At 44.2% G+C, this 273,643-nt stretch overlaps 4 protein-coding genes across 7 annotated transcripts in view; 2 read left to right on the top strand and 2 right to left on the bottom strand.

The window, feature by feature from the left end:
* Positions 1-4,130, top strand: part of LOC141107726 (cytochrome P450 2G1-like) — a gene marked incomplete in the record, with an annotated part of 99,317 nt that extends 95,187 nt beyond the window's left edge. Inside the window, 1 exon segment of the mRNA XM_073598651.1 lies at positions 3,591-4,130. Coding sequence (XP_073454752.1) covers positions 3,591-3,772 — 182 coding nt within the window.
* A 36,462-nt stretch (positions 4,131-40,592) lies between these two features.
* LOC141107725 (cytochrome P450 2A5-like) lies at positions 40,593-161,868 on the bottom strand. Its single transcript, XM_073598650.1, has 9 exons — positions 161,625-161,868; positions 103,869-104,031; positions 97,974-98,126; positions 90,602-90,762; positions 87,686-87,862; positions 67,517-67,658; positions 50,775-50,962; positions 45,643-45,784; positions 40,593-41,685 (listed from the first exon to the last, which is right to left on the bottom strand). The coding sequence occupies exons 1-9, from the start codon at positions 161,802-161,804 to the stop codon at positions 41,504-41,506; spliced, it is 1,488 nt and encodes a 495-aa protein (XP_073454751.1). The 5' UTR covers positions 161,805-161,868; the 3' UTR covers positions 40,593-41,503.
* An 18,992-nt stretch (positions 161,869-180,860) lies between these two features.
* On the bottom strand, positions 180,861-239,168 carry LOC141107724 (cytochrome P450 2G1-like). Of its 4 annotated transcripts, none has more exons than XM_073598646.1 (9): positions 238,968-239,168; positions 225,051-225,213; positions 215,740-215,892; positions 211,801-211,961; positions 202,482-202,658; positions 194,976-195,117; positions 194,532-194,719; positions 193,428-193,569; positions 180,861-185,500 (listed from the first exon to the last, which is right to left on the bottom strand). In XM_073598646.1, exons 1-9 carry the CDS (start codon positions 239,148-239,150, stop codon positions 185,319-185,321), a joined length of 1,491 nt encoding a protein of 496 aa, XP_073454747.1. In that variant the 5' UTR covers positions 239,151-239,168; the 3' UTR covers positions 180,861-185,318. The 4 variants fall into 4 exon arrangements, with proteins under 4 accessions (XP_073454747.1, XP_073454746.1, XP_073454748.1 ...); XM_073598645.1 differs by having other exon boundaries at positions 238,804-239,164; XM_073598647.1 differs by lacking the exon at positions 215,740-215,892 and having other exon boundaries at positions 238,804-239,168.
* Positions 239,169-261,307: 22,139 nt separating this feature from the next.
* LOC141107723 (cytochrome P450 2C8-like) overlaps positions 261,308-273,643 on the top strand; it is a 61,542-nt gene continuing 49,206 nt past the window's right edge. The window contains exons 1-2 of the mRNA XM_073598644.1: positions 261,308-261,583; positions 261,855-262,017. Coding sequence (XP_073454745.1) covers positions 261,404-261,583; positions 261,855-262,017 — 343 coding nt within the window. The 5' untranslated portion in view covers positions 261,308-261,403. The remainder of the gene's footprint in view (positions 261,584-261,854; positions 262,018-273,643) is intronic.

Genomic DNA, 273,643 nt, shown 5'->3' with positions numbered 1-273,643 from the left:
TTCAAATGCTACCAAAAAAACTGTTAGCGTTTGCAGGGATCAGGCCTGACTCTGTGTGTGAATGTTGAAGTTATGTGTTTAGTGTTTTGTAAGTGAGGGTGATTGATTGATACTGCACTTGGGTGGGCTGGGCTAAACTCAGGTGAAAGCAGGTATCTGGGCTGATCCCGCTAACGCTGCGTTTTTGGGAACCCTAAACTACTGGGGACGCTAGTATAGATCTGATCAGATCAGATATTGATCTGTTCAGACACTATACTACTAAGGGAGGTGTATGGTGCGTGCATGGGTGTTAGTGCTACTGGCACTAATCTGACGCTGTCTGGGGCGACGCAGACCCTGACTGACGCTAAAACCTGGTGATCAGGGGGTTAAACATTTATTTAGGTAATATACGGCGGGTGCCCTGACACTATAAAAAAATAACTAGCTAACCAGTGTCACCCGTGACACTAATACGTTTCTCACTGGTGACAGGAGGTGATCAAGGGGTTAAACCTTTATTAGTGGGGTTTAGGGTGGTCCCTAGACCTATCTGGGCCTACCACTAAGTACCCCAACACTGATTATTGTCACAAATGACACCAGTACAGTGATCAAATAAAATATATGAACACTGCACTGGGTGACACAGTGACAGGGAGTGAAGGGGTTAACTTGGGGGGGGGGGGGGGCGATCGGAGGATGATCGGTATGTGACAAGTGTGCATATGTGTACTGTGTCAGTGTAGTGTTGGTGCAACATACTGAGATGTCTTCTCTCTTCTCTCTGGAAAGGAAAAGAGTTCCACGAGGGGAGATGACATCACTTCCCCTGCCTGTGTTTACACTTACACAGGCAGAGGAAGATTTCATTCAGCAGAATTGATCACCATTTCCAGGCCAGAAATCATTGGCCTGGGTACTGATCGGTTCTGAAGCTAATCCAATCGCCACGCCGGCGTACAGCTACGATGCTTAGCCAAGCCAACCTGCTGCAGTATAACTGGTTAAAGCTTTACTCTAGGCAGATATAAACAAATCAATTAATGCATTCATATATCTATTTAAAAATAATTACATTTATATTTAAATATGGTGTAGGAATTTTGTCTTTATCAGTCTGCATGTGATTGGCTGTGTGTTGGTGCCAAAGAGTACAACAGGCATGTAGCCCTTAACCTCCGCCATATTGTGCCCAACTCCTTCCCATGACATGAATCCAGAGGCCTTCCCATGACAACCCTGGCCATTAGCCTTTATATTCAAAAGAAAAGAATGTCCAAATAAACAGTACAGTTTCCAAACTTTACTGATGTTGCTTTAGAAGATGAAAGAGAAAAGTCATATCACATAGACATACTATCTGGGGGTCACTTGACATTATTTTGTCAATCACATATGAAAGCAGCACAGCACATCACCCTTAAAGGGGTTGTAAACCTTCGTGCTTTTTCACCTTAATGCATCCTATGCATTAGGGTGAAAAAACACCTGGCAGTGACCGGCCCCACAGCCCCCCCGTTTTACTTACCTGAGCCCTGGAACTTGACCCACGGGGACGCGCTGTCTTTCTTCGGGTTCTCGGCTCTTGATTGGATAGATTGATAGCAGCGCAGGCATTGGCTCCCGCTGCTGTCAATCAAATCCAATGACGCGGGGGGCGGAGCCGAGTCCTGCATTTGGCCTTTATGGAAGCCGAATGCTGGACTCGGGAGCGTGCTAGGAAGGTAATCCCCCGGGAGAGCGCTTCTCCCATGGGGTTATCTGATGTGGGGAGGAGCTGGGAAAGCCACCGGGGGACCCCAGAAGAGCAGGTTCGGGGCCACACTGTGCAAAACGAGCTGCACAGTGAAGGTAAGTATGATATGTTTGTTATTAAAAAAAAAAACCCTTACAATCACTTTAAGCTATCTTCCCCTTTTTGGCACAATCTTTATCCTTCCCAGTGTCATTAGTACTCACTTAGGTCCTATGGCAAGTCAGAGCCCTCTATGTATCCTGGTAATGACTCCTTGCTTGTCGTTCCAGAGACAGGATTGCTACAGCTGTCCTCCTAGCTTCAGTACACTTCTCCCATATGCGCCACTTTATAGGCACACTAAGGGGACCCCCAAGGCACGATATATAACTGCTTGCCGACCAGCCACCGTCATTATACTGTAGCAGGTTAGCACTGCTGCGCAAACTGTCGTAGGTGTACGTTGGCCACTTTAAGAGCTATAGGGGGCCCCGCGTGCTGGTGGCGCTACACCAGAGCCAATGTGCGTGGCTGGTGGCCATGATGTCCGCCGGCAACTCGAGATCGCTCCTCAGAGAGCCAGAATGGGGATCTGTCAATGTAAACAGACAGATTCCCGTTCTGTCAGGAAGTAGAGAGAGATCAGCTGTTCTTAGTGATCAGGAACAGCGATCTTTCTCTACTCCCAGTCAGTCCACTCCCCCCACAGTTAGAAACGCCTCAGTAGGGAACACTTAACCCTTTGATCGCCCCCTAGTGTTAACCCCTTCCCTGCCAGTGACATTTATACAGTAATCGGTGGCTATTTTTAGCTCTGATCGCTGTATAAATGTCAATGGTCCCAAAAAAGTGTCAAGTGTCCGATCTGTCCGCCACAATGTCATAGTCCTGCTAAAACTCGCTGATCCTCGCCATTACTAGTAAAAAAAATTTAAAAAAAATTAATAATAAAAATGCCATAAACATGATTATTGTGTAAATGTAACTGGAAGGGAAGGGGTTAACACTAGAGGGCGTTCAAGGGGTTAAATGTGTTCCCTCATGAGTGTTTCTAACTGGGGGGGATGTGACTGACTGACTGGAGGAGGGGACATCGCTGTTCGTAATTACTACGAACAGCAAATCTGTCTCTTCTCTCCTGTCAGAAGGTGGATTTGTGTGTTTTTACATATACAAATCCCCGTTCTGGCTCTCGTGCCCGCCGGCCATGCAAATCGGGTCCCCCCCCGCCGTGGCTCTTAAAGGAGCCAACATACAGGCACAGCATTTCACGGGAACAAACAACTTTGCCAACATATATGTGCGTGAGTCAGTCGGCAAGTGGTTAAGCTCATTAAAATCACTGCTCCTGAAAAAATTATTATTTTTAAAATATGTTTTTGCATTGATACATGTCCCCCAATTACTTGCATAAAAGCCTTCAAAATGGGTAATTTTGATTTCTCATGCTCGACTCCCATTGACTTCAATGGAGTTTGCAGTTCGGGGCAGAACTTTCCCCTTTTCGGTAGTTTTGCTGTGAACCAAAAACGGGGGTGTTCCGCCCATCTCTATTACCATACACTATTCTGGGACAGAGCCACCTAGGGGCAGACTAGCTAACTGCACATGCTCACAAGCCTCCTGTAACTCCCCACACAGCAACACTGAAACAGGGAGAGAGTGTCAGCACTAGAACTCAATCGGGCTCTCCTCTTTGGTCAGCAAGGCTACCCAGCACATTTTATATAATGAATGTATTCTAGAACTATACTATAAGTAAAAAAAAACCTTGCGCAGACTGACCGATTTTTATTATATGCATTTCAAGCTTTCATTTTGCCTTTGACTCGGGTATCATCTAATATAAACTGCCTTTATTCCCTCATAGGGAAGAGGAACTGTATGGGAGAAGCTCTGGTCCGAATGGAGATTTTCCTTCTGATTGTTACGATCGTGCAGAACTTTGTATTAAAGCCTGAACTTTCTATGGAGGATCTGGATCTCAGTCCAGATGTATCTGGATTTGGGAATCTACCAAAGTCGTATACGTTGGCTTTCATTACTCGCTAGCAATTAACTTTCTCTATCAAGTGCTAAACATGAAGAAGTCTATCCTTTCTGAGGCATAAACATCCAAAGAAGATGGAATACAATAAATGTACTTTTTTCCTCAGTGCTCTAACTGTGCTTCTAAAAATGAACTTTTTATTATTCTGTATATGTAACAGTGGAGTTGTATATTGGGAGACAAGTGGTGGGGAAACACATGCACTCTTTAACCCATTCCTGCCCAAACACAGGATGGTCCCCTACCAGAGCATTTTTTCAATTAAAAAAAAAAAAAAAAAAAAAGCCAACTTTATTCGGATAAGATTCATTTTACAAAGTAATTACCTGGATAGAATAATAAACAATACATTGCATCAAACATTTTGTGTGAGTTTCATTGTACATACATTTTAAGGCACAAGTTTGTGAAAGTATATACATCAAATGCATAACAGACTTCCAGTCGTTCTACTACCAATATATTCCCGATTTTAAGATTTTCATGATTTACACCTACATAAGACAGCTGCTTTCTATTTTTTCTTTATTTTTTCTTAGGCAGGCCTGTCTGGGGGATTTGGGAGATTTTCAGGAACAAGTTTCCCTATCCTCTAGCCATCGATCCCACACTTTTGAGTACTTATGAGCACATCCTCTATGTGCATAGACTAGTTTTTTAAATGGCAGTGCATCATTAACGTCCTTAAGGGGGTGGAGCTTGCATTCATACCTTGGCTATTACCTTACGTACCATAAACAGTTTCATTTAAAAATGTAGTTTGGTATTTGTCAATTTCTACGTCTGGCAGAAGTCCCAGGAGGCATAGTTTGGGGTCTAATACTACTAAGGATCCCATATTGTCATGTAAGAACTGGACAATCTGCGTCCAATATGTCTGAATAATTGGGCGACTCCATATGGGATGGAAGAACGTGTGGCACAAATGGCAAGTTGGGTCATATGTATGAAGGAATTTTGCCTTTTTCAAAGGTGTCAAGTAAGCTTTGTGTAGAATGTATAGCTGTGTCAGTCTGTCAGCTAACTTGGGGGACGTCAGTTTGGTTCCTCCCATTATTTCTTCCCAGTCTTCCTCCTCTATGGGGCCTGTGTTCTGCTCCCATTCCACTTTAGCCTTTTGTGCAATGGCTATTGACCTACGATTTCTAATCGTTAGATACAGGCTCGAGATGAGCCTGTTTATTATATTTAGAGCTGAAGGAGAATCTGACACTACCTCTATACTTAGTATTTGTGTTTTCATAGCATGGTGGAGTTGTAGATACTTAAAAGCCAACTGTTCAGGGAGTGTATATTCTTCCTTAAGTATTTGAAACTGCTTGAGTCTAGAATTAGATAACACCTGATGGAGGTATATTATACATGTGTAGCCCATACTACCAGGGCAGTTTAGACACAGGATTTTCCTCATCTTAAATTATTACAAGTTTTCTCAGCTGAAGACAAACAAATCCTGGAACACAATTCAAGTAACACTGTGCTTCTTACTGCCATTGTCAAACAAGAGAAATATGCATTTCTGCCACTAGGGGCATTGCAAGAGAAAGGCTCCAGTTTAGTTTGCTTGTGGGCTCCATCTTGTACCTCCTACATTTGGGTGGTTGTTGGAATACAGTAGATGATAGTTTCTGTCCTCTTAGGCCTTAACTGACAGGTAAGAAAGTACATTTTGTCTGACAAAATAAATTTGTCTTTAACTTTTAAATGATTCCTATTAATGTTCACCACCATAACAACATAATGTTCACCTATAGTCTGTTCAGTAAATCATTTTTTTCCTCCTCTCAGTAAGATGGTGAGACCAACATCTAGAGTTTGGAAACATTTCCACAGTGCAATTTCTGCTGAGAGCAAAGCTGCAATTTGCAAATATTGTGAGAAGAAATATTTCAACTAACAAATACCATACTGGTGACCCCACAAAAGGGATAAATCTTTTTTGCTTTATTATGCTTTTGCATTATTATGAGGGAAAGGGGTGGTCACCTGTTTTTATGTATAGGTGAAATGTTCTTAACATATACAATCCGTGTTTTTCCAATAAGCTGTTCTTTTATTTCAGGTATAATACTTTTATATACACTGCCTTTCACCTTCCCATGACTTTCAATTTGTACAACTACTCCACACTGATTTTTAATTTTTCCATTTTTCCCAAAAAAATCTTTTTCCAGAAAAAAACAGGGGGGAAAAGCTTTTTTTCTTTTTTTTAACATGGCTTAAAAATCTCCAGAATCTCTTTGCTGGACAATAACACAAGTTACCAGAATGAAACCTTTAGATTTTCCCAGAAGTATTTTTACTTTTAAACCCTTTTTGTTTTTCTGTGGCTTTATTGTCCATTTTTTTTTCTTTGTAATTCCCTTTTTATGTAAATATTTTATTTTCAATGGTTTACCTTTTCCATTCTTAAACAATATTTTGAAAAGTTTCAATATTGTCTCTAATGCACTATAGCAGAACTCAAACGCTTCCCACATGGCCACTGTACATAAAGGGCCGGGTGGGAGCTTCGCTGTTTGGACTGGACGTACCCAAGCGTCCTATCAGATCCTGAGCTGCGCAGAAGCATGATTCTGTAACGGTGGACACAGCACATAACAGATCGGGACATGCACCATCTGTCCCTGTCCAAGTGTCCCATCAACATCTGTACTAGTGCACTAGTGTCCCATTAACAACAGCTTTTAGGGCAGAGGAGACATCTGGGGTCAATGTAAATAAACAGTGTAAAGTGAATAAAATACATTTTTAAAAAAATGAAAGCGTCCCTACCCCCACCCCCGTGTTTGTGTGCATGTTTGACATCTATTTACTTAGCCCAACACAGCATTTTATATTTTACCAAAACATTGGGTATTATATTGTGTTTATGTGCATTCAAATTCATTAAAGTATATTGTTGTGCTAATGTGTAAAACTGCGTTCGAAAAACTGCTGCGCAAATGCTGTGGGACATAAAAAATGGCAAAACCCACCATTTTATTTTCTAAGGCCTCTGATAAAAAAATATATTCATAATGTTTGGGGGTTCTAACTAATGTTCTAGCAAAAATATAGACTTTTACTTGTAAACAAAAAGTGTCCATAAGAAGGCCTGGTCTTAATGTGGATAATGCCTGAAGGTGCTCCTTGATTGTTGGGCTTCTTTATGTGGCTAGGCAGTGAAAAAGTCTCACACGTGTGGTATTGCCATATTTAGGAGGTGTAGCAAAATATGTTTTGGGGTGTAGTTGCAAGAATGTCTATGCCATGTGTAAGAAATAACTTGCTAATATGAAATTTTAGTGAAAAAAAAAAAAAAAAACATTTTATTTAATTTATTCATGTTCCAAAAAATTGTGGGGAAAAATAACAGCTTAAAAAAAACTCACGATGCCGCTTACTAAATACCTTGGACTGTCTACTTTCCAAAAAGGGTAATTATGGAGGTATTTGTACTGTCCTGGCATGTTAGGGCATCATGAAATGAGATAAGCAGTGAGTACATCAGGTGTGATCAATTTGCAATGATTGGTACCATAAATTGTAGACTCCATAACTTTCACACAGACCAAATAATATACACTGATTTTGGTATTTTTTACCAAAGAAATGTAGCAGTATAAATTTTGGTCAAAATTACTTAAAGAGGAGGTCCACCGTAAAAAAAAAAAATATTAAAAGCCAGCAGCTACAAATACTGCAGCTGCTGACTTTTAATTAAAGTGGATGTAAACCCGATTTTTTTTTTAATATATATATCATACTGTAGAGTATAAGATTTCCTATCATTTGAGCCCAGTCTTGCCACAAAGAGTTAATCCATCTCTGAGCAATCCTCTTTTATTGTTCAGTGAGATAAAACTTGACAGAGAAAAACTTTGTCAGATCCTCCCCCTTACTGTGAGTGACAGCCTAAGAGACATGCATTATTTTTTAATTCCCTCCCCCACTCCTTTCTTCAGCAGCTCTGCAAGGATTGGCTGTTCCACACCTCAGCATGATTTGGCATGCTGAAGTCATGTGGTTACTTTCCTGTCTTTTCACTGGATGTTAGAGATCATAGCAGAAGTTCAGTGTAAGAAATACACAGGAGAAAATGCATATTGACAAGGGGAGTGTAGAGGTGGGCGGGGAGTCTACTGACATCACGACTCCACCCACCGAGTTCCAGACAACAGACCCACCCACAGAATATGCAATTTTTCGGGTCTAATAACAGACAGAGGGGAGACATTTGACATTTAAAGATACATGCAGGAGGCTTGTATATCCTTATAGATAACCCCTATGGTAGTAGTTTAGAAAGGATGACATTGGGGATACATCCACTTTAATGGGCACTTACCTGTCCAGGGTGCCCGCAATGTCGGCAGCAGATGACGAGTAATCGCTCGGTTCTCGGCTGCCCCCGCTGCCATCCTTGGTCAGGGAATCAGAAAGTGAAGCGTTGCAGCTTCACTGCCCGGTTCCCTACTGCACATACGCGAGTCGCGCTGCGCGTCTTCACTGGTCCCTGTTGTGTTGTGGGAACTGCACTGTCATTATACTGCGGCAGGTCGGCACGATCCTGCGAACCATCATAGCTATACGCCGGCTCGTGGGATCGATATAGCAGGCGCGCGTCTGCTGCACAGCGGGGCTGCCGATGGTCGCGATGACGGCCGGCCGGCCACGAGCGATCGCAAGCACGAGGGACAAAACACGGAAGTGTGTGTGTAAACACACAAATCCGTGTTTTGTTTTGAGAGGAATGACAGATCGTGTGTTCCTTTTAGCTAGGAACCACGATCTGTCACTTCCTCTAGTTAGTCCACTCCCTCTTCAGTTAGAATCCCCTCCCAGGGAACACATTTAACCCCTCGATCGCCCCCTAGTGTTAACCCCTTCACTGCCAGTGACATTTTTACAGTTATCAATGCATTTTTATAGCACTGATCACTGTATAAATGCCAATGGTCCCAAAAATGTGTCAAAATTGTCCGATGTGCCTTCCATAATGTCAGTCATGATAAAAATCGCAGATCACCGCCATTACTAGTAAAAAAAAAAAAAAAAATAATAATAAAAATGCTCTAAATCTATCCCCTATTTTGTAGATACTATAATTTTTGCCCAAAACAATCAATATACGCTTATTGTGGGTTTTTTTTTTTTTTTTTTTTACCAAAAATATGTAGAAGAATACATATTGGCCTAAACTGAGAAAAAAATTAGCTTTTTTTTTTAAAAAAAATGGGGATATTTATTATAGCAAAAAGTACAAAATTGTCGCTTTTTTTTTTGTTTATAGTGCAAAAAAAAAAAAAAAACGCAGAGGCGATCAAATACCACCAAAAGAAAACTCTATTTGTGGGAAAAAAAGGACGTCAATTTTGTTTGGTTGCAGCATCGCACGACTGCGCAGTTGTCAGTTAAAACGACGCAGTGCCGAATCGCAAAAAGTGCTCTGGTCAGGAAGGGGCTAAATTCTTCCGGGGCTGAAGTGGTTAAGGCAGCCCATTGATTATGAATGGACTGCCAAAGCACAACAGAAACACACATGACCCTTTTTTTTTTTTTTTTTTTTTTTTTTTTTTTAAAGCAGTGCACCATGTGTGTTGTGCTGTGTACACTCTGGACACTCTACTATACACTTTACTGTACACTCTACTGTACAGTACACTCTACTGTACACTCTATACAATCTGTATACTCTACTGTACATGTTACTGTACACTCTGTACACTCTGCACTTTGTACACTCTGTACACGCTATACACTCTACACACGCTACTGTACTCTCTGTACACTCTACTGTACTCTGTACACTCTGTATACTTTACTGTATACTCTACTGTACACTCTGTGCATGTGATGTAGGACATAACTGTACACTCTACTGTACACTATGTACATGTGATGTAGGACATAACTGTACACTCTACTGTACACTATGTACATGTGATGTAGGACATAACTGTACACTCTGTACACTACATGTGATGTAGGACATAACTGTATACTCTACTGTACATGACTATACACTCTGTACACTCTACTGTACACTCTGTGCACGCTACACACTGTACACTCTACTGTACACTGTACATGTGATGTAGGACATAACTGTACACTCTTCTGTACACTCTGTACATGTGATGTAGGACATAACTGTACTCTCTTCTGTACACTCTACTGTACATGACTCTACACTCTGTACACTCTACCGTACACGCTACACTCTGTACACTCTACCGTACACTCTGTACACTCGAGTGCAAAGCACAGCACACATGGTGCACTGAACTGCTAAAAAAGTTGGGTGCCACTCCATTTAATGGAACCGCAGTGCATCGCACATAGAGCAGTTGTGTTGCTGCAATGCACAAGTGTGGAATGGCCCTAAAACTGTGAACAAATGCTTAAAATACCTTACGAATCACTTTATTTCATTGGCCATGTGACCTCAGAACTTGCTTCCATTAATAACTGGAGATGAGAAACACGGCTCTATACCCCAACAGGTCATGTTTTCAGGATTTCCTTGAGATGAAACGGCAGTTTAACTGATTAAATCAGCTGTGCAAAATAATGGAAATCCTGAAATCACAGAATATATATATATATATATATATATATATATATATATATATATACACACACACAGATATTTATATATATATATATAGAAAAAACACATGGAACGATACTTGATGCCAAAAAAGTGTCCTTTTACTGAAAAATTAATCCATTAATTGTTTCAAAATACAAGCAAGCCACTGTACAGTTCCGAGCACAACTCGCTCTTCGTCAGGCTTTTCAGGCTGTGTGTGAAAGGCTAAACCACACTGTGTTCCCTTATCCACACCCAGTCTGATACACACCTGTGTCACATAATTAATTATCCTATACAAAACACCTAAAACCTTTCCAAATTTAACCCTATTAAATAAACCTACTACCCTAAAACCATCCTAAATTCCCCAATAGGGGACAATCTACAAAACAGGTTCATCATATTACATCTCAAATATCCTCATCATATCACTTATGAACCAATAATATTATCTCATTTAATTAACTCGGTGTTTTGTAAATATTTCTCATGAATATACATATGTTGCTATTTCTATACATGTCTCAAGTTTCTTCATGGATTCCAGTTGATATTCTGCTATCTAGTATTTCCAACGGGAGCCTTTTGTGATCAATCTAGAGAAAATATAACATATTCAAAAATAGTCATACCTCTAATCAATCTTGTACTATAAATTTTTAAACAAACAGAAACAAATCATAGTCCCTGTTCATACCATCAGGGTACAGGGACTGTAATTTGTTGATCCACCAAACTTCACGTCTTTTTAGTTTCAAAATCCTATCACCCCCTCTTTTGTCATGGGGAATCTCTTCTAAAACCATAAAGCGTAGATCTGTGTCTTTGTGGCCCATTTCTGAGAAGTGACGCGATACAGGTAAACTTGATTGAGGATGTCTAATTGTACTACGGTGTTGTGCGATACGGTCTTTAATTTTTTGGGTGGTTTCCCCCACGTAAAGGAGATTACAGGGGCATGTGAGAATGTAAATTACATATGATGACTGACAGGTGTAAAAACCGTTAATGATTATTTTCTTATTAGTCCTAGGATGAGAAAAATGATTCCCTTTAATAACTAAATTGCATTGAATGCAATTGAGACAGGGGTAACAGCCTTTTCTTTTACTGCCAAGAAAGGTCATCTTTTTCTCATCCTGCCTCTCTGGTTTAAATTCGGATCGCACTAAGAGGTCGCGCAAGGTTTTATTGCGCCGGTATGCCTTCATCGGAGTTAGCTGAAACTCCTCTATATGAGGATAGGATCGTTTCAATATCGTCCAATGTTTTCTTAATACATTAAAGATCCTCTCGCTATAACTGTTAAACTGGAAGACAAATGGAATTCGAGGTTTGTCAACTGAGTATCTTTTCCTATTGGGAATCTCAATAGGATTCAAAATCTTATTTAATTCGTGTCGGATTATGTTTTCTGGGTAGCCCCGCTCCTTAAATTTGCAGCACATTTCATCTAATCTTTCATTTTTAACTGTAGTATCACTCACTATTCGCGTCACTCTGAGAAGCTGGCTTCTGATAATAGAACTAAAGACATGAGGGGGATGATAGCTGTCATATCTCAATAGCTGATTCCTATCTGTAGGTTTCGTGTATATGTCAGTTTCAATCCGTCCCTGTTTTATATATGCCCGTATATCTAGAAAGGGGACCGAGTCTCCACCAATATGAATCTTGAACTGGATCTCTGGTGAAATACTATTAATCATCTCATCAAACATTTTGAGTGATTCAATGTTGCCCCGCCATATGACAAAAATGTCATCTATATAACGCCACCAGGTGGCGCAATGTTCCCGAAACAGATCATTCACAAAAATATGTTTTTGCTCAAAATCATGCATAAATGAACAGGCATATGGCGGGGCAACATTAGAACCCATGGCTACCCCCGTCAGTTGCACATAGTACCGGTCCTTAAAGAGAAAATAGTTATTATACAAAATCAATCTAAACAATTTCTCAAAAAAAAATGATCTGAGCTTCTGAGTACTCCTGACATTTCCTAATTAGGCTTAGCGCTGCCTCAATGCCAGCCACATGAGGAATCGATGTATATAGACTTGTTACATCCCAAGTGACAAGGATATATTCATTCTGGATTTGTGGTAAGTCCCTGATTTTGGTCAGAAAGTCACCAGAGTCCTTGATGTAAGATGGGGTGGCCTTAACCAAGGGTGATAGTACTTTATCCAGTAACTTGGCCGTGGGTACAAAAATTGAATCCCTCCCCGATACAATCGGGCGTCCCGGTGGGGAATGTTTGTCCTTATGGATCTTGGGGAGTATATACAAGACCGGAATGCGGGTATGTGTTGGTAACAAAAATTCGCATAAATCATGTGAAATTAATCCTTCTTTAAATGCCGGTTTCACAATACTCTCCAAGATCTTTCTAATACTCCATGTGGGATCTGATTGTAGAGGTTTATATACTGTGTCGTCATCCAATTGTCGCCTGATCTCATTCTCATAAGCCTGGGGGTCCATAATGACTACCGAACCCCCTTTATCAGCAGGTTTGCAAATAATGTCATTCCGTTTGGTTAATTCCCGTAATGTCACTCTTTCCTGAGGGGACAGATTGTTAGGTACATGGTCTTTAAAGTCCACTTGCTTCAACAAACGTTTCACATCTCGGGTAACCTCCTGTACAAACATCTCAACAGGGACATAAGTGGTAGGGGGGACGGATTTAGATTTCATTACCAGTCCTAGACTTTTACTGCTTAGTCTCCCTTCAGGTATGTCATTATGAACAAATGGTTTGTGAAGAAAATGGACCTTCCATCTAATATTGCGAAATAGGCGATACAGATCTTGATCTAACTGAAATGGATCTAGGTGACTTTTAGGACAGTAAGATAAACCACGGTTAAAAAGTCCTACCTCATCTGGCGAAAGGACCCGCCTGGAGATATTATGAACTAGGTCTCCCTAGTTCATAATATCTCCAGGCGGGTCCTTTCACCGGATGAGGTAGGACTTTTTAACCGTGGTTTATCTTACTGTCCTAAAAGTCACCTAGATCCATTTCAGTTAGATCAAGATCTGTATCGCCTATTTCGCAATATTAGATGGAAGGTCCATTTTCTTCACAAACCATTTGTTCATAATGACATACCTGAAGGGAGACTAAGCAGTAAAAGTCTAGGACTGGTAATGAAATCTAAATCCGTCCCCCCTACCACTTATGTCCCTGTTGAGATGTTTGTACAGGAGGTTACCCGAGATGTGAAACGTTTGTTGAAGCAAGTGGACTTTAAAGACCATGTACCTAACAATCTGTCCCCTCAGGAAAGAGTGACATTACGGGAATTAACCAAACGGAATGACATTATTTGCAAACCTGCTGATAAAGGGGGTTCGGTAGTCAATATGGACCCCCAGGCTTATGAGAATGAGATCAGGCGACAATTGGATGACGACACAGTATATAAACCTCTACAATCAGATCCCACATGGAGTATTAGAAAGATCTTGGAGAGTATTGTGAAACCGGCATTTAAAGAAGGATTAATTTCACATGATTTATGCGAATTTTTGTTACCAACACATACCCGCATTCCGGTCTTGTATATACTCCCCAAGATCCATAAGGACAAACATTCCCCACCGGGACGCCCGATTGTATCGGGGAGGGATTCAATTTTTGTACCCACGGCCAAGTTACTGGATAAAGTACTATCACCCTTGGTTAAGGCCACCCCATCTTACATCAAGGACTCTGGTGACTTTCTGACCAAAATCAGGGACTTACCACAAATCCAGAATGAATATATCCTTGTCACTTGGGATGTAACAAGTCTATATACATCGATTCCTCATGTGGCTGGCATTGAGGCAGCGCTAAGCCTAATTAGGAAATGTCAGGAGTACTCAGAAGCTCAGATCATTTTTTTTGAGAAATTGTTTAGATTGATTTTGTATAATAACTATTTTCTCTTTAAGGACCGGTACTATGTGCAACTGACGGGGGTAGCCATGGGTTCTAATGTTGCCCCGCCATATGCCTGTTCATTTATGCATGATTTTGAGCAAAAACATATTTTTGTGAATGATCTGTTTCGGGAACATTGCGCCACCTGGTGGCGTTATATAGATGACATTTTTGTCATATGGCGGGGCAACATTGAATCACTCAAAATGTTTGATGAGATGATTAATAGTATTTCACCAGAGATCCAGTTCAAGATTCATATTGGTGGAGACTCGGTCCCCTTTCTAGATATACGGGCATATATAAAACAGGGACGGATTGAAACTGACATATACACGAAACCTACAGATAGGAATCAGCTATTGAGATATGACAGCTATCATCCCCCTCATGTCTTTAGTTCTATTATCAGAAGCCAGCTTCTCAGAGTGACGCGAATAGTGAGTGATACTACAGTTAAAAATGAAAGATTAGATGAAATGTGCTGCAAATTTAAGGAGCGGGGCTACCCAGAAAACATAATCCGACACGAATTAAATAAGATTTTGAATCCTATTGAGATTCCCAATAGGAAAAGATACTCAGTTGACAAACCTCGAATTCCATTTGTCTTCCAGTTTAACAGTTATAGCGAGAGGATCTTTAATGTATTAAGAAAACATTGGACGATATTGAAACGATCCTATCCTCATATAGAGGAGTTTCAGCTAACTCCGATGAAGGCATACCGGCGCAATAAAACCTTGCGCGACCTCTTAGTGCGATCCGAATTTAAACCAGAGAGGCAGGATGAGAAAAAGATGACCTTTCTTGGCAGTAAAAGAAAAGGCTGTTACCCCTGTCTCAATTGCATTCAATGCAATTTAGTTATTAAAGGGAATAATTTTTCTCATCCTAGGACTAATAAGAAAATAATCATTAACGGTTTTTACACCTGTCAGTCATCATATGTAATTTACATTCTCACATGCCCCTGTAATCTCCTTTACGTGGGGGAAACCACCCAAAAAATTAAAGACCGTATCGCACAACACCGTAGTACAATTAGACATCCTCAATCAAGTTTACCTGTATCGCGTCACTTCTCAGAAATGGGCCACAAAGACACAGATCTACGCTTTATGGTTTTAGAAGAGATTCCCCATGACAAAAGAGGGGGTGATAGGATTTTGAAACTAAAAAGACGTGAAGTTTGGTGGATCAACAAATTACAGTCCCTGTACCCTGATGGTATGAACAGGGACTATGATTTGTTTCTGTTTGTTTAAAAATTTATAGTACAAGATTGATTAGAGGTATGACTATTTTTGAATATGTTATATTTTCTCTAGATTGATCACAAAAGGCTCCCGTTGGAAATACTAGATAGCAGAATATCAACTGGAATCCATGAAGAAACTTGAGACATGTATAGAAATAGCAACATATGTATATTCATGAGAAATATTTACAAAACACCGAGTTAATTAAATGAGATAATATTATTGGTTCATAAGTGATATGATGAGGATATTTGAGATGTAATATGATGAACCTGTTTTGTAGATTGTCCCCTATTGGGGAATTTAGGATGGTTTTAGGGTAGTAGGTTTATTTAATAGGGTTAAATTTGGAAAGGTTTTAGGTGTTTTGTATAGGATAATTAATTATGTGACACAGGTGTGTATCAGACTGGGTGTGGATAAGGGAACACAGTGTGGTTTAGCCTTTCACACACAGCCTGAAAAGCCTGACGAAGAGCGAGTTGTGCTCGGAACTGTACAGTGGCTTGCTTGTATTTTGAAACAATTAATGGATTAATTTTTCAGTAAAAGGACACTTTTTTGGCATCAAGTATCGTTCCATGTGTTTTTTCTATTATTTATGGTGGAGTTTTGGGAGTCCACCCTGACGGTGCTTTGATTGAACAAGGACTTCAAGATAAGAGGGTAACCCACCTGATGTTCATTTATATATATATATATATATATATATATATATATATATAATCTGCACAGAAACAAGGGATATCATTTCTTGATATCTAATCCTTGTAAATGATGACAAATTTCCCGGTTCCTGGAGGGGGAGGAAAGGTTTCCATTGCTAAGGGGCGGCAACTTCCTCCGACGCAGCCGTTGCTATGGAAACCCACCCTACAAGCTATTGCACCACTCGCGCTGCACTGAGCATGTGCGAGATCTGTGGGTGCATGCTGGGTAATCATGTATTTTTCATGTGTTTCGAGAAAGCACGTGGAAACACACATTTCCACAGATGTGAATGGGGCCTTAATGTAAAAGGGGGTGCAGCAGATTACACATCGGGCTCCTCGGGGGAGGGGTGATGTCCGCAGACGTGAGGAGGGACAGAGAGGTGGAGGCGTGAGCGTCAGGACAGTATTATTCCTTTTTATGGAATTTTAACACTTTCACTCTCAAACCATTTTTTCCTTTTTTTGCACACGTTAATCTATAAAGGCAAATCTTTTCTTTTGTTTTTTTTTTTGTTTTGGATGGAGTGGAGAAGGATTAGAATACTTGTCAGGTTTTTATTGCTGTCTGTGCCCCCATTAAGGAGATTCACCCTCTCTATTTTTCATGTTTACCTTTACCACCAAAAGCGGAAAAAAAAAATCCCAAATTTTGTGTTGTCACCAGAACAAAAACAGAGAGCAAATCTTCCAATGGGGACACTAGTTCTGGTGACAGCCAGGGATTCTGCCATTTTGTGGGATTTCTCTCACTTCCTGTTTTGACTATGAGGCAGGAAGTGAAGGGAAATCTCCCCAATGGGGGCACAGATGGAAAAAACTGACACGGGTTATAACCCTCCCTTACTCTATACAAAAAACAAAATTCTGGTGACAGCTGCTGTCTCTCTCTCCTAGCACCTCCCCCAGAACACTACAGTAGAGAGATTACATCATACTCCCTCCACCCCGCCCCTAACTATTCTGCTCCGCCCACTCTTCAATATGAATCCTCTGTTATCTTCCTTCATACACCAAGAGATTAGGGGAGTCTCCTCCCACAAATTGTCCCTGGCTCCACCCTCCATACAGGCTCCATGGTTCATAGAGCTTTCACTAAAATGACACCCACAAGTCCAGGTCCATGTGGACAGCAGTCATTGGTTGCTAGGGAAGCCAGAGTCCCTAGCAACCAATGAGCTCACATGTATCCTACATCCCCTGGAGCAGGTTTATCCTCCTGGCTCCTGCCTGCCAGGCTACAGAGACATCTGGGAGAAGGGCACTCTGATGGGGCAACTTATTTATGGGGTCACTGTGATAGGGCAGTTTCTCTATGGGGGCACTGTGATGGGGGCAACTAATCCTAAGGGGACAATCTGATAGGGCAACTAATCTATGGGTGTACTGTAATGTAACCCTTTGATCGCTATATTAGTGCAACACAATCGCTTGCAGATTGACCTCATTCACCTGTGGGTTGCAATCACAGGTGGCAGTGCCCGCTGAAAGTGACAGGGCATATCATTCCTGCCACGGACGCAGCATGTGTGCACCCCTGGCCGCTGCCTCTGAAGATAAAGAGGGAAGCAGTTGAGGGGGAGGGCAGTAATAGTGGCTTGACCACAAGGTTTTGACCCCCCTAAACTCATGTTTGAACAAGCCTTTATGCTGTAAGCTTGTAAACTTTTGTGATATACTTTTAGACTTCTTTCACACAAAGCCTAAAGCCAGGGGGGAAGTAAAACCAGATGGTTGACCCGCAGTTTTACCGCTCCCTGACCTCCCATCTGAACACTAACATACAGCGGCTCACATTTGCACACATGGCTCAGCTGCGATGTCGTGCTTTACAGTCGTGGAAAAACTTAAACAGCTTATCACTTATGGTGGGCTGTGCCACCACCCGAATGTTCTATGGAGAGGCACCGCAAGCAATACATGTGATTGAAACCCGTACTTGCTTTACTACCACGCTGCAATCAGGTGCTGAGAAGGCAACATATCGCCTGTCAAACTCCTCTGAAAAGTGAACTCACGTGTTTGTGAACGATCCCTTACAGGCCTACAACACAAATACATTCTATTAGCCGCCAGTGTCCTAGCAGTAAAAGGACTCTAGGCAGCAGTGGCTGCATGTGTTGTGAATACAACCTTAGGATCACCATACACAATACAATATGACCGTACAATCTCTGTATAACCAACATCTGCTTTAGGACCTGTAGGTCGGCTCCTCTTTCTGGGTTCAGGGCATGCACAATGATTACCCTGAGATGGTAACCCCTTCCCCACCAGTGTGACAGTATTTAGTATTATCACTGATCACTGTATTAGTGTTGCTGGTGATGGCAGTGTCAGTTAATCAGTTCCCACCCAGTGTCAGTTAGTGTCAGATTGTCTGCCACACTATCACAGTCCCAGTATAGTTACATAGTTAGTAAGGTTGAATAAAGACACCAGTCCATCCAGTTCAACTTGAGTGAGTGTGGGTTCGTGTCTACAATTATCCCTATTTATTTAACCACTTACCAACCGGCCCATAGCCGAATGACGGCTGCAGGGCGGTTGGATAACTCTGGGAGGGCGTACTATGACGTCCTCCCAGAATTCCCCTCTCGTGCGCCCCCTGGGGCGCGCACCCGAACACATCCGTGACCGCCGGGTCCAGAGGACCCGGCGCATCACGGATCCCGGTAAATGGCCGCTGATCGCGGCCGTTTACCATGTGATCGCGCCGTCAAATGACGGCGCGATCACATGTAAACAGACCGGCGTCATCTGATGACGCCGGTTCCTCTCCTCCCCTCCTGTGTACCGATCGGTACACAGTGAGCAGGGAGGGAGATGGATGGATGTCTGCAGCACTGTGGGCTGTATGTGTAGTGCCCACAGCACTGCACAGAGACATCCAGGCATCCATCCATCCATGCTCAGCCATCCCCACTACACTGCAATGCTGTGCAATACTCTGCAATACCCCCACAATACTCTGCAATGCTGTGCAATACTCTGCAACACCCCCACAATACTCTGCAATGCTGTGCAATACTCTGCAACACCCCCACAATACTCTGCAATGCTGTGCAATACTCTGCAACACCCCCACAATACTCTGCAATGCTGTGCAATACTCTGCAACACCCCCACAATACTCTGCAATGCTGTGCAATACTCTGCAATACCCCCACAATACTCTGCAATGCTGTGCAATACTCTGCAATGCTGTGCAGTACTCTGCAATGCCCCCACAATACTTTGCAATGCTGTGCAATACTCTGCAATGCCCCCACAATACTCTGCAATGCCCCCACAATACTCTGCAATGCTGTGCAATACTCTGCAATGCTGTGCAATACTCTGCAATTCCCCCGCAATACTCTGCAATGCCCCCGCCATACTCTGCAATGCCCCCGCCATACTCTACAATGCCCCCGCCATACTCTGCCATGCCCCGCAATACCCCGCCATACTCCGCAATACCCCGCCATACTCCGCAATACCCCGCCATACTCCGCAATACCCCGCCATACTCTGCCATACTCTGCCATACTCCGCAATACCCTGCCATACTCCGCAATACCCCGCCATACCCCGCCATACCCCGCCATACTCCGCCATACAGCGCCATACTCCGCCATACCCCGCCATACTCCGCCATACAGCGCCATACTCCGCCATACCCCGCCATACTCCGCCATACTCCGCCATACTCTGCAATACCCCGCCATACTCTGCAATACCCCGCCATACTCCGCAATACCCCGCCATACCCTGCCATGCTGAGCCATGCTCGGCTGTACTCGGCCTCTGTATGTGGCCAGGCTGTGGAAGTCTCACACATGTGGTATCGCCGTACTCAGGAGGAGCAGGGGAATCTATTTTGGGGTGTCATTTTTGGTATGTACATGTTATGTGGTAGAAATATTGTATAAATGGACAACTTTGTGTTAAAAAAAAATGCGTTTTAACCACTTCCCGCCCACCGGCCGTCATACAACGTCCTTGACTTTGTGCGGAGATATCTGAATGATGCCTGCAGCTACAGACATCATTCAGATATCAGCTTTTTCAGCCGGCGATTCCCTACACCATGAGAATGATCATAGCAGCTGTTCCACTGCTTGATCATTCTTACGGGAGGCGAGAGGGGATGTCCCCCCCTCCCGCGCTTCTACCGACTCACCGCTACGATCGAAGCCAGGATCGTTTTTTTTTTTTTTTTTTGTTTCAGGCTTTCCAGCCTAGAGGTGAGATGTGGGGTCTTATTGACCCCATATCTCACTGTAAAGAGGACCTGTCATGCCATATTCCTATTACAAGGATGTTTATATTCCTTGTAATAGGAATAAAAGTGGTCAAAATTTTTTTTTTTTGGAAAAAAGCATCAAACTAAAATAAATAAAGTAAAATGAACAATAAAAAAAAAAAAAAAAAATTTTAAAGCGCCCCTGTCCCTGCGTGCTCGCATGCAGAAGCGAACGCATACTTAAGTCCCGCCCACATATGAAAACCTTGTTCAAACCACACATGTGAGGTATCGCTGCGATCGATAGAGCGAGAGTAATAATTTTGCCCCTAGACCTCCTCTGTAACTCAAAACATGTAACCAGTAAAAAATTTTAAAGCGTCGCCTATGGGGATTTTTGAGTAGCAAAGTTTGGCGCCATTCCACAAGCGCGTGCAATTTTGAAAGGTGACATGCTGGGTATCTATTTACTCTGCGTAACTTCATCTTTCACATTATGCAAAAACATTAGGCTAACTTTACTGTTTTGGTTTTTGTAAAGCACAAAACAGTTTTTTTCCCCAAAAAAACGTGTTAAAAAAATTGCTGCGCAAATACCGTGCGAGATAAAAAGTTGCAACGACCGCCATTGTATTCTCTAGGGTCTTTGCTAAAAAAACCTATATAATGTTTTGGGGTTCTATGTAATTTTCTAGCAAATAAATGATGATTTTTACATGTAGGAGAGAAATGTCAGAATTGGCCTGGGCACTCCAGAACACCTGAAGGTGCTCCCCTGCATGTTGGGCCTCCGTATGTGGCCAGGCTGTGTAAAAGTCTCACACATGTGGTATCGCCGTACTCGGGAGTAATAGTAGAATGTGTTTTGGGGTGTAATTTGTGGTATGCATATGTGGTGTGTGAGAAATAACCTGCTAATATGACAATTTTGTGGGAAAAAAAAAAGTAAAAAAAAAACCTTGATTTTGCAAAGAATTGTGGGAAAAAATGACAACTTCAAAAAACTCACCATGCATCTTTCTAAATACCTTGGAATGTCTTCTTTCCAAACAGGGGTCATTTGGGGGGTATTTGTACTTTTCTGGAATGTTAGGGTCTCAAGAAATTAGATAGGCCGTCAGTACTTCAGGTGTGATCAATTTTCAAATATTCGCACCATAACTTTTGGACTCTATAACTTTCACAAAGACCAAATAATATCCACCGATTTGGGTTAATTTTACCAAAGATATGTAACGGTATAAATTTTGGCCAAAATATATGAAGAAAAATTACTAATTTGCAAAATATTATAACAGAAATGAAGAAAAATGCATTTTTTTTACAGATTTTTCGGTCTTTTTTCTTTTACGGCGCAAAAAATAAAGAACCCAGCGGTGATTAAATACCACCAAAAGAAAGCTCCATTTGTGTGAAAAAAAGGACAAAAATTTCATATAGATACAGTGTTGCATGGCTGAGTAATTGTCATTCAAAATGTGAGAGCACCAAAAGCTGAAAATTGGTCTGGTTAGGAAGGGGGTTTAAGTGCCCAGTTGTCAAGTGGTTAAGGTACCCATATACCGACGTCAATTTACACAGCGCTCCACACATACATTCAGGGCCGGACTGGGAATAAAAACCAGCCCTGGAAATAATTTCATACCAGACCCATAGCATTTTTATACCAGCCCAACTGCACAACGTCGTTATTTTTTTGTTCACAAAAGGGAAAACCATGCATTTTAAAGCACATTTGAAGAGTGTATTATATATAGATGAGAGACATGGAATTTACAAACAGCAGCAATTTTTTATTTTTTTACTGGCAAAAATCATGGCATTTACTGGCACATTTTTTACTGATACTGCAAAAAAAAGGTGCCGTAAATGGCAGGTTTCAGTGCAAATATCAATATTTAAGCTATAAACTGCTATTAGCAATGTGTTAAGTTAAACAAAACACCATATTTCTCCTCTTACATGAAGGTCAGATTAATATAACCCAGCCCAGAGTTCCCCCCATACATCAGGAGGATTCCCCTTTACAGTGCAAGGGAACTCTGACATAAAGGGGAACATTGCAGATCATGATCTAAGCAGGAACTCTGATATAAAAAGGGGGCACTGGTGACCAGAGACCCCACTTATATCAGAGTCCATTGCTTTCCCCTTTACATCAGAGTTCTCACTTACATCAGGGTCTGCAGAATTGCCCTTTACATCAGAGTCCCCCCTTGCACTGTAAGGTGGAATCCTGCAGACTATGATGTAAAGGGGAACTCTGGGAATGTGGGGAGGACTCTGGTGACCAGAGACCACCTTCTGCAGAAAGAAAACACTAAGGTACGGGGGTTTACTGATATAAGGGGGAAACCTATATATCAGTGCCCCCTTACAATATTGTATTGACCCCCCCCTCAGGTAGGCCTAGCGGCGCTGTCACTGACCTCCTCTCGGGTGCACCGTACAGGGCTCAGTCAGTCGGCTCCAGCTCGTGGCTCTGGTTTTATCCCATAGTTTCCTCTTCATAGTCTATACATGTCTGACTTCTCCCATGACCCCCATCCCTGAGGCACTCCCACTGTTGACTCCGCTCCAGACTGCAGACGTGATATAAGACAGGAGATGGTCAGAGGCTGTGGATGGTACAGGAGATGCCAGAGGCTGCGGATGGTACAGGAGAGGCCAGAGGCTGCGGATGGTACAGGAGAGGCCAGAGGCTGCGGATGGTACAGGAGAGGCCAGAGGCTGCGGATGGTGCAGGAGAGGTCAGAGGCTGCGGATGGTGCAGGAGAGGTCAGAGGCTGCGGATGGTGCAGGAGAGGTCAGAGGCTGCGGATGGTGCAGGAGAGGTCAGAGGCTGCGGATGGTGCAGGAGAGGTCAGAGGCTGCGGATGGTGCAGGAGAGGCCAGAGGCTGCGGATGGTGCAGGAGAGGTCAGAGGCTGCGGATGGTGCAGGAGAGGCCAGAGGCTGCGGATGGTGCAGGAGAGGCCAGAGGCTGCGGATGGTGCAGGAGAGGTCAGAGGCTGCGGATGGTGCAGGAGAGGTCAGAGGCTGCGGATGGTGCAGGAGAGGTCTGAGGCTGTGGATGGTGAAGGGGAGGTCAGAGGCTGCGGATGGTGCAGGGGAGGTCAGAGGCTGCGGATGGTGCAGGGGAGGTCAGAGGCTGCGGATGGTGCAGGGGAGGTCAGAGGCTGCGGATGGTGCAGGGGAGGTCAGAGGCTGCGGATGGTGCAGAGGAGGTCAGAGGCTGCGGAGGGGACGACAGGAGGTCGGAGGCTGAGGAGGGGACGACAGGAGGTCGGAGGCTGAGGAGGGGACGACAGGAGGTCGGAGGCTGAGGAGGGGACAACAGGAGGTCGGAGGCTGAGGAGGGGACGACAGGAGGTCGGAGGCTGAGGAGGAGACGACAGGAGGTCGGAGGCTGAGGAGGGGACGACAGGAGGTCGGAGGCTGAGGAGGGGACCACAGGAGAGGTCAGAGGCTGAGGAGGGGACCACAGGAGAGGTCAGAGGCTGAGGAGGGGACCACAGGAGAGGTCAGAGGCTGAGGAGGGGACCACAGGAGAGGTCAGAGGCTGAGGAGGGGACGAGAAGAGGTCAGAGGCTGAGGAGGGGACGAGAAGAGGTCAGAGGCTGAGGAGGGGACGAGAAGAGGTCAGAGGCTGAGGAGGGGACGAGAAGAGGTCAGAGGCTGCAGGGGGGGGGCAGGAGGTCAGAGGCTGCAGGGGGGGGACAGGTGGTCAGAGGCTGCAGGGGTGGGCAGGAGGTCAGAGGCTGCAGGAGGTCAGAGGCTGCAGGGGGGGTAGGAGGTCAGAGGCTGCGGGGGGGGACAAGAGGTCAGAGGCTGCGGGGGGGTTGACAGGAGGTCAGAGGCTGCGGGGGGGGGACAGGAGGTCAGAGGCTGCGGGGGGGGAGACAGGAAGTCAGAGGCTGCAGGGGGGGACAGGTGGTCAGAGGCTGCAGGGGGGGGGGGGCAGGAGGTCAGAGGCTTGCGGGGAGGGGGGGGACAGGAGGTCAGAGGCTGCAGGGGGGGGACAGGTGGTCAGAGGCTGCAGAGGGGGGACAGGTGGTCAGAGGCTGCAGGGGGGGGGGCAGGTGGTCAGAGGCTGCAGGGGGGGGACAGGTGGTCAGAGGCTGCAGGGGGGGACAGGTGGTCAGAGGCTGCAGGGGGGGACAGGTGGTCAGAGGCTGCAGGGGGGGGGACAGGTGATCAGAGGCTGCAGGGGGGGGACAGGTGATCAGAGGCTGCAGGGGGGGCAGGAGGTCAGAGGCTGTGGAGGGACGCAGGAAGAGGCACAGGACACCAGACGCCAGACACTGAGCGCTGCAACCGCTTTACCTTTAAAAATGGCGCCGCTCGGCGCCATCGTGTCATTGCGCATGCGCCCGCATTTCCGAAAATTGCCGAGCGTGTACGGGTTTTCCCGAGCACGGCTAACCTCGGAACAGCGCTGGCGCCTGCGCAGTTGCACGTCGGCCCGGCCCCCGCAGCCATTTTTCTTTCAGGCGCCGCTGCCCTCATAGCGGCCGCAGGGGTAGCCAGACCACCGGCCCACCGGGGGATTTCCCAGTATCCCGGTTGGCCAGTCCGGCCCTGCATACATTGTACACTCACATTGGTCCCTTCCCTCAAGGATCCCACAATCCAAGGTCCCCAACTCACATTCATATACTAGGGCCAATTTTGGACAGAAGCCAATTAACCTGCCAGCATGTCTTTGGAGTATAAGTCGCTGATCACCGCCATTACTAGTATAAAAAGATAAAAATTCCAGTATATATACCACAGATTGTTGTTGACGCTTTACCATTCACACAAACCATTCAATGTACACTTATTTTTACTTATATTTTACATGTAGCGGAATTCATTTTGCCCTGAATTGATGAAGTAACTGTATTTGTTTTTTTTATGTTTTGGATATTTTTTAGACCCTCTTCTCTCTCGCTAACTGTAATCAGCCTACATTTCCCATGAATCCTTGGGATGGGAGTGAATGTGGGAGGTACACGAGGCTTGTACATGTAAATGTGAACTCGCCCACTTCAACATAAGTCACACCCCTCAATGAATCTGCAGCCAGCAAGCCATACATAACACACGATATGATAGGTTACAGCCTCATAAATGCAAACCAGTGCAATGTGTCAGTGTCCACCAGAGCCAAGTGCCAGGGACCACCAGAGCCAAGTGCCAGGGACCACCAGAGCCAAATGTCAGGGACCACCAGAACCAAGTGCCAGGGACCACCAGAACCAAATATCAGGGACCACCAAAGCCAAATATCAGGGACCACCAGAGCCAAATATCAGTGACCACCAGAGCCGAATACTAGGGACCAACAGAGCCGAATGTCAGGGACCACCAGAGCCGAATGTCAGGGACCACCAGAGCCAAATGTCAGGGACCACCAAAGTCGAATGTCAGGGACCACCACAAGAGCCAAATGTCAGGGACCACCAGAGCCGAATGTCAGAGACCACCACCAGAGCTGAATGTCAAGGACCACTAGAGCCGAATGTCAGGGACCACCAGAGCCGAATGTCAGGGACCACCACCAGAGCCGAAGGTCAGGGACCACCAGAGCCGAATGTCAGGGATCACCATAGCCAAATGTTAGGGACCACCAGAGCTGAATGTCAGGGACCACCAGAGCCAATTGCCAGGGACCACCAGAGCCAGATGTCAGGGACCACCAGAGCCAAATGCCAGGGACCACCAGAGCCAAATGCCAGGGACCACCAGAGCTGAATGACAGGGACCACCAGAGCCAAATTTCAGGGACCACCACCAGAGCCAAATGTCAGGGACCACCAGAGCTGAATGTCAGGGACCACCAGAGCCAAATGCCAGGGACCACCAGAGCTGAATGACAGGGACCACCAGAGCCAAATGTCAGGGACCACCACCAGAGCCAAATGTCAGGGACCACCAGAGCTGAATGTCAGGGACCACCAGAGCCAAAAGCCAGGGACCACCAGAGCTGAATGTCAGGGATCACCAGAGCCAAATGTCAGGGACCACCATAGCCAAATGTCAGGGACCACCAGAGCCGAATGTCAGGGACCACCACCAGAACCAAATGTCAGGGACCGCCAGTGCAGAGTGGGGATTATTATCAGAAATCAGTTGTATGACACAGTGGGGATGTCGCACTGTGTCAGGTATATCAGAACAACGATCACTGATGTCCCGCCTCCCGCCATTATTATGACTGACAGCGCACTGTTCCTATAACAGCGGGAGGCGGGACATCAGTGATCTGTGTTCTGATATACAATACCTGACACAGTGGAAGATCCCTGCTGTGTTATACAACTGATTTCTAATAATCCCCGCTCTGCACGGAGATAGCAGGTGGGGCCGACGGTGCGGGGGGGCGGTGCGCGGGGGGGGTGGGTAGTACGGGAGGGAGTGGTGCGGTGGGGACAGAGGAGGGCGGATTGCTGGCCCTCCACAGGCGGCACAGACTGGGGGCTATGAGGCCCCTTCCCCCCACAACATCTCTGCTTCCTAGGATTTTAGGATTTTATACAAGATCTGGGGGCTTTAGATTTGTAACTTTCTTTGTTGTATATGTGTGAGCACAGACCTTTAAGTGCAGTATTGTACAAAGCTTAGGCCTCATGCACACGGACATATTCAAATACTCCTATATACCCCAAATCTTCTGCCAGGAGCTGACAGAAAAATCCAGCTTTAGGAAATGCTCATTTTGGTGCATAATTCTGCTGGTTTATGCTCGTACAGGAGTATGGCATTTTTAAAGCATATATGTGTAACCTCATTTCATTGGTTACAATATTCATTTATTCTTGCCACCAGAATGAATTTACACACCTGTATGCACACATGTGCGTAAATGATAACAGTAAACGCCTTTCTAGACACAGGTTTGGGGCATTTTTTTTGCCCCTAAATGCCACTCTAAATTACGAATCTCACACTGTGCGTTCATACAATGGCTAAAATAATGCTGCTTTTAGAGGCATTAACCTCTTCACACCGGCGCCTCTCGGCCCTTTAACAGGTTTATGAGGCCGAGAGACAGGGCGGGACTTAAGATCATGTGACCGCCGTGATTGGATATAAGCCCCCTGCGCGCAGACCCCCACAACCACCGGGCAAGGGTTGTGGGGATGAGGCCCTTGTCCCCATCAACATGGGGACAAGGTGTTTTGGGGGGTACCCCAAAGCACCCTCCCCATGTTGAGGGCATGTGGCCTTGTACGTTTCAGGATGGGGGGGCGCTCTCTCTTGTTCCCCCCTCTTTTCCTGTGGCCTTCCAGGTTGCGTGCTCGGATAAGGGTCTGGTATGGATTTTTGGGGGGACCCCCACCCCATTTTTTTTTAAATTTTGGCACGGGGTTCCCCTTAAAATCCATACCAGACCTGAAGGGGGACCCCCACGCCATTTTTTTTTAAATTTTGGTTTGGGGTTCCCCTTAATATTCATACCAGACCTGAAGGGCCTGGTATGGAATTTGGGGGGACCCCCACGCAATTTTTTGGTTCGGGGTTCCCCTTAATATTCATACCAGACCCGAAGGGTGGGGGAATCCCATGCCGTTTTTTTCAATGCCGGGAATGACAATTCATTATAGCAGCGAGTACTTTTAAATTACTTTTTTTCCTTTAGAAATGTAATTTTGCTCTCGGACTGTTCTAAACACGGGAAACATGCGCCACTTTAGAGGTATACTATAGACACCCCCAAGTATGAAATTTAAAGGAATATTTCACTTTTATTGTTTCACTTTAAGCATTATTAAAATCACTGCTCCCAAAAAAACGGCCGTTTTTAAAACTTTTTTTTGCATTGATACATGTCCCCTGGGGCAGGACCCAGGTCCCTACTTTTTATAACAATAACTTGCACATAACTTGCACATTTTTCATGTTCGTGTCCCATAGACTTTAATGGTGTTCACGTGTTCGAACAAAATTTTTTCCTGTTCGCATGTTCTGCTGCAAATCGAACCGGGGGGTGTTCGGCTCATCCCTAAAGGGGTTGTAAAGGTAAAATTTTTTTTTGTTAAAAATAACAAACATGTTATACTTACCTTCACTGTGCAGCTCGTTCTGCACAGAGTGGCCCCGAACCTGGTCTTCTGGGGTCCCTCGGCGGCTGTTTCAGCTCCTCCCCGCACGCATTAACCACCTTAATGCGAGCTCCCTCGCATGGTGGTTAGTGCTTGCGGGCGCGCTCCCGTGATACAGCCGGCGGCTATAGCCGCTCACTGTATCACTCGGCCCCACCCCCCAGCGCGCCGTGTCATTGGATGTGATTGACAGCAGCGCGAGCCAATGGCTGCGCTGCTTCCAATCCATCCACTGTAGCCAATCAGCGGCCAGGGTGAGCGGAGGAATAGATGTCGGGAACGAGAAGCTGACTTTTGAGGCATCAGGTAAGTAAAACGGGGGGGCTGGGGGCGGCGGTATTGTCAGAAGTTTTTTCACCTTAATGCATAGAATGCATTAAGGTGAAAAAATGTTTACCTTTACAACCCCTTAATCTCAATGCACATTCTTTATTTGTCTGTTTGATATATTGTTTTATTTACCCACTGGGGACACCTAGTGGTTGCGTATGTTTTTGCACTGTGCACGTTAACGTCCCTGGCGGTATGATTATGTCAGATTTTTGATGCTGAAAGCGGTACATTGTTTCACATGGAAATTTGCTGTTTTATATTGTAGGCCTGTAATTCTTAGGAATAACTCACTTAAATCCGTCCTAACAAGAGTCTAGTAGACATCCTGGGTATGATAAAGTTTGAAACACACAATCATAAATTATAATATAATAAATAACTATAAATAATTATCAAAAATAATAATAATAAAATGTATTCAATAATGTAATCAACTCAAAAACACTGAAATTTGCTCAGTTGCAGAATTGTCACTGTTGTCACTTTCAGTGTTTGATGCCGGATTTCCCCACAAATCACTATCTCTCAATTCTACAAGTCTTTTAATTTACTATCCCTGTTTTCTAGCTGGTCTAAAACTGATTTTGACGTAAAGGGACACTTTTTGGTTGCTATGGACATTCTCCAGTTTCCAGGCAGAAGGAACAGTATATATAATATAAAACTGTATGCAGGGCACTGGACAAACCACTAGGGACAAAAGGGATGTGAAATGATTTGATACAGTAATGTAATCTGTAAGATTACAGTTTACTGTATGTGTTCTGTTTTTTGCACTGTTTGAATTTTCCACCAGGCTCTGTCCCCCTACATCACGCCGCTCACAGGGAACGGAGCCTTTTATACAGAGCATCGGGCGGAAGACACAGCCGCCGCACACAGCGGGGGGACATTGCAGGATCCTGGGGACAAGGTAAGTAACTTTCCCTGGATACTGCAATGCAGCCCAGAGTGTGGCTCGGGGGTTACCGCCCTTGGTATGGAAAATTCACCCCAAGCCACACTCGGGATTACCGCTAAGAAGGTTCATTTAATTTAATGCAAATAGGGAGCGTGGTTCATCACAAAATCTTCACTCATAGGTTTCAATCTCACAACGAGCAGATCCTAAAATAAATTAATTTGTTTACCATTTGCTCAGGTAGGGAATAACACCTAGATATTCCCCTGTTCATACAAATGACAACAATGAGTTATTACTGTCAGGGGCGTAATTAGAAATCACAGGGCCCCATAGCAAAATGTTGTATGCCCCCCCCCCCCAAAAAAAAATGTCGGGACTTAAATTAAATAGTGGGCGGGGCTCAAGTCTGAGATGAATGAGGAGAAAGAAAGAAAGACAGGCTATACAGTATGTGTTCCAGAAAGTTTAACAATCAACAGATAAAGATACTCCAAACACCTAGTGTTGTCGCTTCAATCACCCTCACCTGTGCCCAATGCGGCCTGTGTGTTCTCAATGCAGCGTGGCCTGCCTGTGCCCAATGCAGCCTCACCCGTGCCCAATGCAGCCTCACCCGTGCCCAATGCAGCCTCACCCGTGCCCAATGTGGCCTGCCTGTTTCCAATGCAGCGTGGCCTGCCCCTGCCCAATACAGCCTCACCTGTGCCCAATGCTGCCTCACCTGTGCCCAATGCAGCGTGACCCGTGCCCAATGCAGCCTCACCTGTGCCCAAAGTGGTTTGCCTGTTCCCAATGCAGCGTGGCCTGCCCATGCCCAATACAGCCTCACCTGTGCCCAATGCAGCCTCACCTGTGCCTAATGCAGCCTCACCTGTGCCCAATGCTGCCTCACCTGTGCCCAATGCAGCCTCACCTGAGCCCAATGCAGCCTCACCCGTGCCCAATGCAGCCTCACCCGTGCCCAATGCAGCCTCACCCATGCCCAATGCAGCCTCACCCATGCCCAATACTGCCTCACCCGTGCCCAATGCAGCCTCACTTGTGCCCAGTGTAGCATGACCTGTGCACAATGCAACCTCACCTGTGCAGAGAAAGAGGCGAGCCAGTGGCGGAACTACCGGGGAGGATGAGGAATGCATACTGAAGCCCTCAAATGGCTGTTGGTGAGCGTGGGGCTGCCTCAGAGTGGGGGGCGATCACCACCCGCACGGTCCCCCAGCCAGGGGAAGTGAGGAGAGGAAGAGGCACTTTGTTGCTCGTCGACTGAAGGAGAACTACTGCGTAGTTTTTAATTTTTTTTTCTTACCCCCCCTTGCGTTTACTTGGAACTTCCCTTAGACCTCCCTCCCCTGGCACCAAACCTCACATCCCCTCCCACTCCCTGGACTTTCAGTACTGTGCCTTCAGGGTCTGCGACAAAGGGGGGGGCAACTCTGATTTTAGCAAGAAATGCTCGGAAGCCCCCTTGGAGCTCGGACAGTTTGCATTGCGGCAATAAGGCACAGCGACCTGCTTTCTGCCTGACCTGGAAAAACCATCAACTTTTACTTAAGTGCCTTACTGCTTCTGTATCCCAGGGGAGTGGGGTAGGGGAAGCCGGACATTTTCTGCACCTTGAGGTCAACAGGTGGTACCGTGGTCCAAAAACTGCCTTTTACACTGTAACTCTGGACTTTCTCCCATTCCCCCCCCCCCCCACACCTTAACCCTTTTTTTCTTTTGCAGGAGATGATCCGCAGCACCCCCCCCTCAGCCAGCACTAACCTCTGGCCGCTGCACATTCCTAAGCGGCAAACGGTGGACGATCTGAGCGCTATTCACTCCTCAGGGGAAGGGAAGGGGGTGGAGACTGCTGTCCTGCGATGCCTTCTATAGTTCAGCTTTGACCCCCACCCCCCTTTTTTTGTTGTTCAGGATGTCACCAGTTTTAACGTCTGCCTTCCTGACCCCTCCCCCATATAAACTGAGAGCAGTATTTATGGGCGATAAGAGGCGCAGATTTCAAAGCTGGAACTCCAGCAGCAGCAAAGTTGTCCAGCTTGGAGAACGCCACAGCCAGGAACCTACTGGGCAAAGGCCCATCAACACCCATTGCCGTGGTCCTAGTCTTTTTTTGTCTCCATTGTGGCCCCACTGCATCATTGCGCTACTAAAAGCCCCGCGGCTGCCTCAGAGTGGAGGGGTGAGCACCGCCCGCATGGTCCCCCAGCCAGGGGAAGTGAGGAGAGGAAGAGGCAAGCTGTCCGTATAAGCAGAGAGCTGTAAGATCTTTTATTTGAATTTCCTGTGTTCCCGGGGCTTCCCGTCACATAGCCCTACCTCTTGGCCCGGCGCCTTCGATGACGTCACATGTCCCGCATTGGATCGGCATTCTGTCTATCAAAGGCGCCGGGCCAAGAGTTGGGGCATTATGACGGGGAGCCCCGGGAACACAGGAAATTCAAATAAAAGCTCTTACAGCTCTCTGCTCGTATGGACAGCTTGCCTCTTCCTCTCCTCACTTCCCCTGGCTGGGGGACCGTGCGGGCGGTGCTCGCCCCCCGCAGTATGCATTCCTCATCCTCCCCAGGACCCCTCTCGGCTGCGGGCCCCATAGCGACCACGTGGCTTGCTATGGCGGTAGTTCTGCCACTGATTACTGTCCACTGACACCAATGTTAGGGGTTAATATTGCATCCACTAACACTAACATTGGGGGTTAATATTGTGCCCACTGACACCAATGTTGGGGATTAATATTATGTCAACTGGCACCAATGCTGAGAATATTGACTGTCGGTTGGTGCTGATTTCCTGGACAAGACTGGAGCAGAGGCAGTGTTATGGTTATATAGGAAGATGGTATGTATGGTCATCTTTGGAGGGTCACTCCACCCAAAACATTCAGTAATAGATGGAGGAGCCTCAATTCCCCATGATTAAGTTCCGGGGGCAGAGTGAAACGCATTGGAGGGGCATGGCTTGGTTGGAGCCCGGGCTGAGGCTGGCATATGCGTCCTCACGGGTTTTGCTGTGATGTGCGACTTTTTAGGACTTTCTTTCCCTCCTGGATGTTTTGAGACAAGCTCTGTCCTTGTCAGCACTCTTAGTGGTTTGTCATGCAAGAGGACCTGGTGGAGCCTTGAGCGGCGCCTGTTATTTCTGTTGTGGGTCACATAGATGGAGGAGCGTTATACTACCTATCTGTATCTCATATGTTGTGATGAGATGTCTGGAACTGAAATCCCAGATCTTCACATTTACTCCAACCATTACATGGAGGGATGACTCTCCCAGATGAGCGATTCATCGGATGGTGCATGCAACAGGAGAAATGGGAGCACCTCATTGTGGGCAGGAATAGACCGAGAAACTATTGTAAGGTGATAATACTACAGGAGACATAGGAAGCCATGGGCGACAGCCCAGCAGACTCCACTATTAACTAAAATATCACTTTTGGATGGACTGGCCCTTTAATTGTACAGTTGATACAAAGGACATGACGGAGGGAGTGTTTGTAAAACCCCCCAGTGCTGCCGACGTATGGAATACATTAATGGGTTAAAGGATATGCAAACCCTAACAATGAACTTCTCCTATTTTGTCCAATTTAAAAAAAATACCTGCCAGAAATCCATTAAGCCTGTGTGTTCCCGTGCTCTGTGCCTTTGCTGCACTGAAACCTCAAGCAGGTCAACCCTGCTGAGTTTTCCTCCATAGACTACAGAACACCTCCCCCTTATGTTATGAAGACCAGGAGGGGGTGTCCTATAGTCCTAACACACTTTTTAGTCAAGGATGCCTATGATGCTTTTTCATCCATACAGTACGGCGAATGAACTTTGTCACCCTAGGACAGGAAGTATGTTACTGGCAGGATCATCAGATAAAAACTAATGTGGCCACCACATCTTAGGACTGGTAAACTGTAATATATTACATTTTTACTGCCGCCTACTTCCGGTGCACATACTCTCCTTCCTTTCACTCTCTTGACACTCCATTAAAACCCAAATGAACATTTCGTTTAAATCAGCTAAATCCTGTATGTTCCAGGTGCATCATGACAAAAAGGCGTTCAGTGTATTGCAGTTGGGAAAACAGCCACAGCCTTCCAGCAGCTGCAAAGTGGGTCCCTTGCTTTCCATGTGGAAGCAATTATCTCTCTGTAGAGGTCCAACATGCTCCCTGCTGAGTCTGAGATATAGCCCTGCAATCAATACAGCTCAAGCTCCCTGCTATTGGAGAGCTCTAGCTCTAAACCCTTCAGGGAGCAAGATGGACCTCTGCAGAGAGACTGCTGCTTCCCCATGTAGAGCAAGGGGCCTTTCTTTCCTGCATCATGCTGTCAGGGCACAGGCTTTTCTAGACAGGCTGTTGTTTAACCACTTCAATACCGGGGACACTTTCACCCCCTTCCTGCCCAGGCCATTTTTCAGCTGTCAGCGCTGTCGCACTTTGAATGACAATTGCGCAAAAATGCTGTGATCCAACATTGTACATTATGTTTGGTGGTTTACGTCATTTTAACCACTTCCGATCCAAATCTGAAAAAAATATACTTTTAGTGAATTTTAATGCACAAACACAATATAATACTCAATTGTTTACTAAAATATAAAAGATGTTAAATAGATGAGTAAATAGATGCCAAACATGTCATACTTCAAAATTGCATCTTCCCGTGGAACGGCGCTAAATGACAGTACCTAAAAATCCCCATAGGCAATGCTTTACAAGCCTTTACAGGTTACCAGTTTAGAGTTGCACAGGTCTGGCACTAAAATAATTGCTCGGTTTGACGTTTGTGGTAATAGCTCACGTCACGTGTGGAGCAATCGCCGTTTACATCTACGTGCTGGACGTGTGCATGCTCGCATTTGTGCGTGAGCACAGGTGAACAGGGGCTCTTTTTAAAGAAAAAGCACTGTGTGTGTGTGTGTTTGTGTGTGTGTTTGATCGACTTCATTGCTTTTACAAGACATGAACAACATCCTTTGTAATGGCATGGGCTGTAGTAGGTCCTCTTTATGGAGAGATCTGGGGTGCATTATATTCCAGATTTTGCCTGGCCTCCCATGCAGCCAATCAGACACAGATTGGTCTGATTGGTTGCTTTACTGGCTGTTAATGGCCATGTAAACAAAGAACAGGAACCGGAAGTGAGGAAATACTCGTTGTTTTCCGCTTCTGAAATCACACAGTGGGAGGAATCAACGTCTGTTCATCTCACTGTGTCCCAGATGCTGCCGGTTGCATCCTCACCACCTCCCTGACCGCCCGGGAGCAGCAAGGGGGTGGGATCCCCTTCCGTGGCCTGTAAAAGTAATCCAAGGACTCGTCTATTCGACCCCAGATCCTTCCTCTGCCCTTTAAAAGCATTTGATCACAACAAGATCGATGTGATCAAATGGTTTTAATTTCTAAAAAAGTTTTCATTTACATTCATGGAAACCGAAAGTGATGTTTGCCCCTATGATTAGCCTGCAGAAACACCAGCTGGTCAATCGAGTTTCCCGGTGGGGTAGGACAGCCCAAAAAAGGTGTGGGAGGAGAAGGGACGTCCCCTCCCGCTGCTTGTGAAAATAATCCAGCAGCTGGTTAGCCGCTAGGATTGCTTTTTTTAGAGAGTATTTGATCACCACTGGGGTTTTTATTTTTTGCTCTCCAAATAAAAAAAGCCGAAAATTTTGAAAAAAAGTTTTTCTTCGTTTCTGTTACAAAACTTTGTAAATAAGTAAGTTTTCCTTTTCACTGATGAGCACAGATGGACGGCACTGAATGGGAACTTATAGGTGGCACTCATGGACACAAAGTGCCATCTTAATGAGCACTGATTGGCATCTCTGGTGGTCTCCAGTGGGCATCCTCGATGGGTCTGCACTAATAATCAATGACTAATTATCAGCGCAGACCCCCCCTGTCAGGAGAGCAGTCGATCGGCTCTCCTCTTCTCGCACCTGTTAGTGCGAGTAGAGCAAAAGCTGATAAACGGCTCTTCCTGTTTACAATGTAATCAGCTGTGATTGGACACAGCTGATCACATGGTAAAGAGCCTATGTCAGAGGCTCTTTACCAGGATCAGAGATGCGGTGTGTCAGACTGACGCACCACACCATCCATCGCCGCCATGCGTGCCCCCCACGGCTTATCCTGCTGGACATCATATGACATTCAGTCAGGATAACTTGACCACTTTGTGGCCGTCATTTTGTTATATGGCGGGCGGTAAGTGGTTAATATACAGGCTAAGAAGTACTTGCAGGCAACAATGACAATGATTTGAAATGGAGAAAAAGAAGGATGCTTCCATTATTTTTCTGTAGATCTGCCTTTCGCAACCTGGAACCCTAGGGATTTATCCAGAGATTGCTAGGGGTTCCTTGAGCAGTTAGAAACTTCCGCCACCTAGATGAGTAAGCCTCGGTTCACACCAGAGGCGGCACGACTTGCAGGTCGCCTCACCGAGGCGATCTGCACACGACTGCCGGGGCGACTTGCAAGACGACTTCTGTATAGAAGTCTATGCAAGTCGCCCCCAAAGTAGTACAGGAACCTTTCTTCTAAGTCGGAGCGACTTGCGTCGCTCCGATTAGAACGGTTCCATTGTACAGAACGGGAGGCGACTTGTCAGGCGGCTAGGTCGCCTGACAAGTCGCCCCCGTGTGAACCGGCTCTAAGCACTGATGCTTTTAAGCTATCTATAATAGAGGGATTCTTCCTACTGATCCCAAACATAAGGAGCATTCTTCCCACCCACCATCACACTAATATACCATCATGCCGCGTACACACAATCGGAATTCTTGTCTGAAAAAGATATGATGGCTTTTCCGACGGGATTCAGCTCAAGCTTGCCTTGCATACACACGGTCACACAAAAGTTCGCTGAACTTTCGACCGTCAAGAATGCGGCGACGAGCCGAGAAAATGAAGTTCAATGCTTCCCAGCATGCGCCGAATTGCTTCCAAGCATGCGTAGGAATTTTGCGCGTCACAATTGCTACAGACGATCGCATTTTCGGATAGGAACTTTTTCTGACTGAAAAATTGAGAACATGCTCTCAGTCTTTTGCTGGCTGGAATTCGGCCAGCAAAAGTCCGATGGAGCATACACACGGTCGCATTTTCTGACTCTCATTGGTCTTTTGCTTGTCGAATTTCCGATCGTGTGTACACGGCATTAGATGTAAATATAGTAATTCCTGACGCTGGTTCTCTGAGACTAGAATGGCTGCTCCCTATAGACTGTGCTGACAATCACCATGAACAGAAATTGGGTTCCGCAGAGATTACAAAGATTTATTCAGGATGGTAGGATATTGGACAGCATATTAGCTTCTCTCCTATTGCAAATCAATGTGTTATTGGTTGTATTTACACCCTGCTAGAATAACAGTTTTTGCCTAAAATTGACTAAAATAGAGCTTCTCATTATACAGGATTTATATAGTGCCAATAGTTTGCACATCGCTTTACGATATAAAGGGAGACAATGCAGCAACAATACAAGGGTTAAGAGGGCCCTGCTCCTGGGAGCTTCCAGTCTTAAGGGAGGGGCTGGTGGAACAAAAGGTAACAACTGATGGGAGAAATAGAAGATTTGGTTATTAGCTGGAGGCAGGATAGGCTTCTCTGAAGAGATGAGTTTTCATGGATCGCCTAAAATTGGACAGAGTAGGAGATAGTCGGACAGATTGGGGTAGAGAGTGCCAGAGGATGGAAGATGTTCTGGAGAACAGTGGTTGAGATTGTCCTTTTGGTAAAATCAGCAGCTTGTCATTTTAAAGCAATATTCTGCTTCAAATATTCTGCTTTTTAAGGACCAGCCGCCGCAGTTGTACTGCGGTACGTTGGCTCCCCTGTGCAAATCGCCATACCTGTATGGCAGCTCGCGCAGGCGCGGTTGCCACGCGCCGCCAGTGGTCCGCCCTCACGCGGGAGCGTGCCCACGGGTCGACGTCCGCTGGCGACCCGCGATCGCCTAGTACAGAGGCAGAATGGCGATCTGCCTTTGTAAACATGAGAGATCTACTGTTCCCAGTCATCGGGAACAGTGATCTCTGCCATGTCCAGGCAGCCGATCCCCCCTACAGTTAGAACACACCTAGGGAACACAGTTAACCCCTTGATCGCCCTTAGTGTTAACCCCTTCCCTGCCAGTGTCATTTTTACATTGATCAATGCATTTTTATAGCACTGATCAATGTAATAATGTCACTGGTCCCCAAAAAGTGTCATTTGGGGTCAGATTTGTCCGCTGCAATGTCGCAGTCCCACTAAAAACTTTAAAAAAAAATCCCTAAATCTATCCCATAGTTTGTAGATGCGATAACTTTTGCACAAACCCATCAATATACGCCTATTGCAATTTTTTTTTACCAAAAATATGTAGAAGAACATATATATCGGTCTAAACTGATGAATACATTTATTTATTTTTTTGGATATGTATTATAGCAAAAAGTAAAGACAATAGTTTTTTTTTTTCAAAATTGTTGCTCTTTGTTTATAGGGCAAAAAATAAAAACCGCAGGTGATCAAATACCACCAAAAGAAAGCTCTACTAAAAACATTTTGTTTGGGTACAGCGTTGCACGACCGCCCAATTGTCAGTTAAAGCAACGCAGTGCCATATTGCAAAAAATGGCCTGGTCATTAAAGTGTAAGTAAACCCCCCTATCGTTTTCAGCCAAGGAAGCTGCCAACTTTGCCTCTGTTTAATCTACAACTGCCATGAAGCTGCACATGTGATCAGTTATGACACCAGCCATTGGATGGTTTGACAGTTTGGTTGAATACAATGCACTACACGCACTACTTTACAATGTAGTTATTAGCATATTAGCATATTTTTTCTCCCCAATGTCATGTGACTCATTGGTGTTACAAGGTGTCAAGTGTGAATGGGAAGCAGGTGTGTTACATTTGGTGTTATCGCTCTTATTCTCTCATACTGGTCACTGGAAGTTCAACATGGCACCTCATGGCAAAAAACTCTCTGAGGATCTAAAAAAAAGGGAATTGTTGCTCTACATAAAGAAGGCTATAAGAAGATTAGCAAGACCCTGAAAATGAGCTGCAGCACGGTGGCCAAGATTATACAGTGGTTTAACAGGGCAGGTTCTACTCAGAACAGGCCTCGCCATGGTCAACCAAAGAAGTTAAGTGCACGTGCTCAGCGTCATATACAAAGGTTGTCTTGAGGAAATAGACTTATGAGTGCTCCTAGCATTGCTGCAGAGGTTGAAGGGGTGGGGGGTCAGCCTGTCAGTGCTCAGACCATACGCCACACACTGCATCAAATTAGTCTGCATGGCTGTCATCCCAGAAGTAAGCCTCTTCTAAAGATCATACACAAGAAAGGCCGCAAACAATTTGCTGAAGACAAGCAGACTAAGGACGTGGAGTACTGGAACCATGTCCTGTGGTCGGATGAGAACAGGATAAACTTTTTGGTTCAGATGGTGTCAAGCGTATGTGGCGGCAACCAGGTGAGGAGTACAAAGACAATATACTCAACTGCATGGTCAACTGCAATGTCAAAGTGGTCAACTCCAGAATTTAAAAATACTATGTTACAGCACCAACGTCCCCATAAAAGGTATAGAGAGTACAAAGACAAGTTTGTCTTGCCTACAGTCAAGCATGGTAGTGGGAGTGTCATGGTCTGGGGCTGCTTGAGTGCTGCCGGCACATGCCAACATGTACTGTGACATACTGAAGCAGAGCATGATCCCCTCCCTTTGGAGACTGGGCCGCAGGACAGTATTCCAACATAATGATGACCCCAAAAACACCTCCAAGACGACCACTGCCTTGCTATAGAAGCTGAGGGTAAAAGTGACCTAAACCCTATTGAGCATCTGTGGAGAATCCTTAAACGGAAGGTGTAGGAGCGCAAGGTCTCGAACATCCACCAGCTCTGTGATGTCGTCATGGAGGAGTGGAAGAGGACTCCAGAGGCAACCTGTGAAGCTCTGGTAAACTCCATGCCCAAGAGGGTTAAGGCAGTGCTGGAAAATAATGGTGGCCACACAAAATATTGACACTTTGGGTCCAATTTCGACATTTTCACTTAGGGGTGTACTCACTTTTGTTGCCAGCGGTTTAGACATTAATAGCTGTGTGTTGAGTTATTTTGAGGGGGCAGCAAATTGACACTGTTAAACAAGCTGTACACTCACTACTTTACATTGTAGCAAAGTGTCATTTCTTCAGTGTTGTCACATGAAAAGATATAATAAAATATTTACAAAAATGTGAGGGGTGTATTCACTTTTGTGAGATACTGTATATACAGTATCTCACAAAAGTGAGTACACCCCTCACATTCTTGTAAATATTTTATTATATCTTTTCATGTGACAACACCTGCTTGCTGCCACACACGCTTGACACCATCTGAACCAAATATGTTTATCTTGGTCTCATCAGACCACAGGACATGGTTCCAGTAATCCATGACCTTAGTCTGCTTGTCTTCAGCAAACTGTTTGTGGGCTTTCTTGTGCGTCACCTTTAGAAGAAGCTTCCCTTTGGGACGACAGCCATGCAGACCAATTTGATGCAGTGTGCGGCGTATGGTCTGAGTACTGACAGGCTGACCACCCACTCCTTCAACCTCTGCAGCAATGCTGGCAGCACTCATACATCTATTTCCTGAAAACAACCTCTGGGAATGACGCTGAGTACGTGCACTCAATTTCTTTGGTCGACAATGGCGAGGCCTGTTCTGAGTGGAGTGGAAAAAATGATCCGCACTCCGGTTGTTGCTCTTAAAATATCTTCATTTTATTGAACAGTCACAGTGAACAAATGCAGATTAAGTCAGATGACACGTTTCAGCCTATAAGGCCTTAGTCATAACCACATTACAGACATAAAACTTTGAAATAAATAGTAGCTCTAAAGATCACAGTCTCCACCCATTAATTGTCTTAATTGACCGCAGACAACTATCCAAAAAAAGAGAATCAGCTGCAATACATATAGGGTGATCCATGTGTATGCCACTAATTTTCACACACCTCGTGGTGATAAAATGCACATGTATGTACACACGTGCATGTACACACACGTGCATACATTCATACACATATGCATAAGAAATCAAACCATAAAATTCAAAAAACATTAAATAAAAAAGATGAAAATAATAATCCAGGTATGTAAAAAAGACCCCAGAAGAGAGAAAGGAAAAAAGAGAGGCGGCTCTGGGGAGAGGCATTCTTAATGTAAGTGCAAGTCCAGAACCCAACTCAGGTTTAACCCCTGAGGCGATCTAGTTTTTAATCTAAAAATCCACCATGCCTCTCTCCCAAGTAGCCTTCTTTCCTTATCACCTCCTCTGGAGGAGTGAGACAACCATTCTATTCCTCTGAAGCAAAATGAGGAAAGATCGCCCTGATGACAGTACAGTATGCCTTACTGGCAACTTGATAAAAGAATTCAGTTTTTCAGACAATTCTGTACTTTGTAGCAGTTACCAGGATGAAGCTCATTATAATCCCACGCTCAAACATTACATGTACAATATAAAAAAATAAAAAAAAACAAGTTCATTTTCAGGAGCCAGCTTTATTTGTCCAAATACAATTAGAGTACTAAAAAAAAACACATTTTGTCATTTCATCTGCCTTAGATGTTTAGCAGCAGATGGAAGGACTTCTTCATGCTCAGGACATGGTAGAGAAAGTTAATCACTAGCGAGGAATGAAGGCCATCTTGTATGGCTTTGGTAGATTCCCAATTCCAGATACATCAGGACGGAGATCCAGATCCTCTCTGGGAAGTTCAGGCTCCAATGCAAAATTCTGTAAGATTGTAACTACTAGAAGGAAAATCTCCATTCGGGCCAGAGCTTCTCCCATACAGTTCCTCTTTCCTGTGGCAGAGTAAAGATGGTTGATATTATTTACTTGATAACCAGTCAAAAGTGAAAATTAAAGCTTTAAATGAATATATACAAAACAGTCTGTTTACTGAGGGAATCTATTTTTCCAAGTTACATTGCAACAGCCCTAAAAGCATTTTTAATGTTTAAATCTGCAGTATTCTTTAAAGTGAAATGAAAAACGAACAAAGCATATCCCTCCAAAGTATGTACTTGCCTCAACCTTTAACCCTTAATGTTGATTCTGTTTGCTCTTTCCTTCCTCTGTTATCTGCATGAGTCACTTCACTCAACAGTCCCAACACCAGGCAATCCTCAGAGAGAGGGCATTCAGCACACAGAAGGTGATTGGCATCTTCAGCTGTGCATGTTTCCCTATTAGACTGCATAGAGGGGGTGTGTCCATTCCCTCCAGCATAGCTCCCAACTGTAACTGATTTCAAGGGACTGTCCCCGATTTGGAACAAAGTCCCTCTGTCCCTTTTTCCTCCTCATTTGTCGCTCATTTTGTTCTGATCTATAGAGCCTAATAGAAAATTCACTTTTTATCTTTCAAAAAGTGTTTCTCGGTGCTAAACCTTTCATCCAGTTTCTAAATTGCTGCATTTGTAAATGTCAAAAGCCAGTATAAAGGAATAGTAGTGGTAAAAATAGCACTTGTGGGTTTAACAAATCTTTTTTTTTTTTGTATAATTCTACTTTAAGGGGGCATGGAAAGGGGTGTCTTCTATGGCTACATACTTTTGCTAATAGGTGTCCCTCGTTCCCATCTCAAAAAGTTGGGAGGTATGCCTCCAGGTATTGGATTACACTCAGTTGCTGTGCAGTGTGACATCATATCCCCACCCCCTGCTTTCTGGAAGCTGAGAAATACCCTTTGATCTGTGTACTTTGAACAGCTCTGGAGAAGAGAGTGCAGCAGATAAGCAAGTACAACTTATATAGGAGGAAATAGGTGCAATTTATGTAGGAGGATTTGCTTCATCACTGTGTATCAACTGAAGTTAGTCATCTCAATGTGCATATGACTTTATTAAGCCTACACTTAGTGATCCTGCCATGGAGGTCCTTGTTGAGGCTCAAATCAAGGTCCTTGTTGAGGCTTAAGCTATCGCCCCTTCAATCCATCATGAATCATGCCAGACTCATCCACCTTACCAACAATTCAGTGTCTGGACCCCTTTTTGCCAATCCCTCTATAGGTTTCTGCTCAACCAACTAATAAAATTAAAAAAACTAACAACTTACAACACCATCTGCAGCTCTTCCCCCAGGTATATCACTAACCTTGTCTCAAAATACCAACCAAACCTTTCTCCTTGGTCCTCGCAAGGCTTCCTGCTCTCTAGCTTCCTCGTCACCTCCTCCCATGCTCGCCTTCAGGACTTCTTCAGAGCCTCTCCCATCTTCTGGAACTCCCTATCTCCTACTCTATCCACCTTTTGTCAATCCCTGAAAACTCACCTGTTTCAAGAAACCTATCCTGCTTCTAACTAATAAACTTTCTTTTTACTTTGTCCATCAGCTCATCCACCACAGTTATTAACTTTTGTATCACTTGACCCTCCCTCTTAGATTGTAAGCTTTAACGAGCAGGGCCCTCTGATTCCTCTTGTATTGAATTGTATTATAACCGTACTATCTGCCCTAATTTTTGCACAAACTGTTGGCGCTATATAATATCTGAATAATAATAACTTAATATAATTTATTCCAGTGCTTATTTTTCCATTTTTTAACATTGAATTATTTGTACAAAATATGCATATGTTAAACAAAAGCAGAAAAATCATATAGTGTATATATACAGTATCTCACAAAAGTGAGTATACCCCTCACATTTTTGTAAATATTTTATTATATCTTTTCATGTGACAACACGTAAGAAATGACACTTTGCTACAATGTAAAGTAGTGAGTGTACAGCGTGTATAACAGTGTAAATGTTCTGTCCCCTCAAAATAACTCAACACATAGCCATTAATGTTTAAACCGCTGGCAACAAAAGTGAGTACACCCCTAAGTGAAAATGTCGAAATTGGGCCCATAGTGTCAATATTTTGTGTGGCCACCATTATTTTCCAGCACTGCCTTTACCATCTTGGGCATGGAGTTCACCAGAGCTTCACAGGTTGCCACTGGAGTCCTCTTCCACTCCTCCATGATGACATCATGGAGCTGAATGATGTTAGAGACCTTGCGCTCCTCCACCTTCCATTCGAGGCTGCCCCACAGATGCTCAATAGGGTTTAGGTCTGGAGACATGTTTGGCCAGTCCATCACCTTTACCCTCAGCTTCTTTAGCAAAGCAGTGGTCATGTTGGAGGTGTATTTGGGGTTGTTATCATGTTTGAATACTGCCCTGCGGCCCAGTCTTCAAAGGGAAGGGATCATGCTCTGCTTCAGTATGTCATGGTAAATGTTGGCATTCATGGTTCCCTCAATGAACTGTAGCTCCCCAGTGCCAGCAGCACTCATGCAGCCCAGACCATGACACTCCCGCCACCATGCTTGACTATAGGCAAGACACACTTGTCTTTGTACTCCTCACCTGATTGCCGCCACACACGCTTGACACCATCTAAACCAAATACGTTTATCTGGGTCTCATCAGACCACAGGACATGGTTCCAGTAATCCATGTCCTTAGTCTGCTTGTCTTCAGCAAACTGTTTGCAGGCTTTCTTGTGCATTATTTTTAGAAGAGGATTCCTTCTGGGGTGACAGCCATGCAGACCAATTTGATGCAGTGTGCGGCATATGGTCTGAGCACTGACAGGCTGACCCCCCACTCCTTGAACCTCTGCAGCAATGCCGGCAGCACTCATACATCTATTTCCCAAAGACAACCTCTGGATATGACGCTGAGCACGTGCACTTTGGTCGACCATGGCGAGGCCTGTTCTGAGTGGAACCTGTCCTGTTAAACCACTGTATGGTCTTGGCCACCGTGTTTCAGCTCAGTTTCAAGGTCTTGGCAATTTTCTTATAGCCTAGGCCATCTTTATATAGAGCAAAAATTCTTTTTTTCAGATCCTTAGAGAGTTCTTAGCCATGAGGTGCCATGTTGAACTTCCAGTGACCAGTATGAGAGAGGGAGAGCGATAACACTAAATTTACCACACCTGCTTCCCATTCACACCTCAGACCTTGTAACACTAAAGAGTCACATAACACCAGGGAGGGAAAATAGCTAATTGGGCCCAATTTGGACATTTTCACTTAGGGGTGTACTCACTTTGGTTGCCAGCGGTTTAGACATTAAAGGGGTTGTAAACCTTCCAGTTTTTTCACCTTCATGCATCCTATGCATGAAGGTGAAAAAACATCTGATAGTTACAGGCCCCTCAGACTACCCGGTTTACTTACCTAAGCCCTCAAAAGTCCAGCGTCGAGAACTCGCTGGCTTCTCGGCTCTTCTCGGCCCGGTCTTCTCTTGGATAGATTGATAGCAGCGCAGCCATTGGCTCGCGCTGCTGTCAATCAAATCCAAATGACGCGGGCGCCGGGGGCGGGACCGAGACATACACTTTGTGTCTATGGATGCTGAGTGTATGAGACCGGACCGTACCCGCAAGGTAACCCCCTCGGGAGAGAGCTTCCCAAGGGGGTTATCTTTTGTAGGGAGGAGCTGAGAGAGCCGCCGTGGGACCCCAGAACAGGAGGATCGGCCACTCTGTGCAAAACGAGCTGCACAGTGGAGGTAAGTATGACAAGTTTGTTATTTTTAAAAAATAAAAAATGAACCTTTACAACCCCTTTAATGACTGTGTGTTCAGTTATTTTAAGGGGACCGCAAATTTACACTGTTACACAAGCTGTACACTCACTACTTTACATTGTAGCAAAGTGTAATTTCTTCAGTGTTGTCACATGGGAAGATATAATAAAATATTTACAAAAATGTTAGGGATGTACTCACTTTTGTGAGATACTGTACTTTCTTACCTGCAGCAAGAGGCATGAAGCCATCGTTATTTTTAAAGTTCCCATTGTCATCAAGAAAATTCTTGGGGTTGAATTCATTAGGGTATGGAAAACAGGCGGGGTCTTTTAACACCGTGGTAATCATTGGAGAAATGTTAGTGTGCTGTAAAAGCAAAGAGAAAAAGCTGAGAAAAATACCCAGTGTAGATTATAATTTTTAACCTGGTTCAATTTAAGAGGAACTACACTGCATCTGAGCCCCACAAACTTAAAACACCATTTAATTCATTTTTAATAATCAAATCAACCCCCCCCCCCCCCCAAATCCATCCATGTCTCCATGCTTATTTTGTTGATAAATCAAATAACTTTGTTGATAAATAATAATAATAATAATAATAATAATTTAAAAAAAAGCATTTCTAGCTGCAGCCATCTTGAGTAAGGGCAGATGATTTATGAAGCATTTACTTCCTGGAATTCATATGCCCTTAGCAGGATAACCAAATTTAGGATCTGTAAAAATGCCACAAAGCATTGATACTAAAACATATAAAGAACCTTATATTCAAATCACAAATTAAGGCTATGTCTAATCAGTAAACATGAACATTTGCTAAAAAGATTGAAACGCGCCTTTTCACCTAATTTAGACAAGTTAACTCCAAAACTTTTACACCTAAGCTAACAAGGTAAGGGCATTTTTAGAAAAACTATTTAAACAAATTCAATCCAAAATTTCCTTTTTATTCGATCCTATAAGAGGTACAGTAATCTAGTGAAAACCTAACTCGTGAAAACCCTAGACGTAGCTAATTTATTTAGCAAATTGTATGCATCTCTTTATAACCTCACAGGGTCTATCCCCAGAGAATCATGACTGCTATTCCCAAACAAGTGAAACCATCTACTGGCCCGGGTAATTTCCACTCAAGCTCTCTGTTAAATACAGATATAAAAATATGCACTAAACGCCTGGCCAACTGCCTGCAACCCCTTATATCCCAACGAATATGTCCAAATCAGGTCAGATTTATCAATGGTCGTCAGGCACCTGATTGCACTAGGAGATGTACCGATCTAATACAGTGGGGTTGACCATCACCGAATGCCTTCTTATCTAATGCTTCTCCCTATCTTTAGATGCAGAGAAGGCATTTGACAGAGTACTGTACACTGGGGGTACCTTAAAAAAAACTCCCTCTTTACACAAACTTTACAAGCTGGCCCAAATGACCTATTTCCCTCACTAACTTGTGAGGCCACTGGATGTGTGGTATAAACTGTATGTAGCTGCTGCTACATAAAGGATACCACACTGTGTTCCAGGTGAGACTTCCTGTCTCATAACTGGAACACAGAAGAGTCTACTGCAGCGGTGTTCAGCCGCTCAGAGCAAGCAATGTATTTTAGAGTCACAGAGGGGGGTTGATGATGTCACAACTTCTGACTCAGCCAATTAGAGGAGGCTTTGTATTCATTGCTAGAATATTTTGATTGGCTGAGTGCCACTGTGATAGACTCTTCTGTGTTCCGGGTATGAGACAGGAAGTTTTGACCCGCACCTGGAACACAGTGCAGTATGATGTAGGTAGCCCCAGCTACATACAGTTTACACTGCGCATCTAGCGGCCTCACAGGTTAGTGAGGGACATAGGCCTAGCTGGCCCAAACAAACTATGTAAAGTGTGTGGAAAGATGGAGTTTTTCTTTAACCACTTGCCGACCAGCCGGCGCAGTTGTACTGCGGCAACATGGCTCGGCTGCGCGAATCGATGTCATGTTACTTCGCTTCCAGATTCGGCCACTAGGGGCACGCGCCCCCTGCTCGCCCACGGAACCAATGCGAGTGCCAGGTGGTCGCAATCACCGCCGGGCTCCCGCAATCGCTCGGGACACACCGAGAACCAGGATCTGTGTGTGTAAACACACAGTTTCCGGTTCTCTGAGGGGAGAACAGATTGTCTGTTCATACTGTCATCTCCCCTACACAGTCCCCTCCCCCTTCAGTTAGAACACACACTAGGGAACACAACTAACCCCTTGATTGCCCCCTAGTGTTAACCCCTTCCCTGCCAGTGACATTTTTACAGTAATCGATGCATTTTTAATCTCACCGATCGCTGTATAAATGCCAATGGTCCTAAAAATGTGTCAAAATTATCCAACGTGTCCGCCATAATGTCGCAGTCCCAATAAAAATCGTAGATCGCGGCCATTACTATTAAAAAAAAACTTAATAATAAAAATGCCATAAAACTATCCCCTATTTTGTAGACACTATAACTTTTGCACAAACCAATAATATACGCTTATTGTGATTTTTTTTACCAAAAATATGTAAAAGAATACATTTCAGCCTAAACTGAGGAAAAAAATATTTTTTTAATATAGTTTTCGGGGATATTTATTATAGCAAAAAGTAAAAAATATTTAGTTTTTTTTTTAAATTGACGCTTTTTTTTTGTTTATAGCGCAAAAAATAAAAACGCAGAGGTGATCAAATACCACCAAAAGAAAGCTCTATTTGTGGGAAAAAAAGGACGTCAATTTTGTTTGGGTGCAACGTCACACGTCCGCGCAATTGTCAGTTAAAGCGACGCAGTGCCGAATCACAAAAAGTTCTCTGGTCAGGAAGGGGGTAAAATCTTCCGGGGCTGAAGCAGTTAAATTAATACTGAACAAATTTGGTTTTGCAGGGTCTTTTGGAGCTGTTCTCTTAGCACTATTGTCCTAGTGCTAAATTTGGATATCGGGTATGCCATCGGACCCATTTTTAATAACCAGTGGCAAAAGACAAGGGTGTACCTTTTGCCCCTTGTCTTTGTCTTGGTTATCGACCGGGCAGCCATGAGAAATTTTTGGGCCCCTTACACAGCTTTAGGCCTGGGCCCCACGCCCCCCGAGTCTGACTACCAACATTCCCCAGGGCCTGCCCACGGGCCATCCCACCGAATACGCACTCCGGCCACCCCGTCTGTACGCACTCAGCCACCCTCCTCACACCTGTACGCACTCAGCCCCCCTCCTCACACCTGTATATGTCAGCCCCCCACCACAAACCTGTATGCACTCAGCCCTCCTCCTCACACCTGTACTCACTCAGCCCCACCCCCCCAATCCTGTATATATGTCAGCCCCCTCACATCTGTATATATGTCAGTCCCCCTCCTCACACCTGTACGCACTCAGCCCCCCTCACACCTGTATACATGTCAGGCCCTCCCATCACACCTGTATATATGTCAGCCCCCTCACACCTGTATATATGTCAGTCCCCCTCCTCACACCTGTACGCACTCAGCCCCCCTCACAGCTGTACGCAATCAGCCTCCTGTCACACCTATATACATATCAGGCTCCCCGTCACACCTGTATACATGTCAGGCCCCCTCCTCGTACCTGTATAAATATCAGGCCCCCCTCATACCTGTATACATTTCAGCCCCCCTCACACCTGTATACATGTCAGGCCCCCCGTCACACCTGTATACATGTCAGCCCCCCTCACACCTGTATACATGTCAGCCCCCCTCACACCTGTATACATGTCAGGCCCCCTCCTCATACCTGTTTATATGTCAGGCCCCCTTACACCTGTACACATGTCAGGCCCCTCCTCACACCTGTACACATGTCAGGCCCCCCCCTTCACACCTGTATACATGTCAGGCCCCCTCCTCATACCTGTTTATATGTCAGGCCTCTCCTCACAACTGTATACATGTCAGCCCCCCTCACACCTGTACACATGTCAGGCCCCTCATCACACCTGTGTACATGTCAGGCCCCCCCTCACACCTGTATACATGTCAGGCCCCCCCTCACACCTGTATACATGTCAGGCCCCTCCTCACACCTGTATACATGTCAGGCCCCTCCTCACACCTGTATACATGTCAGGCCCCTCCTCACACCTGTATACATGTCAGGCCCCTCCTCACACCTGTATACATGTCAGGCCCCCTTCTCACACCTGTATACATGTCAGGCCCCCCCTCACACCTGTATACATGTCAGGCCCCTCCTCACACCTGTATACATGTCAGGCCCCCTTCTCACACCTGTATACATGTCAGGCCTCTCCTCACACCTGTATACATGTCAGGCCCCTCCTCACACCTGTATACATGTCAGGCCCCTCCTCACACCTGTATACATGTCAGGCCCCTCCTCACACCTGTATACATGTCAGGCCCCTCCTCACACCTGTATACATGTCAGGCCTCTCCTCACACCTGTATATATGTCAGGCCCCTCCTCAAACCTGTATATATGTCAGCCCCCTCCTGTATATATGTCAGCTCCCCACATATACACATCTGTAAACACACAAAGCTCCAGCCCCCCGTACACAAACAGTCCCCCTCCCTTTCCTTCACAGCCCCTACTTGTAAAGAAGATCTTCCTACCTGGTCCCAGCTCCTGTGTTCACAAAGCTGACACAGAGGGGCTGCAGCCGATCATACTATATAACACAGCACACATGAGGGGTGCACATGCGCATAGTAGCCAGAGGTGGCAGTAAAGAGCTTGATGTCTGAGCTCAATGCCACAGAGAGCACAGGTTGTGAGATCGTTTCTGTAATGCACAACACGGCTCCCATTCACCCGCTCCAAGTTCTCCTAGCCTGGTCGGGCCTCTCCAGACGCTCAGGCCCCTTACAGTTGTATCGGCTGTACCCCGCTGATGGCAGCCCTGGTTATCGAACTAATAGAAAAAGCTATTCACTCTCATCCTAATCTCAAAGGTCTCATGGTAGGCAATTTGGAGCACAATATAGAACTCTTAAATTCATTACCCATCTTGCATACAATCCTCACAAACTTTGGCTCTCTTTCCTTATAAAAATAAACAAATCTAAATAATTTATGCTACCTATGCACTGTTTGTCATCATCAAAAGTCTCTTGGATCTCCTCTTTTTCCTGGGCATACACCTCTCAAATAAAATATCTTGGCATAAAATTGACTTCAATCACTGACATTTTCAAGACTAACTACCCTGCCTTACTTACTGAAATTTCAGAACTATGTAAAGACTACTTATCAAAATCTACAATTTCTTGGGTGGGAAGAATAGCTCTTACCAAAATGTAAGTCAATGCTTGACTGATAAACTAAACTTGCCCATTTTATTATCAGACATTTACCTTGGGTATATAGTATCCTCTAAACTCAACATCCCTTGTAGTTTTCCGAGCCACACCCATTGGAATTAGGTCAATGAATCGTTGCATTTCATGGATCACAGCATCTGTAAATGGCATTCGATTTCTGTCTTGCATTTTGGGGCTTCGATTTCGACCAATGATGCAATCAATCTCCTCACAGACCTTGCCTAATGAAGATAGTTGATAATGACAATTGTGCTACATTTTAAAGGAGAAGTATGGGTTTGGGTTTTTTCCCTCATTATACTTACCTAGGTGGATGCAGCATTGGTCCGATGCTGCATCTGTCCCCCAGTGTCCCTGCACTAAGAACCGAGCCATCGAACACTGCCAATGGCTTGGTTCTCTCGGCTCCCCGAGACGAGAGCTGCTGCCTGTCAATCAGAAGCTCTCCTGCTCTGCTCCTTCACACTCACTGGAGCGCTGAGCTGTGGAGGGGCGGGGACCTGGCGGATCCAGACTTCCAGAGTCGGGATGACGAGGTGCCTGGACTGATATTGGAGATGTCAGCAGAGAGCGGACTTCAGACCACTCTCTGCTGAAAACGGGTCATGGGAGTGCAAAACGCGTTGCACTCCTGTGACCCATAGGAGAAGCACAGCCTAATAAACCTAGGCTGGACTTCTCCTTTAAGGATCCTCATTATTCTGCACAAAAAGGTCAGAAAGGCTGGCCATTACAACCCCCAAATCTTTAACACATGAGTCACAAGATGTTCCTTGACAAATTCATTAAAGTTGAGGACAGTAAATGATTTCTCTACTTGTCACTTTAGGAAGCTGAAGATCACCAATGCAATGTATGGAATATGCAACAGGAGCTCCTTGGCTGTCTGAAATTAACCAAAAAAAAACTTAATATTTTCAATATTTTCACGGCAGTACCTGTATTTGTGAGCAACTATTTTCAAGCATAAAGCACATGAAGGGCAAAATTAGAACCAAAATATCTGATGAGCGCCTTGAGAATTTCTTGAAAATTGGTACTACATCCTTTAAACCAGAAATTGATGTGTTAGGTTATCAGAAAAAGTGTCATATATCACACTAGTTTTATGTTGACCTCTTTTACTTTAATAATAAAAAATATTACAAAAAAATGTAGTTTTATTACTCAGATAGGTACATCTTCCAATGTGGCCCGAAAGGTCAAGGTTAACCACTTCAGCCCCGGACCATTATGCTGCCTAAGGACCAGAGGACTTTTTCCAATGTGGCACTGCGTCGCTTTAACTGCTAATTGCGCGGTCATGCAATGCTGTACCCAAACGAAATTTGCGTCCTTTTCTTCCCACAAATAGAGCTTTCTTTTGATGATATTTGATCACCTCTGCCATTTTTATTTTTTGTGCTATAAACAGAAAAAGACCGAAAATTTTGAAAAAAAAATGATATTTTCTACTGTTTGTTATAAAAAAAAAATCCAATAAACTCAATTTTAGTCATACATTTAGGCCAAAATGTATTCGGCTACATGTCTTTGGTAAAAAAAAGTCAATAAGCGTATATTTATTGGTTTGCGCAAAAGTTATAGCGTCTACAAACTAGGGTACATTTTCTGGAATTTACACAGCTTTTAGTTTATGACTGCCTATGTCATTTCTTGAAGTGCTAAAATGGCAGGGCAGTACAAACCCCTCCAAATGACCCCATTTTGGAAAGTAGACACCCCAAGGAAATTGCTGAGAGGCATGTTGAACCCATTGAATATTTATTTTTTTTGTCCCAAGTGATTGAATAATGACAAAAAAATATATATTTACAAAAAGTTGTCACTAAATGATATATTGCTCACACAGGCCATGGGCCTATGTGGAATTGCACCCAAAAATACATTCAGCTGCTTCCCCTGAGTACAGGGATACCACATGTGTGGGACTTTTTGGGAGCCTAGCCGCGTACGGGGCCCCGAAAACCAATCACCGCCTTCAGGATTTCTAAGGGCGTAAATTTTTGATTTCACTCCTCACTACCTATCACAGTTTTGAAGGCCATAAAATGCCCAGATGGCACAAAACCCCCCCAAATGACCCCATTTTGGAAAGTAGACACCCCAAGCTATTTGCTGAGAGGCATGTTGAGTCCATGGAATATTTTATATTTTGACACAAGTTGCGGGAAAGTGACAATTTTTTTTTTTTTTTTTGCACAAAGTTGTCACTAAATGATATATTGCTCACACAGGCCATGGGCATATGTGGAATTGCACCCCAAAATACATTTAGCTGCTTCTCCTGAGTATGGGGATACCACATGTGTGGGACTTTTTGGGAGCCTAGCCACGTACGGGGCCCCAAAAACCAATCACTGCCTTCAGGATTTCTAAGGGTGTAAATTTTTGATTTCACTCTTCACTGCCTATCACAGTTTCGGAGGCCATGGAATGCCCAGGTGGCACAAACCCCCCCCCAAATGACCCCATTTTGGAAAGTAGACACCCCAAGCTATTTGCTGAGAGGCATGGTGAGTATTTTGCAGCTCCCATTTGTTTTTGAAAATGAAGAAAGGCAAGAAAAAACATTTTTTTTCTTTTTTCAATTTTCAAAACTTTGTGACAAAAAGTGAGGTCTGCAAAATACTCACTATACCTCTCAGCAAATAGCTTGGGGTGTCTACTTTCCAAAATGGGGTCATTTGGGGGGGGGGTTTGTGCCACCTGGGCATTCCATGGCCTCCGAAACTGTGATAGGCAGTGAAGAGTGAAATCAAAAATTTACGCCCTTAGAAAGCCTGAAGGCGGTGCTTGGTTTTCGGCTCCCGTGCGCGGCTAGGCTCCCAAAAAGTCTCACACAGCAACAGAATGTATTTTGGGGTGTAATTTCACATATTAACAATATAATTCACCCAGGAATATTAGCGCTGTCTCCTGTTTAGCCAGCTCGATCTATGTTTTTATCACCTGGCATTGTTAAACGCCTTTTATCATCAATATTATATACCTCAGCATTGACTTTAATACATTTTGGAAGCACACATTGACGGATCGCTCTTAGATTCTTTTTACTTTAATTTCTCCTCGGGAAACCATCGCTGATCATCTTGCTAATTTACACACGGATCTCCCTGTGTCTGACGGATTTCTCCGCCCTTTGGATGAGTATCCCCAGCAGATGACTACTAGCCCAGCTGTTCTTCCTTTGGTTCACTCATGCTGTCTCTGACCCCATGTAATTAAGGGGTCCACCGAATTTGGTAAGCGCAATCACATACACTGATTTGCTTCTCCTAATGCCGCGTACACACGGTCGGACTTTTCGTCTACAAAAGTCCAACGGACGCCGACGGACTAAAGCTGGCTGGTAATCCGATCGTGTGTGGGCTTCTCCGGACTTTCAGCAGACTTTTTCAGCCTCAAATCCGACGGACTTTAGATTTGAAACATGCTTCAAATCTTTACGTCGTAACTACGACGGACCCCGAAATCCGCTCGTCTGTGTGCTAGTCCGACGGACAAAAACCCATGCTAGGGCAGCTATTGGCTACTGGCTATGAACTTCCTTATTTTAGTCCGGTGTACGTCATCACGTACGAATCCGTCAGACTTTTGTGTGGTCGTGTGTAGGCAAGTCCGTTCGTTAGAAAGTCTGCTGCAAGTCCGCCGAAAGTCCGCCGGAAGTCTGTCGGACAGGCTGTCGGACTTTTGTAGACGAAAAGTCCGACCGTGTGTACGCGGCATTACACATCGGGTGGAAAGAGCTTTATCTGTAGGTTTCCAGAAGGAGTGTGCTTTCAGATTGGATCTTATGGACTCCAGATTATAGTATTGTTCCATAATCATTGGACTCTGCATGTATTTATATTTTGCGCTGCACTTATTTTGTTTTAAGTGTAATTTCAAATATTCCCATGGCATGTTTGAGCAATATATCATTTAGTGACAACTTTGTGCAAAAAAAAAAAAAAAAAAAAAAATTGTCTCTTTCCCGCAACTTGTGTCACAATATAAAATATTCCATGGACTCGACATGACTCTCAGCAAATAGCTTGGGGTGTCTACTTTCCAAAATGGGGTCATTTGGGGGGGGGGTTGAACTGTCCTGGCATTTTATGCACAACATTTAGAAGCTTATGTAACACATTGTGAAGGAATGTGATGTAGATAATAATAATAGTAATCTGAAAATGTCTATTTTCTTATGTGCATACATATTTTTCTCCTTACTCATTATATAAGTATACAGATTTGCTCTGTTCCTATATTTTCTCAAGATAGCGATTACCCCCTACCTCCCACACATCAAAAGAATGCGGAACTGGAGATAAGACCAGAGAGAGCCAAACCTCGTTATGAAAATTATCCATCTTCTTTTCTATCTTAACCAATGAGATGTACCTATTAGACTGACATAGCAATGACGTATTTGTGTGTATAAAACATTAACACCGCCTTGAATAAATTAGAAGTGTAACAGTAACGAAACTGAGCGTGTCTCAGTGTGTTTACTTTTATATGCATGCATATCAACACTTTTCAAATTAGAGACAGCAGCAGATAACCTTGAGCTCGATTGGAGCTCTTAATCATTTCCATAACAGATGGTGCCGAAACCCGGGACCTCAGGCTACGGTCGAAGTTATACCGCGACAAGCATTCGGGCGTTAATTGAAAGATAACAGAGGGGGTCTTGCGCAGCCCTAACAGTACCGGTGAGTTGATTGATATTCTTACCACTGTACGACTCTCTTATCTTTCGGTTGACGGCTGGATTCTGTCGGTATGCTGAGACTGTCTTAGAGGCAGGTATTTCCTCGCCTGAGGTTGTTTAACGAACCTGCTGATGGGTTTCTGCTGACTGTATTTGTTCACTGTCTGCCATTCTTTGGGCTACGAAACTCAGCAGTCTAAAAGTGCTACATGCGTGAATGTATGTTCTCATCTCCAGACGAGCTGTCGGCCTCTGGAGTGAGATGGTTTCCCTTGTGGCAGTCGTTTATAGACGGGTGTACTCTAGGTTCAAGGAACCTTTGAGGGTTATCTCAGCTGCGGGCTTTGCAGTCTGAAAGCGTTACAGAGGACTCACCCCAAGAAGAGTTGTCGGCCTCTTGGTGTAGAGCTGTAGAAAAACGTCTATAAACGGGTTTATTTTTTTTGCAGGGTGGTCTGCCCTTGCGATTATCTTAGCCTGCTGAGGCTTTACGGTTCGAAGAGTGGCAGGTGTAATGTCCTGTCGTGATTGTATTTGTGGTTTATTGTTTGATATACACGAAAGTCGGAGGGGGGCTGCCCGGGAGATCTGTTGGGTCGCGGGCCGTTGCTCCTCACTACCCCTAATGTGTTTGTTCTTGTTCTGAGATTAACCGTACATTAGTCTTATGAGCTCCCACCGAAGGAATTTGCTGATAAGAACGCTGAGAAAAATATTAACCCCTTGGTTGTACGAGAGAAAAAAGAAAGTGATTTTTCTCTTTTAAAAAAGGAAAAGAAAGTGATTTTTCTCTTTTAAAAAAAAAAAAAAGGAAAAGAAAGTGATATTGCAAAGAAGATGTTGAAATAGTTAACAAAGTTGAAAGAAATGGTGAAAGTTATGTTGCTGAAGAGACAGGGAGAAAAATCCTGTGTGATAAAGAAAATTGGATAAAGGAAGTTAAGAAAGATGGCGATTGTATTATGTATGTTTATCACAGAGCTGATGATATGTTGGAACTTTAAACAAAGGAGGGGAGGGACAGCACTGCCCTCCGTCTAACAACCACTCCTTTCTCACCACCCAAGCACAACCCACTGTGACAACTCAGCCCGGCGGCCATCTTAGTGCACCCATGCCTTCACTTTCTACCCAGTCCAGTGCACTTCCTGCCGGCGGCCATCTTGGTACACCCAGTAAGCTTAAACAGCCTGTACCCAGCCCTCGCTGTTTTAAACCAAGATGGTTCATACCACACACCTGTCTTCCCCAATACGGGAGCATCACATTCCCAGGCCGGATATGTTAAATGATGAAGAAGCATCTGAGTGGGAAGCCCGACAGCAGGCAGCAAGGCCACCCACTGATTTAACCCCCAATCCGGCTCCAGACTCTCAGTTCCGAGAGGATCTCAAACACATGCTGGCAACCCTAAAGAACAGTGCCTCTTGTCAGCCCCTGCCCCAACAACAGTCTCGGTTACCAGAAGGGGCACCAGTGATGTATGTCGCTTTTACTCTATCACAAGCAGCGGCCTTAGTGACAAGTCTGCCTGACCCAGAGAAGCAGCCAATTCCCTTCTACCACAGGATAGTGCAAATACAAGAAACTTACTCAGCTGCCTGGAGAGACTTGATCAGCCTATGCCAAATCAAAGCAGGATATGTCTTTTGGCCAGTCATGCAGATGGCCTTCAATGATGCCTGCCTGACAAGTGCCACTTCCTACACCTCAGGCGTGGAGTTCTGTGCACAACTCCACGACTGGGCAAAGGAGAAGTTGACGGATCAGAAGACCACAATCCAAGATATTACCCAAGATAAAGGGGAGTCTGTGAAGAAGTATCATGCTAGACTCATAAAGGCACACACACACATGTTATCAACTGCTTTTGTTTCAGGGCTCAGAGAGGATATCAGAAAAGGCCTGATGGTGGCCCGCCCTGAATACTATTCAATGAAAATGTCTGATTTATTGTTGGTGGCCAGAGGTATAGAAAATCAAAAAGGTAAAAAACCAACGCCCCTCATGGTAACCCATGATGAAGATCCCGCCTACACTCGTCCACCACCACTGCCCAATACCAGGGTAAGGATCACCTGTTACAACTGTGGGAAACGGGGTCACATAAGGAAAGAATGCAGAGCCCCAAGATGTCCCAGACGAAAAACCTACCACTTTCCTCATTGACAGGGGTGCAGCCAAAAGTGTGTTGAGAGCGGTGAACCTGCCTAATAATTCTTTCCTTTCCACTTCCTGATTTGCTTGCCAGATTTGTGGTGTCCTCTACATGTCCCTTGAATCTACTAGGAGCTGATGTGTTGTCCAGACTACAGGCCTCAATCAGGACACGCCTGAAGGGGGGTGAAGTTACATACTCCCCTATCTTTAGAAGACTCATCTGCTTTGTGTTCTCTGCCTCTCCTGATGACACTTAATGAAGAAAAAAACTTCAAGTTCAATACTGCAGGAAGTACTTGACAGAATCCCTGCGTGCCTATGGTCCACAGGACCGGGAGACAACGGTAACTTAAAGGTGCCACCAGTTTCAGTCAAGCTAAAAGAGGGCGCTTCATTGCCCCGGAAACCACAATAACCCCAAGAAGAGAATCCTAAAAAGAGAACCAGGTACCTACTGTGGATGCCTTTGACTGCAAAATACCTCACAGAGGTGGACCTTACAAACGTTTTCTTCAGTGTCCACCCTCACCCCTTCTGCTGGTACCTTTTCGCATTCATCCACGGAAAGAAACGGCAACATACCTAAACAGTTGTGCCACAAGGGGCACAGAACTTTCCAAGCCAGTTTGCAAAAGCTATGGCTATCATCCTTGACACATGACAAAAGGAACACCCGGAAGTGATTCTCTTCCAACATGTTGATGACCTTCTCTTTTGTGCAGCTGACTTACCCCCTCTTGAAGTCACCTCAGAAAGCCTGTTGTGCTATCTTGCCAACCAGGGCTGCAGAGCCTCAAAGCCCAAATTGCAGTGGTGCTCAACACCTGTCATTTTCCTTGGACTAATTTCCTAGTGCAGAGCATGGATTCCAGAAGCCTTCCTACTGATGCTCTGCAATCAGACCCTTCCAGATGTCTCCTGAAGAAATATCTAAAGTTTGAAACCCTTGAGTGCGCCACCCCCGGCGCTAGGGCTCCCAGCCTACGACAAAACGCTCAAGCTCTTTGTATCCGAACGTCTGGGACATGCTGCAGGTGTACTCACCCAATCACACGGCATCAGCCTACGCCCCATAGGATATTATTCCTGTCGGCTGGATGCGGTAGCAAGAGGAGGCCTATTGTGTCTGCGAGCTGGATTTGCTACACAAGACTTGCTTGACAAAACTTTGAACTTGGTCCTCGGACACTGCCTCGTTCTGCTTGTTCCCCATGACGTTGTTGCCATATTCAACCAAGATCCAGCCGAAACACTTGTCCACTACCAGACACTTGAGACTCCTGTGTTCCCTCCTACTGGACAGCATTACTCTATTAAGTTGTCAAACACTGAACCCTACCACCCTTCTTCCACTTCTCGAGGGGGGAAAGGAGGAGGAGGAGTAGAGTCTTGACTTGTTACCCCCGTGACCGCACAGGACACGCGGTCACCACTGAAAACACTGTTCTACAAGCTGAAGCCTTAACACCGGTGATGTCTACACAGGAGGCAGAGCTATAAGCACTTACTACAGCACGTAAATGGGCAGAGGGAAAAAGAGCCAACATTCATGGACTCAAGATATGCTTTCAGCATTGCCCATGATTATGGTGTTATCTAGGACAGAGGATTCCTGATGGCTGCAGGAACACCTGTGAAAAATTGATTGATGCCTTGCTTCTCCCAACCCAAGTGACTATTCTGAGTAAAAGCACACGACAAAATGAACTCAAAAGAAGCTTAAGGCAATCATCGAGCCAATACAGCTGCCAAACAGACAGCTGGTGGTCCGCGGGAAGTGGACAGCAGGGTGGTAGAAGAAGACCACCCCGTGCTTACCTTACAGACGTTCCCAGTGGACAGAGTTTATCTAAAAGAACTACAGGAAACAGCAAGTCCGGATAAGAAGGAAAGCTGGAAACGGAGAGGAACAACTCTCAGAAATGGACTATTCGAGTGCAACAAGAAGCCTTGTCTACCCAGGAGTATGTACCCAGCCGTGGTGCAATGGGCACATGGAGCTGCCCACTTGACAAAGACTTTTATGAACTCTCTTATCAACAAGTGTTGCACCAAGAGTTACTCCACTGACCGACAGCTTCTGCAGATCATGCATTATCTGCACCAAATGTAACCCAGAATGCACAGAAGAAGCACCTGGCAAAAGCCCTATACCCCATTCCAGAGGATGCAAATTGATCATTCTCAAGTGCCAAGAAGTGGCAGATTCGAATACGCCCTAGTGGAAGTGGTCATGACTGCCAGGACCACAGCTAAGAAATTACTGAGTGAGATAGTATGTAGATTTGGGGTCCCAGAGGTGATATTGAGAGATCAGGGACCAGCCCTAACAACAACCCTTACTAAAGAGATTTGGGCAGCACTGGGGGTTCAGTTGGCACTACACATCCCATACCACCCTCAAAGTAGCGGGAAGGTAGAAAGGATGAATGGGACACTAAAAACAGGATGTTAAAGATGGCCCAAGAGACTAACATGAGTTGGCCAGACAGTTAGCCCATTGCCCTGTTCAGTGTCAGACACACCCCCAGGGGAAACATGCCCTATCCCCTTATGAAATTTTGTTTGGTTCAGCTCCCAGACTTGGTTGTTACTTTCCACAACAGTTACAGTCTGATGTGTTGACTAATTATGTAACCACATTATCACGAGAATTAACCTGAATGCATGTCCAGGTGTTTTCTTCCATTCCAGATCCTGAATTAGATACAGGAACACACCAACTACTGTCTGGAGATCCTTGAGCCAAGTTATGATGGTCCATTCCAAGTTTTGCTGACCACAGCCACCTCAGTCAAGTTGGCCAGGAAGAACACCTGAATGCACGCTTATCACTGCAGGAGAGCGTGTTTTCGGGTGCTGCATATCCTTTTTCTGTTTGATCTAGGGGGGAGGGGCCCAGGAGGTGGCCATCACAAAAATGATAACATAATTACGTTTTGGTGTAACTCTTCAGGTACACATGTGACCACCTTTACCTTAGATTACGGTGACATAGTACCTTGTCCGTTTGACCCTTCATGGTGATGCCATTGGTACAGTGATATCCCTGACGGTAAGGACATATATGTATGCCATACATACAGTTACTGGGGACAGAGTTGTGGTTTCTGTGGGGGCCAGTGGGTTGGAACACAGGGCCAGACTGGGCGACCACAGAGTGCATTAGACAAAAAAGATGAAAATAGAAAGCCCCATATCCTAACCAAAGATACCCCTGATACATACACTGACCCAGCACACAGTCAGAGGAGGAAGCGAGCAGCTCTCTCCGGAAGCTTTGATCCTCATGTATACATACATGTCATAGGGGTTACAAGGGGGGTCCCTGATGAGTTTAAAGGCAGGGATCAGGTAAAAGCTGGTTTTGAGTCTTTGATCCCCATAACAACTGTCAGCAAGAATGTAGATTGAATTAACTACATGTCATGGTTATGCAATAGAGTTTGTCGATCAGCTTACCTGTCTCCATGTGTTCATCTCTAGAGACCAGCTGACCCTCACCTGACTGCTTTTGTAACCTCCCCTCTAAGCATGGCCCCACCCCAGGCCCTATCAGGGAACCCTATATTAACCTGTGCACTGCAAGCCAGCAGTGCTGATCAACCACTGTGTGTTAGCCTATGTGTGTACTTGCTATGTTTCCTACATCTGATTTCTGTTACCGACTTTGGCCTGTTCCCGGCCATCCCTGTCTGCCTGCGACCCTGATGTTCCAGCCAGCTCCCTCCTTCCTCTGCTCCTGTAGTCTACCGTGAGCGTGAGCTGTGAGACCCTGGGGGCCGCGACCTGGAGCCAGACTGCAGCGCAGTCCATCCTCACCACTAGAGGCTCTGGTGAACACCTGCTGGCTCTTAGACTCCGCGCCCTGGGGAATCTATGCTCTAGCTCCCAGTGGGATCTGTGTCAGTGATCCAGTAGACCTGCTTCCTGAACCTCCCAAGGTACAATCCGCAGCAGTCACCCGTAGGGTCCACTACCTTGCAGTGCACTCCTGATCCCAACGGTGTGCATCTGTCACCCAGCCTCTAGGTGACCTGACACTACACATATTATAACCAACAGAGATTTGTAAATTACACTAAAAAATGCCCTCCAGGGAATTGCTGACCAGTTAGCCCCCACTTCCTACATGACATTCCAGGACCGGATGGCCTTAGACATGGTGCTAGCTGGGAAAGGAGGTGTTTTGTAAAATCATAGGAAAAAACAGGAACTTGCTGCACATACATTCCTGATAATACTGGCCCAAATGGTAAGGTTACTTTAGCTATAAAGAAATTAGAAGATCTGTCACTGGAGTTGAAGAAGAACTCAGGTATCACAGACCCATGGGATCAATATTTTAGCTGGATGAGTGGGTGGCAGAAGGTGCTCGCCCAGATACGGGTAACGGTATTAATAATCCTGGTTCTTTTAGCCCTGATTGTATGCTGTATTCTACCTTTTGTAAAAAGTTAATGAGCAAGGCTGTAGACAATAGCACACCTACATTTCTCCACCAAGAAGAAGAGGACCCCCTTATGATGGAAGATGACAAACCCTTCACTCCTCTACAATCACTCCCTGTCCATAATTTCACAATCCTATAGGGTTATAGGGATAGATAGCGCCTGACTGCACCTCTCCAGCTGTATCGAGGAGGGAAGTGAACAGTTGCTGCCCAATTCTATATACAGCCTAAAAGAGTTGCTGAGGAGAAGGGCCAGGCTAAAAAGTAGGACCTTTAGTATTAGGGACAGAAAAGAGAAAATAGTCATTTTAGGGGGGATTGTGAAGGAATGTGATGTAGATAATAATAATAGTAATCTGAAAATGTCTATTTTCTTATGTGCATACATATTTTTCTCCTTACTCATTATATAAGTATACAGATTTGCTCTGTTCCTATATTTTCTCAAGATGGCGATTACCCCCTACCTCCCACACATCAAAAGAATGCGGAACTGGAGATAAGACCAGAGAGAGCCAAACCTCGTTATGAAAATTATCCATCTTCTTTTCTATCTTAACCAATGAGATGTACCTATTAGACTGACATAGCAATGACGTATTTGTGTGTATAAAACATTAACACCGCCTTGAATAAATTAGAAGTGTAACAGTAACGAAACTGAGCGTGTCTCAGTGTGTTTACTTTTATATGCATGCATATCAACACTTTTCAAATTAGAGACAGCAGCAGATAACCTTGAGCTCGATTGGAGCTCTTAATCATTTCCATAACAACATCACCAACTCTTCTAACCACTTGAAGACAAAGCCCTTTCTGACACTTTTTGTTTACATGAAAAAATTATTTTTTTTTTGCAAGAAAATTACTTTGAACCCCCAAACATTATATATTTTTTTAAAGCAAATGCCCTACAGATTAAAATGGTGGGTGTTTCATTTTTTTTTCACACAGTATTTGCGCAGCGATTTTTCAAACGCATTTTTTGGGGAAAAAACACACTTTTTTAAATTTTAATGCACTAAAACACACTATATTGCCCAAATGTTTGATGAATTAAAAAAGATGATCTTAGGCCGAGTACATGGATACCAAACATGACATGCTTTAAAATTGCGCACAAACGTGCAGTGGCGACAAACTAAATACATTTTTAAAAGCCTTTAAAAGCCTTTACAGGTTACCACTTTAGATTTACAGAGGAGGTCTACTGCTAAAATTGTTGCCCTCGATCTGACGTTCGCAGTGACACCTCACATGCATGGTGCAATTGCTGTTTACATTTGACGCCAGACCGACGCTTGCGTTCGCCTTTGCGCGAGAGCAGGGGGGGACAGGGGTGCTTTTTTTTTTTTTTTTTTATTTTTTTGCTTTTTTATCTTATTTTTAAACTGTTCCTTTCATTTTTTTTTTTAATCATTTTTATTGTTATCTCAGGGAAAGTAAATATCCCCTATGATAGCAATAGGTAGTGACAGGTACTCTTTTTTGAAAAAATTGGGGTCTATTAGACCCTAGATCTCTCCTCTGCCCTCAAAGCATCTGACCACACCAAGATCGGTGTGATAAAATTCCCAATGGCGCTGTAACATCCAGCGAAATCTAAGTCATGATATGCTCGTAGCTTCTGGTTTCTTAGGCCATAGAGATGTTTGAAGCCACTCTGGTCTCTGATCAGCTCTATGGTCAGCTGGCTGAATCACCGGCTGCATTCTCAGGTTCCCTGTTGAGACAGGAGAGCCAGAGAAAAACACAGAAGACGGTGGGGGGGGGGCATTCCCTCCCACTGCTTGTAAAAGCAGTCTAGAGGCTAATTAGCCGCTAGGATTGCTTTTACATGAAAGCCGACCGCTGGCTAAAAAGACTGATATCAAGATGATACCTAAACCTGCAGGCATCATTCTGGTATAACCACTCAAAGTCGTGAATGGCGTACCTGAAGACAAAAAAATGGTTAACAATAAAACACAGTAAACGGTAAAGTATAAAAAATTGCATACCTGAAAAGCAAACATGATAAAACATAATAACAATTAAACATTGCAGAATAGAATACAGTAAAATAGAGCAGAACAATAGAGAGAGAATAGAGAGAGAGAGAACAATAAAACGACAACTATTTTATTTTATATATATATATATATATATATATATATATATATATATTTTTTTTTTTTTTACACTTTTTTTTGTAACTAACTTTTATAACTGTAACCGGTTCCAGGTTCGGGTCTCTCAAAATGCGATGGCATCTTGGGAGACCCTGTGAAAGTGTGCCTAGTCTGTGCAATGCTGTACCCTACGCTAATACTCAACTAGTGAATGGTAGTGTTCAAAACATTCACCAATGCAAAGACCAGGATTGTCAGGACAGGAGGGACAATAATAGCGGGTGTCACGCCTATATCCGCGCTTGCTGCAGACACAACATCTTTTTTGGGGGGGTTCGCTGGGTAGGGGTACTCGGGAGGACATAAAGAAAATGCCTCTCATGCAGCCGACTGCATTTAATTGGGGACGTGAATGGGGGAAGTACGGGTGCTGCAGAAGTGGTGGGTTCCCAATTAGGATTGGCGAATGCAGCAGGAAGGGCACTATGGCCACGACGGGCCTGTGTTTGTCTTCTTCTTGGTGGCAGCGGGACACTATTTGTGCTTGCCACCTCACCAGCTTGAACTGCACTTATGGGACTCGCCACGTCACCAAGTGTTACTGCAGTGCTGGTTTGACTACGACCGGGGTGTACTAGGCTGCTGGTGCTTGCCAGTTCACCAAAACGCTACCAAAAAAACTGTTAGCGATCGCAGGGATCAGGCCTGACTCTGCGAACGCTGCAGTTATGCGTTTAGTGTTTTGTAAGTGACAGTGATCGATCGATACTGCACTTGGGTGGGCTGGGCTGGGCCGGGCGGAGGGGCAAAACGCAGGTGCTAGCAGGTATCTGGGCTGATCCCGCTAACACTGCGTTTTTGGGAACCCTAAACTGCTGGGGACGCTAGTATAGATCTGATTGGATCAGATATTGATCCGTACAGATACTATACCACTAAGGGAGGCGTATGCTGCATGCGTGGGTGTTAGCGGTACTGGCGCTAATCTGACGCTGCTTGGGGCGACGCATATCACCGCCGGTCGATCAGGGGGCTAAACCTTCGGTAATAAACGGCGGGTGCCCTAACACTATAAAAAATAAACTAACTAACCAGCGTCACCCGTAACGTTTATACAGTGATCAGCGGTGAAAGGGTTAACTAGGGGGCAATCAAGGGGTTAAAACATTTATTAGGTAGTATATGGGGGTCCCTGTCGCTATAAAACTCTGACGGCGAACCTATATATTTACCTCCCTAACTAGCGTCACCAGTGACACTAATACAGCGATCAGAAAAATGATCGCTTAGCGACACTGGCGACGGGGGGTGATCAAGGGGTTAAAACTTTATTAGGGGGGGTTAGTGGGGTACCCTAGACCTAAAGGGGGCTAACAGTAACTGTCCTACCACACTAACTGTCACAAACTGACACCATGCAGTAATCAGAAAAAAAAAAAAAAAACTGCTTGCTGTCAGTGTGACGGGGGAGGGGTGATTAGGGGGTGATCGGGGGGGTCGGGGGGTAAAGGGGGGTGTTTTGTGTGCCTGGCATGTTCTACTGTGTGTGTAGTGTGTTTTCACTCATATTGCAGTCTTCTCTCCTCGGCGCCGGAACGGAAAATACCGAGCCGATGAGAGATGACATAATTTCCTTTGCTGCTGTTTAGCATACAGCAGCATAGGAATGATCTGATTGGCCGGCGGCGATCGCGAGGGGGGGGGCCACGAACGGATGGTCTCCCCCTCATCTCCGATCACCGCTGGACAAAAGGGGACCGCCTCGGGCACCGGGTGGGAGTCCGATCGGACCCCCCCCCCGCGGGAGGCAGATCACGTACATATACGTGATTCTGCCTACCCGTGCCACCTTGCCGGCGTACATCGGCGAGAGGCGGTCCTTAAGTGGTTAAAGAAGGACACCCTTCTTTAATGGGTACATTTTTTAATAAATTTGCAGATGCCATGAATGATAACCTTATTGTTTGAAATATTGTGTTTGTTTTAAACCACTTCAGCCCCGGAAGGTTTTACCCCTTAAATGACCGGGCCATTTTTTGCGATACGGCACTGCGTTATTTTATCTGACAATTGCGCAGTCGTGCAACGTTTTACCCAAATAAAATTGATGTCCCTTTTTCCCCCCCCAAATAGAGCTTTCTTTTGGTGGTATTTGATCACCTTTGCAGTTTTTATTGTTTGCGCTATAAACAAAAAAAGACTGACAATTTTGAAAAAAAAAAACAATATTTTTTACTTTCTGCTATAAAACATATCCAATAAAAAAAAATGTAAAAAATCGAATTTCTTCATCAATTTAGGCCAATATGTATTCTGCTACATATTTTTGGTAAAAAAAAATCCCAGTAAGAATATATTGATTGGTTTGCGCAAAAGTTATCGCGTCTACAAACTACGGGATATATTTATGGCATTGTTACTTATTTTTTAATTTTTTTACTAATAATGGCAGCGACCGGTGATTTTTAGCAGGACTGCTACATTGCAGCGGACAAATCGGACACCTAACTGACACTTTTGACACTTTTTTTTGGGAACCAGTGACATTATTACAGTGAACACTGCTAAAAATATGCACTGTTACTGTACTAATGACACTGGCAGGGATGGGGTTAAGACCAGGGTTAAGTGTGTCCCTAGGGGGTGCTTGCAAACTGTGTGGGGGGTGGACTCACTGGATGTACACAGAGATCCTTGTCCCTGCTTAGTAGGAGCAGAGGATCTCTGTATCAATCCCTGTCAGAACGGGGATCTGTCTAGTTTACATAGACAGATCTCCATTCTGCCTCTCTGTGGAGCAATCGCTGGGGGCCAGCGGACATCTCTTTTGCCGGACCCGCTGATTGGCTCCCCCTCTGGCCAATCAGCATGCGCACCCCGCTGTATATTGCATGAAATGATGTACAGGTATGTTGTTTTGCGCAATAGAGCCGAGTTGCCACAGTATATGTATCGTGGCCGATCGGCAAGTGGTTAATTGATTATAATATTTTGAATACTCTTCTATGATCTTCAGCTCAGTCTTGTGGCCATAATGCAGCACAATCCTGAAATACCTCAATCAAAAAAACTATTGAATTATGACCATTAGATGGAACTGACGTTTATAGGAGATAATCATATTGCAAACAATACACGGATCATTCAACAGCGGATTTGTTATACATAGACCCCTTAGTGGCGTCTTTACACATTACTGTTCTCTTACCATATGTAACTCTTTTAGTAAATTCATTTTTTTTCTGTATGACTTACTCTGTTCCTCTTTTCATATTCTGCTAAAAATGTAATTCTATACATTACATAAGCTAACATTATGTGAAGAGGAGAATTTATATAATATTACACACACCAAGGACATCTGTGTTTTTCATAAAAATAAGAAGACTGTAGACCAGAGTTGTGCTAGTGGTCTCCACGCCAGCAAAGAAGATCTGCAGAGTGCTGGTCACCAGGTTTTTGAGGTTATATTCAGTGTTGGGGTTTTTCTTCTCCTAGGGGAAGAATCCAAGGAAATTTATCAATTAATACTCAGAGATCCATCTGATCACATTAGGTGAGCTCACTAGCATCTACTATAAACTGAAATATCCAGTATGGTGAACAAAACTTAAAAAGGCACTGTCACCCTGCCCATGCAGAGCAAAGTGTCATTGTCTCTGCAAAGAGTATACCCCCTTATGCACACACCTTTCTAGCACAATCATGCAGCCTCCTGCCATTCAGAAGGTGAATAAAAAAAACTTTATAGCTTTGGCCAGGACAACAGATGAGGGAAAATCTTCCGGGACACCTATATGAGTGAAAACTGTCTAAGACGGGAGTGTGATCTGTGCTCCATTAACTTTCATTAGAGGGAAGGTGAAACCCTAGAGGTCTACTTGCTTGAATTCTGTGACACATATTCACTAAGTCCTATGAAGATGCACTACCTTCCGCAAAAAAGTTTTATCCCTATTGTGGGGTCACCAGTAGGAATGAGCCGAACACCCCCCAGTTCGGTTCGCACCAGAATTTGCGAACGGACCGATAGTTCACACAAACTTTCGAACCCCGTTAAAGGCTATGGGACTCGAACGTGAGAAATCAAAAATGCTAATTTTAAAGGCTAATATGCAAGTTATTGTCCTAAAATAGGTTTGGGGAATCGGGTCCTGCCCCAGGGTACATGTATTAATGCAAAAAAAAAGTTTTAAAAACGTCTGTTTTTTCAGGAGCAGTGATTTTAATGATGCTTAAAGTGAAAAAATAAAATAAATAAATAAAATAAAAAAAATAAAAAATAAAATAAATATTCCATGAAATATCATGCCTGGGGGGTGTCTATAGTATGCCTGTAAAGTGGCGCGTGCTTCCCTTGTTTAGAACTGTCCCTGCACAAAATGACATTTGTAAAGGAATAAAAGTCATTTAAAACTGCTTGCGGCTTTAATGCAATTTCTGGTCCCGGCAATATGGATGAAAATCATTCACAAAAAAGGCACGGGTACCCCCCCAGCCCATTACCAGCCCCTTTAGGTCTTGTATGGATATAAGGGGAACCCCACACCCAAATTAAAAAAAGGAAAGGCGTGGGGCACCCAGGCCCTATATACTAAGACAGGGACTGTAAGTTTGTTCTTAAGTAGAATCTGTTTGTAATTTTGAACTGGTACATTTTTAAAGTGTAGCTCCAGCCAAAAAATCTATTTTTAAGCTTTTTGGAAAACATAGGGAAGGGTTATCACCCCTGTAACCTTTGTTTTGCTGTCTGTGCACCTGTTCAGAAGATTTCACCTTACTTTCTCTCCCAATGACAATTGGATATTGAAAATTTGGGGTTTTTAAGGAAAACAAGGGTTGGTGATAAATCAGTGGAGGAGAAACCTTTCTCCCATATTAACTCTTACAGGAGATAATTTCCCTTCCTAGGGGTAGATTTCCTCTCACTTCCTGTTGTCTCCTTCTGTTTGAAAGTAGGAGTCGTTTGTAAGTTGGATGTTTGAAAGTAGGGGCCTGCCCTATATACTCTGCAGAAATTGGGGCCTTAGGTGTTGGTTTTGGCAGAACACTGCAAGCCCTCACAGTTACTCTTGGTGGGCGCAGGAACGAGCCCTGCTGTGAAATATTAGATCAAGAATTGTAATTACATGACCCTGTTGAACAGGGGCAGAAAAATTGAGCCTTAGGCACAGGTGCTGGTGCCACAACAGTGCAACCCCTCACAGAAACTCTAGTTGGAGCGCATGAATGAGCCCTGCTGCAAATTATTGCAGCAAAAAATGTAATTACACGCCCCTGTTAAACAGGGGCAGAAAAATTGGGCCTTAGCCACTGGTGCCACAACACTGCAACCCCTCACAGATACTCTAGTTGGAGCACAGGAATGAGCCCTGCTGCAAAGTATTGCAGCAAAAATTGTAATTACACGCTTCTGTTAAACAGGGGCAGAAAAATTGGGCCTTAGACACTGGTGGCGGTGCGCAGAACCAAAAATGTTCTTACAAGCTATCAGCATGAAAATTGAGGAGGAAGAGGATAGTCACTCAGCATAACAGGATAGTCACTCATCATCAGCATAGGCAGTCTTGAAGGGATCTCACATTAAAAAAAAAATTATTCGGTTACATCAGCATCAGGTGCTTGGTAGCTGGTGATCCAAGACTGATTCATTTTTATGAAGGTCAGCCGATCGACCGATTTGGTGGACAGGCGCACCCTGTGATCAGTTACAAAGCCTCTAGCAGCACTGAATGTGCGTTCCGGAGGGGAGGAGGGTTGCCAGCCAGTATTGGTCCTTCTCCTTGATACCATGAATACAAGGATCCTTACGCAGGCTTTGCAGGATCAGGGAGGCCATGCAGCGTAGGTTTGCGGAGGCATTCGGTCCGGAGTCCTCTGGGTCACTAAGGACGACATGGTCCGCAGCCACCTCCTCCCAGCCACGTACAAGTCCATGTGTTTCTTGGGACTGATCCCTTAAAGACTGCTACTGATGCTGAGTGCCAGGCTCCACCTCCATACTGACACAATCTTCCTCCTCCTCCTCCTCCTCCTCCTCCTCGTCCTCTTCCTGTGTGATCGGCGGGCACGCAGGAACACTGTCTGGATAAAGGGGGCCTTGAGAGCTAAGGAAGTCCTCCTCTTCCTGCCTCTGTTCTGCCTCAAGTGCCCTGTCCATTATTGCATGCAGCGTGTGCTCCAACAGGGGGACAAGGGGGACAGTGTCACTGATGCATGCACTGTCACTGCTCACCATCCTCGTGGCCTCCTCAAATGGTGACAGGACAGTGCATGCATCCCTGATCATGGCCCACTGGCGTGGGAAAAAAAACAAACTCCCCTGACCCTGTCCTGGTGCCATAGTCGCACAGGTACTCATTGATGGCCCTCTGCTGCGTGTACAGCCGCTGCAGCATGGCCAACGTTGAGTTCCACCTGGTGGGCATGTCACAGATTAGGCAGTTCTTGGGCAGGTTAAACTCCTTTTGGAGGTTCGCCAGCTGAGCACTGGCATTATATGACCGGTGGAAATGCACACAGACTTTCCTGTCCTGCCTCAGGACATCCTGTAAGCCCGGGTACCTGCCCAAGAACTGCTGCACCACCAAGTTAGGGACGTGAGCCAAACAGGGCACATGGGCCATTTGTCCCTGTCGGAGGGCAGAGAGGAGGTTGGTGCCATTGTCGCAAACCACCATTCCTGCCTTAAGTTGGAGTGGCGTCAACCACCTCTGAACTTGCCCCTGCAGAGCTGACAGAACCTCTGCCCCAGTGTGGCTCCTGTCCCCCAAGCACACCAGCTCAAGCACCGCATGGCATCTTTTGGCCTGCGTACTTGCGTAGCCCCTTGAACGGCTACAGAGCACCGCTGGTTCCGAGGAAAAAGCACAGGAAGAGACCATGGAGGAAGAAAAAGAGGAGGGGGTGGAGGAGAGAGGTGTGTCACAATCATTAGTAGTGGCATTTTGGAGGCGTGGTGGCGGAACAACCTCCAACACTACTGCACCTTGTCCTGCATCCTTCCCAGCTGCCAGCAGAGTCACCCAATGCACCGTGAAACTTAGGTAATGTCCCTGTCCATGCCTGCTGGACCATGAGTCAGCGGTAATATGCACCTTACCGCTGACCGCCCTGTCCAGCGAGGCATGGACATTGCCTTCCACATGCCGGTAGAGAGCCGGAATCGCCTTCCGTGAGAAAAAGTGGCATTTGGGTACCTGCCACTGAGGAACCGCACATTCCACAAACTCACGGAAGGGGGCAGAGTCTACCAACTGAAAAGGCAGCAGTTGAAGTGCTAGCAATTTTGCCAAGCTAGCATTCAACCGCTGGGCATGTGGATGGCTGGGAGCAAACTTCTTTTGGCGGTGCAGCAGCTGGGGCAGGGAAATTTGCCTGGTACAATCTGACGTCGGTGTACCAAAAGCAGATTGCCCACAAGTACTTGGCTGTGACACACGTAATGATACACCTTCATTCCTCTCAGTGCAGGTCTCAGAGAGGACTGAAGGTATAGTGGGGTTGGAGATCCCAGCTGATGAGGAGCAAGGAGAGGTCCTCTTTGTTCTTTGGTGTGGGTCTTTTAGATACGCTTGCCAACGAACTGCATGGCAGGTCAACATATGTCTGGTCAAGCATGTGGTACCCAAGCGGGAGTTTTGGCCACGCGAGATACGCTTGAGACATATGTTGCAAATAGCAGCGGTGCGATCTGATGCTCTCGTCTCAGAAAAGGCCCAGACCAAAGAACTTTTTGAATAACGCGCAGAGACTGCAGCGCCCTGCACATGTGGAGCTTTGGGGTGTGATGCAGTCAATGTGCTGCCCTTAGGCTGGCCCCTGGAGGGCATCCTGCCTCGTTGGTGATGTGCCGCCTCCTCCTCCTCCTCCTCCTCCTCCTCTCTCCTATCAGGCACCCATGTTGAGTCAGTGACCTAATCATCCCCTCCCTCCTCATTACTGGAGCAAACCTGGCAGTATGCTGCAGCAGGGGGAGCATGACTGCCAGATTGCTGTCCTTCTTGGGCACCCCCTCTGTCCGTGCTCATGTTACTGCCTTCATCGAGCTCAGTATCATCATCAGAGCCTTCCAAATGCTGGGCATCCTCCTGGAGCATGTACCCAACACTGTGGTCAAACAGTTCGAGGGACTCCTCAGGAGGACATGGTGGGGCTAGGGAAGGAGTCACTGATGACATTGAGCCGAGGGAAGAGGCCGCTGCTTTGCCAGACAAAGTACCCTGGGCATGGGTGAGAGAGAATGAGGAGGATGAGGACGGCTTGGTCATCCACTCGACCAAGTCTTCCGCATGTTGTGGCTCAACACGGCCAGCTGCCGAAAAAAAGGCCAAGCGTGTCCCACGGCCACGTACTGATGGGGATGCACCATCTCCACGACCAGCACTAGACACAGAGCCTGCTTGCCCTCTCTTATTGGCTTGTGACTGTCTGCCTCTCCTTCTTGGCCTTCCAGACATACTAATGGCCTGTAGCTGCACTAAGCTGGGATATATATATATATATATATATATATATATATATATATATATATATATATATATATACTGATACTGCAGCTAGCAAAATCAGCTGCCTGCCTGTAGTATGAGAACACCACCAACCTTCTACAGGTAGCTTTAGCTGAACACTGTGCAGAGCTCGCAAAAAAATAACTTGTAGGTTTAGCTGAACACTGTGAGGAGGACGCACCACACTAACTTGTAGTTTTAGCTGAACACTGTGAGCAGGACGCACTACACTGATTTGTAGCTTTAGATGAACACTGTGCAGAGCTCGCAAAAAAATAACTTGTAGGTTTAGCTGAACACTGTGAGGAGGACGCACCACACTAACTTTTAGTTTTAGCTGAACACTGTGAGCAGGACGCACTGCACTAACTTGTAGCTTTAGATGAACACTGTGCAGAGGTCTCACTACACTAACTTGTAGTTTTAGCTGAACACTGTGAGCAGGACGCACTGCACTAACTTGTAGCTTTAGAGGAACACTGTGCAGAGGTCTCACTACACTAACTTGTAGTTTTAGCTGAACACTGTGAGCAGGACGCACTGCACTAACTTGTAGCTTTAGAGGAACACTGTGCAGAGGTCTCACTACACTAACTTGTAGTTTTAGCTGAACACTGTGAGGAGGACGTACTGCACTAACTTGTAGCTTTAGATGAACCCTGTGCAGAGGTCTCACTACACTAACTTGTAGTTTTAGCTGAACACTGTGAGCAGGACGCACTGCACTAACTTGTAGCTTTAGATGAACACTGTGCAGAGGTCTCACTACACTAACTGGTAGTTTTAGCTGAACACTGTGAGGAGGACGCACCACACTAACTTGTAGTTTTAGCTGAACACTGTGAGCAGGACGCACCACACTAACTTGTAGTTTTAGCTGAACACTGTGAGCAGGACACACTGCACTAACTTATAGCTTTAGATGAACACTGTGCAGAGGTCTCACTACACTAACTTGTAGTTTTAGCTGAACACTGTGAGGAGGACGCACCACACTAACTTGTAGTTTTAGCTGAACACTGTGAGCAGTACGCACTGCACTAACTTGTAGCTTTAGATGAACACTGTGCAGAGGTCTCACTACACTAACTTGTAGGTTTAGCTGAACACTGTGAGGAGGACGCACCACACTAACTTTTAGTTTTAGCTGAACACTGTGAGCAGGACGCACTGCACTAACTTGTAGCTTTAGATGAACACTGTGCAGAGGTCTCACTACACTAACTTGTAGTTTTAGCTGAACACTGTGAGCAGGACGCACTGCACTAACTTGTAGCTTTAGATGAACACTGTGCAGAGGTCTCACTACACTAACTTGTAGTTTTAGCTGAACACTGTAAGCAGGACGCACTGCACTAACTTGTAGCTTTAGATGAACACTGTGCAGAGGTCTCACTACACTAACTTGTAGTTTTAGCTGAACACTGTGAGGAGGACGCACTGCACTAACTTGTAGCTTTAGATGAACACTGTGCAGAGGTCTCACTACACTAACTTGTAGTTTTAGCTGAACACTGTGAGCAGGACGCACTGCACTAACTTGTAGCTTTAGATGAACACTGTGCAGAGGTCTCACTACACTAACTTGTAGGTTTAGCTGAACACTGTGAGGAGGACGCACCACACTAACTTTTAGTTTTAGCTGAACACTGTGGGCAGGACGCACTGCACTAACTTGTAGCTTTAGATGAACCCTGTGCAGAGGTCTCACTACACTAACTTGTAGTTTTAGCTGAACACTGTGAGCAGGACGCACTGCACTAACTTGTAGCTTTAGATGAACACTGTGCAGAGGTCTCACTACACTAACTTGTAGTTTTAGCTGAACACTGTGAGGAGGACGCACCACACTAACTTGTAGTTTTAGCTGAACACTGTGAGCAGGACGCACTGCACTAACTTATAGCTAGGGATGAGCCGAACACCCCCCTGTTTGGTTCGCACCAGAACATGCGAACAGGAAAAAAGTTTGTTCGAACACACGAACACCGTTAAAGTCTATGGGACACGAACATAAATAATCAAAAGTGCCAATTTTAAAGGCTTATGTGCAAGTTATTGTCATAAAAAGTGTTTGGGGACCTGGGTCCTGCCCCAGGGGATATGGATCAATGCAAAAAAAAGTTTTAAAAATGGACGTTTTTTCAGGAGCAGTGATTTTAATAATGCTTAACCACTTGACAACTGGGCACTTAAACCCCCTTCCTAACCAGACCAATTTTCAGCTTTTGGTGCTCTCACATTTTGAATGACAATTACTCAGTCATGCAACACTGTATCTATATGAAATTTTTGTCCTTTTTTTCACACAAATGGAGCTTTCTTTTGGTGGTATTTAATCACCGCTGGGTTCTTTATTTTTTGCGCCGTAAAAGAAAAAAGACCGAAAAATCTGTAAAAAACATACATTTTTCTTCATTTCTGTTATATGATTTTGCAAATTAGTAATTTTTCTTCATATATTTTGGCCAAAATTTATACCGCTACATATCTTTGGTAAAATTAACCCAAATCAGTGGATATTATTTGGTCTTTGTGAAAGTTATAGAGTCCAAAAGCTATGGTGCGAATATCTGAAAATTGATCACACCTGAAGTACTGACGGCCTATCTAATTTCTTGAGACCCTAACATTCCAGAAAAGTACAAATACCCCCCAAATGACCCCTGTTTGGAAAGAAGACATTCCAAGGTATTTAGAAAGATGCATGGTGAGTTTTTTGAAGTTGTCATTTTTTCCCACAATTCTTTGCAAAATCAAGGTTTTTTTTTTACTTTTTTATTTTCCCACAAAATTGTCATATTAGCAGGTTATTTCTCACACACCGCATATGCATACCACAAATTACACCCCAAAACACATTCTGCTATTACTCCCGAGTACGGCGATACCACATGTGTGAGACTTTTACACAGCGTGGCCACATACAGAGGCCCAACATGCAGGGGAGCACCTTCAGGCGTTCTGGAGCACCCAGGCCAATTCTGACATTTCTCTCCTACATGTAAAAATCATCATTTATTAGCTACAAAATTACATAGAACCCCAAAACATTATATATGTTTTTTTAGCAAAGACCCTAGAGAATACAATGGCGGTTGTTGCAACTTTTTATCTCGCACGGTATTTGCGCAGCAATTTTTTAACGCGTTTTTTTTGGAAAAAAAAACTGTTTTGTGCTTTACAAAAACCAAAACAGTAAAGTTAGCCTAATGTTTTTGCATAATGTGAAAGATGAAGTTACACCGCGTAAATAGATACCCAACATGTCACCTTTCAAAATTGCACGCGCTTGTGGAATGGCGCCAAACTTTGCTACTCAAAAATCCCCATAGGCGACGCTTTAAAATTTTTTACTGGTTACATGTTTTGAGTTACAGAGAAGGTCTACGGGCAAAAATATTACTCTCACTCTACCGATCGCAGCGATACCTCACATGTGTGGTTTGAACACCGTTTTCATATGTGGGCGGGACTTACGTATGCGTTCGCTTCTGCATGCGAGCACACAGGGACAGGGGCGCTTTAAAAAATTTTTTTTTTTTTTTATTGTTCATTTTACTTTATTTATTTTAGTTTGATGCTTTTTTCCAAAAAAAAAAAATTTTGACCACTTTTATTCCTATTACAAGGAATATAATCATCCTTGTAATAGGAATATGGCATGACAGGTCCTCTTTACAGTGAGATATGGGGTCAATAAGACCCCACATCTCACCTCTAGGCTGGGAAGCCTGAAATTTAAAAAAAAAAAAACGATCCTGGCTTCGATCGTAGCGGTGAGTCGGTAGAAGCGCGGGAGGGGGGGACATCCCCTCTCGCCTCCCGTAAGAACGATCAAGCAGTGGAACAGCTGCTATGATCATTCTCATGGTGTAGGGAATCGCCGGTTGAAAAAGTTGATATCTGAATGATGCCTGTAGCTGCAACCATCATTCAGATATCTCCGCACAAAGTCAAGGACGTTGTATGACGGCCGGCGGGCGGGAAGTGGTTAAAACGCTTTTTTTTTTTTTAACACAAAATTGTCCATTTATACAATATTTCTACCACATAACATGTACATACCAAAAATGACACCCCAAAATAGATTCTCCTGCTCCTCCTGAGTACGGCGATACCACATGTGTGAGACTTCCACAGCCTGGCCACATACAGAGGGCGAGTACAGCTGAGCATGGCTCAGCATGGCAGGGTATGGCGGGGTATTGCGGAGTATGGCGGGGTATGGCGGGGTATTGCGGAGTATGGCGGGGTATTGCGGGGTATGGCGGAGTATGGCGGGGTATGGTGGAGTATGGCGGGGTATGGCGGAGTATGGTGGGGTATTGCGGAGTATGGCGGGGTATGGCGGGGTATGGCGGAGTATGGCGGGGTATGGCGGGGTATGGTAGAGTATGGCGGGGGCATGGCAGAGTATGGCGGGGGCATGGCAGAGTATGGCGGGGGCATGGCAGAGTATGGCGGGGGCATTGCAGAGTATGGCGGGGGCATTGCAGAGTATGGCGGGGGCATTGCAGAGTATGGCGGGGGCATTGCAGAGTATGGCGGGGGCATTGCAGAGTATTGTGGTGTAGGGAATCGCCGGCTGAAAAAGCTGATATCTGAATGATGCCTGTAGCTGCAACCATCATTCAGATATCTCCGCACAAAGTCAAGGACGTTGTATGATGGCCGGCGGGCGGGAAGTGGTTAAAACGCTTTTTTTTTTTTTTAACACAAAGTTGTCCATTTATACAATATTTCTACCACATAACATGTACATACCAAAAATGACACCCCAAAATAGATTCTCCTGCTCCTCCTGAGTACGGCGATACCACATGTGTGAGACTTCCACAGCCTGGCCACATACAGAGGGCGAGTACAGCTGAGCATGGCTCAGCATGGCAGGGTATGGCGGGGTATTGCGGAGTATGGCGGGGTATGGCGGGGTATGGCGGAGTATGGCGGGGTATTGCGGGGTATGGCGGAGTATGGCGGGGTATCGCGGAGTATGGCGGGGTATGGCGGGGTATTGCGGAGTATGGCGGGGTATGGCAGGGTATGGCGGAGTATGGCGGGGTATTGCGGAGTATGGCGGGGTATGGCAGAGTATGGCGGGGGCATGGCAGAGTATGGCGGGGGCATTGCAGAGTATTGCACAGCATTGCAGAGTATTGTGGGGGCATTGCAGAGTATTGCACAGCATTGCAGAGTATTGTGGGGGCATTGCAGAGTATTGCACAGCATTGCAGAGTAATGTGGGGGCATTGCAGAGTATTGCACAGCATTGCAGAGTATTGTGGGGGCATTGCAGAGTATTGCACAGCATTGCAGAGTATTGCACAGCATTGCAGAGTATTGTGGGGGTATTGTAGAGTATTGCACAGCATTGCATAGTAGTGAGGGATGGCTGAGCATGGATGGATGGATGGCTGGATGTCTCTGTGCAGTGCTGTGGGCACTACACATACAGCCCACAGCGCTGCAGACATCCATCCATCCCCCTCCCCGCTCACTGTGTACCGATCGGTACACAGGAGGGGAGGAGAGGAACCGGCGTCATCAGATGACGCCGGTCTGTTTACATGTGATCGCGCCGTCATTTGACGGCGCGATCACATGGTAAACGGCCGCGATTAGCGGCCATTTACCGGGATCCGTGATGCGCCGGGTCCTCAGGACCCGGCGGTCACGGATGTGTTCGGGTGCGCGCCCCAGGGGGCGCGCGAGAGGGGAATTCTGGGAGGACGTAATAGTATGCCCTCCCAGAGTTATCCAACCGCCCTGCAGCCGTCATTCGGCTATGGGCCGGTTGGTAAGTGGTTAAAGTCAAACAATAAAAGTGTAATATCCCTTTAAATTTCGTAGCTGGGGGGTGTCTATAGTATGCCTGTAAAGGGGCGCATGTTTCCCGTGTTTAGAACAGTCTGACAGCAAAATGACATTAAACCCCGCGCCAAAGAAAAAAAAAAATGGCGTGGGGTCCCCCCAAAAATCCATACCAGACCCTTATCCGAGCACGCAACCTGGCAGGCCGCAGGAAAAGAGGGGGGGACGAGAGTGCGTCCCCCCTCCTGAACTGTACCAGGCCACATGCCCTCAACATTGGAAGGGTGCTTTGGGGTAGCCCCCCAAAACACCTTGTCCCCATGTTGATGAGGACAAGGGCCTCATCCCCACAACCCTGGCCGGTGGTTTTGGGGGTCTGCGGGCGGGGGGCTTATCGGAATCTGGAAGCCCCCTTTAACAAGGGGACCCCGAGATCCCGCCCCCCCCGTGTGAAATGGTAAGGGGGTTCTTACCCCTACCATTTCACTAAAAAACTGTCAAAAATGTTAAAAATGACAAGAGACAGTTTTTGACAATTCCTTTATTTAAATGCTTCTTCTTTCTTCTATCTTCCTTCATCTTCTTCTTCTGGTTCTTCCTCCGGCGTTCTCGTCCAGCATCTCCTCCGCGGCGTCTTCTATCTTCTTCTCTTCGGCCTGCTCCGCACCCATGGCATGGGGGGAGGCTCCCGCTCTTCTCTTCTTCATCTTCTTCTCTTCTTCTTTTCTTCTCTTCTTCTCTTCTTCATTTTCTTCTCCGGGCCGCTCCGCACCCATGCTGGCATGGAGGGAGGCTCCCGCTGTGTGACGGCGTCTCCTCGTCTGACGGTTCTTAAATAACGGGGGGGCGGGGCCACCCGGTGACCCCGCGCCCCTCTGACGCACAGTGACTTGACGGGACTTCCCTGTGACGTCATGGGGAATGCCACAGGGAAGTCCCATCATGTCCCGTGCGTCAGAGGGGGGCGGGGTCACCCGTTATTTAAGAACCGTCAGACGAGGAGATGCCGTCACACAGCGGGAGCCTCCCTCCATGCTAGCATGGATGCGGAGCGGCCCGGAGAAGAAAATGAAGAAGGGAAGAAGGAAGAAGAGAAGAAGATGAAGAAGAAGATGAAGAGAAGAGCGAGAGGCTCCCCCCATGCCATGGGTGCGGAGTGGCCCGAGGAGAAGAAGATAGAAGACGCCGCAGAGGAGATGCTGGACGAGAACGCCGGATTAAGAACCAGAAGAACCAGAAGAAGAAGAAGATGAAGGAAGATAGAAGAAAGAAGAAGCATTTAAATAAAGGAATTGTCAAAAACTGTCTCTTGTCATTTTTAACATTTTTGACAGTTTTTTAGTGAAATGGTAGGTACCATTTCACACAGGGGGGGGCGGGATCTGGGGGTCCCCCTTGTTAAAGGGGGCTTCCAGATTCCGATAAGCCCCCCGGCCGCAGACCCCCACAACCACCAGCCAGGGTTGTGGGGATGAGGCCCTTGTCCTCATCAACATGGGGACAAGGTGTTTTGGGGTGCTACCCCAAAGCACCCTCCCAATGTTGAGGGCATGTGGCCTGGTACGGTTCAGGAGGGGGGGCGCACTCTCGTCCCCCCCTCTTTTCCTGCGGTCTGCCAGGTTGCGTGCTCGGATAAGGGTCTGGTATGGATTTTTGGGGGGACCCCACGCCGTTTTTTTTTTTTTTGGCGTGGGGTTCCCCTTAAAATCCATACCAGACCCTTCAGGTCTGGTATGGAATTTAGGGGGAACCCCACGTCATTTTTTTAAAAATTTTGGCCGGGGTTCCCCTAATATCCATACCAGACCTGAAGGGCCTGGTATGAAATTTTGGGGGACTCCCACGTCATTTTTTTTTTAAATTTTGGTTCGGGGTTCCCCTGTGGGGAATTCCCATGCTGTTTTTATTAATGAACTTCTATGTGTATTGTCGGCAATGCAATAGCCGCGAGTAGTTTTAAATGGGTTTTTTCCTTCGAAATGTCATTTTGCTGTCAGACTGTTCTAAACATGGGAAACATGCGCCCCTTTACAGGCATACTATAGACACCCCCCAGCTACGAAATTTAAAGGGATATTACACTTTTATTGTTTGACTTTAAGCATTATTAAAATCACTGCTCCTGAAAAAACGGCCGTTTTTAAAACTTTTTTTTGCATTGATCCATGTCCCCTGGGGCAGGACCCGGGTCCCCAAACACTTTTTATGACAATAACTTGCATATAAGCCTTTAAAATTAGCACTTTTGATTTCTCCTATAGACTTTTAAAGGGTGTTCCGCGGCATTCGAATTTGCCACGAACACCCCAAATTGTTCGCTGTTCGGCGAACTTGCGAACAGCCAATGTTCGAGTCGAACATGAGTTCGACTCGAACTCGAAGCTCATCCCTACTTATAGCTTTAGATGAACACTGTGCAGAGGTCTCACTACACTAACTTGTAGTTTTAGCTGAACACTGTGAGCAGGACGCACTGCACTAACTTGTAGCTTTAGATGAACACTGTGCAGAGGTCTCACTACACTAACTTATAGTTTTAGCTGAACACTGTGAACAGGACGCACTGCACTAACTTGTAGCTTTAGATGAACACTGTGCAGAGGTCTCACTACACTAACTTGTAGTTTTAGCTGAACACTGTGAGCAGGACGCACTGCACTAACTTGTAGCTTTAGATGAACACTGTGCAGAGGTCTCACTACACTAACTTGTAGTTTTAGCTGAACACTGTGAGCAGGACGCACTACACTAACTTGTAGCTTTAGATGAACACTGTGCAGAGCTCGCAAAAAAATAACTTGTAGGTTTAGCTGAACACTGTGAGCAGGACGCACCACACTAACTTGTAGTTTTAGCTGAACACTGTGAGCAGGACGCACTGCACTAACTGTAAATAGTCTAGCTGCCTGACTGTGGTACTAATAGGATCAAAAGAACACCAGCAATTTTCTTCAGGTAGCTGTAAATACTGTAACAAGACAAGCCTGCCTGTCAGTAAGAAGATAACAGGAACGGATCTAGCTAAACTGAATACAGTGTATATATATATATATATATGCAACACCTGGGATGCATATATATACACAATACACTGTAAGTGCAGCTAACTCACTGATTGTCCTGCCTAATCTATCTAACTCAAATGAAATGACACTGTCTCTCTGTCTATCTATCTCTCTTTCAATGCCGGAACACACACTACACAGGGCCGCCGTGCAGGCGGCCTTATATAGTGTGGGGCATGTTCTAAACCCCCTGAGCCATAATTGGCCAAAGCCACCTTGGCTTTGGCCAATTACAGCTCTCTCTACCGACGGCGCTGTGATTGGCCAAGCATGTGGGTCATAGTGCATGCTTGGCCAATCATCAGCCAGCAATGCACTGCGATGCCGCAGTGAATTATGGGCCATGACACGCCACACGAATTTGGCGCGAACGGCCCATAACGTTCAGAATTTGACGAACGAACATGGGTTCGACTCGAACACGAAGCTCATCCCTATTGAAACCACAAATACGAGGATCCTTCTACAGGCTTTGCAGGATCAGGGAGGCCATGCAGCGTAGGTTTGCTGAGGCATTCGGTCCAAAGTCCTCTGGGTCACTAAGGACGACATGATCCTCAGCCACCTCCTCCCAGCCACGTACAAGTCCATGGGTTTCTTGGGACTGTAAATGATCCCTTGATGACTGCTGCTGACGCTGAGTGCTAGGCCCCACCTCCATGCTGACACAATCCTCCTCCTCCTCCTCCTCCTCCTCTTCCTGTGTGATCGGCGGTCTTTGAACACACACTCAGGCAATGACCTAGTCAGGTATAGGCTTGGCTAGACATATATATATAGATGTGATGGGAGGGCCCGTGGAACTCAGTCTCTTGTTAAGTAGGGAATGCCCTTGTTTCAGCTCCCCATACACCTCTTATGTCTAAGTCACCTTGTGCCATACTGGCACAGGGTGAGTGAGAAAATATATCTTGGACTACTTAAAATGGGACAGTAATATTTGTCCACAATATCTCCCAGGATGTATGTAGAGACTATTCTTGGTTTGATTGATTCTGAACTTAACATGTTAATTGAGTGAGCTGATCACATTGTCCTCTATACAATGTAGGAGACTGGCCGACACCTATTGGAGCTTCTGCTATTGTGAGAAAATGTCCTGTGGTTGTACTTATGATAATTAACTCTGTTACTGTGTGAAGCTCGGTGCCCACAAGTCTGTGTCCTACAGGTCATGTCTCTGAGTCATCTGGTCTGGGTAAATGATTTAGTAAACTAGCTCATGTTAATTAGGTTAATTAGGTTACATTTGTATTGTTAGAGTAATATGAGCAGGAGGGGGGAACCTCATCTTCTCCGGTATATAAGACTGTATTCTGGTTCTAATAAAGATATAGTCCATGATATTGCATCTAAGCAAGTGTCGCCTTGTTTTATGCTTGGGAGCGGTTGGAATATCTGTAATCTGTATCCAGACTACAAGGAAGTGGTATACTGACGGAAGCACTCAAGCGGAGTGAGGGACGTTCCGTGACATTGGTGGCAGCAGTGGGATGATCTTGGATGGATGCCTGTCCAGCAGCATGCCAGAGAATCGGCAGTGGAAAATCTGGAGATTGCCATCCCCAAAGCTGAAGTGCTGACAAAATGGCAGAGCTCTGCTAACCTCTGCCCAGCACTGATAGCATCTTCTGGGTTCCATGGACAGGAGATGGTGAACCTCTATCCCCTACCTCTATCCCCAGTTATAGAGGTAGGGGATTTAATAAACTTTTCTGCTGAGGAAGAACAACCTGATGAGCCTCCAGCAGAAGAGCTGGTATTGGGGCCAAGCTTCACTGTGCTCTGTCCAGCACCAACAGTAGGATCTGTGGAGTTACAAGGAACTTCCACAGTTGAAGCACTGGCAACAACTACAGAGTTCCAGGGAGGCGGGGCAGTCGGCCTCCCTTCTCAACAGTTAGCTAGAGCAGATGGTGTGGGGTTTCCAGCAGAAGGGCTGGCAACAGGGCCGAGGACTGCTGGACTCTGCCCTCAACTAACAGAGGATGGATTTCCTGTGAAGGTGGATGGGGCTTCAGTCTCCACCTGTATACCCCAGGGATGCTGGGCAGTCGGCCCAGATCCCCAACAGCATGACGGAGTGAGCTCAGTCACCCTATCTTCTCTCCAGCAGCAGAAAGGACTCCAGGGAGAAGGGCCAGTCCAGGCCTCTCCCCAGCGGCAGATATGTTCTCTGAGAGAGGCAGAGGTTGGCTGGGTGAGTAATGCTTTGTTTGGAACAATTTGTTTGGGGTACTGTGTGGGTACAGGCATTAGAGGACTGGAACTATTGACTAACTTCGGAGTCAACCCGTCTGGTTGTACTTATGATAATTAACTCTGTTACTGTGTGAAGCTCGGTGCCCACAAGTCTGTGTCCTACAGGTCATGTCTCTGAGTCATCTGGTCTGGGTAAATGATTTAGTAAACTAGCTCATGTTAATTAGGTTAATTAGGTTACATTTGTATTGTTAGAGTAATATGAGCAGGAGGGGGGAACCTCATCTTCTCTGGTATATAAGACTGTATTCTGGTTCTAATAAAGATATAGTCCATGTTAGCATCTAAGTAAGAGTCGCCTTGTTTTATGCTTGGGAGCGGTTGGAATATCTGATATCTGTATCCAGACTACAAGGAAGTGGTATACTGACGGAAGCACTCAAGCGGAGTGAGGGACATTCCGTGACAATATATATATATATATATATATACACACAAGCCTGTATATATATATATCTATTAAATGCACTGAACTCAGTGAGTCACCTGCCTGGCTGAAAGTGTCTTTGAACACGTTCTCAGGCAATGGCCTAGTCAGGTATAGGCTTGGCTAGACTATATATACAGTATATATACAAGCCTGTATATATATCTATTAAATGCACTGAGCTCAGTGAGTCACCTGCCTGGCTGAAGTATATTAGACACAATACACCAGGAACGGTCTGCAGTGAAATGAAGCTAAACTGTTAAACTGTATAATACAGTATATATATATATATATATATATATATATATATATATATATATATATATATATATATATATATATATATATATATATATATATACACACACACATACACAAAGACGGGATGTATATATATATATGCTAAATACACTGCAGCTGCCTTGCCCGCTTGCCTGAAGTATATTAGTGACAGTACACCAGGAACAGTCTGCAGTGAGATCTAGCTAAACTATATACAGTGTGTATATATATATATATATATATATATATATATATACACACACACTATATACACATATATATATGTGGGGTGTTTACTTAACCCCCTGAGCCATAATTGGCCACAGGCACCCTGCCTGTGGCCAATTATGGCTCTCTTCCTTGACGGCGCTGTGATTGGCCAAGCATGCGGCTCATAGTGCATGCTTGGCCAATCATCAGCCAGCAATGCACTGCAATGCCGCAGTGAATTATGGGCCATGACGCGCCACTCGAATTTGGCGCGAACAGCCCATAATGTTCGTAATTCGACGAACGGTCCCTAGTCACCAGTATGGTATTTGTATAGTGAAATCATATCCCCTCTCAAGCGTCTCTTCTCCAGAGAGAATAAGTTCAGTGCTTGCAATCTTTACTCATAACTAGTATCCTCCAGACCCTTTATTAGCTTTGTTGCCCTTCTTTGTACTCGCTCCATGAAAAGGGGATTGTTAAAAATAACTATTATTTGTATTGTTATTACAGTGCTGATGTTATAGGATATTTTATGCTATGACGATAGATTTCCTTTAAGGAGACATCCAGATAAAGGAGTCCATCAAAATAGAGGGAGAGAGCATCTGCAATCTAGAAAAATTGGCAACAACAACTGAGGTCTCAAAAGGAAAATTTGGGACTTGTCCCAAACTATCTCCTGTAATTTTTACAATTTTGACACTTTTTTTGGTGAATGTGTAGGGGTACAATGTACCCGATACCCATTCACATAGGGCAGGTGGTATCTGGAAGCCCCCTTGTTAAAGGGGGCTTCCAGATTCCGATAAGCCCCCCGCCCACAGACCCCCCCAACCACCAGGCAAGGGTTGTGGGGATGAGGCCCTTGTCCCCATCAACATGGGAACAAGGTGCTTTGGGGGGACTCCAAAGCATTCTCCCCATGTTGAGGGCATGTGGCCTGGTACGGTTCAGGAGGGGGTCTCTCTCGCCCCCCTTTTCCTGCGGCCTGCCAGGTTGCGTGCTTGGATAAGGGTCTGGTATGGATTGTGGGGGGACCCCTACACCATTTTTAAAAAACATTTGGCTCGTGGTTCCCCTTAAGATCCATACCAGACCTAAAGGGCCTGGTATGGATTTTGGGGGGACCACCGCGCAATTTTTTTACTTTGGTGCAGGGTTCCCCTTAATATTCATACCACACCCAAAGGGCCTGGTAATGGACTGGGGGGGGGGGGAAACCCATGACATTTTTTTCAATGATTTTTATCTATATTGCCAAGACCCGACAATACATTACAGCCGCAAGCATTTTTAAATGACATTTTTTCCTTTAGAAATGTCATTTTGCTGTGGTACTGTTCTAAACATGAGGAAGGATGCGCTATTTTACAGGCATACTAAGGATACCCCCCCCCCCAAAGCACGATATTTAAAGGAATATTTCATTTTTACTTTTTCACTTTTTTTGCATTGATACTGGGTCCCCATACACTTTTTTGACAATAACTAGCCTTCGAAATTAGCACTTTTAAATATTCATGTTCGTGTCCCATAGACTTTAACAGTGTTCGCACAAATTTTTTGCCTGTTAGCAAGTTCTGGTGAAAACCGAACCGGGGGGGTTCATCGCTCATCGCTACTGGATATCATGGTTCAGGACTTCCGTGTACACACGAGCAGAATGTCCGACAGAAAAAGTCCAACGGGAGCTTTTCATTGTATATTCCGATCGTGTGTATGCCCCATCGGACTTATTACGTTGAAAATTCTGACGGACCTAGAAAGAGAACATGTTCTAAATTTTTCCTACTGAACCAATTCCTATCGGGAAAACTGATCATCTGTATGCTGTTCCGACATGCCAAAAACGACGCATGCTCTGAAGCAAGTACGAGACGGAAGCTATTGGCTACTCGCTATTGAACTTCCGTTTTCTAGTCCTGTTCTACGTTTTGTATGTCACCGCGTTCTGGACAGTCGGAATTTGGTGTGACCGTGTGTATGCAAGACAGCTTGAGCGGAATTCCGTTGGAACTCCTTTGGAAAAACCTTCAGAGTTTATTCCCATGGGAAAACTGGTCGTGTGTACAGGGCATTACTTACTCTGACAACACACAGATGGTCAGTTAATACAGACAGAGATAATAATGCTATTTTGTTGTACAGGAAGACTAAAACCCATGTCATCTTTTATTTTCTGCGAGTGTCCTTATTGAAGATGTTCCTTCACTTTCTGTTTGGTGAAATCATTTTCAGTGACAAGAAATGCTTGCCATACACCAACAGAATTTTGTTGGAAATTTTTTGTTTTTGGAACGTTTGTTTGATTTTATAATGGTTAGTGGGGTCAATTCAACATTCCAATTTGGAGCAGGATGGGAAACTTTTCTCAAATTAATTAATTTCTAAATGCAAATGTGGTTTTTGTTCTAAAAAAATCATACATATTATAATGAAACCTGTTTAACACATCATTGAAGTCCATTCAAACAGCAGGTCTGGATTAAATTTAAAGTAGAACTATAGGAAAAACTTTTTATTTTTATTTTGGATAGAGTAATAGTTATAAACCCTGTTAGATTTTTTCACTGTGTCCCATTGGAGAGATTTCTCTTTACTTCCTGTCCCATAGCCAAACAGGATGTGAGAGAAAATCCCTTCAAATTAAGGGAATTCACTGGGGACCCCCTGGTCACCAGAACTAGTGTCCCCATTGGAAGATTTTCCCTCTTTTCTGGGGATAACCCAGAATGTGGGATTTTACTTTCAATGATAATGGAAAATAGGACGAATAGAGAGGGTGAATCTACTTCGGGGGCACAGACAGCAATAAAAACTGTCAGGTGTTCTAATCCCTCTGTACTCTATCCAAAACGGAAAAAAAAAGTTTTGCCTTTAATTATACTTTACTACATGGCTGGGCTGCTATGTGACAACAATTTTATTCGTAACTTTATGCTGACCTTCTCAATTTTAATGAGGAAAGCATCCACATAATCTCTGGGGTTATTCAGATCCAGAGTCTCCTTGTTCTTCTCCACTCTCTTCCTGACATACTGCAGGAGCTTCTGCATGTTGGATAAAATTGTTTGGTGCTTTCCTGGGATGAACATCATGATTCTGGGGAACATTTCAAACACCTGAAGAGAGTACATTGGATATCTTTTGGTGAGTCGCATAAAATGAGTAAGCTGCATGTTTTAAAGGCATATATGTTGCTTTTGTACATATTTTCCTATAAATAGTCAGAAGCAACTTAGTAACCAGAAATTGTTTGGGCTATACATACTTTGGTCAAGACTATGTAATGTGCAGTGATCAACACTATTGAATTACACAACACAATATAAAGAGTAGAGCAGTCTGCACAATTTAATGAAAAACACAATATATAAGGGCAGTGGTAATGCTCATAGTGCTCTATGTTTTTACTGCTGGTCAGGAGAGAAAAACATTTATCAGTGAGAAAAACAAAAAAAGCATTGGTGTTCATTGGTGGGAAAGTTGGGGCACTGGTTCTTGGGGATAATAGAGGAACATTGGTGCTCAGTGGGAAGCTAGGGAGGCAGTGGTGCACAGCTGGGTTAATTGGGGCATTGGTCCTCAGTGGGGGATCAGAGGGGCACTGGTGCTCCTTGAGGGGATAGAGGGGTACTGGCACTTCATGGGGGGAGGGGGGCATTAATGCTCAGTGAGGGGTTGTGAGGCACAAGAACTCAGTGGAGGAGAGGGTGGCATTGGTGCTCAGTGTGTGTGTGTGTGTGTGTGTGTGTGTGTGTGTGTGGAGGGGGTGCTCAATATAGGTAGGGGGCACTGAGACAAAGAGGGATCAACCCAATAAAGGGGCCAGGAGGCCTGAGATTTAAGTGGAAATGTGGGATAATCTCACAAAATTCAGGACTGTTGGGAGGTATGTCCTGGGAAACCCACAATATTGGTTTATTTGTTATGTAAATCCCAACAGCTAATCTTATATCACAAATGTGAAACCAAGAGGAAAGAAACCTGTCCAAAAAAGAATGTCTAAAGCCCAAACCTTTATTTTTGAGGTTTTGTATAAAATGTTTAAAACCCTTGACATCTTTTTTCTGTCTATGTTCTATTACAGAGACGTCCCTTTAATTCCTGTACTGAAGACAGAACAAAATTTGAGAGGAAATCACTACAAACTGAGCTGAGGGTACATCACCTCTGAGAAAGTTATCACAAAACAGTTTTCCTTTCTCCCATTTCCTGTTTCTGGTGTCAATGGTAAATTTTTTGAATACCCATATCTTTGTGACACTAGTCACAAGGACTAACAGAGAAGGTGAATCTGCTGACTTGTGTCTTGCCCTGGTTTATTGTTGTTTTTTTTTGTCAGTTTCTGTGCTTCTGCAGGCATTTTAGGGCCATTTTGCCTGCAAAAGGCAAAGTAACAAGAGCAGATGGAGTAGCTCCTGAGCTGTTGGGTTGGGGCAGCTGAGCCAATGTGCTGAGGGCATGGTTGGTGTAAGCATTGAGTGGTAATAGGCATAAAGTTGCAGCCTCCATCAAAAGTGGGGGGGGGGGTTTACTATTTGTGGCGCTATCATCAGGAGGTCAACTATCATTAAATCTGCTAAAGGTCATGCTGGTTTACAGTGTAACGTAACAAAAATGAAAATTGAAGTGAGACATCACTGCTAAGAGGTCCAGATACAACTTTATTCCAATAAAAGTTGGGGGACGATCCAAAAAAGTAGCCAACATGTTTTGGTAGTCCAAAACATGTCAAACAAGAATGCCCCCTTCATCAGGGATTGAAAAAACATAAGAACTTCTCCATATCAATTCAATGTCGATACAATACAAAACGATATCTCTCGGGGTCATATTTAAAACCAAATACCCAATGGCCAACAGAATTGAAAATATAAAAGGTAATGTCAGGTAACATTGAATAGATAATCAATATACAAGAACCTCAGACAAATATGAGAATATGAATTATAAACCATGCCATTTCAGTTCATAAATTAGATAAAAATCAATGATAATAAAAAAAGTAATAATGATATCCCTGAGGTGGGAATTGTCAATTCAATATTAATATAATATTCCCACTTCAGGGATATCATTATTACTTTTTTTATTGATATGGAGATGCCCTTATTAATTTTTATAGCCCTGATGAAGGGGGCTTTCTTGGACACCCAAAATTCATTGGCTACTTTTTGGATTGTCCCCCTGACTTTTATTTGAATAAAGTTATATCAGGACCTCCCAGCGGTGGTGTAGCACTTCAATTTAATTTTTATTATATTACATTACAAGCCAAGGAGACCTTGGAGATACTCTGGGGTGTAGAAGCTGCCTGCCCGGGAACCAAATAATTTACATATATATCAATATTTTAGAATAGCAATACCAGTGAGAAAACTGAGCCCATTGCTGTCTTACCTCTTTCCTCAACTGTATTGTTTTACAGGACTGGAACTGACACCAAATTCAACTATATTCTAGTAGGGTGATTTACGCCTCAAGTGTCCATCCAATGTATTAGCATTGAATTGAAGATGGGGATTCCAGGTGTTTTAGCGCTAGCAGGGGAACTGTCCAGGAGCAGGAACCAGGCCATTACATTATTTGAATTATTCTCATGGCAGTGAAGTTCTTTTTCTGCCATGAGGTCAGAAATAAAGATTTCTGTAGGAGTCAAACTCTAGTGTGCCCTTCTGTGTGTCATGTGCCAAAACCATCTTTACAAAAATATATAAATATACATATCATAAATATACAGTCTAGAGAGAGAGAAAAAGAGAGAGCAATGTAATTATACAGATTGCATCTGAGAGAATGTATTACCAGTTATTACTTATCGTGGTTAAAATCTCAGCACGCTTGTCGTTGGCTCTTACCTGCCCCCAGCTTGAACAGATGATATGGAAAGTTTCTGAGATGGTGTTTACAACATCAAGAAGGTCGGCATCATCATAATCATGGCGATGCCCAAACATGATGGAAAATATTATATTGCCAGAAACTTTGTTGAAGAACTGTTTAGGATTAAGAAATAACCCTAAAATATGGGAGATAAAGCAACACAACTCATAAAAACAGAAACTGCAACACATCATGTTGTTTTGGAAAGGATTTAAAGGTAAAATCTGGAAAATCCATCAGGGCGTTGATATGGATGGGATAGGGGGGGCTACCCCTGATCAGAGCATCTATGGCATAGCACAGCAGCTAGTACTGAAAGTCGCACTGGGCACTTGACCCAGCTGAGAGAGGACTTCCCTGATTCTGAACTGCCCTGGTCTGGTAAGTGTGTTTAATGGTGGGAGAAAAGAGCTGTATTGAAGGGGAAGAGCTGTACGGGGGAGGGGGATTTTGGTTTGGGGAGGGAGGTAGTTATTTGTTGTACTCTTACTACTGACCTATGCATAATGCTCTGTGTGCTATTTACTCCTGACCCTTGCACTCTGTGTGTGTTACACGGTCCTGACCACTGTTCTCTGTGCATTATGCACTCCTGACTCTTGTACCCTGTGCATTAGGCACTTTTGAATCCTGTACACTGTAGGTTATGCACTCCTGACCCTTTCTCTGTGCATTACAAGATCTTGTCCCCTGTGCTCTGTGCAAAATGCGCTTCTGATCTCTGCACCCTGTGTGTTGCGCACACTTGTACCCTGTACTGTGTAGAATATGCACTCCTGACCTATAGTATGCAGTCTTACTACTGACCTGTACATTATGCTCTCCTAAACCCCTGCACTTTGCATTACACACGCCTAACCCCTGCACACTGCTTGTTACTAACTTCTGACCCCTGTACTCTGTACATTACGCACTCCTGACCTCTGCACCCTGTGCTTTATGCACTGAAGACCTTGGCGATCTGTGATATGCTCTCAAGTTTTAAGTCCCTCCCACTGTTAGGAAAATCTTGCCACATGCACAATTTTCCAAGTGCACTAATGAGTTACTGTCAGAAACCATGAATCAGACTGAGACAAAAGTGCAGTTAAATCACACTTGTTTAATAATATTAATAAAAAAGGTAAACAGAGTAAACATAGTCAAAACATAGCCAGAGTTCAGGAACCCGGAACGGATAGTCAGGCAAGCCAAAACATCAGGGAGCCAGAGATGAGCGTAGTAGAACAGCAAGCAGGATCTGGAGCCAGAAGGAATGTCAGCCAAGCAAGTCTTTAACAGGAATAGGGATGAGCTCATCAGTTCGACATGAGTTCGACTCGAACATCGGCTGTTCGCCAGTTCGCTGAAGAGTGAACAATTTGGGGTGTTCGCGGCAAATTCGAAAGCTGCGGAACACCCTTTAAAAAGGTCTATGGGAGAAATCAAAAGTGCTAATTTTAAAGGCTTATATGCAAGTTATTGTCATAAAAAGTGTTTGGGGACCCGGGTCCTGCCCCAGAGGACATGGATCAATGCAAAAAAAGTTTTAAAAACGGCTGTTTTTTCAAGAGCAGTGATTTTAATAATGCTTAAAGTGAAACAATAAAAGTATAATATCCCTTTAAATTTCGTACCTGGGGGGTGTCTATAGTATGCCTGTAAAGGGGAGCATGTTTCCCGTGTTTAGAACAGTCTGACAGCAAAATTACTTTTCAAAGGAAAAAAGTCATTTAAAACTAATCGCGGCTATTAATGAATTGCCGGTCCGACAATACACATAAAAGTTAATTGATAAAAACGGCATGGGAATTCCCCACGGGGAACCCCGAACCAAAATTTGAAAAAAAATGACGTGGGGGGTCCCCCTAAATTCCATACCAGGCCCTTCAGGTCTGGTATGGATATTTAGGGGAACCCCAGCCAAAATTTAAAAAAATAAATGGTGTGGGGTCCCCCTCAAAATCTATACCAGTATGGATTTTGGGGTCTCCCCAAAAATCAATACCAGATCCTTATCCGAGCACGCAACCTGGCAGGCCGCAGGAAAAGAGGGGGGGACAAGAGAGCGCCCCCCCTCCTGAACTGTACCAGGTCACATGCCCTCAACATTGGGAGGGTGCTTTGGGGTAGCACCCAAAACACCTTGTCCCCATGTTGATGGGGACAAGGGCCTCATCTCCACAACCCTTGCCTGGTGGCTGTGGGGGTCTGCGGGCGGGGGGCTTATCGGAATCTGGAAGCCCCCTTTAACAAGGGGACCCCCAGATCCCAGCCCTCCCCCCTGCGTGAAATAGTAAGGGGGTACTTTACCCCTACCATTTCACAAAAAAAGTGTCAAAAATGTTAAAAATGACAAGAGACAGTTTTTGACAATTCCTTTATTTAAATGCTTCTTCTTTCTTCTATCTTCTTTCTTCTATCTTCCTTTGGTTTCTTCCTCCATCTTCTTCTTCTTCTGGTTCTTCTGGTTTTTCTGGTTCTTCCACCGGTGTTCCTGTCCAGCATCTTCCTCTGTGGCGCCGGCGTCTCCTCCCCTTCGTCTTCTGGGCCGCTCCACATCCAGCATGATGGGATGGGAGGCTCCCGCTGTGTGACGCTTCTCCTTTTCTGACGGTTCTTATATAACGGAGGGCGGGGCCACTGGTGACCCCGCCCCCTCTGACGCACGGGGACTTCCCTGTGGCATTCCCCATAACATCAGAGGGGGCTGAACAGAGAAGTCACCGTGCGTCAGAGGGGGGTGGGGTCACCGGGTGGCCCCGCCCTCAGTTATATAAGAACCGTCAGAAGAGGAGAAGCGTCACACAGCGGGAGCCTCCCATCCCATCATGCTGGATGCGGATGCGGAGCGGCCCAGAAGATGAAGGGAAGAAGACGCCGGCGCCGCGGAGTAAGATGCCGGAAGAGAACACCAGAGGAAGAACCAGAAGAAGAAGATGGAGGAAGAAACCGAAGGAAGATAGAAGATAGAAGAAAGAAGAAGCATTTAAATAAAGGAATTGTCAAAAACTGTCTCTTGTCAATTTTAACATTTTTGACACTTTTTTGTGAAATGGTAGGGGTACTTTTGTACCCCCTTACCATTTCACACAGGGGGGAGGGCCGGGATCTGGGGGTCCCCTTGTTAAAGGGAGCTTCCAGATTCCGATAAGCCCCCCACCCGCAGACCCCCACAACCACCGGGCAAGGGTTGTGGGGATGAGGCCCTTGGGGACAAGGTGTTTTGGGGGGCTACCCCAAAGCACCCTCCCAATGTTGAGGGCATGTGGCCTGGTATGGTTCAGGAGGGGGGGCGCTCTCTCGTCCCCCCTCTTTTCCTGCGGCCTGCCAGGTTGCGTGCTCGGATAAGGGTCTGGTATGGATTTTTGGGGAGACCCCATGCCATTTATTTTTTTAATTTTGGCGCGGGGTTCCCCTTAAAATCCATACCAGACCTGGAGGATCTGGTATAGATTTTGAGGGGGACCCCACGCCATTTTTAAAAAAAATTTGGTTCGGGGTTCCCCGTGGGGAATTCCCATGCCATTTTTATCAATGAACTTTTATGTGTATTGTCGGACTGGCAATTTATTAATAGCCGCGAGTAGTTTTAAATTACTTTTTTTCCTTTGAAATGTCATTTTGCTGTCAGACTGTTCTAAACACGTGAAACATGTGCCCCTTTACAGGCATACTATAGAGACCCCCCAGGTACGAAATTTAAAGGGATATTATACTTTTATTGTTTCACTTTAAGCATTATTAAAATCACTGCTCCTAAAAAAACTTTTTTTTGCATTGATCCATGTCCCTTGGGGCAGGACCCAGGTCCCCAAACACTTTTTATGACAATAACTTGCATATAAGCCTTTAAAATTAGCACTTTTGATTATTTATGTTCGTGTCCCATAGACTTTAACGGTGTTCGCGTGTTTGAACAAATTTTTTCCCTGTTCGCATGTTCTGGTGCGAACTGAACAGGGGGGTGTTCGGCTCATCCCTAAACAGGAACACAGGAGAGCGTCTCTAGAGATTTGACCAAGACGAAGGCAAAGATCATCTGGACCGGACGGCTTAAGTAGGCAGGACTGACGAGCAGAATCATCAACAAGTGAGTCACTGTGGAGAGATAGGAGCTGGCAATTAGCCAAAAGCTGAGCGGTCAGCTCAGAGAAGGAAGGGCTGGGCCCAGCCCTGACAGTTACCAAGGCTGATCCCCTACCCAAAACTTATGTCATTGTAAGGGCCTGTAATGATGGATTCTGTTAGCTTCAAACAGGTTTTGCATTCCCTTTACAAGTCTATGGGACCCCAGTTTGAGACACTTCTGAGATCATTTAGTTATGCGTTTTTGGACTCCTGACAGACCCTTGCATCTTTCATCCAGTGCTGCACTGACGTTTCTGGATTCTGAGTCATGGGGAAAGCAAAAGAATTGTCAAAGGATCTGTGGGAAAAGGTAGTTGAACTGCATAAAACAGGAAAGGGATATAAAAAGATATCCAAGGAATTGAGAATGCCAATCAGCAGTTTTCAAACTCTAATCAAGAAGTGGAAAGTTAGGGGTTCTGTTGAAACCAAACCACGGTCAGGTAGACCAACTAAAATTTCAGGCATAGCTGCCAGAAAAATTGTTCGGGATGCAAAGAAAAACCCACATATAACTTCAGGTGAAATACAGGACTCTGAAAACATGTGGTGTGACTGTTTCAAGATGCACAATAAGGAGGCACTTGAAGAAAGATGGGCTGCATGGTCGAGTTGCCAGAAGAAAGCCAGGCGTCAACAAGGCCTATGATGAAAGGCACGGAGGTGGATCGCTGATGTTTTGGGGATGTGTGAGCTACAAAGGCACAGGAAATTTGGTCAAAATTGTTGGCAAGATGAATGCAATAGGTTATCAAAAAATACTGGAGAAACATTTGCATTCATCAGCCAGGAAGCTGCGCATGGGATGCACGTGGACATTCCAACATGACAATGATCCAAAACACAAGGCCAAGATGACCTCTACTACAGCAGAATAAAGTGAAGGTTCTGGAGTGGTCATCTCAGTCTCCTGACCTCAATATCACTGAGCCACTCTGGGGAGATCTCAAAAGTGCAGTTCATGCAAGACAGCCCAAGAATTTCCAGGAACTGGAGGCTTTTTGCCAAGGGGAATGGGCAGCTTTACTATCTGAGAAGATAAAGAGCCTCATCCACAAATACCACAAAGACTTCAAGCTGTCATTGATGTTAAAGGGGGCAATACACGGTATTAAGAACTGGGGTATGTAAACTTTTGACCAGGGTCATTTGGGTAGTATCTGTTGCCATTATGATTTAAAAAGAGTAAACATAGTTGATTGATAATAAATGGCTTCAGCCAAACACTAACCATGAGTGAAAGAAAAGTTTTTGTGTTATCATTCATATCCTCTGAAAAATGCCCAATAAATCATGGATTCTGCCAGGGTATGTAAACTTATGAGCACAACTGTACATACTCTAACATCTCATGGTTGGTCAGAAATATTAAGAGGATCTACAGTATCTGACAAAAGTGAGTACACCCCTCACATTTTTATAAAAGTAAATATTAAAGTAAATATTTTATTATATCTTTCCATGTGACAACACTGAGGAAATTACACTTTGCTACAACGTAAAGTAGTGAATGTACAGCTTGTATAACAGTGTAAATTTGCTGTCCACTCAAAATAACTCAACACACAGCCATTAATGTCTAAATCGCTGGCAACAAAAGTGAGTACACCCCTAAGTGAAAATGTCCAAATTGGGCCCAATTAGCCTTTTCCCTTCCCGGTGTCATGTGACTCGTTAGTGTTACAAGGTCTCAGGTGTGTTAAATTTGGTGTTATCATTCTCACTCTCTCTTACTGGTCACTGGAAGTTCAACATGGCACCTCCTGGGAAAGAACTCTCTGAGGATCTGAAAAAAAGAATTGTTGCTCTACATAAAGTTGGCCTAGGCTATAAGAAGATTACCAAGACTCTGAAACTGAACTGCAACATGGTGGCCAAGACCATACAGCGGTTTAAGAAGACAGGTTACACTCAGAACACGCCTCACCATGGTCGACCAAAGAAGTTGAGTGCATGTGCTCAGCGTCATATCCAGAGGTTGTCTTTGGGAAATAGATGTACAAGTGCTGCCAACATTGCTGCAGAGGTTGAAGGGGTGGGGGGTCAGCCTGTCAGTGCTCAGACCATACGCCGCACACTGCATCAGGTTGGGATAATTTCGCCCCAAATTGAGTTTTGGTCCTCTTTCAGGAATAAAATTTCCCTAGTCTTTAAAAGGTTAAAATTGGCACAAATTTAAAGTATTTCAAAATACTTTTTTTTTTAAATTTCATGCAAGGTAGGGAATAACCCCTCTCAGGTTTTCTTGTGCCTTCTGTGTCCATGGGGAGATCTCCTTTTACTTCTTTCCCCAAAAATACAACAGAAAATGGCGGAAATATCACTAAAATTGTGGAAATCTCTACATAGGCGGTTGTCTCTACTGGAAGGTGTCCCTACTTGAAGATTTCTTCTCGCTTCCTGTTTTGGTACAACTCAAAATGTTGCTTTTCAGTAGCAATGTAGGAGATGACCCCCATCCCCAGTCGGGACACAGCTATAAAAGCATGACAGGTGTTCCAACCCCTCACCACTATTCAAAACACTGGATTTATTATTATTAATATTCAGGACTTACATAGCGCCAACAGTTTGTGTAGTGCTTTACAATCCTTAGACAGTCCAACACCTGAACTTAGGGCCGGTTCACACCAGTAATCTTTTTGGAAGCAATGCACTGCACCAAAAGTAATGCATGGGCTACTTAAAAAAAAAACACACTACAACCGGATCACGGGATCCCCTGCAGACAAACACCTGTGTTTGGAGTGTCGCTTGTCGTTAAAATTGCATTGATGCCTGCTGCAGATCACAAGGGCAGTGCATTTTGAACTTGGTGTAGGAAACATGCACAGAACGCAGGTTTCCCGCACTGCATTCTGATGTGTTCTAGTATACTACATGTGCCTGCATGTATGAAACCCCTCCAGAATGTATGAAATCCCCTCCTGCCTTTAGGAGTATGACAACCACCCTCCAACAAAATACATTTTTGGCTAAATTTATGAAGAAAGACTATTTGATATGTTTTTTTAGGGAGTTTAAGGAAAGTTTGTGGTTTTTTTTTCATTGTAAAAAAAATGGTTAAAAAATACCACCAAAAGAAAGCTCTGTTTGCCAAAAAATTATATAAAATTAATTTGGGTACACTATTGCATGACCAAGTAATTGTCAGTCAAACTCTCACAGCACTGAGTGGCCTAGAAAGGAAGGGGGTGTAACATTCTGATATTGAGGTGGTTACATATTTTTCCTTACCTTTGGTCTTTTTTAATTCAGTCACTAGACATTGTGATTCCTCTACTATACAGTCTTCTATATCCTTCTTCCCCAAACCAAAACCTCGCATTGTTGACAGAGAAAATCTACGAAGCTCTCTCCATCTGTTTATGTCACTAGTAAAAGCGATCCCTGGTTCATAAATTAAGCACAATACATTATATACATGTTTACACATCATGTTGGTAGTTACAGGTCTAAACTAGAAAGTAATTCAGTACCTGCAGAAATGTACTAAGGTATTCACTACTCACTACTACAATACTACAGTATTCACTGGTGATGGGACGAATTTGAGCATTGCTAGATAGAACTGGATTACTAAAGGCAACAAGTGATACAAAGCTAAAATCTTTTCTTTTAAATAGGTTTCTGATAGGTGGAATGCTAAAATTAAAATATTGATTAGGCGAAAGTGCATTTTTGCTGCCCCCCCACTCATGTGCAGTTTGTTTCGTTACTAATTCGTTTTCAGACTAAATTCAACATATTCGTTCATTCAGAAGCATCCGAATGAACAAAAGACTCTTTTGTGGAATGCATACGAAAACCCGAAAAAACAAAAATCTGACAATACAAAAATCCAAAAGAATGAAAAACGATTCAACCTACGAGTTTAACAAATCAATTACATTTGGATAATTACTGTATTTATTGGCGTATAACACTTACTTTTTCACCATGAAAATCAGGTGCAAATAGCGTGTGCGTGTTATACGCCAATACTTCAATTTTAGCTGCCTCAGAGGGGACAGGGAGGGGGGCGGGACTAGCGCCATCGGATTACATACAGTGAGAATCTCCCGTTTACTTGGCAGCCTCTGTAATAGGAAGTCCCGTCTCCTGGGCCGCCATTGGACCACTGTTCTGTCTATCATAGGAGATTCTCTCTGTATGTAATCTGTCGGCGCTCATCCCGCCCCCCTCCCTGTCCCCCCTAGGCTGTAGATGGGCATCGATTAGGCTGCACCGATGGCAATGGTGAGGCTTCTGCATTGATAGCACTTGTGAGGCTGCAGATGGGCATTGATCAGGCTGCATTGATGGCAATGGTGAGGCTGCAGATGGGCACTGACCCTTATTTTGCTTCAAAGTTCCTTATTTAAGTTTTTTTCCTGAAACTTCCCTCTTAAAATGAATGTGCGTGTTATATGCCTGTGCGTGTTATACGCTGATAAATACAGTAATTTTTTTCATATTTTCTATTGTAATTAAATTATTAACTATTATTATAGTTTTTATTTTTATTATTTATTATTATTATAAACTATTAAATTATAGGTACAATAGCTGAAGATAGTAATTCTTCTATTCAGGTTTCTGCATCATAGCAGCTAATTTGGGATAGAAAGAATTTTCTTTCAAATTTGGCTAAAGTAACTGTTAGTGAACGTAACGAATACGAATGCATCCGAAGTTACGAATAATCCGAAGCAACAAATGCCGTATCTACATGAATGCAACAGAACAAATACGAATGCATCCGAAGTTATGAATAACCCGAAGTAACGAATGCCGCATCTAAATGAAAGTTACATAACTAATACAAATGCATCTGAAGTTACGAATTATCCGAAGTAACGAATACCGCATCTAAATGAATGGAACAGAATGAATACGAATGCATCTGAAGTTACAAATTATCCACAGTAACGAATGCCACATCTAAACAATTGGAACAGAACGAATACGAATGCACCGAAGTAATGAGTTATCCGAAGTAATGAATGCCGCATCTAAATGAATGGAACGGAACAAATATGAATGCATCCAAAGTTACAAATTATCCAAAGTAACGAATGCCGCCTCTAAACGAATGGAACAGAATGAACAGGAATGCATCTGAAGTTACGAATGATCCGAAGTAATGAATGACGATCATAACGAATGATCCAATAAACGACAAAAAAAACGAATGACACGAAAATTAAACGAATTGAATTTTTCGGTTGTGCATGTCTACCCCACACCATCCTCCTGCCACACCCACCATTGTGACAGGAGGCCATTGTGACATGAGAGGGGTATCTGGGTAGTGTGATAGGAGGGGGCAGTGTGACTAGAGGGGGGCAGTGTGATAGGAGAGGGGCAGTGGGACAAGAGGGGGGCAGTGGGACTGGAGGGGGGCAGCATAACAGGAAGTGAGCAGCCATAGGGGCCATAAAGCAGAATGGCAGTGCTGCAGAACTCAGTGAGTAAAGCATGAGTTATGGTAGAGATACGTTCCTGTTCATACAAAAGAAAACAAAAATGTCCCCCCCCCACCCAGGATTCTGGAAATGGGCCTTACCTGGCCCTTTTGTTTTCTATGGCACTGCACAGCACCCTCTGCATGGGGTCTGAACTGGGGAAGCTCTGCCCAGCACATGTTCCGCTAAAAGCAGCTGGCAGGATGCCGAAGGTGAAGGAGTTCAGACGGCCCTGGATGTCAGCACTGACCGGGTAAATTGGGAAGCCCGGCATCCACTCTCAAAGATATCCTCTACTTCAGCCAGCTGCTTCTCCACCATGTGCTTGTTATCTTCTGGCAGAGGATGAGGGGAGCCCCGAGAGCACTTTGCTGGGCTGAGCATGCAGCAGGCGTCCTGGAGTGACCAGTCCTGGCTCCTTTCTCTCACTGCAGAGCCTGCACACTCCCATTGCCTGCACCTGCATTCCTGTCCAGAGCTCCGCCAATATCTTACAGGGGTCACCCATCTAGTTACCCAATGTATCCTCTATAGAGGCTGGAGGTTCCCCCTTCCAAATGCAGGCACTTACTGTGTGTTCAGGACATCGCTGGTAGAAGGGGAGTCAACTGCTTGTGCGTGTGACTGCCTGGCTGGGGATTTTACGCCCCCCCCCCCCCCCAGGCACCGTAAGATGGCTGCTTAAACCGCCTTATGGAAGCGCCAGCCCTGTCAACCTACGTATACCAAAGCAGAAAAACCAGGTTTGTATTAAAGCAGCCTTGTCCAACCTGCGGCCCAAGGGCATTCACAATTACGCCTTATACCTTTCATCAGCACCTATATTTGTGAGCAACCGTTTTCAAGGATGAAGCACAGGAAGGGCAAAATTAGAATAAAAATGTCTGATAAGCATCTTGAGAATTCATTGAGAATTGCTACTGCATCCATGGAACCAGATATTGATATGTTAGTTTATCAAAAATTGCGTCAAATATCACACTAGTTTTATGTTGCTCTCTTTTACTTTTATAATAAAAAGATTTGAAAAAAATTAAGTTTTACTCAGATAGGCATATTGTTTATTAACAAATGTATGTTCAATAGTAAACAGTAAAAATACAGAAAGAGAAAAAATTTAATAATGTGGGAATTCAACTTGGCCTTGGAGACCTAACCAAAAGAGATCAATAGTGATCATTTTGACATAAAATATCGCGTATGGCATATAATTGTGTATGTATGGGAAGGTTAGCCTCTAACACTGCACTTTGTTAGTATCCTGTTGTGGGGACTGTATGCTTAGTCCTTTCATCATTCACTGCAAGCCTAAAATGGGACTTATGTGAGCTTGGAGACCATAGGCGCACACAACATCTTCCTTTGGATGGGAGGGGATTTAGATTTGGTGTCTCTCCACAGGCCTGATAGACTCTGCCATTAACCACCCTCCAAAAAGATCACTATAAGCTCATTTATGCTAAGAGTTCGGGTCCTGATGAAGCTGGGTTCCCTGCGAAATGCGTCAACTTCAACAAATTGCTCTCAAGATTATACACACAGGAAATGATTGATGGTAAACCTGTACAATTGCTTTTAACCTGTTTTATTGGATATGTACAAATAAAAATGTTAACGTTTTTACCAACATAATATAGTTTGTGTTTACATTTTTACTCCTGGGGGTATAATTAAAGTCCTAGATTTTTGTTGTTGCTCTCAAATCTTCTGTAAATTTAGGGATGATACCTCCAGGGGCTTAAATCCTTTTTACACATCCCCCTCAAGAGTTGACTTTATTTCTTCAAATGTATTTAGTAGCTCAGCAGCATTTTATGGCATCAACCAATCTTTTTTCATAATTATTAGAGCATAGGGCTTTGGTGAAAATTCTAAACCCTTCCTTCTTCCCCACCAGCCAGCAATTGCTGAACAATGTAGTTTAGTAGTCAGTAAAAACTTAAAAATCCAAAAATGTGTGTATATATATATATATATATATATATATATATATATATATATATATATATAATTGTTAGTGCTCCCGTGAACAATTACTCTTGAACCTAACTTTCCTCAAATTACTTTTCTAGCTTTGTGGTAACTCTGGGATTTTCTAACCTAAAATATTTTAGGAATACAGAGCTGAATCAGAGAGGTGGCCAGGATGACCAGACTTCTGAAGGCAATACATCTTCCTGCTGATTGGAGGATAGATAGAGAAGAAGAAATGTGTGACTAGCAAGAGCATGATCCCAAAGATTTTCCTGTGTATCTGTCCACTATTCTGGAATCAGGACCAGGGTAAGTGATACAGTACTGGATCTGGGATATTTTTACAGGCACACGGGAAGCATTTTCCCCCTTTTCTTACCCTTTATAAGTTCAGTCCATGTTTCGATTGAAGCTGCACAAAGATCGATCAAATTCAGACAGCTCAGCATGGACCAGCCAATTTCATGTGTCCATGTATGGGCACTGTGGTTACACAGAAGTTGATCTACCGATCAACTTCTTTATAGCTGTCCTGCTGGAAAACTTCTGCTTGATCAGCACTACAGTCTATAGACTGTGGTGCTGATCAGTGTATTCTGATGGCAGGGAAGTCTCCCCACTATCAGAATACAAAGACTAAGGGGGGAAATTCCCCCATTCACCACAAATGTGTGGATGAGGGAATCAGGTCAGTTTTTTTCTTTTAACCCGCTGGATGAATGAAAAAAACTGACTCATCTATGGCTAGTTTGAACATTAAGCTCATCCTGAGTCAGGAACTTCACTTTGTGAGTAGGGTAATCCTTTTCAGCAGGAGTGAGGCTCTAGTTCACATACGTCTCTGATGTCCATCATGCTGTTGTACACCACCCAGTCTTTTTCTATAGGATTCTACAAGCATTTAATAAGGCCATATGGGGTCAGCAGAGGCTAAGACAGGGGCCTGGGTCTGTTCCCTAATGTTCTCTAAGTTTCCTAATGAATATTTCTTTGAATGGCTTCTCTTCTTGCAAGTGGATATAATACTGGATGCTCTTGGAACATCTATCGTCAAACTTTTTCATAGACAACAGTTCTCTCCACCTCTATAGTTGAGCTTGGAATTTTTCTATTCAGTTGAGAGCAGGGTATTCATTGGATAGAATTATTCTACTGGAATTTCATCTTCACCCCCCACCAAAACGAATGGTGAAATTAGGTGGCTGGATTCACATGCCCCAGCAGCATTCAAACCTGTTACATCATAGAGGAGTCAGTGATATTGCAGACAATTATTATAGTTCTTACTTTGAGCCTGTTATAATGCTCTCATCTCTACTACAGAATCCTTCAAAACCAGCTTCAAGGGCATTTTAAATGACCAGCTGGCCCCAACTTAGCTTTGCTGCCGTTCTGAGACAAGTCACCTCTCCTGGCTACAGAACCTTTTCTATCTTTTTTACCTACCACAACTGTTCCACTCCTTCTGCTGGGGCCTTCTGCTCTTGAACCAAACCAAACTGGTACACTGACTGCTGCATGGGATGCATATCCTTCAATGCAGGGTCTCTATCAGAGCATGGGGGCTTAATAGTCGACTTACCAGGTCTGTATTAATTCCAACGATCAAGGGACTCCTGGTGGACCCAACAGTGATGGTAAAAATTCCTAGTAGGGATACAGAAGGCAAGGAAATTTTTTTTTTTCTGCTATTAATGTACAATTTACTCACCATAGTTCTGGTAGGTTGTGTCAAATGTTGCTATATCTCCTCTGGCTAAGAAATCATCAGCTCTATCCACATAGACTTCTTTGATGGCATCGTATCCATTAACCACCACAACTGGACGAGACCCCAAATAGATGGTAAACACATCTCCATATTTCTCCCTTATCTATGTGAAAATAGAATACATTATTGTAATACATTAAGGTGATTGTAAGCCTTCACCTTGTAAAACAGCCCATTTAATTTAAAATAGAAATAAAAGCCAAAACATTTGTGTGTCTGTGTATATACACTATATCGCCAAAAGTATTGGGACGCTTCCTTTTACATGCACATGAACTTTAATGGTGTCTGTAGGGTTCAAAATTGAGTTGGCCGACCCTTTGCAGTTATAACAGCTTCAATAATTCTGGGAAGGCTGTCCACAAGGTTTAGCAGTGTGTCTATTGGAATGTTTGACCATTATTCCAGAAGCGCATTTGTGAGGTGAGGTACTGATGTGGACGAAAAGGCCTGGCTCACAGTCTCAGCTCTAATTCATCTCAAAGGTGTTCTATCAGGTTGAGGTCAGGACTCTGTGCAGGCCCATCAAGTTCCTCCACCCCAAAAGCGCTCATCCATGTCTTTATGTACCTTGCTTTGTACACTGGTGCAAATTATTTGGTGGAGGGGGGATTATGGTGTGGAGTTGTTTTTCAGGGGGTGGGCTTGGTCCCTTAGTTCCATTGAAGGAAACTCTTAAGGCATCAGGTTGTAAGAGGATGGGACTGTGCCTGGGGTGTGTAGTGTACACCAAACCTCGGCACCTACTATCCCAGCCTACGATATCAAATCAGGCCCTCTAATAGGGGTGTTTTTAAAAAGTGTGTAAGAAGTCTAAGTATAAATGGCGTACACCCTCAGAGTAACATGTGGGTGAGCTACTATACACAGTAACTCCTTAATGAGGTTGTCCGAGATGTGACCTAGTGATTCCTAATTACTAGATGTATATACATATACGTGAGATATCAACTTAAAATATAAATAAACATAAATATAAATATCACCTTAAATTAAATGCATGTGCAGATGAGAGTGTCCACCAGTTACAAAAAGTAACAAAGCGTGCATATAAACAATCATACCAACCTTGAAGGTGAAAAAAATGCAATAATGTTGCTTCCAACGTGCAGGAAGATATATATTATAAAAACCAAAACAATTTAAAGTGTGGCAGATTATCAAAAGAACAGTGAGCGTAAAGTGCAAAAAAAATGGCAAAATGCCAAACACAGAACGTCTCCAGAAAAAAGCATATGTAAGTCTGTGTATATAAGTGAAAAAAATATATAACAACAGTTCCCATATAGGTAATATTCAGGCTGTGCACATAGGTATAGCAGAAACCATCAACAGGTGACTTGAGTGCTTGTAATATCTTCAGGTGACTTTTGTGCTCCCCCACAAGGGTCCCTACTCACTGGATCCAGTCACCCCTACAGGGGTAATGCGCATATAGTTGCTCTCTGTTTAAGCCGGTTCAGCCAGGTATCTGCTATATGGGTCCCAGAAGCGTCCCTTTGGCCATAGATGGAATGGATTTAACCATAGATGTATTCCTCATGTAAAAAAGAGATTAGCTCCCATAGTGTAGTAGAATGTAAATTCATCCATTTATTAAAAAATATTAAAATTAAAACCATAATACAAAAAGTCCAAACAACATGTGTGGCTAACAGCCAGCTCCAATATCTGACGATAAGCAGACTGTAGACAAATATAAGGGTAAACCGCCGAGATAGGGGACAGCAGCAGCCCGCTGCGCTCCAGCTGCGGTCCACCCTCTCGATTACCCGGAAGTGACGTAGTGTGCGTGGCTCCATCGTACGCCTTTCACCATAGACTTCCTCAGCGACAGTGCCACCATACTGCACGCTACGTCGATATGTAGGAGAGCATCCATGCCTGTCCCGCCCCCTGTTTAGAGAAGCAGCCAATAAGACCTAAGTACCAGATCAATGACCCGGATCGTATACACACAACAGTGTGCACGCTATACTCTGAGTAAATTACCAGGCAATGGTACAGACTGTACAAAAATGGAATAGATGGACACCATGGTTACGCTCTCCCCAATCGCATAATAAACCACATATATATAATCAATGGTAATACATGTCATAACAAATCAGAACTTGGCGTCTGAATATAAATAGCTAGTTCAGGTCTGAAGAGCCAATGGATAAGCTCCCCCTAGAGGTGGAAACGTAAATACAAACTCGGGAATATATATGGTAAGAACCAGATATTACCTGGTAAGCCTCAACATGACGTCATCAAGTAAATGTTAATAGCGTAGAACTAAGAGGTTAACCCCCAATTAATAGTATCCACATGCCAAGCTTGTACTAACACATAGACAAATATAAAATAAAATAAAATAAAATAAAAAGGGAGGCCAGTGTGGGGAGGAATTACATCTAACCCATTCCATAGAGGAAAAAATCAGAATATATAAAGCATGAGTGACCGGGGATTGGGCACCTAATACTTAATCCCTACAAAGCATAATGGGACTAAGGGGAATCTGCCCGAAAAAAAAACCCCAACTACCCTCTAGAGAATAGAGCATAAACCTGACTATAAACAGTCTTATGCCCCGTACACACGGTCGGACATTGATCGGACATTCCGACAACAAAATCCTCGGATTTTTTCCTACGGATGTTGGCTCAAACTTGTTTTGCCTACACACGGTCGCACAAAGTTGTCGGAATTTTCGATCGCCAAGAACACGGTGACGTCAAGCACGTACGACGAGACTAGAAAAGGCCAGTTCAGAACCAAGCGCCGCACCCTTTGGGCTCCTTTTGCTAATCTCGTGTTAGTAAAAGTTTGGTGAGAGACGATTCGCGCTTTTTCAGACTCGTGGCTTTCAGATCGTTTTCTGCCGTTCAGTTTGTGCTTGTGGGTTTGTATCTGCTCTTCAGTGCGTGCAGTCAGTTCGTATTGGAGTTTTCTGTGCGATCTTGTCCGCTCGTTGCTGTTTTTCAGGTCGCTCTTCACAGGCCTTGCTGTTCTTCAGTGAGTTCTGTTACTTCGTTCTGAGCAGCCGACCGTTTTCTAGCCATGTTTCGTATGCGTACTCCTCGTAGAGTTCGTGCTGTGCGGGGGCTTGGTGTTGGGGTCCTGACCTTGACACAAGTCCAGTCCGTGAACAGGGTGGGGAGGAGTTCATGGACCAAGAATTGGTTGCTTCAGCGTGACCAGTTCTGTCATATGCCTTTGCTCCGTGAGATCCGTGAGAATAATCCTGATGATTTCAGGAACTTTCTCCGGATGACGGACCCCGTATTTCACCGTTTGTTGGCTTCGCTGACCCCCTATATCAGCAGGCAGGATACCTGCATGAGGCAAGCCATCACTCCGGAGCAGAGGTTGGTCGCTACCTTGCGGTATTTGGCCACAGGGAGAAGTCTGCAGGACCTCAAGTTCTCGACAGGCATCTCCCCCCAGGCTCTGGGGATCATTATCCCAGAGACCTGTTCTGCCATCATCCAGGTCCTACAGAAGGAGTATATTAAGGTAAGATTTTTATCCTTTAATATCACATTTTATTGTATTGAATGTTTGATAATATATTGTATTTCTTTCCTCATTCCCTAATTACCATGCTTGTAATATGCTGTGAATGTCCCCTTTGTCCTCATGCATGCTGGATTTTTATGTAATTATTATTTTATGTCCTTCATACATATTTGACCTTCAATAACCTCTCCAGCATGGTGTCTCCTGCCCTATATTCACCTCATGTAGTCACTTAACAATGTATTTTATCAGCTCCATAGTAGTGCTTTACCCCAAACACCCCCTAAAATGTTTTGAAATTTTATTTTTGATTTAAATTCAGGCAGAGGGCCAGAGGCTTTTTTTTGTGGTGTCCCCAAATTTTTGGTAACCCTCCCTCCCCCCAACTGCTAAGTCAGCTGATCCCAATTCTCTATCTATCCTCAATCATCTATCTGCTGACTTTGCCAAACCCATACACACTATACCCACCTCTTTACTGGTCAGATTTATGGATGAATTCCCCAAAGCATGTAGTGCAAGGGTCTGCCTGTATACTTTCCAATGGTACTGTTTAAAGTTCTTTTATCCTATTATGATCTTGATAGGTAATAGCAGAATGTACAAATGTGCTCAAATGTGTACAGTGTGTATTTATATCTTTGTATTATGACACTTCTTACCTGTCCAGTGGGCTGCCAATAGTGTAACTAAGGAGGGGCTGTTCCAAGTAATACCCTGTATTTAGGCATTCATCTCTCAATGAAGTGAAGAGGGTTACCTGTCCAAGAGTTCCCCCCCTATAATGTTAGAAATGGCCTATGAGAGCGGGGGGGGGGGAATATGATAGGTGTACCTTATACTTTGTTGTTGTTAAATTCCCCTTAATAAATGCTATCTGGAGGTTGACCCATAATGTTTGTGTCTAATCTGCTTGCCAGGTTTCTGTGAAAAAATAGTAATGTTTATTGTTTTTTCCTCAACAGTTTCCTTCCACGCCACAGGAATGGCAGACTGTGGCCTCCCACTTTGCCCAGCGGTGGGACTTTCCTAACTGCGGAGGGGCAATTGATGGGAAACACGTCCACATCGTCCCACCACCCAACTCGGGGTCGTACTATTATAATTACAAGGGGTTTCATAGTATAGTGATGTTGGCGGTGGTGTCGGCTAATTACGAGTTCTTGTATGTGGACGTGGGGAAGAATGGCCGGATGTCCGATGGTGGAGTGATCGCCCAGACGGAGTTCTACAGGCATCTCCAGAATGGCAGCTTGGACTTGCCACCTCCAGAGGACAATGTTGAAGGTCTCCCATTTGTGTTCGTTGCTGATGAAGCATTTGCGCTGGGGGACCACCTGATGCGGCCATTCCCGATGAGGACCCTCACCCCGGAACAGAGGGTTTTTAATTACCAGCTGGCCAGAGCCCGAAGAGTGGTGGAGAACACATTTGGAATCCTGGCCAGCCGGTTCCGATTATTTCTGACACCCATCCATATTATTAGATTGTAAGCTCTTCTGAGCAGGGCCCTCTTAATCCTATTGTATTGTATTATATTATAACTGTATTGTCTCCCTTTTATATTGTAAAGCGCTGCGTAAACTGTTGGCGCTATATAAATCCTGAATAATAATAATAATAATAATAATAATATGGCGGAGTATAAACTGAACCATATAATACTTGCCTGCTGTGTTCTCCATATTTTTTTAAGAAAACATTCAGCAAACTATGCTGGCTCAGTTGGGCCTGAGGCCGGAAATCCAAATCCATCAACACTGACGGCGCTTGAAAGTGGCCATCCTGGCTTGCCCTCCCTGAGTGCCCGTGATGTCCGGTTACGCTACCTGGAGTTCTTTGCGGGTAGGGGGGCTATCAATATGCCAGACAATCTGTGAAAACTTTTTAAAATAAAAACCAACCCAAAAAAATTCTTTGTGGACATTTACTGCTTGTGTTTCTTTTAGCTGACCCTGACAGAAATGTGTTGAGTGCAGAAAATGTCGTGATTGGGTAACCTTATAAAAAACTGTGTTGGCTGGTAATTCCTAAATGCAAAAACACATTTCACTACAAGTGCACTTGCAACTGCACTGAACCTGCACTTGTAGTGCAAAGTGTATTTTCCCTTAGGAAATAACCCCCATTTGTGCATAAAACAACAATTACATCACCCCAAAAGTGTTGTAGTGTTGAGACAATAATCCACACATTCTTGAGTAAGGCACTTTTTTATACCTGCACAATCACATGTGCATTTACCAAAGGTTTTTAAAACAAACCAACATGTTTGTTGTATAAAATGTTTGCAGTAGCATTATGAAAAATCTAAATATCCATTTCAGATAAAACAGGCCTGTGTAAAACCAACAAGAAAGCCATAAAACTAGAACTTACAAAGTTCACATTAGGTAAAACCTGAAGGCTATATCAGACATCAGTATTTAGGAACTGGGTTTGATATAGCGTTCAGATGGGTGGAAATCACCCCTGGAAAAGCCAAATTTGGAAGATGCACACCAATTTACAAATGTCCACATGTGCTATCTGCCATCAGGGGGGATCAAGGGACGTGTTTGGGGGGAGCAAGCCCTTCCTCAACGCTACTTTATAATTGAGGAAGGGGTTGCCCCCCCAAAACGCGTCCATTGATCTCCCGTGATGGCAGATAGCACATGTTGGCACACTGTGTGCATCCTCCAAATTTGGCTTTTCTAACTAAACATAGAAAAAAGTTTGGTACCATAAAACAGGTGATTTTGTGGGGTTTAAATTCGCCCCAAAACATCAATGATGTTATTATTTTTTTTAATAACATCACTGATTTGTTGCTGGATGTTTTGCAATTGGAGATTGCATCCCATGATCTCCCCTATCAGTATCTGGGCACTTTCAGAAGTAAAGCGTTCTGGATCCCTCACATCACGATCACCTAAAAAGAGATAAAGAACAAAAAAAAAGGTCTCAAAAATCTGCCACCAGCCATCTCTTTTACCTGAGCCTGTGGTTGCAGACACTCACCTGTTGTGGTGCCAATCTCCACCACGTCTTCTTCTTCCTCCTGCTCAGCTTCTTGGGTTGGGGGTATTTCAACTTCTTCCAGAGGGGGGGGGGTCTCTGGTCTCCTCGGATGAGGGGTGTCCCCCGAGTCTTTTCTCCCCTATGTAAAACAAAAATGGTATACTTAGCACACAGATATTTGATGGCAGAACTATAGAAATAGGAAACATTGCTTGGAAGTGGGGTACAATTGTCTATTTTAGCCGAATTCCAAGATGTATTTTTTTTATTGCCCTTTGTCAAGCTGCAATACTTTACCTGTTTGGTACAAGCTTCACAGATGGAGACCCCCTATAGTATACACTGGAGCACCTGTGTGCCCCCCCTAATAAAAATGGTGTTCTTGTGTCCCACACTAGTGCTCCAGTGTCCAGATGTGAAAACAGCTGCTCAGTGTCCTCTCCTTACACACAATCTAGTTTGCATTTCATTCTAGTAACAAACCCATCTACACAAACAAATATTTGGCATCCAAGTAGGCCCCCAAAAATGTGTGAAAATGCATATGGCCTAAACAATGGTGTTCTAGAGGCCGAAAGAAAAATGTTTGATACGAACGAATAATGTGCCCATGAACATTAAAGTTGACCTTTGGAAACGTTACAACTAATCAAAGCATATGGAGCAGAACGAACGTAATAAAGACAGAAAGAATAGGAACACAGCACAACTACTTACTTTTTTGCAGCACTCTCCGGATCTTTCGGTACTGCTCTGGCTCTCTCAACTTCAGGTCCGACCACCGCTTCCTGAGCTGATCTTTAGACCTTCGTACCCCGAAATTCCGCTCTAGACTCCTGACCACTTTCGCCATGATTTTGGCCTTTCTGATGTTGGGGTTGGGGTAAGGCCCATACTTCCCGTCATAGTCGGACTTCCTCATGATGTCGACCATCTCCAACATCTCCCCAAACGACATATTTGTGGCCTTAAAACGTCTCCTTCTGGATCGGGACGTGCCTGGATCCGCCCTTTCCTCCTCCTCCTCGTTGCTACAATTAGCCCGCACCTGCTGTATGTCCGCCATCATGCTCTTCCCCCACTGCGCCGAACGAAAAGGGGCGGGGAATACATTAGAAAGAACGTCAGGGGCGGGCGGAGTTACACGCATGCGCAGTGTATATAAGGCGTAACACACGTGCGTATTACGTTTGATCTGTGAGCGGAGGAAGGAGCATTGAACGCGGCGATCGTAAGAACGAAGGTAAGAGACAAACTTGGGCCTATACTGCTTCTATAGATTGAGGCCTATATTGTAACAAGATTAGGAGAGTTTGGTCTGACATTAGGCTTTGTCTTGTGTTGTGTCTTGCAGTGAACATGGATATGGTACTGAAAGAAGATACTGACTTCATGTCAGTATTCATTGATATGCTAAGGGAGCTGCCCTGTCTGTGGGAGATTACCCACCCCCATTACAAGAACCAAGCAAAGAGGAAGGCAGCACTGGAGCAATTGTGTGAAATTGTGAAGCAGGTGATCCCCACGGCAGACATCACCTATTTAAAGATCTTCATTGGTGGCCTGAGGAGCACATATCTGAGGGAGCGCAAGAAAGTCCTGGATTCACAGAGATACGGAGCAGCAGATGACATCTATGTCCCCAGGATGTTGTACTACGACAGGCTGCACTTTCTGGCAGGCCAGACTGAACCCGGGCCATCCCTCTCAAGTCTTCCTTCCACACTTCCTTCCCGTCCGGCTGAGGCTTCTGATGCCCAACCTGGGCCTTCCAGGCCACATGTGGAGGAGCCCAGATTGAGCCAGGTATAGCATTCTTCTAAATATTTCTGCTTGTCCAATCAATGATGTTAACTAGATGTTAGTTGGGAGTAATAATTTATGATTGTGATTGATGATGCAAAAACTAAAACCATGTCCCTTTTTCATACACAGGGAAGTCTCAGCCAGGAGGTGGACGGGCCGAGCCGGCTGGCTGATGTGCAGGTCCCTCCACCCCCGGTGAAAACAGAAAGTGGCAGTAGGAGGAGTACCCTAGAGGAGGCGGCTATCAGATTTTTTTGTAGGGCTACAGAGGTCCTGGGAGCACCACAGACCAGGCAGGAGAACATTGGTGCATTCATTGCATATAAAATGCAGAGGATGGAGGAGGGCCAACAAGCCATGTGTGAGGCCCTCATATCAGAGGCTCTGGAGAAAGGTATGAGGGCCCAAATTACACCTGACACACACCTTTGTGATGGTCCTCCTCCTCCTCCTGCAGGTCCTCCTCCTCCTCCTCCCTCTCCTCCAGGTCCCCCCAGTCCTCCTCCTCCAGGTCCCCCCAGTCCTCCTCCTCCTCCAGGTCCTACTCCTCCTCCTGCCACATCTACAACTGCACAGCGACAGCCGGGAAGGAAGTGTGAACGGAAGACCAGAGAGTGAGGACCCTGGATCCAGTCTGGTCGGCCAAAAAATGCAGCCTCTTGTGGTACCACATCCTGGGGACACTGATGTCATCTGCTGCTATCCCGATCTCTGTGAATCCCGGACCAGACTGCCCTCCCTCACATATGGACTCCTCAGGCCACCAATTTTGAGGTTTAAGAATTGTTGTCTGCCCTGGGGGTCCCAGGCTTCACTAATTTCTCATGTTGATCCAGTGTTGCCTTCCTCTTTGTTTGGTTCTGATACCTTAATAAAGGATTTTTGTTTTGAATTATACTCTCCTATGTGTTTTACTTCAAAAATGATGGTTTGTTTGTGAGGATTCAGGTACATTTCTAATATACAATGTGAAATGAACAAGGGACACCAACAACAAACAATCTCATGGAGATTAAATAATAAAAGATATCAATGGTGTTGGGGTAACTTGACACACAAAACACACACAAAAATATTCTGGAGTAAAAATAAAAATAACATTGAACAAAGATCAGCCTTGGAAAAAATACAAACATTAAAGAAAAAAAAAGGCTTAAAAACAAAAAAAAAAAAACATAAAAAATATAAAACTGTCAGATGTGACAACTAATAACAATATATTGAGGGAATCCCACTAAAAAAACACAAATAAAACTTTGTGAGAAGTGTGTGTGAATATGAGCAGCAAAACTACTTAATTCTTGTCACATTATAAAGAAGAAGAGAGTGCGCTGTATTAAACCATTTTTTACATTGCAGCGTGACGAAAGTGCTGTATCCATTCCGAACGCTAAGTTTACCAGAACGAGCTGTCCCGTGTCGGAATTTCTTCTGAGCATGCGTGGCACTTTGTGCGTCGGAACAGGCCACACACGGTTGGAATTGACGCGATCGGATTTTGTTGTCGGAAAATTTTATCTCCTGCTGTCCAACTTTGTGTGTCGGAAAATCCGATGGAAAATGTCCGATGGAGCCCACACACGGTCGGAATTTCCGACAACACGCTCCGATCGGACATTGTCCATCGGAAAATCCGACCGTGTGTACGGGGCATTACTGTGTACACATAGACTCAGTGGGCTGATGATAGTAATCAAGCCAAGAGAGCTAGGAGTCAGGAAAGAATAGAGTAGGGTGGATTACTATTACCTATGTGGATACCTAAAACCAATAAGGGGCAGGTTGAACAGGAGTGGGAAATTCCAAATGGAGGGGTAAGTTATCTGCACTGTGTGCCCCATATCTAAAAATAGACAAAATTGCAGAGGGAACAAACAAGAAATGAAGGGGAGGAACAAGACTCCGTCATGGATTAGCTATAAAGCAATTCAGGTCTATATCTAAGTTGAGGCCCCTTGGAACAAGGGATCCCAACTGAAATATCCAGGCAGTTTCATTTTGTGAGATCATAGTGGTCTTATTACCACCTCTCCAGTGATCTTTTATACAATCGATCCCATAGAATGTTAACCCAGAGGGATCTCGATTATGTACCTCGTCGAAATGACGTGATAAATTGTGTTTCGGGAACCCCTTCCTAATATCATTGATGTGTTCCCGTATGTGTACATACAGGTGGTGGATGGTTCTACCCACATGCTGAAGGTGGCATGGACACTCTATGACATACGTCACATGAGTGCTATGGCATGTATTCAAATCTCTTATGCGATACTCTCTATGATCAGTTCTAGATTTAAAGGTTTCCCTTTTACAAGGTTGTTTCTTGCTGACCCTACATGGTAGGCACCTTTGACATTTATAGAAACCCTTCATATCTGGGAAGATTTTTATCGGTCTAGGTGGATTGGTTACATTGTAGACTAAGTAATCTTGGAGAGTAGGGGCTCTCCTATACACAATAGACATGTGCATTCGTTTTCGTCCAAATGCATTTTCGTCCGAATTTTAGGTATTTTGGTTATCGTTTTAACAAACAATAATGAAAGTGCAGAATCCGAAAAACGAAAGATCCGACATAAACAAATGCTTTATTTTCATTTTCGTTGCTACAACAGTTCGATATAGATAGAAGATTCGACATGATGATGACAATAACAATCTGTGTCCATCAAACCTGTGGTCGAATGTGCCTAAACCTTAACTCTATTAGTCCAAGATTATTCTACATAGAGAGAAAAGATTCGACATAGAGAGAAAAGATTTGACGTAGGGGAGAAAAGATTCGACGTAGGGGAGAAAAGATGAATAAAAATAATGATGATGATAAATGTTTTTGGCTGATTGTAACCAAAGAGGAGGAGCAGTAAAATAGCTAGAACTAAGTACACACGTACTTTAGCTTATGGTGTCTGTTGAAAGTTCTAAGAAGATTCGACGGAGCAGGTAAACTATACGGCGTCGTACAGTTTAGCTGCTCCATCGAATCTTCTTTGAACATTCGACAGACACCATAAGCCTTCAATGACAGATTCGACCTTAATTTGGATTTTCGGACGAATGCAATTTTTAACGAAAAATTAAATATATAAAAACGAATTTCGGGAGTAACTAAATAAATTTATTTTTCGGACGAAAACGAAATTCCAAAACGAAATATTTCAGTGTGCACATGTCTAATACACAAACTTAGGTTTACCGGGCAGTATTTTTGACAGGTAATGAAGGTCATGTCCATTTGATTTTCCTTTCTTTTAGATTTACTGAACAAATTTGTTCTGTCCAGTCTCGCTATGTCAGTTTTCAGTTTTAGCAGTTGGTCTAAATTGTAGTCTTTTTCTTGAAATTCCAGCAGACAGCGGGGGTGGAGAGATGGGAAGTGGCATAGATCCCCGCAGATTCTGCGGGGGTCTATGCCTGGAAGTGGGTGCAAATACCTGTATTATACAGGTATTTGCACCCCCCCCCCGAAAGGTATCAAATATGACACCAGAGGGGGGGAGGGTTCCGAAAAGCGGAAGCTCCATTTTTGTGTGGACCTCCGCTTTAATCAGAGAAGCAGCCATAGTAACTCTGGAGGAGCTGCAGAGATCCACAGCTCAGGTGGGAGAATCTGTCTACAGGACAACTATAATGCCCTGTACACACGGTCGGAGATTGATTGGACATTCCGACAACAAAATTCTAGGATTTTTTCCGCCGGATGTTGGCTCAAACTTGTCTTGCATACACACAGTCACACAAAGTTGTCGGAAAATCTGATCGTTCTGATTGCGGTGACGTAAAACACGTATGTCGGGACTATAAACGGGGCAGTAGCCAATAGCTTTCATCTCTTTATTTATTCTGAGCATGCGTGGCACTTTGTGCGTCGGATTTGTGTACACACGATCGGAAATTCCGACAACGGATTTTGTTGTCGGAAAATTTTATAGCCTGCTCTCAAACTTTGTGTGTCGGAAAATCTGATGGAAAATGTGTGATGGAGCCTACACATGGTCGGAATTTCCGACAACAAGGTCCTATCACACATTTTCCGTCTGAAAATCCGACCGTGTGTACGGGGCATAAGTCGTGCACTCCACAAATCTGGCCTTTATGGAAGAGTGTCAAAAAGAAAGCCATTGTTGAAAGAAAGCTATAAGAAGTCCTGTTTGCAGTTTGCAGAGCCATGTGGGGGACACAGCAAACATGTGGAAGAAGATGCTCTGGTCAGATTAGACCAAAATTGAACTTTTTGGCCTAAAAGCAAAATGCTATGTGTGGCAGAAAACTAACACTGCACATCACCCTGAACACACCATCCCTACCGTGAAACAGATGGTGGTAGCATCATCATGTTGTGGGAATGCTTTTCTTCATCAGGGACAGGGAAGCTGGTCAGAGTTGATGGGAAGATGGATGGAGCCAAATACAGGAAAATCTTAGAAGAAACTGTTTAAATCTGCAAAAGACTTGGGATGGGGCGGAGGTTCACCTTCCAGCAGGACAATAACCCTAAACATACTGCCAGAGCTACAATGGAATAGTTTAGATCAAAGCATATTCATGCACTGATCAATGTAAAAATGTCACTGACAGGGAAGGGGTTAACGCTAGGGGGTGATCAAGGGGTTAAGTGTGTTCCCTCAGCTTGTTCTAACTGTAGAGGAGATGGGCTTACTGGAACATGACAGAGATCACTGTTCCTGATTACTGGGAACAGTAGATCTCTGTCATGTCATCTGGCAGAACGGGGAATCACTTTGTTTACATAGGCAATTCCCCGTTCTGCCTCTCCTTACCGGGATCCCGGGTCGCCGGCCGGCGCAGTGCGCGCGTGCTCGCTATCCTCCTTGCATGGATCAACGTACAGGTACTGTTCGGGCATGAGAATCGACCTGCCGCAGTATATCTGGGTGAGCTGGTCGGCTAGTGGTTAAAGCGAAGTTCCAGGCTTTTTATGTTTATTAAAAGTCAGCAGCTACAAAAAGTGTAGTTGCTGAATTTTAATAAACAGACACTTACCTGTTCCACGTTCCAGCGATAAGGGCGAATGGAGCGTCGCTCCTCTCCCCCTCCGGCGCCTCCATTGCCACTGTGGGCACCCGGCCGTGACAGCTTTCGGCTTCACGGCCGGGCACGCACGGAGCATGCGCGAGGCACGCTGCGCTCCCGCAGTGGACAGGCGATCTCCTGGGACCTGTCACGTGTCCCAGGAGATCGCCTAGAGGGAGGGGCCTGCCTAAGGCGAAAAGGAGGAGTCGCCTTGGCGGTCCCAGGAAGTCCCCCTCCTAAGGAAGCCCCCACTCTCCCCCCAAAAAAATTACATGCCAAATGTGGCATGTAAGGGGGCGAGGAGTGCTTAAAGCGGAAGTTCCATTTTTGGGTGGAACTCCGCTTTAAAGGCAGTAGTCCAGGACGTATGCAGGGACTTGATTTGTTAATCAGATGGTTAGGTCCTCAGTTTTCAGACTGTGTTAAGAGACTTAAAACCGTTCACATCAATGAACCAGACAAAGGTCTTAATCTAATATGGGAGAGATTAGAACAAATTTATGGCAGCCCTGAAGTAATAGAACTTGCTTTATTCACAAGATTACATGACATTTAAAAAAGAACACTGTTGGTCAGTGGGAGGGGGCATGCCCCTTTTCATTGGTGGGCAGCAGGAGGAGAAGAATTCCTTTTGTACTAAGGGTGGTATCTTTACCGCGGGGGGGGGGAGTTGTACTAAGGGGAGATGTACTAAGAGGAGGGGGGTCTGTGCTGGGGGAGCTGTACTCTGGAGAGGACTGATCTGTATCGGGGTAAATCTGTACTGAGGGGAGCTGTATAAAGGGAGAAAAAACAACAAAGAAATAGCAGCATGAGATCCTCATTACATTGATGAAGTAATTTATTCCATAAAAACAAATAGTACAATTACATGTTAAAATCTTGATGATCAGCATGAATGGCAGATGAAAAACACCACTGGGTTGTACGCAGTGTGATGGATGAAGAAACTGCAAGGCTGAGCCTGTCCTATTACTTTGTTAAAAAACTTTTTGAAAAAAGGAGGAATGAACCTCTGAAACGCGTTAGCCCACCCCCAGCATCATCCTTCTCTTCTCACAAACATGAAGGGGTTGCCACATGATAGACTGCACTTGTGCAGAATGCTGAGGAATGCCGGGCTTTCTGACAGCTGTCATGATCTCATCCTCCTGATGCAGGCTAGATGGGATAGGACAGGCTCAGCCTTGCAGTTTCTTCATCCATCACACTGCGTGTGGTGTTTTTCGTCTGCCATCCATGCTGATCATTAAGATTTTAACATGTAAGTGTACTATTTGTTTTTATGGAATAAATTACTTCATCATTCTAATGAGGATCTTGCGCTGCTTGTTCTTTGTTGTTTGAGCTCCCTGGATCTTCCCGGATCCTTACCTGGCAAGCTGCAGGTCCCTTGTGTGTTGGAATGAATGTTAGTCCTCGCCATGCTGATACAGTATCACAGACTGCTGTCTGTTGGGCTGGATCTTGTAATGCTCTTTACTGGTTTGTGTTTTTTTGTATAAAGGGGGAAGCTGTACTTGGGAGAGCTGTACTGGTGGCTAAATGTACTGTGAGAGAGAGATCTGTACTGGGAGATTGTTGTACAAATAGGGAGGGGGGGGATCTGTACTTGGGGAAAGATCTGTACTAGAGAGGAGCTATGCTAAGAGGGGGAAATCTATATGGGGGGGGAGATCTGTATTGGTTCTGCACTCTTGACCCCTGCGCTCTATGCATTATGCACTCCTGACCTCTGCACTCTATTATGCACTCCTAACCCCTGTGCTCTGTGTGTTATGCATTTCTGACCCCTGTGCTCTGTGTATTATGCACTCCTGACCACTGTGCTCTGTGTATTATGCACTCCTGACCCCTGTGCTCTGTGTATTATGCACTCCTGACCCCTGTGCTCTGTGTGTTATGCACTCCTGACCTCTGTACTCTGTTATGCACTCTTGACCCCTGTGCTCTGTGTGTTATGCACTCCTGACCCCGTGCTCTGTGTGTTATGCACTCCTGACCCCTGTACTCTGTATGTTATGCACTCCTGACCCCTGTGCTCTGTGTGTTATGCACTCCTGGCCTCTGTGCTCTGTGTGTTATGCACTCCCGACCCCGTGCTCTGTGTGTTATGCACTCCTGACCTCTGCACTCTGTTATGCACTCCTGACCCCTGTGCTCTGTGTGTTATGCACTCATGACCCCATGCTCTGTGTGTTATGCACTCCTGACCCCATGCTTTGTGTGTTATGCACTCCTGACCCCTGTGCTCTGTGTGTTATGCATTCCTGACCTTTGCACTCTGTCATGCACTCCTGACCCCTGTGCTCTGTGTGTTATGCACTCCTGACCCCTGTGCTCTGTATTTTAGGCACTCCTGACCCCATGCTCTGTGTGTTATGCACTCCTGACCCCATGCTCTGTGTGTTATGCACTCCTGACCCCATGCTCTGTGTGTTATGCACTTCTGACCCCATGCTCTGTGTGTTATGCACTTCTGACCCCTGTGCTCTGTGTGTTATGCATTCCTGACCCTTGTGCTCTTTGTGTTATGCATTCCTGACTCCTGTACTCTGTGTGTTATGCACTCCTGACCCCTGTGCTCTGTGTGTTATGCACTCCTGACCCCTGTGCTCTGTGTGTTATGCACTCCTGACCCCTGTGCTCTGTGTGTTGAGCACTCCTGACCCCGTGTTCTGTGTGTTATGCACTTCTGACCTCTGCACTCTGTTATGCACTCCTGACCCCTGTGCTCTGTGTTTTATGCACTCCTGACCCCATGCTCTGTGTGTTATGCACTCCTGACCCCATGCTCTGTGTGTTATGCACTCCTGACCCTATGCTCTGTGTGTTATGCACTCCTGACCCCTGTGCTCTGTGTGTTATGCACTCCTGACCCCTGTGCTCTGTGTGTTATGCACTCCTGACCCCTGTGCTCTGTGTGTTGAGCACTCCTGACCCCGTGTTCTGTGTGTTATGCACTTCTGACCTCTGCACTCTGTTATGCACTCCTGACCCCTGTGCTCTGTGTTTTATGCACTCCTGACCCCATGCTCTGTGTGTTATGCACTCCTGACCCCATGCTCTGTGTGTTATGCACTCCTGACCCTATGCTCTGTGTGTTATGCACTCCTGACCCCATGCTCTGTGTGTTATGCACTTCTGACCCCTGTGCTCTGTGTGTTATGCACTCCTGACCCCATGCTCTGTGTGTTATGCACTTCTGACCCCATGCTCTGTGTGTTATGCACTTCTGACCCCTGTGCTCTGTGTGTTATGCATTCCTGACCCTGTGCTCTTTGTGTTATGCATTCCTGACCCCTGTGCTCTGTGTGATATGCACTCCTGACCCCTGTGCTCTGTGTGTTGAGCACTCTTGACCTCGTGTTCTGTGTGTTATGCACTTCTGACCTCTGCACTCTGTTATGCACTCCTGACCCCTGTGCTCTGTGTTTTATGCACTCCTGACCCCATGCTCTGTGTGTTATGCACTCCTGACCCCATGCTCTGTGTGTTATGCACTCCTGACCCTATGCTCTGTGTGTTATGCACTCCTGACCCCTGTGCTCTGTGTGTTATGCACTCCTGACCCCTGTGCTCTGTGTGTTATGCACTCCTGACCCCTGTGCTCTGTGTGTTGAGCACTCCTGACCCCGTGTTCTGTGTGTTATGCACTTCTGACCTCTGCACTCTGTTATGCACTCCTGACCCCTGTGCTCTGTGTTTTATGCACTCCTGACCCCATGCTCTGTGTGTTATGCACTCCTGACCCCATGCTCTGTGTGTTATGTACTCCTGACCCTATGCTCTGTGTGTTATGCACTCCTGACCCCATGCTCTGTGTGTTATGCACTTCTGACCCCTGTGCTCTGTGTGTTATGCACTCCTGACCCCATGCTCTGTGTGTTATGCACTTCTGACCCCATGCTCTGTGTGTTATGCACTTCTGACCCCTGTGCTCTGTGTGTTATGCATTCCTGACCCTGTGCTCTTTGTGTTATGCATTCCTGACCCCTGTGCTCTGTGTGATATGCACTCCTGACCCCTGTGCTCTGTGTGTTGAGCACTCTTGACCCCGTGTTCTGTGTGTTATGCACTTCTGACCTCTGCACTCTGTTATGCACTCCTGACCCCTGTGCTCTGTGTTTTATGCACTCCTGACCCCATGCTCTGTGTGTTATGCACTCCTGACCCCATGCTTTGTGTGTTATGCACTCCTGACCCTATGCTCTGTGTGTTATGCACTCCTGACCCCATGCTCTGTGTGTTATGCACTCCTGACCCTATGCTCTGTGTGTTATGCACTCCTGACCCCATGCTCTGTGTGTTATGCACTCCTGACCCCTGCGCTCTGTGTGTTATGCACTCCTGACCTCTGTGCTCTGTATGTTATGCACTCCTGACCCCATGCTCCATATGTTATGCATTGCTGACCCCTGCACACCTTGATCTATATACACTATGTGTATTTCATGCTAATGTACTCCTGACCACTAAACTCTTTATGCTTTATTGTACAACAATTGCTGGTTGCTCATGTTAATACAGTTCTACTTTAAGTGCTTGCCAACCAACCGGCGTTGTTTAACTGCGCCAAAATGGCTCCCCTGCGCGAATAGCCGCAGCTGTATGGCAGCCGCTTTAAGGGGAATTGGGGGGCGTGCGTGCACCTGCCACGGTACTGAGGAGCCGATGCACGTGCCCGGCGGTCGCGATGTCCACCGGGCACCCGTGATCGCTTGTGACAGAGTCAGAATGAGGATCTGTGTGTGTAAACACACAAATCCTCGTTCTGGCAGGGGAGGAGAGACAGATCGTGTGTTCCTAGTATATAGGAACACGATCAGTCTCTGTCCCCAGGCAGTCCCATACCACCACAGTTAGAACACGCTGGGGGAACACATTTAACCCCTTAATTGCCCCCTAGTGTTAACCCCTTCCCTGCCAGTGACATTTATACAGTAATCAGTGGCTATTTTTAGCTTTGATCGCTGTAAAAATGTCAGTGGTCCCAAAAAAGTGTCAAAAGTGTCCAATCTGTCCGCTGCAATGTCGTAGTCCCGATAAAAATCGCAGATCGCCGCCATTACTAGTAAAAAAAAAGAATAATAATAAAAATGCCATAAATCTATCCCCTATTTTGTAGATGCTATAACTTTTGCGCAAACCAATCAATATACGCTTATTGTGATTTATTTTACCAAAAATATGTAGAAGAATATATATTGGCCTAAACTGAGGAAAACATTATTATTTTTTTTTAATTTGGGGATTTTAATTATAGCAAAAAGTAAAAAATATTGTGTTTTTTTTTCAAAATTGTCGCAATATTTTTGTTTATAGCGCAATACAAAATTTCAAGAAATATGATACAGCGCTGCGCTACAACAAACTAAGTAAGCAGCCAACACACCCGTAGACTCAGGGAGAAAAAAACAACTAAAAAATGCACAGTGTGGCGCTATTATGTGAATACAGTATGAAAAAACTAAACATAAATTATTCAAATCATAAACATCTCATGTGAGCACTTATGACAGTGACTAGTGAAAGAATAATACATATGTGTGTTTAGATGAATTAAACATCAAAGGCAAAATCAAATATAGAGTCCATAACACCAAAAAGAAAAAGTCCGTGATAGCAGTGTATAAATGGTATGCAGGTGTATTTCCTGTATATGCAGGAAGATCAATTAGACCCGGTAGCCTGGTAGATGAATGGACCATAAACGACCAGAGGTGCACAGAAATTTGAAAACGGTGCCAGGACCATCACCAGAAGATATGGAGGCTTACCAGAAGTAGTGGCCCGAAATAGCGTATGCTAAAACAGGTCAAGAAGGCTTGGTGACCAACTGGTCTAGATGTATTGTCTGGTTAGATGTCATCACCACACCAACGGAGGGAAGGGGGGGAAGCAATCAGCACGATTTCCTCAATAATAATCACACCACCAAGCCAAGCGAAAGATTTGTGTACCATGTGAGGAATGAAAACACTCACATAGTGTAATAACGTATTAACTTGGATTTATTAAAAATAACAATAAAAAACAAACTCACATTTTATGCAGATCAAACAGGCATATAAATCGTATAGCGGTAGTTGTGAGGGGTCCACCCAACATGTTTCAACTAAAAAAGTCGTCTTGTATAGCGCAATACAATAAAACAATAAAACAATAAAAACCGCAGAGGTGATCATATACCACTAAAGGAAAGCTCTATTTGTTGGGAAAAAAAGGACGTCAATTTTGTTTGGGTACATCGTCGCACGACCGCACAATTGTCAATTGTCAAAAGCGAAGCAGTGCCCTATCGCAAAAAATGGCCCGGTCAGGAAGGGGGTAAATCCTTCCAGGGTTTAAGTGGTTAAAAAGGTTGTAAACTCTGAAAAAAAAAAAAAACACCTGCAGTGCGCATGCGCGGGACTTCCGGGAAGACGCACTGAACGGGAGCTCCGTCCCAGCCGAGCCTTCCACGGTCTCCGGACACAGACACCGTTAGCGGAACCTCTCCTGCTTGATACCCCCTGGCAGTGGAGGGTCGCGGGCACATATATATATGCAGAGCCGCGCTCAGAAACCAGCGGTTAGCCGGCAACTCACCTTCGGCCTGCTCGCCCCCACTACTTCCAAGATGGCGACCGCGGCCTCCCCTCACGGAGACACAGGAGAGGGAGACTCCATTGCAGACATCCCTGCAGATGATCAGCCTGCCACCTCTACATTGGAGTCCTCCGTGAGTACTAACTCTCCTAAGATTGTATACCCCAGCCAGCACAGATTCCCTCTTCAACAGAGCCCTGTCTGATATGCTTCATATCCCCACAATGCACGCTTCCATCCCATCCTCAGCCACACAGCAGGCTGCCCTTCTCAGCTCTCCCCACCAGACAGACATGGCCCAACTCCTGAACTGTTTCTCAGATATGCTAGCTGCAGGCCTGGCCCAGAATGCCACGCAAATTACCACGTCTATAAAGTCCGATTTACAGAGCTTGGGGGCTCGCATTGATGTGATAGAACAAACAGTAGACCACACAGCAGCGCGCACCAACCAGAACACTGACTGCATTCAATTGCTGCAGGACCAACTTGATATTGCGCTAGGGAAGATCGACGATTTAGAAAATCGTAATCGGAGATGTAACTTCCGCATAAGAGGCATCCCTGAGGCTGTAACTAATGTTCATGACACAGTGAAGCTTTTCATGAAAGAACTTATCCCAGACATCTCTAACCACAAACTAGAGATTGACAGGGCCCACAGAGCGCTGCAACCACCCAAACAGGATGGTCTCCCGAGGGATATAGTGGTTAAACCCCACTATTACGAGACCAAAGTCAGGTCAAGTCAGGCCTGATCCCTGCGATCGCTAACAGTTTTTTTGGTAGCGTTTTGGTGAACTGGCAAGCACCAGCCCCAGGCAGCGTCAGGTTAGTGCCAGTACCGCTAACACCCACGCATGCACCATACACCTCCCTTAGTGGTATAGTATCTGAACGGATCAATATCTGATCCGATAAGATCTATACTAGCGTCCCCAGCAGTTTAGGGTTCCCAAAAACGCAGTGTTAGCGGGATCAGCTCAGATACCTGCTAGCACCTGCGTTTTGCCCCTACGCCCAGCCCAGCCCACCCAAGTGCAGTATTGATCGATCACTGTAACTTACAAAACACTAAACACATAACTGCAGCGTTCGCAGAGTCAGGCCTGATCCCTGCGATCGCTAACAGTTTTTTTGGTAGCATTTTGGTGAACTGGCAAGCACCAGCCCCAGGCAGCGTCAGGTTGGTGCCAGTACCGCTAACACCCACGCACGCACCGTACACCTCCCTTAGTGGTATAGTATCTGAACGGATCAATATCTGATCAGATCTATACTAGCGTCCCCAGCAGTTTAGGGTTCCCAAAAACGCAGTGTTAGCGGGATCAGCCCAGATACCTGCTAGCACCTGCATTTTGCCCCTCCGCCCGGCCCAGCCCAGCCCACCCAAGTGCAGTATCGATAGATCACTGTCACTTACAAAACACTAAACGCATAACTGCAGTGTTTGCAGAGTCAGGCCTGATCCCTGCGATCGCTAACAGTTTTTTTGGTAGCGTTTTGGGGAACTGGCAAGCACCAGCGGCCTAGTACACCCCGGTCGTAGTCAAACCAGCACTGCAGTAACACTTGGTGATGTTCAAGTGCAGTTCAAGCTGGTGAGGTGGCAAGCACAAGTAGTGTCCCGCTGCCACCAAGAAGAAGACAAACAGGCCGTCGTGCCCATAATGCCCTTCCTGCTGCATTCGCCAATCCTAATTGGGAACCCACCACTTCTGCAGTGCACGTACTTCCCCCATTCACATTCCCAACCAAATGCAGTCGGCTGCATGAGAGGCATTTTTTTTTATGTCCTCTCGAGTACCCCTACCCAACGAACCCCCCCAAAAAAGATGTTGTGTCTGCAGCAAGCGCGGATATAGGTGTGACACCCGCTATTATTGTCCCTCCTGTCCTGACAATCCTGGTCTTTGCATTGGTGAATGTTTTGAACGCTACCATTCACTAGTTGAGTATTAGCGTAGGGTACAGCATTGCACAGACTAGGCACACTTTCACAGGGTCTCCCAAGATGCCATCGCATTTTGAGAGACCCGAACCTGGAACTGGTTACAGTTATAAAAGTTACAGTTACAAAAAAAAGTGTAAAAAAAATATATATATATATATATATATATATATATATATAAAATAAAAAAAAATAGTTGTCATTTTATTTTTCTCTCTCTCTCTATTCTCTCTCTATTGTTCTGCTCTTTTTTACTGTATTCTATTCTGCAATGTTTTATTGTTATTATGTTTTATCATGTTTGCTTTTCAGGTATGCAATTTTTTATACTTTACCGTTTACTGTGTTTTATGGTTAACCATTTTTTTGTCTTCAGGTACGCCATTCACGACTTTGAGTGGTTATACCAGAATGATGCCTGCAGGTTTAGGTATCATCTTGGCATCATTCTTTTCAGCCAGCGGTTGGCTTTCATGTAAAAGCAATCCTAGCGGCTAATTAGCCTCTAGACTGCTTTTACAAGCAGTGGGAGGGAATGCCCCCCACCGTCTTCCGTGTTTTTCTCTGGCTCTCCTGTCTCAACAGGGAACCTGAGAATGCAGCCGGTGATTCAGCCAGCTGACCATAGAGCTGATCAGAGACCAGAGTGGCTCCAAACATCTCTATGGCCTAAGAAACCGGAAGCTACGAGCATTTCATGACTAATGCCGCTTACACACGGTCGGACTTTCTGGCCTACTTGGTCCGGCGCACTTTCTGACGGACTTTGTCCGCCAGGTGCGCGGGACTTTAAAACGGACGGACTTGCCCACACACGACCGGACTTTGCGGCGGGCTAAGTCCGCCCGTCTTTCCAACGGACTTTCGCCGGAGTTACGGCGGACTTTCAGAATGAACGGACTTGCCCACACACGGACAAGTCCGTTCATTTTGAACGTGACTCAGGTGCGATGGGACTAGAAAAGGATGTCAATCTTGCCGATTTTATTGGCGAGATTGACACCTTGCGAGCCCCGTCACGGGTCACACCAGGCCCTTAGGTCTGGTATGGATTATAAAGGGAAACCCCTACGCCGAAAAAACGGCGTGGGTTCCCCCCTAGAATCCATACCAGACCCCGATCCGAGCACGCAGCCTGGACGGTCAGGAAAGGGGGTGGGGACGAGCGAGCGCCCCCCCCTCCTGAACCGTACCAGGCCGCATGCCCTCAACATGGGGGGTGGATGCTTTGGGGGAGGGGGGTGCCCTGCGGGGCCCCCCCAACCCAAAGCACCTTGTCCCCATGTTGATGAGGACAAGGGCCTCTTCCCGACAACCCTGGCCGTTGGTTGTCGGGGTCTGCGGGCATGGGGCTTATCGGAATCCGGGAGCCCCCTATAAGAGGGCCCCCAGATCCCGGCCCCCCCACCCTATGTGAATGAGTATGGGGTACATGGTACCCCTACCCATTTACCTAGGTAAAAAGTGTAAATAATAAAACACCACACAGGTTTTTTAAATATTTTATTAAACAGCTCCGGGGGGGGATCTTCCTCCGGCTTCGGGGGTCTTCTTCCAGCTTCGGGGGTCCCTCCGGTTCATCTTCTCCCTGCGTCCGGTTGGTTCTTCTCCGCTCTCTTCTCCCAGTGTTCCAGTTCTTCGGCAGGCTCCTCCGCTGTCTTCAGGTAGCTCTCTTGCCAGCAGAGGTCCGGACTTCTGGGCTTCTTGTCTTCTGGGCTTCTTGTCTTCTCTTATCTTCTCCAGATGTTTACACGACGCTCTCTCCGGCTGGACTGCTCTCTGAGGGCTGCGTTGTGACTTATATAGGCGGAGACCCCACCCCCTTTTGATGTCACAGTCCCTGGGCATGCTGGGACTGTGACGTTTTAGGGGGCGTAGTCAACATCACCCAGTGACCACGGCCTGGTATGGTTCAGGAGGGGGGGCGCTCGCTCTGACCGGCCAGGCTGCGTGCTCGGATCGGTGTCTGGTATGGATCCTAGAGGGGACCCCACGCCGTTTTTTCGGCGTAGGGGGGGTTCCCTTCATAATCCATACCAGACCTAAGGGCCTGGTATGCCCCACGCTCACCGTTTTTTTTTTTGTTTTTCCTATTGCAGCGAGCGCGAAATGCAATACCCTGCCCTCGCGTCGTATCTGGTCCGTTGGACCAGCATACACACGAGCGGGCTTTCCGTCGGACCAGCACACAGACGAGCGGAAAGATTTAAAACATGTTTCAAATCTAGGTCCGGCGGGCTTTTGGGAAAAAGTCCGCTGGAAAAGTCCGCCAGAGCCTACACACGGGCGGATTGTCCGGAACACTCTGGTCTGCCGGACCAAGTATGTCGGAAAGTCCGACCGTGTGTACGCGGCATTAGATTTCGCCAGATGTAAACAGCGCCATTGGGAAATTGGAAAGCATTTTATCACACCGATCTTGGTGTGGTCAGATGCCAATTTTTTCAAAAAAGAGTACCTGTCACTACCTATTGCTATCATAGGGGATATTTACATTCCCTGAGATAACAATAAAAAAAAAATAAAAAAAATAAAAATATGAAAGGAATAAAAATAAGATAAAAAAGCAAAAAAATAATAACGAAAAAAAAAAAAGCACCCCTGTCGCCCCCTGCTCTCGCGCTAAGGCAAACGCAAGCGTCGGTCTGTCATCAAATGTAAACAGCAATTGCACCATGCATGTGAGGTATCACCGCGAAGGTCAGATCGAGTGCAGTAATTTTAGAAAGTAGACCTCCTCTGTAAATCTAAAGTGGTAACCTGTAAAGGCTTTTAAAGGCTTTTAAAAATGTATTTATTTTGTTGCCACTGCACGTTTGTGCGCAATTGTAAAGCATGTCATGTTTGGTATCCATGTACTCGGCCTAAGATCATCTTTTTTATTTCATCAAACATTTGGGCAATATAGTGTGTTTTAGTGCATTAAAATTTTAAAAAGTGTGTTTTTTCCCCAAAAAATGCGTTTGAAAAATCGCTGCGCAAATACTGTGTGAAAGAAAAATTAAACACCCACCATTTTAATCTGTAGGGCATTTGCTTTAAAAAAATATATAATGTTTGGGGGTTCAAAGTAATTTTCTTGCAAAAAAAAATAATTTTTTCATGTAAACAAAAAGTGTCAGAAAGGGCTTTGTCTTCAAGTGGTTAGAAGAGTGGGTGATGTGTGACATAAGCTTCTAAATGTTGTGCATAAAATGCCAGGACAGTTCAAACCCCCCCCCCCCCAAATTACCCCATTTTGGAAAGTAGACACCCCAAGCTATTTGCTGAGAGGCATGTCAAGTCCATGGAATAATTTATATTGTGACACAAGTTGCGGGAAAGAGACAATTTTTTTTTTGCACAAAGTTGTCACTAAATGATATATTGCTCAAACATGCCATGGGAATATGTGAAATTACACCCCAAAATACATTCTGTTGCTTCTCCTGAGTACGGGGATACCACATGTGTGAGACTTTTTGGGAGCCTAGCCACGTACGGGACCCCAAAAACCAAGCACCGCCTTCAGGCTTTCTAAGGGCGTAAATTTTTGATTTCACTCTTCACTGCCTATCAAAGTTTCGGAGGCCATGGAATGCCCAGGTGGCACAAAACCCCCCAAATGACCCTATTTTGGAAAGTAGACACCCCAAGCTATTTGCTGAGAGGTATAGTGAGTATTTTGCAGACCTCACTTTTTGTCTCAAAGTTTTGAAAATTGAAAAAAGAAAAAAAAATGTTTTTTCTTGTCTTTCTTCAGTTTCAAAAACAAATGAGAGCTGTAAAATACTCACCATGCCTCTCAGCAAATAGCTTGGGGTGTGTACTTTGCAAAATGGGGTCATTTGGGGGGGGGGTTTGTGCCACCTGGGCATTCCATGGCCTCCGAAACTGTGCTAGGCAGTGAAGAGTGAAATCAAAAATTTACACCCTTAGAAATCCTGAAGGCGGTGATTGGTTTCCGGGGCCCCGTATGCGGCTAGGCTCCCAAAAAGTCCCACACATGTGGTATCCCCATACTCAAGAGAAGCAGCTAAATGTATTTTGGGGTGCAATTCCACATATGCCCATGGCCTGTGTGAGCAATATATCATTTAGTGACAACTTTGTGCAAGAAAAAAAAAATTGTCACTTTCCCGCAACTTGTGTCAAAATATTAAATATTCCATGGACTCAACATGCCTCTCAGCAAATAGCTTGGGGTGTCTACTTTGCAAAATGGGGTCATTTGGGGGGGTTTGTGCCATCTGGGCATTTTATGGCCTTCAAAAGTGTGATAGGTAGTGAGGAGTGAAATCAAAAATTTACGCCCTTAGAAATCCTGTAGGCGGTGATTGGTTTTCGAGGCCCCGTACGCGGCTAGGCCCCCTTAAAGTCCCACACATGTGGTATCCCCGTACTCAGGAGAAGCAGCTGAATGTATTTTGGGGTGCAATTCCACATATGCCTATGGCCTGTGTGAGCAATATATCATTTAGTGACAACTTTTTGTAATTTTTTTTTTTGTCATTATTCAATCACTTGGGACAAAAAAAATTAATATTCAATGGGCTCAACATGCCTCTCAGCAATTTCCTTGGGGTGTCTACTTTCCAAAAAGGGGTCATTTGGGGGGGGGGTGTTGTACTGCCCTGCCATTTTAGCACCTCAAGAAATGACTTAGGCAGTCATAAACTAAAAGCTGTGTAAATTCCAGAAAATTTACCCTAGCTTGTAGACGCTATAACTTTTGCGCAAACCAATAAATATATGCTTATTGACTTTTTTTTACCAAAAACATGTGGCCGAATACATTGTGGTCTAAATGTATGACTAAAATTGAGTTTATTGGATTTTTTTTATAAAAAGATATTTATATTTTATATAAAAGTAGAAAAGATCATTTTTTTTCAAAATTTTCTGTCTTTTTCTGTTTATAGTGCAAAAAATAAAAACCGCAGAGGTGATCAAATACCATCAAAAGAAAGCTCTATTTGTGGGAAGAAAAGGGCGCAAATTTCGATTGGGTACAGCATTGCATGACCGTGCAATTAGCAGTTAAAGCGACGCAGTGCCAAATTGTAAAAAGTGCTCTAGTCAGGAAGGGGGTAAATCCTTCCGGGGCTGAAGTGGTTAATAATAACCGATATAATCATTTAACATCAACATAACTGTATTAAACACCTGCATATCAGTTAACTAATCCCGTTGGTCTTTGCAGGGAAAAACCCACCAATCTTAAACTTGATCCACTTCGGCACTGCGGTACTATAACTAAAAATAGGCCTCTAGCTGACATGTTAGCTCGGAGACAACCAACCAATAGCCCGCAGTGCACCCAATAACCAATTCAAGCTAAACCCCTGTTAGCTGAAATCCCACCAATGGCCTCATACTACCATTGGGTCCTGATCTCTTCTATATCTGGGGTTTAATCCTTCACCCGCAAAGACAAACACCACGCCACTGCCACGACATCCACACCCTGTAAACTAAAAAAAACAAACAAATGAATCCATATAAACACCATACTTACACCACATCTTAGGGAGGGAGGGTGGGAAGCTGGTTCCTCCTGATCAACTGAGCTGGGGAGGGACCTCTCCCCTAGCTCAATTAACTCTGCTCCACCCCAATTACCCCAGCCTACCAATCACCACTCTTCTTTCATAACCCTCATTCTAAGTTTCCCTATTAACCCAGTCATGCCTGCCCTCTGCTTATTCTTTTTATTTCTTTACTCCGGGCTTCCTTGACTACTGTATAACAGATGTCACTTGTTTACCCCCTTTTAACTCACACCAAGATACCCCTGCTACATATCCCTTCCTTTTACCCCAATAATTGAGACCACACCCATCTGGAGTAAAATATTGGCTGTAGCAGCCAATTATCTTTATTAATAATAACCGATATAATCATTTAACATCAACATAACTGTATTAAACACCTGACATATCAGTTAACTAATCCCGTTGGTCTTTGCAGGGAATAACCCACCAATCTTAAACTTGATCCACTTCGGCACTGCGGTACTATAACTAAAAATAGGCCTCCAGCTGACATGTTAGCTCGGAGACAACCAACCAATAGCCCGCAGTGCACCCAATAACCAATTCAAGCTAAACCCCTGTTAGCTGAAATCCCACCAACGGCCTCATACTACCATTGGGTCCTGATCTCTTCTATATCTGGGGTTTAATCCTTCACCCGCAAAGACGAACACCACGCCACTGCCACGACATCCACACCCTGTAAACTAAAAAAAACAAACAAATGAATCCATATAAACACCATACTTACACCACATCTTAGGGAGGGAGGGTGGGAAGCTCGTTCCTCCTGATCAACTGAGCTGGGGAGGGACCTCTCCCCTAGCTCAATTAACTCTGCTCCACCCCAATTACCCCAGCCCACCAATCACCACTCTTCTTTCATAACCCTCATTCTAAGTTTCCCTATTAACCCAGTCATGCCTGCCCTCTGCTTATTCTTTTTATTTCTTTACTCCGGGCTTCCTTGACTACTGTATAACAGATGTCACTTGTTTACCCCCTTTTAACTCACACCAAGACACCCCTGCTACATATCCCTTCCTTTTACCCCAATAATTGAGACCACACCCATCTGGAGTAAAATATTGGCTGTAGCAGCCAATTATCTTTATTAATAATAACCGATATAATCATTTAACATCAACATAAACATAGCTGTATAAAACACCTGACATATCAGTTAACTGATCCTGTTGGTCTTTGCAGGGAAAAACCCACCAATTTTAAACTCGATCCACTCCGGCACTGCGGTACTATAACTAAAAATAGGCCTCCAGCTGACATGCTAGCTCGGAGACAACCAACCAATAGCCCGCAGTGCACCCAATAACCAATTCAAGCTAAACCCCTGTTAGCTGAAATCCCACCAACAGGCCTCATACTACCGATGGGTCCCGATTTCTTCTGTATCTGGGGTTTAATCCATCACCCGCAAAGATCAACACCACGCCACAGCACACACCAGGGGAAAACCTTACCCTTGTGTGCCCTGCCAAACCCTAAATGCTCGCTGGATCCCATCCTGCAAACCCAAAGCCCACAGGTCGATCCCCATATCGTTCAGGTGTACTCCATCTCTCCTCAAGTATCGCCATGTATCCACCTCCAATTCCATGGGCCGTATGGCCAACCCCCCATTTCTAAACACAAAACCGCTAATTTCCTTATTAACCTTCTTCCGGGCCCGGTTAATCGTATCCACCGACCTGGCCAGTCTCCAAGGGGTGCGTGCCACGATGTCCGACCACACAATAAGCATATGTGGAAAGGAAATCCTAAGTTGCCAAAAATCAAATTTGATGTCTTGCACCAAATCTAACATTGACCGTAGCCCCAGATCACATGTAACACCAACACATCAGGAGGCCTGTCCAGACGTGCAAATTTGCGCACCTCCGACACCGTCCTTCCCCACAGCATGCCCGGCACTCCAAACCACCTAAGACAAGCTTCCTGTCTGGAAAAACCCAGCTGTCTCCCATCCCTACTTACATCTCCTCTCCTTGCCCCCCAACAAACATAAGAGTGGCCCACTATCCAGACCAGGCATTGTGTCCGTCCTGAAAGAAAAGAAAACAAACCCCCCAACACATCATTAGACTCCCAGCACATAATAATCAGTCAATGTACCACCTCAAAACTGCCCCTTTTTTTTTTTTTTATACATTCAATAACTGCGGGTGAACATAAGACCTAAACCGTCGAGATTCCCATCTCCCAATCCTTTTTCCTGCTGCCTCATCCAATCCCCATCGAACCGCTTCCGTAGCCGCCCCTATCTGAAATGAATGGGATGAAAACTTTTGATCCCCCAAACCCAATGCCCCCAAACATTTTTTGAAAACTGCAATAAATTGAAAACGAGATAAAAACAACCCATCCTGATGTACTAAAAGGGGGCCCTCCCCCCCCCCGGGCGTAAAGCTATAAACCCTCACACCAAGGTAACTGGGCACAAGGGAGAACCTGGCAGAGAAAAAACCTGCACTGTCTTTCCCTTGCCCCGCTGATCCGTTTTAGATTTTCTAACCAATATGGACAACCTGTCTTCCCCACATCTGACATCGGTCACACCCAACCCCCCTTTTCCTTTTTAGAGGGACTAACTAATTCACTAATCCTAAAAACCCCAAAAAACGCCAAGGCGAAAGCTGCCTTGAACAACACCACCTCATATACAGAGGAACACATAGTGTCTAATAGCGCTACTATCTTTCCCAACATCTCAAACGAAACCGGAAGCCTAGCGTCCCTCCAAGGCTTAGCCCGCCGATAACCCTTTAATGCCTGCCTAACCCAAAAGTCTCTGGTTAGATCTGCCAAACCTGCCAACTTCTTTTCCAACCTAGACACCGACACCCCATCCTCCAGATTCCTGGAAACAAAATACAAAACAATCTTGGTCCTCATGTCCTTCTGTCACCTGTCGCAGCAGAGATACCCATTCCTGCCATTTGGGACAAGGGACCCCTTCTTGCTCCGCCCCTGGCGCCATTTCCCGGAATCTGTCCCACTGAAAGTGAGATAGCGTATCAGCAATGGCGTTTTCCACTCCGGGAGGTGAACAGCACAGATAAACACATTCAGCTGCAGACATCTCAGTACAAGGTGTCTGAACAACCTTATCACCGGCGGTGACGCCGCTGACACCTTGTTAATCACCTGTACCACCCCCAAATTGTCCCCGTGAAACCTAACTTTTAAATTCCTGAATGATTCACCCCATAATTAGTAAATAATAAGAAAAAAGTGTCAATAAATAAAACACACTACACAGGTTTTTAAAGTAATTTATTAAGCAGCTCCGGGGGTCTTCTTCCGACTTCCGACTTCGCCTGGTACAGTTCAGGAGGGGGGGGGGGGGGCGCTCGCTCGTCCCCACCTACTTTCCTGACCGGCCGGGCTGCGTGCTCGGATAAGGGTCTGGTATGGATTTTGGGGGGACCCCCACGCCAATTTTTCGGCATAGGGGGTTCCCCTTAAAATCCATACCAGACCTAAGGGCCTGGTATGCCCCTGGGGGGAACCCACGCCGGTTTTTTAATTTAAAATTTGGCGCGGCGTTCCCCCTCATGATTCATACCAGACAGCTGTCAGCACTGCCTGTCGCTCATCGCGAAAGCAAAAGTTTTCCTTTTGCGATGAGCGAGCCAGCTCGGCGCTGGCTCCTGCGATGGGGCTCGCAGGTGTCAAATCTCGCTGATAACAGCGGCGAGATTGACACAATATCGCGGTCACCTACTGTACATAAAAATTGCCCTTTCATTCCCTTAGAACACTATGCGGACCTGGATGGCAGATTTGTCTTCTTGAAAGGCACTCTGTTCGCTCGCAAGCTTACCCTCGTGGCGTTGTATGTTCCTAATTCTAAGCAATTGGAGTTTTTGGATTCGAGGTTAGATGCCCTTTCCACGTTTCGGGAGGGGAGGCTGGTGGTGGGGGGGTGACTTTAATGTCAGCCCCGACCCGCAGTTGGATACTTCCTCTGGCCGTTCTATACACTCGTTCGCCTTCCTTAAACCATTTCGTAAGACCCTGAATGCAAACCATCTGGTCGACTGCTGGAGAGTGCTTCACACCACCGTAAAAGATTTTAGTTACTATTCCGCTACACACACCGTGTGCACACGGATAGACCTCTTATTGGTAGACCCCCGCCTCTGGCCGCATGCGGTATTGCATCCCATTGAAGTCAATGCAGAACAAATTATTTTCATTTCCATTGACTTCCATGAGAAAACTTGTTTTGATATGCGAGTACTTTGGTAAACGAGCATACTCCTGGAACGGATTATGCTTGTAATCCGAGGTTCCACTGTATCTGGATAGAACAATAGCAGCTCCAATGGTGATTCAGAGAGCTTCTGGGTTAAACCTGCAAGCTGTGCCCGGATGGCATGACGTAACAAAAGATATTTGTTACGCTAACATCTATCCGCGAGAGCAGCGTTTAGGCATAGACCTGTGGAGTACATCCACAATTGAGGCCCTAGAACCACATAGTGCAATCAGCAGAGTGGTGAAGGAGGATGAGGAGCCGCGAGAGCAGCGTTTAGGCATAAACTGGTGGAGTGCATCCACAATTGAGGTCCTAGAACCACATAGTGCAGTCAGCAGAGTGGTGGAGGGGGATGAGGAGGCCCCCAGGAACATAGACATAGGTAAGTTGTGATGCCAAAAAATAGTGCCATAAATTTGTACAAGTCAATCCACCCTCAGATTTAGCAGCTTGGAGAGATGCTTTTGCAATACGTGGGTGTGTCCCCTGCCAGAGGAAGGTGGACAAAATCAAATTTATTTTTAGAAAAAAAAAATTTTAGCATGAAAACTGGAGATGCCCAAAAAACGTATTTGGGTAAGTATATCATTTTAAAAATGTTCACGTGACCAATCAGATTGAGAGACAAGGAGGTCCAGGTACGTAACCTAGTCTCCATGTGTGGTATAATTGGGGTTATGTTAAGGGATTCAAAAGTGGATAGATTAGCATTTATATAGATCCCTAAATATTTAAAGGTGGGCTGAATGATCAATCTGGATTGAGATAAATATGTATAATTGAGGTTGAGGCCAATTGGAAAATGCCACGGATTTCTCCCATCCAACACATAGCCCGGAGACCTTCCCAAACTCCTCCACAACTCCCATTAGGGACACAAAAGACTTCCGAGCCATCTAGCCATTAAGGCGTCATCTGCATAGAGGGAGATCTTTTCAGACAGCTCCGCATAGGCTCCACAAATGTGGCTTGTATGGGAGGGTTGCAAGAAAAAAGCCACTCCATAAAAAAGGCCAGATGTGGTCACAACTAAACTTTGCCAAAACACACCTTGAAGGGGCGTTGCCGCGGCTTCGAAGTGAGCAGACGTGTGTGAGCTGAGCTCTGTCTGACCCGCTCCACACTATCGCTTCTGTAGCAGTCTCCAGCCTACAGATAGCGGACAGTTGGGATGCCATCGCGGAGGAAGCATTCCCCGCAGCCCCGGAGGACGCCTCAGCTCCGTTCCACCTCCATGGATGTCTATCTCACCGGTGGAGGCCGGCATCGTGGGGCCGATTCCAAGATTGCGCCGGGTGACTGTTCCCAGGCAGCACAAGCGGCATCCCCGATATCCTCTCCATGCCATCCACCTGCATCACCTACTCCTCCCTCCTCACCAGGCTCCGAGGGAAGTCCTTTCAGCAGCCCAGGCTGGCATGATGCTCGGGGGACAAATATGCTACACCTCTCTCCTTTAGCCCTCAGATCCCCCCCGCATGTCATCTGGGCACATGGGATCGCAAGCTGTCCTAGAGGATGGAGACCTGAGGTCCCATATCCTGGCCCTCTCCACCTGGGCTGATTTGGAGGGTTTTATGGCCCGGATGGAGAAGGCCTTTAGGAAGAACATTACAGATTTGCAAGCTGACACAGCCCACATTGGGGGCAGAGTAGAGGCATTAGAGGAGACCGTGGAGAACATTAACCCTACCCTACAGGCTCTGCAGACACGCTGTATGATGCAAGATCAACGCATTGACTCTTTGCTTGACCAACTTGATGTTGAAAACCGGAGCCGAAGGGTCAAAATTCGCATACGAGGTGTACCGGAAGCTACGGGTCCCAGGGACATTATCCCTACTCTACAGGGGATATTCACGCAGATCCTGGGCAGAGAGGCGCCTGACCGCATAGAGATTGACCGAGCCCATCGGACCCTCAGACCCCCCTCTGATGATCCTGACATACCCCGGGATATTATTTGCAAGCTGCACAAATATACCTTGAAGGAACGCATCATGCATCATGTTTGGGGGGGTCCGCCACGTGGACTTGATGGAGCTAAGGTGTCCCTATTCCCAGACCTATCGAGACGCACACTTATGCAACGCAGGGCCCTTAAGCCCTTGCTGGAAGTTTTACAGGATGCCCACCTGATTTACTGCTGGGGATTTCCCTTTAGCCTGTCGGTCACTAAGGGGGGGCAGCAAATAACTCTGAGGAACAAGACGGACTTGCCCCACTTTCTGGCCCACCTCGGCCTACCGGCAGTAGACATACCTGACTGGCTCACTCCCCCGGCTGTTCCGGCACCAGCTCGTCCGGAGCCTTGGCAACAGGCTTGTCGCAGACGCCGCAACAAACCACGGGTGGACCCTGCTGTCTGATCAGGGGCCTCCTTCTCCCCCTGCTGCACGTTGACTGTCTGTCCGAGTTTCAGAGGATTACATCCTTTCCTCCATTTTCTCCTACTATTTTCCTCTGTTTTCAGGACTATTTTTGCTGCTGCAGATAATTCTAATTTCCGGAGGTGCTATTGCACTGGAGCGGGACCCTTAGTAGGGCTCCTGTCTGATGTCTCCCCACTCACCCCCCATTGGTGAACTCTTGGGAGTTGCACTCCTCGGTCGAGGTTGTCCACGGTGCGTGGGTCACTGGGACCTTTTTGGGCCGCTGGCTGAGAGGTGACCCCTGCACCATCGGTGTTAGTGTTATCTACTTGCCCACTGGGCATAATGTTCTCCATTTGTTTTGTATTATTTATATGTGTTTTTCTTTTTCTCCCTTTTTTTGCTAACTGGGTCATACTTACATGTTTTTTCTTTTCAGCACCTCAGACTTATTGGGTTCATTTGGCCGCAGGTCTCTCCTCATCCTTCGCATGCCCCTGGGGTGGAGCCGCCAGTGACTATCCATGGCTGATCTTAAGATCATCTCGTATAATGTCCGTGGCCTGAGCTCCCCATCCAAATGCAGTAAGTTGTGGCTTGAGACAAAGAGATTGTGTGCACATATTTAACTCTTACAGGAAACTCATTTCAGAGCTGACTCGGTTCCCCGTCTCCCTACACACCTATACAACCAGTGGTACCTTAGCAACTCACCCCGACCTAAATCTGGTGGAGTAACGGTTGCGATACAGTACCTGACTGCGAGATTGTGTTTCCAGCGCGATCCCATCACGCTGGTTCTCGGCGACAGGGTACTGTGCATATCGCGCTGGCTCGCTCATCGGGAAAGAAAAACTTTTGCTTTCCTTTCCCGATGAGCGATAGGCAGTGCTGACAGCTGTCTGGTATGAATTATGAGGGGGAACGTCGTACCAAATTTTAAATAAAAAAAACGGCGTGGGTTCCCCCCAGGGGGCTTACCAGGCCCTTAGGTCTGGTATGGATTTTAAGGGGAACCCCCTACGCCAAAAAATCAGGATGGGGTCCCCCCCAAAATCCATACCAGACCCTTATCCGAGCAAGCGCCCCCCCTCCTGAAATGTACCAGGCCGCATGCCCTCCATATGGGGGGGTGGGTGCTTTGGGGCAGGGGGGGCGCCCTGCGGGCCCCCCCACCCCAAAGCACCTTGTCCCCATGTTGATGAGGACAAGGGCCTCTTCCCGACAACCCTGGCCGTTGGTTGTCGGGGTCTGCAGGCGGAGGGCTTATAGGAATCCGGGAGCCCCCTTTAATAAGGGCCCCCCAGATCCCGGCCCCCCATCCTATGTTAATGAGTATGGGGTACATCGTACCCCTACCCATTCACCTAGGGAAAAAAGTGTCAATAAATAAAACACATTACACAGGTTTTTAAAGTAATTTATTAAGCAGCTCCGGGGGGTCTTCTTCCCACTTCGGGGTCTTCTTCCGACTTTGGGGTCTTCTTCTGACTTCAGGGGTGCCCCCCTGCCCCAAAGTGCCCACCCCCCATGTTGAGGGCATGCGGCCTGGTACAGTTCAGGAGGGGGGGGGGCGCTTGCTCGTCCCCACCCCCTTTCCTGACCGGCCGGGCTGCGTGCTCGGATAAGGGTCTGGTATGGATTTTGGGGGGACCCCCACGCCAATTTTTCGGCATAGGGGTTCCCCTTAAAATCCATACCAGACCTAAGGGCCTGGTATGCCCCTGGGGGGAACCCACGCCGGTTTTTTAATTTAAAATTTGGCGCGGCGTTCCCCCTCATGATTCATACCAGACACCTGTCAGCACTGCCTGTCGCTCATCGCGAAAGGAAAAGTTTTCCTTTTGCGATGAGCGAGCCAGCTCGGCGCTGGCTCCTGCGAAGGGGCTCGCAGGTGTCAAATCTCGCTGATAACAGCGGCGAGATTGACACAATATCGCGGTCACCTACTGTACATAAAAATTGCCCTTTCGTTCCCTTAGAACACTATGCGGACCTGGATGGCAGATTTGTCTTCTTGAAAGGCACTCTGTTCGCTCGCAAGCTTACCCTCGTGGCGTTGTATGTTCCTAATTCTAAGCAATTGGAGTTTTTGGATTCGACGTTAGATGCCCTTTCCACGTTTCGGGAGGGGAGGCTGGTGGTGGGGGGTGACTTTAATGTCAGCCCCGACCCGCAGTTGGATACTTCCTCTGGCTGTTCTATACACTCGTTCGCCTTCCTTAAACCATTTCGTAAGACCCTGAATGCAAACCATCTGGTCGACTGCTGGAGAGTGCTTCACCCCACCGTAAAAGATTTTAGTTACTATTCCGCTACACACACCGTGTACACACGGATAGACCTCTTATTGGTAGACCAATGTTTCTTAGAGTCGCTCTCCGGTGCGTCGAACGGATCCCTGACGATCTCCGACCATGCACCCGTCTCCATCTCCCTAGCTCCCCTATCGCCGGAAGTTCGTCAATGGACATGGCGGCTAAATGAAAACCTGCTAGATGATACAGTGGCACAAAAGCAGGTCTCAGATACCATATCACTATATTTTAAGGAGAACATGACGGGAGAGGTGGGGATGGCATCTGTGTGGGAGGGACACAAGGCCCTGATCTGGGGTGAGCTTATTTCACAAGGATCCAGAATCAAAAAAGCACACAGTGAGGAACTTCAGTCCCTACTGACCCAGCTACGCACTGCAGAGCTTAAACATAAACGCCAACTGACGCCACCCTTTTATGAGGAGCTTGTGTCCCTTAGGGAAAAGCTCTCTATTCTGTTAGAAACACGCACACGGCATAGACTGAGATATGTGTCTCATAAATTTTATGAGTTTGGAAACAAGTGCGGGAGGCTATTAGCAAGGGCCCTTAAATGACAGCGCACATCCGGTCACGTACATAGGTGGCAAACTGCTTCAGGCTCCCAAAGGGTATTGTCCTCCAAAATCCAAAGACACCTTTCGGGAGTACTATGCCCAACTCTACCAGCTCCCTGCCACACTCGCGGGTCACACTCCTCCGCAGAAAATGGAATGTATTTCTCAACACCTAGAGGAGGCATTAGCCCCTCAATCGTCCACACCAATTAGCGAGCAGCTTGACAGGCCTATAGCTGTGGTGGAGATCAAAGCAGTCATTAAAGACCTTCAACAAGGAAAGAGCCCTGGCCCAGATGGGTTCACCAATGCATATTACCGTAAATTTTCATCCCTCCTGTCTGATCGCATGTGCACATACAGTGGGGACGGAAAGTATTCAGACCCCCTTACATTTTTCACTCTTTGTTATATTGCAGCCATTTGCTAAAATCATTTAGATACATTTTTTTCCTCATTAATGTACACACAGCACCCCATATTGACAGAAAAACACAGAATTATTGACATTTTTGCAGATTTATTAAAAAAGATATTCTACGTCACAGAGCCGCTGATTTCTCTCCCTAACATTATGGCGGAACTACGGAGATTCCATTCTCTCTCCAACTTTAAAATCAATTATAGTAAATCGGAAATCCTTCCCCTCGCTATTCCTCTGGCGATGTGCTCCCAACTGCAAGCCTCTTTCTCCTTCACATGGAGCTGCTCTTCATTAAAATATCTTGGCATTTATCTCCCAAATACATTTGCACAACTATATACATGTAACTTTGCCCCTCTACTCACCACAATTAAAGCCGATCTCTCACAATGAGATCGTACCACCTTCTCATGGATGGGCCTAATCAGTATCCTGAAGATGAACGTCCAAGAATTATTTTTTACCTTCAGATGGTACCTATAGCGCTACCCAGATCTCTCTTCTCGGCCTTCAACAGCCTGTTCCTAAAATTTATATGGCAGGGTCGTGCACCCCGTTTGGCCCTCCGCACACTGCAACGTCCTAAGGGGTTGGAGGGCTGGGGCTCCCCTCTATACGAAGATATTATGAGGCAGTTGCCCTGCAAAAGGATTCTCGATTGGTAGCACCATACAGCCACCAATCTTGGGTTCCCCTTGAGAAATTTCTGGCTGGTCGTAATTTGTCTCGCGCTCCATGGCTTCCCTGGGATTATCGAGGCCTCTCGGACTTTGTGTCACCGGTTTCTGTCCATGTGCTGAAGTTGTGGGATATATTGAATGCACGGGGGCAGCTGTCACAGCCTGTGTCCCCGCTTGCTCCTCTTGGGGGCTTCCCCTGGTTCACCCCAGGGGAACACCTCTCCTACTTCCGCATGTGGGCAAGGGACAGGGAGACGCGATGTGGGAGGTTTGTACACGAGCAAGGCCTAGTCTCCCTGGACTGGCTCCGCTCTCAATTTGGCCATTTCCCTATGGATGAATGGCGCTATAGACAATGACATCACTTTATCCGTAGTTTGCCCTATCCTGTTCGACCCCCTTCTTCTTTGACCCCGTTTGAAAGGCTATGTAAGTCTGAGGACCCCATTCCTCACTCTATTTCAGTGCTTTACGAGCTGTTTCAGTCTGCGGAGTCCCAGGGTAAACCAATATATATACGAGAGTGGGAGAGGGATCTACAGCATACGTTTATGGAGACTCAATTGAGCCATCTATACCTTCTCACTCATAAGAGCTCGGTGGATACTAAGATGCAAGAGAATAGCTTTAAGCTGCTGACCCGATGGTATGGGGTCCCAGCAACCTTAGCTAAGATGTATCTGACAGCTTCTGCTGCGTGCTGGAGGGGCTGTGGGCTCCGAGGCACCTTCCTGCATGTTTGGTGGGGGTGCCCGAGGTTTATGCCCTTCTGGCAAGATATCAGGGCCCAGATAAAAATTATTTTGGATATAGACCTACAGGATTCACCATTGGAGTTTCTGCTGCTTATGCCCTCCACTCCTCTCGGCCTCTACCGCAAGTCAGTTCTCCCACAGCTATTAAACGCTGCCCGGCGTCTGATTCCCATATATTGGAAGTCAACCCAAGTTCCGGGGCGACCTGAATGGGTGCGCTTGCTTAACTCCATTATGGCAGCGGAGGAGTGGATGGCGAGGTGCAAAGATAGGTGTCACACTTCCACTTACCAGACTGATGAGTCCGCTTGGGCAGAGGGTAGACTCCCTTACTTATCCGACTCACGGCCCCTGGTAGAGCAGACAGGAGGCACAGGAGTGTGGAATGGTATGAGAGCCTGATGAAGGGATCCAGGTACAGGATGAGAGGTGATCTTCAAGCAGCAGGTCAGTAGTCAGGAACATTGGTTACAGGTGCTGAGCAGGAGCAAGACAGGCAGATCGGGGCACAAGCAGGGTTCGGCAACAGGCTGGCAGCAAGGGTACAACAGGAGCAGGCAGAAGCGGAGTCAAACAGGCCAAGGTCAGGTACAGGCAGCAAACAGGAGAATCCAAAGGCAATCCGGGTCGTAAGGAGATCAGGTACACAGGAACACGAGACAGGCAACGGGAACTAAGGCACAGGGAGCTGATGATCAGGCAGCACTGAGCAGAGTGCATGGCAAACCTAAATAGGCCGGTTGGCGCCAACGGCGCGCACGTGCATGCCAACGCTCACAAAGGATCAGAGGTAGCAGGTTTCAGTAGCGTCACGTGGAAGACCGGGTGCACTTTTAGAGAGTCTGGCAGATCAAGTTCATAGGTCACATCATTTATTTTCCTCTTCACCGGGAAAGGACCCATAAACTTAGGGCCTAATTTCCTAGAGGGACAAGTCATTTTCAGGTTTGTTGTGGACAACCACACTTGGTTGCCGGGCTCCAAGATCAATTCTCCGCGCCTCTTCTTATCAAACATTTTTTTATTGTAATCCTGGGATTTGGCCATAGTTTCTTATAGGAGTTTGTTGTTGGTGGAAAAGAAACTCATAGTCTCAGAGACAGCCGGAACGGTACATTCAGGTATTGAGATTGGCAGAAAGGATGGATGGAAACCGTAATTAGCGAAAAATGGTGTTTGATTGATGGCAGAGTGCAAGGAGTTGTTATAGGAGAATTCTGCAACAGGTAATAAGGAGACCTAGTCATCCTGAGAGAAGGCAGAGAAGCACCTGAGGTATTGCTCCAAGGTCTGGTTGGTTCTCTCAGTTTGCCTGTTCGTCTGGGGATGATAGGCGGATGAAAATGCCAATTCGATTTTGAGGGAACCACAGAGGGACTTCCAGAACCTTGAAGTAAATTGGACACCCTGATCGGACACAATACTTGCTGGGACTCCATGTAGCCTAACAACTTCTTTGACAAAAATCTTTGCTGTATCCATAGTCGAAGGTGTACCCTTCATGGGGAGAAAATGTGCCATCTTGGACAGCCTGTCTAGAAAATCCCTCGGAGGGAGGCAGTTCCACAATGGAGTCCATCGATATTATCTTCCATGGCCTCTCTGGGACAGGTAAGGGTTTTAATAATCCCCAGGCCTTTGTCCTAGTGTTCTTACTCCGAGCACAAGTGTTACATGAATCCACAAAATTTTTACAGTCACAGGATAATTGAGGCCACCAGAAGGTGCGCTGTACCAGCTCAGTGGTCTTCAGGACACCGAAATGTCCGGCCAATTTATGATCATGACATAGTTCCATTACAGTTACCCTTAACTTCTCAGGAACCACGATCTTGTCTCTTCGCCAAAACAGGCCCTCTCTCAAATCAGTTTCAGGGTACGGAAGCATTCCCACAGAGGCCTGTCTTATCCGGGAGACAAGGTCCCCTTGGAGGAGCAAGAAGTTCCCAGAAGGAAGAATCATATCGGGAGATACGGTCTTCTCCGAATCGTAAAACATACGGGAAAGAGCATCTGACTTTATATTCTTGGAACCGGGTCTGTAAGTTATGTGAAACTGGAATCGTGAAAAGAAAAGTGCCCATCTGGCCTGACGTGGTCTTAATCTTTTGGCTGTTCTCAGGTATTCCAGATTCTTGTGGCCGGTGTAGACCAGGATGGCATGTGCAGCACCCTCCAACAGGTAACGCCATTCCTCCAGAGCCGCCTTGATGGCCAGAAGTTCCCGATCCCCCACATCATAATTTCTTTCCGACATTGAGAGTTTGCGTGAAAAGAACGCTACTGGATAGAGGAGGGCTTTGGCGCCCTGTCGTTGAGAGAGCACCGCTCCCACTGCGATCTCCGAAGCGTCGACCTCCAAGACAAATTGTAGGACAGGGTTAGGATGTTTCAGAATGGTAGCTGATGTGAATAATTCTTTGAGTTTTTCGAAAGCCGACTGGGCTTTATCAGTCCAAGAGAATCGGGTTCCTTGCTTGGTCAATTTAGTGATTGGAGCAATTATTGTAGAAAAACCTTTGATAAACTTCCGGTAGAAGTTGGCAAAGCCAATAAAGCGTTGTACACCTTTTTTATCCATCGGAGCGGGCCAGTCCAGAATAGCAGATACCTTTTGAGGATCCATCTTGATACCCTCCACTGAGATGACTAGACCCAAGAATTGAATGCATTGACGTTCGAACTCGCATTTTTCGAGTTTTGGATAGAGCCCATGTTGCCTAAGCCGGGTTAGAACATTGCGGATATGTCTACGGTGATCGGTTAATGAAGAGTAGAAGATCAAGATGTCGTCAAGGTATACTATTACATACAAGTCCAGGTAATCACGGAAAATATCGTTAACAAAATGTTGAAAGGTTACGGGAGCATTGCATAATCCAAATGGCATGACAAGGTACTCGAAGTGCCCGAATCGAGTACGGAAGGCCGTCTTCCATTCATCCCCTTTTCTGATACGAATCAAGTTGTACGCTCCGCAGAGATCTAACTTCGTGAATATGGCTGCGGTTCCTAATCTTTGAAAAAGTTCAGGTACTAGAGGCAAGGGATAACGATTTTTAATAGTTATCTTATTCAACTCCCGGTAGTCGATGGAGGGACGTAATGAGTGGTCTTTCTTCTCGACAAAGAAGATGCCGGCACCGGCTGGGGAGGTAGAAGAACGAATGAACCCTTTTTCCAAGTTTTCATCTATGTAAGCCTTTAGTGTGTCTAACTCCTGCTCAGTTAGTGGGAAGATTCTCCCAAATGGAACCTCAGTACCAGGTAACAGTTCTATTGGGCAGTCATACGGCCTATGAGGGGGCAAGGTTTCTGCTCCTTTTTTACTGAATACATCCAGGAAGTCCAGATAAGCTTCAGGAATGGACTGACGTAGCTCAGCATCTGAGTCCAAGCAAAGGAGTTGGGAGGTCATCTCAGAAGATTGATGTAAACAATGCTGTTGGCAATACTCTGAGAGAAATTTAACTTCTCCTGTGGCCCAGTTGATACTGGGATTGTGGGCCTGCAGCCAGGGCATTCCCAGGATAATTGGGAAGAGAGGAGAAGAGATGGTGTCTAGACACAAAAGCTCCTGATGGTGGGTACCCATGGTGGCCAGCAAGGGGATGGTCTCTTGTGTGACCGGGCCAGAACTAAGGATGGACCCATCCGCCAGATGAACAGCAAGCCCCTGAGCCTTGGGTTGAAGCAGGATACGATGGTTGGCAGCGAAGGTCAAGTCGACGAAGCAGCTGCATGCACCGGAATCAATAATTACCGACACTGGAATATTCCCTCCTGGAAGCTGCAGAGTGATGGAAAGAGCAAGATGAGAACCAGGTTTAGGCAACACAGATGCACACATAGAAGAGCCAGGACGACACTTACGCATCTTGTTGGGGCAGGCTCTCACGTAATGCCCGGATTCACCGCAGTATAGGCACAGGTTGTGGGTTCATCTGCGCATCTTTTCCTCCGGAGTAAGTGCGGGCTGGAGCAAACCGAGTTGCATAGGTTCAGGGGGTTCTGGAGCTGAAACAGATGAAGCAGGAGGAAACTGACCAACAGGACTGGGAACCTTTGGTAACATCCAGGTGGGACGAAGGTGGCTGGTAGACCTTTCTGACCGACGCTCTCTTAGGTTACGGTCAATCTGGATGGAGAGATCAATGAGCTCTTTCAAAGACTGAGGTACCCCAACTCGTGCCAACTCATCCTTGAGTGGGTCAGATAGCCCCATTCTGAACTGGTGACGCAGGGCAGCATCGTTCCAGTCCGTGTCAGCGCTCCAATGTCTGAAGTCTACTGCATAGTCTTCGGCCGCTCTGCGACCTTGTTACAGAGAGTGCAGTGCAGCTTCAGCAGTCGCTGTCAGTTGGGGATCTTCATATAGTTGGGACATGGCCGTGAAGAAATCATCTAGGCTATCTAGGGAGATAGGGTTTTGCTTCAGAAGGCGGTGGGCCCAGGTTTGTGGCTCACCAGCCAGTAAGGAAATAACAAATCCTACTTTGGTTGCTTCCAGTGAAAAAGTGCGGGGTTGCAGAGCAAAGTAGAGCTCGCAGGAATTGCGGAGGGCACGATACTTGCTGCGTTCTCTGGCAAACTTTTCCGGTGTGGGTACTCTGGGCTCTGCAGGAAGCATTACTACGGAGGGTGCAGATTGGAATCCAGCAGAGGACGCCCCCTGGGGGTTGGAAGGAGAAGATAAAGCCTGAACTTGTTCCTCCAATCTTGAGTAACCTTCCTGAAGGCTTTTTACAGCTTGGGTAAGTCCCGCCAGGTGTCTGCACAGTTCATCCATGGGGGAGGCCCCCTGCCCGGACTCAGTCATGGCTGCCTGATACTGTCAGACTTCCACTTACCAGACTGATGAGTGCGCTTGGGCAGAGGGTAGACTCCCCTACTTATCCGACTCACGGCCCCTGGTAGAGCAGAGAGGAGGCACGGGAGTGCGGAATGGTATGAGAGCCTGCTGAAGGCATCCAGGTACAGGATGAGAGGTGATCTTCAAGCAGCAGGTCAGTAGTCAGGAACACTGGTTACAGGTGCTGAGCAGGAGCAAGACAGGCAGATCGGGGCACAAGCAGGGTTCGGCAACAGGCTGGCAGCAAGGGTACAACAGGAGCAGGCAGAAGCGGAGTCAAACAGGCCAAGGTCAGGTACAGGCAGCAAACAGGAGAATCCAAAGGCAATCCGGGTCGTAAGGAGATCAGGTACACAGGAACACGAGACAGGCAACGGGAACTAAGGCACAGGGAGCTGATGATCAGGCAGCACTGGGCAGAGTGCATGGCAAACCTAAATAGGCCGGTTGGCGCCAACGGCGCGCATGTGCACGCTGACGCTTAAAGGCGCGTGCGCACACGCACGTGCCCGCACGCCAGTACACACACCAACGCCTGCAGGAGCGTGCAGCACAGGAACGTGCGCACCAATGCGTGCCGGCGCGCACCGGCACACCCCAGGGCGGCCAGCACCACGACCAGCAAGGTAAGCTCTCTGACAATAGGTATGATAAATTTTACGTTATGTGGGCCACGTGGATACATTATACGTCTAACATAACGCAGACGCCATCTAATACGGCCCCCAGGTGGGCTGAATAGAGGTCGATGGTACATAAGTTTTTCTTTTTCCCCCCTTTTCTCTCTTTTTTTTTTCTTTCTTTTTTGAGGATGAGACCTGTGAGCCACGAACCCCTAGGTCTTTTATCATAGCTACAGATGTACGCTTACTGCAGTTGTGCTGATTGATCGTTATACTTATTGTTTACAAGTATGCCCATTCCCCCCTTTTTTGTTTCTCACCCCCCCATCTTTTCACCCTGGGTTATCATGGATGCAGCGCGCGTAGCGTTGTATCCTATATATAAGAACGATATTTTGCTCTGCTACTACGGTTAAAGTACCCACATACCCCTCTGTTGTTGAGGTATAACTTGATTAAGTCATACGAAGCTAGCTACTGATTGTACCAGAAGTCTTTATGTCCTAGTAACCCAATGCCCCCCCTCTCCTGTCCCCCTATATGCCCCTGTGGGCACTCATCGTGTTATTCTTTTCTTGTTGGGTTTTGACTTTCTCAATGTATGTTATCTTGAAAATATGAAATAAAGATTATACAAAAAAAACACACCTTGAAGATTCTGAGGATACATAGAAAAAGGTGTTATGGTCAGATGAGACTAAAATGTATTTATTTGGCCTCAACACCAACGATATGTCTGGCAGAAATCCAATACAGCTCACCATCCAAATAACACCATTCCCACAGTACAGTTACAGACCTTACACAGGACCCCCTCCTCACCCTCCCCTCCCCCCCAGTCGCGCTTACCTGCAGCGCGGCGATCTCCCGTTCTGAGCCCTGCTATAGCCGTCTCACGGCTCCTGGGCTTAGAAATCCCTGGAGCTTAATCTCCTAAATGTACCCTGTCCGGAGGGACATTTAGGAGCATTCTAATTGGTCGGAGCTGTCACATGGGCGGCGCCGACCAATCAGAACCTACGTAGCCCGTCCTCTCAGCGGGGAAGAAGAAGAGTGAATGCCCAGGGGATTTCTATGCCCTGGAGCCATGAGGTGGCTATACCGGAGCTCAGAATGGAAGACCGCAGTGCTGCAGGTCAGCGGGACTGGAGGGGGGGGGTGAGGAGGGTTTCCTGTGTAAGTTCACCTTACAGATTTTTCTGTAAAGGTGAACTTACACTTTTACTGAACTTGAGCAGTTCTGTAAAGAAGAGTGGGCAAATATTAAACTCTAGATGTGTACAGTTAGTAGAGACATATCCCAACAGACTAACGGCATTGAAATTAAAGCAAGAGGTGGTTCAACAAAAACTCAGTAGATCTGTTTTTTTAACTAAAATGTTAGTGTTATATATTTTACTTGGATGTTATAAGTTGCACAAGTAAATACAGCTGGATAAAACAAAAACTGTGTCTGTCTTAATTTCAGGCTGCAAAGCAACAAAATGTGATTATTTTCAAAAATAGTATATGTAAAGAAAACACACCACTGTTCAACCCTAGGTAACAATAACCCTGTGAAGACTGGCTTGCTGCCGGCTTCTGTCAGCCAATTTTACAATTTAGAAACAGCAGGCGTCACTAAGGCCCATGCAAGGCTGAAACGCACAAGTGTTGGGATCTAATCTGTAACTTTTATCTGTGACACAATAAAGAGCATTTGTGATCTGTCGTGCGGGTGCTTCCCTATGTTTCTACATACTGAAAATGTGTCACAGAATTCAAGAAATAAATGTGTGGGGATCTTTGCAAAATACGTTTATAGGCTTCAGGATCATTTAGATTAAGTACTTCCCATCTGGGCCCTTGTACATACAGTAACCACTTCTATACCAGACACTTTCATCCCCATCTGCTTGCCCTACGGAATGACAGATCTGGAGGAGACCTGCATGGCAGTGACGTGCAGTCAGGGGAGGCAGGCCATAAGCATAAAAAGAACAAAAAAAAAAATTTGACTTTGAGGGTCGTAGCTCGGCGACCAGGGGCTCCTATCATCTACGTTTCCGGAGATACGGGGCTCCTTGTGCAGCCTGTCAGAAGCTACATACAGAGCGGCCAGTTTAAATACAAGCTGGCACACTCTGTTTGCAACAGACTAAGAGGATGAGCTCACAGTGCCTCTTCTCGCTTCTTGTCAGAGGCACTGAGCTCAATGGACAGCTTGGAGTCTTCAACCAATGGTAAAGTACCATTGGCCCAAGCTGTCCAATAAAAATGATGCAGTGGAGGCACGCCTCTCACTGCAGTGTCATAGAAGGGGGGATGTGTGTAAAAGACAAATACTCCCTTCCAACCCAGCCCTCTTAACTAGAAGGAAAAATACATGGGTTTATGAGTAACAGATTTACCCATAATCCCATGTTTTTCCTACACAGTTAGGAGGGAGATTGAAAATCTGCTGCTGCTGAAAAGGTACAAGCTAAATCATATATTATGGGGGCGGAGCTTGCTGCAGAGGAACATGGACGCTCACTAGAGGAGCTCCACAGCACTCAGGGACAAACCAGCACCCATCAACTGGCTAACCTGCCTAAAACTGCACAACAACACCCAGCGGAGCTGCAGCACAAACCGGAGATCTGATTGATCATGCCGCGGCGACAAAAAGAGCTCCGATGGCTGCAGAAACTTACCGAGTATTACCCGCTCGGGCCTAAGCAAGATGGCGGTGGCGGAACAGCGGCGCGAGGTATGTCAAGTACTCACCATTACGGCCAAGGAAAAGGTGATCCTCAAAAAAGGAATGCACCACAAAGGAGCACACAGTCTCCAATCCAAACTCCTACCTCGGGGAGCCCAGAGAAAGTGAGGGTGAGACTGGATGCCTCGGATACAAGCCATGACATGACACAAGGCCTGGATTCAGGGGAAGACACCAGAGATCTCCCTGATTCTATAGATCTCTTCCCCACTAATAAACAGCCAGTCCTGGATACCACCCTAAAGGATATGTTAGTTTCCCTTAGAAGCTCCTTGCATGCTGACATGCTGTCATGTGTTCACAAGTTTGGAGTAGAACTGAGAGAGACTGCATCCAGAGTAGATCACATAGAAAATAAAATGGGGGAGTTTGCGACCACCATCAACGATCTTGTGGATGCACATGATAGTAATACTGATGAAATGGATGCCATAAAAGCTAAATTAGCAGACATTGAAGACCTTTTCAGGAGAAATAATTTAAAAATAAGGAGGGTCCCCGAGTCGGTCCAACAAACTGACCTACGCACCTATGCAGCCCAACTTTTCCAGGCCATACTCCCTAACCTAACAGACCTGGACATTACAGTGGACAGGATCCATCGCTTACCTAAGCCATCTCACCTGCCGGACAACATACCCAGGGATGTCATACTCCGGCTACACTTCTTCCGAGCGAAAGAGCACCTAATGGCGGCTTCCCGCAATAAAGATCTCTTCCCCCCACAGTATAAAGAGCTACAATTCTTTGCTGACTTGTCCCAATTCACTCTGCAGAAACGCAGGAACATTAATACAATCTCTAAGGCGTTGAGAAACCATAAGATCACCTATAAATGGGGGTTCCCTACAAAATTGATCATTACAAAGGAGGGTAAGGAACATGTTTTGGACACTCTCGCCAAAGGGATGCAACTACTCCAAAAATGGCATATTATACCGGAAGATGTGCAAAGAGACCAAAAATCACGAAGCCCTGACCACATTACAGAGGATTGAAACTTGGTTACCTCCATAAATACCCGCAAACACACCTGATCCAGCCGCAGTCAGTGCAGGTTACACTCAGATGTTCTCTGTGTGGGGAAAAAGCTGCTAAGCTGAACTGTTTCTTAGTTTATCCCCCAAATGCAATTTGAGTGACTGGATGTCACACTCAGGTCGTAAGGAACGTATCCGCTGTACTATTTGAAAACCTTAAACATTTTTGTATATTGTTTCTTTTTTTCTCAGTTAACCACTGCTTATGTCCGCAGTTGCAGAACTTACCTAGCAATCATTTGACTCACCAAGCCGCACATCAAACCTACTACGATCACAAACATTCAAGCTTCTGTCATATTTGGAACAATCTTGCCAAGCCTACCACCGAATGTAAGTGTTACCAGCACATGCCTTATAATGCACTCCAATCTACATTTGCACAATGCCTATCACCTTTTTAACAATCAATGCTAGAGGGCTTAATCACCCTGCGAAACGCAGTTCCATGTGGAAAGAAGCGATTCAACACAAAGGTGATATTATTTGCGTACAGGAAACGCACTTCAAACAGCAGGTCCAACCTACATGTTAAATAAAACAAAGAGTCTTGCGAGCCACAATAATCCAGTGCCCAAGAAAAACCGCAGATGTAACTACCCAGCAGCAAACGCAGATCACGTTTCATAACCGTGCAAATCAATATAGAACAAGGTTGCGCTGCGCTAGAGTATTATCATGTGAACTCCTCAACGTGACTAAAATACCAAAAAAATTATTTAATTAAAGGATTATAAAAGGTGTTTACACACAATTGCTTAAGATGCGGTCTCCAACCTTAATCCAGGTTGGAATACGCATCTAATTAGCTATACAGAGCCCGGGGGTGGCTCCACAGCGTAGTTTGATACAGCTAATCACTGTGTCACACGCTCTAAGGTGAGCGCAATCACTTTGGGGGGTCACCAAGGCACACCGTGGCATGGTTTTGCGACACTTGGATCAAGCACGCTGGATAACACCTAATTTGGACATTTAATGTTATTTTTGGACACTAATATATATACAATCTGTCTGGATATTTTTGGACACTGGTATATGCACGTTTTTTGGCATTGTTTTGCACAGATACCTTTATAGATTTAAGTAATTTATATAAGGTTCACTTGGCACTTGTATGTATTTTACTTTTTTGCTTACAATATAGTATATGCATGTTGCACTGTATAAGAATTATTACACGTTTTGTATGAATTTATATACACATTATGTGCACAGTATATTTATTTATTTGTGATTTTATGATTGCATGTTGGAAGATTTATACATATTTAATTTATGTGCACATTGCACTTTTAAGCAATTGTGTGTAAACACCTTTTATAATCCTTTAATTAAATAATTTTTTTGGTATTATAGTCATGTTGAGGAGTTCACATGAAAATACTCTAGTGCAGCCCAACCTACATGTTCTCACCCTAAATTTCCACATGTTTTTTATGTAAGCTCAAATGCTAAAAAGCCAGAAGTTCTTACGGCAATAAAGAAAACAGTAGCCTTTCGCCTCCATAATGATATACAGGACGTACATGGAAGATACCATATTCTGGTCTGTGATCTTAACAATACCACCTATACAGTGGTGAACGTCTATGCCCCAAACGCACACCAGACTCGCTTTCTTCATAAACTCATGAAAAAGGTGTTGCAAATACAGAGGGGTCACCTGATTTTATGTGGGGACTTTAACCTACCACCTGACCCCAACATGGACTCTAGTTCCCTAACTACAAGGAAAAACCAGACCCTAGAACCCCTTTTGAGGAACTACGATATGTATGACGCATGGAGATGCCTTCATGCCACAGAAAGGGATTATTCTTTTTTTTCAGCTAGTCATATAATATACACAAGACTTGATCTTTTTTTGACAGACAAATGGTTATTAACCAAAATCAAAGCATCTAGGATCAATAATATCACTTGGTCGGATCATACCTCAGTGTCACTGTTGGTGGATGACACATCCATCAGCAGTTTCACGTTTGGTTGGAGATTCAACCTGCGTCTACTCCAGGATGATCCTTCCAAATCGACATTACAAAAAGAACGAAGTTAATTTTTTGATCATAATGTGGGCTCAGTTGTTGACCCTTTTGTGACATGGAATGCACACAAGGCGTTTATGCGAGACCTCCTAATTAAACTAGGAGGCAGGGCTAAGAGGATGAGGGGGCAGCGCATACTGGATATCTCTAAACAAATTCAAACACTAGAAACACAAAACAAAGCAAATTTTTTCCCATAAGGTGTCAGAACAATTAACCAAGTTGAGATATGATCTCCGTTTGATACTGCTGGAGGACTTTGAAAAGTCTTCCAGGAGGTTGAAAATGACATATTATGCAAATGGCAACAAAGCAGGGAAATTATTGTCAGATCGATTGAGAGGACATGGACTTAAAACTAAACTTCCCTACATCATACACCCAGAAAACCAGACTAAATTATATCACCCCCAGGCCATAGCAGATGCCTTCAGAACCTATTATGGTTCTCTATATAATCTAAAAAAAGACCCAAACACAATTCAACCCCTATCCCACACAATCTCTGAATTTCTTAGCAAAATAGAGCTGCCTCAACTTACAGAAACTCAAAACACTGCACTGAACTCTCCATTCACAACACAAGAGATATCCCAAACGATCGAATCAATGCCCAGCAATAAATCTCCTGGACCTGATGGTTTTACAGGTGAATATTTCCAGACATTTAAGGATATACTAGTTCCTAGACTCACAGAGATATTCAACCAAGCTGCCTCTACCTCCTCTTTTCCACCTGAAATGTTAAAAGCAATGATTTTGGCACTACCGAAGCCGGGGAAGGACCCTAATACCCCACAAAATTTCTGCCCGATATCGTTACTCAAAAACGATCTGAAGATCTATGCCAAATTAATAGCTGGTAGATTAGTTGATCTCCTCTCATCTCTGATATATCCAGACCAATCTGGTTTCACCAAAGGTCGCCAAACAGTAGATGCGACTAGACGCCTGACTAATCTCATACACAAGGCCAACAAAACTGGAACGCCTTCTCTGCTCCTTGCTTTGGACGCAGAGAAGGCGTTCGATAGGATTCATTGGACGTATTTGGAACAAGTTCTAAGCAAATTTGGTTTTCAAGGCCAGATGTACCAAGCTATTATGGCACTATACACAACCCCATCAATACAGGTTTACATATCAGGTATGTTGTCTACCCCTTTCAACATAACGAATGGCACCTGTCAAGGATGCCCACTATCCCCCTTAATTTTTAACCTACTAATGGAACCTCTGGCAACGTACATACGCCAACACCCCAAAATCAAAGGAATAGCAATTGGAGGGAGAATGCACACCATTAGCCTATTCGCGGATGACATAATTTTGATCATTACCGATGTGTTGTCCTCCCTGGCTTCGGTTCAACAAGCTTTACATTTGTTTAATGCAATATCTTACTATAAAGTTAACGAAAGCAAATTGTATCTATTGTACGTATGTCTACCCGATAAGGTGAAACAAGGCATCAGTAATGACTTCCCATATAGGTGGAAAGAAAATGGTATAGCATATCTAGGAATCACTCTTACATATAAAGTCTCCGAGCTAGTTAAGGAAAACTACACCCCATTCTTGAACTCCTTGAGACCCAAACTAGACAAGCTGCGAAGGTTTGAACTTTCCTGGACAGGAAGGCTTGCTGCATTTAAAATGCAGTTCCTACCACAATTCTTGTATATGTTTAGGACTTTACCCATACCTGTCCCTCAGTCCTTTTTCCAGCAGGCACAATCTACAATAGATAGGTATCTATGGTCGGGGAAAAAAGCACGGTGTGCCTTCAACAAACATATTAAACTTAAACAGATGGGAGGGATAGGTCATGTCTCAAAAAAAGATTACCACGTAGCTACCATACTAGCCCAATTGAAAGATTGGTTCCCCCCACATAACAACACACTATGGACAGAACTAGAGAGCTCCCAAATCAAAGGTGGAAATCTATATAATTATCTAATCACCAGTCCACACCATTTAACTAAATCATCTACGATTGCACCTACCATACAGGCTTCTATTGAAGCCTGGCAATATTTACTTAAATATATAACCCCAGCAGATCCCCAAACCCTTCTTAAATTCCTGATCACTGCTTTAGAATATATCATACCTGACATCTCACTAACTAATTGGTGCACCAGTAAAGCACTCTTCTTGGAAGATCTTTTTGTAGGTCCTAAGCTGAAAACATTTAGAACATTAGGGATTGAATATTCTATCCCGGCTTCTGAGTACTACAAATATATTCAACTATCCCACTTACTCGACAAACAGGGTAATAATCTTCTCACCCACCTACCCTGGCAAATAGCTATTTTCTATACCGCTAAAAACTCAAAACTTAAAAGGTACATCATTACTTTACAAATACCTGCAGAATAAACAATCCTTTAGTAAAACTACTAATATAGAAGCATGGGAAAGGGACTCTTAGAAAAACTACACAGAAGATCAGTGGAAGAAAGCCTTTGGTGTCACGTATACATTCACAAGAAGTGCCAACCTATGGGAACTGCACCACAAAATCCTATTGCGGTGGTATCTTACCCCTTATATAGTAAAAATGGTCAGTTGCGCTAATATTATCCTCATATTCCCATATAAGTAAAGGATAAAAATATATATGCTTCTGATACTCTCATAAAATTTCCACAGAAACGGTATCAGTAAAAAATAAAATAAGATACACTTCTAATAGTACTTACTGCATAATTAAATAAATAAATTAGACTAATCCCACCATTGTGAATAAATGTGCTCATAAAAAAAACGCACAGTGATAAACTTTCCTCAAATGTGCATATGTTTAAACCAGCTAAAAACTCCTTATAATAAATAAATGAAATACAATCTAATTAAATATAACAAAACTGATTACATATATCGTGCTTTCATACAGTTTCTACACACATAAATAATAATGTGCAAATTTATATATATGAGAATCCTTCCTTAATCCTAAAATCCTTCCTGTGAGGTTTAAACAGTTTTATCAAGTGTTGTGTAATCACACAGATCAGTGTCAATTAACTCGTGACAAAGTTGAAACAAAAAATAAAAGTGTCAAAAAAAAAAAGATGTTACTTTTTACTGCTTACACTTCTTCTTCAGCGTTATTCACTGCTCCACTCATATTCCGGACATGTGGAGAAAGATAAAAATATCCATTGCGCAGAGGTTTAAAAATTCATTTGATACTATAATGCAAATAGAGTTGCTGCACTCACAGACTCCTTCTCACTGGGATCACTTTGTAAGTTGATCAGGCTGCAGACAAGAGTACAGCGGCACGGCGCTACCTATACCGCCGCAAAGTCACACACTTCAGATGCTAGACGTCACAGGCTCCTCCTTTTACTATTTATTGATCTTGTTATTGATTTTAGTTGCAGCTTTATTATTTGGTCATCTCATATTAACCATTTTGATCCTATCAGTATTTAAATTATAAACCACGTCAGCGCTTGAGTTTTTTCTTATATATTATCTTACCCCTTATGCCCCGTACACACGGTCGGACATTGATCGGACATTCCGACAACAAAATCCTAGGATTTTTTCAGACGGATGTTGGCTCAAACTTGTCTTGCATACACACGGTCACACAAAGTTGTCAGAAAATCCGATCATTCTGAACGCGGTGACGTAAAACACGTACGTCGGGACTATAAACGGGGCAGTAGCCAATAGCTTTCATCTCTTTATTTATTCTGAGCATGCGTGGCACTTTGTGCGTCAGATTTGTGTACACACGATCGGAAATTCCGACAACGGATTTTGTTGTTGGAAAATTTGATAGCCTGCTCTCAAACTTTGTGTGTCGGAAAATCCGATGGAAAATGTGTGATGGAGCCTACACACGGTCGGAATTTCCGACAACAAGGTCCTATCACACATTTTCCATCGGAAAATCCGACCGTGTGTATGGGGCATTACCGTATCTCAAAATTTGTACCAGGAGCCTCTCCAGAATGTTGGAGAAAGTGTGGAAAAATAGGTACACTTCTACACGTGTTGTGGTCGTGCCCACGCATTAAAAGGTTTTTGGACCCTAATATTCCAAATAATAGAACAAATTACAGGTATAAAAGCTGCATATTCTCCGGGTATGGCACTTTTGTCACTAGAAATTGATTTGATTCCAGCACCAATGAGAATAGTAGTGTCCTACCTACTTATCTCAGCTAGACTCACCATAGTACGCCACTGGAAGGATGTTGACCCACCTCCAATAGCGGAAACCCTACACATAATAAACACACATAGTGCCTATGAAACACAATTTGCTCGAACTTGTGGTAATCATAAAAAAGTTTCCAAAATATGGAGTACCTGGCTAACATGGTATCCACAAAATGTAGGTCTCAGATTTTTTGGGAACATTAAATAACCTAAAATAGTATGACATACATAGCAACTCTTTACATAATGGCTGGTCAATGGACATACCTATATATTGTTGGTTTGTGTTAATTATTTAAGTTATTATTCCTTTTGTTTTATTCTTCATATCTCTTTTTTTTGTTATCAATATGTTGTCCATACAGGACCTATTACTTAAGCAGGTAGGGCCTACCTTAGTTATGATGTGACCTGCTGGAAAAAACAATAATAATATTAGTGTATCACCATGCTTATAGCCAAAGCTCAGAAAATAGACCCTATAATGTGTGTATGGGATATAAGGTCCCTCCCATTTTGGATACAGTTAGCTCCCAGTGGGGTGTCCGGGGATGGGAATAATACCCGACACATAGACGTGTCAGCATGATGCTACTATTACTGACACAAGTTATACACATATAAATATACTTACTGTTACCTTAAAAAGTACTAATATGAGACAACAATTATTGATTGTACTTTATTTTACTGTTCCTATTACTTTTTATTTGTAAAACCTTAATAAAGAATTATTGAAATTAAATTATATATTATTATGCTATATGTTATAAGATAATAATGTATTATTTATCTATTCACTGTGAAATTACTGGTTTAAATTTATAACTTCAACTTTGTCCGTTAAGCCACCTACTTGAGTGCAGTTTTTGAAAATATAGTAAATTACCTTAAAAATAATATATAATAATTATTTGTATATTACTTATGGTAATAAACCCCTTGCCAACCAGGCCAATTCTGACACTTCTCTCCTAAATGTAAAAATCATAATTTTTTTGCTAGAAAATTACTCAGAACCCCCAAACATTATATATATTGTTTTAGCAGACACCCTAGGGAATAAAATTGTGGTCATTTCAACTTTTTATGTTACACGGTATTTGCGCAGCAATTTTTCAAACGCATTTTTTTTGGAAAGAAACAGTTTCATAAATAAAAAAAACAAAAAAAAATACTAAAGTTAGCCCTATTTTTTTTTGTATACTATGTAAGATGATGTTACGTTGAGTAATTAGATACCTAACATGTCATGCTTTAAAATTGCGCACACTTGTGGAATGGCGCCAAACTTCAGTACTTAAAAATCTCCATAGGTGGCGCTTTAACATTTTTTACAGGTTACAAAAAAATGTGCATTATTTTTTTCTAAAAAATGAACTTTAAATATTTTTTTTCCACAAAGTTGATATTTGAACACATTATTTCTCACACACATCATTAGAATACTGACAATTACACCCCAAAACATATTCTGCTACGCCTCCTGATTAAGGGGATACCACATGTGTGAGACTTTTTCATATCCTAAATGCATAGAGGGGCCCAAAATCAAAGGAGTACCTTCACGCATTTCAGGGGCATAAATTACTCATCTAATTTCCAGACAGAGCACCATTTTCAATTAAGCTTGCCATAAACTAGATGAATGGAAAACGGTGCTCTATCCATGTGGCTCAGTCTGAAATACATTTTTAGCAGATATCCCCTTAGGTAGCTGAGTGCATTATCTGACAAGGTGCTACCATCATTGCAGTGCAGGGTCTACTCCACTATGGGATTTGGCCAAAAAATATTTTGAGAAGTGATCAAGAATTTGTAACACAATGGGAGCTAATTTAGCCAGTGCTGCCACCAGAAATGTCTGGGTCCATTACAAGCTAAACTTTAGGCCCTCATCTGCTATTACATCCATTCCTATTTGCCTATTGCTGGTACACCATGATTATATTTGTATGATTATATTTGTTAACCAATGTCAGTAAATCTCCAGACCAGCAATGTAGCCACATCACTTTTTCCTAACATCAGGCAACCCCTCGGATGGCCATCCTCCACCTACTTTGCCAAATCAGACTGCTCTGTGTCTTCTGCCCCATCAAGTCATTTTTACACTCTTAAACATCAATCCTCTCTCTTAAAGCCACATATTCCCTCACTACCAACCTGTAGCCATCTGCCATGATGGTCATTGTGTAGAAAGAGCATGCAGGTAAGTATACAGTATGTGGCATTTTTTTTCCATAATTTTATTATTTTCAGAATAAATTTTACAATTTAAAAGTTACAAAAACAGAGTACCGTATATAAGACAAATATATACTGAGTACAAAGGCAATAACAGGGTATATGTCCCATTTGGTGACTATATTTAGTGATGCACATAGGTATAGAATTTAATATTTATATAATTAACATGATGGGAGTTCAGTGTAGGCAATTTGGCTTCACAAGTCAGCCGCAGGAGATAAGGCTCCACAGTGAGTGAACAGGAGGGCACAGATCAGTGTCCATCTCAGTTTTCAGAGATGAGTGCCACAAAGTCCCCTCAATGATGGAGGTGGATTCTTGGAAAATAGATTTTGTATTTATGCCCATTTCTTTAAGTAAGCAACGCTGTTAACACAGAGGATAATACATTTAGCATCTAGAAAACAAAAAAGTGTCTATTTGCTGCATGCTAAAAAAAAAAACAATTATACAGTGCCTTGAAAAGGTATTCATACCCCTTGAAAGTTTCCACATTTTGTCATGTTACAACCAAAAAACGTAAATGTATTTTATTGGGATTTTATGTGATAAACCAGAGTGGCACATAATTGTGAAGTGGAAGGAAAATGATAAATGATTTTCAAACTCTAAAGACTATAGGAAAGTATGTTCAGGTGTGTCTAGGTATCTGGTTTTGGGTCTTCTGTGACTTGGACAACTTTTTCTTTGTAAAGGATAACAGCATGTTTAAATAAAAATGTATGTGTGGATTTCTCCTACTCCTACTTTTGCTGGACCTACTGTATATTCTAGAGGACTACACGTCATACAAATAGTGGCTGGCTTGAATCCGGTTCCTGAGGGACAATACAGACAGATTTTGTTTCACACACGGTAATACCAAAGGTCCTCTCAATTTGTAGAGCCAATGAAAGGTACACAGATCAAACCCTCCAAGCGTTCCCCTTGTGCTTGGAGTCCGTTACTCTTCCACACATGAACCACATCCTTGGTATTATCCAAAGAAAAAGCCACTCAGTGATTATGTCTCCACAGGAAAAAAATGTAATCAGTCAGCTAAGACATCACCAGTGTGTAGATTTTCCTTTGGATTATATCGAACCTCTGCCATTAATTGCATCACTTATTACAAGTCAAATGTATCCTTTGTTATTAAAAGTTTGAAGAAACTTACTTTCATCAGAGAATTCACAATATTGCCTCCTTTAACATCCAAAAAATTCCCCAGTAATGGAAGAGGTGTTGGTCCAGGTGGAAGGTGCCCACGTATCCAAAATGTCTTTACACCTAAATGCAAGATGAGAATGGAGAGCAGGAAAGCCAAAATCAGAGTTATATCAGCAGTTAGATCCATGTCGGTTTTGAAAAATCAGAGAGTTCTTTGCATGTCTGATGTGTGCCAGAGACAGTCAGCTTTATCCAATTACACAGATTACAGCTAGCTAATCATATTAAAGGTGTAGCAAACATTTTGGACATGTTCCTACACGGCTGGACTGGCAGGATATCAAAAAAAAAAAAATTGTGTCTGTTTTGTTGGTTGTTGGTATTAAATTGGATGTAAACCCGAATTTTTTTTTTTTTTTTTGATATCATACTGTAGAGTATAAGATTTCCTATCATTTAAGCCCAGTCTTGCCACACAGAGTTAATCCATCTCTGAGCAATCCTCTCTTCAGTGAGAAAAATCTTGACAAAGTGAGAAAAACTTTGTCAAATACTCCCCCTTGCTGTGAGTGACAGCCTAAGACACAGGCATTATTTTTTAATTTCCACCCCCACTCCTTTCTTCAGCAGCTCTGCAAGGATTGGCTGTTCCACACCTCAGCATGATTTGGCATGCTGAAGTCATGTGGTTACTTTCCTGTCTTTTCACTGGATGTTAGAGATCATAGCAGAAGTTCAGTGTAAGAAATACACAGGAGAAAATGCATATTGACAAGGGGAGTGTAGAGGTGGGCGGGGAGTCTACTGAGATCAGGACTCCACCCACTGAGCTCCAGACAACAGACCCGCCCACAGAATCTGCAGTTTTTCGGGTCTAATAACAGACAGAGGGGAGACATTTGACAGGTAAAGATACATGCAGGAGGCCTGTATATCCTTATAGATAACCCCTATGGCAGTAGTTTAGAAAGGATGACATTGGGTTTACATCCACTTTAAAAAGTAACTCACACATGTATGATAGGAGTGCATGCATGCATGTTTGAATTAAGACATGCTGTTTGTCCTTGACAAACCCAACATCTCGCAAAGAGATTGATCTAATTATTGTAATATCTTGTAGGAAAGATACATTTAGCGTATACATGTAAATATGCATACTTTCATTATTACACTGAGGGTAAGTTTCAGCACATGGTGAAGTGCACAAAAAAAGCTACCCATACGGTTGCAAAAATTTTCCTTCATGCAGTATGTTGCTAGTCAATATACGGGAAACCAATAGCCATTCTGACCCTACTCATCGCACCAACTAACCCTAACCTTATGGTCTAAATCTATCCTTTTTGGCTGTCTTAGCTTATCCGCTTAAGGTCCACCCTATAGCAGTTTTACTGCTACAGGCTGGCAATTCTGTGCCAGATCATGTATATATACATAATGCGGCTCTTCCGGGAATGGGGCGCACATGCGGGAGCGGGAGCCCAGCAGTGCTACCACAGACTCGATGTCTGCTGGCACCCGCCAATCATCGAGCAGAGAGGCAGAACGGTGGTCTGCCTATGTAAACAAGTAAAAACATAGTAAAAACACCTCCCACAGTGTAGAAAAACACAGTTAACCCTTTGATCGCCCCTGATGTTAACCCCTTCCCAGCCAGTGTCATTAGTACAGTGACAGTGCATATTTTTTAGCGCTGATCTGTATTAGTATCACTGGTCCCCAAAAAGTGTCAAACTGTCAGTGTCAGATTGCCACAATATTGCAGTCCCATTATAAGTTGTTGATCGCTGCCAATACCAGTATAAAAAAAATTCCAGTATGTATACCATAGTTTGTAGACGTTATAACTTTTGCGCAAACCAATTAATATATTTTGGGATTTTTTACCAAAAATATGTTACAGAATACATATTGGCCTAAACTTATGAAGAAATTCGATTTAAAAAAAAAAAATGTTATTGGATAGGTTTTATAGCAGAAAGTAAAAAATACTGTTTTTTTTCTCAAAATTGTTGGTCTTTTCTTTGTTTGTAGCGCAAAAAATTGAAACCGCAGAGGTGATCAAATTCCACCAAAAGAAAGCTCTATTTGTGGGAAAAAAGTACATACATTTTATTTGGGTACAGTGTCGCTTTACCGCACAGTTACACTAACGCATTGCCTTATCGCACAAAAAGGCCTGGTCATGAAGGGGGTAAATCTTCCGGATGTCAAGTGTTAGTTCACCTTTACAGAAAAAAAATGTAAAGGTGAACTAACGCCATATACCCTCCTCCTCCCTGTCCCTGCTGTACTTACCTGTGGGGGTGCTAAGTTGTCAGTGCCCATGCAGCTGGTCCAACGGTCCAGGGATTTGAAATCCCAGCTTTTCTCTGTGCAGCGTTTCCAGGGTTGGCCAGAGCGATGCGCTGTGATAGTACTAACCAATCAGAAGCGTTCTGGTCTGCCCCAAAAGCGCTGCACAGAGAAGAAGAAGAAGAGTGGGGATTTCAAATTCCAGACAGCTGGAGCGGCTGCATGGGCACTGACAGCTCAGCATCCCTGGCAGTACAGTAAGTACAGCGGAGACGGTGGTAGGGAGGGTGTACAATGTTACGGTACTTCACCTTTATATTTTTCCTGTAAATGTGATCTAGCACTTTAATTAGATTTTTTGTCAATTACAAACCCTTTGTCTAACCATACTTCCTTTTATGCAGAAGTTTCAGACACAGGTAATGTGCAACTTAAAGTTTACCATATCAATATAAATTGACAATGGCAGTAAAATAATAAAAGAATATGCAGCAATTAGAAGACAAGGTGTAGCAGGCAGTGAAATATTTGGCCCTCATGCACACAGGGCATCAAAAACACAAATTTTAAAGGTGTTTGATGCTTTTCTTCTGCCTCTAAACGCCCCTCTGTATTAGCAATCGCAGTGTAAAAAACAAAATCCCTGATCACCCCCCCAGAGTAGTACAGTGTCACTATGGTGACACTGAACTACTCTGATGACAATATGTAAAAAAAATTTAAAAAAAGAGGAAAAAGTAAAAAAGGAAATACAAGGAATAAAAATGATTTTATTTTACATACTGTCACCAGTCAGTATTCCTGATCACCACCATCAGTCATATGACGGTGATGCTGTGACAAACAATTACAACTTTAAAAAACTTGCAATACCTCTTACTCAATACCTTGGACTGTCTCATTTTCAAAAAGGGGTCATTTAGGGGGTATTTGTACTGTCCTGGCCTTTTAGGGCCTCACAAAATGATAGTCAGCACATTAGGATTGATCAATTTTCAAATATACTGTATATGTAGCACCCTTTGTGTGTACAGTGTAAATACATTTAGCTGGGCTCCTCTGTACGCAGAGGAGGCAGGGTTAATTTGTTTAGAGTTAGTTTGGCAGTGCTCCAAGGGCTGAGTCTCTGTCGCCTCCCCCTGGCTTCTAGAATTTATTCGAGAGAAGAAGACATGGACTTTAGAGGCACACCCATAGCATTGAAATACAAAATAGAAATTTTTATTTTTATGAATAAAATAACATTATTGGCATGACATGTTAAAAACAAAACATGGTGTTTGTTCTAAACAACGCTCACACCATCTAACACAACCAACTATTACCACAGTAAGAAAAATCGATCAAACTGATTCAAATGAGGTGATGTTAGTGTAGGAAAAGCTGGTTGGTGGTAAAGGCGTGGTGAAGAAATTGAACCAATGATTGATGGGTGTGAGTAAGTGAGTGAGTGAGTGCTCCTCCCCCCCTCCACGTTCCCCGGCTAATCATCCGGCCGACAGCTGAGATGCGGTGCATTTGAGAGAGGGCTTTGCTAGTCTGCCTGTCTTTAGCCCCTCCGTGCAGTAAGCAAGCGCACACCGGCACTCGAGAGAGAGGGGGACGGCTGCTCTCACCGGCTACTTCCCCCCCATTTCTCTATTCCACTCCATTCGAGCAGACTCTACAGTGTGACAGAGATCTGAGAAGCGGTGTATGGGAGAGAGGGCTTTGCTAGTCTGCCTGTCTGTCCCCAGCCTCTCCGTGCAGCAAGCAAACACACGCCGGCATTCTCCTGATAACAGATGGGCGGCCAGCTGAAGTGGGAGAGTGAGAGAGGTGAGATAGAGAGAGAGGAGCGGCTGCTCCCACCGGCTACCTCCCCCCCACTTCTCTATTTTACTCCATATGAGCAGACTCCACAAGTGTGACAAAAATTTGAGGATGACAAGCCGCAGACGAGCAGCCCTGCAACTAACAGCAGGGAGAGGAAGAAAATCGACAGATGGCATTAAGGCTTACCTATCCCCTCGCACACCTGAGCAAGTAGGAAGGTCGGATACAAAGAAGCGAAGCGGAGGTAACACCATTGACGGTGCAGAAAAAGCAGAGCGGGAGTCCTGGATAAAGCAGGCGAGTGCCCAGATGACAAGTGACAGTGTCGTGGCAAACGGTAAGAGACCCTCTACAGCAGGGAGGAAGACCCCAGAGCAAAGCCCCCCCGGTAGTGATGGGAGCCCCAAGGTAATAGGGGCTAAGAACAAGGGCCAACCCATCCCTGGTAACGGACATCCATCAATGGACATACAAAGCCCACTAGTAGGGATCCGGGGCACAATGACACAACGGGAGCATAATAGGTGGTCATTAGAGGAGGCACAGTCCATAGACACAGAGACTATGATGGGAAGAGGAGGAGAGGACCCAATCCCCGGTATGGACCAAAGTATCAGACAGGAACACCCAAAAATAACAGGTGGGGATATGGGAGTATGCGGGTCACCACATAGACACGAGGGTGATCAGGAGAGCGCTAAGGATGGTGAGGGGAACCCACAGGGGCGGAATGGACAAAGTGCAGACCCAGAAAGGGACATCTGGGAATTGTTGAAGGCCCTTCCCACCAAAAACGACATTCAGCAATTAATAAACGCAGTCGAACAATCCTGTATGCAAGCAGTGGCAAGTTTAAAAGAGGATATCAGGGATCTAGGACACAGAGTAGAAGGGGCGGAAAAAGAACGAGAAACTACCATACAGGCAGTGGCAGATGTTCAAGAGTCCATGAAAAAATATGAAGAGATACTAAATTCATATAGAAAACAGCTGGACGAGTACGAGAATAGGGATAGGCTACAAAATATACATATAAAAGGACTGAAGGAGTCAATTACAGCGACAGAATTAGCCCCAGCAGTACAAAAAATTTTTGGACAGATTCTGGGGGATCAAGCCCCAAATGTCATTGAAATAGATCGGATACATCGGGTCCCTCCCCAGAATACAAAAGCTGACATACCCAGAGATGTAATTTGTAAAGTTCACAAATACGCCGTGAAAGAAAAATATAATGAAGACGGCACGTAATATTCCTACGATTACATTTGAAGGCTCAAACATAGCCCTGTATCCAGATATCTCCAAAAGAACTCTTTTTAAGCAAGGGTCGGTCCGTCCACTGTTAGAAATTCTACAAAAGGCTGAGATTAAATACCGGTGGGGGTTCCCCTTCAGTCTAACAGCTTCCAGGAATGGAAGAACTGCAATATTGCGAACAAAGGATGATTTAAAATCATTTGTGGAGAAACTAGACCTTCCGATGGTGGACTTTACGGACTGGAGAATACATTTTTTAGGGCCCCCCCTGCAACGAGCAGATAAGTGGCAAGAGGTACCGGCAAGGATTAACAGGTGTATAGCCCAAAGAAGGACTTAAAGGACTCTTTTTGAGTTTTTTTTTTCTCCACATAGGAAGGGTTCTATAGGGTGATGCCCGGGAGGAAGGGGGAAAAGATGGGGGGACATGATGGGAAATGAGGACCTTGTGTAGGTCAATAGGCCAGCCCCAATTAAAGGGGAGAGTAATCCTGCGGAAGGCAGGGAAGGGAGGTAGCCTGCGCGCAGGAGGTGTCTCTGCGCGCAGGCTCCCTACCCGATTTTTAGATATACCCCTAAAGAGAGGTTTTTGGTATGGGGAAAGAGTATGCAAGGTTTATGTTTATGACACAAATGTGATATATTCTCTGTTTTCTTGTTATGTTATGTATAGGTATGTGTTTAATGGGGTATTGAATTTTGGGAACGGGGAGGTAACAGGGGGGGTGGGATTGGCAGAGGAGAAGACAGAGAGCAGGGGCAAGAGAGGGCGCCTATGGGTGGAGTTGCAGCATCTAGGAGCTGACGTTGTTTTCCTGCAGGAGACCCATTTTAGGGGCAGCTCGATTCCAGGCCTGCCCCAGAATATATTGAAGCAATGGTATCATGCGGTATCCCCAGTAGCGAGGGCAAGAGGGGTCACAATTGTGTTTAAGAAATCATGCCCCTGGATAATGGAGACGTGCAAAGTGACCCAGAAGGTCGGTATTTGTTCGTAAAAGGTGTAATACAGGGGAAACGATATACCTTTGCTTCAATATATGAGCCCAATGAAGGGACTGTTAATTTTTTGGTTAAAATGTTTAGAAAACTGGAAGAATTTAAGGAAGGATGTGTAGTGGTTGGAGGAGACTTTAATATGGTGCTAGATCCGAGTATAGATACATCCACGGGCAGAACTGCTCTATCTTTTAGAGCCATAAAGCGGGTTAAACAAACCTTATGCTCACAACATCTTGTGGACAGCTGGCGAGCTCTACACCCAGGGACTAGGGACTTTAGCTACTACTCTAAAACACACGATATGTACTCGCGGTTAGACCTTTTTCTGGTGGACCAATTCTACCTGGGGAATGTCAACACAAGTACAATCGAACCACTAACTATGTCCGACCACGCCCCAATAATTCTGACCCTCCGACCAACACAAGTGGCTCGTTCGGAACGAATATGGCGTCTGAACGAGTCACTGTTGGATAAGGAGGATATAGTGGAGAAACTAAGTATTAAGATAAAGGAATATTTTGAAATAAATAAAACAGAAGAAGTATCAGATCAAGTGGTGTGGGAAGCCCACAAGGCAGTTGTAAGAGGGGATCTAATCGCCATTGGTGCGCATATAAAGAAGGAAGGTAAAAGAGAAATAGACAAACTACTAGAGAAGATTAGTGCCCTAGAGATAAAACACAAGAAAAATCTCGACCAAGCGGATGGCAGATGTCTGGAGAGCTTACGAGCAGAGCTTTCGCAATGCCTAAAACGTACAGCGAAGAACAAAATTAGGTTTTTTGCAAATAGAGCATACGAACAAGGAAATAAATGCGGACGGCTATTGGCAAAACAACTTAAAAAACAACAGGACTCTAGACACGTGCAGAGCTTACTAGTCCAAGGCAAGAAAATAATGGATACAAAGGTTATAGCTAAAGAATTTGGTAAATTCTATGAGGCCCTATATAACATCTCCAAAACAGAACCATCTGAAGGAGGGGAAAGCGTGGGACAAAGGAGGAATGAGATAGATGAATATATTGAGATCGCTGCCATGCCTACACTACCCAGAGAAATATCTGAGGATATGGAATGTCCAATTACGGTTGAAGAGTTGAGCAGAGTGATAGCAGCCCTGCCCTCCGAGAAAAGCCCAGGGCCAGACGGGCTGACAAACTTATATTATAAGAAATTTCTCCCAGTTTTGGTAAAGCAACTCTGTAGTTATTTTAACTCTATTAATGCCGCAAGCCCACTCTCTCCAGAAGCATTACTGGCATATATAACGGTATTACCAAAAGAGGGAAAAGATCCCCAGGTATGTGCTAATTACAGGCCTATCTCTCTGCTGAACTCTGACACCAAACTATTGGCAAAAATCTTGGCCTTGAGACTTCAGGAACATGTAGGAGATTTGGTACATCCAGATCAAACGGGGTTCATAAAGGGATAGGAAGCAAGGGACAATACTATCCGCGCTCTCCATATACTGCAAAGGATGCGACACGGTCCGGATGGAGCCCCAGGAATCACTCTGTTGATGGATGCTGAAAAGGCCTTCGACAGAGTGAACTGGGGCTTTATGAAAGAAGTACTGGGGAGGATAGGACTGGGGGAAAAAATGTTAGGGTGGATCATGTCCCTATATGCGAAACCAAGAGGAAGAATTAAGGTCAACGGGACAGTATCCGAATGTTTCAACATACAAAACGGTACCAGGCAAGGGTGTCCGTTGCCCCCCCTGATATTTGCGATAGTAATGGAACCACTTCTGCGCAGAATTAGAAAGAATAAGGAGATAGTAAGGACGTATATAGGACATATGGAACATAAAATAGCAGCGTATGTGGATGACCTATTATTTTTCCTCTCCGCTCCTCTGACATTTATAGCCGCATTGATGCTGGAGGTACAGAGATTTGGAAGGGTGTCTGGTTTCAAGATTAATTTTGAAAAATCAGTCATCTTTCCTAGTAATGTCCCAGCGGAGATGGAGAGGTCATTGAAAGAGATGTATCCATTTATATGGGACGAGGGGTCGCTGACATACCTGGGGGTACAAATTAGCGCAGACTATGAACTATTGTATGAACGTAATTATGGCTCATTATTGAAAGAAATAACAGAAGAGCTAAAGAAATGGAAGGGTAAATACCTGACCTGGTTCGGGAGAATCAGTGCCATAAAAATTAGTATACTGCCTAGAATAGTTTATGTGCTGCGCACAGTGCCAATCAGGTTGCCGGCGACTCTCTTTAGGCAAGTGCGCAGGCTGTTTGTGGCCTTTGTGTGGAGTGATAAAAGGCCTAGATTGGCTTACGATATCTTAAGAAGGAGTAGAGTCAAGGGCGGCCTAGGACTCCCGGATATAGCATCCTACTATAAGGCCATGACTCTAGTTAGAATATTGGACTGGTGCCATGACCTAAAGAGAAAACCATGGGTACAGGCAGAAATGTCGATGGCGGGGAGAAATCTGGCAGGAGCACCATGGATCCAAGGGTCATTGAGAGGGTTGTCACAATGGACATCACCGATGACCCTGAATTCACTGGAAGTATGGGATAGAATGAACAGAAAGGGTAGATATGCCCCCAGATCTCCCCTCTGGCCCCTCTGGAGGGATTCCCTTGGTTCCCTCCGGGGGAGGAGATGGGCAGTCAGGGGGTCTGGGGTCAAGACGGGAATACTGGATGTGGTAAGTTTGCTCCAAGTGGAGCCCTATTATCACTGACAGAGATAGTCTTGAGATTCGGTGAGACACAAATGGCAGAATGGAAACATCATCAAATGATGATGAGTTTTCTCAAGAAAACAAAACCGTTAAGACCCATGAACTCACTTACTGCATTCGAGAGGCAGTGTGCACAGATATCAGAATCTGGGCATATGCTATCTCGGATGTACAGAATGATCCTAAGGGAACAAGAAAGGACACCCCCATACTTTGTAAAAGAGTGGGAGAGGGAGCTGGGCCAAGTTTGGACAGATAAACAAATTAATAGAATGATATTGTTAACATTTACTACCTCCATAAGTTCAAAGGTACAAGAAATGGCATATTTGCGCACCTTTAAGCGCTTCTTCGGCAGCTTGCAGTCTAATATACATGAAAATGAAAAATAAAATAAATAAAAATAAATAAAAAAATAAAGGGCTGAGTCTATGTTGCCTCTCCTTGGCTTCTAGAATTGCTGGAGAGTTCTAGAACTTAGAGGGTGGAGAGGCAGAGATGAGGCATAAATATTTAGGGAGTCTCCTCCAATCCTTGGTTGGGGATGGGCTAGAAGGTGGAGAGATAGCCCATAAATATTCTGGAGCCTGGCCATGTGGGAGCAGAATCCAGGGTCCAGTCACCTGGAGAGGGCCCCTATGCTGGGGGGGATCTGCCCCTGGGCAGAAGGAAGGAACCAGAAGAGAGAAAGAGCAGCCACAGAAGCCTCACACCCTTTCAGCCTCAGCTAGGCTTAGCTGAGCCATCCTGGGAGCCTTTGGGACTTGTGCAGCAAGAGCCTGTTCAGCAGTCACATGTGCAACAGGATTCACCTAAGGGGTAGAGTGAGTAGCTTAAACCACTACCCCTCAGAGCCTGATAGAGGAGAAGCAGCAAAGTGCAATATCCAGCCAGCTTTCTACAAAGGGACAGCTTAGAGCCATTCAAAGCCAGTACAGCTACCTTATACCTCTGACTTGAGGAATCTAGGGAGCAACCTGGTGCCTTGGCATTTTCTACAGAGAGGAAGCACCTGTATTCAGTGTTGGGAATCCTTTCTCTACCAGTTGAGCTGATCCATTTATCCTACGGAAGGACAGCCTAGTGATTTTTGGTAGCCAGAGACAGTGTCAAGACCTCAAGTTGCTTTCAAGTTATAGGTCTGGGTATCCCATATCTTCCATCACCTATCCAAGTTCATCCTCTAATAAACCAAAAACCAAACCAACTACCCTGGACTGGTTCTTCTCTACTGTATAAATGCTAGAAAATTCCTGTTGCCTGGCTGTGTATGTGAGGGAGAACCTAAAAATCCAGAAGCTCCTAAGGGGGTAGCGCTATATATACAGTATATCGTAGTTTGTAGAATTGCACACAGACTAAATAATATATGCTGATTTGGGTTGTTTTTACCAAAGAAATGTAGCAGACTGCATTTTGTCCTAAATTTATGAAGAAAGATTATTTTTTTCAAAATTTTATAACTGATACTAAGAAAAACATGTTTTTTTTTCAAAATTTTCTGTCTTTTTCATTTATATAGCAAAAAGTAAGAAACCCAATAGTGATTAAATACCACCAAAAAAGCTATATTTGTTTGAAAAAAAACTATATAAATGTCATTTGCGTACAGTGTTGCATGACCGAGCAATTGCCAGTTAACCGGTTCCCGACCAACGCACGCTGATGTACATCGGCAGAGTGGCACGGCTGGGCAAATGGGCGTACCCATACGTCCTTTTAAATTTGCTGCCGTGCCATTGCGTGCGCGCCGCCGGTGGTGTGCGCGTGCGCCGGCTGGGAACTCCGTGAGTCGGGTCGTGGGTCCCGCGGACTCGATCGCCTCACAGAGAGGAAGAAAGAGGAGATGCTAATGTAAACAAGCATCTCCCCGTGATCCCCATCATGGAGAGGAAGAACGAGGAGATGCTAATGTAAACAAGCATCTCCCCGTTCTGCCTAGTGACAGTGTCACTGATCTCTGCTCCCTGTGATCGGGAGCAGAGATCAGTGATGTGTCACACGTAGCCACGCCCCCCCCCCACAGTTAGAAACACTCCCCAGGACATACTTAACCCTTACACTGCCCCCTAGTGGTTAACCCTTTCACTGCCAGTGTCATTTACACAGGAATCAGTGCATTTGTATAGCACTGATTGCTGTATAAATGACAATGGTCCAAAAAATGTGTCAAAAATGTCCGATGTGTCCGCCATAATGTCGCAGTCACGATAAAAATCGCTGATTGCCGCCATTACTGGTTAAAAAAAAAAATTATTAATAAAAATGCTATAAAACTATCCCCTATTTTGTAGACGCTATAACTTTTGCACAAACCAATCAATAAACGCTTATTGCAAATTTTTTTTACCAAAGATATGTAGAAGAATACATATCGGCCTAAACTGAGGAAAAAAAATGTTTTTTTAAATATTTTTTGGGGATAATTATTATAGCAAAAAGTAAAAAATAATGCGTTTTTTTCAAAATTTACGCTTTTTTTTGTTTATAGCGCAAAAAATAAAAACCGCAGAGGTGATCAAACACCACCAAAAGAAAGCTCTATTTGTAGGAAAAAAAAGGACGTCAATTTTGTTTGGGAGCCAGGTCGCATGACTGCGCATTATCAGTTAAAACAACGCAGTGCCGAATCGCAAAAAATGCACTGGTCAGGAAGGGGGTAAATTCTTCCGGGGCTGAAGTGGTTAAAACAGCACATTGCTGAACCGCAAAAAAATGCCCTAGTCATGAAGGGGGTAATAACTTCTGGAGGTCAAGTGGTTAAAGAAACTACCGCTTGCACACTTGGCTTGTAAATATAATATATGTTTTTATGAATAAATGAGTAATGAAGCTTACAATACACATGCCTCCTTACCTTTATCAAAGGTCTCAACTCACCAGCATAAAACCTCTAAAATACCTTGCATTATGAATTTCTGACCCTTGTACAGGTTCTTTCTAGTCAATAAAATTGTCATTGGGGTACATTCTAGATCCACTTGGGATTTTGCCCATTGGAAGAATGTAAATATAAATTGCCTGAGATGCCTTGCAGTGCGACTATAAGACCTGATAGCTTGGAGGCTCGAAAGCGCTCAGGGGTAAAATTCTTGTTGCTTTCCCGCACCCAGAGAGCCACAGGTGGAGTGTACAGCCAGCCATACAAGTGAATGGCTGTAAATGGTCATACTTATGTAAGTGCTGATGCTCATGTGCACTGTGCATCAGCATTTACTCATGCATGCGCATATGGCATATTTCTTGATTGTACGAGTCTTGCATGCAGAGAATATATAGTATAAGTACAGTATATTTATTTGTATATATTTGAATATGCATAAATGTTCAGGTTGTTGAGCATTAATGTGTATAGTGTTTAGAAATCAGGCAGATCTCAGTATTGTTTCTGCTTCAGCTGATTTATTTCCTTGCTTACGCTATCTGTATACTCTTGGATTAACCTGGGTCCATTAGTCCTTCTGGAAAATGACCGCTAAATGCATTCCTTACTATTGCGAGTGTTTTTAATCTTTAATTTTCTTAAATTAGACTTCACTAGGCTCTGGTGTATGGTCTATAGCTAGGCAGGTGCAGTCTACTTTCTCCACTGCAGTTGGTGCTATTCCGCAGCGGCACTGCAGTTGGAGAGGAAAGTAGGAGGAACATGGTTCCTCTATGGTTTCCTGGGTCACTGGGGAAGTGATCTGATTGGATGCTGCTGTCCCATGTGACTCTGGCAGCCATCTTGGGTCAGGCAGAGCTTTTTAAAGGCCCTGGCTCCCAGGTTTGTCATGCATTTGCGAGTTGGTAGAGTAGAAACGGGTACCCTGGTAGGAAAAGATTCCTGATGAGGAGGGAAAGCATAGGGTTCACAACCTCTCTGGACATCTGCCTGCTTGGGCTCAAGACAGACAGGCCGCATTCTGCCCCTCTCTACAGATGCTGTCAGTTTGCCCAAAACCTGCTCGCTACATGCTGTTGGAACTGTGAGTGTTCCTGACTGGGCTGCCTTCCCACGGGTGTTTGTGAACTGTCTTTGTATTATCTCAAGTTATTTAATCGCACTGGGACAATGTGTGTGTTATTGCCACAGCACCACGCTGCACCCCACCTATAAAAAATTCAATGGTTAATATGCGCTGTCAAGTCCATGAGAAGCAAAGCAGAGAATGTAGACAATGTATTCAGGGTTGGTCAGCATGTCAGTTGAAGACAAACCTTTTAACATACAAGAGGGAGTATCCTTTTTGGCAAAACTCTGTCAAATTTTTTGCCTCTCTTTCCATCAAGCTTGATAAATGTATTGAAGTACTTCTCCAGCACACTTTCATTACTGTTCAATAATATTTATACACTTTTAAAAAATTAAGCCAACTCTTGGCAGCACTAAGAGACTTGTGAAACCCATATGGAACCCATATGGAAGAAGCAGACCTGTTCCACAAAAAGTGTAGACCTATTTTCTATTACAAAAAATGTCAGCGCTGTAACAGAGTTAGCTACTTTCACCCTTCTATGATCTTCAGAATTTTCTGATTTAAAAGTCTCTCAAAACCTTTATCATGCCCACCTGGGCAATCTCAGTGTTGTAATAAGAACAACTGTTGTGTCTGTATTCTTGGCTGCAGACTGATGCTCCACTCTATACAGGAAGCATGTGGTCTACAATCAAAGTTTTTTTTTTTATCAACTTTAACAAACAACCAATAAACACAGCTCGTGTAAGTGGAGGGCACATGTTTCCTGTCACATCTGCATTTCCTGTCACATGATGACGTACACTGGACTAAAATAAGGAAGTTGCCAGTAGCCAATAGCTGTGCTAGTGTCGGTTTTTGTCCGTCGGACTAGCATACAGACGAGCGGATTTCTGGGTTCGGCGGAGTTACGACGTAAAGATTTGAAGCAAGTTCCAAATCTAAAGTCCGTCAGATTTGCGACTGGAAAAGTCCGCTAAAGGTCCGGTGGAGCCCACACATGATCGGATAGTCCGCCGGATTTGGTCCGTCGGCGTCCGTCGGACCAGTCCGGTCGAAAAGTCCGACCATGTGTACGCGGCATTAGTGTTCCTGTAAAAGGAACACTGTCATCTGATAGCATTAACCCCTGATCGCTGTGGTACTGGCAATTGTGGGTTAATGGGGGTGCCTGGCTGCCTCAGGGTCTGAGGCACACAGAAACAGCCAAATCTGGATTGCGAGATTGGTTGAGGGACCTGAGTGCAGCAATCACTTTGCCTTGAGAAGCTGCAAACAGGGAAAAAAGTTTAAATTCTAAGTGTTCCTGTAAAGAGAACACTTTAAATTACAGTAATGAAAGCCTCTTTAGCGCCCCCCCCCTTATATTTTTCACTAAATTAACCCCTTCATTGCTGTCTGATCACTGCTTGCATGCAACAGTATCTGGCTTCAGACTGGAGCTACTGGAACTCCACTCTAGACAGGAAACATGTGACAGGAAATGCAGATGTGACAGGAAACATGTGACTTCAAGTCCAGTTGTATCTATTGGTTGTTTGTTACACTTCCAGACCTCCCACTGTGTATATATCTAGAAAGGATTGATTGAGTTCGAAAAAACTCTTGTCAAAACAAGGCGGACTTTGTGGGCATATCATGAGGCGGTAGTTAATAAAAAATAATATCTTTCTTTATTACAAAATTGCAATTAAAGCTGGGCTCAGGTGTATAAACCAGCTGAGAGGATATACTCTCAGCTGGTTTATACACACTGGATGTGCCTCCGTTCGTGCGGTGACATTTGTGATATGTTGTCTCCACTGGTATGTATTTTCCTATGGAGTCTGTTTTGGATATCTTATATCCTTACTTATAACGCATTTGAGCATTAATTTGCTATATTGCCATACTATTAGAGTTTATTCCATCTTTTTCAGATAATTTGATCTGATTTATACCCATGTTTTATACCGGACCATCGCTGTGGAATCCGTGTGAGACTAGTTTTGGGGTTACGCATAAGCAGCCTTTTCCAAATTATTCCCTGGATATTTTTCAACTCTCATCTATGAGGACAACACTACTACTTGGTATGCTTTTTATGCTGTTTTATTTGTGTACCTTTGCGCAACTCTTTATTGTCTTAAGAAATACAAAACAAGACAGACTTACATTGTTTACATTGTCTATATAAATCATTTACTAAATGATATGTATATATGTATATTTTTTTCAATAGACACCGGGCTCTGGATGTTAAAACACCCCTGAAGAAGGGCATCTAACCGGAAACGTTGGGTTCATCCAATCAGCTTAACTTTGTCTGCACGTACTATGCAATACTTTATTATGCGTGATCATTCATGTACTTTTTGACACTATTCGACTTGAGTCTTCTATTCAATACATGTCATTTTCAATAAATTTGATATTTTTGATAAAACTGTTTGTTCTTGGTCACTTTTAAAGTCCCACCCAACCATGGGGCTTGTTTGTTCTTTCTGATTTGGAGCAATGTCCCTCTGTCCCTCTTTCCTCCTCATTTGTCCCTCATTTTGGTCCGATCCATATAGATGTATATAAAATGCACTTTTTATCTATCAAAAAGTGCTTTCCAGTGCTAAACCTTTCATCCAATTTCTAAATTGTTGCATTTGTAAATTTCAAAAGCCAATATAAAGGAATAGTAGTGGTAAAAAAGCACTTGTGGGTTTAACCAATCTTGTTTTTTGTACAATTCTCCTTTAAGGGGCGTACCAGGGGGGTATGTCCTATGCCTGCATACTTTTGCTGATAGGTGTCCCTCATTCCCATCTCAAAAGGTTGGGAGGTATGCTACACTACCCACACACTAAATGCACACCAAACCCAGGAGCCAGAGTCCTAAATAGACTCTGCCACACCTAGGATAGCCACCAGAGTCACATGGGAGGCCAGCATCCAACCGGATCGCTGTGTCAATGACCCAGGAAACAATAGAGGAACCATGTTCTTTTTGACTTCCTTGAACTCTGCACTGCCGCTGCGGATGAGCGCCTCCTGCAGTGGAGAAAACAGACTGCACCTGCCTCAATGTCAGTTATACGTTCATCTTGACAGTTTTAGAAATTCACAGCTTAGATTAAAATAGGTATTTTTAATAACATTAAATTGCAAAAATGGTTTGTGTATGAATTAAGTTTTGAATTTTTTTGTTATTGTTTTTTTTTTGTTTGAGAGTAGAGTTTTTTTTTTAGCCTGGGTTTACACTGATGCCAGATGCAACTGACAGCAGGGGTCCAGTGCGTCCCTGTTCTCCGTTTCAGGGACGAATCAGGCCCAAATTTTTGCCTGAATTCAGACCTCAAATGGAGCCTAAAACGCACAGGACTCCTGTGCAATTCGCGCCGCAACCGCTTCAGAGATGTGTGAACCGGCTTCATAGAGAGTCGGTCACAATCTCCTGTTACACTAATTGGGTGCGAAACCAGCATCCAACTGGCACTAGTGTGAACCCAGCCTAAATCCTTTTGAGGCCCATTTAATCCATAATGCTTTAATGCCCACATGTTGCACATATGCTTCTATGAGCGGCAGAGGTTTCTGTGCTGAGTGCATGTTCACTGCCCACTCCCAGCACAGAGACTGAGCTCGCAAAGACAGCTGTCCTTCTGTACTTATGATGGAGAACCGGCAGGAATGGCTCTCAATCGTGTGACCTTTGTGACAGCCAATCACAGTGGTCACATGCTTAGGCAGGAAGGAACACAAGGGGGAGCCAACTCAGTGCAGTATCATTAGATGTTTAAAAATAAAAAGCCAAGTATACTCTTACAGGAGGAAAGGAGTATAAACCGCACGTACTGTATGTAGTCGTGTACAAGAAGACAATCCACCCCGAGCAACCATGAGGGGACCATTGGCAGCATGCTGTCACTGGATGAGAAACCAAATTCACCGAGCCTGCAAATTGGAAGAACCACCCTGGAGCTCAAATGCAGATGTGACATCACATTGTGGGCTGTGGGGTTTGCTATGGTAACGCGTTTCAAAGCTTCTGTTGGTTTCTTTCTCAAACCAAAACCAGTGTAACGTCACATCTGCCTTTGCGCTCCGGGGTGCTTTTTCTGACTCCTGGTGCTCGATGGATTTGGCTTTCCATCCAGTGACAGTACGCTGATGTGGGTCCCTCGTGGTTCTTCGGGGTGGATTGTCTCCTTGTACATGGCTATATACATGCAGTTTTTACCCCTTTCTTCCTGAAAATGTGTATTTGGCTTTTTACTAGAATTAAACATCTAATGATACTACACTGAGTTGGGGCCCCTTTGTGTTCCTTCTTGTATTCTAGGAGATTGTTCCTGTCTCAGGAGGAGTACTTTACCCATCTAACTTGAGTGGCTTCGTGAACTGTATTTGCTGCATGCGTGGACTCATTTTTCATTCAAAGACTCTTTTTTATGTAGTGTGCTCCTTACATTATTAGTCTGCTTTTCACTATTAAGGGGGTTATATGTACATTATACCTACTCCTTGCACCATAATAATACTTTCTTTGTGTTATACATGATTAGGCAGACCTACCTGCCCCCTGGGCATAATAGCCCACTTAAAGAAACTATGTTCAGTACCAAATACATATCTATCTGTATATTATTCTAGTAAACCTTTTCACAGTTTTAGTTACATTAAAGTTATCGATTCCTAAATGTCCTTGTATACCAAAAAATGTACTTTTAATCTTGTAATTCCTCTCGGTTGCATTATTTGATGTAGTAAAGATCTCCACTCATCTAAAATTACTTAACAGTTTCAACCATGTGGGCCTTGGGGTTACAAGATATTCCCAAAAACCTTCATCAAAGTATTTCCTATATTAGGGCTTCCTCTCTCACCTCAGCCATTGTACCCAGAGAGATCACTGGAACCAGCTTCTACTTTGAAAACTAGGTCCTGCTCTATGCTGCAGGAGTATAGAGAGTGGCCAATGCTTGAGGACAGTGTTTGCAGGCTTTATTGATAAATAAATGATAACAATGTTTATAAAAATATACAAGTATCCCATAGTATAGCTAGAAGAAGCTAGTAATCCTAAACTGGATTTGTTATGTAATGTTGAAGACAACGTTGCTTCCTCAGTTAAAATGAGAGTTGGGAATGTTTCCCAGCATTTATACACATAGGCAACTTAGTCACCCTAAAGATTAACTTGTGGCCAGAGCTGAAAGAGTACTTTCCATCATGAATGAGTTCATTCTATTACCCAATGCCATGTAATGTGTCAAGGCAGATGTTGACTGTACAAGAACATAATTAAAGATATCAAAGCTTGTAAAAAGCTCTAGATGTAATTATCCTAATCCGATAACTTTGCTGCCAAGAAGTGATTTGATCACAAATGATTTTGACAATTAAGACCCATCCCAGATTTCATAGAACCAAGGCGATGGAATGTATTTTGATTCGTTTTTTCAATATTTGCACTAAATAACAGTACACAAGTAAAAAAAAAAAATATATATATATATATATATATATATATATATATATATATATATATATATATATATATATATTTTGTTATATAAAAATTGTTTGCTTTTAACCCCTTCAATTAATGTCAACATTCATAACCAACTCCTTCCTCTCCTTCTCCCTTTGGGTTTCTTTTGTTTTGATGCTCATTTATTTTACAAGACTTGAATTAAAAAAAGACAAAAATTTGTTGAAAAAAAAGCCTTTATTATATTTGTAAATAACTTTACCACACTTTTTACCAAAATACCAGTATATAGTAACATAAAAATATAATATAAATATGAATACATACTAATATTATGAGAAAATATTTGTGTATTCATTTTTTATTACATGTTATGTTATTGTAAGATAACAGTGCTCTGATTTCTGTTATTTATATGCTCTCAATCTATGTACTTTATGTGCTTTTATGAATTACAGTATTTATGTATGACTTTAAATAATGGCTTTATACAAACACCTAGTATAATGAGAGATTACTAATGTTCTGATGTGTACCCACAAAACAAAACTGGAAATGCACTCTAACCCTATGAAAACCTCCCAAACAGATTATTTATTTATTATACTCCTGATATCATTTCTTGTAGACCTAATGAAGGGGGGTTGGGGGCTAAAGAACCCCAAACCTTTTTGCTTGCTGCTAATCACAACTTCAGTTGGTTTGGCACATTCAACTTTGTTAAAAAAAAGTGCATTGCTACAAAAATGCAGAATAAATCAATTCAAACCTGTGTACACAAACCATAAATGTATCACCTTGAACAGTCACCAAAACATGCACATGCAAGGTGCAGAATCAGCAAGTGAATGTAATTAGCGAATACCAAAGTCCAATGAAACTTAAGTGACCAAATTATTAGTGTCCATTAAAGGAGAAGTATGGGGAGGAGTTATAGAATCCACAAAACATGTTTGATTGCTGCTAATCGCAAATTCTATAAATGATTGATTCTGGCAGGATTACTGTACCTTAGAGACTTGTCGTTCCTTGTCTCTATAGAGACCTTCACTATGTGCTACCATGCACAAATAAACATCCTTTGAACCGAGGAGCATCCAGGTCTAACAGACACACAATACCCTTACATAGTGTGGTAGGGGAGCCCATGCCATGATCTAAAATGACAGTCTAGGCCAGATTTGATTTTAGAGGCCTTTATAGAAGTTTCAGGATTGTAGGTTAGGGCCCCACCCTTCTGAGGGGGTCAGTGTGTTAAGGAAGCAGTGGGAGGTGCACCTCTGCACTGTGCTGTCCAGGTCAGGACAGACAAAGATCTGAGCCTGTGACAGTAGTGCAGCGTTAGGGTGCCCAAGCACTGGGACTGCGTGTTTGATGGTCAGAAGGACCAAAGGTGTTAAGTATGAGCAGGAAAGCTGCAAAAATAGTCGGGAGGCAGAATCCTGTTTTGTTCGCATCGATGGTGAGAACCCCCTGTGTGGGAAGATATTCATGTGTGAAGTTTTCCTTTGTTTGAAATAAAAGTAGGCAGAAAAAAACCCTAAGACGTACTTCTAGTGTGGAGTAAACTCACTATTTTGCACTACCAATGAGCTACAAAATCCCAAACGTGTCACAATAGATATTGCAGAATTAATACATGTGTGGATGAGATACCACTGAAATTTGCTTTGTGTGCCAAAGAGAATATTCAGTCACTGGGAAGCTGTTACCAAAGACATAACAGTGTGCTACATTTACATACTGTATTATAACTCTTTAAGAAAACAGGTATTGCTTACTACCCATCATGCAACTCAGTCTATATTATATACAAATCCAAAAACTAAGAGTAACCTGTGTAAAGCTGATATCCAAGTATGATTTTTGTTGAATAGTTACCTTGATTCAACTTGGCCTGATATACAGTGAGGACAGAAAGTATTCAGACCCCCTTAAATTTTTCATTCTTCAGATCTGTGCCTTGCACAATTCTGTTTCTGAGCTCTTCAGACAGTTCCTTTCACCTCATGATTCTCATTTGCTCTGACATGCACTGTGAGCTGTAAAGTTTTATATAGACAGGTGTGTGGCTTTCCTAAACAAGTCCAATCAGTATAGTCAAACACAGCTGGACTCAAATGAAGGTGTAGAACCATCTCAAGAATGATCAGAAGAAATGGACAGCACCCGAGTTAAATATATGAGTGTCACAGCAAAGGGTCTGAATACTTAGGACCATGTGATATTTCAGTTTTTCTTTTTTAAGAAATCTGCAAAAATATCAACAATTCTGTGTTTTTCTGTCAATATGGGGTGCTGTGTATACATTAATGAGGAAAAAAAATGAACTTAAATAATTTTAGCAAATAGCTGCAATATAACCTCTGGGGGAATCTAGGATGGAAAAGGACCTGGGGGTCCTAGTAGATGATAGGCTCAGCAATGGCATGCAATGCCAAGCTGCTGCTAATAAGGCAAACAGAATATTGGCATGTATTAAAAGGGGGATCAACTCCAGAGATAAAACGATAATTCTCCCGCTCTACAAGACTCTGGTCCGGCCGCACCTGGAGTATGCTGTCCAGTTCTGGGCACCAGTCCTCAGGAAGGATGTACTGGAAATGGAGCGAGTACAAAGAAGGGCAACAAAGCTAATAAAGGGTCTGGAGGATCTTAGTTATGAGGAAAGGTTGCGAGTGTTGAACTTATTCTCTCTGGAGAAGAGACGCTTGAGAGGGGATATGATTTCAATTTACAAATACTGTACTGGTGACCCCACAATAGGGATAAAACTTTTTCACAGAAGAGAGTTTAATAAGACTCGGGGCCACTCATTACAATTAGAAGAAAAGAGGTTTAACCTTAAACTACGTAGAGGGTTCTTTACTGTAAGAGCGGTAAGGATGTGGAATTCCCTTCCACAGGCGGTGGTCTCAGCGGGGAGCATTGATAGCTTCAAGAAACTATTAGATAAGCACCTGAACGACCGCAACATACAGGGATATGTAAGGTAATACTGACACATAATCACACACATAGGTTGGACTTGATGGACTTGTGTCTTTTTTCAACCTCACCTACTATGTAACTATGTAACAAAGAGTGAAACATTTAAGGGGGTCTGAATACCTTCCGTCCCCACTGTAAGTATGCATGTATCATACCTGAGGGACCACTGTGGAAGATGCAAATCGCTGTAGTATTAAGTGATACTATAGTGCAATGATAGCAGCAATCTTCCAGATCCTGCTCCAAGCAGCTTCCTTTCTGCATAGTAACCACAGCAGGTCACTTGCTAGGCATTCACAGAATGCCTTGTATTTTTTGGTTTATAAAATACAAGGTGTTCTCTGATTGAACAACAAGGTGAGGATTGTGATATCACTGTCATGCCTCTCCGCCCAATCAGAGAATGTCTTGTATTCATTGGTTACTATGCAGAGGGGCAGCCAACAGCACAGGACCTTGCAGATCACGGCATTCATTGTAGTAGCACCAACTACTACAGTGATTTCAGCTTCCCCAGGGGTCCCTCGTGTATGAAATATGCATACTTACTGTACATTATCCCACACTGGACCAATGCAAGTATGCAATACATTTCTTACCTGGAGTTCAGCTTTAAAAGATGGGGTTGCTAAGATCATTGATTACACTACATTTAACTGGAAAGATTTCATTAATTCAACCAGAAACAATAAATGTGTATATTAATATCCAGATGCAACAAAGAAATCACAAGGTTAAAAGCCTCAATGACACATTGATACACTAAACTTAATGAAGGTTGTGTTTTCCATAATGCACTACACTGCAAATAGATCTTTTCTATGTCTGCTACATTTTCTCTTTGGTAACTGACTGGTTACCAAAAGGCCACTGATAGCATGTTTGTATAAGATTACATTATTAGTTCAAAATCCATCATTCCAATCCAAAACATGCAATTAAAAATAACTTCAAAACAATCACAGAGGCACAATCAACTTTGATCCCATTTGGCATCATATCTGTTAGGAGAGATATCCTTAAGGCCCCTTTCACACTTGTGCAACTGCAGTGTTGCATGACAAGTCGTTCCCCATGATTTCCAATGATAACTATTCATATATGTGCGACTTCAAGTCATGCCGACTTCAAAGTAGTCCCTGTACTACTTTGGTCTGACTTTCATGCGAGTAGAGGTCTATAGACCTCAAGTTTACACAGGCATTCCCTGAAATCGCGGCAAAATCATGGTTGCAAAATCAAGGTAAAATTTTAAGTTACAGCAGCGTGAAAGGGGCCTAAAGCTGAACCTAACTGTATTTAAGCATCATAAACTGAAAACGTTATTTAATTTATTTTTAATATTTAAAGTAAATGCCCCATCCATCTCCATGCTTTATTTTGTAGAGAAATCACTTTGAAAAACACCCCCCCCCCCCCAGCATTTCTGGCTGTGAGCTTGAGTAAGAGAAGATGATTAATTTAGCTTTTACTTCTTGGAATTCATCTGCCCTTAGCTCAGGCATTTATGCAGGAAGGTGTGCCTAGCTGAGAAAGCACCTCCTCCAGACGAAAGAAAAATAAAATGCCCATGAAGACTTCTGGGATGTATGACATCATTCTGGACTGGGCCAGTAATTGGGAAGCAACTGAAGAAGCATAAAAAAAGGTTAAAACAAGTAAATACAATAAATATACCTATCTATTTACTAAGGCTAGCACCATAAGGATTACAAATAGGTAAAGTTGATTGAGAGAGTAAAGGTCCTCTTTAAACTGGATACTGTGCCAGCTCATTTACACCCTATGGAGCCAACACCTAGAAGACAATAATTACAGCAATTGGTTTGTACTGTGGTAACACCTGGCTATTGTATAGATAAACTTTAAATGGTTGCAGTAATACAGCATTCATAAAAAAAACATGGTTTCTCTATTGACCACCAAATGTGATAGACAACCTGGTTGGTGAAAAGGAGGGTGTCTGTCAGAGTATAACTATGCAAACTCTAGTTGGTAATTGCATAATGTATGGTCCAGGTTTTGAGTCTTCTGGTCCACAGAAATCTGGCCATAAACCCACTGAGGCACCTTTTCTTCAGCCAGTTTACCACATGTAAAGGCTCCACAGGTACACTTTATCTCCTACTCTGAGTCCCTTTACTGTCCGTTTGTTTCTATATTATTTGTAGCACATGAGCCTGCAATCAACTAACGGGTTATAAATGCACATTTGTAATTCCTAGGCAGGTTCCCAAATCCAGATACTAGAGGTGTAATGTCCAATTCTTCAAAGGGCACAGAAGATTTAAGGTCAAAGTTCTGAAAGATGGTGGTGAGGAAGAGGAAAAGCATCATTCGTGCCATTGGCTCTCCAAGGCAATTTCTCTTACCTAAAATGTACAAGAGAAGTAGGTTTATATAGTATTGTATTAGAAAAAAAACTTTACATGTTTTAATTGCTAAATTATACTGGTTGTTTAGCTACATAGAAAAAAAAACAGAAAAATTCTACACTGCTGTACTTTAGTCCAGACTCATATTTTCTGCTTTTGGCTATAGGAGCATCAATGTTACAATAGTAACTGGAAAGTCTAAAAGGAAACTAGGTGATGGGCAAGTATTTAAACCAGGCTTTCTCAACCTTTTTACGCTGGAGGAACCCTTGAAAAAATTTGGAGGTCTCAGGTAATCCCTGCTAAAATTATTCTGCCTACATTTCATTGTAAAAAAGGATGAAGGTAAGACGTTGAAAGCTTTATATAAAAGAATAACAATGATAGGGGCGTGGCGTCCGAACCCGATGATGACCGCTTAGCTTCCGAGCTCCGCCACACCACCAGGGGAATCCACTTGCATCGGAGCCCCACAAAGAGCAATCCACGCGCATCCGACTCCATAGAGCCTGCCACATCATCCGGGATGCCGAGGAGAAGAAAAGAACCTCCACCGCAGCTCCGTAAGCTGCCGGGCTACTTCACCAATTCAGCGCAGCCTCACCAAAATGGCGCCCGGCCAGAGCACGGAAAGGGAAAGGCTGCAGCCACGGTCTCTCCGCCTAGACACAGCGGTACTGATCCGGGAAATCTGCCCAGCGGATCCTCCTCAGCGGCATCCACCCCCATTACCAGAAGCCCTGCCAAGACCAGGCAACGAACGGCTTCCCCTCACGAGAACCGGCTGCAGCAGGACATGGAGGTGAGCGCCCATAATCCCTCACAACAGCAGGCCCCAGAGGCCCCAGATCCCATAGCTGGATTCCCTACCTCAGGGCAGCTTGTGTCAGACACAGTACTAAAGGATATGCTGATGTCCCTGCAGTCCTCCTTACACCATGATATGCTGTGCACAGTGAAAAAGTGTCAGGCAGAAGTTCATTGAATGGGAGAGAGGGTGAATCAGATTGAAAGCGCCCTGGACACGTATGCAACCTCTTTTAATAAAATGGTGGATGCTCATGCCTCTCATTCTGATGAACTCTCCTGGATCAAGGATAAAGGATCTGACCTCGAAGATAGATCCAGGAGGAATAATCTTAAAATTAGAGGTATCCCTGAATCAGTCCCTGCAACACAACTACCACAATACGTCCAAGATCTATTCACTGCATTACTACCCGCAATGTCTGCATTGGAGCTCACAGTGGATAGGGTGCATAGAATACCAAAACCGTAATTTTTACCTGACGATGTACCTAGGGATGTTTTGCTGCGGCTACACTTTTACAGAGCCAAAGGAACCATATTAGCTTCTTTCTGTAACTCTGATTAACGCCCAGCTAAATACACCTCTTTACTGCTTTAACTGCTCCCTGACTTATCTAGACATACTCTCCAGAAACGTTGCAATCTAGCCACTATTACTAAAGCGCTACGCAACCACCACATAATACACAAGTGGAAATACCCTGCCACACTCTCCATCACGTCTAACAGTACAACTACCAATATTTCCACCATGGAAGAAGGTCTGACTGCCCTCAGGCAATGGGGAATTTTGTCAGAATCACCTCCAACTCCCATACAAATTGATAGTCCCTCATATATGCAGGCTGACTGGCAGGTGGTGACATGAAAGAAAAGTGATAAGAAATCTGGTCAACTGAAGGAACGCTCCTAACCAATTCATTCAATCCTTGTGTTTACACCCCCCCGGTGATGGCACACATGGAGATATTTCCAGTGCCCCTCAACCTTACTGAACATAGTTACATAGTTGCATAGTTAGTAAGGTTGAATAAAGACACTAGTCCATCCAGTTCAACCTGAGTGAGCACCCACAATTGTCCCCATCCCTGCACATTGCATCCCATCAAGATGCCCATCCACTATATTATTATATATATATTTTTTTATATATATTTAAGGTACCCATGTAGTGCCATCAATCTATGCAGCGCTACACACACACCCCCAATCTCCACACATCCCCAAGGGGTCTGCAATCCAAGGTCCTCAACTCACACCCATACACCAGGGCCAATTTCTTTTGGACAGAAGCCAATAAACCTACCAGCATGTCTTTGGAGTGTGGGAGGAAACTGGAGTACCCGGAGGAAACCCACGCAGGCACAGGCAGAACATGCAAACTCCAGGCAGGTAGTGTGGTTGGGATGAACAGTGCATATGGATCAAGAATCCCCATGCGTATTCTCCTTTGTAACCACGCTTTTTTCTTCTTTTAATATTTTTTCTATTTGTTTTTGTGGATCAACGACCAATAACAGAGACGTCTTCAACTATACTCTTATGAAAAAGAACCTCCAGATTCTGCATAGCACCTGTCCGAACTGAGGAATACTCAAGCAGAAGCGTCGCCCTGGAACAATGGTCATACATCTCCACGTGGCATGCCGCCTCTCACCATAAGCGTGAGTACTATCGACCCTCGACACACAGCATATTTACCAATTTGTTACATGCCAGTTAAGCTACTCTCCATTAACGTGCATGGCATAAACCACCCGGCCAAAAGAGCATCCCTTTGGAAAGAGGCAGACTCTTCCCAATGCGATATCCTATATACCCAAGAGGCACACTTTCACCACGCAGCCCCACCAAGATGCTCTCATAGAAACTTCCAACACTACTTCTTCTCCAAAATGAATGCGAAAAAAAAGGGTGTCATGGTGGCTATTAAAGATTCTGTTTCATTTCAACTTCACTGTGAAACATCTGATCCGGCGGGCCGTTACCTCATTATTGTATGTGACATCAACTCTACCCGATATACTCTAGTGAACGTTTATGTTCCCAACACCAAACAAATTAAATTCTTGAATAGATTGATGAAAAAGATGAAAAGACTCCAACAAGGTTCCCTTATATTATGTGGGGACTTTAATGTTATACCTGACCCACACATGGACTCCACCTCGATACAATCCAAACGATCTCTTTCTCTGAATTTTTTTTAAGACCTCATGATCTGTTTGATGCATGGCGGTGCACACATGCTAATGAACGGGACTATATGTTTTATTCTCATAGACATTGCATTTATTCGAGGATTGATCTGATTCTAATGGACAAGTGGCTACTTCAAAAAGTGACTCAAATTAAAATTAATAACATTACATGGTCAGACCATGCCTCTGTCCTCCTTACTCTGGCCTATGTATGGCGCGCTAACCCTCAGGTAATACAAACCCCATCCACTAAGAAACTATTAGAAAACCACTTGTCTGATTACTTCCAGATCAACTCCTCTTCCACAAATGACCCATTTGTACTCTGAAACGCTCACAAGGTGTACATTAGAGGTATATTCATTCAACTAGCCACAAAGCTCAAAAAACAGAGGCAGCAGCGGCTTAATACCCTTCTTACAGAAATCAGAACCTTTGAAGATCAAGATAAAAAAAGCCCTACACACCACATTAGTGCAACATTGACGGCTCTGCGACACGACATTAGATTAGAATTACTCCATTCCTTCGAACAAAGGGAAAGACGACTTAAACTGACATTCTATTCGACCAGCAATAAAGCTGGAAAAGAACTAGTTTGCAAGTTACAAGGCCAACGCTTTAAAAGCAAAATACCCCACATCATTAGCCCCACATCCAAACAAAAGGTATTTGACCCCCAAAGTATTGCCAATGCATTTAGCGAATATTATGGGTCCCTTTACAACCTCAATCAAGACAGTCAAAATGGTCAACCATTCTAGTCAGCTATAAATGATTTCTTAAAGGACATCAGCTTACCCAAACTCTCCACTTCACAACTTCAGGCTTTAAATTCCCCTTTTTCATTATCTGAATTACTAAAAGCTATAGACACTCTTCCCAACAATAAATCCCCAGGACCGGATGGTCTGACAGGGGAATATTACAAAACTTTTAAACAATCCCTAGGATCATACCTTCTTAAGGTGTTCGAAGCCGCTGCTGCCTCAACCTCCTTTCCATCTGAGATGTTAGAAGCATTAATAGTTAGGTTGCCCAAACCAAGGAAGACACCGGATGTTCCCCAAAATTTTAGACCAATATCCTTATTGAACACTGATCTAAAGCTTTAATGCTAAAATAACAGCAATGAGACTAGTTGACATCCTTCCTACTCTAATTGACCCAGATAAATCTGGATTTACCAAGGGAAGACAAGGGAAGGGAAGACAAACGTCTGATGCTACCAGAAGACTAATTGATGTGATTCATATAGCTAGAAAACACAGGACGCCTTCTCTGCTCCTTGCTCTGGATGCAGAGAAGGCGTTCGATAGAGTACATTGGAAATATCTCACAGCAACACTGGAGAAATTTGGTTTCACAGGCCACCTACTTTCTGCAATACTATACCTATATACCTCTCCATCAGCCCGAGTGTACACTTCGGGTATGCTATCTAAACCTTCAAGATCACAAATGGCACCCACCAGGGGTGCCCACTATCTCCCCTCATTTTCAACCTATTAATGGAACCCTTGGCAACCAGCATAAGACAAAATCCCAACATACAAGGCTTCTTGATCAATAATCGCAAAAATGTCATAAGTCTCTTTGCAGATGACGTGATCTTTATGCTAATGAATCTGGTGTCTTCCCTGGAACATGTATCTTAACTATTACATGATTATGGTAAAGTATCATACTACAAAGTAAACGAAAACAAATCTTATATATTAGATCTTGGTGTAAAAGCGTATGATAGAATAACCCTGCAAAACAGATTTCCATTAGTGTGGAATTCCCAGGAAATTACTTACTTGGGAATTAAACTCACATCCCAACCTACACAACTATTCCATGCTAACTACCTCCCACTGGAACGTACACTACGAGCAAGCCTCCAGTCCTTAAGCAAACATACACTGTCATGGTCGGGCTGGCTGGCTGCCTTTAAAATGCAAATCCTACCGCAAGTACTTTACATCTATCGAACGGTACCCATTCCAGTCCCCCGAAAATTCTTTCATAACCTACAAACCATACTTTCCAGATATCTTTGGGAAGGTAAAAAAGCCAGAAGCGCTTTATCTAAACTTCGCAAAACAAAAACAGCAGGTGGGGTTGGTCTACCGATATTAGCTGACTACCATCTAGCTGCAATCTTAGCACAACTTAGAGGATGGTTTCCCAACCACCAAACACCACTATGGGGATGTATTGAACAAACCATAATACCAGGAGGTAACCTTTATGAATATATTTTAGCTTACCTGCATCTTAAATCCAAACCTTCTGACCTCGCTTTACCAACTCTAGCAACACTGAATTCATGGAAGACCTTGATGACTGCCAAGTCTCGGTCATCTCCCACTATTTCTCTGTGAATTCCTGTATCGACTCTAGCTCTGCTAATTCCAGATTTGTCCTTGACTAAATGGAAAACGAGGGGACTGCAATGGGTTTTGGATCTATACTCAGGCACAAATGTAAGATCATTTGCTGACTTACAAACAAAATATGGCTTACCTATCTCAGAACAATTTAAGCACTTCAGAGTTGCCTCATATCTAAAAAACACTGACACCATTAAATACAATTTATTCTGGCAGATTCATATCTACCTTACAGCCAAGACATCTCATAAAGGAGGTATCTCATTGTTTTACAACTCTATCCATGATACAAATATATTTACCAAAACAAATTCCATGCTAGCATGGGAAAGGGACCTTAACGACTCCTTTTCTGAACAACAATGGCACAGAGCTCTGCAACACATCCACTCAGCAACCAAATGCACCAACCTATGGGAACTCTCACATAAAATTACACAGAGATGGTACTTAACACCCTACCGTTTAGCTAAATTTGACCCCTCCACACCCCCCACTTGTTGGAGAAATTGTGGACAACCAGGTACCATCTTTCATATCTTATGGAGCTGTAAGAACCTAACCACATATTGGTCCCACATCTTCAAAATTCTATGTTAAACAACAGATTTACAAATACGCAATTCCCCTTCTTTAGCTATCTTAAATATAGGCATAGAAGATATTCCACCACTATATAGGCAATTTACTACTCACTTATTCCTAACAGCCAAATTAGTGATACTAAGGAAATGGAGGTCTCTGAATCCTCCAGAGGTAGAAGAGGTTTTGCGTACGCTATCCTTACATTTCACTTGAAAAGATGCTAGCATCCATTAGGGGACACTATGACAACTTTCTTCCACGTTGGCAACGATGGATAAATTGGTGTGACACTCATCATAAATGAATAATATTTCATCAACTACTCTGGTGAATTAGCTAATGATTATCTGTATTTTTAAGGTCCATATCCTTCCTTTTCCATATGGTCTCTGAATTGATCCTGTTTAATCTGTACATTTGTTTACTTAATACTAGTTATGAGCTATACGCTCCTGTTACACGACTGCTAACAGATATAACCCAGTTCATGTTGCCGCTGACACATAGGTTTGTAGAGGCTGTACCTCCACAATGTCACAGTAAATTCCCAAATGGGGTGACTAGTGGAGGAATATAGTATGTCCTGCCTTGCCCATATTCCTCATAATTCAGGAAATTGTACTATGAATGCAAAGTTACTATATGATTCTGTTAGCTATTACTGTTTATCTTTCGGTTTACGATACCTATTGCTGTATGAAAATGCGATTTATCATTTTGTAAACTGACAAAAATTGAATACAAATTATTGAAAAAAAAAAAAAAAGAACAACAATGACCTTGATTTAGCTTCTATTTCCATTGAATGCCTCTCCGCCTCCCTTTCATTCCTCCCTTCCTTTCTTCAGCACCCTCACTCCCCCATCTTGTGTTGGTTTTTTTTTTTTTCATTTAATATCCTCTCTTCTCCATCCCATCTAATTTTTATTATTTTCAATCTAATTGGTTCTTGGGGGTGCCTTTGGGAGTGAAGGAGTCTGGAATGTTTGTCACCTGCATAATCTTTTTTACCTTTTCATTATTCCTTGTGCCCATTTTAGTTTATCGCTATGGCTCATGGTATAATTTACAAACATAGAATAATATTTTTTTGTGATTCCATATGTACCGTTGCTTGTACTTACTGGTAAAGTGTGTTTTATATGAATACACTCTGTAAACTAATTGTGAACAATATGTGGATTTATACCTTTTATGGATATGCCTTCTACTTTGTAAACTAAAGCTGGCCATAAATGCTGAACCGGCCGAGATTCGAACCATGTATATGCAGGCTGGTTGTCAATCCATCAATCAACTTCAGTACAACCTGCCTGTCAGATTATTTTCATGCGATCACTGTTGGTGGCTATAGCCACCAGCAGTGCATGTCACGATCAGAGGATAAGACCACTTGGGACTGTAACTCAAGAACTAGCAGGCCAATGGACAACTAACCAGGTGTACCTAGGAATGGATCCTCACAGCTGCAGAAGCAGTGTGACCACACACAAACATAGGAACAGGAACTGGAGCAGCTTGAACAGAAGGTAAAACCCCACGCTGGTTGAATGTACATGAAAACCCTGACACAGTGATCATTGTGTTCTGCTGGCAGGGAAGACTGCCCACTGGCATAACACAATAGCACAGTGGGAGGGATTCCCCCATCAGCAATGACAAGGTAAAAAACTGCAAATGACATTTAGCCCTCATTCACATTGGAGCGACTTGTCATGCGATTTGACAGGTCAAATTGCATGACAAGTTGCACCCTATTGCCGGCTATCGCACTGTTCAAATCGGTGCAACAACAACTTTGCGGTACTGGATTAGAACAGAGCATTTTAGAAAATGCAAACAATCTGGTTTAATGTAACAATAGTGTAAAATATTTTAGGTTTTAAAAAGGTCTCAAAACATAAACATAAGGGAGGTTTTCACAAAAGATATTTGCTTTGGGTAATCTACCTGCAGCGAAAGGCATATAGGCTCCATTCTTCTGAAACTCCCCCTTCTCATTCAGGAAATTCTCTGGGTTAAATTCTGCTGGGTATTTGAAGCAGGTTGGGTCTTTAAGCACAGAGCTGAGCAATGGGAGAATGTTGATTCCCTGAAAATGTGAGAAATGTGGCAGTGAAAAAACAAAAGTCTATCTATCTATCTAATCTATCTCACCTGTGCCATACTATAGTCAGAGTTGCTAAAATGTAAGCCCTTTGCTATATTAATACAGCCCCTATGCCTTGGGTGTGCTATTAAAATATCATCCTAGTTCTTATATTAATCAGGCTCTTTCTAACGCTCTGGTAAGGAATAGAGATGAGCTTGGGTGTCCTCTGAACTAACCTCTATCCAAACTTCAAAGTCACACTCTTTTTTAGTCCAATTACCTGATTGGGCTAAAAAAAAAGTGTGTGACTTTGTTGTTTAGCTAGAGGTGAGTTCATAGGAAGCCCAAACTCATCTCTAGTAAAGGGTTTGGATAATTAAAGATAATTACATTTAAATAGGGTTATAAATTTCGTCAGGTTTTTATGTGCAAAGTTGTAGATTCACCAACATTAACACCCCCTTCTGCTTTTTAACTTATACGCTGGCTTTTCAATTTAGACAACTCAGTCACTCTTTGAGATAATGAACTAAAAAGTCTGGGCAATAGAAGAAAGTTTATACTTTCCTGTATCATCACCTGCTCCTCTTGGTACCTTTATTCTGTTGAAGAGCTAAGACCACCCAAAAACAGTTTTACATCCTAAAAAATTCTGGGAGCGATTGATGGGCTGCATCCCTAGTCGCCCACTGTTTTTCCTTCTTATGTCACTACTGTGGCTACAGTCACCTTGAATTGAAAAGTTTAAAAGAAAAATGTAGACTGACGTTGGTAAATCCTCAATTTGCAGGAAGGACTGCAGTATCAAGGAATATTTCAAGCTTGACTGTAAGAGCAAGTTGGATTTTTAATTTTCCATCTCTTCTCTAATCAGTGTGCATTATGTACAGTATATTGCCATACATTAGGGCCATAAGTAACCTATTTCACAAGAAAATGAAATCTTAGTAGAGGGTATCTACCTGTGGTATCTTGTATCCTTTCAGGGTAACCTCCCTTACTGTTTTCCGTGGTACACCCAATGGAAGTAAATCGATGAATCTATGAATTTCATGTATCAAGGCTTCTGTATATGGCATAGAGCTCTTGTCTTTTATTGTTGAGCAGCGATTTGGTCCAATTACATGGTCAATCTCCTTTTGGAACTTAGCTACAGGATGAAATATATATATATATATATATATATATATATATATATATATATATATATATATATAAAACAAATTGAAGGATGTGCAGTCCATAAATCTAGTCAAAGTACAAGTGCAGGTATACAAATCACATTTTCTTGGTAAGCAATAAACCACGTTCTTTGTCAAGCAAAATACAAATTAACATCTTGCTATATGGAAGCATGAGAAAAAAAGATGTAACCCCAGTCTTTTTATAGTGATCACTCTACTCACCGCATATATCAGGGTATTTTAGAAGAATGAGAAGAGAATAGTATAGTGTTGTGCTGGTGGTCTCCACTCCAGCAAAGAAGATCTGTAAGGCACTTGAAAGCAAATGGCTCCTGGTAAATACGCTGTTTGGATTTGCTTTCTCCTAATGGAGTAAAGAAATGCATTAGTGAAACAATTTGATTAAAAAATTATTCACGTTTATACGTCCCAGATACAGTTCTAAACTCATTCTCCTATCTGTCTTGATTAAACATGTGTACCTATGTTACTCACGTTTTGCGTTAATTACTGGGTCCCAGCACACTGACCAAGTTGTCACCAGCAGCTTTTGTTTAAGGATTCTGATTGGTAACGAGTGGGCTGGGCTCCTGTTTATGTGCCTGCTGTGAGAGCCATCTCCGGTGGTCACATGATACAAAAAAGCAATGCCGCCTCCCAGGCATTAAAGCACACTATGTCCTGGTTCACATTTATGCAATTTGGAATGCGATTTGACATGTGGAATTGCATGCCAAATCAGCAGCAATTGGACATGGCAATGGCAGCTTCTAAATCGGTGCGACGCCTCATTTGCAGCGCCGCACCGATTCTGTTTCTGTACTACATTTGGCATTTTCGGGGTGCGATTTCCATTGACATCTGTGCAGAAACCCACACAGATGTCTTTGAAATTGCCCCCGAAGTCGAGACTGACATGCAGGAATGAATTACTTCATTCCCACAGTCACTGTGAACCTAGGCTATAAGGACTGCCGGAAGATGGCATTAGGGGTTAAAGAAAAAATAATTTTCCCTGAGTACATTATGGGGCAAAGGATGTATATACAGCAAAACAAAGTTGTAAGGGTAGCCCAGTATAACCCCTCCCGCTCACAGTATGCATCAGTTATGTTAACATGCAATAGTAGGAGTGAACCAGAAGAACAGAGTAGTGGGACTTGTGTCTCAAAGTACTCAAAGAAAGAGAATGTAGGTAAGTCAAAAATCCTATTTTTTTTAAAACATATTTTATGGAACACAAAATACGTATTCAGCTACATTTGGAAGTCCAAATACTGCTCAACTGAGGGGTAGGCAACAGAGCAAGCAAAAGGCTAACAGGCCTACAAAAACTAACAAGTTAACAGAGGTGGCTCAGCTGAGCCTTCCGATCCAGCTACAGATACAGCTGAGACCTGTACATCCACCTGGTAGAGCTTAACTACAATGTGAAAAAGCCCAAGAAGCACTAATATATCTGGTGGCTTGCACCCTGACAGGAAAAATTGAAACCTTACCCTTGAGATCATAAGCTTGTATAATAAACAGTTGAATACACCTAGCAATAGTAGAACAAGAAGCAAACTGTACCCCATGGGAATGCCAAACAGAGACTGTCGAAAGAGCAATGTAGATGAGAGATAAACTCAAACAGTGTGAATCATTTCCAGAGATGGGAAGGAACTCTCCTTATGATCTTTAGGAATAGGATAGAAAGGTGGTAAAACAATGTTACAGTTAAGGTGAAAGGAAGAGATTACCTTGAAAAGAAAAGAGGCCCTGGGACTCCAACCTTGTCCTTGTGTAGCACAAGAAAGAGTTCTTTATAAATAAAGGTTGCCTACTCAAAAACTCGCCTTGCAGAAGTTATGACGACAAAAAGGCGAACTTGTGAGTAAGGATAGACAGGGGAATGTCCCTGAAAATGTTAAAGGATAATGTTTGAAGAAGTGACAGCACCAGGCTCAGAGTCACTAGGGAATATACAAGAGGGACAATGTGATCCACACATTATACAAAGGCCTCCACTATGGAGTGAGAGGCAAGCAGTCACTGAAAACAAACCACTAAAGCTGAGATTGGACTCTTAATGGTACTCAAGGCCAAAATACAGAACTCATTCATCAAAGAGCTTTCTGGGATGGAAAATCCTTGTCTCACACCAAGAAAAATACACCAAATGTGATTGTAGACTTAGTGAGAAGTTGATTTTCTAGTTTTCAAGAGCATAGCATTGATTGAATTCAATAGGCCTCTGCCCTTCACAAGCTGGGCTTTAATGTGGATGTAAACCCCATTTTTTTTTTTATTCAGGCTTGTAACTTGTACAGTATAGGATTTCATATCATCTGTGCCCAGTCTTGCCACGAAGAGTTAATCCAGCTCTAAGCAATCCTCTTATCTTTTTTCAGTGAGATAAAAATGGACAGACAGAGAAATACCAGTCAGTTCTTCCCCCCTGCTGTAAATGACAGGTGATTTACATATCTCATGCATGAGCCTTAGAGAGGCATTATGTGTAATTCTCATCCCCTCCTCCTTTCTTCTCCAGCTCTCCCAGGATTGGCTGCTCCACACCTCAGCATGATTGGGCATGCTGAAGTCATGTGGTGACTTTTCTGAGTTTTGGCTGGATGTTAGTGATCATAGCAGAAGTTCAATGTAAGAAATACACAGGAGAAAATTCAGGTTGACAAGGGGAGTGTAGAGGTGGGCAGGGAGTCTACTGACATCACGACTCCACCCACCGAGCTCCGGACAACAGACCCACCCACAGAATCTGCAGTTTTTCCTGGTCTCATAACAGACAGAGGGGAGACATTTCACAGGTAAGGATACACACAGGAGGCATGTATATCCTTACAAATAACCACTATGGCAGTAGTTTAGAAAGGATGACATTGGGTTTACATCCACTTTAACAACCAAGCCCTTACAGCCCTGAACCAAGAAGCAGTGTGTCTAACTGGCCCTTCGGGACAAAAGATCTGGACAATCTGGGAGGGCCCACCCACAAAGAGTCTGATGAAGTAAAATTACCCCATCTTCCTAGACCAGTTTTATGCAATGACAAATTAGCAGAGTGCCCCATCTCAATCCTGGTAATGTTGTGTGCCCACAGTAAATGCAAGTAGTGTTGTTACTTCAGGAAAAAAGGAACATGTAAATTGAAGGAAGCAATGACTGAGGAGGTGGATTCCATATAATATTTTGTAAGGGAAGACGTTGGGAACCTTTAGATCCAGTATGGGGCGGATGCTCCCTTTTGCTTTGGGGATAGTGAACAGGTTTGAATAGAAACCATGAAACTTCTCCTTTTCTGAGACAATGTCTATAAGGAGCCTGCTCTAGAACAGTGTTTTTGTCTACCAATCTTTGAAAATTTTCAGCAAATTTGACAACATGAAGTGGGGTTAAGGCAGAGACCAAAATTCCTGTTACAAGATTTTAGTCTCAAACATCTGAAATGTCTTGTGACTGAATGGCTGTGAAGGCCATCAGAAGCCACCCCACTCTGTCAAGTGGGAGTGCCCACTCATTGTGAGGAGTACCCATTTGCTGACTTGGAGAACTTTGGGGTCCAGGAGCTATGGTGGAACTGAGGTCCAGGTTTTGCCTTGGACCTGGAGACCTAAGAAAGATTAAAGGGATGGTTTTTAGCGTTAGGAGTAGAGATTTTGCCTTCTTTTTCCTATGCAAAAAGGGACTCTTCCTCCATTGACCTCCTTGATAAAGTTGTCTAGGAAATCACCAAACAAGCTTCCCCATCAAAGTTTGTACACAAGAGGTGTTTCTTGCAATGATGCTTCACAGGGCAACATTTAAGCCAAAGTGTCTTTCGCACATGTGTCGAATGAAGGCCCATGTTGGATATCTAGCCTATAATATCAGCTAGCCCATCAACATAATAAAAGCAGGGCCTTTGGCATAGGCTCCAGGTGCTGGAGGACAAAAGGATGCATCAAAATAGATCCAGGACCCCAGAACATAACATTGGACCAGACAGCTAAGATCTGTCAGATGGATATGGGTGCAATTGCAGGTTGCAGGGCAGTCCTGCGAAGGCACATACCGTAATTCCATAAAAGGGCTGCTAGTTTTTTGTCCCCTGTTTCTTTAAGCACAAGGATGTCCTCAAAAGGGAAAGTCAGAGTTTTGTTAAGACAGGAAATGGCAAGGAAAATAACGGGACAGACTGATTCTTTAGGAACCCCTCCTCCATTGGGTATTGCTGGGCAAAATGCCTAGGTGAAGGAACAACCCTTTCCAGGTTAAGCTAATCACTATACATGACTGAATGCAATAGGGGCTGAATTGGAAAAGTCCTAACAGGTCTCTTTAGGGAACCTAGGCCAGTCATTTTAGGTGTACCCAACACAGGCAAATCTAGGCATGTGTGGACTGCCGCATTAAGGACCAAGATGATAATCTTAAGGTGTCACTAAACCCACTTCATAAAAAACTATCAATAAATACTATATTACATGCTGTACATACTCACTATGAGATTCGTTTTCTGTATTCTGCAAAAAAACTGGTTGATCCTGCTGTTCTCTGTCTCCCCCTTCTATCCAAGTCCCCAATGCAGATAGGGATTTTGCAGAGCAGTGTTGGCAGCTCTACACATGCTCAGCTTTCTGCGAGTTTCTATGCTGAGCATTTTCTCCCTCTAACATTTGAGCAGCCCATGTGACTATAGAGTCACACATATGGGTGTATACGTAGTGATAAATGACAGCCCTCCCTCCACATCTATGCCCACTAACCAGCTAAAAACAATGGGGGTTGGATAGTAATTGTAGATTGATGGAGGTTTCATCTCCCTGTTATTCTAAGACAGAGGTTGGAGGGGTATGACACAGCCTGTGACTGGCAGAAATCCACCCATAATCCATAATTACAGTGCCATTATCCACATACAGAAATAGGAGGGACAATGTAAATTTAAAAAAGTGTGTTTAGTATCACTTTAAGCTTTGGAGTAATGTCTGCAGACTGCAACTTCTCATATACCAAATCCTCAAATAAAGATAAAGTACAATTCTTAGAATCCTCGGCTGACAGTACAGAAGCAACTGTAACTTCATGAGATTCTGATACAAACTCTGGAGGAGAGGGCATGGAGGCATGTTGGTGACCCCTGTATTCTGAGTTAACTATCATGACTGCAATTTTGCCCATAAACTCAGACATAGCAGCTGAGAATTTTTACCTAGACAATACCAAGGAAGGGTTAAGAAAGGATCAGAGGTGCACTGTGGCTGAAGCAGTGGAAAATAATCGGTGTTAGGCCCTATAAAGGGGACTCTGCAACACTAGATAGCACTGTTTATGGATCACAAGCTGTCTAGACCTCTAGGACTTCTGCCCTTGTGCATAGGATCCACTATACTAATACAGAGTGATAGATAGCCTGAAAAGGTACTCATACATTTGCTGCAGGAGCAGGAAAGGTTAATGCTGTCTGTAACCAGGTCAGTTGTAAAGTAGCAGGGAGCCCAGGTTGTAGAACCCATGTGGACACTCAGAGAAAATTACAGTATGGCCACCATAGAGGGGATGTGCATAGGAGCAAAAGGGTCCAAAATCAAACACAGCCATGGAAGGCATGCCACTTGAGAGACAAAAATTGGTGCAACTCTCCCTTCCCTACACTAGTCATGTGATCTATTGTGTTGTGATCACAGTCCAGTGGGTTAAAGTAGAACTAAAGGGAAAACCTTTTTTTTTTTTGGATAGAGTAAGGGCGGGTTATAACACCTGTACAGTTTATGTTTGCCATATTTGTCTCATTGGGGAGATTTCCCTTCACTTCCTCTCCCATAGCCAAAACAGGAAGTGAAAGGAAATACCTGCATATTAAGGGAATCCATTGGGAACCCCAGGTCACCAGAACTAGTGTCCCTATTGGAAGATTTTCCCTCTAATACTTTTCTGGGGACAACCCAAAATTTGGGATTTTCTTTTACTTTCTTGGTAAATGGTAATGGTAAACAGGACAAATAGAGAAGGTGAATCTCCCTAATGGAAGTACAGACAACAATAAAAACTGACAGTTGTTCTAATCCCTCAACACTCAATCCAAAACGAAAAAAAAAAGTTTTGCTTTTAGTTGTACTTTAACCTCTTAGGAGGGGGGACTGAACTGTATGTGCTAAAACAGGATCCCTGTAAAACATGTTAGAAAAACTATTTGCCATAGCTGAGGTCCAGCAAGGGCCTACCAGCACCCTGCTAAGCACACAAGGGGATAGAGAGGCAGGATCCATGCTGCCTCTACCAGTCTTCACCCCTCCAGCGAGCATACCCCAAAGGGATCTTCAGGGGCAGATTTCCACCAAATGCATGTGACCCTGATCCTGTAAAGAACTCTGTGGCTGACCCAACACACTGCACATGTGTAGGTGAGTGCCTTCAGCAGAGTCCAGTGCCAAAGACACATTACACATTGTAAATGGAAGTGGGAAACGCCACTCCACTGCTAAATTGTCTAGATACGACTTTATTCCAATAATAGTCAGGGGGGAAATCCAAAGGGTATCCAATGCATTTTGGTCGCCAAAAACACCCACTCATCAGGACTAGAAAAAACAAGGATATTGCCATATCAATACAATATCACCTCTTCATGGTCATAATTAAAACAAAATACATACCCAACAGCCAATAGTATTGGATAGAAATGGGTCCAGTAACATTAACTGAGTCCGTACTGCCACTGATAGCTGCCATTCTCAGATTAACGATAATGATCCAATCAGCAGGGTTATTGGTCATGTGATTAACAAGACAGTCAAACATAGTGATCACATAGTGAGGCACCCAAAGGGAAGCACAGTGGTTGAAAATGAGGAATATATTGTTAACAGTTCCAGATACAACAATTTAGTCTCTTCAACAGTATTAACTGAGCAGCAACACTCACACAGTAGATGAAACTCCAGCAGGAGAGTGGAAGACCGAGGCCAGTGGCACCTGACACAGAGGTAAAAGGCAGGCAGATGTAATAAGCTCAATAGAGGAGAAGTCTCCAAAATAGTCTGCCCCAATTCCATATACTGTCCCTCCTCCTCTGAAGCCTGTCTCTAGGTGTCGCTAGGTTTACTTTCCCTGACCAGCAGGTTCCTGTCCCTAATCTCACCACACACAGAATGCACACCAACTGCAGTGAGCCAGGGCTTTTTGTAAGCTCTACCCTCACCAAAGATGGCTGCAGAGGTAACACAGGTGCCAGTGTCCAATTGAACAGCAGCCCACCTGATGACATGTATAGAGGCCTAAGAGGAATGTGTGTCCTTCCTGTCCTTCACTCACCCTGCAAGGTGGATGCAACAACGCTACCTGTGTAGGGACCTCAACCCGCAACTGCCTACAAATCCAATCTGAGTATACATGGGTGAGAAATCAATTGCTGGTCTTAAGGTTTTCACTAAACACCAAGGTACTGGTGACTGGAGGATTTTACTTTTCAGGTGGCCTGATGCAATCAACAACAAGATGTAAAGCAAGTAAAGAGAAATTCAATCCGGATGGCCGCACTCCAACAATAATATCTTTATTGGTTAAAAACCATACAGCAAGAGATGAAATCAACAGCTAACATGTTTCACACTGTAACTACTAGTGCTTACTCATAGCTGAGAGGATGGAAAGCAAAATCTCTTGATATGTTTAAGCTGTGTCCACAGTCTGTATTTTCATGCAATTTGTTCAAATTTGAAGGTGTTGTAAATTTTACAATCTTACCTTCTCCATTTTAATGAGGAAGGCATCTACATAACTCCCGGGATGTGCAGGATCCAGATTCTTTTGGTTAATGTTCACCCTGTTGTCTACATACTGGCCTAATTTATCTAGAAATTGGAAAATTTTGTGGTGAGGCCCAGGTATAAAATTCATCAAGCAGGGAAACACGTCATACATCTGTTGGAGATAGAAAACAACACAAGAGACTGTATGTAAAGATAGGTAAAAGCTGAACTCTAGGTGAAGACCTAAATAGTAGATACAATAAATATATGGAATCTATTTTTCCTGCCAAGGAAATACTGTTTCTGTTTACCCAGTTCTGAGATTTACACAGCTCTGCCACACAACACAGCCCTTTCAAGCAGGGCAAGAGACCTGTTTTTTTTTTTCTGAAGTAACTCTTATGCCGCGTACAGACGATCGGACATTTCGACAACAAAACCATGGATTTTTTCCCGACGGATGGTGGCTCAAACTTGTCTTGCATACATACGGTCGCACAAATGTTGTCGAAAATTTCGATCACCAAGAACGCAGTGACATACAACACGTACGACGGTACTATAAAAAGGAAGTTCAATACCAAGTGCGTCACCATTTGGGCTCCTTCTGCTAACCTCGTTTTATCTCGTGTTAGAAGGAGTTTGGTGAGAGACGATTCGCGCTTTTCAGCCTTATGCTTTTCAGTTTGTGCTTGTGGACTCGTATCTGTTTTTCAGTGCGTTCTTGTCCGCTCGTTTCTGATTTTCAGCTCGCTCTTCTCAGGCCTTTCTGATTTTCAGTGCGTTCTGTTAGTTCGTTCTGACCAGCCGACCGTTTTGAAGCCATGTTGCGGGTATGTACTGGTCATAGAGTTCGTGCTGTGGAGGTGCTTGGTGTTGGGGTTCTTATTTTGACCCAAGCCCAGTCCATGAAAAGGGCGAGGAGGAGTTCATGGACGAAGAATTGGTTGCTCCAGCGTGACCAATTCTCTTACATGCCTTTGTTGCGGGAGATCCAGGAGAATGATCCTGATGATTTCAGGAATTATCTCCGGATGACTGACCCCGTTTTTTACCGTCTGTTGGCTTTGCTGTCCCCTTATATTATGAAGCAGGACAACTGCATGTGGCAAGCCATCACTCCTGAGCAGAGGCTTGTCGCCATGTTGCGGTACTTGGCGAAGGGGAGAAGACTGCAGGACATCAAGTTCTCGACAGGCATCTCCCCCCAGGCTCTGGGGATCATTATTCCAGAGACCTGTTCTGCCATAATTCAGGTCCTGCAGAAGGACTATATCAAGGTAAGTTTTATCCTTTAACATCACATTCTATGCATTTAATGTTTGCTAAGGTATTGTATTTATTTAATCATTCCCTAATTACCATGATTGTAATATGCTCTGAATGTCCTCTTTGTCCTCATGCATGCTGGAACTTATTAAAGTTCCATTTTAGTCCTTCATGTATATTTGCCTTCACAGACCTCCCCAGCATGCTATCTGGCCCCATACACACCTAGCCTAGTCACTTAACAATGTATTTTGTCAGCTCCATTGTAATGCTTACCCTAAACACCCCCTAAAATGTGTTTAAATGTTATTTTTGTCCTTAAATTCAGGCAGAGTGCAAGAGCCTTTTTTTGGGGGGGGGGGGGGCAAACTCATTTGGAACCCTCCCAACCACTAACTTAACCAATACCAATACTCTATCTGCTGACTTTGCCAAACCCATACACACTATACCCTATAGCTACCTCTTTTGTGGTCATATTTATGGATGAATTCACCAAAGCATGTAGTGCACGGGCCTGCCTGAATACTTTCAAATGGTACTGTTTAAAGTTTTGTTCTCCTATTATCTTGAAAGGTAATTGCAGAATGTAAAAATGTGCTTCAATTAGAACAGTGTGTATTCATATTTTTGTATTATGACACTTCTTACCTGTCCAGTGGGCTCCCAATAGTGTAAGTAATGAGGGGCTGGCCAAAGTAACACACATTATGTATGCATTCAGCTCTCAATGAAGTGGAGAGGGTTACCTGTCCAAAACATACCCCCCCCCTACATTTTTTACAATGGGCCATCAGAGGGTATGAGGAATCCGATAAGTGGACCTTATACCTTTGTCTTTAAATACTCCTTAAAATAAATGTTATACTAATGTTGGCCAAGAATGTTTGTGTCTAATCTGCTTGCAATGTTATGTGCAACAGTACAAATTTTTTTTTTTCTTGTTTGACTCCACAGTTTCCTTCAGACACTCAGGAATGGCAGACTGTGGCATCCCAGTTTGCCCAATCGGTGGGACTTTCCTAACTGCGGAGGTGCAATAGATGGGAAACACGTCCACATCATCCCACCCCTGAACTCGGGGTCATACTATTATAACTATAAGGGGTTTAATAGTATTGTGTTGTTGGTGGTGGTGTCGGCGACATACAAGTTATTATATGTGGACATGGGGAAGAATGACCGGATGTCGGATGGTGGAGTCATTGCCCAGATGGAGTTCTACAGACAGCTCCAGAATGGTGTCTTGGGCTTTCCACCTGCGGAAGACAATATGGGTGGTCTTCCATTTGTGTTCGTCACTGATGAAGCGTTTGGGCTTAGTGAACATCTGATGAGGCCGTTCCCAATGAGGACCCTCATCCCAGACCAGAGGGTTTTTAACTACCGGCTGGCCAGAGCCAGAAGAGTGGTGGAGAATGCTTTCGGAATAATGGCCAGCCGGTTCCGCCTATTTTTGACACCAGTCCACATGGCGGAATATAAACTGAACTATATTGTGCTTGCTTTGCTTGCTGCATTCTACACAATTATCTACGCAAAAATGCTACAAACTATGTAGCCTCAGTTGGGCTTGAGGCCGGATTACCAAAGAGTAATTTCACAGCACTTGAAGCTGGCCATCCTGGCTTGCCCCCCCAAAGCACCCTCAAAGTAAGACAAAATTGTCTTCAGTACTTTGTGGGTAGGGGGGCCATTGATATGTCAGCCAATGTGTGAAACATTTTTTTAAATACATTTTCATTATAAACAGAACTAATATTTCATTTGATTTACTGCTTGTGTTTCTTTTAGCTGTCTCCTAGGTTCTCCAATGGCCTTTTCTTTTTGCCCATTTACTTCAATAGTGCAAACGTAGTTTATTTGATACATGAGGTGACAATCTCTTCTTCAGCTAACTATTATGTTGTGGGTCTGCTTCACACACACATTGTTTTTGTTGTTATTGTATGTAATGCATTAATGATAAAAAATAATCATCCTTTTCAACACCATGAATACATTTATTTGAGTCCCTAAAATGGCCTGATTGGGTCAAATTTTAGAGCATTGTGGGGGTTTACTAAAGGCAAATCCACTTTGCACTACAAGTGCACTGCAAGTGCACTTGAAACTGCACTGAAAGTGCACTTGTAGTGCAAAGTGGATTTTCCTTTAGTAAATAACCCCATTGTCACTGTAAACACCAACTTACTCCAAAAACTGGTATTGAGCATTGAAAGAAGAAGCCACACATTGTTGAGTATAAAACATTTTACTCAAAGCACATTCACATGTGCATTAGAAAAGGGTCTTTTAACAAACCAACATCTTTGGTGTATAACATTTTAATGTTTGACAGTAGAAATATCCTTTTTTTGGTTAAACAGGCATGTTTAAAACCATTAACATACACAACTCAGGAACTTACAAAGTTCAATTTTGAAAAATTAAAGGCAATTTTCGACATTAGTATGTCAAAACTGTGTTGATCTTGCCTTCATCAGATGGGGTGATGTCACCGCTGTAAAAGCCAAATTTTGAAGATGCACACAAATTGGGAGTCAAAATGTGGATTTCCCTCCTGAGCCCATGTCTAATGTCAACATGTGCTAGCTCCCATCATGGGGGATCAATGGACGTGTTTCGGGGGGTGCAACCCCTTCCTTCCTCTCATCTACTTGAGTTTCAAAGAGGGGGTTGCACCCACAAAAAACGTTCATTGTTATCCCGTGCTGGCAGATAGCACATGTTGACACACTGTGTGCATCTTCAAAATTTGGCTGTCAAATTACTTAAAAATGTTTTAAAAATTCTAAAATATAACGACAAATTGTAAAATAATATTTTTTGGGTGTTTTAGATTCTGCCTAAAACATCAATGATGTTGTTGAGTCTTTTTTCTACATCATTGATGTTTTCCTTTATCTTCTCTAATTCCCGATTGCACACCATTATCTCCCCGATGAGGACTTGTGCACTTGCACTGGTGAAATTAGTTTCTTTTTTCACAACATCCACTTCACCTAAAAATAAAAAAAAAACACATCATGTATTATAAATATGCAGGCATAAATCTATTACCTGAAGCTGTGGTCTCAGACACTGACCTGTTGTGGTCACTATTTAAATCCCTTCCTGAACCTCGGAATCCACATCCTCAGGTTGTGGTGTGGGGATTTCCCCTTCTTTAGGAGGTGTGGGGTTCCTGGTATCCTCAGATGTCCCGAGTCTTTTCTCCCCTATGTGAATAAAAAAAAAGGTATACTTAGCACACAGATATTTGAGGCAAGAAATATGAATATGAAACATTGCTTGGAAGTGTCGTACAATTGTCTGTTTTGGCAGAGTTCCAAGTTGAAGACATGATTTTTCCCTTTATTCAAGCTGGAATACTTACCTAGTGCTCCTGTGTCCAGATGTGTAAACAGCTGCTGAGTGTCCTCTCCTTACACTGAATCAAGTTTGCATTTCATTCTAGTTACAAACACATCTAGACAACAATGTAATAAACTTCTTTTAATACAAATAGGCCTGAACAAATCTAGTTAACCTGCATCTGCCAAAAACATTGTATTAGTGGGCGAACGAACGATGTTTACTACGAACGATTACTGTGCCCACAAACTTGAAACTTGCCCTTTTAAACTGTACAACAGTAAAGAAAAGCACACGGAGCAGCACTAAAGTAATAATAATAATAGGAACACAGGACAAATACTTACTTTTTTGCAGCACCTTCCTGATCCTTCTGTACTGATCGTGCTCCCTCAATTTCAGGTCTGACCAGCATTTCCTCAATTGATCCTTGGATCGTCGTACCCCAAAATTCCTATGCAGACTTCTCACAACTTTAGCCATGATCTTGGCCTTTCTCACATTTGGGTTTGGGTACGGTCCATACTTGCCATCATAGTCGGCCCTCTTCAAGATGTCCACCATTTCTACCATCTCTACAAAGGCCATATTTGAGGCCTTAAATCTCATCCTGGATCGGGTCGTTTCTGGCTCCAGGCTTTCGTCATCGTCCTCGTTGCTGCTATTATCATTCACCTGCTCTGTCTCCGCCATGTGCTCTCCCACTGTGCCGAAAGAGAAGGGGCGAGGAATATACTAGAAAGAAGGTCAGGGGCAGAGTTTCACGCAGGTGCAGTGTATATAAAGCATAACACGCGTGCGTCGTACGTACGATCTGTGAGCGGAGGATGGAGTAGCGTAAGCGCTGATCATGCTAAACGAAGATACAATTTTAACTTGGGGCATCAGTGGCCTATACTACTTATAGATTGAGGCCTATTGTCATGGTTATGCAATAGAGTTTTGTCTGTCAGCTTACCTTTCTCCATGTGTTCATCTCTAAAGACCAGCTGACTCTCACCTGACTGGTTTTATAACCTCTCCTCTAAGCATGGCCCCACCCCAGGCCCTATTAGGGAACCTTATATTAACCTGTGCACTGCAAGCCAGCAGTGCTGATCAACCATTGTGTGTTAGCGTTCGTGTGTACTTGCTGTGTTTCCTGCGTCTGGTTCCAGTTACCGACTTTGGCCTGTTCTCGACTATTCCTGTCTGCTCGTGACCCTGACCTTTGGCGTGTCTCCGACTATCCCTGTTTGCCTGTGACCCTGAACCTTGGCGTGAACTCTGTTGTCCTTGTCTGCTTGTGGCCCCGACCTTGGCTTATTCCCTTACTATCCCTATCCTCCTGTTTCCTACTGTGGGTGTGAGCTGGGGGACCCTGGGGACCGTGACCTGGAGCCAGTTGCAGCCCAGTCCATCCTCACCACTAGAGGCTCTGGTGAACACCTGCTGGCTCTTAGACTCCGCACCCCAGAGAATCTTATGCTCTAACCCCAATGGGATCCGTGCTGGTGTTCCAGCGGCCCTGCCTTCCTTACCACCCTGACTCCCATCCGCAGTATTCAGCCGTAGGGTCCACTACATTGCGGTGCACTCCTGATCCCTACGGTGTGCATCCGTCACCTAGCCTCAAGGTGACCTGACACCTATATTGGGACAAGATTATGAGAGTTTAGCCTGACATTAGGGTTTGTCTTGTGTTGTGTCTTGCAGAGAATATGGATAAATTCAATGACCATAATTTCCTCCACAACTTCATTGATAAATACAGAGAGCTGCCCTGTCTGTGGCTAGTGAAACACCCTTTTTAAAATCACAAAATAAAGAGGAAGGCAGCGCTGGATCAACTGTTGAAATTGGTAAGGCCGGTGATTCCCACGGCAGACATCCATGGCAGCCAGGAGGTGGCCGTACCCAGTAGCCTGACCGAATCGCAGGTTCCTCCCCTCCGCCTTCTAACAAAAATGTCAAGGAAGGGGAGAAACGTGGAGGATTCAGGGCTTGATTTGATTCGGCAGGCTACTGCGGTCCTCACAACAACCCCCAGTGTTTAAGAGGCCTTTGCCTGTATGACGGCCAGTAAGATGCAGGAAATGGAGGTGGGCCAATGCCTCATCAGTGAGGAGCTCATATTTCAGGTCCTAAATAAGGGGGTGATGGGCGAACTCACATTAAAATGTCATGTATGTGAGTTGGACCATACTTCTCCTCCACCTCCTGCCACAACTCCAACACCACAGCCACAGCCTGGAAGGAAGCGTGGAAGGAAGACAAGAGAGTAATAGCCTGGGTTCCTTCTGGCCTGGCAAAAGACGCAGGCTGTTGTAAGACCACAGCCTCGGGACATACTTGTCATCTGCTGCTGCTCCCGATCTCTCTGAGTCCTGGACCGTATTGTGCTCCCTATTAAATGGACTCCTCATGCTACCAATTTTGCCTGTCAAATAATTGATGTCTGCCCTGGGGTACCAAGGCTTCGCAAATTTCAACAGTTTAACCAGCGTTGCCTTCCTCTTTATTTTGTTATGACCCCTAATAAATTTCTAATTTTTAAAAAAAAAAATCCTTGGCTATGTGTTTTACTTCAAAAAGGACAGTTTGTTTGTGAGTAGGCAGGTACATTTCAAAAATACAATGTGAAATTAACAAAGGACACCAACACCAACCAACCTCTTTGAGGTTAAAAAATACAAGATAATAATGGTGTTGTGGTAACTTGACACACAAAATGACAAAAAATATTAGAGATCACTAGAAAAAAAAAATTCAAAAGATCTTGATAAATAAAAAGTAGATCACTAGAAAAAAAAATTATAAACATTATTCTGGAGATATGGCGAAAAAGAAAAAAAAAGATTATTCAGGAGATCACGAGAAATAATAAAGAAATCAGTTTGTCAGAACTCTGTGTGAATATCAGCAGCAAAACTACTTCATTATTCTAGCATTATAAAGAAGAGAATGAGCTGCATTGAAAGATTAAAAACTTTGCAGCGTGACAAATGTGCTATCTCCATTACAAACGCTAGTTTTACCACAAAACTCCCAATGATGTTGATCTACTACTCTCTCCATCCCAACCGTCATTGTTAATAAATTCATTTCATTATCATTATGTCAGTGCACTTTTCAAGTACTTTTTTGCTGAATGTTTTGCATTGAGAGTTGATTCGGATGACATCTAGTGGTTATTGACAGGAATTGCACCTTCCATAGCCTATTTAAACCTATTTCTCCGACTCCTCCCTGCTCTGAAGAAACCAGCGTCCATTGGCTGGTGAAACGCGTCAGTGCGTGATGTCAGCACGTCACAGGGAACCGCGCGCTCTTTGATTTGATCTGATAGTCAGCACGGAACAAACAGCTGATGGCTGTTTCTTTTTCCGGATACACGCGGAATCATACGGAGGCAACGACCACACAATGAGGGATCTTTCTCCTTGGTCAAATACATCCATGGAGCGGCGCTCTTGGCTACAGTCTTCCAAGGGTAGAGTAACGCTATTGGTGGACGACGGACTCCTTACAGTTTGTGAGAGTATCCATACCCCACTCAGTATTTGTATAGATGTGTCCCAACTGACTATAGCACTCCCCCTGCTGATATCTGCATGAATATTCATCTGCTGCCTCTGCTTTTCTTATCTGATGATTATGAACTTTTTAGCCATGCTGCTTGCTTCATTTGCTGCATTACCTGATTACTAACTTATGCTGAGGGTCTGTGCTTCTACAGCGGAATGACCCCGCTGTATTGTTATTTATACAAGATCAGTATATTCAGATTATCTACCCGCTAAACCAGCACACCACATATTTGGTTTGTGTTTGATGAACTTTATTACTGGGAGCTTATTTACAGGAATACTGTGTTAACAAATAACTTTTACATCCATTCCTGATTTACAAACAGCCAAATTATTCCATCAATAGTGTATGTAAGTGGTGATTATCTGGTGTGTGTGTGGGATGTGTAGCCGCGGCTCCCTATGTTTTTAACCATTTGACAACGTTGTCTTAGTTTTAAAAAGGTCTGTGTCAGCCATTTATCCTTGCCCTCTTTTTTGTTTAATTTGTTGTGGAATCTTTTTGTACTAATAAAGCCAGTTTGTATTTACCTCAGTGTTCTGTCTTGGCCCTCTTAAGAGAACTTTATTCTCTTAGTCTTTTCTGTATGTAATTAGGGCAATCAGAACTGCATCCTACTGGGCTCATTTGGATGAATGATATATACTCACTAGCTATTACCCTTTATATTCACTAGTACTTAATTCTGGTTGATCCAGGCAAACCCTTGTTAATTTTAGTATACCCAAATCCTGGCCTTGGCTTGCATGAATATTAAATGCTCTTCTTAAAATCTCCACTGCTTATGTTACCGACAATGTAACAGCTTTATTATAGCATGATTTCTTTTATTTTTTTATTGTATTTATTACAGTATTTAAAACCAAATTGTACTAATTATATTTAAAACTGTCTTTAGACTGTTACCATAAGCCTTCAAAAAAAAAAAGACCTTGAGCTACAGAGAGTTTTTCTTCCCGTGTTTTTTAGAATGCATTAGTCAAGTTTTTAGAGCTGTGTTATGTAATAACTAAACTGTGAAGTGCATGATGAATTGAAGTCCTCTTTACACTGTTCATTACTGACCACAAAGTAACACCATATACAGTGTCATTCTGAGTATAGTAGTTGGGCCTTACCTGTACCCAGGAGGAATTGGCAGCTGCAAAGGTGTTTTGAATACAGGACAAAACAACGACCAAGTCCTTGTCCTCATACTCATGACGATTTCCAAACATAGTGGACAAGTTAATGTTGCACACAGCTTTTCTGAGACACAGTTGTGGGTCAATGAAGGATTCTGGGATACAAAAAAAAGAAAAGAAAAAAGGTCTGTACACTTACATTCCTTGGTGTCATTTAAACACATGGACCTGGAATATTCACCTGCAGAGAATGCTTGCTGAATGTCAGATTCTCTTCCCCTTAGTAGCCTTACCTTAGTAAGGTATTTGGATGCAGTGTTTTGCTGAAAAATCTCATGTCAGACTTTGGTCTACTACAATCCAAAAAGTCCATGTGAGAAAACACCTTTACACCCATATTCTTGACTATGATGGACATTGAGGACATATTTCAAGGATATGTAAACCCTAACCATGAACGTATCCTATTTGTTCCCTTTAGATTTGTTAAATATTAAACATACAATCTCTTAGGACTACAGAAGCCCCCCCCCCTTCTATGTTATGGATATTAGTAAAGGGGTGGAGTCCAGGAGTCTTATAATGTTTCTGTTGTCCTGATACAGTGGGGTGAGTGAAGTCCACAGTCTAGAAATGCATTACTGGCAGAATTATCAGGTGAAAATAAAGGAAAAGAGGTTGAAAAAAGGAAACAATTGCACTCACCATATTCAAAGGCTGGTAAGCTACAATCACTGTATTTTGAGCTTCTGATCTCAACCTCCCCCCATCTTAAAGCACCTTGTCCCCATTTTGATAGGGACAAGGGCCTCAACCCCACAACCCTGGTCAGTGGTTGTGGGGGTCTGCGGGCAAGGGGCTCATCTAAATCTGGAAGCCCAGCATGCACTGGTCTGTGATATCACAAGGGGGAGCGGTGCCACTAGGTGACATCACCAGGTGGCCGCGCCCTGCCCTTACCTATATAAGAACTCTCAAACAGCAGAGGAGGCATTCGGTGGCCAGCCGTCCTCGCGAGTGGAGCTCTTTTTTTTTGTTTCTCAGGTTCCGGCAGCGTGCAGACATCATGATTGACGATGGATTTATATCGGGGGGACGCTGTTTTTTATTTTTTAATAAAGGAATTGTCAAGAACTCTCTCTGAGTTTTTATTACTTTTTTGGTGAATGGTTAGGGGTACAATGTACCCCATACTCCTTCATATAGGAGGAGTCCTGGGATCTGGGGGCCTACTTGTTAAATGGGACTTCCAGATTCTAATAAGCGCCCTGCCCGCAGACCCCCACAACCACTAGGGTTGTGGGGATAAGGCCCTTGTCCCCATCAACATGGGGACAAGGTGCTTTGTGGTGGGGTGGTGTTAAGGGCATGTGGCCTGGTATGGTTCAGGAGAGGGGAGCTAGCTCCTACACCCCCTTTCCTGACCTGCCGGGCTGCATGCACGGATAAGAGCCTGGTATGGATTTTGGGGGGACCCCACGCCAACATTTTTTTCTTAAATTACGTAAAATCAATACCAGACTCGAAAGGCCTGGTATGCATTGGGTGGGAGGTGACAGCTGATGAGTCATCTGTGGTTAAGGACGTGGCGGCCGGCTTCTCGTCCTGCTCCTTAGCAACCAGCTATTTGTCAAAAAACAGCATGGGCTTCCCCCCGAACCCCATGCTGCTTTTTGACAAATACCGCATGTGATACCGCTCGCAAAACCCTGGTGGTAAATATTGCATGTTTCTTACTCTCTGGTCTGTTTGTGAATTGGACTTAAGAGCTTTTTAAACAATATTTACCAGCACATTTTTCATTTTGCGGTAAATACTGCATAATCGTTATTTTTTATTTTTTTGGTTGACCGCATGCAATAATTTATGCAATTGAGTCAAGTGATCACCTTATCACATGCGGTAAACGTTATTGAATTGACCCCAATGTTTTTCAAACACAGCAACAGTTTTAGGATCATTTTCTGTACTTGTGTATCATCATTTATTAAATATCTATGGAATTTGTGACACCTAATGAATGATAAACCACAAGCAGCAATCAATGAGTTTTTGTTTAGAGAGTATATGCCTAAATAGCCTGTGCTGAGAGTTTTTACTCTTTTTTTTTTAAATATCTGTTTATTAATATTTTTTCACCATCACAAACACATCATAAAACAAATATAGAAAAAAAATTCCACAATACAATACCAGAATAAATACAACAATAATATATTACATTCTATCCAAAAAAAAAAATGAAGCACCCACCCCTCCTTAATATATATAAGTTTTCTCTCGCTCACCCCCAACCCTTTCCATCAAAAAGCCCCCCTCACCAATCCTACCTACTTGAATCATCATACCTTAACTATTCTATAAACTTGTAAATAGTCTGTTAACCCCTATACTTACGTCTAATCCCAAAATAAATGGTGTCAAGCCTGGTAACATCAGCCATGGTTCCCACATTTCACTAAATTTAATTACTAAACCCCTATTCTTATATACCTCTCATTCCTTTAGCAGTGCATCATTTACCTGTGTCTGCCATTTCTCATATGTTGGACTTCTCAAGGATATCCATTTCATTGCTATCAGTTTTCGTGCAATAAATAGCATCCTATTAATGGGTATCCTTATTACCATGGTATATAGTTCTATTTCTAATTGTCCTAGCAAACATATTCCTGGGTCTACTTTTATCTGGGTTTGATACGCCTTATTAACAGTTTCTACCACATTCTGCCAATATCTGAACAATTTGGGGCATTTCCAAAGCATATATATTAAATCGGCAGATACTCTTGAACATCTCTGGCATTCTGACGTATCCCGCCTCTCCATTGGTATAGTTTAACTGGTGTCCTATACGCTCTATATAATATGTATAATTGGGTTAGGCATTGCTGTGGAGATACTGATACAGACTGTACATGTTCCAATTTACACTGCCATGTTTCATCTGTCATTTTTCCAAGATCTTTTTTCCATCCTTTTCTAGCTAAACAACTATTTGTTTCTTGTGACTGCTCAATCAGGTGACCATAGAGAGTGGAGATTAAACCCTTCTTAACCTGTATCTTTGCTAGGACATCCATAAGTGCCATATTTTGTATCTTAACTTTTTTGTCTTTAAACTGACTTTGTAACGCATGGCGCAATTGTAAATAATAGAAAAATGTATACGGGGTAAAAAAATAGATATTTTTTCTGTAGATCTTGAAATGTTTCTAATATATTGTTTGTATAAAGCTGTGCAGTATATTTTATCCCCTTTTCTCTCCATACTCCAAACCCTTTTAATTTACCTATTTCTTCATAGTTTTTATTTCCCCATAAGGGGGAGAAAACTGAGATATAATTGTATTCCATAATGCGTCTCATTTCCTGCCAGACTTTATGTATGAGTCCAAGGGTCAAACCTTGTGATGCATCACCAAAATGACCTGATTCTAATTGAGCTATCAAGTGATAATGTGAGGATCCACTCAAGATTATCGATTGAATAGGATCAGTCCAATCTATTTCTCCCCATCCTGCAACCTGTTGGAGTTGTGCTGCTAGGAAATACATTTTAACATTTGGAATAGCTAGTCCCCCCTTATTTTTGGGTAGTTGTAATGTATTAAGTTTTAAATCTAGCAGAGTTTTTACTCTATAATAAATATATGTATGGTTCTGCCAAGATTCTGGGACTGGAAAAAAACTGTTTCACTTCTACTGCATTCTCACGCATCAGATTCTTGTTTGAAGTTAATAAATAACATCAAATATAGATGTCTCAGATTTGCAATTAAAAATAGAAAATGATGCCCTAGGGTGGATATTTTACTAGATCCATTGTCTACAATGAAGTCTGTATTTAATAACTCTGCCATCCATACCAACAAAATGTGCCCTACAATTTATACATTTATCAAAAGTGAAGTGCCCATACTCTGCACTAACCTTTAGTTTTCTTTAATTCTTCCACCAGACAGTGTGCCTCCTCTTGAATCCCATCCTCTGTACCACTTTTCCCAAAGCCCAAATCTCTCAAGCTGGAGATGGAGAAGCCCCGGAGCTCTCTCCACCATTCCAAGACGTCAGTAAAAATGACTCCTGGAGAAGGTCAGACTGTCAGTTTGTACAGTTTATATATCACAAAACAGCATGTTTACTTGCATTTGATGAAGTGACCAACACACTCCTTTTGGAGTTCAGTAAAGGACAAAAACAGCACCAGCTCAACTGTATTACCATCGCAAACACAGATGAATGCAGACAAGACTGGTGCACACCAACAGTCACAATCAATAAAAATGAAAAGTGCTCAAATGGTCAGGATGCTAATACTTTGTAAAAAGAAGCGCAAGTAACTATTGCAGTTTGAAGGTGTGACAGATAGCCTTGGTGAGCATTCTGCCACAATAATAGGGCTTACACATGGTCAGACTTTGTTCGGACATTCCGACAACAAAATCCTAGAATTTTTTCCGACGGATGTTGGCTCAAATTTTTTTTGTCTACACACGGTCGCACAAAGTTGTCGGAATTTCCGATTGCCAACCACCCGGTCACTTACACCACGTACGACGAGACTAGAAAAGGCAGGTTCAGAACCAAGCGCGGCACCCTTAGGGCTCCTTTTGCTAATCTCGTGTTAGTAAAAGTTTGGTGAGAGACGATTCGCGCTTTTTCAGACTCGTGGCTTTCAGATCGTTTTCTGCCGTTCAGTTTGTGCTTGTGGGTTTGTATCTGCTCTTCAGTGCGTGCAGCAAGTTCCGCGTGACTTTAAGTAGTCATTGTATTCTTGTTCGTTTGTTACTGTTTTTCAGGTCGCTCTTCACAGGCCTTGCTGTTCTTCAGTGCGTTCTGTTACTTCATTCTGAGCACCCGGGGGGCTTGGTGTTGGGGTCCTGACCTTGACACAAGTCCAGTCCATGAACAGGGTGGGGAGGAGTTCATGGACCAAGAATTGGTTGCTTCAGCGTGACCAGTTCTCTCATATGCCTTTGCTCCGTGAGATCCGTGAGAATAATCCTGATGATTTCAATAACTTTCTCAGGATGATGGACCCCGTATTTCACCGTCTGTTGGCTTCGCTGACCCCCTATATCAGCAGGCAGGATACGTGCATGAGGCAAGCCATCACTCCGGAGCAGAGATTGGTCGCTACCCTGCGGTATTTGGCGACAGGGAGAAGCCTGCAGGACTTGAAGTTCTCGACGGGCATCTCCCCCCAGGCTCTGGGGATCATTATCCCAGAGACCTGTTCTGCCATCATCCAGGTCCTGCAGAAGGAGTATATGAAGGTAAAATTTTTATCCTTTTATATCACATTTTATTGTATTGAATGTTTGCTCATATATTGTATTTCTTTCCTCATTCCCTAATTACCATGATTGTAATATGCTGTGAATGTCCCCTTTGTTCTCATGCATGCTGGATTTTTATGTAATTATTATTTTAGGTCCTTCATACATATTTGCCCTTCACTAACCTCTCCAGCATGGTGTCTCCTGGCCTTATATTCACCTCATGTAGTCACTTAACAATGTATTTTATCAGCTCCATAGTAGTGCTTTACCCCAAACACCCCCTAAAATGTTTAGAAATGTTATTTTTGCTTTAAATTCAGGCAGAGTGCCAGAGGCTTTTTTTTTGTGGTGTCCCCAAATAATTTTTAGTAACCCTCCCTCCCACAACTGCTAAGTCAGCTGATCCCAATTCTCTATCTATCCTCAATCATCTATCTGCTGACTTTGCCAAACCCATACACACTATACCCACCTCTTTAGTGCTCAGATTTAGGGATGAATTCCCCAAAGCATGTAGTGCAAGGGCCTGCCTGTATACTTTCAAATGGTACTGTTAAAATTTTTGGGATCCTATTAAAAAAATAGTAATGTTTATTGTTTTTTCCTCAACAGTTTCCTTCCACGCCACAGGAATGGCAGACTGTGGCCTCCCACTTTGCCCAGCGGTGGGATTTTCCTAACTGCGGAGGGGCAATTGATGGGAAACACGTCCACATCCTCCCACCACCCAACTCGGGGTCGTACTATTATAATTACAAGGGGTTCAATAGTATAGTGATGTTGGCGGTGGTGTCGGCTAATTACGACTTCTTGTATGTGGACGTGGGGAAGAATGGCCGGATGTCCGATGGTGGAGTCATCACCCAGACAGAGTTCTACAGGCGTCTCCAGAATGGCAGCTTGGACTTGCCAGCTCCAGAGGACAATGTTGAAGGACTCCCATTTGTGTTCGTTGCTGATGAAGCGTTTGCGCTGGGGGACCACCTGATGCGGCCATTCCCACTGAGGACCCTCACCCCGGAACAGAGGGTTTTTAATTACCGGCTGGCCAGAGCCCGAAGAGTGGTGGAGAACACATTTGGAATCCTGGCCAGCCGGTTCCGCCTATTTATGACACTCATCCATATGGCGGAGTATAAACTGAACCATATTATACTGGCGTGCTGTATTCTCCATAACTTTTTAAGGAAACATTCAGCCAACTATGCTGGCTCAGTTGGGCCTGAGGCCGGAATCATACATCAAACCACACTGACGGCGCTTGAAAGTGGCCGTCCTGGCTTGCCCTCTCTGAGTGCCCATGATGTCCGGTTACGCTACCTGGAGTTCTTTGCGGGTAGGGGGGCTATCAATATGCCAGACAATCTGTGAAGCCTTTTTATAATGAAAAAAAAATAAATTCTTTGTGGACATTTACTGCTTGTGTTTGTTTTAGCTGACCCTGACAGAAATGTTTTGAGTGCAGAAAATGGCGTGATTGTGTAACCTTATACAAAGCACTGTTGGCTGTTATTTACTAAATGCAAAAACACATTTCACTACAAGTGCACTTGCAACTGCACTGAAACTGCACTTGTAGTGCAAAGTGGATTTGCCCTTAGGAAATAACCCCCATTTTCTCAGAAAACAACAATTACATCACCCCAAAAGTATTGTAGCATTGAGACAATAATCCACACATTCTTGACAATCTTTTTAATACCTGCACAATCACATGTGCATTTACCAAAGGTTTTTCCAACAAACCAACATGTTTGTGGTATACCAATTTTTGTGGTGGCATTATCAAAACTCAAAATGTCCATTTTAGATAAAACAGGCATGTGTAAAACCGACAAGAAAAGACACAAATCTTGAACTTACAAACGTCACATTTGGTCGAATTTGAAGGCAATATTAGACATGAGTATTTAGGAACTGTGTTTGATATTGCGTTCAGATGGGGGGAAATCACCCCTGGAAAAGCCAAATTTGGAAGATGCACACCAATTTACCAATGTCAACATGTGCTAGCTGCCATCACGGGGGATCAAGGGATGTGTTTTGGGGGAGCAAGCCCTTCCTCTCAGCTACTTTATTATTGAGGAAGGAGTTGCACCCCCAAAACGCGTCCATTGATCTCCCGTGATGGCAGATAGCACATGTTGACACACTGTGTGCATCCTCCAAATTTGGCTTTGGGAAAAATCACAAAAACATTTTGCACATTGTAGCACACAAAAGAAGAAAGTGATTTGGAGGGGCTTTAAACTCGCCCCAAAACATCAATGATGTTTTTATTTTTTGGAATAACATCATTGATGTTTTGCTTGATGATTTCCAATTGTAAATTACACCCCATGATCTCCCCGATCAGGATCTGGGCACTTTCGGATGTGAAAGGATCTGGATCCACAACCTCACGATCACCTAAAAAGAGAGGAACCCCAAAATAAATTAGGTTTAAAAAAATGCCGCCATCCATCTCTTATCAGAGCCTGTGGTTGCAGACACTCACCTGTTGTGGTGACTAGTTCCACCACGTCTTCTTCCTCCTGCTCTTCTTGTGTTGGGGGGATTTCCCCTTCTTCCAGGGGGGGGGGCTCTGGTCTCCTCAGATGAGGAGTGTCCTCCGAGTCTTTTATCCCCTATGTAAAACAAAAATGGTATACTTAGCACACAGATATTTGATGGCAGAACTATAAAGATGAAACATTGCTTGGAAGTGGGGTACAATTGTCAATTTTAGCAGAGTTCCAAGATGTAGCTTTTTTAGTGTCCTTTGTCAACATGCAATACTTTACCTGTTTGGTACAAGCTTCACAGATGTAGCCACCCCTATAGTATACACTGGAGCACCTGTGTGGCCCCCTAATAAAAATGGTGTTCTTTTGTCCCACACTAGTGCTCCAGTGTCCAGATGTGTAAACAGCTGCTCAGTGTCCTCTCCTTACACACAATCTAGTTTGCATTTCATTCTAGTAACAAAGCCATCTACACAACCCAATTCTTTGCAGACAAGTATAGGGCGTCAAAATGGTGGCCAAATGCATATGGGCTAAACAATGGTATTTTATAGTTGGAACGAAAAATGTTTGATCCGACCGAATAATGTGCCCATGAACATGAAAGTTGCCATTTTAAACTGTACAACAGTTCCTAAAAGCACATGGAGCAGCACGAACGTAATAAACACAAAAAGAATTGGAACACAGCACAACTACTTACTTTTTTGCAGCACTCTCCGGATCTTTCTGTACTGCTCATGTTCTCGTAATTTGAGGTCCGACCACCGTTTCCTGAGCTGATCTTTCGATCGTCGTACCCCGAAATTCCGGTGCAGACTCCTGACCACTTTCGCCATGATCTTGGCCTTTCGGACATTGGGGTTGGGGTAAGGCCCATACTTTCCATCATAGTCGGCCTTCTTCAGGATGTCCACCATCTCCAACATCTCCCCAAAGGACATATTTGAGTCCTTAAATCTCCTTCTGGATCGGGACGTGTCCGGATCCGGCCTCTCCTCCTCCTCGTCCTCGTTGATACAATTAGCACGCACCTGCTGTCTATCCGCCATGTGCTCTTCCCCCACTGCGCCGAACGAAAGGGGGAGGGGAATAGACTAGAAAGAACGTCAGGGGCGGGCGGAGTTATACGCATGCGCAGTGTGTATAAAGCGTAACACACGTGCGTATTACGTACGATCTGTAAGCGGAGGAAGGAGCATCGGAGACGCCGATCGTGATAACGAAGGTAAGATCTAAACTTGCGCCTATACTGCTTCCAAATGGAAGCCTATATTGTAACAAGATTAGGGGAGTTTTGCCTGACATTAGGGTTTGTCTTGTGTTGTGTCTTGCAGAGAAAATGGATGGGTTCAACGACCACAATTTCCTGCCCCTGTTCATTGACAAATACAGGGAGCTGCCCTGTCTGTGGCAAGTGAGACACCGCCACTATAATCACAAACAGAAGAGGCAGGCAGCGCTGGAGAAACTGCTGGAGTTGGTGAAGCCGGTGGTCCCCACAGCAACCATCCCTTATTTAAAAGCCAAAATTGGTGGCCTGAGGAGCACTTATCTTAGGGAGCGCAAGAAGGTCACAGATTCCCAGAGATCCGGAGCTGCAGCAGATGACATTTATGTCCCCAGGCTCTGGTACTACGAGAGACTGCGATTTCTGTCAGACCACACTGAAGTCAGGGAATCCCTCTCCACTCTTCCTTCCACTCTTCCTTCCATCCCAGCTGAGGCTTCTGATGTCCAACCTGGGCCTTCTAGCCAGGAAGAAGTGGAGGAGCCCAGCTGGAGCCAGGTATAGTATTGTTCTGCAGATTTCTGGGCAATAAAGAAATGATGTTTACTAGATGTAATTTTTGATCACTAATTGAAAGTGTTTTACATATCACTAGGCAGTAGTGGGCACCCAAAATTGGGACAAGAATGAAAACTGCTGGGCTCAGAAGGATAGTCTGTTATATTTGTTAACATTCAATTTGCAGCAGTCAGGAGGTGAAAATTGTGTGTGATTGATGGAAAAAATAGTAAAACTATGTCCCTTTTTCATACACAGGAAGACCTCAGCCAGGAGGAGGTTGTGGAATGTGGCAGTCAGGAGGAGGTGGGGATTAGTTGCAGCCAGGAGGAGGCGGGGCTAAGTGTCAGCCAGGAGAAGCCAGGGACCAGTCGCAGCCTGACTGAGTCTCAGGTCCCTCCCCTCCGCCTGCCATATAAACGAGCCAGGAAGGCCACTCCGAGTCCCGTGCAGAATTCAGCGTTCAGGCTGATCCAGGAGGCTTCGGCGTCCCTCCGAGCCTTACCAACTCCTGAAGAGGCCTTTGCCTGCATGGCTGCCACCAAATTGCAGGGCATGCAGGAGGGTCAACACAGGCTCTGTGAGGACCTTCTGTATAAAGTCCTATGTAAGGGGGTGAGTGGGGAACTAACACCCAAGACCGACGTGGTTGAGTTGGACCATCCTCCTCCTCCTGCTGCCACAACTCCACCACCAGAGCCACCGCGTGTAAGGAAGCGTGGAAGGAAGGCAAGAGAGTGATGACCCTGGGTTCAGTCTGGTCTGACAAAAGCTGCAGTCTCTCGTATGACCACAGCCTGGGGACATGTATGTCATCTGCTGCTGTTCATGATCTCTGGGTCTTCTGGACCAGACTGGTCCCTTAGATATGGACTCCTCAGGCCACCAATTTTGCGTAAAAATAGTTGATGTCTGCCCTGGGGGTCCAAGGCTTCTCCCACTTCTGCTGTTTCTCCAGCGTTGCCTCCCTCTTTGTTTAGTTGTTTAGTTGTGAGCCCTTAATATAATTTTTTAGGTAAATTCTACTCTCCTGTGTGTGTTTTCATCCAAAAAGGACTGTTTGTTGGTGACGATTCAGGTACATTTCTAAAATACAATGTGAAATTAACAAGGGACAACAACACCAAACAATCTCCTACAGATTAAATATAACAACATATCAATGGTGTTGTGGGAACTTGTCACAAAAAACACACACAAACATTTTCGGGAGTACAAATCAAAATCGCAAAAAAAAAATTAAAATACAAACACAAAAAAAGAATCTACATTAAAGACAAAAAATATATAAAAAATATACAAAAATATGTTGTCAGATGTGAGAAATCAAAATATATTGAGGGAATCACGATAAATAGTAACAAAATAAGTTTGTGAGAAGTGTGTGTGAATATGAGCAGCAAAACTAATATATTCTTGTCACATTATAAAGAAAAAGAAATTGCGCTGTATTAAACCATTTTTAACATTGCAGCGTGACGAAAGTGCTGTATCCATTGCGAACGCTAAGTTTACCAGAACGAGCTGTTCCGTCTTGGAATTTCTTCTGAGCATGCGTGGCACTTTGTGCGTCAGAACAGGCCACACACGGTCGGAATTGACGCGATCGGATTTTGTTGTTGGAAAATTTTATCTCCTGCTCTCCAACTTTGTGTGTCGGAAAATCCGATGGAAAATGTCCGATGGAGCTCACACACGGTCGGAATTTCCGACAACACGCTCCGATCGGACATTTTCCATCGAAAAATCCGACCGTGTGTACGGGGCATAAGGCTGAAGATGTAGACGGATGCAAAGACAAACTCTGGAGCCTAACCAGATGTAGTATCCATCACTAGATGACTGGCATTCATCTAGCTAAGGTGCCAAGTTCCTGATTAGATGATGCCACTAAAACTGAGAAAAGCCTATGTTTGTGAACTGCTGTCAGTGGCTGGGGTAGGTCAGGGATCATTTTGGAGTTGGCCAGAAGAACTGAAATTTTTTGGGTTGGTTTAAGTACCCCTGTGTGGAAAGACCTTTATATACTTAGTTAAGCAAACGCTTTTAAGGCTTGATTCATATTAACGCGTTTTTTGATGCATTTTGCATTTTGCAGAAATGCAGGGAAATTTTTTAACATGGGTTCCTATGGAACATGTTCACATCAATGCATTTTTCTGCCTCTGCATTTTTAGAAAGGGTCAGGGACTTTTTTCCTGCAAAATGCAGCGTTTTGCATGTAATAGAATTCAATGGACCTGTATCCAAAACGCAAGTACCACGATTCAAGAAAACCCCTGCCCATCAGCTGAGATACCCATATACCGATAACCTGACCTTGAGTTGTCCTTCTCATATCTAGTACCACCAAGTGCCCAGCCACCTAGTGGTAGAAGAGAAAAGTGCAACAAGGCCAAACTTAGGGAAAAATCAATAGATCTCTATCATTCAACCAAGATAACTATTCTTGGCAAGTAAATTTGTGAGGAGCTCCCTGCCTAAACTACAGGGTACTACAATAAAGTCGCTTGTTTCTTTGATTTTGTACTGTTGAAATGCATTTTATTTTTCATGAATGATACCTGGGACATATGTGTGGAGGAGAATTATTTCTTATTTGGCAGCTTATTCAGTTTTTTTAATGGGACTGAACTAGGCACTTTGATTTAATATTTCTATGAATTGGACACCGGGGGGGGGGGGGTTACATTATTAAATTAATCTTTTTGCACAGTTATATCTTTTATATATTTTCTCACAACACTACATTTGAATTGATGATTATACCACACATTGCATAATATAAATTCAAATGTGAGTACCTGAAAGTATGTTGCATTTTCCCATCTATATAAAAACTAAAATGGTCAAAGTCACGTGGATTTGTACTGTGCCAAGCCAGATCATCCACAATTCAGCCTAGACCAGAGCATAGGGTCTGGGTGGCCCCAGATGGCCCAGCTACAACCATCATGTTCTCATGTTAAACTAGTGGGATAAAGCAATTTGGTAAATCTGTGCCCCTAGCCATCACTTCACAACGGATGATACACTTGTAGGCTGTTGGTGTCTTATGGGGTCATGCCAATACAGACAACACAAATGGAATGTCTTCCTTGTGCCTATTCTAATTCTTATTAATGTCAATTGAAGGTATTGGGGGACCAAAGCTTCTGTTTTGCCTAGAACTTCATTCTGTCTCAATCCACCTTTGGTATTGTTGTCCCCATCTCTATGTTGAATTGCCTGCAACCACATTCTACCCTTTGAGACTAATCAACCACAGGGGATTTACTAAGCAATAGTAAATATATAGTGGCAGGCCCTTTTTATTGAATTTCAACAATTTTTTTACCTAAATGTGATGGATCAGAAGTAAAACAATGTCAACAGGTGCACGATTGTTGCCCAGAGATTTAACATTTGTGCGGTTTCAGGCTGGAGGCAAAACCTGAATGCAAATGGATGTCACAAAAGTAGCAACTATTCAGTTCTCTCTGATTCAGAAGGGGATATGTTCACTGACCCCCTGCTGACTGGAATGGATCATGGATGCAACCCATGTGAAAGGGCCCTTGCAATCTTTGCAAATTGCAAAACGACACATCTGTGTAAATAGGCAGAAAGCAGCAGCGATAAAGACATAAAATAATAGTAACATCATTGTTAATTATAATAACTGACCTTGGCTCTTATAGAAGTTGTTCCAGGCAGGCAAGTCACCACGTCCTAAAAAATCATCTGCTTTGTCCAGATAAACCTCTTTCACTTGCTTGTAACCAGTAACCACCACCACTGGACGGGACCCTAGGTAAATGGTGAATACCTCACCATATTTATCACTGAACTGAAAGTCAAACAATGAAGAGGTTTACTGAGATCATATAGATAACAGATACATTCAAATATTATTTCAAAGATCAGTTAATCCAAAATTAAAAGATAACTAAACTTAAGAATACAAAATGTGATTTATTGTACCTTATGTCCTTAAGTCCTAAGATGTGATGGGTGTGTTCATTTTTATTTTTCCGACTAAGAACTTTTTCGGCAAGTAAAAAAAAATACCCATTGATCTTGACAGAAATACAGCATCCTTGTCACTTTCTGTTAGCTGCACTGAAAGTAAAACCAAACGTATCTTTTTTTGTGTCTGCTAATCCCTGAATCTCCTATTTAAAGGAGATGAACAAAGGCAGCCATATTTGTAGTCCATCTTTGGTAAAAAGGCATTTTATTTGTAGGATTACCAGGTGAAAATGCAGAAGAAAAAAGCCTGAAAAAAGAAACTGAATGCATTCACTTTATCTATGCATGCTGCAATATATTATATTTTTGGTTTTGTTTCTTGGATTTGCTTTAATTTTTCAGGTGCTGCTGATATATCAAACTAAATCAAAATTGCTACTAATGAAAATTAGGGTTTTTACATCATATCCCAAATACTTATATACATAAAGCTACTAAAGTAATGGGGAGTCTGCAGGTGTTACTGGTGTGTAGCCCTTACTTTATGTATCCATGAAGATTCATAGTTACATAGTTAGTCAGGTTGAAAAAAAGACACAAGTCCATCTAGTTCAACCAAAAAAAATAATAATGCAATCTCATATACACAATTAAGGATGAGCCGAACACCTCCCGGTTCGGTTCGCAACAGAACTTGCAAACAGGCAAAAAATTTGGACGAACACCGTTAAAGTCTATGGGACATGAACATGAAAAAGTGCTTATTTTAAAGGCTTATATGCAAGTTATTGTCATTAAAAGTCTTTGGAGACCTGGGTCCTGCATATAATAATGCAGTGCATTACTGCCTTGGGAGCTGCTGGGTGTGTTCATACCTTTCTGTTAACTGTTTCCGTTCTTCCACCCCTGCACAAATCACATCAGCAGACAGTTCAATAACTTTAAAACAGAACTTTATTTGCTTGCTTGCAGTATGTTACAGGATGGCTTAGGGAAATATGAGCTGCCTCTTAGTTTCTGGTTCCTTAGTGTATTCAATGTCCTTTCCCATAATGAACTGACCAATGCCCCTCTGAAAGACATTATGGTATGTGGATGCTGGTAGCCCCAGGCCTCACCTGCCTATCTTGACACCTGCAGTCCTCTTGCGTAATTTCAGGAAAGTTCAGGATGAATGAGTACTGCTGGGTTGCACTCCCTTGCTCTCTCCCACCGACAGTCCATGATTGCCACAGAAAATCAATCCCAGTCTACTCGGTCCTTTGGGCAGCTACTTCCCGCTCCACATGGAGACGCCCGGTCCATTTCTCCCGGAGTTACCCGAGGGCTTAGTCTTTAACCATCCAGCACTGAGGTCTCTGAACCCTCAGGCCTTCAGGTTTTGTTCCTGCTATCCAGCGCTGGGGGCTTTTAAACCTCCAGGCCTTCAAGCCTGCTCCTTGCTGGTTACATTTCTGCAGCTTCTCTGGATCCAACTCCTCCCATCTCCACCCAGAAGCATGTGACCCCCAGTTTATATGCGAGTCCTGCCCCTGCCAATACAAGTTAATGATTGGTCCAGGGCTCTCCATACAAACTGCCTGCACCCCTTCCTCAGTCCGCCTTCCTTCCATAACATTCCAATAGAAGGTAAGGGAGTATCTTTCAGGGCAGAATGCAGGTGGCCACAACCTCCCCTATTCTATCACTCCTCCTCTCCCAAACAGACAGACAACTAGGCCTTACAGTGCAAGGTCCTGGTTAAATTTACCTAACACTTACCTTAACTAAACTATTTAGCACCCACCCAAAAGTGGTGGGCACTACATACACCCCCTCCTGAAATCACAACTGTCCCCAGTTGTGGAAAAGGAATCCACAAGCCAGAGAACAGTCCTTACCTACCTCCTAAAAATGAGGCATCTCATATACCCGTTTGAGTGTGGTGTGTGTAGCATAAAAGAATAACAAAGTGGAATATTTACACAAGATCACAATTTCAGCATTGTACAATACATACCAATTATCTAACTATAGGTCCCTATAGCTACAGACAATACAAGGAGAACTAAAACACTGCCCCCGAGGGAGGAATGCTTTAATTACCCCAGGTCTTCATCTGTGATCTTCGCTTTAGATTAGACAGCCGTCTCATCCGAATGTACCTGAAACAAACACAAGACATACATCCTATCCTACATGCTATCTACAAATTCAACACTTCATTGGCATATGTGATCCTGCCAGGACTACCATCCCCTCAAAAGAAGTCAGGAAGACTCCTGCAGGATAGAACCTGCGCAGACACGCCAAGATATTTGCACATGAGTCCGTGAGCCAACTACTTTCTGATTGGCTCCAACGGGAGTCCATAACTTTTTTTTTCACAAAAGACAAACAAAGGGAAGCGACAGGGACAGCATGCAGCAGTGTCCATAACTAGCCAGTTAGGCACTTAAGCTGTTACCCTTGTTGAAAGTCAATGATTTAACCCACCCCAACCCGTCTGCGCAGTTGCAGTCCATGGCTTTGTCCAGCATATCTGTAGGATCACTCTACAAATAATACCAGGGGTCTGGCAGTCTTTTACGAGTGCCCCCTTCCCCTCTGACCAAAATAGAATAACTTTTCGTGTGCTGGCCCGGCTTCTGAACAAGGACACAATCCTTATAATTTGCCCTTTCTTGCCTCCATTCACGAAAAATGTCCTGAAACCTAACCCACATTTTATGGTCAGATGTTCTTTGGGGTTTAGGAACATGAAGATAGTCCCAGATAAGATCCCCTTCCCACTGTTCACGGGAAGCCTCCACAGTCTCCATGATCTTTTCTGGCACATAGGGATAGTCTAACCCCCACTCCTGGGCAACCCTCCTCTGGACATCCCGCTGGAACCGCGACAGCCGTGGCAGCTCCTTGGGCCTTCCCCGCCCAGGCAATACATAAGAGTCCAGGGCTCGGATAGCCCTTTTCTGGTAAGTGGGTGCCTTGTGAGGGGTATCTGAATAATGTTTGATAGGGGGTACTGGGGGTTCTGGGAAGATGGCTGTGCTCTCCGGAGCCCCGGTTGAAGCACTGACTGAAGTGGAACTCTCCACAAACCACTCATCCTCCCCACTAGAATCATCCTCTTCAGAAGAAGACCAGACAAATAAATGTTCAAGTGAACTGTACCTGTCCAGCACTTCTGGTGAACCCCAGTCTATAGCCTGGCCCTTGCCTCCCCTGTCCGGCTCACCCGAGGGATCCCCCTCTTGCACTTGTGGCTCCTTCTGGACAGTTTCAACAAGGGACTTACTTGAAGAGGCAGGGAAAACAGGGTGTTCTTCTGAAGACTGCCCAATAACCTCCACAGCCTCCAGATTCCCAACCAGGCTACAGGCCTCCCCTTTAAGTCCTACCTGATCCTCCGGCGTATCCAATTCCTTGGAATCAGGCTGGAACTCCTCTGCTGCTGTCTCAGGTGTTTTACAGCCCTTGCCGGCCCTCCGGAGATTCGAGGCTTGAGGCACGCAGAGTCCGGTGGTGCTACTGGCATAGTAGTATCGCACCTCTTGCTGCTCAGGTCCCAGCCGCGTGAGTTGCATTTCCTCCGCTGTGTGTGCAGTGCGTGACACGCTGGACGCTAGAGTGATGTCTTCCACCTGGGCGCGGCTCCGCCCCCTCACTTGTTGGTCCGGCGCGCGAGGAACTGTAACATCAATTTCAGCAGTGCGCGCCAGCGACCCCTGGTGGCAGGCACTGTGGAACTTCAAGTTATAGCAGCAGTCACTGTATTACAATGGAAAATGTCATTTGCGATGCCCCACTGTAAGGAACCAACATCTCCCTAGTTCCCGGCCGCACCTCCCTTGGTGTCCATGTTTTATCCATGGGCTACAGCGACATCCACAACTCCCAACTCCCATGACACTTCCATCTGTGAAGCAGGACAGTCTTTTTAGCAAACAGTGGCGGTGCTGGTGCTGTTCCCACGCCAGACACCTCTGTACATGATGGCAATGTGCCACAGAAAATCGATCCCAGTCTACTTCGTCCTTTTGGCAGCTACTTCCCACTCTGCATGGTCAGGTGCATCCTAGCTTGAGATGCCCATTTCTCCCGGAGTTACCTGAGTGCTTAGTCTTTAGCCTTCCAGCACTGAGGTCTCTGAACCCTCAGGCCTTCAGGTTTTGTTCCTGCTATCCAGCGCTGGAGGCTTTTAAACCTCCAGGCCTGCAAGCCTGCTCCTTGCTGGTTACATTTCTGCAGCTTCTCTGGATCCAACTCCTCCCATCTCCTCCCAGGAGCATGTGACCCCCAGTTTATATCCTGCCCCTGCCAATACAAGTTAATGATTGGTCCAGGGCTCTCCATACAAACTGCCTGCACCCCTTCCCCAGCTCGCCTTCCTTCCATAACATTCCAATAGAAGGTAAGGGAGTATCTTTCAGGGCAGAATGCAGGTGGCCACACCCTCCTCTATTCTATCACTCCTCCTCTCCCAAACAGACAGACAACCAGGCCTTGAAGTCCGAGGCCCTGGTTAAATTTACCTAACACTTACCTTAACTAAACTATTTAGCACCCACCCAAAGGTGGTGGGCGCTACAATTATAATATATAATAATGCTTAAAGTGAAGCAATAAAAATAAAATTTTCCTTTAAATACCCTGGGGGGTGTCTATAGTATGCCTGTAAAATGGCACAGTTTTTCCAAATTTAGAACAATACCACAGCAAAATGACATTTCTAAAGGAAAAAAAGTAATTTAAAACTGATTGCGGCTGTAATGAATTGTGGGGTCTCGGCATAATAGATAAAACTCATTGAAAAAAACAGCATGGGTCCCCCCCAGTCCATTACAAGGCCCTTTGGCAGGCCACAGGAAAAGGGGGGGGGGGGGGACGAGAAAGCATCCCCCTCCTGAACCGTACCAGGCCACATGCCCTCAACCTGGGGAGGATGCTTTGGGGTCCTTCCAAAACATCTTGTCCTCATGTTGATGGGGACAAGGGCCTCATCCCCACAACTCTTGCCCGGTGGTTGTGGGGGTCTGTGGGCGGGAGGCTTATCGGAATCTGGTAGCCCCTTTATCAAGGAGACCCCCAGATCCCAGCCCCCCTATGTGAATTGATAACGGATAAATTGTACCCCTGCCAGTTCACAAAAAAAAGTGTCAAAAATAGTAAAAAAGACAGGAGACACTTTGGGACAAGTCCTTTATTAAAAAATAAAAAAATTAAAATGTCCCGCCCGTTTACGTCACAGATTGGCCCCGCCCTCAGCTATATAACAGCTGTCATCAAGAAGAAGCATCACTCGGCGGGAGCCTCCCATGGAGGCGGAGCTGTTGCGGCTTTTTTTTTCTTTACATCGCAGAACATTTTTATTTTTTTATTTTTTAATAAAGGACTTGTCCCAAAGTGTCTCCTGTCTCTTTTACTATTTTTGGTACTTTTTTTTGTAAAATGGTAGGGGTACAATGTACCAGTTACCAATTCACATAGGGGGTCCGGGATCTGGGGATCCCCTTGCTAAAGGGGGCTTCCATATTCCGATAAGCCCCCCGCCCGCAGACCCCCACAACCATCGGGCAAGGGTTGTGGGGATGAGGCCCTTGTCCCCATCAATATGGGGACAAGATGCTTTAGGGGGACCCCAAAGCATCCTCCCCATGTTGAGGGCATGTGCTCAGATAAGGGTCTGGTATGGATTTTGGGGGGGACCCCTATGCCATTTTTTTTTCATTTTGGCGCAGCTATGAGGAAAGATTAGAGGAACTGAGTTTATTCTCTCTTGAGAAGAGGAGATTAAGGGGGGATAATATAGATAAAACTCATTGAATAAAACATCATGGGTTCCCCCCAGTCCATTACCAGGCCCTTCAGGTATGGATTTTAAGGGGAACCCATGATGTTTTATTCAATGAGTTTTATCTATATTATCGAGACCCGACAATTCAGTTTTAAGTGACTTTTTTTCCTTTAGAAATGTCATTTTGCTGTGGTACTGTTCTAAGAATGCGCCACTTTACAGGCATACTATAGACACTCCCCAGGAACAATATTTAAAGGAATATTTCATTTTTATTGTTTCACTTTAAGCATTATTAAAATCACTGCTCCCGAAAAAACAGCCATTTTTAAAACTTTTTTTTTGCATTGATACATGTCCCCTGAGGCAGGACCCGGGTCCCCAAACACTTTTTTATGGCAATAACTTGCTTATAAGCCTTTGAAATGAGCACTTTTGGTTTTTCATGTTAGTGTCCCATAGACTTTAATGGTGTTCCATGGCTTTTCGAACACCGCATAATGTTCGCTGTTCGGCGAACAGGCGAACATCCAATGTTTGAGTTGAATATAATCTGGCTCATCCCTATACACAATCCTTCACCCACAGTTGATCCAGAGGAAGGCAAAAAAACCCCAGCAAAGCATTCTCCAATTTGCTGCAGCAAGGAAAAAAAAAATTCTTCCCCCGAGAGGCAATCAGATTTTCCCTGGATCAACTGTCAATGTTAGTACCCAGTTTTATTATGTACATTTAAGAAAGAATCCAGGCCTTTTTTAAAGTAATCTACTGAACTTGCCAGAACCACCTCTGAAGGTAGTCTATTCCACAGCTCCCTTGTCCCCTGTAATGACCTTAAAGTGAATAACTCAAAATCAAGCACTATATAGACCACTTATGTATTTGTACATGTTGATCATATCCCCCCTTAATCTCCTCTTCTCAAGAGAGAATAAACTCAGTTCCTCTAATCTTTCCTCATAGCTGAGTTCCTCCATGCCTCTTATCAGTTTAGTTGCTCTTCTCTGCACTTTCTCCAGTTCCCTGATATTCTTTTTGAGAACCGGTGCCAAAAACTGAACTGCATATTGCAGATGAGGTCTTACTAATGATTTGCACAGGGGCAAAATGATATCTCTCTCTCTCCGGAGTCCATACCTCTCTTAATACAAGAAAGGACTTTGCTCACTTTGGAAACTGTAGCTTGGCATTGCATGCTATTATTGAGCTTATGAGCTACCAAAACCCCCAGATCCTTCTCCACCATTGATTCCCCCAGTTGCACTCCCCCTAGTATGTATGATGCATGCATATTCTTAGCTCCCAAGTGAATAACTTTATATTCATATACATATAGAAAATTATTAGTACAAAATAATAAGAACAATTGCATGCTAAATTAAATTAAAACATACCATACCATATCTTTTAATATGGGGGCGTGTCCAAGATGGCCATCTGAGCGGTCACACATTTACAAGCTCTGCTGACACTACCTGAAATCCTGTTCCTTCTGGGCTCTATTACCGTCGGCAGAGTGAGGATTACACCCGCATGAGACTCTTCCAGAGCAGCCGCAGGCAAGGGAAAGAAGCTCTGATTCCCGCAGATTGAGGAGGTACAGACCCCGCCCCCCCCGCACATATGGAGCGCCACACCAGGAGGCAGTCCAATATGGCATTGCAGATGGAGCCTCCGGAGCCAGATGCTTCTCCTCATCGCAGCTTTGTCGCTGACATAATGTCAGCAATCGCCCTGTGCCAGGCCACTCTCACTGCAAAGATAGAGGCAGTGGCGCTTGATATGAGTGTAATGAGGCAGGATGTGGATAAGCTCCAGTCTCGTGTCTCAGAGACGGAGCAACGGATAAGCCTCACGGACGGCACTGTCACAGAACATTTGTCTGCCCTCCGCAGCCTGCAAATGAAGATGAAAGCACTGGAATATAAAGCTGACGATGGGGAGAACCGCAATAGGAGAAATAATCTCCGTATTGTGGGACTGGCCGAGGGAGTGAAGGGCACTAATCCTGCGGTGTTTGTGAAGGATCTACTGCATACTCTACTGCCCAATGCTCAGTTCTCTCTCTACTTTACTGTAGAGAGAGCACACTGTGTTCCACCCAGGCCGGGCATCCCGGAGGCCCCACCGCACACTTTCATCATGCAGCTTCTGAATTTCCGGGACATAGATGAGGTAATTTGTGCTGCTAGTGTGCAGGGAGAAGTCCGCTATCAAAATGGCAAGCTACTCATATTCCCTGACTACTCCATTGAGACGCAGAAACTCAGAAAGTCCTTTGATCAGGTGAAGGCAGCATTGCGGGCCTGCAACATTCAGTATAGTGTCCTGTTCACCGCTCGCTTGAGGGTCCAAGATGGAGAGTCAGTTTGCTTCTTCACTTCTCCGCACAAGGCCTCTGCTTGGATTGATACCCTGCCACCTCATCGCTGAGCGGCATGGAGGTGAGGTGTCCTACCTCCTACTTATTTCTCTGGATCTCTGATCACCCTGCACTGTGAGGTCCCCCCCTTCTTTTTTCTGTGGATGACTGCAGTTGTTGGGGATACCTCACATTGATTTGAACAATTGTACTAGTAACCTACCTGGTCTCCAACCATTCAAGGTATGTGCCCCTACTTGCAGGTGTTTGTTTTTTTACACAAGGATGTGAATTACCCCTCCACTTAAGAGGTCCTCTCACCGAGTCATATTGACTCTATTGATCCTACTACCTGACTCAGACTTACATGTAGTCCTGCCCAGGAGGAATTCAATTTGAAAAATTTTACAAGCATAACCATAAGCTGATTGATTGCCAGCATCTCTATGGTACTGAAGGTGCTTATTTCAGTGGGCCGACCCATCTGGTTCACGTCCCTCTAGGGTTGTTCTAACTGACTGGTTGTGCAGGGTTTCATGCTCTCCATGTTTGGGATGGGGGTGTGGGGAGGGGGGTGGGTTTGTTTGCTTCTCAGGGATTGGGGAAGTTTGAAAACAATGTTCTGTTCTCTTTTTGTTATTTTCTATATTTCAGTTTGTGTGGTGCTTGATGCTCTTTTTTCTGACTTATGCCCTGGAATACTGCATTGCTTACAACTAATCTTGTTGCATAGTGTATTATGTGATGTACATCTGCCATTCTGTATATCTCTCTTGCCATTGGCGACATGTGTTACTTTAATCCTATTACTGTTATCTGTACGTATTCACCTATGTCTCAGCTCACTATAATCTCATGGAATGTCCGAAGCCTTAACTCGCCAGTGAAACAGTCCCTGGTTTTTAAATTTCTCCAGAAGTACAAACCACATGTCTGCATATTGCAGGCTCCAAATTTAATGGACTCCAGCGAACCTTGGTTAGTGGACATTTTCACGCGACATACTCCAATTATGCCTGGAGTGTGAGTATTTTAATGTGGAAAACCCTGCCTTTTCGAGTACTGGAGGTGCGTACTGACCCGGATGGGAGATATGTCATACTTCATGCTAGTGTATATGACATAAAGATGGTTCTGGTGGGACTGTATTTTTCCCCTCCAGCTTCAATTACTACACTAAATGACATCATGACCATGGCATTGAGTTATGACACTTCACCTATATTTCTGATGGGTGACTTCAACATGGTTCCTTGCCCAGGCCTGGATAGATTGCAGGGGGTGACACGGGTACTTCTGTGTTGATGCAATGGGCCTCCACTTTTGCTTTGGCAGGTGCGTGGCGTCATCTGCATCCAGACGCTAGAGAATACACTTGTCATTCTGCCACCTTTAAATCCCTTTCACGGTTGGATCTGGCCTTTTCTTCTTCTGATGGCCTCCGCTGGGTTACTGAGCCGTGCATACTCCCATGAGGGGGTGTCGGATCATGCCCCACTTAGTTTAACTCTCTCCCTGTCAACCCCACCAGCAGTTAGGCTGTGGCATCCCATCAGGTTTTGGGCACTGGTTTTGGGCATAGGTTACAAGAACCTATTACAGAATCTGTATGCAACTTTTGGACAATGAATTGGGACACTGAGTCTCCTATGGTACAATGGGATTCTTTTAAGGCATGGGTCAAAGGTTTGTATATATCTCTTATTTCAACGCTTCAGAGAGAGGTCTTGCTGATTGGAGTTTCTGGAGGCTGAGGCATCTGGGTTGGAGGCAGACTGGGTCTCCTCTCCAACTCCGGGTAGGCATCGGGTCTGTCCAAACAAAAGAACTCGCTTCTCCAGGTGAGACAGGAAGCCTAAAGATATCACGGGTGCCCGCCTCGGTTTACCTCCGCATACGATCAACACTGAAGAAATGGCTGCACTCCAAGATCCATCAAAATTCTTATTTAATGAACGAACATCCCAAGTGTTACAAACAGTTCAAATAGACATCGGGTCTGGCAGAGGACTCTGAGACAGCTTTCCCTTCTTCGCGTAGAGAATACTAAAAAGTCCTTTGAACATGGTGGCAAAAATGGCTGACTGTTGGCATGGTTGGCAAAAAGCCAAAGTCCTACAACTCACATTGCTAGTGTACGGGATGTTGATGGACAATTGCTAGTGGCCCCAGTCTATATTAACCAGCATTTTATGCAATTCTTTCAGAAGCTTTATGAGTCCAGGGTTGCCTATTCCACAAATTATTTGACCACCTTTCTAGACCCCATTAAGCTTCCGGTGTTTGATAGGGAGGATAGGAAGCGTCTAGAGGCAGATAACTCACTGGAGGAGATACAGACAGCTATTGGGAGCTTAAAGGTGGGTAAGACCCTGGGCTCGCATGGACTCCCTGCTGAATTTTACTCCAAATTTTCTGAAATTGTAGCCCCCAAGCTTACAGGCCTTTTCTCTGAGCTGTCATCCCTAGATACTCTCCTTGAATTTATGAAAGAGGCGGTTATTGTACTAATTCCCAAACCTGGCAAGGATACCCAAGAATGTGCCTCTTATAGGTTTATCTCGTTCCTAAATGTTGATGCAAAAATCTTAGCGAAAGTGCTAGCGATTCGCTTATCCACTGTCATTGAAGATCTGATACATATTGACCAAACAGGATTCATGCCGGGTAAGGGAACAGACATTAATTTGAGACGCCTATTCCTAAACCTCTCTATATCACACGACAATCAAGGCACAAGAGTCATCGCATTGTTGGACGCTGAGAAAGCATTTGACTCAGTAGAGTGAGTATATTTATAGGATGTCCTGAGGCGATATCGATTCGGACCCAGGTACCTCCACTGGCTTAGGATGCTCTACAGGGCACCCAGGGCTTAGGTACACACCAATGATTGGCTGTCTGAAGTGTTCTCTCTGTAGGGGTACACGGAAGGGATGCCCTCTGTCTCCGTCCCTGTTTGCCATGGCCCTGGAGCCCCTGGCAATCCTAATTAGGGAATCATCTGAGGTCAGGGGCTTGAGGTTGGGACACCTGGAGGAAAAACTATCCCTATACGCGGACGATGCCTTACTATATCTGAATGATGCAGGTCGTCGCTTTCAGCAGCCTTAAAAATTTTTTACACATTCTGTACTTTTTTGGGAATACGAATTAATTGGTCCAAATCTATCCTTACACGGCCCCATCCTCTCCACTACAGTGGGTTGAGGAATTTAGATACTTGGGTGTGCAGGTAACCAGACAAATGTCAGATTTTTTTTTACCGTAATCTTCAACCACTCCTGACCTCGCTCAAAACGTGTTGTTCATCCTGATCCGGGCTCCTGCTGAACCTGATAGGCTGAATCAATCTGGTCTAAATTATGCTCCTCCCACATTTCAACAATATCTCTTGCAACTGTCCGGTCTGGGTCCCTATCGCCTTTTTTAAAGAAATAGACAATTTGCTGATTTCCTTTATTTGGAATGGAACCTTCCCACGCATAAAACTACTTTATATCTTCCCCTAAGGTTAGGCGGATTGGCCTTACCGAATTTTCGGGTTTATTTCTGGGCGTCAATCCACCTACTGGTGGTTCCAGGGCCAACGTGGCCACTTGTCTAGAAGTAGCTTTTTTGGGATCTTTAATGGACCTCCGTAACAATTTATCGGGGGCTGCGGGCGAACCGTTTTTTGCCAGGACCTACGCATACTACACAGCGGGTATGGAGGGCAGCTACACAACATTTTTCCGCTCCAGGCCAGCTGTCTCCTGCTCAACCCCTATGGGGCAACCCTGGACTCCCTCACTTTCACACCATCCCAAATCCCCAGTTATGGGCCCGTTATGGGGTTAGAACGCTTGGGGATATTATGCCTACAGGTACCCTTCTAAATTTCTCACTACTGTCTCGGAGGTTCGGTCTGTTTGGCTGGGTGCTGTTCTGGTACTTCCATGTGCGACACGCCGCTAGTGCTCAGTTTCCTAGATCTCCTACTCTCAAAGCTGACCCCATAGAGAAACTTTTGACACCTGGAGACCTAAACAAGCCACTATCGACTCTCTATGGTGCTCGTCTCTGTACCGATATACCCAGGATGTGGAAACTGTGGGAGTACTGGAAAGGGGATATTGCATCTCTAGATAGAGAGGATTGGGAGGACTGCTTAGAACAAGGCCCAAAGCTTGTGATTTTGTCTTGGAAAAGCTGATTCAGGTTAAGTTTCTTCATCGTGTATATTATACCCCAGAGAGGCTACATAGGATCCTTCAGGAGCGTGATCCTGTCTGCCCCCCGCTGTAGATTACATCAGGGTTCCTATATACATATGTTCTGGGAATGCCCCTCAATTATGTTCTACTGGGAAACAGTGTTTGCTGAAATTAACCTTAGACTACAACTCACCTTAACACCTACCCCTTCCCTAGCTCTACTAGGAATCCCTGATGATGAACAGCATTCCCATCACTCTAAGCTGCTCATATCACACCTCTTGTACTATGCCAAAAAAGAAATTCAACTGAAATGGCTATTTCCGCACAAACCGGATGTGGCTGCCTGGGAGACGATGGTAAATGCAGCCCTCCCTCTATATAAAATGACCTATTCCAACAGGGGTTGTCATTGGAAGTTCGCGAAGGTCTGGTCACCTTGAACCCTGACTTGAGCAACACTACCATAATGTGTATGTCTAAGTGTAGGAAGCAACTTATTAACACTGATGTCTCTGTATAATGTTATACTATGTGCCATGTCCTGAAATTAGATCAGCACTAACTCTAGTGGGTAGTGCGTCCACACTGGACTCTGGCATCTCTATGTCTATATTTCAGTTGTATTATTCAATGCAAATGGCAATGTTGATGCACTGACTTTCCATCTTATATAAAAATTGTAATCTGTATTCTTTCAATAAAGCACAACTGTTTGTTAAAAAAATATATATATCTTTTAATATTACACACTGTTTTAATCTTTTTTGTAAACATGGATAGTGGCTAAATTGGATGAAGTGCTATCATCCCTGGTTAAATGTAAAGGATAAAACCCTCAAGGGTGGGACTGTAGCAGCACTAAACTTTTTTTTACAACACTATCACATTGTTTAAGCTTTTTTACAACACTGTGACAGTTGATACCTCATTAATATTGCAGCTGGCTATTAGGGTGCATTAGCCTTATTCATCCAAGTCTACAGTATTCAGTGGAGGGCAATATAGTTGCTTTTTTGAGCGTGCACAGCCATATGGTGCTTATAGTGTATATTATGATGCTGACATAGTATTTTATATAACCCATAAGAAGAAGTAAAAGAATATGATCAATAATAGCACAAGGAAACCTACTTTTTTTAGAGAATTCGCTACATCACTTCTTCCAATCTCCATAATATTCCCCAGCAGTGGAAGAGGTGTTGGTCCTGGTGGAAGATGCCTCCATATCCAAGATGTCCTTATGCTTAAATATAAGATAAGTCCAGAGACTCCCAATGTCAATAGCAAAGTCATACCTGCTGGGAGATCCATCCCGATGGCTTGTTTGGAGGCTGGGAACATTCAACACAATTCAGCTTTTTATAATATAAAAAGTTTCTGACATTTACAGGTGGAGCACAATAAATATACTCTGAAAAATTGATTTCATCATTCCGACAATAATTATACATCAGCAGAACCATTACTAATCTTCTCATGATAATGTATGAAAGGACAAGTACAGGCAGATATAGAATAGGAACATTAATCCCAAACCAGCATGGATTTCTTCAGACATTATTAAGTCATTCTTTTATTCTGTTAAAGTGTTACTAAACTCAGGAGTCTGCATTCACTATACCTGGTCTCCCACAGAACATGGAAATGCTATTATTTTTGTAAATATAAACTGCTAAATAGCTTTTCTCATCGGCAGTATATAGCTGCCTTGTGAATTCTTTCAGTGTCCAGTGGAGCTCTGCTTAAAGCTTGTAGGGGGAGTTGCCATTCCCCCCTGATTGTCCTATGAGGCTGCAGGACCCCTGACCCTCTGTCTGGACAGTGCTTATTGGTCCTGTGCTGATCAAATGCACTCTACCAAGAAAAAAACGAAAAAAAAAAAAAAAAAAAACTCACCAGCAATACAGACCAAACTGCCAAACTGAGCTTGCCCCAAGGCTCTGTTCTATAAGGAGATTTGGGGTTGGGGACAGTGGAAGAAGGGGAGGATCAGAGAAGACAGAATCAAACAGCCTTTTTACACAATGCAGAGGATTAACCCCCTAGGTTCCACACGTGAGTATAACAAGCATGCTTTACTGCATATACAGACTGATTGTGAAAGTAAAAAAGAATTAGAGGAAGAGGAAGAGAAAGCTTTGTATTGAAAAAAATTATGTATTTTTTTTGTTATCGCAAAGTGTATCTGTGATCATAACGTCAATTTATATATTTATTTACACAATTATTTCCAGCCAACACCTATTACACTGAAAAAAAACCAAAAACAAATCCCACACATAGAAAATAGAAATGAAAGGCAAAACATCTGTGTAAACATATAAAAAGAAAAAAAAAAAAACATTATAAACATTATAAACATAAAACATTTTTTCGCTTTATTCACCTTTTTTTAAGTGATCAAAGTGCTAGGAGAGGAGAAACAGCAGTACACTAATCTTCCCAGTGAATGGCTGTGCAGGGGTTGTCTAAGCAGAAGTCTAATTATTGGAGGAGAACAGGCTGAGTTCTCTGCACAGCTAGAAAACTGACCACGCTGTTCTCTCATGCCGAATGCGATCAATTTATAATAGAAAAGCAGAGGGACTGGTGGGAACACCAGGGATTTCACCCAAAGGAAGCAATACAAAGAGAACAGGAGACGTTTTCATACAAGTACATGGTACAGCAGGCACATATCAGAAATATGTGGGTTTACATATTCTTTAAGTAATTACAAAATTATCACTGAATCCATAGGCCTATAGCTAAAACATGACAATTGCTTTGGTCCATAAGGAGTATAAAGGTGCGAGAGCTGAACTGGTTAAAGTAGAACTATGGTCTAAATATATTATTAATATAGCTACCCACCAATTTAACACTATGAACATATGCAGTGACAAGTGTTATTTAATAATGTCAAGTACCATGGGGATATATACAAAAGTAATAAATACAAAGAATAGAGCCGACAACTCCAAACGTCCTAGTTGCTTCTTTATTGGTGCAAAAAAAAAGTCAGTAAAAATATACAGGGACTCACGCGTTCTGGCTTGAAAGCCTTGATCACAGATATATACAAAAGTGTTTTACTTTTGTCCACTGAAAGGTAAAATAAATGGAGGTGAATTTCCAATTTTGTATGAAGGTATCACAAGTATGTTGGCAGGTTCATTTAGCTTGTCTGCCACTAGGTGGCTCTGTTCCCAATATAGTGTGATAAAGAAGATGATGTAATTGGGTGTTAGGCCCCTAGAGGCAACCCTTCTTTAGTGATGTAATGGGTGGAGTTAATATCTATATAAATGCAAGGATGGGAGAGACTTAGTGATTTGAGGCATGGAGCTAAACACCCCAGATCTATTTGGATGTAGTCAGCCTCTGCTAAGGGCTCTGAACAGGGCTGCTAAATAGGGGCAATGGGAGAGACTGGTATACCAATGAGGGCACATTGATCATACTTGGTGAAGTAGGCTGAATGCTGCAGACTTAGTATGCATAAGGGAAGTAGAACTCTGTGGTGCTTCCAAGGAGCGAGGAGGTACAAACAGAAGATAGCTTACAAATGTGTCTGGTTCTTTGTGCCCAAATGGCAACTACAGAATGTCTGCTCTTGTGTATGGTGTTCTGCATTGAAGAATTCTGTTGGTATGTTGATATAATGTTAGAAATGATACTCAGAGCTTTGGAGAGAGACTAGTACACAGTATAGAAGGATATGCGTTTTTCATATTTCATGTCTGAGCTTTACAACCACTTTAAGGCCTGTTGCTAGGGATGTTGTGAGTTGGCCTAAGGCCAGGAGTTGACACAATATGGCAAAGGGATTCATCTACCAGCAGGAGAGTAGCTGTCCTATGAAGGAAGAAATGAGGTGGAGACTCTAGCAATAAGGCACCAACAACCAGCCAATCACAAGCCCCCTTACAAACACATAGATTTAAAATAAATAAGAAGATATAACCTCTTGGTCTTCCCAAAATTGCTGGACAGAGATAAAGCAAGGCCAATTGTTTCCTGTATACCTTAACTATTTGCTCTGGTCTATGACAGATACTTTGCATGGTACTTTATGTCACCGTTTTTTGGCCCCTGTGGGCTTTACCCTACAAATTTGGAAAGAATGCAGATGGATTTACTCTCTCACATCCCCGGTCTCTTACATTGTTAATTTCCTTTATAATCCAGAAATACCGGATAGTCTGTTCACAGTGAAAATTATATCATGAGCCCAAGCTAAAATATTTCAGCTCCAACATCTTATTCATCTAGATACCCGCAAACTACATTCTTTTGCTGACCTCAGGTCCAAAAAAAAAAAAAAAAAAAAAGCAGCCCACCTCCATTATTCTTACTTCCTCAGTTTGGGCATTACTTGGTTACGGCACAACCCACACTAACATTAGATCTAGATCACTTTACTAGATTGGAATACACCTGTGCTTAAAGTGTTACTAAACCCAGTAATATGAAAATAGTTAATCCCCCCCCCCACAGTGCCCACAGCTTATAAATCTTCTTTTTACATTAAAATATTGCCACTATATACCTTTTTGGATGATCTGTATACCACGGTTACATCATAAACTGCACAGTTTCTTCGGTGCTGAGAGTTCAGGAAGGTGAAGATTTTCACTGCAGCCTGTATACATGCCCACATGTGTGATGTCACTATTATGTGACCTGGCTATCTCTGAAAACAATAAACTGTTCTCTTCAGCATAAAAGACACAACTGAGCATGTGCAGGTTGGCTACCCCCAGATAGACAGAGCAGGGAGGGGAAGGATCTATGTATACAGGAAAAAACAGCCTTTTTACACAATGCAGAGGATTACCCCTTAAGTTCCACAGTGAGTATAACAAGCATGCTATGCTGCATATACAGACTGTTTTACTGTTTACTGTTCCCCTCTCTGTAAAAACTCCTACATTCATTTTCTTTGACACCCATCAAACAGCATCAATATTTGGCAAAAAATGGGAAAAAAAACACTGAAATGTACTATTTCTCCAGCTTGGTGGGCAGAAATTTGGGTGGTAGCAGCCAAATCGTCCCTCTGTGTGGTCTATATAATAATATATATTACCTGTTAATGTTTAGGTATAGGATGCCTGAGGTCTTACAAGTCTATTATCAGATAAAGAAAGTTTTTTGTTTACTTTATGAGGCTTCTGAATCACATAGTGACTGGATTTCGCACTGGCTATCATACTGAAACTTGTGTATTATTGTGTGATCAAGCAAATGTACTGTTATTATTATATAAACTACCTTATCTTCTAATAGCTAATAGGAGGCATCTTGCCAGCAGATTGTTTGGCTTTTGCATCATAAGATACTTGTACTGTTTGTACAAGGCTGTAGGCGCTCACACATTTGCTTAGACTTGTTTCATGACATGATTTGTACCAGATACATAATTTTTTTTGTTTAAAGACAAAAGCTTACCAGTCCTTAGATACAAACAGACAGAAAACAAACTCATCACTCGTATGAGGAAAAACCCTGGAGGTGTACAAAGATCAAAGAAGTATGATTTAAAAAAATCTCTCAATAAGAGGGACAAAGTCCATGGCAACAGTCTCAAAGATGAAAGGGGAGAGAAATCCATGTTCCAGCACTAAGGGCAGCCAGTGTAAAGAGCTAGAAGCAGTCTCTGCAATGCAACAAAGGAAAAGAAACACAGCATCTCTAAATGCAGTATGGGTAAACCTTTTATTGATAAGGCAAAAGTAAAACTACTCACAAAAGGAGCATGAATACAAGAATTGTAGTAGTAATCATGCAGCAGGAACCGGGTGTGGTTTTCTCCTGAAAGTCTGTGTGAATAAAAATTGATAAAAATAGGTAGTGATTATTCCAGTAGCAGATTAGTAATACTGAACATATGTGTATATAATATATATATATATATATATATATATATATATATATATATATATATATATATGCAAACGCACACATGTACAGTAAGAAACACACATAAGAGAAAAAAAATTAAATTATAAAGAGTTATAAGGAAAAATGATAATGACCCCAAACACAAAACCCACCTCCAAGATGACCACTGCCTTGCTAAGCTGAGATTAAAGGTGATGGACTGGCCAAGCATGAGCATCTGTGTAATTGAAAAACAGGTTTCCTCTAGATGGGACTTTTAAATGGGACAGATAGCAGCTGAGGTATCACACGAGTATTAGAAAAATATAAATCTTTTAATGGTTTTGAATTAAAAGAGTAGTCACATAAACTTACAAAACATAGTAAAAATCTGGATGCTAGTACACACAAAATACAGTTTGGTATCACAATCAGTAACCACACTGGATCTTTTGAAATGCAAGTAGATACAACAAAAGTACCCGACGCGTTTCAAGACTAATGAATACTTTATCTTCTTCAGGGGTGTATGCGGTTACGGCAGGATGTATAAAGGTCTGCAATTGATAGAAAAGTGTAGATAAATATACAGTGGATATAATACAACATCATAGCAAGCGTACATATTATCACACCATTTCTTATTCAATATCATAATTTGTGAACACACTGACCGTGTAACTGTTCGGGGGTACCGCTACAGATATATTTTTTGTTATGCCACTCCATGATGTGTAGTTATTGCCCCGTTCCTCTCCGTCTATGGTCATAGTGCTATTTTTAGTGCTATTTTTCTCATCCTCAATATCTGAAAGGAGGAATGGTTGTGCATGATCAAGATCATCCTCTTGCAGCAAATCAGGAATTGTGCGATCAAATAATTCCACTGACTCCTCATAGCCAGTTTGTGGGGATATAATAAGATTTCTAAATCCTATTCTATCTATTCTGTGAAAGGAAGATTCTGAGGATGCTCTGGTCCAGTCACCTGACCGACTCCCAGTAGTGGCTTCAGTAGAGAGGAGGGAGAGCCGACAATGGATGCCCCATAGTAAGCCTATGGGTGATGTCACTGCACAGGCATTCCATCCTTTGTCGGCAATCTTTCCTCTCCCTTGAAGCCCGCTTCTGGGGAGATCACGTAACCAGAACAGTGCGCCCTCAGATTAGAATAGAAGTATAAGCAATACTTTTCATAACCCAACATGGATTTACCAGCTTTTGGTTTTCATGCTCTTAATTTCCATATTGCATTTAAGTGTAAAGACATTTTGCATACACAAGCACCTTCTACCTGGACCAACACCTCTTCCTTTACTAGGGAACGTTTTAGAGCTTGGAGGAGATGATATTGTGGATGATCTAATGAAAGTACATTTCTACAAAATTCTATGAACAATGTATACATTTGACTTGTCTGAAACAGAACCTGTCTGTGTTGGCTCTCAGCAACCAAACTCAAGCTGGCAATTGTATAATATTAAGTATAGTCTGCATCTAAGATCTTTAGAACAGTGGTCTCCAAACTGTGGCCCAGGGGCCAGATGCAGCCCTTTGCTTGCCTTTATCTGGCCCTAATGCTGCGTACACACGAGCGGACTACTCTTCGAACTGAACTCCGAGGGACTTTGACGGAGCTCCGATGGAGTTCTGACGAAACGGACTTGCCTACACACGATCCCACCAAAGTCTGATCGTTTTGAACGTGATGACATACGACCGGACTAGAAAAGGAAGTTCAATAGCCAGTAGGCAATAGCTGCCCTTGCGTTGTTTTCGGTCCTTTGGACTAGCATACAGACGAACGGTTTTCTCGATAAGAGTCGAGTCAGTCGGAAAGATTTGAAACATGTTCTACTTCTAAGGTCCGTCAGATTTTTTGACAGAGAAGGTCCGATGAAGCCCACACACGATCGGAATGTCCAACGGATTTGTTCCGTCTGACCTTTTCTGCCGGAAAGTCCGGTCGTGTGTACGCGGCATTAGGGCACTGTTTCTCCCTCCCACTGATGCCAGTGATGGGGCACCATTACTTCCAATGACACCAACAATAGGGCAGTATTCCCCCATTAAAACCAATGATGTGGTATCCCACCAGCCACAGTCTACCCCCCCCCAAAGCCTAAAGGACAGTAAACTGGCCCTTTGTTTAGAAAGTTTGGAGACCCTTGCTCTAGAACATACAGTATATCCAGTAAGATTAGGAGAGTAGGAGAATGCAACACATACATCCTGTTATCCTTTAAAAATAAAAATGTACAAGCAACCTATTTTAGCACAGGTGGAAAATATAACTGTTTTCACGCAGAGTGTGGGCGAACGCACTCAATGCTCATCTGCGTTTTTCTGAAGATTCTTGCACTGCGCTAGGTGGTGATCAGATCCCATGAACAATGGTAAAGGGGATGAGGCCTCAAAATAGAACCAATGTGCCATTTACGTTATGTAAACGTACGTTATGTAAACTATTATGTTTTATGAGCACTTAAGGCTGGGTTCACACCATCACAGCATCTGGCTCACAGCAGGGGTCCAGTGCGTCCTGCTTCACCGTATCAGGTCCGATTTCAGCCCGAATTTTGGGCTGAATTCGGACCTGAAGCGGACCAAAAGATGCACAGTATGCACCGGACCTGCTGTGGAGATATGTGAACGGGCTCCATAGAGAGCCGGTCAAAATCTCCTGCTAGTTGGATGCAGGTTCGCAATGGTGTGAACGCAACCTTAAGGGACTGTGCACCTATTTTTGTATTTACAGTATCTCGCAAAAGTGAGTACACCCCTCACATTTTTGTAAATATTTTATTATATCTTTTCATGTGACAACACATTTTGCCACAATGTAAAGTAGTGTGTGTACAGCTTGTATAACAGTGTAAATTTGCTGTCCCCTCAAAATAATCACACAGCCTTTAATGTTTAAACTTCTGACACTATGCATGAGTACACCCCTAAGTGAAAATGTCTAAATTGGGCCCAAAATGTCAATATTTTGTGTGGTCATCATTATTTTCCAGCACTGCCTAAACCCTCTTGGGCATGGAGTTCACCAGAGCTTCACAGGTTGCCACTGGAGTCCTCTTCCACTCCTCCATGATGACATCACTGAGCTGGTGGATGTCAGAGACCTTGCCCTCCTCCACCTTCCATTTGAGGATGCCCCACAGATGCTCAATAGGGTTTAGGTCTGGAGACATGCTTGGCCAGTCCATCACCTTTACCCTCAGCTTCTTTAGCAAGGCAGTGGTCCTCTTGGAGGTGTGTTTGCTGTCATTATCATGTTGGTATACTGCCCTGCGGCCCAGTCTCCAAAGGGAGGGGATCATGCTCTGCTTCAGTATGTCACAGTACATGTTGGAATTCATGGTCCCCTAATGAACTGTAGCCCCCCAGTGTCGGCAGCACTCATGCAGCCCCAGACCATGACACTTCCATCGCCATGCTGGACTGTAGGCAAGACACACTTGTCTTTGTACTCCTCACCTGGTTGCCACCACACACGCTTGTCACCATCTGAACCAAATAAGTTTATCTTGGTCTCATCAGACCACAGGACATGGTTCCAGTAATTCATGTCCTTAGTCTGCTTGTCTTCAGCAAACTGTTTGCGGGCTTGTGCATCATCTTTAGAAGAGGCTTCCTTCTGGGACGAAAGCCATGCAGACCAATGTGATGCAGTGTGCGGCGTATGGTCTGAGCACTGACAGGCTGACCCCCCACCCCTTCAACCTCTGCAGCAATGCTGGCAGCACTCATATGTCTATTTCCCAAAGACAACCTCTGGATATGACGCTGAGCACGTGCACTCAATTTCTTTGGTCGACAATGGCGAGGCCTGTTCTGTTTGCATTTGTGATCGGCTGTGATTGGACAAAGCCAATCACATGGTAAAGAGTCAATGTCATTGCTCTTTACTCTGATCGGTGATGCGATGTATCCAAGGGTCACGGCTCACCACTAATCGCCGAACTGTGCGTCCCCAGGGCGCAAAAGCGGCATGACCAGGAGGACGTCATATAACATCCAGCCAGAAGGAGGAGAGTCCCGCCCAGCTATCAATTTGCTATAGGCTGGGCGGGAACTGGTTATAGACACAGAGTACAATGAATGTCCATGTTTGAGTACTAGACCTGGTAATGCATTTGCTAGATACATATTCACAGGGCTTTTTTTTTCTCAGAGGACAGGTGCAGGAAATCTCTGCTTCTGAGTCACCCATTGTCCCCTATCCACTTCAGAGCACTGTCAATTGGTTCCACCCCCTACCCACCTTCCAGTACCGCCCCTTTTGGAGAATACAGAATCAAGGATTATTTTGTGGTGCTAAGTAATTTTTATGGAATTTGGTAATGATAACAAGAAAGGCAGTAAAATAGATCCCTTGCTGCCGGCAATAATAAACCCCACAGCAACAATAGACCCCCACCAGCAACAATAGATCCTCCTTAGCAACAATAGATGCCCCCAGCAACAATAGTCCCCCCTCACCAACAACAGATCCTCCTCACAACAACAGACCCCCCCAGCAACAATGGACTCCACAACAAAATACCACCCCAGTAAAAATAGTCCCCCAGCAACAACAATAGATTTTCCAGCAGTGAGCATCAATAGACCCTCCAACAGCCAGCATCAACAGACCTCTCCCTCAACAGTAGATTCCTCTCAGCAACAACTTATCCCCCAGCAACAAAAGACCCCCCTTTCCAGCAACAATAGACCCCCATGCAAAAATAAATCCCCTCCAGTGACAATAGATCCCCCAGTACCAATAGACCCAGTGCACCCCAGCACCCCTTGCCATTACATACAGTCAGTGCCAGAGGTGCCGGAACTGCGTCCCCCCACGTTCCCACCTAAAAAAAGCCCTGTTTATTCATGTAAAGGTGCATGTGCAATGTATTTATTTCCTGTACTTTCCTTTTTTTCTATTACCTGTTGTTGGTTTCTTAATATGAACTATTGGCTTATATGTTACCAATGTACGGATTTGTATGTTATATGTGTACATTGCACTTTCTTAATAAAGCTGTTTTTTGAACGTGAAAGACACAGAGCGCAGGCTTATTGTGAATATTTACACTGCTATATAATAAATGATTGCTTTTGGGTTTAATACCACTTTAAATTGTGGTAGGAAAATAAGTAAATAAATAAATAATATAAAGAATTACATTGAACAAATAAATACATATGGCTGTATCACTGCAATAAAATTATAATAATAAACACTTATTATTTTTGGAGGATCCACCTAAGATAGCTGGAGGCATTTGTGCAATATGATTGATGACAGTGTGCTAAAACATCACTGTGCTTAAAGGGGTTGTAAAGGTAAACATTTTTTCACCTTAATGCATTCTATGCATTAAGGTGAAAAAACTACTAACAATACCGCCGTCCCCAGCCCCCCCGTTTTACTTACCTGACCCCTCGAAATTCGGCTGCTTGTTCACGTCCTCGATTCCGCTGCTCAGCCTGGCCGCTGATTGGCTACAGTGGATGGATTGGAAGCAGCGCAGCCATTGGCTCGCGCTGCTGTCAATCACATCCAATGAAGCGGCGCGTTGGGGGGCGGGGCCGAGTGATACAGCGAGCGGCTATAGCCGCCGGCTGTATCACGGGAGTGCGCCCGCAATAACTAACCACCATGCGAGGGAGCTCGCATTAAGGTGGTTAATTATTGCGGGGAGGAGCTGAGACAGCCGCCGAGGGACCCCAGAAAAGCAGGTTCGGGGCCACTCTGTGCAGAACGAGCTGCACAGTGAAGGTAAGTATAACATGTTTGTTATTTTTAAAAAATAAAAAAAATACCTTTACAACCCCTTTAATTCATTTTGAACCCCATGATCAATGCACATCTTATGTAGGTGAAAAACACAAGGCATTGGTAGAAAGGTTTATAATGTTTTAAACTTGCATTGAGATAAGAGCAGTTGTACTACATAAAAGGAAGAACAGTATGTGTGTGTAATAAGCAAATACTGAGGCTGTAAAGTACACACTCAGTTACAAACTATCTATAATGTGTTTATTTTTAAAGAACAATACTAAGTGATAAGATTTAGATTTTTTTTTGGTTGCACACATAAAACTTAAATATTTTGTTGACCTGAGTAGTGGCTTTGGATCCTTGGTGTCCAACTGCGGCCCATTGGCACTTTTTGTGCAACCCTCAGGGCTCCTGCAGACACTAATCTGTGTGTAGCAGAATCTCTGACCTCTTCCAGTCTAATGGGAACCTTCAAGGCCAAAGACAACTGCCATCCTTCAAAATGTGGTGAGTTGTGAGGCATAGTGGATGGTGCAAAGATGGTAAAAGTCATTGGGCGCCAGACACTTCTTGGATGTAAAGGAAGTTTTATTTCTTTGATAGGCCTTTTTATATTTTGTAGGGGAAAGTGGGTTAGGGCCAGAAAAACCCTTAAGTAGTTGCAATTTCAATGGCAGACTTCAACAGGAGGACAGCCGTACAGGGAAAGGCCCCAGCAAGGTGCCACTTCTGTACGTGCAGGATTGCTGTCTCCTATGGCAACAGTACTTAAACAGTTCCTAACTCAAAGTAGCAGTTCTCTCAGCTGTACTACAACTTCTCCTTGTTGTTCTTCAGCCCATTGAGCTCCTGGTCTCTCACTGGACCCTCTGATTCACTACTCTGAATCCCTGAGCTCCTCAAGGCTTTTGCGGCAGTATCTCCCTCAAGCTTCACCCACGCTTCCCTGCTGGGTCCCTAGCTTGGCACTCCGGACACTTTCAAGCTTCCTCCCTGCTGACCGGCTCGGTCCCTGGCTTGGCTCACAAGGCTGTTCTGCAAGCATCACCTCCACTGGTTGGGTCCCTGACTTGATCACCGCCTGAAGTTTCCCGATTCTCCACCGTGCCTGTTGGTGCGAATGCTGCTCCAGTACTTGCTTCAGTTACTCACTGTGGTCCCTGGTAAAGGCGATTGCCCATTGGCTGAGATACCCACATACCCATAAACTGACTTTGAGTTGTCCTCCTCAATCTAATACCTCCAAGTGCCCGGCCACCTGGTGGTAGAAGAGGAAGGTACAACAGGCCAGATTTTGGAAGAAGTCAATGGATCCCTAGTAATTAATTACAGTAGCTACTCCTGACAAGGAATTTGGTGAGGAGCTCCCTGACTAAACCCCAGGGCGCTACATGTGCTTCCCTATTGTCCTTTTATTGCAGTGATTTCTAGCAGTCTTGTGTAATATGTCTTCAGTCAATGGCTGTCTCCTGAAGAATATCCCCAGTCTATAACTAGAATATCCCCAGTCTACAACTCTTACAGCATTGTTCACAGTCTCTGAGAGTCTCCTGCACTCTCTGACCATCTTTTGTATCATGTCTGCACTCTTTGACCATCTCTTGCACCATGTGCACACTCTCTGACCATCTTTTGCACCATGTCCACACTACCACACGAGTGGTTATGATGTCCATCTTTTTGTGAGACCACACTAGTGGACATGGTGCACAACTGCTGGGAGACTACACTAATGAGTATGGTGTACAACTGCTGGGAGATCACACTAGTGGGCATTGTGTACAACTGCTGGGAAGACCACACTAATGGGCATGGTGCACAACTGCTGGGAAGACCACACTGTGGTCATGGTGTACAACTGCTGGAGAGACCACACTAGTGGGCATGGTGCACAACTACTGGGGAGGCCACACTAGTGGGCATTGTATACAACTGCTGAGAAGACCACACTAGTGGGCATTGTGTACAACTGCTGGGAAGACCACACTAGTGGGCATGGTGCACGACTGCTGGGAAGACCACACTAGTGGGCATGGTGTACAACTGCTGGAGAGACCACACTAGTGGGCATGGTGCGCAACTGCTGGGTAGGCCACACTAGTGGGCATGGTGTACAACTGCTGGGAGATCACACTAGTGGGCATTGTGTACAACTGCTGGGAAGACCACACTAATGGGCATGGTGCACAACTGCTGGGAAGACCACACTGTGGTCATGGTGTACAACTGCTGGAGAGACCACACTAGTGGGCATGGTGCACAACTACTGGGGAGGCCACACTAGTGGGCATTGTGTACAACTGCTGAGAAGACCACACTAGTGGGCATTGTGTACAACTGCTGGGAAGACCACACTAGTGGGCATGGTGCACGACTGCTGGGAAGACCACACTAGTGGGCATGGTGTACAACTGCTGGAGAGACCACACTAGTGGGCATGGTGCGCAACTGCTGGGGAGGCCACACTAGTGGGCATGGTGTACAAATGCTGGGGAGACCACGCTAGTATGCATGGTACACGACTACTGGGAAGAGCACACTAGTGATTATGGTGTGCAACTGCTGGGGAGACCTCAATAGTGGGCATGGTGTACAACTGCTGGGAAGAACACACTAGTGGGCATGGTGAACAACTGCTGAGAAGATCACACTAGTGGGCATGTTGTACAACTGCTGGGGTGACCACACTAGTGGGCATTGTATACAAATGTTGGGGAGACCACACTAGTGGGCATGGTGAACAACTGCTGGGGAAACCACACTTGTGGGCCGGGTGTACAACTGCTGGGGAGACCACACTAGTGGCTATGGTGTAAAACTGCTGGGCAGAGCACACTAGTAGGTATGGTGTTGCATAACTAAGTTAGTGAATATGGAGTTTAACTGCTTGCACGACCATGCTATCGTGAATGGCTTACCGTACTTTACATACTTATTTTAGTGCTTTTCACTGTATTTGTTTAATGCGGTTTTCATGGGTGTACCAACTGATAAATATAAGAGACCTATCCCTTTCTCTTCGCCCTTAACCAATAATAATATTTAGTTTATTTAATTACAGTGTGCAGTATTCCAGCCTTCATACCCGTGGTTGTCTTTTCTGATTTGTGCCAATAGATGGCGGTCAAGCACTATTCAATATTTAAAAAAAAAAAAATAGAATGGCGAGGTCAGGGTGAGGTGAGCCAAAATCAAGAAAAAATACATTCTTCACTAGTACATTGTAAATTTATAGTATTGCCTTTTTAAAGGGAAACTGTAATTGTTCTGGTTAGTTATATTTAGTTCATTTATTTGGAGTATGTAAACTGATCTTTTATATATATTTTTTAATGTTTTGTATTCAATTTTTATTTTACAAATAAACATTAAATTCAAGCTGGTTTCATTCAACTTTGCAAAGAATGCTATGCTTTCTAATAATAAATCCCATAATTTGCTGCTCTCCCTTCTTTAAGAATTTGCTTGGCCTCATATGAGACAGAGATAGTGGGGTGGCCATCGCCTGACACATTCAGCTGTATCTATTTACAGCCTATTCATAATACTTTTCAGCAGAACTGTGAAAATATGCTTTACCTGCTGGCTGCAAGTGGTAAATATGCAATGTATTGTGTAATATTACTATACCTGGCAGAATAAAAAAAGAACTCTTCGGTGGTCCAGTTAAGCTTGAATTTGTCTGTAGGGCTTTATCGATAAAGAATACAATAATCCTGCTGGATATAAGTATATATATATATATATATATATATATATATATATATATATATATATGAAATTGTATTATATTATATATGAGAAGTCGAAATAGTTCTCAGCCAGCTTTGAATCTATTTTAAAATGGTGAAATATTGCTTATTTATTTCCTTATATCTACTGTCAAACTTTCAACTTCAAAGTAACTTCATGAGAATCATCTCAATAGAGTGAACAAATATAAATTTTCAATTGACGTAATATTATTAGCTGAAGAAGGGATTAAAATAATTTGGATAATGTAATAGTTACAGTTACATGGTTAGTCTGGTTGAAAAAAAAGTCCATCTAGTTCAACCAATAAAAGAGGAAAAAAATTTAAAGAAATAAAAAAATATTCAATCCTATATACACAATCCCATACACACTGTATGATCAAATTTGATCCAGCAGGGGAAAAAAAATCCTTCCTCATCAAGGGAGGCAAGTGGATCAACTTTACCTAGAAATTTTAGTATCCAGTTATATTATGTACATTTAGTATATGTTCAATCATTCCTCAAAGCTTATAGAAAGTATAGGAACAATCAGCGCAAACCAAAAATTTAGACTAATGCAAGCTGAACACTAAAAGGATAACACCAACCTCAATAACATTCAATAAACAAAGTAAGTGCAGCGCAAAAAAAATGTTATAATATTCATAAATGAAAGAGATAATGAATAGTCCAATCATAAATTGGCAATCAAAAAGTTCATTAACGATAAGGAAATCACCCTCTTCTGGGGATGCTTGTATAAGGCACTTATCCAGGAGATATAATGAAAAATAAGATTGTGCTTACCAGATCCAATTGACCCCTTGGTTATAGGGGGTCTAAAATGGCATGAATGGACCCGTGGCAAACTGCTGGGCGGCTGGCTGTCATCTGCAGGTCAGGTAAATTCTTTGAAACACGGAAAACACCTCAGATATCAGATGTGATGCTGGTATACTGCAGAGATGGCTATCATGTGCTGTATGCTCTCTCTCAGTCCACAGCGATATCCATGGGAGAGAGGGATCCGTATTGAAAAGGCAGAGCAGAGAAGCAATATTCCCCAGAGAAAATAAATGAAAATAAAAAAATCTAAGAGCGATCCATATGTGAAACAAATGTCCAAATTTATTAAACTAATAAAGGAGATGACAAAAAAGACGCTGATAGAGCGCCAGTACATATAAACTTCTAAGCGGCAGTGTTGTGCAGTGAGAGGCTGTTCGCGTCTGAACAGCTGTCAGAAAGAGAAGGCTGCAGGTGACGGCGGTCAAACAGTTCCGCCCTCGTACGCGGCGTTACGTCAGAAAGACTTCGTCAGCGAGGGTGGAGTGAACCTGTCACCCGTAGAGCCTTAATATACCCACTATCATTCAACAATGGGAGTGTCAAGAGCGTCGGGAACGGAAGTCCCCGCTGGGAAATCTTCTCCTAAGCTCAATGGGGACATCTTCCCAAACCATTAAAAAACAATCAAGAATTAAATAAAAACCTGGTAACTGACTCCGCACAATAAGGAAAGTAAAAAGCAACAATCCCAGAACTTAATCATGCTATCCATAGGGATATAAAAGTTACCATGTAACCATAAGTAGATATGTTAAAAATGTATTAAAAATTTATAAATAGATACTTTAAACAATAATATGACCTATTGGGCACCCGCAGCATTCTCTAGCTAGAAGTAAAAAATCTTTTTTATGCATAATAATTAATCAAAACAACACACCAACTTGGAAGTATAAACACACCAATTATTAAATGGATATTTAGATACATAGTATCAGGAACAGTAAAAAATCAACATAAAAGATACACAATGATTAATAAACACAGAGAGCATAAGATCATTTGTTAGAGATAAAGCAATTTAAATCAAACTCCACATTAAGTCCTCTCGGGACCGCCACTCTGGTTTCATGTATCCAGAAAGATTCTCTCTGGCTGAGCTGTCTTATAAAATTACCCCCCCTCCAATGTCTGGTGACCTTTTCTATACCCCAAAAACACAGCTGTTTGGGATCCCTATTGTGATGAATTCTGAAATGTTTAGACACCGAGTGGGTTTTAAGGCCTCGCTTGATGTTACTAACATGTTCAGAAATCCGAACCCCCAGTGATCGCGACGTTCGTCCGACATATTGAAGACCACATATGCACTGTAGCATGTAAACCACGCCTACAGTGTCACATGTGATAAGGTTTTTTATTTGATAGTTCTTGCCAGTGGAGTTCACAGTAAAAACTTTCTTCCTCTTGTTATTGGATTTACATTGTCTACACGCAGGGCATTTACCACAAGCATAAAAGCCGGACATAAAGTTAAAAATGCGGTTTTCTTTAATGACCGGGGGATCAACAACACTTGGAGCAAGTAAGTTACGCAAAGTGGGTGGGCGTCTGTAGATGAATCTCGGACGCAATGGGAGTGTAGGTCCTAACACATTGTCCTTTTTTAGGATGTCCCAGTGTTTTAAAAAAAAAATTTCTATTTTTTTAAATTGGATGTTATAGTCCAGGACTATCCTAAATTGGGAACTGTCCTGGGTCACATTTTTTGACTTATTGGATTCTGCCACTAAGATGGTTCTATCGAGGGAACCCACTTTTAATAGTTCATCCGTGATCTGAGTTTTCATATAGCCTTTTTGTACAAATTTCTCTGCCATGATGTTAGCTTGTGTGTGATAGTCACTATCCAAGAAGCAATTTCGACGTAGGCGTATAAACTGCCCTCTGGGGATATTCATCAGCCAAGTGTTATGATGGCAGCTATCCAGAGGGATGTAGCCATTTCTGTCAGTGGGTTTGCAATAATTGCGTGTTCGATAAGCTCCTTCATGTTTAAAAATTTTTAAGTCGAGAAAAGCTATGCTCAAGGAATCAGAATTCCAGGACAAGCGGATATTTTTGGTGTTACCATTCAATCTCGACATAAAGAGCTGGAGACTAATCGAGTCTCCTTCCCAGATCATAAACAGATCATCAATATATCTTTGGTAGCAAACCAACTGAGGTGGTCTGCTACCAAAGACAGAGTCCTCTTCCCAGTGTGCCATGAATAGGTTGGCAACGCTCGGCGCAAACCGAGCGCCCATGGCAACACAGAGGATTTGCAGGAAGAATTTGCCTCCATACCAGAAATAATTTCTGGCTAGGCAAAACTCTAATGCTTTTACAATAAATGCACCAAGTTGAGGGGGTAAGTGAGACTTATCAAGAGCCCATCGGACAGAACGGATGGCATCAGAATGTCCGATAATGGTATAAAGTGACCCAACATCAGCCGTTACTAGTATGCTATTTTCACTAAAAGGTAGATTTTCAACAATGTTGATAATGTGCTTAGTGTCTTTCAAGAAAGCGGTAGTAGAAGTGACCAAAGGTTTCAGGAAGAAATCAATGTACTGACCCAAACGTGCAGAGACCGAATCTATCCCATTCACAATAGGTCTGCCCGGCGGAGCCTGGAGATCCTTGTGAATTTTGGGTAAAAAATATATAATGGGTCTTCTGCATGCACTTGGGTTCAGATATGATGCCTCTTTTTTATTCAAGATACCACTAGTTTTACCAAAGGAGACAAGTGTCTCCAACTCCTTCTTATATTGGAGAACTGGGTCTTTGCTGAGGACTTGATAAGTATTTCTGTCCGACAGCAAACGGTCCATTTCTCCCTGATAATACAGTTTGCTCATGACAACTAACCCGCCCCCCTTATCGGCTGGTCGAATAACCACATTTTAGTTTTTTTCCAATAGGCTAATACCTTTTTTGAGAAAAGCTTGGCCAAAAGCTTCAGCAGTATACTAGAAAAGCTACAATTTCTGGGGAAATAGTGTGAAGTATTCTTGCCTCCACCTACAGTAGTCTACAACTGGAGTGGGCGGAGTGACTGGATGGAGTGGCTTGAGTAACTGTTGTGTGGTTGGAGTGGCTGGAGTAACTGTGAAAAGTGTTAAAAAGCTTAATATTTTAAAAAGTATAAATAGTAGTAAAAAAGTTGAAGAAATCCCATCATTAGCTGAAAGAGCTGAACATTTTTTTCAAAAATGATTTTTTTTTTCAAAAATATTGTTTTTTTTTTAAATGATTTTTTTTTTCAAAAATTATTATTTTTTTTCAAGAATGATTTATTTTTTTCAAAAATTATTTATTTTTTTCAAAAATTATTTTTTTCTTTTTTCAAAAATTATTTTTTTTTTAATAATTATTTTGTTTTTTTCATGGGGTGGTCATAATGTTTTGGCTGATCATGGGGTGGTCATAATATTTTGGCTGATCATAAGGTGGTCATAATGTTTTGGCTGATCATTGGGTGGTCATAATGTTTTGGTTGATCATTGGGTGGTCATAATGTTTTGGCTGGTCATGTTTTGGCTGATCATGGGGGGGTCATAATGTTTTGGCTGATCATGGGGTGGTCATAATGTTTTGGCTGATCATGGGGGGGTCCTAATGTTTTGGCTGATCATAAGGTGGTCATAATGTTTTGGCTGATCATTGGGTGGTCATAATGTTTTGGCTGATCATGGGGTGGTCATAATGTTTTGGCTGATCATGGGGTGGTCATAATGTTTTGGCTGATCATGGGGTGGTCATAATGTTTTGGCTGATCATGGGGTGGTCATAATGTTTTGGCTGATCATGGGGGGGTCATAATGTTTTGGCTGATCATAAGGTGGTCATAATGTTTTGGCTGATCATGGGGTGGTCATAACGTTTTGGCTGATCATGGGGTGGTCATAATGTTTTGGCTGATCTTGGGGGGGTCATAATGTTTTGGCTGATCATAAGGTGGTCATAATGTTTTATAAACAAAAATCAACCAGCGCGGACCACAAACCTAACTAAATAGCAGCTGTGATACTGAGGGTAAATTTATCAAATCCCATAAATTAACATATAAAGAAAGCAGTACAGCGCATAAAGTAAAATACAATAGGTGAAAATAAAATGAATATAAACTAAAGTCCAAAATACATAAATTGCAAGTAATAATCCAGCGATTCCTCCAGTGACTCAGGTGACATATGGAAAACGCAAGGTGACTGTAGTGACATACACGGACCTCCACCTTCGGTGACACCAGCTGCTCACCTTAATAGACGGACCCCTGAGTGAATCAGTCAGGTCAAAATCAGCGGTTCCCTCACAGGGACAATACCAAAGGGAGACAGCAGCAGCAGCTTACAGAAAGTCAGCTTTCAGTGACCAGCAAGTAAGCAGATAATTCACATGTAAAAGAGGTAGGAAGAAATCTAGTGCTCTCTGTATAGTACTAAAAACATTTATTAAAATATGCAGGAGCACTCACATTACAATGCACTGTACCCCAGTGCAGAGGATGAAAGCGTGAGGGATCCGCTGATTTTGACCTGACTGATTCACTCAGGGGTCCATCTATTAAGGTGAGCAGCTGGTGTCACCGAAGGTGGAGGTCTGTGTATGTCACTACAGTCACCTTGCGTTTTCCATATGTCACCTGAGTCACTGGAGGAATCACTGGATTATTACTTGCAATTTATGTATTTTGGACTTTAGTTTATATTCATTTTATTTTCACCTATTGTATTTTACTTTATGCGCTGTACTGCTTTCTTTATAGGTCATAATGTTTTGGCTGATCATTGGGTGGTCATAATGTTTTGGCTGATCATGGAGTGGTCATAATGTTTTGGCTGATCATAAGGTGGTCATAATGTTTTGGCTGATCATAAGGTGGTCATAATGTTTTGGCTGATCATGGGGGGGTCATAATGTTTTGGCTGATCATGGGGGGGTCATAATGTTTTGGCTGATAGTGGGGGGGTCATAATGTTTTGGCTGATCATAAGGTGGTCAAAATGTTTTGGCTGATCATGGGGTTGTCAGCTTTTGTCACCTCCCACTCTAGTTTTGGACGTTTCGCCATTCATTCCTATGGGACCAACTTCCATATAAAAACGACGATATATCATGAACCATTCTGCGAAACATTCCACAAAGTAATAGCACACCAATTAAATGACATTGAGGCCGGATTCACACTGGTATTTTTCAGCTTTTCACAAAGTTCCACAAAGTAATAGCACACCAATTAAATGACATTGAACATTTCGCCATTCATTCCTATGGGACCATTTTTTCCGCAAAAACGACAATATTTTGTGAACCATTCGGCGAAATGTTCCACAAAGTAATAGCACACCAATCGGGAACAATCCACACGTTTTGGTATATTACTGTCTATGTAGTGTAAAAACTGTGGGAGCAGTTAGGGTGGTAAATTTGGCTATAATAAGAATAATAATATACTGTATATGTGAGATAACAGTAAGTGGTCTTGCTATGCATGAACACTTAATAAGCTTTTTTTTAATCCTGTTACAACCTAAAGGAGAAGTATAGCCAAAGTTTTTTTGGCCCTACTTGTCCTGTGTGTTACAGGAGTGCAGTTAGTTCTGCACTTCAGACACAACTGATCACAGATCGGGGTAAAGAGCCAATCACAGTGGCTCTTCACCATGTGACCAGCTGTGTCCAATCACAGATGATCACAGTGTAAACAGGATTTGCTGGTTATCGGCAGTCCTGTCCTCACGCTGACAGCGCATCAGAAGATCCGGTAAATCCACACAGGAGATTGAAACATAGAAAAGTGATGGCAGAAAAAGACCAAGTGGCCCATCAAGTCTGCCCGTTTTTTTTTTTTTTTTTTCAACTTATGATATTTAGTATTTTTTTTTGTCAATGTCTATCCCAATTATGTTTGAAGCCACTTACTGCTGACTGACTCATTGCCTCTGATGAAAGTATATTCCAATCATCAACTTCCCTTTCAGCAAAATACTTTCTAAGATTAGTTTTGAACTTTCCTCTAGTTAGTTTGAGGCCATGTCCCGTGTTCCTGATCTTCTTGATTTTGGTTTCATATTAAAAATCCTGCCCTCTTGAACCTTATTCACCACTCTTAGCATTATAAGCTGACCATAGATGGTTCGAATCTTGGCCAGTTTTAGAAGAAATTGGCTGAGATTTGAACCATCTATGGGCAGGCTGAGTGTACCCAAGTAGAAAAAGCATGTTGGATTTTTACATGTGATTATTTCCAGTGGCTATAGCTGCCAGCAATAATTATTGAGTTCTCCCGGCAAGGATGTCTCGCCATGCCCCTCCAATAGCTCCTTAGGTAGGATCCCCCCATCAACACTGACTGTGTTGATGGGGCAATTTAGTGATTTTCTTTCTTGCAATCCATGGTCGTGGGAAAGAAAATCACAAAATCTATAACTTGCCTAACAGATGTCAAGTGTGAGCTGCGAGTATACAGTGCACTGTGCAAGTCCTGCAGTGTACAAAAAAAAGGAAAATGAGAGAAAGTGTTACTAAACCCAGGACCCTGTATTCACAATATCTGGTCTTCCACAGTACACAAAACATGGTAATGCAATTATTTTAGTAAATATATACAGCTAAATACCTTTTCTCATCAGCAGTTAGAGCAGTATTGTGACTTCTAGCAGTGTCCAACCAAGCACTAGTTAAAGCTTGTAGGAGGAGTTTTCATACTGCGCTGAGCTGTCCTATCAGGATCAGGGACCCCAGACCCTCTGTCTGGACAGTGCTGATTGGCCATGTGCTGATAATCACATGTACTCTCCTAAGAAAAAAAAAATAAAACATTTTCTAGCAATACACACCAAACTAAGCATGTGCAGCCTGACTCCAAAGGCTCTGTGTTAACAGGAAATTATCAGGGGACAGTGGAAGGGAGGATCTGTGCATACAAGATCAAACAGCCTTTTAACACAATGTGGAGAATTAACTCTTTAGGATCCATAGTGAGTATAGCAAGCATGCTTTACTGCAGCATATACAGACTGATTTTACTGTTGTTTAGTAACACTTTAAAGGAGATATTTTTGAGGGGGTGGAGATAGAAGAGACACACAAAAAGGGTTAATTACTAAAACTAGAAAGTGCAAAATCTAGTGTAGCTCTGCATGGAAACCAAACAGCTTCCAGGTTTTATTGCCAAAGCTTAATTTAAAAAAATAGAAGCTGATTGGCTACCAAGCACAGCTGCACCGGATTCTCAGTGCTCCAGTTTTAGTATAACAAAGTGTCTCTCTGTATACTGTGGAATGTTTCTTTTTAGACTGATACTTTTTCCTCTTGTGTTCTATTATATAACACTGTGCACAGCTTTCTTTCTAGTAAACAAAGCACCAGTCCCTTTCAGCGCCTCTGCTTTCTTTCATTAAAGCCATGTTTGGTTGGAACTTGAAACGCAGCCAGAAGGCAAAGCTCAGATACAAACAGGAAACTATTGTAACTCACACTCAGATGTCTCTGGGAACCAGTTACTATCAGGATGGCACTGGCAGTAGGGACAACACTTCTGCTGGCTACTGGAATCACTCTTCTAATTTACCTTGTGTCATGGTGGAGAAGGATAAAGTACAGTAATCTCCCCCCAGGGCCCACACCTCTGCCTCTGCTGGGGACTGTGATGCAGCTGAGTATCACAGAAGTGCCCAAATCTTTACTGAAGGTAAAAGTTACATTTATAATTCAGTATAATTCAATATTATATTTGTTTCTTTAAAACTTTGATACGCACATACATCCCTTACATCATGCTTGTGATCTAGGCGTCTCTATAACATGTCATTATTATTTAGTAGTCTCTTTAAATTAGTTAGAAGTCTCTTGTTATGAGCATAGTAAAGTAGGAAAATACAACGTATTTGCTATGTTTTAGCTTTTTTTGATAATAGTCTTTTTTCATTCTCTGCACTAATCTATCCTATCATGGCATGCAGATAAGTGAGACCTATGGACCTGTGTACACCTGCTACTCTGCCAACATCCCTGTGGTTGTGCTGATTGGATATGATGCGGTGAAGGAGGCATTGGTAGATCACGGTGAGGTGTTCAGCGAAAGAGGAAATTTGAAAGTTGTTAAAGTGTTATTCGGAACCTACGGTAAGGAGGAAAATTACACTATAATTCACAATGCATGCTTTGTGGAGGGTACCACAGTATACATGCCTGTTGTGCAACATGAAGGCAAAGAAGTGCAGGCTTTGATCACAGCAAGTATGCTACACAGTTTCATACACCCTTGCTTGGATGTATGTTGTAAGGATAGATACCAATATTCTTAGTAGTAGTAGTAGTAGTCTTATTTGCTCCAAGATCAGTATATGGCACAAGTGTCACAAGGCCAGAATCTGGCCCGGCAAGCCATTGCATGCATAGTTGCCAACATTGTAAAAAAAAATTTAGGGACATTCTTTTGGCTGTAGGTGGAGTCTTATTATAATTAGGGGGCAGGGCATGCGTTTGTAGATGTGCGCCGCAGAGAAAAATGGGTGTGGTTTATGCAAAATAGTGGGCGTGTCCTAAGTGGCCATGGCTCAAAGGGGGTGTGGTTAGCGTCTGAGATGAACAAGGGATGGAGGGAGAGGGATGGATGGAGGGAGAGGGATAGAGGGAGGGAGGGAGAGGGAGGGAGGGATGGAGGGACAGCAGCCCCAGATCCTACACAACAATAAAAATATGTGTATTCCAGAAAGTTTAACAATCAGCAGATAAAGATTCTCCAAACACCTGGTGTTAGCACTTCAATCATCCTGGCACCATGGTTGTTATGGTGTCAGGATGATTGAAGTGCATTATTTCTATTATTACATTGAAATATAAAATTAAATCATTCAACTCACCATATTGCCAAATCAGTGGGATCCCTGAGCGTGTCACCTGCCACGTCGCCTGCCACCAGCCATCCGTCCTTTGCATCAGGTGCCCCCAGCAGAGTCCGTCCTTGCATCAGGTGTCCCAGCAGAGTCCATCCTTGCATCAGGTGCCCCCAGCAGAGTCCTTCCTTGCATCAGGTGTCCCAGCAGAGTCCGTCCTTGCATCAGGTGTCCCAGCAGAGTCTGTCCTTGCATCAGGTGCCCCCAGCAGAGTCCGTCCTTGCATCAGGTGCCCCCAGCAGAGTCCGTCCTTGCATCAGGTGCCCCCAGCAGAGTCCGTCCTTGCATCAGGTGCCCCCAGCGGTGCCCCCCCTTGCATCAGGTTTCCCCAGTGGTGCCCCCCTTACATCAGGTTTCCCCAGCAGAGCCCCCCTTACATCAGGTTTCCCCAGCGGAGCCCCCCTTACATCAGGTTTCCCCAGCGGAGCCCCCCTTACATCAGGTTTCCCCAGCGGAGCCCTCCCTTACATCAGTTTTCCCCAGTGGAGCCCCCCCTTACATCAGGTTTCCCCAGCGGAGCCCTCCCTTACAACAGGTTTCCTAGTAGGTCTCTGCCGGCCGCGTGGTTACAGTAGAATAGGGCGGAGTGGGGCGGGGGGGGGTGGTGGGAGTGAAGCGGGGCAGGGGGTAGGCCGGCAGCGTGGGGTAGAGGGTGGGTGGCGACACAGGAGCTCCATCTAGACAGAGAGGAGGGGGCGGCTGGAGGGGGGTGGCACACAGAGAGCAGAGGGGGGGTGGCTGACAGAGAGGAGAGGGGGTGGCTGACAGAGAGGAGGGGGCGACTGACAGAGAGGAGAGGGGGGCGGCTGCAGGGGGGGCGGCTGGAGGGGAGGGCGGCTGACAGAGAGAAGAGGGGGGCTGCTGACAGAGAGGAGGGGGGGCGGCTGACAGAGAGGAGAGGGGGGGCAGCTGACAGAGAGGAGGGGGGGCGGCTGACAGAGAGGAGAGGGGGGCAGCTGGAGGGGGGGCGGCTGACAGAGAGGGGGGCTGCTAAAAGAGAGGAGAGGGGGGGCAGCTGACAGAGAGGAGAGGGGGCGGCTGACAGAGAGGGGAGGGGGGGAGGCTGACTGAGAGGAGAGGGGGGCAGCTCACAGAGGAGAGGGGGGGCAGCTGGAGGGGGGGCAGCTGACAGAGAGGATGGGGGGTGGCTGACAGAGAGGAGAGGGGGGCGGCTGACAGAGAGGAGAGGGGGGCGGCTGGAGGGGGGGCGGCTGACAGAGAGGAGGGGGGCAGATGACAGAGAGGAGAGGGGGGTGGCTGACAGAGAGGAGAGGCGGGGCGGCTGACAGAGAGGACGGGGGCGGCTGACAGAGAGAGGGGGGGCGGATGGAGGGGGGCAGCTGACAGAGAGGAGAGGGGGCGGCTGACAGAGAGGAGGGGGGCGGCTGGAGGGGGGGGCGACTGACAGAGAGGAGAGGGGGGGCGGCTGACAGAGAGGAGAGGGGGGGCGGCTGACAGAGAGGAGAGGGGGGGCGGCTGACAGAGAGGAGAGGGGTTTCCCCAGTGGAGCCCTCCCTTACAATAGGTTTCCTAGTAGGTCTCCGTCGGCCACGTGGTTACAATAGAACGGGGCGGAGTGGGGCGGGGGGGTGGTGGGAGCGAAGCGGGGCAGGGGTAGGCGGGCAGGGTGGGGTGGAGGGTGGGTGGCGATACAGGAGCTCCGTCTAGACAAAGAGGAGGGGGCAGCTGGAGGGGGGTGGCACAAAGAGAGGAGAGGGGGCGGCTGACAGAGAGGAGAGGAGGGGCGGCTGGAGGGGGGGGCGGCTGACAGAGAGGAGAGGGGGTGGCTGACAGAGAGGAGGGGGGACGACTGACAGAGAGGAGAGGGGGGGCGGCTGGAGGGGAGGGCGGCTGACAGAGAGGAGGGGGGGCGGCTGACAGAGAGGAGAGGGGGGGCGGCTGGAGGGGGGGTGGCACACAGAGAGGACAGGGGGGGCGGCTGACAGAGAGGAGAGGAGGGGTGGCTGGAGGGGGGGGCGGCTGACAGAGAGGAGGGGGGGCGACTGACAGAGAGGAGAGGGGGGCGGCTGACAGAGAGGAGGGGGGCGGCTGACAGAGAGGAGAGGGGGGGCGGCTGACAGAGAGGAGAGGGGGGCAGCTGGAGGGGGGGAGGCTGACAGAGAGGGTGGGCTGCTAAAAGAGAGGAGAGGGGGGGCAGCTGACAGAGAGGAGAGGGGGGGCGGCTGACAGAGAGGAGAGGGGGGGGCTGGAGGGGGGGCAGCTGACAGAGGAGTGGGGGGGCGGCTCCTAAAGCGCCCCTGCCCATTGAAATCAATGGGCAGGGCCGCCAAAGCACCTTCATCGGCCGCTAGCGGGGGTTAAAAGCGCCCCGCTAGCGGCCAAAAAGCGCCTCAAATACTATGGTAAAGCGCTGTTAAAAATAGAGGCGCTTTAGCGCTGACGCGGCTGTGCTTTCGGTGTGAAAGGGCTCTTAAACACACTATTAAAAGCATGAGACTGCAGGCTTGGCTGGATTAAATCAGGTTTGGTCTCCACCTAGACTTTTGACACAACCATAATGTTGATGCGGCCTGCAAAGAAATTGAGTTTGACACCCCTGATATACAGGGTTTTTGTTCTTTTGGCACATTGGCTTTTTATAGATTAGCAAGCAATTGTGATGTTTGTCCCATTAGAGTATTTTTAATTGTTCAGTATCTAAATGTACCCATCATTTTGTGCACCTTAACACTTATAGGGTACAAAACACCACTATTTCAAAGTTCTGTACAGACTGCAAATAAGCAGTATGCATTGAACATGAGTGTATGGTTTAGCAGATAAGTTTGCATTTGTTGAGTGCATTTACTGCATATCTGTGCTTCATTTTGAATTGCATTGCTATAATAAGGTTAATTTCCAACATGGTGGCTTAAGGTAGGTGTCAATAGAATAAGCATCTACATAACTTTTATTGTTTGGTGCTCACAGTGACATGGATGTTCAGTTAATCGCCTAAAAGATGGAACTTCTGTCCTGTGAATCCCACTTTCATGTGAATCCCACTTTCCCTCCAAGAGGAAAATACACCTGTGCCTTACATGATGGCAACTTGGTCCCACTCTAAAAACCCCAATATTCTACAACATATAGGAGTGCACAAATGAGTTGCTGCTGCTGACATACAAAGGAAGACCCTGGATGTGCGTATGGTCAGTGCGCCCGTTATACCAGTTTTCTATGCCCCCTTTATGGCTTTCTGTGGAGTGAATTTAGCTGATTATCAATATTGTATCTTCGTTGGTACCCAGCTTATGGTGGGAGGATTCTTGTATGTGTGCTTTCCTGCATTCGCATGTGGGTACCTGCTAATGGCCCTCTGGTGTATTGGAGGTTTCACCGATGGGGCTCGATGCTGCCTCTTGAGACATGCCAAGTACAAATTGATTTTATTCATGGTAAAACTGCATAGCAATTGGTCTCCTTGTGTTTCATCCTCCTGAAGAAGCGGGTGACAAGTCCTGCAAAACATGTACAAGGAGACTAATTTGTAATAACGGAGGACAATATATGTTAAGAGAAACTTATTGTTCCATGTTGGTTAATCCGTTTACTGACAGTAAAGTTGATTATCTTATGACCGTCAAAGAGGAACTGACTATGCAGAATCACAGTATTTGTGTTTATGCTTTATTTATGTAGATCATGTTGTTTTCTATTTTTTATATTTTTGTATGAATAAAATTGTGAGGAGTGTGTACTCCCCATTATTTTATAATGTATTTTTTTGGTTTCCTGGGGCACCTCAAAAGTCTGCTCTGCTGTAGAATATTGGGGTTTATGTCATCATTTGGATGTGGTGCCCCCCACTCTCTGCCTGGGGCTTCCCAAATCCATATTATTTGGTCTTAGTCCCACTCTAATTGCACAAAAGACCCTTGTTCCTTCAGGAAGCACCCCTGCTTTCTAGAAGGGGCCGCCACATGAAACACACTCTCTAATCACAGTAGAGATGGTGACTGCCTTCTCTACTTACCATGCAGGACTCCCCTAGCTGTAACACAGTACAGGGTATTTATACACCATGTATGCATCAAAATGGCTGCCAAATCTAGGCACATGCTTTACCAAAATGGCCACCCAGAGCCCAATAAGGAGAAGTCAATCCTCTGTAGGGTTTCCTCTAGTGTTCAGAGCACAAAAGTGGTCATGTGAATGCTCTGCTCTCTGTACTGGGTGATCACTGGGATACCTGGCTCACCTGGCAACACTTGGCATTGCACCTCAGGAAAGTCTGAGACTGAAGTGAAAAGCACCACACACAAGCCTTTCTTTCTTTCTAGGAAACCTAGTCTTAATTAAAACTAGGGCTTCAGAGAACCCTGACTGAGTAAAGCTGGCGTAGTAATTCTAGGTTCTGGTTGTTCCTGTGTTTATTCTGGTGTGCCTTGTTTTCCTTCTATAGCTTAACGTCTTTGTAAGCTTGTACAGATAGGACCTTCTGTCTTGTGTGTTGTTACAGCAGTTTATGTTTTTGCTATAAATTAATATGTACCAGTCAATGAGAATGTTTTATTTATATATTTTACATATATCACTCACCCTCAATTGAACTGCTTACATTGTACAAAGCCATGGGGGCATTATCACACAATAAAAAGCACAAATATTAATACCAAAAAGGCGGTTGGAAGCCTGATCCCCAGTCAGGCGACCAAAAATGGGGCATATTGGACTATTACGGTCAGTAATTAAGGGTAACCATAAGAACAAATAACAGCAGTAATAAAAATTATAATTCATTTATTGATGCAACGGACAGGACATGGTAATACAAGAACATTTAATAAAAGTACAGGCATATCACCAATGGATTCGATAGTATACAGTACAGCACAAAATCTCAGATATCATATTCCTCGACTAGTTTCGCGGACACAATCCGCTTCATCAGGAGGTTATCTGGAGATAAGTTTTTCTGACTAAACAGTCTGAACCTGACAATTAAAAATATACAAGATTTATAGAGGTACATTATCATACAAATATTATTCCAGCAACAAATTATACAAATAGGTAACGAAAATAAGGGAGGGGGAGGGGGGAGAGAGCGAATCTGCTTACCCAGGTCCCAGCAGGCCCCAGGCGCAAGGCCCCAACACCAACGAATGATCTCCCACGGCAGCCTGGGGGAGCTAACAAGATAACAGGATAGTAAGGGTAAGTGTATATCGGAATTGAGGTAACCCAGGTTGCCATATACAAAAGGAGGTGATATAACAATTGGTGAGTATAGAGAGGGAGTGATGACAAGGGGGGTTGGGTAAAATTGTGGAGGATATCAATAGTTGAAAGCGTGTTATATAAAGCATAAAAGATTACAGGGTGACCAACCAAATAGGGAAGGCAATGGTAAACGAGGCATAAGGTGTTATATAGGTGGAAGGGTAAACAAGGGAGGAAATGGGGCCGTGGAAAGGGAGGGGAGTGGGGGTGGAGAGGGGGATAGGGGAGTGGGGAGGAAGGGTAGTTGGGGATTGGAAGGGAGTGGGGGGGGGGGGGGGAGGGGAAAGGGAAGGAAAGAGGAAGAGGGGGGAAAGGAGAGGAGGCGGGGGAAAAGGGATGAAAGGGTGGAGGGGGGAAGAAAAGGGGAAAGGGAGGGGGGGAAGGGGGGGGGGGGGGAAAGAGGGGGAGGGAAGGCAGAGGGTGGGATGGAGGTAAGAGGGGGGGGAGGGGAGAGTGAGAAGGGGGGGGGGATGCAACAATGTGAACATATGGGTGAATAGGGGGCAAAAAGTACCTGATAATAGTCAAAGCATGGAAGGGTTCCCAAAGGGGACACCCTGCCAGGGACTGGTTCCATAATAAGGTAAAAAAGAGGGTAATAATGAGGACTGCAAGCGATGGGCAAACACAAACCAAGGCATGTAAACCTAAGCCTAGGCCAGCTGCAAGGTAAAATACAGTAGTTTAGAGATACATGATGTTGGTGCCCAGGGGTATGGGACTTAGGTAGAAAGGTGGGTGGGTACTTACCATAAACTTGTACTAGGCTGGTTGAGGTAAAGGCACCCAAGGGCAGCAGACCGAAGCGTCCGGCTAGCAGGCATAGCCCGCTATAAATAGCTCCCAACCCTGCGACGCTGCGCCGCACGTCAATGGGACGCCAGCGCATGACGTCACAGGGTCAGAGGTTCCACACGGCGCGCGCGCGAAGAGATCGCGCGCGCACGCATGCGCACCGGCCGCAAGGCCAAGGGGACACCGTCCCAGCCAAGGCCGGTGCAAGAGGAGGGGGCGGTCCCGTGTAGGAGGCCGATCCCTCCACCAGGAACCTCACCAGGCCGCCGCGGGAGAACACAGGGGGAGGGGCCCGCGCCGGCGCTAGAAGCCAGGACCAGGACTGGGGAAGCAGAGGTCTCAGTAGAACAAATTGTGAAAACAACAATATAGGGTTAATAAAGCATGAAAAAGGTAGAAACAAAATTGGAAAAAACTGAAAGACTTTATTCAGGTGAACTAGGGATGGTAATACCCTAGATACCGGTGCAGTAATCCCACAGAGACATGAACCCATAACACCTAATTGCATGATATGCATATAAGATAAGGAGGGCCAAGGACAATGCCACATGATTGGGTAAAAACATGTGGATAGAGGGCGGGTAGCCAGGGTAAGGGTGTCTGGCCGACCTATTGGGCATCTGTCTGGGAGGGTTGCATCGGGGCTAAAAATTAGCCATAAAGTAATATCAAGGGGTAAAATTGCGTATGCTAGAGGCCCCCCCAACAACACACAAAATTGTGTGTCAGTGGGGGTTGATTAAAATTGAGGGGTGGAACAGATGGGGTCCGCATGGTGGGGGGGCATTGGTGGCCCTTCCACTAAGACAGCCTACCCAGGTGTCCCACTCGACAAAAAGACGGGTGTGTTATCCACCCAATGTATACAATTAGGGCAAAGGCCTCTCTAAAGTAAAATATAAAGGTGGCAAAGGTGCATATGTACCATCATCCAGAAATCAATATCAAAAAGGCGGTTGGAAGCCTGATCCCCAGTCAGGCGACCAAAAATGGGGCATATTGGACTATTACGGTACAGTAATTAAGGGTAACCATAAGAACAAATAACAGCAGTAATAAAAATTATAATTCATTTATTGATGCAACGGACAGGACATGGTAATACAAGAACATTTAATAAAAGTACAGGCATATCACCAATGGATTCGATAGTATACAGTACAGCACAAAATCTCAGATATCATATTCCTCGACTAGTTTCGCGGACACAATCCGCTTCATCAGGAGGTTATCTGGAGATAAGTTTTTCTGACTAAACAGTCTGAACCTGACAATTAAAAATATACAAGATTTATAGAGGTACATTATCATACAAATATTATTCCAGCAACAAATTATACAAATAGGTAACGAAAATAAGGGAGGGGGAGGGGGGAGAGAGCGAATCTGCTTACCCAGGTCCCAGCAGGCCCCAGGCGCAAGGCCCCAACACCAACGAATGATCTCCCACGGCAGCCTGGGGAGCTAACAAGATAACAGGATAGTAAGGGTAAGTGTATATCGGAATTGAGGTAACCCAGGTTGCCATATACAAAAGGAGGTGATATAACAATTGGTGAGTATAGAGAGGGAGTGATGACAAGGGGGGTTGGGTAAAATTGTGGAGGATATCAATAGTTGAAAGCGTGTTATATAAAGCATAAAAGATTACAGGGTGACCAACCAAATAGGGAAGGCAATGGTAAACGAGGCATAAGGTGTTATATAGGTGGAAGGGTAAACAAGGGAGGAAATGGGGCCGTGGAAAGGGAGGGGGAGTGGGGGGTGGAGAGGGGGATAGGGGAGTGGGGAGGAAGGGTAGTTGGGGATTGGAAGGGAGTGGGGGGGGGGGGGGGAGGGGAAAGGGAAGGAAAGAGGAAGAGGGGGAAAGGAGAGGAGGCGGGGGAAAAGGGATGAAAGGGTGGAGGGGGGAAGAAAAGGGGAAAGGGAGGGGGGGAAGGGGGGGGGGGAAAGAGGGGAGGGAAGGCAGAGGGTGGGATGGAGGTAAGAGGGGGGGAGGGGAGAGTGAGAAGGGGGGGATGCAACAATGTGAACATATGGGTGAATAGGGGGCAAAAAGTACCTGATAATAGTCAAAGCATGGAAGGGTTCCCAAAGGGGACACCCTGCCAGGGACTGGTTCCATAATAAGGTAAAAAAGAGGGGTAATAATGAGGACTGCAAGCGATGGGCAAACACAAACCAAGGCATGTAAACCTAAGCCTAGGCAGCTGCAAGGTAAAATACAGTAGTTTAGAGATACATGATGTTGGTGCCCAGGGGTATGGGACTTAGGTAGAAAGGTGGGTGGGGTACTTACCATAAACTTATACTAGGCTGGTTGAGGTAAAGGCACCCAAGGGCAGCAGACCGAAGCGTCCGGCTAGCAGGCATAGCCCGCTATAAATAGCTCCCAACCCTGCGACGCTGCGCCGCACGTCAATGGGACGCCAGCGCATGACGTCACAGGGTCAGAGGTTCCACACGGCGCGCGCGCGAAGAGATCGCGCGCGCACGCATGCGCACCGGCCGCAAGGCCAAGGGGACACCGTCCCAGCCAAGGCCGGTGCAAGAGGAGGGGGCGGTCCCGTGTAGGAGGCCGATCCCTCCACCAGGAACCTCACCAGGCCGCCGCGGGAGAACACAGGGGGAGGGGCCCGCGCCGGCGCTAGAAGCCAGGACCAGGACTGGGGAAGCAGAGGTCTCAGTAGAACAAATTGTGAAAACAACAATATAGGGTTAATAAAGCATGAAAAAGGTAGAAACAAAATTGGAAAAAACTGAAAGACTTTATTCAGGTGAACTAGGGATGGTAATACCCTAGATACCGGTGCAGTAATCCCACAGAGACATGAACCCATAACACCTAATTGCATGATATGCATATAAGATAAGGAGGGCCAAGGACAATGCCACATGATTGGGTAAAAACATGTGGATAGAGGGCAGGTAGCCAGGGTAAGGGTGTCTGGCCGACCTATTGGGCATCTGTCTCGGAGGGTTGCATCGGGGCTAAAAATTAGCCATAAAGTAATATCAAGGGGTAAAATTGCGTATGCTAGAGGCCCCCCCAACAACACACAAAATTGTGTGTCAGTGGGGGTTGATTAAAATTGAGGGGTGGAACAGATGGGGTCCGCATGGTGGGGGGCATTGGTGGCCCTTCCACTAAGACAGCCTACCCAGGTGTCCCACTCGACAAAAAGACGGGTGTGTTATCCACCCAATGTATACAATTAGGGCAAAGGCCTCTCTAAAGTAAAATATAAAGGTGGCAAAGGTGCATATGTACCATCATCCAGAAATCAATATCAAAAGGCGGTTGGAAGCCTGATCCCCAGTCAGGCGACCAAAAATGGGGCATATTGGACTATTACGGTACAGTAATTAAGGGTAACCATAAGAACAAATAACAGCAGTAATAAAAATTATAATTCATTTATTGATGCAACGGACAGGACATGGTAATACAAGAACATTTAATAAAAGTACAGGCATATCACCAATGGATTCGATAGTATACAGTACAGCACAAAATCTCAGATATCATATTCCTCGACTAGTTTCGCGGACACAATCCGCTTCATCAGGAGGTTATCTGGAGATAAGTTTTTCTGACTAAACAGTCTGAACCTGACAATTAAAAATATACAAGATTTATAGAGGTACATTATCATACAAATATTATTCCAGCAACAAATTATACAAATAGGTAACGAAAATAAGGGAGGGGGAGGGGGGAGAGAGCGAATCTGCTTACCCAGGTCCCAGCAGGCCCCAGGCGCAAGGCCCCCAACACCAACGAATGATCTCCCACGGCAGCCTGGGGAGCTAACAAGATAACAGGATAGTAAGGGTAAGTGTATATCGGAATTGAGGTAACCCAGGTTGCCATATACAAAAGGAGGTGATATAACAATTGGTGAGTATAGAGAGGGAGTGATGACAAGGGGGGGTTGGGTAAAATTGTGGAGGATATCAATAGTTGAAAGCGTGTTATATAAAGCATAAAAGATTACAGGGTGACCAACCAAATAGGGAAGGCAATGGTAAACGAGGCATAAGGTGTTATATAGGTGGAAGGGTAAACAAGGGAGGAAATGGGGCCGTGGAAAGGGAGGGGAGTGGGGGTGGAGAGGGGGATAGGGGAGTGGGGAGGAAGGGTAGGTTGGGGATTGGAAGGGAGTGGGGGGGGGGGGGGGAGGGGAAAGGGGAAGGAAAGAGGAAGAGGGGGGAAAGGAGAGGAGGCGGGGGAAAAGGGATGAAAGGGTGGAGGGGGGAAGAAAAGGGGAAAGGGAGGGGGGGAAGGGGGGGGGGGGAAAGAGGGGGAGGGAAGGCAGAGGGGGTGGGATGGAGGTAAGAGGGGGGGAGGGGAGAGTGAGAAGGGGGGGGGATGCAACAATGTGAACATATGGGTGAATAGGGGGCAAAAAGTACCTGATAATAGTCAAAGCATGGAAGGGTTCCCAAAGGGGACACCCCTGCCAGGACTGGTTCCATAATAAGGTAAAAAAGAGGGTAATAATGAGGACTGCAAGCGATGGGCAAACACAAACCAAGGCATGTAAACCTAAGCCTAGGCCAGCTGCAAGGTAAAATACAGTAGTTTAGAGATACATGATGTTGGTGCCCAGGGGTATGGGACTTAGGTAGAAAGGTGGGTGGGTACTTACCATAAACTTGTACTAGGCTGGTTGAGGTAAAGGCACCCAAGGGCAGCAGACCGAAGCGTCCGGCTAGCAGGCATAGCCCGCTATAAATAGCTCCCAACCCTGCGACGCTGCGCCGCACGTCAATGGGACGCCAGCGCATGACGTCACAGGGTCAGAGGTTCCACACGGCGCGCGCGC

This window comes from Aquarana catesbeiana, linkage group LG09 (genome assembly GCF_042186555.1).
Source record: "Aquarana catesbeiana isolate 2022-GZ linkage group LG09, ASM4218655v1, whole genome shotgun sequence".
Lineage (NCBI taxonomy): Eukaryota > Metazoa > Chordata > Amphibia > Anura > Ranidae > Aquarana > Aquarana catesbeiana.
Note: the sequence above shows the minus strand (reverse complement) of the source record. Positions and strands in the feature narration are given on the sequence as shown.

Excerpts from the sequence above, each read along its gene's own strand:
- LOC141107724 (XM_073598645.1), bottom strand. The coding sequence starts at position 239,013 with ATGTTCCCAGCCTCCAAACAAGCCATCGGGATGGATCTCCCAGCAGGT. Across the intron at positions 215,893-225,050 it reads CAACTTCTATAAGAGCCAAG|GAGTCATTTTTACTGACGTC; the intron begins GTCAGTTATTAT and ends GACCTTCTCCAG. Across the intron at positions 193,570-194,531 it reads AAGGATACAAGATACCACAG|GGAATCAACATTCTCCCATT; the intron begins GTAGATACCCTC and ends TCACATTTTCAG.
- LOC141107725 (XM_073598650.1), bottom strand. The coding sequence starts at position 161,804 with ATGGATCTAACTGCTGATATAACTCTGATTTTGGCTTTCCTGCTCTCC. Across the intron at positions 67,659-87,685 it reads TCCTCATTAAAATTGAGAAG|GAGAAGAAAAACCCCAACAC; the intron begins GTCAGCATAAAG and ends TTCTTCCCCTAG. Across the intron at positions 45,785-50,774 it reads GAGGATACTATATACCCAAG|CACACTAACATTTCTCCAAT; the intron begins GTAAATGTCTGA and ends TTGCTTTTACAG.